Source organism: Lepidochelys kempii, chromosome 1 (genome assembly GCF_965140285.1).
Source record: "Lepidochelys kempii isolate rLepKem1 chromosome 1, rLepKem1.hap1, whole genome shotgun sequence".
NCBI classification, from domain to species: Eukaryota; Metazoa; Chordata; order Testudines; family Cheloniidae; genus Lepidochelys; species Lepidochelys kempii.
Window position 1 is genome coordinate 98,753,094 of NC_136380.1, and position 288,358 is coordinate 99,041,451.

Consider the following 288,358-nt stretch of genomic DNA (forward strand, 5'->3'; position numbering starts at 1 on the left):
TGTCTTAAGTAGTATTTGTACTTTTGTGTGATTCATTGTGAGTCATAAAACTGTGTTGCTGCATAATGTGCAACAGCTGAAGCTAGCTAAGAATTTTTGTTTCACATTTAATTAGATGGCATGGCACTAAAGGAAACAGGACTATAGTTGGAAGGCTCTGTTCTGAAATGGATAAAGAAATACAATTCATGTTTGTTCTCAGTTTTGATAACTCTTGAGGATTGATTTTCAGACTGATGTTTTATTGAATTATAAACAGCATTTTCAGTTGTTTCAAAGAAAACAAGAATTGTTCTCCAAATCTCAGATCTTGTATAAATCTATTAATAGTCCCAACATTCATTATTTTAAAGGGTTTGTTATATATTATCTATCTTACATTAACTGCTTCAATAAGAAATTAGTTGGCCTGCAAAAATTCTCCTTTTACAATTAATTTTGTAGCAAACCAGAGAGTTGTTGAGCAGTTTGGAAGATAAGAGTGTGTGCGCAAATACAATGACTAAGTTTTAGTCAATTATGTTGAATATGCATTTCTATACTTAAAGGAACACTCACAGTTTAATAATCATGAGCAAGATTCTCAGCTGAAGTAAATGGACAAAAATCTATGTTTCAAAAATATGGGGCCAGATCCCAACCTGGTATAAATTGATAGTGGAACTATACCAATTTACATCAGCTAAGAATCTAATCCCATATTTTAAAAATATAGGTGTTCTTATCAACATTATTATAATTTCAGTTATTAAGTGAAACTTCAGAACACAAGTTTGTTTTTCACTGTGATGTCTCTTCACATTTTGCATTATCTTTCAGCATGGAGAATCTCTCATAATGGAAATAAAGTAGTCTGTTTCACTGGCTCTCCTGCAGGAAAAATATTGCCATGTTTGGATGATAAACACTGTAGAGGAAATCTTTTGTTAACAAGGAGACTTCAGCTGGAATTAAGAAAAAAAGTTGTATAAAACCTAAGTTTTTGTTCAAGTAAGATGTGACAGTATCTCTTCAATTAGATGGTCATTTCCCCCAGACCACTGTCTGACTTGGGACCTTATCTATATTAAAAAACTCTTCCTACATTTTTAAACTATTACTACTAGCAGTTCAACTGCTCCGGTGTTACAGTTAGCGCTTACATAAACAAGGACCTGGTGGCCACTGTGTTGTGCATACCTGCACAAAGTAAACTTAGGTAACACTGGGTTTAAAATGCCAGCAGCAGCCTGGAGTCCTGTCTATGTCCACACTCCCACCATTGCTTCCAAGGATGAGATGCTCCTTTAGTAGTAGCAGTGGGGAAATTTTTGGAGGAAAAAGTCCCCTACTGACACCAAGTAGTCTTGGGCACTTAAAAGCCACTACGGAACATAGTAAAATGCATGGTCAGGTAGGCGTGCAATTGCCATAGTATATGCATGCAACATAGGTACCTAAAAACAAATTACTCTTAGCCCTAGATAATATTATATCAGGAGCTTTATAGTACCTTTTAACAGAAGTGTTACCAGAGAATAAGAGTGCAAAACAATTCCATATTTTATTAATGCCCCTGAGAGCTGTCAGAGGAACATACGTAACTCTTGATTTAAATTGAGGCCTGGTCTGCTTCTGTAACTTAGATCAACTTAGCTACATCATTCAGGGATGTGAATTACACCTCACAGAGACACAGTCAAGTCAACATGAGACCTGGTGTAAACACCACTAGATAGATGGAAGAATTTTTCCATTGACTTCCTTATTGCTTCTTGAAGGAGTGGATTTACTACAGTAAAGGAAAAGCCCCTCTCGCTGCTGTAGCAAGTGTCTACACTACAAGAGCTACAGTGGCACAGAGCCCCCTGCAGGATCTCAGTTCTTCCCCTCCATCTTTCTTTTCCCAGTCCTCAGTCTCCCTCTCCCCCACCCTGCCCATGGCTGCTTGGCCCACTTGACTCCTTCACTCCACCACATCTGCTTTGGCTCTTGTTCCCTCAGTATTCACAGGCACCTTCCTCCTTCACATTGCCTAGGCGTCAGCGGGAGAGTCAATGAGAGTACAGAAGAGTCTCTTCACCCTAGCCCTGAAGAGCAATTGCAGGGAAAGTTCTGAGCACCTGTATCCCCAGACTGGAACATGCTGAATTGAGCTATGGAGATGGCATGTGTGCAGTACAGTCGCATACAGGAGAAGGAGCATGCTCAGCATGGATGGAATCTTTGGAGATTTTAGCAGTGAAGCTCTGACCTGTGAAAACTGAATTTGTCCAAAGGTCTATAACTTGGCCAAATTTTGGGCAGGTGTTCATTGGAACAGCAAAAGATGCATCCTTGGTACAAAGGCCAGTTGCCTGCCAAATTTAAAGGTCCTTGTCCAGAGTATAGGGGTGCTAGACCTCAACAAAATGGCTATAAGGATTTTTTTAACATGGCAAAACATGTGTTCTCCTAAGCTTGTTCTTAGAAATAACTGACCCATTTTGGCTGAAACGTTTGGCTGCTAGCTCCACCTATAACATAGGCTATCTCCAGTAACTCCACAAAATTGGTTAGTCTCTAAGGTGCCACAAGTACTCCTTTTCTTTTTGCGAATACAGACTAACATGGCTGTTACTCTGAAATCCACAAACTTGTTGGATTCAAATGGTTGCAGAGGTGGGTCTCAAGGAGGTACCTAGATGTGGAGAGAATATATGGCCTGTGAACCAGTTTGGGAAGGATGTGCTTGTTGCAGGGGTTATTGTGAAAGAACATGGGGAGATGCATATGGGAAAAGAGAATAAATAGGACTTTAAAGCTTTCATCTTTGATAGAATGTAGGGGCTGTTTCAGAAAAGAGGCCAGGGTGGACAGAGAGGAAAGGGAGCAGAGATATGCCAGAAGGCTGGGATAAGAAGCTTGGACTTGATGCACTGGTGGAGGGGAAGCCAGTGTAGGGATACAAAGGGAAGAAGGGGTGGAGTTGTGGTCAGATTGGTGGGCAAAGAAGATAGTCACAGCAGCTTTGATGGGCAAGGGTAGGGCAATTTGCATTTTATGGAGGGCAGAAAGGAGAAGATTGCAGTAATTAAGAGGAGAGGTGATGAGGCCTGAAGAAAGTTTTAACTGTAGGGATAGAAGAAGAATGGATTTTGGAAATGCTTCATTTCAGATATGCAAAACAGTCAATAATAAACAAAGGGGTCTTGGGTTGCAACTTTTAAATGAATGAGAGCTTTGTTTTTTGCCTTGTCTATTCGTATATTTAGTCTTTTTATACAGTTTTAAATATATTTGGCTTAATGTATTTTTCTAAAATGGATACACTTTTGTTTATAGTGCAGCACTACTGTAGAGTTCTTATATTTTCACATGTTTAGCTTTTAATTGAATTGAAAGTTCATGTTCCTAATTTTAAAACATAACCCTTCATTCACTGTCCTCTTTTGCTGCTGTTTTCTGTTGCAGTAGAACGTAATGGCATTCTAGCAGCATTTGTGTTTCAAAGTGAGGAAGCTGGTACATGATTTAGCACCTCTATTGCTTCATGTAGAAGGTCCAGCAATCAAAGTGTTAAAGTTTTGACTTAAGACGATTGCTATCTTATAAGAGTCTTTATAAATGACATGCGTGACCCTCACTACAAATGGACAGCACTTGCATTCTAATCAAACTGAACATAGTTCGGGGACTGCTGACCCTGGCCTTATGTCTGCCAAGTATATTAAAATGATAATATATTATTGATTGCATTTTTATTGTAAGTATTCCATAACTGTACACAAAAGTCTGATATCTTGTGAAAGATACCATATATATCAGAAACAGTAAAGTTATACAGTATTGAGATGTAAACATATTTATGTTTCAGCACAGATGTTTTTTGGTTGTATTTTTTTTAAAAAAAACTTGAAGGCTAAATTATTTGGAATACAGTGCATGAATAAATCTCAATAACAAAACAGATGAATCATTGCTTCCCTTGTACAATTCTGTTTATTTTCTATAATACATTTTCGTGTTAATACAAGCTTTTTCAGACCATACCATAGCAAATGTTGACTGCAGGTATGATGGTGGTGGTTTGTTTCATATAGGTGTCACTTTATCTCCTTGGTAACACTGCTTTCCTGTGAGAGGGAAATTTCTTGTTCATCAGTATGGATGCATTGTTTTTACACTTTAGAAGTGCTGTGTTGCCTTGTCAATCATCCTATTACAACCAGTTTAAGACCAGTAGAACTGACGAACTTGTGTGTGATTGGGTACCATATGCTGGGAGGGATTTGCTAGAAGGAAGGGCTGCAGTCTTTCAGCAACAGAGTTCAGGCTGTGTCTTTGCTTCATCATCTGAGAGAAAATTCCCAGATAAGGCTTTCAGAGTACAAAAAAATAGGGTGATAATTATTGTACATGAAAACTACTCATCAGCATAGTGCAATGGAAAAGATGTGGCCGTTTGATCATATCATATACGTTTCCGTTCACATTGTAAATGTGTCGAATAGACAGAGCTAAACAAGGTAAGAGGATCATTGTCTTTTATTGAATGTTTAAAGAGTTTGCTGCAGTATGCTGCATACCATATGTGTTGCTTGGGGGAGTCAAGGAAACAAGGTTTCTCCAGGCATATATAGTTCTTGGAGGTGAAATGTGAATTTTATATGATCTTGTATGAGTGAATTAAATTTTAAAATGTAAATTGTTCTCTTGAGAAATAGAACACAAGTATATGTATGTTTCATTCAAAATAACACCATTTAAAAAAGGAAATGGGTTGGTATGTTTCAAAAAATACTGTTAGCCTAATTGGATTATTAGCTGGGTTTTCATCTGTTAGTGGTTGCTTGTTTTGATAAAAGCAATTGGTTAACCTAAAAATCAATAAAGTTTACAATACATATGTTTGAAGATTCAGATGGAATTGGAACATGTCTCTTCTAAGCAACTGCCAGTATAAGGTCTGAACTAAAAATATAATTGTCTGTAAGATTGGAAACAGCTTTACAATGAGATTGATACTTCATTCCACTATGACTTGTATAAAGGACTATAAGTATTTTTTCAATACACAGTGATTCCCTGTGTTCTTAAGGCAAGCTTCTAAAGAGTTTTAGATGATGTTGTTTAGTTGAACATTTTCCCTGCCATTTCCAGGTCTTTGTTTTAGGTTTAAAAGTAGAACCTTGATCTAAAACAGGAAAATCAAGGTTAACAATACTTACTGCAATTATCTGATCTTTATACATTTTTAATGAGAACACACAGCCAGCAGAATAATTTAATGAGCAGACTGGCTTTTAAAGCAGTGCTTTCACTATGCTGAACAATATCAACTTTCTTGCTGAGAACTAGCAGGAGGAAGCAATGGAGAAGATTTATGTTAAATGTTCTTGACAATGAGAAGGAAAGGAGGTATTTGGGACAGAAGTCTATTACGTTTTACATGGAACGCGGAGTTTGTACCATATTGTTAGACCATGAAAGCAAGAGTTTATAGTAAATTTTACTAGAACATTGCAAGAAAAGTATGCAAATATAGGGTCTACTCCTGTGAGGTGCAAAGCCTCTTCAACTTCAATGGGTGCTGATGTTACTCAGTACCTCCCATGATCAAACCCATAGATAGTAACAGGAATTAAAACTCTATCTTCAATAACATAGCAGTACTGCAGCATTTACTGTGTATACAAATGTAGTATAATTTTAAAAGAACAAGCAAAAAAATAATTTTAATGACTTTAGGTAAAGCAGTGAGAATTTCTCTTATTTTTATGCCTGTTATTGTATTATCTAAGCATTACTACTCAAAGCACTGTTACCCACAGATGTGGAATAATTAAGATTGAGTTGATGAACAGTAAATATCAATGTGTTTAAAGAAGAAAACTAATTTAAAAACATTCTTACTGCCTATAAACATTAGCAATAGTGTAATTTTCAGAAGAGGTTTTGAATAATTGCACTAGTAATAGTTTAAACTATTTTTAAAGGGCAACATTATCTAGATTCTTATAGACCTACCATTTGTACCTTTAAAGGAGAAGTACATGACACTAGCTCAAAACTTCTGATGTCCTCTCCCAATTCTTCGTGGTCCACTTATACTTTTCTTTTTTTTTTTTTTTTTGGTGGGCCGGAGTTGGTTCATGTCTGAAAATACCCGACTCAATGCTGGGTAAAGCAGTTGACACTAGTTTTGGATGGTCTTATGTTCTAAACTTGTAACTTTTATATGCTTAACGCATCTGAGTTAATGTAACAATGTTTCGTTAAATAATTTTAACAACTGTATTATTAAATATAAAAGGATAGAGAGTCATTAAGACGTCTGCTAATGTCACTGATTGGCATTATGTCAACAATATTTCCAATTGCTGCCTAAATTTTAAATGTAGTATTTTTGTGTACATACATGGAGTATGCATCAAGCAACCTAGAGGAAAACTATCTATGAAAAATTAAATAAATAGTTCCATCTCTTCTAAACTACAAAATATAATTTAAGCTTCACAAACAGGATTTTTCTTCACATAAAGAGTTTGCTTTTGTGTGTGTTCAAAAAAACAAACAATTCTCCTCAAGGATACATGCATGAACCTTCCCTTTTAGGTCCTTCCCACACAAAACGGACCTGTTATACTTTTAGGTGGGCTTTTAGTATTATGGTATAGCCGGGAGAAAAAATTTGAAATTATTTGTAATGAACATGTAAATACTCGATATTAAATTTATTTGAGGCTAGATTCTAATAGCCTTACTCGTGTTTAGTAGCACATTTCTCCGTGAGTAGCCCCGTGGATTTTAGTGGGACTACTTGTGGAGTAACTTATTACTTGGTATGGGTAAGGATGGCAAAATCTGGCCCTTAGAAATAGTATGTAGTCACTTTTTTATTTACCATTGCTATGGTGAAACCAAGTTTAGTCAAGTTTTTTTCAGTAATGTAAAGTTGTATTTACTTATGGATGTCTACTCTTGTGTGAGCTTATGCAGTGTTTGTTTTGATTGAAAATCAAATTATTAATTTTTAGGGAACTTAGTTTTAGGATAAATATAGTATATATGCCTCTTGTTAATAAGAGTATCTCACAATAAAAGTAGCAGATGATAATGTATGCACTGTTAGATATACAAGCCTGATTAGCCCATCATATCTCCAACTGAATATTCTGGTGTGTAGCTCCTAAGTATTTCAGGAATAATCTGAGCTGAGTTCCAGGTCATTTGTGAAAAGCTCTGATTCTGACCACAATTTTTTTACAGTATTCACAGACTTAACTAGGGCTCTTAAAGGTGAAGTGTATTCCTGATGAATAAATACTATATGAATAAATATTAAAAATAGTTTTAATTTCCTAAATCCATTATCTAAATATATACGTAAACTCAAATGACACATTTTTGAAGTCATTTGCTCTTGCTTTCCAGGGTCTGTGCTTAGGATTCTTGAATTATCCTGCAAAGAAGAAGAAGCCCCATGTTTTGGAAGGGTTTCCTTGTGACTCAAAAACCCAGAATTAATTGCAAAATTTGTGCAGAATCCATTCCTTGCCACAGGATTTGGCTGTACAATATAAGTTTTCATTTAAAAATATAATTTCTAGTCCTTATGGTTGTGAAACTAACCTTCCAAATGTGAACCAATGCAGTGCTGACTTGTCTGCAAACAGTGTGAAATAATAGCCTTAGAGAAATAAATTGCTGCCATTCACCTTGAAGGGAAGTACCAACCCTGAAACCTAATTTAAAAAATCTGCCCAGTTAATTATTTAACTGCTGATTATTTTAGTAGAAACATTAATCTGCAAAAACACAAGAACAACAAAAGTTTTAACGACGAAAAGCTTGATTCAGTGCTTCATTGGCGGAAGCCATGTTCCCACTGATGAAGCTACCGCCCCTCATTCGGGGTGGTTTTATTTTGTCGCCAGAAGACTCTCTACTGGCGATAAAGAGCGGCTACACAGCACCCCTTACAATGGCGCAGCTGCAATGGCACATTGTAAGGTGCGTGGTGTAGACATAATGTGGGCTACCTCAAATCCAACTGTCACAACCTCCAACTCTCCCTTTGACAGCATGTCCCTACAATGCAGTTCCATGCTTGTGCTGTCAGTGCACAATTTCATGGCACACTAAAAAATGAAAACTTTAGGGCAATGTAAAATTGAAATAAAATCCCAAAATTAGATTACATTTACAATCAAAATAACCAACACAAGGAATACTGTGCCCATATTATTTTTCATATTCAATTCAATAAAATGCTGTTTTATATTTAATTAAAGCTTCTGTAGAAATTTCAGCATGCTGCAGCAATAGCATAGTGCTGTGCAGAAATCAGGTGTACTTCCTGTACATGTGGATCCATCTTTTCCCAGATTACACAGGGCCTGGTATGTTTGTGATATCATCAACTGTTAGAGGAGAAAAACAGCTGAGCTCCAGTCCTAGAGATAAAAGGAAAACAATAAGATAGTTTTGTTTTTAAATGTATCTCTCTTTATTCTTATTATTTTGAAATATAAAGCTGGCAATTAATTTCAGATATACCCTCTACTTTCTACTGTTTCTTCTGTAACAAGAAAGTAGATATGCATGACACTGCAAAATTCAAATGAGGTAATACTTCCAGAAGTACATCTCAGTCTTTACTTACCTACATCCTAGAACAATAAATTAAGCATCCAAAAAAGTAACAGCATTCAGCAAGGAAGTAGGAAGTAAGGGAATAGTCTGTCCACTGTTTGAATGAGTAATTGTAAATAAGTGAGGGGAAGCAAGATGTGTTTATGTCAAATAGGAAAGAAGATCGAAAAGTTATAACAGTGTAGTTCATACACAGAAAGCAGAGTAGGATATAGGGACAGATGGTTTCTCATCAGATTCTGTGTTAGTTTCCTTTTTTCATCCATAATTTTTAGACATATCTGTGTAGAAGACACATCCTGAAAGAGAAAGGACTTGTTATGTATTACGTTGCTCATAAATGGAGACAAGATAGATGCAGAGGTCTATATGTTAATTAAACTTTCTATACTGTCAAGGTTCCGTCCCCACTCTGTACTCTAGGGTACAGATGTGGGGACCTGCATGAAAAACCCCCTAAGCTTATTTTTACCAGCTTAGGTTAAAACTTCCCCAAAGTACAAACTATTTTACCTTTTGTCCCTGGACTTTTTTGCTGCCACCACCAAGCGTCTAACAAATATAACAGAGAGAGAGCCCGCTTGGAAACGTCTTTCCCCCCAACCATCCCCCCCAAGCCCCACATCCCCTTTCCTGGGGAAGGCTTGATAAAAATCCTCACCAATTTGCATAGGTGAACACAGACCCAAACCCTTGGATCTTAAGAACAATGAAAAAGTAATCAGAGAAGAATTTTAATTAAAAAAAAAAAGAAAAGAATCACCTCTGTAAAATCAGGATGGTAAATACCTTACAGGGTAATCAGATTCAAAACATAGAGAATCCCTCTAGGCTAAACCTTAAGTTACAAAAAGACACACAAACAGGAATATACATTCCATTCAGCAGAACTTATTTTATCAGCCATTTAAACAAAACAGAATCTAACGCATATCTAACTAGATTGCTTACTGACTTTTTACAGGAGTTCTGACCTGCATTCCTGCTCTGGTCCCGGCAAAAAAACACACGGACAGAAAGAACCCTTTGTTTTCCCCCCTCCAGCTTTGAAAGTATCTTGTCTCCTCATTTGTCATTTTGGTCAGGTGCCAGCAAGGTTGTCTTAGCTTCTTAACCCTTTACAGGTGAAAGGGTTTTTCCTCTGGCAGGAAGGATTTAAAGGTGTTTACCCTTCCCTTTATATTTATGACATATACTGTAGTCAGTATTTCTGTTACAGGAACGGTATCTGGAAAAAATTAGAGTTTACTCTCTTTAAAAAGTTTTACAGGATGCAGCTAGGCTTCTCTCCATCTTTCAGGATTTAGTGAGAATGGCAATTACAGAACTTTGGGTAGCAAATCTATTTTTATTTTTTGTAAATTCTGATTACTACTATTAACAGACAGTATACAAGATCATCCTGAATATCTAGACCCAGCAAAGAATGGATTTTATTTTCTCCAGTGTTTCTTCCTAGGTGTGCAAAATATTTCCCTCTGGGATTCTGAGGGTTTTGAGATTTTTCAGGTACTTGCTTCATGAGTTATTGTATATGCCGAGGGGTCCACAGTCTTTTTTTCACAAGTGTCTAATTTTCTGAGTCTCTGTTATTTTGTCTCTCTTTATTTGTACTTGTCGAATACAGTTTTCTGGGCTCTGCAGTTTGTCAGCTGTCGAGAGCTTAAGTGATGGCTTCCTGGTGGCTTCCACTTTATTATCAGAATTTGCTTTCCAAAGTGGAGTTCATTTTATTTGTTTTCTGGTTTAAACTTTCCAGCAGATCTCTATTAGAGAGCTCTCCTAATGCTGAAGTGGGGACGATATGGCAGATCTGGAGGTAGCTGCTCTGTGAAGAGTCAGTGGGACACACAAGCTTAGTTTTTAATGCTTTGTGATTGTCATATAACTTAAATAGTTTACAGCATTATTATTAGCTGTTTATAACAAATATATAAATATTTAACACTAAGTGCCATAGTTCATAAACAAACGGCTTGTAACTCTGCATTTCTGGATTCTCTGACTGTCAGTCCCTGCCCCCTTTTGTAACTTAAGTGTATACGTGTGTTCTGTTAATGATTTAGGACTTCAACACTAGTTTGTATTTTATTTATGTGATTTATCCTGGGATTTCTTTGACAGCAGCACTCATTGCTAGCTTTCACAGTGTTCAGTAAGGGCTGGGAGGATGGTGATCCTATTGCTTCTATCCTAGCCAGCCTACTTGTCCATAGCCCTCTTCCCATGAATAAGGTTGGGGACATCCCCCAGTCTCCAGTCATCAGGGCAAGACCTCCATGCTGTGCCTCAAATGTGTGTGTCTGTGGGTTAGGTTTACGGTGGCCAGACAGCAAGTGTGAAAAATCGGGGCGGGATGGGGGGGTAATAGGTGCCTATATAAGAAAACCCCCCAAATATCGGGACTGTCCCTAATAAATAGGGAAGTCTGGTCATCCTAGTTAGGTTGGGGTGACATCCACACCCCATTTCCTCAAATAAAATAGAAAACAAGTTATTTGCTGGATTAGCAGGGTACAGAACTGCAGTATCAACTAGTGTGGTCACAACCACAGCACTATTGGGCAGACTCAAGAGGTCTTTACATGAAAGGGCAGGAAATGTGCATGCAAGGGAGTAAGGGGGTGGTTTTGTGTGGATTGGCTGTGCTGCAGTACTGCTTTTCCAATGGATTTGCTGAGCACGCATGGAGTTTTGTTCTAGAAGCAATGGGTGCTACTGTCTCCCAGGGCTGTATGCTACTTCAAATTAAAAAGGTATTTCAGTTCACATTTAATTTTTCCAGTTCTTTTTGTGTTTTTAAGGTCCCTGTGCTGCTACTTGGCACTTTCTGAACCCAGACTGTTCTTTGCAGAACACTTTCATTGCCATGGTGGCGCCGTTCTGTGCCAGCATTGGGAAGCCTCTGAAAGGGCTGTGTCTATGCTGCAGAATCTTGGTAGCCAGCATTTAAAAAAAAAACCAAAAACCTAATATAATGCTCACTACTCTGACTGTGCAGTGAGTGTCCACAGTAGCCCCAATTTGAAGTGGCAACACCACCATCAAGTCAAGCAGGCAGCTTACTACTGGGCATAATCAATCCTAAAGAGGCAAGGAGCAACAGCATACATCTTAAAGGGTATGTCAAAACTGCAATGTATACTCGTGTCCTGGCTCATGTGCATGCAGGCATATGCTTGCCAACCACAACTCTGAATGTCTATACTGCCAGCCTCACACTATCCTTACCTGTTTACCAAGGCCATGCAGGTTCTGCAGTTACATGGGTTTGGGGATAGGATTCTGGCGGCATATCCTAGGGTTGCTGGAGCCACTCTAGGAATTGTTTTACAGTGGTGTTGGTGGAGAACTTGTTGGGCCTCTGCATGGAAAGTGGTTTTAGCCCACTAACAAATTTATTTGTTAGTGATTTAACAAATCTTGCATCCGACGAAGTGGGTATTTACCCACGAAAGCTCATGCTCCAATACGTCTGTTAGTCTATAAGGTGCCACAGAACCCTCTGCCACTTTAACAAATTTAGGCTCTTCATGCTCCATCTTGGGCCTTGGCATGAATCCAGCAGTATTGGATGAGCTGATCCTGCTTGTGACTGAACTGTTTGAGGCACGGTAGATTTTCTACAAGACAGTGGCTGACATTTCAGCAGCAGTTTTTACTCTTGGAAGACAGCAGTGGGTCTCAGAGGGGAAGTATATTCATGACAGCCTACACACAACTCTAGCTGCCTTTGCTGTGGATTCCCTGTGTGCAGACTGCCATTTCTGGTGCAAAATAACTAGAACAACATGGTGGGAATACGTTGTCATGGAGACCTGGGATGAACAGCAATGGTCCAGAACTTCTGCATGAGGAAGTAGACCTTCATGGAGTTCTGTGAGGAATTCACCCCTCTCCGTCCGATCCTCTGGCCCCAGGACACACAAAATAGGGATAACATGTAAGAACAAATCATGCCAAACCAACCTAATTTTCATCTTTGACAGGGTTACTGGCCTATTGGTTGAGAGGAAGCTGTAGATGTGATATATCTTGATTTTAGAAAGGCTTTCGATAGTCTCACATGACATTCTCATAAGCAAACTAGAGAAATGTGGTCTAGATGAAATTACTATCAAGTGAGTGCACAACTGGTTGAAAGGCCGTACTCAAAGAGTAGTTATCAGCAGTTTGCTGTAAAATTGGAGGGGGTGGAATATCCTGCCAGGGGTCAGTCCTGGGTCTGATGATATTCACTATTTTCATTTATGACTTGGATAATGGAGTGGAGAGCATGCTTATAACATTTGCAGATGACACCAAGATGGGGGGAGTTGCAAGCACTTTGAAGGATAGGGTTAGAATTCAAAATGACCTTGACAAATTGGAGAATTGGTCTGAATTCAACAAGATGAAATTCAATAAAGACAAGTGCAAAATACTTCACTTAGGAAGTTAAAATCAAACTCACAGCTACAAAATAGGAGATGACTGGCTAGGTGGTATTACTGCTGTAAAGGGTCTGAGGTTGATAGTGGATCAGCAACTGAATGAGTCAGCAGTGTGATGCAGATGTGAGAAATGCTGATATCATTCTGGGATGTATTAATAGGAGTGTCGTATGTAAGAGATGGGAGGTAATTATTCCACTCTACTTGACACATGTGAGGTCCAGCCTCTGGACAAACTGGAGAGAGAGAGTCCAGAGGAAAGCAACACAAATGATAAAAGGTTTAGAAAACCTGCCCTCTGAGGAAAGTTAAAAAAACAAACAAACTGGGCATGTTTATTCATGAGAAATGAAAACTGAGGGGGGACCTGATAACAGTCTCCAAATGTGTTGAGGGCTGCTATAAAGAGTGCTCTGGTTAATTGTTCTCTCTGTCCACTGAAGGTAGCACAAGAAGTAATGGGCTTAATCTGCAGCAAGGGAGATTTAGAACTCCAAGGTCAGTTGTGGAATCCCCATCACTGAAGGCTTTAAAAAACCTATTTAGACAAACACTTGTCAGGGATGGTTTAGGTTTACTTGGACCTGCCACCGCACAGGTGGCTGGACTTGAAGGCTTCTTAAGGTCCCTTCCTGCTCTCCATTTCTGTGGTTCTATACCCGTGCCAAAGTAGGTTGCTGTTGCTATCTGGAAGCTGGCTACCACTGACTATTACAGGTCTGTCACAAACCGGTTTGGTGTTGGCAAGTCTGCTCCCTGTACTATAGTGGTGGAGCTCTATCCATAGGTGATGGACACAGCCAATGTGCCTGAAATAATAGCTGGCTTTGAGAGAAGCTGAACTGGGGCTATTGATGGCACTCTCATGTTCGTGCTTTGGCCTGCCTCAAGGAGGAGAGGAATACATCAGCTGCAAAAAGCACTTGTCAGTTGTTTTGTAGGCATTGGTCAACTACAAACAGGTTCATAAACCCCAACGTGGGATGGACTGGCAAGATGCGTGATGGCAGAGTGCTGAGAAGATGTGATATTTACATGCGTGGACAAGCAGGGGCTGTATTACCGCTACATGGTATGGCTATCAGTGTGTCTGTACTCACTGTTGTTTTAGGGGTCCCTATCTACCCTCTACTGCTGTGGGTCATGAAACTGTACCCAGATCTCGGAGCATCTGACAGAAGGTTTAGTTACACACTGAGTCATTGTGGAGTGCACATTTGATTGGCTGAAGACAAAATGGCACTATATGCCAACTCATTTGGATGCCAGTGTGGCCAGTGCTGTATGGTATGCTGTGTCCTGTACAATGTCTGTGAGGCTAATTGTGAGAGTTCTTATGTGGAGTGGGCTCAAAACACTGCTGGTTTGAAGTCCTGATACAGGCCACCAGTAAGTGCATCTGTCATTGTTGGGACTGAGTCCAGGAGAGCAAGGGAAATAAGGGATGCCTTGTGCACCCACATCCTTGTATTGCCAGGTGCAGTGGATATGGAAATGCGATGCTGTCATGGGGGACTGTAATGCTGTGTATTAAGTATATATATCAATATGTTTGGTAACTTCTGAGTTGTTGGTTTTATGTGATTATAAGAGTTTTAAACTTGTATTAAAAGCTTTGAATACAATTTCCTGATTTTTCCCTTCTTTTTCCAAGCACTCATGCACCAAAGTATTGTACAACCAGACTAATGTATTAACAAAACCAAAGGTATTAAAATATCCAGAAAACCATTGCAGGCATACCAGCTGCCTGTCCACAATAACTATTTACAAGTGTGCCAAGTGAAATAAAGTATAACTGTTTTCAAAACAGTGCCAGTTAACTGAAGGCCAAGCTCCACAGTCTCGCTGGTAGTGGACTGGATGTCAGAACTGTGCCACCTGTTCTTCCTCCTCCTGGTTGAATGTGTTGACTTTTGTATGCTACTTTACAGGGCTGTCGTGCACAGGGTATATCAGATCGTTCCAGTTTACAGACTTGTTAATAGCCCACCCAGCCCCTGAGTTTTTAGTGACTGCATTGGCTGTAGGATATGATAACATAGAAGAGAATCCCATGGTCACTGGAGTTGGTACAAGGACATGGTGGCTGTCGGAGAGATCAGCTGCTTTAACAGTGCCCCAGCCTAATCCCTGTTCCTTTGGTCATGTTTGAGGAAATTGGCAACCATTCTGTCCTCTCCCTTCCTATCCTGCTCCTCCCCTCCTTCCTGGTACTCCAGGTGTTTGAGACTTGTATGCCATGTCATATAACCTGTCATCTCTGGGCCTCTCTTCCCCATACTGGTTCAGGGTCCTGCCTCCAAGATTCCAGAGTGGCTGTGTTGGTGCAGCTGAGGGAGAAATCTTTGCCAAGATCATTAATGTATTTTTTTCATGGCAAGGAAAAAGAGTTTTCGACTTTACATTCTGCATCAGGACAAGGCAACAGATTGATACTTTTGTCAAAGTGATGTGTTTTCATTCTGTATTTATACCTTGGCCTATTCAGAAGCTATGTCTAGCAACATACCTTGACCAAAGACACACCATAGTAAGAATTTCAGATTGAATTTTTTTTAAAAAGTGTGTGTGGAGGGGAGAGTTAGTAGAACTCTCATGGGGGGCTAGGGCAATCCAATTAGAGTCCAGTTGTCAGTTTCAAATGGTATAGGTATTCCTGTTCTACAAATCCCAGAGTGGGAGAAGGAGTAGCTTTTTCCAGGCTACTGGTGAAATCCCATCTATCTGTGAAAAGGACATTTGCTTTTTTGTTTTGTTTTTGGTTTATTTTTGTCACCTGGTGATGGAACAGCTTATATAAGAATGGAGAGGGCTGGGAAGCTATCGAGGTAGCTGCTGGAAATTTTCCATACTGAGGAATCTCACAGACCATATCGTGTTTCTCTAAAGCATCACCTGCTACCATTCTAAAGCATCACCTGTTAGGACTGGAGGAAAATTGAACTTTAACAGGATGCTGAACTAGGGTGCAAAGGCTTGCCAACAGCTGAGCAAATTCTCACCCACCAGCCCAGACAACATGTCAAGAACAGGCAAAACCAGAGAACCGAGCACTGTGGTCCACAAAGGACTTTTCTACTGAATACAACCATTGAGTTGTGTAATCCATACTGTCTAGGACAATGGTTTAATGCTAGCAACAGTATAAGTCTGTCATTCTACTGGTGTGACAGAGGTATGAAGACAGCACTATACGCAGACACATGCGCTCATGCTTGCTAAGCCTGTAATCCTGAATCATTTTTTAATAGTAAGTGCAAAGATAAAAAATGAACCACCAGTTGCACACTTAAAAGGTTTTCTCCCTACTTGGAATCCATATTGGATTGCACATGATGGAGGGGGGAGGGAGAAAAGAGAGGAAGGGGGATGGGTTAGGGAAATGTATGGCTTCCACCCTCAACTGAAGCTAAACCCCATTCCCATTGCATTGTATATCCTCCAAAACAATAATTCTTCAAGTAGTGTCCCTATGGCTGTTCTATCACCAGGGAGGCTTGCCTTCCTTGTAAGGACATGCTCGTCTCACTGGGGTTCAAACATTGCCTCACGTGTCCCAATTGGAATGGCCACTCAAAGTGAGTTTGCTGCCTTGGAGAGTCACACATCCCCCAGAAGTGTAACATTTGTCTAGCCCTTAAATCCAGTGTGAAGAAGAACCGGGAGATTAAGTTGCATTCCCTTTACCCTGCTTCTGAGCCAGTTCAGGAGAAACTCCCCCCATATACCAGACTCTAGGCAGATCCAGTGCCCCTTTGACCTTGGCTTAGCTCTATCCTAGAAAGAGGAGGATTCCAGAGATGTCCTCAAAGGGTCCCAGGAAGAGGAGCTCTGACCAGGGTGGGTAAAAATCAATGATTTAAAAAAAAATCAGATTTTTTTATTTAAATTGGATTTTGTTGATAAAATGCTTTTTGAGGAAAAAACCTATCTAAAGATAATCATAATTAAGATACATTATAGGTCAAAGATATCTTATCTTGGAATAGGGATTATAAATTTTAATTCTATAGTATGAGACAATATCTTCATGTAATGGTTAAGAAAAGTTTTGTAAATGAGTTCCAATAGTTCATGGATTGGGGATCCAATTTTATGGGGTTCCAGGGTCTTCTGTATAGATTATTTAGGTTAATCTATCTATCTATCCAGCGGGACTCAGTGCTCAGTCTAGAAGATACCAACAGAGATGCTTAGTTTTGCAGTTCTCAAACTGTGGATTTGTGTCTCCAGAGACAACATGCTTGTTAACAGCAAAAATGTTTTAAAACAAATACATAATATATAGAGGTGAGAAATAACAAACCTCAACCCTATTGTCCCTCTGCAAATTTGTGTACACAGAGTCAATCCCTTACTTCTCTCTAAAAGTGCAAAGTTTCAAAAAGTTCAATGAATAGAAGATTATTGGGGGTGGAATAGATCTGGACAAGGAGAAGAAGTCTGGAGATAAATGGGAGAAGGGAGGGACAGGCAGTAGAAACAAAAGTGAAACTGTTGGAGCAGCATATTCCAGAAGTCTTGAGGTCTTTCTAAGTGTAGCCTTAATTGATTTGAGATCTCCATACCATTCTCTCACTGGAAGGGAAAACCTATAACGGCAGCAGGCCCTAAAAGAGACTAGAGTGACCAGACAGCAAGTGTGAAAAATCGGGATGGGGTTTGGGGGTAATAGGCTCCTATATAAGACAAAGCCCCAAATATCAGGGCTGTCCCTATAAAATCGGGACATCTGGTTACCTTAAAAGTTACCTGGTTTGGGAATAAGAACCATTCAAGAAATATATGTTTGCTGATGGTGTTTTAAAGAAAGTCACATCAGTGAACTAGTGGAAGTCACTTTAGCACTTCAATTCAGAAACTGTTGAAGTGATAATCTCACTTTGAACAGCAGTAGCTTCTTCTGCCGGTGTAGAAAGAATATTTTCTTCCTCTGGACTAATTCATTCCAAACTGAGAAATCGTTTGGGACCTGAAAAAGCAGGAAAGCTTTTTTTCCCCCTTTTTTTCCTTTCAGGTTATGAACAAACAGAAAAATGAAGGTGACAACGACTGAGTTAGCTGCAGAAGCCAATATTTTAAGTTTCCCATGTTAACCTGGCTGACATAGTTGATTTATTTTTTGTTTCTTTTAAAAAAAAAATCATTTAACTATTTTAGTTAAAAACAATTTTAATAAAAACCTGATTTTAAAAAACTTGAATGTTTAACTAAATTAAAAAATTCATATGCTTGTTTTGTTAAAATATCATGTTTGCTGTTGAAGAAAAAAATCCAGAATACATAACATTGTTGTTTTAGTTAAATAAAACAATTCAAATGTCTGTCTGGTGATGATCTCCTCCTAATCTAGCATGGCAAGAAAATCCTCCAAATACTAATGATTAACGTGTTGAATTGGAGATAGTTCACCTCCCAATGACTTCATAAATATCTGCTTCACTTACCTTTGGTAAATGAAATAACCAAACAATCATTCATTTTTTGATAGAGCTGTAAAACTAATCTGAAAAGTTTTAAAAATAAATCACTTTAAAAATGTGTAGTGTGTACCTTCTAAAAATGAAACCCACATCTATCTCTGAGCTGTGAAGAATATGTATTAAGGTTATAACAACCAACAAGAATGCACTTTTATGTAGAAATCCATGATTAAATCGAGTCTTCCTGACTAGTGGTTTAAATCATAATTTAAATCAATTTGATTTAAATCAAATCCACCCGGTCTTTGACTCCCTTCCTAAATAACCTGTCTCCCAGTTAGTTGACTCTCTCAGAGTGACTTCTTGGCTCGGTACCAGAGAGGCTAAGGACTTCTGCAGTGCTGGTAGAGCTAGAAAGTCGCAGAGCTTTTCCAAGAGCAAACATAGCTCTTACAAAGCTTTACTGTCCAGACGTGACAAAGAGGGCAAAGAGAAACATTGTTCCAGGCCGATACTGTCAGATGCAGCTTTACCACTGGTACTTCCCCTGTTTGGTTTCTCTGTACTGTGCAAGCCTAAGTGTCTGACTCTGTTGGCCCCCAACTTTTCAGAGTAGAATGACTTTTTAGAGTAGCCTGGATAGGCAGTTATGTCCCGTTGCCCTCAGCTGGTACCATCTTTACTGCTGTCTGAAGCCTTGAGCAGATGGATTACTTGATGAATACAAAGGCTTTTAAATGAGTTTTTGGGATTTCTAGAAACTGCTCATCATGGTGGTGAGGGTAATAAAGTAGGTTTTTCTGTTAGAACCAAATATTGTAAACATGGGCATAATTTGGCCTGCAGAAGCTTTAATCCTGGGAATGATGTGTGAAGTGGAAAGAACCCAGGTTGACTGAGAGAGCTCTGTGTGTGTGTGTGTGTGTGTGTGTGTGTGTGTGTGTGTGCGTGCGGGGGGGCTGGCAGGTAGAAAAGATATAATCTTTTTACTTGCATACTAAGCAAATTTTATATGTAAATCAGTGAGACACAATTAATACAAAAACCCACAATACCATTTTGACTAAGTCACTTTTCAGGATAGAACCATACTTAAGCATAATCACAGCAGTCACATCTCTTTGCTTTCTGATATTTAAAAATTGACAGAACATATTATCCCTGATTGACTTTTTTAGTATTCATTTTTAGACATGAATTTTACCATACAATGCATCTGCCTGAAAGAAATAAGACCTTGAAGCACAAAACCTGTTTGGAGGAAAGAAGCGCTCGGAACAGCTTAATACTTTGCCTTAAAAATAGTGTGTGGTGCGTCACGGTGAGACTTGTGCGTGGTCAAATTTAGTTTTTAGATTAGAGTTTAGTACAGGAATTAGGAGAGGTGAATAAGAATTGTCCAATATAAATTTTAATATAATATAGATTAGGGACCTATGTAGGACTAAAGCAGTAAGCAAGTTTAGTTTTTCTTTAAGTAAACAACACAACTGTAAGTATTCTCCTATTTTTTTAAATTCTGATTTTATATTAAAATATGACTGGCAACTCTGCTTGCCCAAAGCCATCTTTTGATTTGCTAGTTCAGCATTTTTGGTGTCGGACTCATGCATAAACTCCTAAAGGGGCCCAACTGTACCCTTATCTGCAGAAGCAGAGTTGAATCGCTATGATCATTATTAGAGTTGGTCAAAAATTTGTTGCTGGAAAATCGAAACATTTTGCAGGAATGTATCAGTTTTGTCAAAACTTTTGCCAAAAACTCATTGGAGTACTTTGTTTTGATAAGATTGAAGTGGTTCATTTTGACATTTATAATTTATAATGTAGAAGTCCTATTTATATCATAATATATAAGTCAAAACAATGAAGACAAAACAAACTGAATCAATAAGGAAGTTTTGATATGTCCAAAATAAAATGCTTCTGAGATTTCAAAATTGACTCTTCATTCTGATTCAGGATGAAAGGAAATTTCAAAATGTCGATACTTCCTGAGGAACAGATGGCTTTGAGTTTTGATCAGCTCTAGTCACTATGTGAAAAGGGTAATGGAAAAAAAAAAGCTAGAGAGGAAAAGTTTTGTACTCATTGTCTCCATTCCCTGTGGTTTAACTCAGTGGATGTCAGGTGGGGAGGGATTTCTATTTATTTAAAATGTTACGTGGCTTGAAAGCCTGTTGACTTGAGGGAGCATCACACCTGATTTAAGAGCTTGTAAAATATTTAAAAATTCCATGACCAAAATAGTCTTAATGTACTTCATTTCAGTTTTTTTGTTTTCTGAGTCTATTCTCTCTCAATATTTTACTCTAACAAAAATAAAATTGAAGATTTAGTACATTAATCACTTTTACAGTATCATTTTTGTTTTGAAATCTAAAAGGGCAATATCTTGCCTGTTTTTAATTTTGTTTCTGCAAGTCCTCTTCTACCATCGGAGGGTATGTCTACACTTCGAGCTGGTAGCGTAATTCTGTAGTCGTAGATCTGTGCTAGCTCTGTTGGAGTTAGCATGTTAAAAATAGATGGTAGCCGTGGCAGCATGAGTGGAGGGACGGGCTAGCAGCCCTGAATACATGCCTAGGATCTTGCAAATGGGGACAGAAAATAAAATCTGTGCTATTTTGACATCGTTACTATAAACTGAATAAATTGTTAGGGTTTAATTGTGCAAACTACTAAGTGTCCTCTGCTCCCATTGTGATTAATGACACTGTCAGAAGTACAAAAAATTACTTTTCTGAAAAGAAAAAGGGGATTGAAACAGAATTTCCATACAGCCCCAACTCCTCCAACACAACAAAACAAAGGTGACCTATCTAGACTGGCACAGATGTATTTGAAAAATCAAATGAACAAGGAAGAAATGAGCCATCTCCTGTGCCGCCTTGTATCAGTTCAAACATGCGGGAAGTTCAGTAGTGGTGTTCCACATCACGATAAAAGGTTCATTACCTAAAAATCTGAGAGAACTAAATGTGCACTAAATGACTATAGAAGTTATCATCTGCAGGGACTGCAGTAGCACATTTATAACTTGGCCCAAATCTCTGTCTTGCATAGTTGTTGAAGGGAAGCATTTTCTCTCTGAGCTTCAGATAGATGGCTATCTGTGAAATGGGATTTGACTAAATGCTACCAGATTACTGTGGTGGAATCCAAACCTCTGGCTCTCAAGGTCTCAGTGGGCTGTAGCATTTTTTGCTCTATTGGCATCTCTGGCATATTTCCTGGGCATCAACTATCAGTCTGCTGCTCTTTCACAGAAATGGAGCCCTAGAGCCTACCTGCCTTTGGCCTCCAGGACCAGTGCTGACCCTCCCAGCCACCCAGTAGCTTAAACACACCTTCTCAAAGAACATCCCCCGAAGGTGTGAGCCATCTGGGTTAACTCTTCAAGGGACCAAGTGATAAGTGTAGCATGTAACTTGATTTAACTCAGTATTCTAGCACATTATTGCTCTTTACTTAATCATGTGAGACTTACAGAGATCTGTACAAACATAGTAAATGCTACACACATTTCCCTTACTCTAGTTCTCCCTTTCCTTGGGGGGGATCATCTGTGTTCAGGTAGGCAGGGTCTCCACTCCCCTGTCTCTCTTGCCTCATCTGGCTCTAGCAGCAGCTTCCCTCTTAAACTGGTGCAAAATGGTCAAAGAGGGAAAGCAAACAGAGAAGCTTCTGCCCTTTGTGACCATCCAGACCCTCTGTTGGATAACTCCCCGTTTCACCTGAACAGGTGACCACAGAGTCCTACCTGGTGACTTTGTTGCTAGGTGACCTCTCCCCTGACAGACCAGTTCTCCTGGCTGGGAGCCAGTCTTTTGTCTAGACTGATTACCTTTCAGTAGTCAGGTGCTTAAGTCAATAACCCTGTTTTGCCACTCACTTTTCCAATTCTGGTCCAACATGGTAACAGGACAATAAAGAAGATCGAGAACCACACAGCCAGAAAAGAGGCTGCAGTCTGGTAAAGAGAGATACAAAGTTCATAAACACAGAACATGGACAGAGTTCACCAACTGTACAGGCAGATTCCCCAAATTATCAGAGTGACAGCATCTGTTCCCAGGGTTAACAGGTCCTGGAACCTGAAGTAAGAAAATCTACTTCCATCTTTGTCTGGGGGGTCATCTGTAGTGATCTGAGGGGGAGAGCATGGGACTTGTGTTACACATCTGTGATAACTCACCAAGAAAGTTGTGAACCATGGTGTTATGCCAACTTTATTGTGTGACGGTGAAATGTGCGCACTGAGAGAGGCTGAAGAGTGGAGGATTCAGTTTTTGTGGTCACCATCAACTGTTCCATATTAAGTGCACGACAAGATCAGAAATGAGCAGTTTTGGTCACCACACTTTAAGAAAGATGTGAACAAATTGGAGCGAGTCCAGAGGAGAGCAACAAAAATTACAAGTGATTTAGAAAACATGATATACGAGGAAAGATGGAAAGAACTGGACACGTTAAATTTAGAAAAGAGATGGCAGAGGGGGAATATAGGTTTTCAAATATGTAAAAGATTATTTTAAAGATGTTACCAAATTTTTTCTACATCTACCAATGGTAGGGCAAGAAGTAATCAGTTTAGTTTACAGTCAAGGAGCTTTAGTTGAATATTATGAAAAGCTTAACTGTAAGGATGGTTAAGCACTGGAACGTGTTACCAAGGGATGTTGTGGAATCCCTGTTGTTGGAGGTTTTTAAGAACAGCTTAGACAAACACCTGTCAGAGATAGTCTAGGTATACTGATGCCTGCCTAAGCACGGGGGATGGACTAGATGACCTCTTGAAACTCCTGGCAGCCCTACATTTTTAAGATCAAGTATTTTGTGGCTGAACCCAGCAACCATCTCCATTGTGCTGGTTTTGTTTTGACAGCTTCCTTGGTACAGATGTATTATTAGGATGGAAGACTAGCGAATTACAAGCCATGTTTTACTAGGGAGTTGGTCAGTGATCAGTTGGTTGCCAAAAGCTTCAGTGATGTGATTGCCAGTGAAGGACATAGGTAGATCATCCAGCTAGGAGAAAGATCTGGGTGGTGCTTGATATAAATGGAAGCTATGTCCCTCTAGGATTTGCCTTGAAATCATGATGATGAATAGGAAGATGGACTGGTATAGATCCCATTTTGGGGTTTGAATCAACACCAGCTCATCCATTCTGCATCCGTGTGAATGGACAAATTGGAGAGTTGCATGTGTGCTCTATATGGTCTTGCAAAGAGGCAGGGTGAGGGGCTGGGGAATCTATTGATTAGTTTTTTCTAATTAAAACAAAAATTATTCCTCATAACCAAAAGCAAGAAGGGGATGATATAACTTGGCCTAGTCCGCCTTCCAGAAGGTCACCAGTCTATGTTGTAAGTGGACCCAGCTGCTGGATCCCATGTGCTTCTAAACCAGCAGGGTCTGGACTGAGTCTAGTCCCTGTTGCTAACTCTAGGTCTCCAGTCTCCAAGATTCAGACCTCTTGTCTGAGCCCTTCCTCAGGATTTAGGACTCTGAAATCCTGCCTCCTCAGACCCCCCCATCCCCTATTGCTTACACACAGGCCTTCAGGGTTCCATCTTGCTCTGGGTGCTCCAACTTCTAGTCTGACGCCTTTTGGGACAACATGAGAGGCAAGCAGGAAACACAGGCTTAGTAAAGGAATTAACCACAGTAATTTTACTCTTAAAAAGTACTAGAGAGTTATGTAACTTTGAAAAAGAACAAAAGTACTGAGATGCACCCTCTGCTAACTTGATCTCATCCCTTATGTACGTCTCAGGTCTTGTTAGTGTTTCAGGCTAGGCAGAGGCCATTCTGCCATCTCTCTCTCCAGCCCGGTCTTCTTGTATGTGGTGGTGAATGGCCTCCTTCACAGAGAAGCAACTCATTGTCAAATATAGTCTGTCCCTTTTTGCTATGTGCTCCACTGATATGCTGGTCTCTTCCTCCTGCCCCAGGCTCTGGGGAGAGAGTCCATTGTTTCATGGGATAGGCCAGTAGTTGATTGACAGAATCAGTGGCCCTAGATTGTTGGCTTGATGGCTTCTCTGGGATCATCTTTCAGTGAAGTATCTATCACCTTTCCTGGGTAGGTGAGCCTGCTGGAATACATCATAATAACCTTGCATTGGCTAAGATTAGACATGAGTTCAGCACATTACACAAAATGAATGTCTTAAACTAAAAATGGATGTTACCATACAAAATGGAATTCACAGTTTACCCCACTCTCTCTTAGGGAGGTGACATCATTTGGCATACAAATCTATTGGACTAGATTCTCCATTGTTCCAGTCCTACACTCAGCATAGAATTGGAGCAGGAGGCAGGTCCTTGATGAAACTTAGAGCCATCTAAGGACTGTTCTACATTGTACCACCTTGTAACAGCTCCCTAGGGGACATTATTCTGAGTAAGAATAGCTAGTGAGCAATGCATTCTAGTTATACCTCAACCCTCCCTAGAGAACCCATTATAGTGAGGGCTGAACTGGGGAGGCAGCATAGAGCTGTTGCAGCAGTTCCATTCTTGCCCAGGGAAAATGCTTTTGTTGGGGTCATCTTGGGGCTGCTTTCACCTCTGCTGTAGGTCATCTATGCTAGGCTGGTGGTATAAAGGGTCAGAGCATATTCCAGAATCTGTCTGATCAGGAACACTTCTCTAGAAATGTTTGTACATTCCTGAAAAATATAAAGTATGTTGTTAGTATAGCAGAATGACTAACTTCTGTAATTTGACATGCGTGGGCCTTCCTAACATACCTTCCTTTGGGAATTTGATTTTATAAATACCTGTTACTCAAGGCAGTCTGCCAAAAGCAAAGCAAGAGAGACCCAAGGATAAGTTATCTCTGGCAAGGATGATTAACCATTGTCCACAACTCTTCTGCTGGATTTTACAGATGAAATCTCCACATAATGACTGAAAAGCCAGGTTTCCCTTAACTTACAAAAAAAAAAAAAAAAGGTGAAGTGATAAAGAGGAATGATACAAAATCAGAAACGGGGTAAAAGATATAGTGGTGTATGAGGGAAATTACTGTAAATATAAAAAATATTTGAAGGAAACAGTAAAAACAATTGTCTGGTGTTGCATTGAATTGTAGCTAAAATGGAACAAGTATGAGTCCATTTCAGCAACAATACTTGTAAAGACATCAGTGCTGCAAAATATCCTTGAGGCTCCAAGTCAGCTGTGCAGACTCTTGAAATGTTTTCTGAAGCTTAGTTACACATAGTCCTCTAGCAAAGAAATACAATGAAGTGCTTGAAAAGTTGTGTGTACATTCATTTGAATGATGCCAATGTATTATCATAAGCCTAGTTATTTCACAGTTGGTGGGATATGTTCTTTCCTCTTTCCTGAAAGGGCATCGGGCATCAGTGTTGTTATACTGTAAAGCCAGCTTTAAAGTATAAACCCAATAGATTTTCTTAATAAGCTCATTGCTCTACTGTAAATAGCTTGGGGCATAGTAAAAAACCTGAACCTTAATTATAGTAGCAAAAGGGTCAACATATCAGATTAGTAATCTTGGCAAGGAAGATATGACTCATTTAAGGAAACCGATATTTGTAGGTTACATTGATAAATACAAGTGTGAACCATTCAACCCAGGGACTTTATTCTAGTGAAATTAAAATAAAGATTTAACTCTTTTAAAATTTCTTATTTTAGTGGTAATTTATATAATAGTGAACATCTTCAGGTTGAATAACAGACATTAAACTAATTTATAGTGCCTTTCTAGGAGAGGGACTGTAAATAATAATAATTACCATTTTGCAGATGAGGAAACTGATAGAGAGGTTAAGTGATTTGACTAAGGCATAAGGCAAGGCAAATTAGCAAAAGAACTGGGATTAGGTTTAGGGAATTTATGGCTCCCAGGCATTTACTCATACCACATACTACCCCTCTTACAGGTAGATTATCATTTTCTTTCTCTTTGAACAGCTCACTCAGATTCATTCAGGCACAATCTATATGCTAACAAAACTAGCTGAAAGAAGAAATAGATTTTAGTTTTAATTTGTGGAAGAAAGTAATATGTGACTGTTTTCTATTATTTATATTTGATGTATTTCTAAAAATATTGCAATTGCAGTCGAGCAGTATTCCATTCTTATTTTCCATCAAATAGCTGGTGGGACTTTATGAAAGGCTTTGTTGTTGTTTTTAAACAGTTCAGCTGCATTTTTTATGTCTCATACATTTTTAGCAAGTTCAATCACAGTAGCATAAGGTGTTTTTATGTTTTTCTTTTCTTTCACAGTTCATCTGCCCATTAGTACTTATTCCACACCTGAAGTCGTTATTTTTATAACTGGATAATGACTTAAACAGCAATCCGTTATAATGCCACCTAGTCTAGTTTTTAATTGTCCAGTCATACAAAAATGTTTATATTAACCTACTATACATTCTCTCTTTTACAAATACCAGAAAGTGTGGGATACATCCTGTAGATGTTAGAGATTGGTTCTATAGGAAGACACAAATTCAACATTTCATTTGTTTGGCTTTGTTAGGACAATACCCCAGGTTCATAGACTCATAGACTTTTAAGGCCAGAACGGACCATCATGACCTCCTGCACTTTGCAGGCCTAGTCTGACCTCCTGCACTTTGCAGGCCACAGAACCTCACCCATCCACTCCTGTAATAGACCCCTAACCTCTGGCCGAGTTACTGAACCTCACATTATGATTTAAAGACTTCAAGTTACAGAGAATCCACCATTTACACTGACCCACAGAATTCATTGTTTAGTTTTCTGATCTTCAATGCTAAGGTGTTCGAGTTGTTTAACTCAAGCAAAACATGGTTTTTTGATGTTTTATATTTGTAAAAAGCATAATACAATGAAACAGGTAACTAACAAGTGTTCCAATGACCATGATTATTTATTTTTATAATCTGTTCTTGTATTTTGGGCTGCAAATTTCTGAGACAGGGACACTGTTTTAATGCAAAGAGCCTTGCACAATGGGGCCTATCACAGGGTGAGCTGACCTTTTATAGGGGCTTGCGGGTCAGCTGCACATAGTCCTAGGACCTAGGCTCAGGCCACCTGCCCAGGTGAAGGGAATAAGTCCTGGGATCACAGGGTATAAAGGTGAGATTCTGAACCGGCCCGCTGGGATAGAAAGAACAGCCTGAGTTCAGGGAAAGGAACAGGGAGATTCTTTCTCCTTAGCTCCTGAGCAGAGTTCCTGGGAAGGGAGCTCCATAAAGAGTAGGGGAGGACCTGGTTTGTGTGTGGAGCTTATGTTGGATTGTTTTATGTTTGAGAAATGAAACTCAACCCTGCAGGAAAAGAAATGAATCTTGATGTCATAGGGAGGGTGGTGGGTATTTATTTTTTATGCACTGGTTTAGAGAGCCCCATTCTGGTTAGTCCTGCGAATGTTACCATAATGTAAATGATAAAGAATAATGAAGTTTTAAACATAAAATTCAGGAAAGCAGTTTAGATTTTGTTAAACTTCAAAGATAAACCAAACGACAAAACAAAACTACACTACGTTTTGGGTCTAAGCTACCCAATAGTATTCCTTTACCCCTAGTGATGTCCTGAAGGGTTTGAAATGAAAATTAGCCATGCCGCTACAAACAAAAATCTAATGATCACCAAGAAAAAGTGTCCTTTTAAGTTTCCTTTAAAAACTAAATCCATTGTTGTATAGGCTCTACTTATTTGTGAGAGGTCACACCCAATTGTTGTTTGTTTCTCTGTTCAGATTTACTTCAGGGATTCCAGCGAGGCATATCAGATTTATTTAGGGAATCTGTCTGGCAAGTTACAACTGTAAATATAGCAAACAATCCCTCTGTCATATTCTGCCTGTTGTGTACACAAGCAAGCATAAGAACATAACATAAGAACGGCCATACTAAATGAGACCAATGGTCCATCTGGCCCTAGTATCCTGTCTTCCAGAAGTGGTCACCGCCAGTTGCTTCAGAGGGAGTGAACAGAACAGTGATTTTTCAATGATCCATCCCATGTCGTCCAATCCCAGCTTCTGGCAGTTGAAGGTTTAGAGACGCTTGGAGCATGGGGTTACGTCTGTGACCATCTTGGCTAACAGCTAGTGATTGATCCTCCATGAATTTATCTAATTCTTTTTTGAACCCTTCACAACAAGTTCTACAGGTTAACTGTGCATTATGTGAAGAAATATTTCTTTGTTTTAAACCCTACATGCAAATCCATCTAGATGTCTTCCAGTTCAGCCACTCCGGTCTCAAGAGCCTGTACTGTCTCTCTGAGGGTAATGGGCTGCTTGCACTATATGCACACATACACTACCTGCCACAAGGATTCAATGAAATAAGCTGGATAGCCTCCACTCTGTTGCTGGACTTCTGCCTGCATTATTTTTACTCCTGTTTTTTATTTTGTTTTGGGTGGGAGTGTGGGGATGGGAGGCTTTTGGCCTAAGTTTGGAGTATGTTGATTAGAGAGGAAGTGCAAGAAGCAGATATGCCTAAACACCACTGTAAAAAATCCCCTGTTCGCTAGCTCCTCTCATTGCTTAGGAGCTGGCTTTTTAAACCCCTGTTCTCCCTGAGTTAGCTTCTGCTCCTTCTCCAGGGATCCTAAAGAGATTGTGGATCGAAGGATAGCAGGCTAGAGCCTCATTAGTAAGCTCTCAACCTAGCCTAGCAGGCCGCTTGGCTCAGCATGCAGCCCCCACAACCTAGAGCTTCTATCTCAGAGGTGAGCAAACTACAGCCCGTAGGCCACATCTGACCCATCCTGCCCGGCCCTTGAGCTCCTGGCAGGGGATGCTAGCCCCTGGCCCCTACCCTGCTATTCCCCTCCCGTGCAGCCTCAGGACTGGGCGGCAGCGTGGCTGCGAGAGCCGCTAGCCTGCCCCGGTGCTCTAGACTGTGTGGCTGGCTCTGGCCAGGCAGTGTGGCTGCCAATCCTGGTGCTCTGACTGGCATGGTAAGGGGGCAGGGAGCAGGGGGATTGGATAAGGGGCAAAGGGTCCCGGGGGGGCAGTCAGGGGACAGGGAGCGGGGGGAATGGATAGGGGGTGGGGTCCAGGGGGGTGGTTAGGGGCAGGGAGTCCCAGGAGGGGGCAGTCAGGGGACAAGGAGCAGGGGGGGTTGGATGGGTTGGGGGTTGTGAGGGGGGCAGGAAGTGGGAAGGGGCGGATAGGGGGTGGGGGCCAGGCTGTTTGGGGAGGCACAGCCTTCCCTAACCAGCCCTCCATACAGTTTTGGAACCCCGATGTGGCCCTCAGGCCAAAAAGTTTGCCCGCCCCTGTTCTCTCTTATTTTATTAGTGCTTTTATTATATGACATTAGCACTTCTCTTATAGATGTAAAAGTGTTGTTTTACAGAGTAATCGTAAACAGGATACCTCTCGTAATAGAAGCATGTTGGAAAAAGTGTACAGCCCGTGTGTATTCTGAAACATTACTGTGTTGCTGCTATATGTGTTTTAGCCATAATAGTGGCTTTGGACGGATCACGGTATCAAACCTTTTATTTCTGTACTAGCTTTTCATCATCCCCATTAATCCTTTTTCTGCACACATCCTTACCAATCTACCTCTCTCGAAACAACCTACTACTACACCAAATGGCCACAACTACTTGTGGCAAGGGGAAAGTGTGTGTGCAGAAGTGTGAAAGGGGTGCAGAGTTATGCTTGCAGTGCCTGGTTTGTACTGTGCAGGGGTTATGGTAAAGTGTTGCTTGTGAGTGGAGGAGTAGAGGGCATGTACCATTAAGGGGCTTAACTTTCCATGTTTTGTTTTTTTGGGTCGGATATATTTATTTGTAACATCCCTAGCTGTTTCACAACTGCGGTTTTTGTGTGTGTGTTAATATATAACTGATAATATACCACCAGTGATTCAAGGTAAAAGCCTCCACTTTATTTTCCTAAAACAGATATGCTTGGGATCTCTTACTTGAAACAGGGTGTGCAGAATTAGAGACTGAATGAAACAAGATTCCTCCCTAAAGATCAAATCCCAGTAGTAATGCTGTGAAAAAGGTTTCAGGAAGGACCATGCAGCATAAAATTTCCCAATATTTAGACTACTGTTCAGTGGTCTGGGGAGGCATCTGTAGGAATTAGCTAGAGACTCAACATGTCGGAGTCTCTAGGGTTATCCTGGGACTTCTGAGAGAGATTGTATTCCTTCGCATGCTGCCTATATTTGTCTTGTTATCTCTAGCAGGAGCCACTGCTTCAGCAAATTACTCTTAACCCTAGATTGAAGGGAATGTCAAATTTAAGAGTAATGTAGCTTTCCCTAAGCAAGCCCCTAGAGCTCACTGAACATCGAGGCTCACAACAACCTGGGATCTTAAGTTTTCATCTGTTTGTTTGTTCTGGTTGTAAGCTGTTCAGGGCAGGGGTGCTGTCATGTTGTCAGATTTGTAGGCAGTGCTATTAAGTGATGCCTATAGTTAGGGTTGCCTAAAACTTTCTATTACAAGACCCTGTTTTCACTTATAGCTTTGATAAACTTTAAACTATTTGGTCTAAGACTTTCCATTAAAAGTTCCAGTAAAAATGGTTTCTATCACCTTCAAGTTTGAAATTTGGCAAGAGGGACACCCTGGCGTCAGATGCATGCTTTTTGTTGTCCCTGTGAAAATCCACCTACATTTGGTAGATGTTATTAGCCTCTGAAAACCACCTTTCAGAATTTGCTGAGGTTTGTTAGTTTGACAGCTAAGTTCTCCAAAGATGATGTCTGCATTGGGTATGCTGCTGCCCAGGGCAGCAAGTTCTGAGTAGGACTTTCCCTGCAATCGCTGCTCCTTGATGCTAGGGATTGATGTGGCACCAACACAGGAACTGTGATTGGGAATAGTCTCTCCTTTGCTCTTACTGCTCCGACTGATGTTGCCCAGGCAACAGGGAAGAGTAAGAAGTTATCTTCCCTGATGCAGAGGGGTATAGAAGCTGGCTGGGGGATGGGGAGATATGCTAGGAGAAGAAAGATTTTTAACAATAATGCACACTCACCTCCAGATCCTCAATTCCTGAGATCCAGAAGGATGATTAGATCATTATTCTGACCTCTTACGTATCACAGGCTATTAAATTTCATCCAGTCTAGTAAATGGCAGGGAAACCCATTGCCAAACTTTGCATCTCCTCCCCCTCTAATGACTAGTACACTTAGAGAGTAACTATTACTACCAGTTAGTTTGTTAATTCAAGTTGCAGAGGTCTGTGCTGTGAGTCTATAGGTTCCAACCCTGTAAATGACCCATGCAGGGATCAGTACCATTCCATATGATAGAATTTTCTTTTTCAGTTTGCTTTTTTAAAAACGGAGGAAATTACATACAAAAAAACCCTACATTAAAAGAACTTAATGGTCACAAAGTCAAAAGCACTCAAAAATAAGCAAATGTGGCAGGATCCCCATGGAAAAAATAATGTAACCATGTTGTTAAAATTGTATCATAATGTATATGTTATGCACAAGGGGGCTGAATTAAGGTTGCTTGGGCAACCTTATTGTAGAGGCACATCCCTCTCTTGAGTGAGTGGATTTAAAAAACTCTTCCATCACTGTACTGTCCTTATTACAATGCTGCACATAGTATTTGTAGTGCAGGCATACTTTTATAAGGTTGCATGGGCAATCTTAATTCTGGCATTTCCTAACATTTGAGTACTTTACTTTGCAACCTAATGGTTTTTTAAATATTTTTTTGTGTATGTAATATGTTTGTAAAGCACCTAGGACACTAAAATCTCAATGCTGATGTGGGCCTTTGGGACTTCAATATAAATATTAAATAAATGAATCTGCAGTTGTTCAGAATGGGCATTTCTTTCTAGTGGAAAAGAGCATGCAAGTGCAGACAGGAATGGTAAGGTTCTTGCTGGGCATGTATTTTGTAGCCATTCATTCATTCCAGTTGGAATTAGATTTACCGCCTTTATCTCCCCTGCCTTTCACCTTGTGTTGTCATTTACATCTGTGCAAAATGGATGTAAAATGCTATCGTAGCACCACTTTGCTCAGTTGTAAATGACTACCAAGGTACAAGGTAGTTGTGAATCAAGCCCTGTTGTTGACATTTGGTATGGAACAGTTCAGGTGTGGTTATAATACTGAGGGCTGGGTGGGATAGAACTACCTAATGCTTTTTTATTTCTTAGTGCTCTAAGTATAACTGGAAAATTGTTTTAATTTTGAAACCACTGTTTCCATTTGATGTCCTGTGCTGGGACTATGGGATCCTCCTGTGCTGGGGGCTATTAATTGTGCATATCAGTTTGAAGGATCAGGTCCTTAGTTCATAACCAGGCCAGCAGAAAGTACTCATGACCACCGCCACTGAAGCACAAGCAAGGCCTATCCATGAAACCTCAGCTTTTTCATTACTCAGGGCTGTCACTGTGATACAGCAAAGCTGTTGGGCCAAAGAAGCTCATATTTTATATTTAGCTTGACAGTGTAAATAGAGAAGTGCTTTAAAAAGCCTGTACATTCCAGCTAGGAGCTCTACCAAGGCCTGTTAATCCACAAGTGTAAGGCTTGAGCCTATGATGTGTTGAATGCCTGCAACTCATTGAGTTCAGTTGCTCAGCACTTCTCATAGTTAGAACTTTTGGGGGGTTACTAATTAAATGTCTCTGCTTTTTTTATTTACAAAGTTTGTTTGTTTGTTTGTTTGTTTGGCTTAAAAGTTAAAGGGGAAATCCTAAATTAAATACATTATCAAAAAGGAATAATATGATACCTAACTTGAGGAGGGAGGGAAGGTCTTGAGGTTTAAAACATAGCACTGGGGAGTTAAGATATCTGGGATCTAGTCCAAGCTCTGCCACAGACTTCCTGTGTAATCTTGGGCAAGACATTTATCTCCTCTGTGCCTCGGTTTTTCCATCTGCCCAATGGGAATAACATTCCAAGGCTAAATTATTTAGAGTCTACAAATTAACTTGTATGGGTTTATTTCATTACTCTGTGACAGCCTATGTTCATGGGCATATTTTGGTTGTATGGTTATATCTTCAATCCCACAAAACCCAAAGGTATGAGATGGACCCAAAATGAAGTAAACAACAATAAAAGCAGGATGAACCTTGAAATAATGTGGATTCCTTATCTTTATCATGTCTAAATTTTTCTACAACTTCACTGCCAAGATTTCATATTTTGAATGTCAATGAATGGGTATTATTGTTTATTTAACTTTTATATTACGGGGAGTGTATGTGTGTTTGGTGTGTTACAAGTAGAGGATACAGTAATTTTAATAGAAATTGCAGGCAGTGAAGTAATTTTGCCCACAAAGTTGGAAAGAAACAAAGACCCTCCCCAACAAAACCACAGTGTCCCAGCCCCATGGGGTTCTCTATTGGTGATGGTTGTACTACTTTGGTTAGCTTCCTTCCTGTGTCTGGCTACTCAAGATCACCTGTGACCATTGCAGCTGGGGAATAGCCAGCGCGCAGGAGTGCCCCAGCCGTGTACCTTCTCCCACCCTCAACACACTAATAATAGTCCCCAACCTGGGACGACTTCTGCGGGTTTCAGAGGCCACACTTCACCTGTTGGGAGAACCCGTTCATAGGGGGTATAGTCTGAGGAAGAAACTCGTGGCTGTAGCACACCTGTGAATTCTCCAATCTGTCACCTTTATCCCATTCCATATATCCTTTGTTTCTTTCCCCTCACTCACTTCTGCCTCTCCACTAAACCCCTGGATTTCCCTACCTCTCTCCCAGTCTTTTCACTCTGTCCTCCCTTCCTGCCAAAATTCTCTCTCAGTTCTCCCCATATGCTCACTTCTCTTCAGTCTTTCCTCCAAATCCTCTCCTTCTCCCTTCCTTTCCTTTAAGTCTCCTTCCTTCTTCCTCCACAATCTCTCCTCTCATTCCCTATCCAATTCTTGCCTCCCAAAGCTGTCTGACTTTCTTCCCTTCCTTCAAATACCCCAGGCTCCGTTTACACTACACAGGTCGATGTAATGTTGCTTATGTTAACCGAATTATATCAGTGCACGCACTACAGCCTTGTCCCGCCTATGTAGGTGCCCTACGACACTGACATCATAACTCCACCTCCACAAGAGGCGTAGGGCTTATGTCCGTGTAGTGCGTGTCTGTGTGCTAATGTCAGTATAGTTAGTAGACACTGTGTAGGCAGTGCAGTGTCTGTGCAGGTGCTGTGTTACTTACATTGGCTGTGAGCTCTCTTGTCAATTTCACAGTTCCCCAGGGCAAGAAAGCCAGACATCTAGGGCCCAGCTGCTCCCTGCTCCTCTGGAGAGCTGGGTGGTTGGACCCCGCTCCCAGCTGGGAGCCAAGGCAAGAAGCCTGGGTGGCTGGTCCCGGTTCCCAGCTGGCACGTGGAGTGAGAAGCCCAGGCAGCTGTACCCTGCTCCCTACTGGGAGCCCGGGAGGGAAGCCCGGGTGGCTGGACTATGCTCCTGGTGGGGAAGAGGAAGGCAAGAAGCCCTGGGTGGCTTCCCTCCCGCTCCTGGAAGGGAACGGGGAGATAGGGCAGGGAAAGCCCGTCGGGAACCTCTGGGGCAGCCGGGCTTCCAGCAGGGAGCTGCCAGCAGAGCTGAGAGACCAGGCTCTCAGCTCCCCTCACTCCCCTTTAGGGGGTGGAAGCGCTCTTGGTGAGGACGCACGCCATCAACCTGAGGAGGGTAATGTGGACGTACACCACCGCAGTAATTAGTGTGATGACTGTAAGTCAACCTAATATAGGTCGACTTAAGTTTTTAGTGTAGACATACTCCCAGTCTGGCCTACCTCTCCCAAACTACTTAAACTCTTCTCTTCCTCAAGTCTTTAATTGCCTATACACCAATGGTAGGAGCCTGGGTTACAAACAAGAGGATTTGGAATTGCAAATTTATAAGCATAAATTTAATCTACCTGAAACCTGGTGGGATGATTCCCATGATTTGAATTTTAAAATCAGTGCTTATAACCTATTAGGGAAGGATTGAATGGGCAAAAAAGGAGGGGGAATGGCACTGTATGTCAAAAATAGCATTACCTGTTTCTGAGTCACTGATAACTCAGAAGAAAAGGAGTACTTGTGGCACCTTGGAGACTAACAAATTTATTTGAGCATAAGCTTTCGTGAGCTACAGCTCACTTCATCGGTCACAAGTACTCCTTTTCTTTTTGCGAATACAGACTAACACGGCTGCTACTCTGAAACCTGTCAGAAGAAAATGATTCTGAATGTTTATGGATCAATGTCCTAACAGATAAAGCGCAAGATGGGATACTAGTTGATGTCTGCTAGAGACCATCAAATCTCATTGGACCTATTTATAATGTATAGAGGAAAAAGCTGTGTGATCTTGGACAGTGTGACAGTGACATATACTGGAGGTCTCATGCTGCCAGGACTAAAACATCCTTGGAATTTCTATAAATTATAGATGACGATTTCCTACCTGCATCCAATCCAGGAGAATTCTATGTTAGACTTAATAGAATCCTACAATCGTAGGACTGGATGGGACCTCGAGAGTTCATCTAGTTCAGTCCCCTGCACTCCTGGCAGGACTAAGGATTATTTAAATTCTAGACCATCCTTCACAGGTGTTTGTCTAATCTGCTGTTAAAAATCTCTAATGATGGAGTTCCGCAACCTGCCTGGGCAATTTATTTCAGTACTTAACCACCCTGACAGTTAGGAAGTTTTTGTTAATGTCCAACCTAAACTGCCCTTGCTGCAATTTAAGCCCATTGCTTCTTGTCGTATCCTCAAAGGTTAAGGAGAATAATTTTTCTCCCTCATCCTTGTAACAACCTTTTGTGTACTTGAAAACTGTTATCATGTCCCCTCTCAGTCTTCTCTTTTCCAGACTAAACAAACCCAATTTTTTTTCAATCTTCGCTCATAGGACATGTTTTCTAGACCTTTAATTTTTGTTGTTGTTGCTCTTTTCTGGACTTTCTCCGATTTGTCCATATAAGACTCCAGTTGAGGCCTAATCAGCACAGAGTAGAGTGGAAGAATTACTTCTCATGTCTTGCTTACAACACTCCTGCTAATACGTCCCAGAATGATGATGTTTTTTGCAACAGTATTACACTGTTGACTCATATTTAGCTTGTGATCCACTATGACCCCCAGATCCCTTTCTGCAGAACTCCTTCCTAGGCAGTCATTTCCCATTTTATATGTGTGCAACTGATTGTTCCTTCTGGTTACTTCAGACCATTTCTCCAGTTTGTTCAGATCATTTCGAATTTTAATCCTACCCTCCAAAGCACTTGTAACTCCTCCCAGCTTGGTATTGTCCTCAAACTTTGTAAGTGTACTCTGTATGCCATTATCTAAATCACTGATGAAGATGTTGAATAAAACTAGACCCAGAACTGATCCTTGCAGGACTCCACTCGATATGCCCTTCCAGCTTGACTGTGAACCACTGATGGGAACGGTTTTCCAACCAGTTATGCACCCACCTTGTAGTAGCTCCATCTAGATTGTATTTCCCTAGTTTGTTTATAAGAAGATCATGTGAGACAGTATCAAAAGCCTTACTAAAGTCAAGATATATCACATCTACTTCTCCCCCCCCCATCTACATCTTTATCCTGATAAAGAAAGCTATATTAGGTTGGTTTGACACGATTTGTTCTTGACAAATCCAAATCTGACTGTTACTTATCACCTTATTATCTTCTCTATGTTTGCAAATTGATTGCTTAATTATTTGCTCCATTATCTTTTCGGGTACTAAAGTTAAGCTGACTGGTCTGCAATTCACCGGATTGTCCTTATTTCCCTTTTTACAGAGGGGCACTATATTTGCCCTTTTCCAGTCCTCTGGAATCTCTCCCTTCTTCCAGAATTTTTCAGATAATTGCTAATGGCTCAGATATCTCCTCAATCAGCTCCTTGAGTATTCTAGGATGTATTTCATCAGGTCCTGGTGACTTGAAGACATCTATCTTTTCTAAGTAATTTTTAACTTATTCTTTCTCTATTTTAGCCTCTGATCCTACCTTATTTTCACTGGCATTCACTATGTTACATATCCAATTGCTAACCTTTTTGGTGAAAACTAAACCAAAAAAATTAATTAAACACTTCTACCATTTCCACATCTTCTGTTAGTTATTGTTTCATCTTGACAGGAACTGATCATAGAAGTAAAAGGAACTGATCATAGAAGTAAAAATTAATGGTAACTTAGATACAAATCATGACTTGATTACATTTATAGTGTGCAAATTGAATAAAATCCAGATCAGTGATATATATACTTAATGCTTTAAAAGGGCTATTTTCAAAAAGCTGAAAACAATCTTGATCCAGATCAGCTGTCAGGAAGAATTTAATCAGAAAAAATTGTGAATGATAGTTGGAAATTGTTTAAGAATACTTTATTAGAAACCCAAGAAGCCACAATCAAGGAAGAAGGCCATACTGACTAAAAAAGTAACCTGATTTAGAGGGGAAGTGAAGGCAGCTGTTAAATAAATAAATATCTAACAAATGGAAGAAATGGGAAGTTGAGAGTTATGAATATAAATCAGAATGTATGAATTATAGAAAATTGATAGGGGAAGCAAAGGCACACAAGGAGAACTCTATGGCCAGCAGAATTAAGGAAAATAAGGAGTTTTTAAAAGTATATTAGGAACTAAAAGAATCCTAACAATGGTGTTAGTTCATTACTATGTGGAAATGGTAGCATTATCAATAGTTATATAGAAAAGGCAGAAGTGTTCAATAAATATTTTTGTTCTGTATTTGGGGAAAAAAACAGATGACATAGTCATGTCATATATGATAACACTGTCCATTCCACCAGCATCTCAGGAGAATGTTAAAAAAGTAGCTACTAAAGTTAGGCATTTTATCAGCAGGTTCTGATAACTCTGTATCCAAGAGTTTTTAAAAGAGGTGGCTGAGGAGCTTGGTGGACCATTAAGGCTGATTTTTAATAAGTTTTGGAGCACTGGGAAATTTCCAGAAGACCATAAGAAAGTTAATGTTATGCCACTATTTTAAAAGGGTAAATCGGGTTACTGGTGCAATTATAGGCCTGTCAGACTGACATCGATCCCGGTCAAGATAATAGAAAGACTGAATTAAAGGAAGGTGATATAAGTAATGCCAATCAACGTGGGTTAATGGAAAATACATCCTGTCAAACTAACCTTATGTCTTTTTTTAAGTTTACAAGTTTGGTTGATGAAGCTAATAGTGTTGATGAAATATACTTAGACTTCTGTAAGGCATTTTACTTGGTAACACATGACAGTTTGATTAAAAATCTAGAATGATATAACGTTAACATGGCACACATTAAATGGATTAAAAGCTGGCTAACTGATAGGTCTTCAAATGTAATTATAAATGAGGAATACTAATCAAGTGGGTGTGTTTTCTGTGGAGTTCCATCCATGGGGATTGGTTCTTGGCCCTATGCTTTTTAAAATTTTTATCAGTGACCTGAAAGAAAATATAAAATCATCACTGATAAAGTTTGCAGATAACCCAAAAATTGGGGAAGTGGTAAATAATGAAGAATACAGATCACTGATTCACAGAGATCTGGATCGCTTGGTAAACTGAGCACAAGCAAACAATAAGCATTTTAATATGGCTAAGTGTAAATGTATACATCTGGGAACAAAGAATGTAGGTCACACTTACAGAATGGGGAACTCTCTTCTGAGAAGCAGTGACTCTGAAACGGATTTGGCAGTTGTGGTGATTAATCAGCTGAAAATGAGCTCCCAATGTGATGCTCTGGCCAAAAGAGCTACTGTGATCTTAGGTTTCAGAGTAGCAGCCGTGTTAGTCTATATCCACAAAAAGAAAAGGAGTATTTGTGGCACCTTAGAGACTAACAAATTTATTTGAGCATAAGCTTTTGTGAGCTACAGCTCACTTCATCGGATGCATACAGTGGAAATACTGTATGCATCCGATGAAGTGAGCTGTAGCTCACGAAAGCTTATGCTTGAATATATTTACTGTATGCATCCGATGAAGTGAGCTATAGCTCACGAAAGCTTATGCTCAAATAAATTTGTTAGTCTCTAAGGTGCCACAAGTACTTTTTTTCTTCTTACTGTGATCCTAGGATGCGTAAAATAAATTAATCTTGAGTAGGAATAGAGAGGTTATTTTACCTCTGTATGTGGTGCTGGTGTGACTGGTGCTGGTGTGACCGCTGTTGGAATACGATATCTAGTTCTGGTGCCACAGTTCAAGAAGAACGTTGATATATTGCAGAGGGTTCAGAGAAGAGCCACGACAAAATGGTTAAAGGATTAGAAAACCTGCCTTATAGTGATAGACTCAAACAGCTGTTCTATTTAGCTTAACAAAGAGAAAATTAAAGGATGACTTGATTACATGAGGAACAGATATGTAATAATGGGCTTTTCAATCTAGCAGAGAAAGGTATAACAGGATCTAATACCTGGAATTTGAAGCTAGACAAATTTAGACTGGAAATATGGTGTAATTTTTCGACAGCAAGGGTAATTAACCATTGGAACAATTTACCAAGGGTTATGGTACATTGTCCATCACTGGCTATTTTTAAATCAAGATTAGATGTTTTTCTAAAAGATCTGCTCTAGGAATATTTGGGGGAAGTTCTATGGCCTGTGTTATATAGGAAGTCAAACTGGATGATCACAATGGTGCCCTCTGGCCTTGGAATGTATCCGTTTATGAATCTTCCTCTGTTCTTCCTCTCTCTTTCACTCCCCCCACAACCCACAGCTTCCCAAACAACTCTTTACCTGTCCTTCTTACAAAGGGCAGTTTCTTCTCTAAATACCCACTCACCAAGTTGTTCCACTTTCTAAGTCCCACCTGAGTCTGTGTCAGTGGGAGCTGCTTGGATGCTCCGTACTTCTGAAAATCAGGCCACTTACTTAATTGCCTAAATATGGTTTTGGAAGCCAAACTTCGGACTTTTTTGAAAATTTTGGTCAGTATTGGTTAGGCACTCAAAGTCAGGAAATACCAAAGTTAAGTTTGCATGTGTAACCTTAACTGTGCCCCCTTGTACATAAGCACTGTAATGCTGTCTTTAATTACATTATAATATACACTATTAAATATTGTCATATAATACACAGGTTTCAGAGTGGTAGTCGTGTTAGTCTGTAGCAGCAAAAAAAAATGAGGAGCACTTGTGGCTTAGAGACTAACAAATGTATTTGGGCATAAGCTTTCATGGGCTAAAACCCACTTACTTGGATGCATGCAGTGGAAAATACAATAGGAAGATATATATAAACACAGAGAAGATGAAAAAATGGGTGTTGCCATACCAACTGTAACGAGACCAATTAATTAAGGTGGGCTATTATCAGCAGGAGAAAAAAAACCTTTTGTAGTGATAATCAGGATGGCCCATTTCAAACAGTTGACAAGAAGATGTAAGTAACAGTAGGGGGAAAACAATTGGCATGGGGAAATAGTTTTTACTTTGTGCAATGACCCATCCACTCCCAGTCTTTATTCAAGCTTAATTTATAGAATCATAGAATATCAAGGTTGGAAGGGACCCCAGAAGGTCATCTAGTCCAACCCCCTGCTCGAAGCAGGACCAATTCTCAGTTAAATCATCCCAGCCAGGGCTTTGTCAAACCTGACCTTAAAAACCTCTAAGGAAGGAGATTCTACCACCTCCCTAGGTAACGCATTCCAGTGTTTCACCACCCTCTTAGTGAAAAAGTTTTTCCTAATATCCCATCTAAACCTCCCCCACTGCATCTTGAGACCATTACTCCTCGTTCTGTCATCTGCTACCATTGAGAACAGTCTAGAGCCATCCTCTTTGGAACCCCCTTTCAGGTAGTTGAAAGCAGCTATCAAATCCCCCCTCATTCTTCTCTTCTGCAGGCTAAACAATCCCAGCTCCCTCAGCCTCTCCTCATAAGTCATGTGTTCCAGTCCCCTAATCATTTTTGTTGCCCTTCGCTGGACTCTCTCCAATTTATCCACATCCTTCTTGAAGTGTGGGGCCCAAAACTGGACACAGTACTCCAGATGAGGCCTCACCAATGTCGAATAGAGGGGAACGATCACGTCCCTCGATCTGCTCGCTATGCCCCTACTTATACATCTCAAAATGCCATTGGCCTTCTTGGCAACAAGGGCACACTGCTGACTCATATCCAGCTTCTCGTCCACTGTCAACACCTAGGTCCTTTTCCGCAGAACTGCTGCCTAGCCATTCGGTCCCTAGTCTGTAGCTGTGCATTGGGTTCTTCCGTCCTAAGTGCAGGACCCTGCACTTATCCTTATTGAACCTCATCAGATTTCTTTTGGCCCAATCCTCCAATTTGTTTAGGTCCCTCTGTATCCTATCCCTGCCCTCCAGCGTATCTACCACTCCTCCCAGTTTAGTATCATCCGCAAATTTGCTGAGAGTGCAATCCACACCATCCTCCAGATCATTTATGAAGATATTGAACAAAACCGGCCCCAGGACCGACCCTTGGGGTACTCCACTTGATACCGGCTGCCAACTAGACATGGAGCCATTGATCACTACCCGTTGAGCCCGACAATCTAGCCAGCTTTCTACCCACCTTATAGTGCATTCATCCAGCCCATACTTCCTTAACTTGCTGACAAGAATACTGTGGGAGACCGTGTCAAAAGTTTTGCTAAAGTCAAGAAACAATACATCCACTGCTTTCCCTTCATCCACAGAACCAGTAATCTCATCATAAAAGGCGATTAGATTAGTCAGGCATGACCTTCCCTTGGTGAATCCATGCTGGCTGTTCCTGATCACTTTCCTCTCATTCAAGTGCTTCAGGATTGATTCTTTGAGGACCTGCTCCATGATTTTTCCAGGGACTGAGGTGAGGCTGACTGGCCTGTAGTTCCCAGGATCCTCCTTCTTCCCTTTTTAATGGTGTCCAGTTTGCAAATTAATTCCAATTTTGCAGTTTCTCATTGGAGTCTGTTTTTGAAGGTTTTTTGCTGGAGAATTGTGACTTTTAGGTCTGAAATTGAGTGACCAGGGAGGTTGAAGTGTTCTCTGACTGGTTTTTGAATGTTATAATTCTTGATGTCTGATTTGTGTCCATTTATTCTTTTGCGTAGAGAGTGTCTGATTTGGCCAATGTACATGGCAGAGGGGCATTGCTGGCACATTATGGCATATGTCACATTAGTAGATGTGCAGGTGAACGAGCCTCTTATGGTGTGGCTGAATTGATTAGCTCCTATGATGGTGTCCCTTGAATAGATTTGTGGACAGAGTTGGCAACAGGCTTTGTTGCAAGGATAGGTTCCTGGGTTAGTGTTTTTGTTGTATGGTGTGTGGTTGCTGGTGAGTATTTGCTTCAGGTTGGGGGGCTGTCTGTAAGCGAGGACTGGCCTGTCTCCTAAGATCTGTGAGAGTGAGGGATCGTCCTTCAGGATAGGTTGTAGATCCTTGATGATGCACTGGAGAGGTTTTAGTTGGGGGATGAAGGTGACGGCTAATGGCGTTCTGTTACTTTCTTTGTTGGGCCTGTCCTGGAATAGGTGACTTCTGGGTATTCTTCTGGCTCTGTCAATCTGTCAATTCTCCAACAAAAAAACTTCAAAAACAGACTCCAATGAGAAACTGCAGAATTGGAATTAATTTGCAAACTGGACACCATTAAATTAAGCTTGAATAAAGACTGGGAGTGGAAGGGTCATTGCACAAAGTAAAAACTATTTCCCCATGCCAATTGCTTTCCCCCTACTGTTACTCACATCTTCTTGTCAACTGTTTGAAATGGGCCATCCTGATTATCACTACAAAAGGTTTTTTTTCTCCTGCTGATAATAGCCCACCTTAATTAATTGGTCTCGTTACAGTTGGTATGGCAACACCCATTTTTTCATGTTCTCTGTGTATATATAGCTTCCTACTGTATTTTCCACTACATGCATCCGATGAAGTGGGTATTAGCCCACAAAAGCTTATGCCCAAATAAATTTGTTAGTCTCTAAGGTGCCACAAGTACTCCTCGTTTTTATATAATACACAGTTTTTCTAAAAGTATGGATGGAGCTTCTTATAGAACTATGTACTACAAAATATGATTTTTTTCTTCTCAATGTATTTTTAATAGAAAATGACCTTGTGGATTCTACTTAGCATACAAAATAGCTTCATTATTCTAAAAAAGTAATCACTTCTTTGGTGTAGTAGAATCTGTATAAAACACTTAGTTATTCAACCAAGTTTGTATGTTTTTAAAGCAGAGTTAGAGCAGAAATCATGTCTACAGTCATCTTGTCTACAGATAAAGTTTATTTTTGTAGTAATGTATTGTTATTTACATTTGTGTCAAGTGCATTGGCCTTCAATTATACTTTATAAAAATAAAGAACCACGAATATCATTTTACTTAAGAAAAAATTTAGGTTCACAATAAAAGTAAATGCTGAAAGAATATTTAAACAATTAGAAGGTTACTGCAGCCTTACATGAAACCTTTTAGAAATAGTCTGTAGTTTTAAAAAATCCAATTAACATTCTTTCTGTTAGAAACAGGGGTTTTACCTATTATAAAGATACCCCCCCCTTTTTTTTTCAAGAGACAAGAAGTTCATACAAAATTCTACCATCTTCATTTTTTATAAACAGAATGAATAATAAGTAGTTGTTTACAACACTCAATAGTGCAATCTAAAGGACTAACTGATAAATTAATTGGAAACTGTGGCTCTAATACATTATTTTGGAATTTAAGCACATGAGATTGAATTGTTTCTGAAGCAGCATGCCTAATTATTGTATCTTCTACATTCATCTGTTTAAGTCATTCCCAATTTTTCGATTGTTGCCTAGAATATTGCTGCAATACCTGTTTTAATTGGTTATTCCCTTGTCGTGAATAACTTCATGAAAGGGGCTATTTAATATTTTGTTTAATTTAAGTCTGCACTATTTTACTGCAGTAACTGCACATTTTCAGTGTCCATGATAAAAAGGTGGTGATTGTTTTTCAAAATGTTGCTTTTTAAAAGGTTGAATATAAACTGATATTTTATTTGTTTTGTCAGGTCAATTATTAAAAAGTGCCTTTGTGAAGTCACTTTTACAAGAGAAGACTGCGACGCCTGAATGTGTTTTCAAAATATTATCTCTGCCAGCTAGACATTGCCCTGACCTTCTATGTCACAGAAGACACCTCAACTGTCTTGGTTTGCCAATTGCTTGATGTGAAACTAGCTTCCATATTAAAAAAGCTGAAGAAAGAATTACTGCCAGGACGTGAATAAGCTGACTACATTGCTTTTCCTGTGTAATCGATACCAGCAAGCAGCCTGCAAAGAATTAATATTATCTCAAGGAGTGCCATTGCACTGAAGTAACTTTATTTAAAACTGTTGTCAGTGATCCAATCAAGAGACTCAGATATTTTACAGCCAGAGATGCTACTGAGCATGATTTTTTTGCAGCCAAAAGTCTACAAGTGGGACATATTGATTGATGAGTGACTGCTTGCTGATAAATTGTCTTTGCTCATTCTGCTTGGTGTGTACTGGGCTCCATTAAGCAATTTATTACTTCATTGCCGATAGAAAAAAAGCACAGAGCTTCTCTCTCTCAACTATAGCTTTTGGAATTGTTGTAGATTGGCTTGGCATAATTCACTTAATAGTCATTCACAAAACCTAAATCAGTTTTTCATCATGGCTTTGAATGTTGCTCCTGTAAGAGATACAAAATGGCTGACATTAGAAGTGTGTCGACAGTTTCAGAGAGGAACTTGTTCACGCTCTGATGAGGAATGCAAATTTGCACATCCCCCCAAAAGTTGCCAGATTGAAAATGGAAGAGTTATTGCCTGCTTTGATTCCCTAAAGGTAAGGAAGAAAGTTGCATGTGTTAATGCTAATGCTAAAATACAAATAATTTACAAATACTTTACATCAAAAATATAAACAATAATTTCATCTTAACGTTCATCCATTCAAAACAATTTGTTCTAGGAGTACTGCATGTGATGCAGATTTTGTTTGTCTTAAGTTTTGTTTATGCAAGCTTTAAAAGAATTTGTGTTTGAGTGTTTTCCTGTCAGATGTAAATGTCTGTTTACACATCCAAACTGTATAAGACTGTGGAATGCACAATTATTGACATCTAATTTGTCCATTGTGTTCACATGAGTACTTTTCATGCTTTATCACTGTTCCATGTCAAATGTCTGGTTTAAAACGTAGGCCATTGTGCCATTGATAATAAAGCAAATTACAATAAATTAAAGGGTTTAATTTAGATCCACAGAAGAATAGATATGTGGACAGAGTTGGCAACAGGCTTTGTTGCAAGGATAGGTTCCTGGGTTAGTGTTTTTGTTCAACTTTAACTCGCCGTATCATGCCTACTCTAGGTATTGGCAGGTCTAAGCTGAGTCCATAGCATTACTAGTCGTATGTACTGCTGTTTCAACTGTATAGACTATGAAGTAAGTTAAGAATAGAGTGGAAGCTTACAAGTACACTCTTATGAGTTAACATTAGTGGCCAATCATATTTCCTAACTTCTCATATCTTAAAACATTAGCCTTTTTAAACAAACAGACAAAGCATAAACTTACAGGACTTTTGAGACCAAAGCTTTTTATGTTTAAGTATGTATGCATATTTTTAGCATGAGAAACAACAATCAGTTTGACAGGAGGGAGAAATACAACTTGAATGATAGGCATGTTCAGGGTACTCCTAAGGTGCCAGAAGCTGGTTCAGATTTCTCTTTAATGACAGGTTGGTGCTGGAGAGGTGGCCTGTGAGAACATCTGAGGCTTTCTGGTGATGAAGACAACGGTCATTTAAAGAATAATGAAAGTGTAGAGTTTATCAAAAATGTGAGTTTGGATACAGGAAAAAATAAGTGAAATGTGGTGGGAAAGAACATTGTGGTGAGCAGGCAATGGGGGTACTTACTGTTTTCTCTGTTTTTAGTTGGCTGAGATTTTGCCAATTTTATCCATTAGCTACAGCATGAATTTACACCACTCAAAGACGGGGCTGGTGCAACACCCTGACCCATATCTGGCTGTAGTGGGAATGAAAATGATTGCGGGAAAGAGGACAAACAATTGTTGCTGCTACCACCAAAGCAAGAGATTGGCTCACTGGGCTTGCCATGAGAGGGAGGCCTGTCTAGGTTTTGTGTGACCAGGTAATTGGCTTTGTTGAGCAAGGCTGTGCAGCGTTGGATTTCCCCCATCTGAAGTCAGTTATTGTGGACTTTGACTTCACTGCAGAGCACAAGGAACTGGCTGCACCACTCTCATTCTCTGTTTTCCACTAGCTTGGGGTTACTAGTTATTTGGTGAGGTCAGCTGTTCTTCGGCAGGAGCAAGACACCTGGTTAATTTCATTTCAAACCTCTCTGCAGAAGAAGACAGCATTTCCTTGTCTGGGTCAAGCCTTCTGGGGAGGGATTTTCCCTGGCAATTCTGCGGAGATAGGTCTGAGGCTCCACGGGTCTTAAACCTGGGTGCACAGGTCTCTAAGAAACCCACATATCCTAGCCACTATCTAGCAGTTTGCTGGGCTGAGTGGCTCATGGATCCCTAGCCCCACCAGAGGCACCACCCACAGGAATCTTGATTGGAAGAGTGCTTGGACCCACCAGTTGGTCTGGATGTACTACTTAAGCCAGAAGGAGGCAACTGGGAGAGGCCCTGACTGGCTGCTACATTGCCTTCTTGCCTGAGTCCTGCTTTGCTGCTTTGTTCGTGATCCCTGCCGCTATCCTATGGCACTGACTCTGACCATTGGTTGGAGTCACTGATTCTGATTCCAACTCTGACCTTTGGCCCTGGCATTCGGCCTCTGACTCTGATTCTGACCTTTGGCTCCGAATGTCAAGAAAGAGATCTTGGAGTCACTGTGGATAGTTCTCTGAAAACATCCATTCAATGTGCATTGGCAGTCAAAGAAGCAATTAGAATGTTGGGAATCATTAAGAAATGGATAGATAATAAAACAGAAAATATAATAATGTCTCTATATAAACCCACATCTAGAATACTGCATGCAGATGTGGTCGCCCCATCTCAAAAAAGATATATTGGAATGGGAAGAGGTTCAGAAAATGGCAACAAAATGATTAGGGGTATGGAACGGCTGCCATATGAGGAGTGATTAATAAGACTGGGACTTTTCAGCTTGGAAAAGAGATGACTAAGGGGGGGATTTGATAGAGGTCTTTAAAATCATGACTGGTGTGAAGAAAGTAAATAAAGTGTTATTTACTCCTTCTCATAACACAAGAACTAGGGGTCACCAAATGAAATTAATAGGCAACAGGTTTAAAAGAAACAAAAGGAAGTATTTCTTCACAAAACCTGTGGAACTTTTTACCAGAGGATGTTGTGACGGGCAAGTCTATAACAGGGATCAAAAAAGAACTAAATAAGTTCATGGAGGATAGGTCCATCAGTGGCTATTACCCAGGATGGACAGGAATGGTGTCCCTAGCCTCTGTTTGCCAGAAGCTGGGAATGGGTGACAGGGGATGGATCATTTGATGATTACCTGTTCTGTTCATTCCCTCTGGTACACCTGGCATTGGACACTGTTTGAAGACAGGATACTGGGGTGGATGGACATTTGGTCTGACCCAGTATGGCCATTCTTATCTGGCTTGACCCTTAGTTTTGGCATCTAGCCTCTGACTCTGGTTCTGACCTTTTGGCTCTGTTTTCTGGTACATGACTCGTGTTCTGACCACTAGGAATGACTGTCCATGTCCCAGTCCCTAAAACTAGCTGCCTCATGATCCTGGCAAGGATGCTGACCAAAGAGATGATTGTTTGGGGTTTTTTTCTGAATGGAACCAGTGTCAGTCCAAAATGCTATGGGTGGTGATTGGATGAAGGAAGGTGGTAGAGAACCTTTCCCTCCAATCCCCCAGCTCAGACCCATTGGTTACAGGAGTTGGCCTTCCTTTGAAGGGCTGCCAAGATAGTATGAGGACATAATATTTCATCCCTCGTCTTCTATCAACTCAGGTTCATTTTCTCTAGGGCTGGATGGAACATGCCATTGGAAGTCCTGGCTCACTGAAGCTGTCTGTCCTTGGCTGGATGTTTTAGTGCCAAGGAACAGAAAGTACTATCCAAATCAAACTGACACTCTTCAGAGAGTAACTTTGCACATACCAATAGACTGCAACTTAACAGTCTGACTGTGTCCTTGATTGGGGTGAAGGGAGGTGGGAGTGACTTGAACCTTTTTTTCTGGGTTTTGGGGAGTATGATAGCATCAGGAAGCGTAAAGTGCTTGGGGTTAAGCTGGGCCAGTTGGAGGAGGTGGATGGTAGTGCTGAAAAGTAAAAGTTAAACTGCAAGTGTGCTGAAGAAGACTTGGCTAAATAATGCTTTCTGGGTACTCTTTCATGGTGTGGCTACTTGGACCCATCAAGACTCCTGCAGGCAGTGGTGCCCAACCTTATTATACAGGAGGGCCATATAAACCTAAGCACAACCTTGTGTGGGCCAAACAGATTCTACACATTTTAGTTAATCACTTTTACTGATTTATGTTTTATGTTCAGCTTGTTTTGTATGTATTTAGATAGGTTATTTCTAAGTATAGTACTGTCTGTTTGCACACTTGTGTAAACTAAAATGATGTAAACATGATGACAAAACGCTAATGAATCGGCTGTTAGTATATTATGTTGAAGCAGGCCACAGGCCTTATGAAATGCTCTGCTGGGTCGTAGGTTGGGCATCCCTGCCCTAAGCCAAATGCAGCCTCTTGTATTTTCATTTTCATTTCCCCCCATCGCTGCCCAGAGTATTCTCTCCAGCCTCTGCTTAGTCAGCTTATTCTTATTTTTTTTTGGTGCAGAGTCCTCCATTTCTTTATTTTCCAGCCTCTTCCACAGAATAGACTGTCCCCAAAGAAGAAAGTTTCCTTTTCCATGGTAAGTGCCACCAACAAATATCTGGGCTTGTGTACATGCAGGATCGTGCTGATTTAACTAAAGGTGTGATTTAAAAAGGACTGTTAAAACTGGTGTGTGGACTCTCTTCAACCAATGTAAACCTGGTTTACTTTGATTTATCTTAAGTTGATTAGGAACAGGTATAAACTAAATCAAAATAAGCTACCCTTAAACTGACGTGAGTGTGTCTAAACAGGGTTTTGCACTGGTTTAAGTAAATGTTTAAAAACTGGTTTAAGTTGAACTTATGCAATTTCAGTGCGTAGACAAAGCCTTGGTCTCTTTTGTGAACAGTTTCTACCTGACTGGCTGCTGCAGCATTACTGCTGAGAGCATATGAGGCACCCACTTCAAGTGCCAGAGAGCTGTCAGATTTTAAAACTTTGGGCACTGTGACAAAGTTCCTCCTCTACCTAGGTGGGTCTTGCGCTTATTGGTGGATTTGCTCGCCTTGGAGCTTCACGGCAGCCCTCCGTTTGGCCATTTTTGTGAACCCACAGTCCAGGTCAACTCCTCCTGTGTCTGACCAGGAGTTGGGAGGTTTGGGGGAAACCCGGGCCCGCCCTCTACTCTGGGTTCTAGCCCTCCAGGGCCCTGTGGAATGCAGCTGTCTAGAGTGCCTCCTGGAACAGCTGTGCGACAGCTACAACTCCTTGGGCTACTTCCCCATGGCCTCCTCTCAACAGCTTCTTTATCCTCACCGTAGGACCTTCCTCCTGGTGTCTGATAATGCTTGTACACCTCAGTCCTCCAACAGTATATGTTCTCACTCTCAGCTCCTAGCACCTCTTGCTCCCAGCTCCTCACATGCACCACAAACTGAAGTGAGCTGCTTTTTAAACCCAGGTGCCCTGATTAGCCTTCCTTAATTGATTCTAGCAGCTTCTTGATTGGCTGCAGGTGTTCTAATCAGCCTGTCTTAATTGTCTCCAGAAGGTTCCTGATTGTTCTGGAACCTTCCCTGTTACCTTACCCAGGGAAAAGGGACCTACTTAACCTGGGGCTAATATATCTGCCTTCTATTACTCTCCTATAGCCATCTGGCCCAACCCTGTCACAGCACCTTAATTTGACTTAGATGTTAATTATCCATTATGTGTGGTAATGTGACAAGCTGGTGATGTGCGAGCTATAGCCAAGATTGAAAGACATGACTGATGAATTTAGGTGCCCCCATTTTTGAGTGAGCAACCAGAGACACTTTGAAGGGGCCTTTATTTTTCAGAGGATAGGTCGTCAGCACTTTCTGAAAATAGCCTTAAAGATGTCTCAAGTCAGACACTTGAAAATTGAGATGCACGGAGTCAGCTGTTGCTTTTGAAAACCTTTAGCCAATCAGGCACTGATGTTGAGCAATCACCCTATCAGCAGAGTATATATAAGCAGACTGCCAAGTGTCACACATCTCGCATGGCAGTCATTAAATTGGCAGGCCTCTCAGACCTGCCTGCATCTCAGTTGTTCACCCTCACACATCTGGCTGAGACATCAGGCATTTATCTGCAGTTCCCCCTTCTTGCTGCCAGAATCTGCTGTGGAGACTGCTGAGCAAACACTCTGGCATGTCCTCCCTTGCTGCTCCCTCAGCTAAACTGGGGCTAGAAAGGAGCAGCCAAGAAGTGGCAGTGACTGGAGGGAAAGTAGGGTTGCCAACCCTCCAGAATTGGCCTGGAGTTTCCCGGAATTGGCATTGATCTCCTGGTGACTATTGAAAGTAATTGAGGATATTTTAAGAAAATGAAATTACGTCATACGGGGGGGGGACTCCCGGAATAGCTTCAGTAAGAGTTAGTAACCCTAACTAGCGGGCTGTACATGGTGACGGGGGGAGGGATAGCTCAGTGGTTTGAGCATTGGCCTGCTAAACCCAGGGTTGTGAGTTCAATCCTTGAGGGGGCCATTTAGGGATCTGGGGCAAAAATTGGGGATTGGTCTTTGAGCAGGGGGTTGGACTAGATAACCTCCTGAGGTCCCTTCCACCCCTGATATTCTATGACTCTATGACAGCAGTGCAAGGGGAGGAGCCCACTGCCAGCCCCATGCTTCTTTCCCACCTCAGTCAACTACCAGGCTGTCCCCGGGAGCCCTAGCATCCTCTGCCTCTCAGTAGATCCCTGAAATCCAGCACCTCCTGCCCCAGGAATCATCAGAAGTGCTAGCACTGTAGGAACCCTGTACTTCCAGGAGCCTCAGCAGCCACCCACCCAGTTATTCCCAGCTTCCTCTCCTACTCCCAACCCAGCAAGATTCCCAGATAACCTCAAGGACCTGTCTGCCCCAGCCGGAGTCAGCAAGGATTGTGCAACTCCATGTCCTACACCTGCTACTGCTGGGGACAGGGACTGTTACCATATGCTTCAGTTTATGGCTATATGAAAATTATTTGCAGATATGCAAAATACCTCATTACATTTGCATAAAGGTCATATGAAGGAGCACAGAACTTGGCAGCTCTGCATCAGGTTACATGCATTGTGGGCCTCCTGCATGCCCGGTTGCTTAGCATTCCTTAGCATTTGTTGCTGCACCAGCCAGGGCTTCCTTAATTTTGCTACAACAAATATGTGGGAACAGTGTAGGCAAAAATCAATCAGATTCTCTGACTCATTTCACTACTAGCTTTTTGAACACCTGATCAATTGCCTGCTGCTCACTCCTCCCCCACACTCCCTGCCTCCTCAGGTCACTCATTGTTCCTACAGGCTTGCTCTCTCCATCTCTTCGCTCCAGCCTTACTTTTCCAACAGGCACTCTCTCCCCCTTTCTCTTGGCCTGTGGGGGTGTGTGTCTGCCTGGGCTGTCAAGCAGCAGCCCTTCTACTTTAACTGCTACTAACAAAGCTATGTGTTTTGAGGATGTGTCATCAATGCAAAAAAAAAAAAAAAGCTATCCTGATGTAAAAGCTCAATGGAGACAAGACACAGGTTGTTCTTACCCAGGTAGTTAGTTGAGGTCATCCAGAGGTTGAGGAATATGGGATTGACTTTCCCTAGCTACAGCAAGGTAAAATCTATCTGTGCCTTGTCTCCACTAGGATATTTTAGTGAATTAGTGATCTCAGCGTAAAAACATAGCCCTTGTTTTTAAAGGAAGCAGTGTGTAGTGGAAAGCCATTCCAGAAAGAGGAAAAGGAGTTTTTAATTGGCTTGAAGGCTCTGGGATGCAGCACTGAAGACCCCAGGCTGTTAGGTGCCAGTAACAGAGCAGGAATTCAAGGAGAAGTACAGTTTATATTTTACTCTTGGCTTCCATGCGTTTGCTGACCAGTGGTGTCAAGTGCCATACGGAATAGATTCATGCATGGTCACATGCAAAAATGGAAAACAAGGGAAAAGCCCTCATCCTCTTTCCTTGTCCAGCTCTCAAAATGGGCATTGTTCCACAGTTAACCTAGGTACAGCAAGGCAAAGTGAGCAGAGTTAAAAAATGTTAGCAAACCCTCAAAAGGTAATTGGCCCCCATGCAAGATTGTCTTAGGAGGCTTTCAGTCTGGCACATTGCTAAAGCAGTGTGGGATGAGGGAACAGAGAGGACAATAGGAAAAAAGTGGTGAACAGAAATGCTACAGAGAGGAGTGCACTGCAGGGATTTATTTTAAAATTTCATTAATTCTAGGTCTGATCTTCCAGTCATTGGGAGTAAGACTAATTTCTCATACACCTTTTTCTAGAGCACTGAAGAAGTTTGTAGGGGACCCCTGCCAGTTATATGGAACAGCCCCTCTCTAAATTGTAAATAATTTCTGCATGTAACATTTGCTTAAATCCAGGGCAAACTTCCCAGGGTACCTACTACAATAGTACATAGCTGAACATGAGTGTGAGGAGAAATTTCTGCAGAGTTGTGGCTGGCAGTTGATTTGCATGGGTGTTCTTGGCAGCTTTAGTGCAGGGAGTGAGAAGGAAATTGTGTGAGGGCTGCCCTATGTTTCTCCATCGTCTTCCAAGAACCTCTTCCCAGTGATACCAACTTGCATGAATTAAGAACAACATCAAATATTGTGAGATTTATGGCAAAGCCTCTGCCCCTAAATTCACGTGATTACGCGAAAATCTCAGCTTTCATTAAAAAACAAAATTAGCTCCTGGCCCTCATGGTTGTAGAGAAAAGCTTGAAAATGTGAACCATTAAGATTGAAAAACCAGAAAGCAAATAAAAAGTCCCAGAATGTCTTTATTTTTGATCCAATGAGATTTTAAATAAAATCTCATGATATTTGGAGAGCCTGACTCATTTAGTTTAAATGTTTGGGCTTGCCAATACTGCTTCGGTTACACTCTTTCCGGGAAACCTGGAAGGCAGAAAGCATGCATGATAGTTCACAACAACAAAACTGTACTCTATGATAAGCATGATGGGGCAGAGAGGCCTAGTATATAGCTCATCTGGGAGACAAATAAGTGTGTCCATAGTGAGGGGAAATTTTTTTTTTTTAAATTCCAGCCCAATGAAACTTATCTCCAAATCCATCCCTAACTTTGCAGTATTTTAGTTGCAAATTATTATTATTTGTTACAGTAGCACTGAGTCCCCCGTCAGAATCTGGGCCTTGCTGTCCTCTATACAAAATAGGGTGCTCACTGCCTCATAGAATGTACAATGTAAATTAATAACCAGCTTGTTAATAAGCGCTGCCCAGCAGCTTTGTTAAGGCTCCTGATTCTGTTGCAGAAGGACAAAAAAGGTCACACTAACAGACTCTGAGAGGACAGGTGAATGGATACCACACAGGAGCACTTTGGAAAATCCTTGTACTGTGCACACTGGAAAACCCCTAAGCAGTCAGCCTTTGCCTGCTCATCAAACTGGCTTTTCAAATGAGAGATGTGCCTGTTTTGTTTACTTATTACATCTACAGCTGTAAATGTGCATACATCTGGGCTGATAAAATCCGACTTAGGCTACCGCTTAGGAGGATTTGAAAATTCTGGTCACGTGTCTAAAATCAGGCATCCCAAATTAGAGGCCACCTTTGAAAGTTTAGCCATATATAATTTTCTCAGGGTCCTGCCAAAGATGTGCGATAAAGCCTAACAAAGCCCTCAAATCTCCTGGCCTATCCTTTAATCATAAGATTATCCTACAAAGAGTTGTGTACCGTAACTCAAGAAAATTCTTTTTTGATATAGTAATACCTAAAGGTCAAATAGAAGTTAGCCTGTGTCTTTGGGATTGAGTTACATGTAATAAGGGATGACCTGTCAAAGTTCAGAGATGACTCTAACATCATTAGAGGAAACAAGCTTATCCATTATACAAGCTACATGTTAACGTGGGGGTGGGGGAGAGAAGAGGGAGGATTCTTTCCAGATAACATAATTCACATAGAATTTGTAGCAAAATCTTTGTACAGGTTCTGTCAGGCAGTTATAGTTTAAACTTCCATTCTATTTGTTGTTCTTCGGATGTACAGTTTAATTCTGTGATGTGGCTTAATTCTGAAAACTGACTGTGTAAATCGTCTCATATTACCCTTTGTATATTCAAAGTCAGATCGTCTCCCTTCAATGATAAAAAAAAAGATTTTACATTCTTTAATGCTAATAGCTGTGCTGCTTCTACAGAACTAAGAGTGGGTATATCTACACTGCAACCAGACACCTATGGCTGATGCATGCCAGCTGACGCCGGGTTGTGGGGCTTGGGCTGTGGGGCTGTGTCATTGCTGTGTAGACTTCTGGGCATGGACTGGAGCCTGGGCTCTAGGACCCTGCAAGGTGGGAGGGTCCCAGAGCCTCTGCTACAGCCCGAGCCTGGAAGTCTACACAGCAATGAAACAGCCCCGCAACGTGAGCCCAAGTCAGCTGGCAGAGACCAACTGTGGGTGTCTAGTTGCAGTGTAGACATACCTGCTATGTCTTAATTGAGGGGTTAACTTGGGTTATATCTGCACTTGAATTAACTCCTCTCAAGTTAGCCTAGTTTGAGTGAGAGCAACCATGCTGCGAAATAGGACACGACTGGCACAGAGTGCTTGTATTAGTAGCAGAGCGTGGTTGCGTTAGCTGAGGAATTGTGTTCACTCAAGCTATAGCCTTTACCTTCTGATGAGCCTGCCAACTTCAGTTAAAACCACCAACATGCTCAAATGAAGGGGTTTTGTGTGTGGATGAGATTTGCGTTAACTCTGCAATGAAGACAAACCTTGAGTAAAGGGTGCATATTCCTTCTTGTGCATCATCAAAAGAACTGCTTACTTAGTTCCAATCCGTGAAAGCTGTGAACACGTGGTTGGCAAGAGGAATTGCACAGGTACAGTTGAACTAATTTAACATGTAGAATCTTAATTACTGGTAAGGAGCATGAAGGAAAATCCAGTTTCTCTGTCAGAGACCACACTGAGTTTGAAAGACTGGCAGACAAATAACAGTCTTGAAAACCGAGTACAATTCATATGGAAATTATTGAGACACGGTAAACATGCAACTCCTTGATATTTTTACAATTACTTTTCGGAGCAGAACAGCACTTTAAAATAGACGCACATTGTGTTTAATCTGATCTGACACTTCTCTCTGTGTGTGATAGGGTGTACAAATCCCATGATGGGAAGGAGGAAGGTTAAAGAGTTGTTCTGGGCCCAGCCGCCCTGCCCCACTGCACCTGCAAGGTCTGCATGGGTTGGGAGAGGAGCTTAATAAGGGGAGCAGCTAGCTCAGTGGCAGACCGACAGTGGAGATAAGCTGATCTGCACTCTGAACTCCTGGGATGGAGCTTATGCTGCCTGAAGCCTGGCAATAGTGACCTGACCAAGACTATGAAGAAGGGACCTGTGAGTCTCTGAAGGTCAGAGACTTTATCTTTGTGTTTAGTTCTTTACCTTGGGGACTGGTAGGAAGTGATCCAGGGAGGCAACTGCACAAGCACCCCAGAGTGTAAGACTTAGCTGCCCACCATTGGGCCCTGTAGTGGAGACCAATGGGGATGGTGGGCTCCGGCTCCCCTACCAACTCCTAAAGAGGGACAACTACAGAGGCCTTATCACTGATCCAGGGAATCAAGTTGGGCAGTACAGACCCCGAAGATAGACGGGTCAGAGCTATGAGATATTGACCTAAGAAGGGGGAGCCCTGAGGTCTCCGACTTAATCCTGAAAGTTCTCCCTTTGTTGGACTCTTCATGCATGCCCTGAAAGGTACAGACTTGAATATGTGACCTGCCTAGAGGGCAGAGTCACTGATAGGACAAACCACTGTATGGTGGAGTGCTAGTAAGGAAGTGGGACAGCTGAGAAGAAGACAACCTGCCACACCTCCACTCAACCACTCAGCAGCACTGATGGTGAGTGTCCCACTTCAGAGTGAGATGATACCACCCGTCGTCAAAACTGGAGGTGTATAACTGTGATGCGCCTCTCCTTAATTCTGGAAGAAGATGGAGAATATGTGTATTAATTGCCAAAGGTGATTGTCTGAGAGAAGATGTGGGTTACAGAATTAACCCTCAAGACGTTGCCATACTACAGCCTATGGGTTGCCTGGGCATAGGACAAGGTGGCAAGAGCAGTTTCAGTCTTGTCATTTTTTTATTTTATTTTTACTGTTCACTATTAACAATACCAAGAGCTAATCATGATTCTTCTTCAGCTCAGGTGGTAGTGTGTGATCTAGGGCAAGTCACTTAAAAAAAATGTAAAAGCCCTCTGTGCCTCAGTTTCCCCATCTGTAAAATGAAGAAACAACTTCCCTTCCTCCCAGGGACGTTCTGGTGATAAATTAATTAGTCTGTGTAAAGTGCTCAGATATACAGTGATACAGGCCACAGAAATAACTAGATAGAAATACAAACCACCTTTCAAAACCATGATCTACATTAGTGTCATTGCAGAAGTTAGGGAAGGAGAGGAGAAATTTCCAACCAAAAAGCATTGCCATTAATATGGATTTCCAACTTTAACTGCACTTTAGTGAAGATTTTTTAACTGGAAATTAATTGTTAATGTGGTCTACACACCTGCCAAATCAAGAACTTTGCAAGTTAAAAATTATGCTCTGCGAATAAGAAGTAAACATTTGGAATGACTTCATATTTGTCTGCACGTATTCAGTGAATAGTTGAGTACACATCTTCTGTATTGAATGCATTCAAATGTATACACAATTGGTGTTTAATGCAAGAACATTAAAATATGAGTTAGTCAATTTTTTTATAAAGGAAATGAGAGCAAGTCAATTAATGTATATTGAAAATAAAATTACAGAAATTCATTAAGTGTTATTTATTGGATGTCTCAGAAATACAGGCTACCTTACAGATTCATCTTGTGTACTGCCTTGCCTGCTTACTTTATAGTATGTCAAATATAATATTTAAATATTTGCAGAAGTGCAAGCACTTGATTTATGTGTGCACCAATGTGGTGTGTATGTGTACACCCCTTGATGTATGCACACATATGTAGGTATGGTATTTTTGTAAGCAAATTAAAGTTTGTATGTATGCAGAGGATTTTGCTCTGTGCACTTCACATACATGCTCTCTTGAAATTCTGGCCTACAGTGGAGTCCACTGTAAATCCATGGATTCGTAAATTAGTGGCAAAATTATTGACTTCAGTGAGAGCAGGGTTAGGCAGTTTGTAGGATTAGGCACTGGTTTATATTACACAGAAACACACTGAAAGACTTTTTTTTTTAAATTGAATCCTATGGCTATGATCAGTTTTTTAAAAATTGGAATTATTAAAAGAACTTATCTTAATATGGTACAGCTGTCATTGAGAATTATTTTTTAGACTTAGCAATTTTAGTCTGTCCCCTCTACTTTGAATTTTTTGGGTTTGTTTGTGTTAGTTTCATCCTTCACCTCTGAAAATGGGGATTTATTTTACTGATTGATAGGCTGGTGCTTATCTTAAATTCTTTTGCTATAAAAATTTTCATTAGAAAATGTTCTATAGGGTTATTCTAGTTCTGTTTAAAAAAACAACAAGGAATCTGGTGGCACCTTAAAGACTAACATTTATTTGGGCATAAGCTTTTGTGGGTAAAAATCCCACTTCTTCAGGTGAATCGTGGATTTTTTACCCAGAAAAGCTTATGCCCAAATAAATCTGTTAGCCTTTAAGGTGCCACCGAACTCCTTGTTGTTTTGTGGACACAGACTAACACGGCTACCCCCGATACTTGACACCATGCAACAGTCTAGTTCTGTTTGCTCTTCCTAATTAAAAAAAATACTCTTATCACTGTATCTGTGATCTCTCCAACCCCTCCCCCACAAAACTGAATAAACTCATGATATCCTTTAGTTTGGGTTTATGTCTTATATAATATCATGTTGTCTGGTGTTCAGACAACAGTAGCACCGAGTTTTCTTTTGCATTGTACGTCCGATGCGTGCAATTCTGAGAAAATATTGTTGCATTATAAGATGTAACCTGACAGTTTGTATTAATTACTTCAAAATGAAGTTATGTCCATGTTCGAGTACAGGCTGAAAATTCCCCTAAGGCTTTAACCTAAACTGGGTAAACCTAATATGACAAGTTTCTTTATAGGTAAAGCTTAAGGTTGGACTTTTGTCAAAGCTGTTGTGGAGTCCATACTTATCATGGATTTTTTGTTTCAAATTCCAACTTTTGATATTTAGAATGTGTGCGCTTGTGGGTGAATTTGTTGGAAAATGTAGAGCAAACTTCAGTGATGGCAAGTGCAAAACTGAAAAAATATTCTACTTTGGAAAGAAACCACATACAAATGGCACCTTCTTACTCAGCAGATCTCTTCTCTGGCAAATCCACAGTCAACTAAGTATGGGAGAATGAGTTCTTTCTAATCAGGCTTACGCATTATCAACAGAATTGTCAGTTAAATTCCAGCTGCAGGATCAAGCTCTGCCCCTAGCTACATCTGTGAAGAACAGGGCAGAAAACACAACCAGATTTTTAGATTCTAGGTTGAGTTTGCAGGCAAAGTCTCTTCTATTGTAAACTGAAGAAATTTTATCTAGAAGTCACTGAGAGCAATAAAGCTGTCCCCACACATCCAAATATCCTGTGTAGTCGCTGTTCGGAGTACAGATGCACATTAAGCTCCAGGCTGCATGGTAGACAAATGAACAACAAGAATTCATCAACAACATAGCCACACAAAGGGCCACTAGAATTAGGGAGAATCTGAATCCCCCAAGAGTTAATGTGGGACCATCGCTGTACAGTTAAATAAATAACTTGGCAAGCCAGACTGGGTTTACAGAATTCTGCTATGAGAACATCTAAAAGGAAAAGATTTGGCTTTCTCGTTCTCTGACCATCTTGAGAAAATAGCAGATTCTAAATGGGCTGCTCCAGCACACAAGAAATCTATAACCACATTTGTCACAAACTGTGTGTATGAAAAATTAGCTGGGATCACTAAAGTATACTTTATTTCTTGCTTTGATGGAGTATTCACCCCATACTACCCTGGAAGGGGTTAACACGGCACAGGAGGGGTTAAGTAACCTGAGGGAGGTCATTCTTGAGGGAGAGTTTTGGTTTGATAGAAAGCATTGATTGAGGCTGGAGCCCATCTAGACAAAAGCAGGCGGGCCTGGTATAAAGTCAGGAAGTTTGCAGCAGAAAAGGCCTGCAGGATGGCAGTCTGCTGTCATTCTTTAGACTCAGCAAGGGAAAGGAGGAAGTGTAGGGGGAGAATAAAAGCCCTTGGATCTTGGCCCTGAAAGAAGGTTTTCCCTAGAGGTTGGCGGAGTAGAAGCCTGGTAGAAAAAGCCTGATAGGAAAAGGTTTGTGGAAATGACAGAAGGTTTGGGATGTCGCGGACCTTGGCTGCTGATTTGAGGGTCCCTGAGCTGGAACTAGGTTCCCCTACCAGCCACTGAGGGAGTGGCATAGTCTTGGATTGAAGGACTGCTCGGAATGATGCCTGGTCAGCCAGTCCAGTGAGGGAAAAGTAAACTGACTGACTGGAAGGCCAAGCCATGAAGAGGGAGCACCCTTAGTCATGAAGAGAGAGCACCCCAAGTTCTGGAAAGCAAGAAGGGCTTGGGATGAACGAGTGACAGAAGGGGGCGCTAAATCAGACGAGAGTTGATCCCCAGACCCAGCCACAGGAGCATGCCCGCAACAATGAGTGTACTCCATTACACCTGAGATAAGAAAAGTTCTTCCAGCTGACACCCTTGAAGATCTCAAGTGAAATCCCGGTCCCATTAAAGTCAACTGGAGTTTTGCCATTGATTTCTTAGAATCACAGGGTTAGAAGGGAATGTAAGGGTCGTCTAGTCTAACCCCTTGCCAAGACGCAGTATTTGTTGTGTCTAAACCATCCAAGACAACAGCTATCCAACCTCTTTTTGAAAACCTCCAGTGAAGGAGGTTCCACAACCTCCCTAGGCAGTTAGTTCCATTGACCTACTGTTCTTACAGTTAGGAAGTTTTTCCTGAGATTTATCTAAATCTACTATGCTGTAGTTTGACCGCATTGCCTCTTGTCCTGTGTGTAGCAAGAGAGAACAAATTTTCTCCATCTTTATATGGCAGCCTTTCAAGTATTTGAAGACCACTATCATATCCCCCACTTAATCTCCTCTTTTTCAAACTAAACATACCTAGTTCCTTCAGCCTTTGCTCATAGGGCTTGCATTCCATCCCTTTGATCATCTTTGTCACTCGCTTCTGGATCCTTTCCAGTTTCTCTACACCCTTTCTGTACATTGGTGACCAAAACTGGACACAGTATTCCAGCTCAGGCCTAACCAGTGCTGAGTAAAGCAGTACGATTACCTCCTGTGACCTGCATGCTATGCCTCTGTTAATGCAACTTAAAATTGCATTTGCTTTGTTTGCAACCCAGCATTGCATTATTGACTCACGTTAATGTTGTGATCCCCTACAACTCCCAGATCCTTCTGAGCAGTGCTGCTGCCAAGCCATTTCTCCCCCATTCTATATTTGTGCATTTGTTTTTTCTTTCCTAAGTGTAGCACCTTACATTTCTCTTTGTTGAATTTCATTTTGTTGTCTATAGCACAGTTCTCCAATTTATCAAGGTCCCTTTGAATTTTAGCTCTATCTTCCAAAGTACTGGCAACCCCCCTTTTGCTTTGTGTTATCTGCACGTTTGATCAGTATGCTCTCTACACCTACATCCAGGTCATTAATAAAGATGTTAAATAACACTTGACCCAGAACAGGTCCCCATTAAACCTCACTTAAGACTTCCCTTTAATCTGACATCATTCCATTAATAGTTACTCTTTGTTTGCAGTTGTTTAACCAATTATGTATCCACTTAATGTTAGTTCCACCGAGGCAACATTTCTCCAGCTTGCTTTTCAGAATGTCATGTGAGACTGTGTCAAAAGCCTTGCTAAAATCTGGATATATTATATCCACCTCATTCGCCCTATTCACCAAACCAGTTACCTTGTCAAAAAAGGAAATCAACCACGTCAAGGGAAGTGATTATTCCCCTCTATTCGGCACTGGTGAGGCCACACCTGGAGTATTCCATCCAGTTTTGGTCCTCCCACTACAGAGGGGATGTGGACAAATTGGAGAGAGTCCAGCCGAGGGCCACGAAAATGATGCAGAAGAGAAGAGTGAGGGGGGATTTGATAGCAGCCTTCAACTACCTGAAGGGGGATTCCAAAGAGGTTGGAGCTCGGCTGTTCTCAGTGGTGGCAGATGACAGAATAAGAAGCAATGGTCTCTAGTGGCAGTGGGGGAGGTCTAGGTTGGATATTAGGAAACACTATTTCACTAGGAGGGTGGTGAAGCACTGGATATTTATGACGAGATAACTGCTCTGAGGATGAAGGGAAAGCAATGGACGTGTTGTTCCTTGACTTTAGCAAAGCTTTTGACACGGTCTCCCACAGTATTCTTGCCAGCAAGTTAAAGAAGTACGGGCTGGATGAATGGACTATAAGGTGGATAGAACGTTGGCTAGATTGTTGGGCTCAATGGGTAGTGATCAATGGCTCCATGTCTAGTTGGCAGCCAGTATCAAGTGGAGTGCCCCAAGGGTCAGTCCTGGGGCCGGTTTTGTTCAATATCTTCATAAATGATCTGGAGGTGTGGATTGCACCCTCAGCAAGTTTGCAGATGACACTAAACTGGGAGGAGTGGTAGATATGCTGGAGGGCAGGGTTAGGATACAGAGGGACCTAGACAAATTGGAGGATTGGGCCAAAAGAAATCTGATGAGGTTCAAGAAGGACAAGTGCAGAGTCCTGCACTTAGGACGGAAGAATCCAATGCACCGCTACAGACTAGGGACCGAATGGCTCGGCAGCAGTTTTGCAGAAAAGGACCTAGGGGTTACAGTGGACGAGAAGTTGGATCTGAGTCAACAGTGTGCCCTTGTTGCCAAGAAGGCCAATGGCATTTTGGGCTGTATAAGTAGGGGCATTGCCAGCAGATCGAGGGATGTGATCGTTCCTCTCTATTCGACATTGGTGAGGCCTCACCTGGAGTACTGTGTCCAGTTTTGGGCCCCACACTACAAGAAGGATGTGGAAAAATTGGAAAGAGTCCAGCGGAGGGCAACAAAAATGATTAGGGGACTGGAACACATGACTTATGAGGAGAGGCTGAGGGAACTGGGGATGTTTAGTCTTCAGAAGAGAAGAATGAGGGGGGATTTGATAGCTGCTTTCAACTACCTGAAAGGGGGTTCCAAAGAGGATGGCTCTAGACTGTTCTCAGTGGTAGCAGATGACAGAACGAGGAGTAATGGTCTCAAGTTGCAGTGGGGGAGATTTAGGTTGGATATTAGGAAAAATTTTTTCACGAGGAGGGTGGTGAAACACTGGAATGCGTTACCTAGGGAGGTGGTGGAATCTCCTTCGCTAGAAGTTTTTAAGGTCAGGCTTGACAAAGCCCTGGCTGGGATGATTTAGTTGGGGATTGGTCCTGCTTTGAGCAGGGGGTTGGACTAGATGACCTCCTGAGGTCCCTTCCAACCCTAATATTCTATGATTCTGTGGAATGGGTTATCTAGGGAGGTGGTTGAATCTCCCTCCTTAGCGGTTTTTAAGGACCAGCTTGGAAAAGCCTTGGCTGGGATGATTTAGTTGGTGTTGGTCCTGCTTTGAGCAGGGGTTTGGACTAGATGACCTCCTGAAGTCTCTTCCAACCCTAATATTCTATGATTTGTTCTTAGTAAATCCATGCTGGCTGCTAGTGATCACCCCTTCATCCTCCAGGTATTTGCAAATTGAATTTTATACATTGCTCTAGTAGCTCCCTTGGTATCAAGGTCAGGCTGACTGGTCTATAGTTCCCCAACTCCTCATTTTCCCTCTTTTTAAAGATGGGCACTGTGACACCCTGACATCCCAATATTCACCACTGTCATGTAATTTGGATATGTTTTGTACAAAGTATGTGTTGTGAGGTATCATTCTAAAAGTCTTCATCTGCTAGATATCAATATCTCGTTGAATTGTATGGGGTATCGTGGTATATGATGTTATGAAGTTTGGCTATGTATGTGTTACTGAAACATGTAGCGAGGTTGAAAACACCCACAAGCAGCCTTTCAGATACAACAGTAAAAAGGCCAAACAACGTTAATGGCTTATTGAGGAAATGCGCACAAGCACAAGGATTACCCCATGAACTGTGTACAAGAGAAACCTCTGAGAGATAGCACTACACGATGGGAACTGTTTGACCCAAGTCACAGCAAAAGAGCTTTCCAGCAAGTGGGAAGTAGATATAAAAGGGGGGTACCTCACTCTCATGGGGGTACCTCTCTCTCTCTCTGCAACGGCACAGCTTGAAACAACTGAGGGGCAAAGACTGAACTGTGGGAAGTGATGGTCCCAGGCTAGAAGGATTTTTAGTCTGCGTATGAAAACGTTGGAAAGCCAAGGTAACTTGTGCCTTAAGAATCTGCCAGCCTGTTTATCACTCAGGCTGAGAATTTGCTAATTTCTATCCTATATATCTAGTGTGTTAAGGTCAGTTTTGCATTTTTTGTTTATTTACTAAGGTAATCTGCTTTGATCTATTTGCTATCACTTATAATCACTTAAAATCTATCTATGGTAGTTAATAAACTTGTTTCTGTTTTCTCTAAAACCAGTTTATGGAATTCATAACTGGGGGGCAAAAAGCTGTGCAACTCTCTCTCAACATTGAGGGAGAGGGTGAATTTTATGAGCTTACGCTGTACGGTTTTCTGTGCAGTGCAAGACTGTATAATTTTGGCTTTACACTCTGGGATTGGAGGGGGGGCGCTTGAGTAACTGGGCAGTACCTTAGCTGAGCCTTCCCAGAGCTGATCTCAGTGTCTGTGTGTTTCTGCAGCTGGGGGTGTCCCTACCTGTATGTGTGCTGGTAAAATGCAACCTGAAGCCTGGGGACGGGCTTGACAGGCTGCATAGCTGTACAGTGTTAAGGGAACCCAGGCTGCTGGGTCAGGTGGGTGCAATGGTACTCCAGTACATCAGGTGGCATTCCTGGAGTGGGGGGCAACCGGTCACAGGCACTACATTAGCCCTTCTCCAGTCTTCTGGGAGATCTCCTGTCTTCATGAGTTTGTAAGCATTACTGCCAGTTGCTCTGAGATTTCTTCAGCTAATTCTTTCAGCATGCTGGGGTGAATATTATCAAACTCTGTTGACTTTAATTCATTCAGATAAATTGGAAAATCCCTGATGTGTTCTTTACTTTTCCTGATCTGCATCCCTTCCCATTTATTGTTTGATAACTTCGCTGGTCGTCCAATCACGTTTGTCACGCTGCCTGAAGTGGGTCACAACTGAGAGCACCAATCTCTGCTCAGATTGTCAGATAATAGGGCAGATACCCCAAACTAGTGGTATATTCTATAATTAGATTTCACCAAGCCAGTAACAAAAGTGCACTTCTGGATTCTATGCTAGCCTCACCATGAAGTCACAGGCAATCCCTTTAGCACTCCATGCATACACACTGGACTTTATAATGAAAGGTTATTAAAACCAAAAACCATCACATGTTAGGTTACTTCTGCGTCAAAATATATTCCAGATTTCACCAAAGAGAACACTGACAGCCAATTACTTTCGTAAACTAACTAAAGATGTATTAGCTAAGAAAAGGAAATGAGAGTTATTCAGAGGTTAAAGCAGATAAAATACGTTACAGGTGAATCAGGTTTGTAGTCAATGCAGAAATGTAATGTCTGCTAGTTTTCCATAAGCTCTTCAGCCATTTGGGGATCTCTGTCTTGCATCTGGAGCCCCCCTGTCAGTGTTCAGATTAATCAGAGATGAAGGATTGTTTCCAGGACACACTTTTATAGCTGTCTTCCCCAAAAGGCAGCCAGGCAAATACTTGCACTCACAGCAGGGGCTCTTCTTTTGATGAAGAATGCATTTTGGGTCTTTGACTTTGGGGCACCACATCAAGGACAACTTGCTTTTAAATTATCATTCTACTTCCTGTACACAAATAATTCAGTTACAGTGCTATAAATATGCAATTGCCTGCCCTTACATTCTAATAGGGAAAGATATTTGAAAACAATTCAGATAACATTCATTAGTTTTCAGGAAGTCTACACATCAAGCAAATTGCTAATACAAACCTCTGGATCTAGGGTTAATTAAGCATAAGGTACACATATATAAAGTAAATTAAGAGGTTACAAATACGTGAAGACAACAGTACTAACATTTCTTTGACCTATCTTAACAGACAAGTGAATTGGCTTGATCCATTACAATGCCCCTTGGCATTTTTTTTTATTCCTGTTAGGGCAAGTGAATGGGTCTATTAGCCCACTTAACAGCTCTTTGATACCCACACACAAGTGAATTGGCACCCCTAACACTTCTTTGAGGTTATGACCTGAGCTACCTACTCAGCACAACAATATTGTTTTGTGTGTGAAGACTGAAGAGAAGTAGGCATTAAGCAGCTTTGCCTTCCTATCATCTTCCGTTATCAGCTCACCTTCTTCATTGAGCAGCAGACCCACACCTTCCATGATCTTTCTTTTTGTCTGACATATTTGTAGAGCTCCATCTTGTTGCCTCTAACATTCCTTGCTCGCTGTAATTCATTCTTTGCCTTGGCTTTTCTGATTTTGTCCCTACACACTCGTTCCAGTCCCATGTATAATAATGTATAATAATAAGGTCCCCTCCTTCCATGTCCTGTATATATCCCTTTGGGGTTTTAGATAGCTAAGAAGCTCCTTGTGCAGCCACATTGGTCTCCAGTGGCTCTTCTTATCTTTCTTCTGCATTAGAATAGTTTAATATTGAGCCTCTAGTATTACATCTTTTAAAAACTGCTAGCCCCCTTCGACTCCTTTTCTTCCTAATTGGTCTCTTTCAATTCATTAGGACCAGGATTTCATCCCTAATGGGACCAACTCACAGATCAATTATTGAAATGAAATTATGAGGCCTCTAATTCTGTTTTTAGTCTCCTTCACTTGTGCTGCTATTTCTATGGTATTATTTTCTTAGATTTGCCACACGTTGACTCTGGTTAATACTAAAAGTGAGGTCAACAAGCCCCACTCTGTACAGGCTTTTGAAAAGGGTTTGTTCATAAGAACTGTTATACTGGGTCAGACCAATGGTCTGTCTGCGCCACTATCATGTCTCTGACAATGGCCAGTACCAGAGCTTTAGAGGAGTTTAAAGAACAAGGCAGTTGGAGTGATACATCCATGTCTTCTCCTTCTGGCAGTCAGAGGTTTAGGATTGCCCTGAGTACAAGGTTGCATCCCTAACCATATTCTCTAATAGCCATTGATGTACTGATCCAGTTCTTTCTTGCGCCCAGTTATGCTGTTGGCCATCACAATATCCCATGGCAATGAATTCCACAGGTTAATTGTATAATGTGTGAAAAAGTACTTCCACTTGTTTGTATTAAACCTGCTGCCTATTAACATTATCAGGTGATCCCTGTTTGTTTTTTATTGTGGGAAAGGGTAAATAACACATCTCCATTCACTTTTTCTACACCATTCATGATTTTATAGGCCTCTATCATATCCTCCACTTAGCTATCTCTTTTCTAAGCTGAATAGCTGTAATCTTTTTAGTCTCTCCTCATAAGGAAGCCGTTCCACACCCTTGATTATCTGTGTTGTCCTTCTCTGAATCTTTCCGGTTCTGCTATATCCTTTACAAGATGGGACAACTAGAACTGGACACAGTATTTAAGTGTGGGCTCACCATGGATTTATATAGTGGCATTATGATATTTTCTGTCTTCGGCATTATGATATCTGGATTTATATAGTGGCATTATGATATTTTCTGTCTTCGGCATTATGATATCTTCTGTCTTCGTTTCCTAATAGGTCCTGATGTTCTGTTAACCTTTTTGACTTCTACCGTACATTGAACTGAAGTTTTCAGAGAACTATCCACGGTGACTCCAAGATCTTTCTTGAGTGGTAACAGCTAATTTAGAACTCAACATTATATATGTGTATTTGGAATTATTTTTTCCAATGTGCATTAATGTGCACTAATCAGTGTTGAATTTCATCTCTCATTTTGTTGCCCAGTCACCCAGTTTTGTGAGGTCCCATTGTAACTCTTCACAGTCAACTTTGGACTTAATTGTCTTGAATATTTTTTATCATCTACAAACTTTGCCACTTCACTGTTCATTCCCTTTTCCAGATCATAAATGAACATGTTGAGTGTTACAGGTCCCAGTACAGATCTTTAGAGGGGCCCTGCCTACTATTTACCTCTTTCCATTGTGAAAACTGGCCATTTATTCCTACCCTTTGTTTCCTAACTTTCAGCCAGTTATTGATCCATGGGAGGACCTTCTGTGTTATGCTTTGACTACTTAGTTTCCTTAATAGCCTTCGATAAGTGACTTTTGTCAAAGGCTTTCTGAAAGTCAAAGTACACTATATTGACTGGATCACCCTTACCCATATGCTTGTTGACACCCTCAAAGAATTCTAATAGATTTGTGAGGCAAGACTTCCCTTTTCAAAAAGCTGTGTAGGCTCTTCTCCAACAAATCATGTTTATGTATGTCTTATAATTCTGTTCTTTATTATAGTTTCTAACAACATACAATCTTTTCTTCATCATATGACTTTACCCATCCTCTTGCTCTCTATTGTGAGAGATTAAACTTTTGGCTCTGCATTTGGAACAGAGACTACTCCAGGTATTGTCTTTATTTAATGAAGGCTTCCATCAATGGTATGACACATAGGTTGGAGAGATTCTAGCTACAGTCTTCAGTGAGGCTGTTGACTTTTAGCAAGCTTCAACTTCCCATTCAGCCCCAGGATAGTAGTCTACTGAAACCTGTGATAAATGGAGGCTACAGGTACCATGCTTGTCCTTTTCATTCCTCCTGAAGCAAAAGTAACAGTGCTGGCTGTCTAGTGCTTGAGGCAGAAGCCTTCCATCTCTGCGCTTGCTAGTGCCAAATCATAATTGCTGGTTCTGATGGATGTCTCCCATATCAAACGGTGGCTAAATTAGGCTTTTCTATTCTGGGCAGGTTAACAAAAGGCAGCTTAATCTGTATTAACAATACTTTCCTTTTTTATCTTACTTTATCCTAAAGGGAGACTAGTTTCTAGTAAATATTATAGGGTTGTCAATTAATCGCAGTTAACTCCCTGATTAACTCAAATTAATCGTGATTAATCGCACTTATAACAATATACCAAATGAAATTCATTAAATATTTTTGGATGTTTTTCTACATTTTCAATATTGATTTCAAAGATAACACAGAATACAAAGTGCACAGTGCTCACTTTATTATTTTTTATTACAAATATATGCACTGTAAAAATTTATAAACAAAAGAAATAGTATTTTTCACTTGACCTCATACAAGAACTGAAGTGCAGTCCTACATCTTACTCTGCCAATCGCTAAGACAAACAAGCTTGTTTACATTGACGAGAGATGCTGTTGCCTGCTTCTTATTTACAGTGTCACCTGAAAGTGTTCGTATAGCACTTTTGTAGCCTGCATTGCAAGGTATTTACATGCCAAATATGCTAAACATTCATATGCCCCTTCCATGCTTCGGCCACCATTCCAGAGGGCATGCTTCCATGCTGATGATGCTTGTTGAAAAAAAAAAAAGTATCAATTAAATTTATGACTGTACTCCTTGGGGGAAGAATTGCATGTCTTCTGCTCTGTTTTACCCGCATTCTGCATATATTTCATGGTATAGCAGTCTCGGATGATGACCCAGCACATGTTTGTTTTAAGAACAGTTTCATAGCAGATTTGACAAAATGCAAAGAAGGTACTGATGTGAGATTTCTAAAAATAGCAACAGCACTCGACCCAACGTTTAAGAATCTGAAGTGACATCCAAAATCTGAGCAGGACGTGGTGTGGAGCATGCTTTTAGAAGTTTTAAAAGAGCAATGCTCTAATGTGAAACTACAGACCTGAACCACCAAAAAAGATAATGACCCTTCTGCTGGTGGCATCTGACTCAGATGATGAAAATGAACATGTGTCAGTCTGCACTGCTTTGGATCACTATCAAGCGGATCATAGTTATCATCAGCATGGAAGCATGTCCTCTAGAATGGTGGTTGAAGCCTGAAGAGACATATGAATCTTTAGTGCATCTTCCACATAAATATTTTGCAATGCCAGCTACAACAGGGCCATGTGAATGCCTGTTCTCACTTTTAGGTGACATTATAAACAAGAAGCAGGAATCATCATCTCCTGCAAATTGTAACCAAATTTGTTTGTCTGAGTGATTGGCTGACCAAGAAGTAGGACTGAGTGGACTTGTAGGCTCTAAAGTTTTATACTGTTTTATGTTTGAATGCAGGTATTTTTTATACATAATTCTTTGTGTGTAAGTTCAACTTTCATGATAAAGAGATTGCACTAGAGTACTTGTATGAGGTGAATTGAAAATTTTTTTTAAAGTGCAAATATTTGTAATCAAAAATAAATATGAAGTGAGTACTGTACACTTTATATACTGTGTTGTAATTGCAATCAATATATTTGAAAATGTAGAAAACATTCCTAAATATTTAGATAAATGGTATTATATAGTTGTTTAATAGCAAGATTAATCATAATTAATTTTTTAATTGCTTGACAGCCCTAGTTAATTTGTATATGTGTTTCTTTAAAACTGTTTCAACTGTATTAAAAAAGGAAACATTCCTTTCTGTTGTTATTTTATGTGGTTAACTATATTTTTACCCTACATTTTGTATTAGGTATTCTACTTCATTTTAAATCACAATTTTGGGCTAAATTCAACCACCATTTCCCTTTGCCAATGGTAAAATCATTTTAATCTCTTTTTCTTTCTAAATCCACTTCCATCTATTTAGTCAGTGTGAAGTCTGATTTCTTTTACAGAGGACTTCAAGAGATTTCAGCTGTCACCTAAAACATATGTGAAAAACCCTGGCTGTTTTTCAACATGCCAGTTTAGTAAATCACACACACACACATTAAAGAATAATCACCCAGTTTGATGTAAGAGGCAATATTCATTCAGGATGATATCAGAACTGGCATACAACTTTGAGGATTTTGTAGGACAGGAATGAGGGAGAGTACCTTAGCAAGCTAAGCATGTTTGCATAATTCTTTTCCATCCTAAACCTGGCATTGGCCAATGAAATAAGTCCTCCATTGTTAAATGGAGAATAGGTGGTCTTTTAAAACAAATATTGGTATAAAAACGTGGCATTTTGCCAAATTTCCCTAAAGCACCAACAGTTCTTTAAGCAGATATTTTCTTTATCAGATATTCAAGCATGCCAGCTGTTGCAGCATATACACTGTGTTTAATGAGCAAAGGAGTTTATTAATAGATCTTTGAAATGAGACTATTCTTTCTAATTAGTTATTAACCTTTAAATCCTGTATACTTCAGAGGATCAAATGTGGTCCATGTCATACATGCCACTGAGCGATTTGATTTAGTTTAAAGCAGCTGAACATATTATTAGTAATGGAAATTAAAAACTGTGATCTAAAGGTAGCCAATAGGTTTTTCTATTGAATGAGAAATTTTATCAAGAGCTAATTAAATTGTAAATGAAGTTCAGTGAATTGATATCCGTATATGTAGCCATGCACTGCATGGCATTGCTGAGCTAGCATAGCTCAGTTTTGTAGACAGCTAGTTTTTGGCTGTGCTTTAGTTGTTGACATTGGATGTCTGCATTGCTGTGGATACCACAAGGAGCCTGAGTAAACAGAAACATTTTATCAGAAGGGTAGCCGTGTTAGTCTGTATCCACAAAAACACGAGGAGTCCAGTGGCACCTTAAAGACTTACAAGTTTGCAAACTTAACACCATTAATTTGGGTCTGAAGAGAGACTGGGAGAGGCTGGCTCATAACAAAAGTAATTTTCCCTCTCTTGGTATTGACACCTCCTCATCAATTATTGGGAGTGGACACATCCACCCAAATGAATTGGCCTTGTTATCACTGGTTCTCCACTTGTAAGGTAACTCCCTCCTCTTCATTTGCCAGTATATCTATGCCTGTATCTGTAATTTTCCCTCCATGCATCTGAAGAAGTGGTTTTTTACCCACGAAAGCTTATGCCCAAATAAATCTGTTAGTCTTTAAGGTGCCACCGGACTTCTCGTTGTTTTTGTAGAAACATTTTACGAAGTATGCTGACTTCTGCCTAAGTTTTTTCAAGAGATGCATTTAAGCACAATTGTGCATTCAAATAAATAGGAATATTTTTGTAAGAACACTGTAGGTACCTGTTGTAACTGGATGTGGCCACCCTGTGGGCAGAATTTTATACTTAACTGATCATTCTGTACATGCAAAACATAAAATTTCTGGAAACACTAGGGAAAAGCCAGAGAAATCAAATTACTTTTTTCTTGTAAAATAATTACAGAATTAGTGTATGTAGAGAATAGAGTAGATTGAATTTGTTTGTTAATAGGGCGTTTGAACTACATCATAGGGACTCTTACTTGAAAATTTAATTCAAATTGATCAACTTCGGCAGTAGCACTGTCATGCAGAATGAAAGCTAAGTGCATGACTGTAAAAAAGATAAATGGCAGTGCATCAAATTGTCTAATGAAGTCCCACAGAGGTCATTGTTAGAACTTGTCTTATTTAACATCTTCATGATTTTGCATTCCTTATGTGAATAGTGTACAACAACAACAAAAAACTTAAATCAAAACGAACAAGCATAACTTATCAGTACAAATTCAATAACTTTAGCAAACTTCCCCTACACCTCTGAATGTGTGTGTGCTTAGTTGCTGAAAAGTGGCCAGATGGTATGGTGATGGGTACTTAAGAAATATAGCTGACAACAACATCGTTTAGTAAACTTCCACCACACCTCTGAATGTGCGTATGTCTAGTTGCAAAAGATTCTCATTCATTTCCTCTGTCAAAGAGCTCAGTAACAAAATAGGGAGTATCACCTTTTCAGTGGAAGATCTGGTTGTGGACATGGCTTCCATGTATCCATTTCTGAAAATTAGTCTGGGTTTAATCAGTATCATATCTATATCAACATATGTATATATATTTAAACATGTGTGTTCACTATGCACTTAAGTGTGTCTGTGTCATTCAGAAGTGACTTGGTAGTCTGTGGTAGCATAAGCTCAAATAAATGTGTTAGTCTCTAAGGTGCCACAAGTACTCCTTTTCTTTTTGCGGATATAGACTAACACGGCTGCTATTCTGAATACTTCTTTCAGGCAGTCTTGATGAAAAATTCAGAGAATGGAATTCTGATACAAGCAAAAAACCACAGATCTCTGGGAAAGTAAGCTGTCATAAAAAAGCCACCTGTATAATTTTTTCAAAAACAGACACACAGAATGCAGTGGAATATCTGTTTTACAGATTCTTCTCTCAAATACTTTAAAAAAGTAAGAGATAAACAAGAAAAATTCTGCTGTTCACAAAAACACAACTAGGCACATACCGCTGCATATTATTTCTCAAGTATTTTTATAAGTTCTCTTTTGAATTTGAGTGTCAATGATTTTTCCACTGTGAAACTCTTCCGAGGGAAACCTGGTGTTGGACATGTTTACATTGTGATATCACAACTCTGAGCTCCCACTGTAATTAGTTGGTGAATTTTAAGGCATGTTTTATGAACAAAATATGAGATGGACAGAAAGCCTGCCCTCATCTAATGGCCCAAGCTCTGAAACAAACATGAAGTAGGTAAGCCTGAAAGGGTAGGATGTGACCCTTTAGGAAGAAAGGCTGGATCTGGGAAGTATTGAGAATCTGGGACCATCAGGCACCTGATCCACCCCACTGAAGTCAAAGGGAGCTTTACTAGAAGCTCAGTATCAAATCTAAAAGATATTTTGGAAGGATGAATGGCAGGGTGAAGGTAAACAGGCTGTAAATCACAGCTACAGAGGAATCAATTGCTTTGATTTTTAGGCAGTTCAACTGCTTTTTTTTTTTTCACGCTCAGACCAACTTGCATGTGACAATGTGGCCACTGATACAACAGGGTGCCCATCGGAGTTAGGAGTACGATCAGGAGTTAGGAAGTTCTTGTTGTCTAGGATACTAATATAGCAGAGCTCTTCAGTTTGTGCTTAAATCAAGCCCTACTCAGCAAAGCACTTATTCAGAAATACTGTATGCAAATTTGTAAGGGAAAGACTTTGTGAAATAGCAGGTGAGGAGAGAATAAACTGCCAAGCCAAATGAGGAAAGTACAGGCTAGTTAATACACTGTTGCTCATTAATTTAATTGGCATCTGACAAACACTCATTTCAATCACAGCACTGAACTGGTTTATAGTAAAAGTTTATTAAACAAGAATTAGTAGGTTTAAGTGATACCAAGTATAAAGAGTAAAGACAGAAAGGGTTACAAACAAACAGCAAGTAAAAATATATTTTCTAATAGCTAAGACCTAATTTAACAAGCTACAGTCTTTGTTCCAGGTAGTTTCCTCACAAAAATCTCCCTTTTCCAGCAAAGGCTGACGAGCTCTTAGCCAGGATTCTGACAGAGCCCATGACACCAGCTTTTCTTGTCTCCTCAGGTGAAGAATAACACAGCGTCTTTCTGTGTGTCCTGATACCTCAGTCTGCCTTTGTTTCAAGAGTCAAAATGATCCCCTGGGGTTCAGACTCCTGTCTCCTGGGGGGGGGGGGGGCTCCATCTTGATTAAGGTGTCTCCTGGTATGTTCCAATGTGATGCTTCCTGCTGCAATTTTACAATGTAAATGTCCTTGTAGCAGTTCCCAATACCAATTTACTGGGAGCTGTCCTTCCTTTGTAATCCAGACATGTTGATTTCCCAATCACCTGGTGAGCTTTCATGGTTCTGTTTACCACATATGTAAATTGCAATCCCATTGTCACTGGTCAACCCTGCTGTATTTGTATTCAAGACCTGGGCCAGACCTGTTTTCTACTTTGTTCAAATACAGGCTTTAAACCTTAATATCAGAAGACATCCATAACTCCACATACAGCACTGTCACATATATTTCACAATATTATTGACCAGCATGTTATTAGTTTTCAAATGGTACCTCACAAGGCATATTTTGCACAAAAACCATTACAACAGTGTGAACGGTGTGAATACAGCAGTGCCTAGGGTCACAGTTACTTTATACTTTTCAAAGATAATTTTTACATTATTAGGAAATCTATCAAAAGGAGCACGTTTTTTCTCTCAAAAGTTGGAGTGGATATACAAAGAATTTCTGTAGGTGTTTTAACAAACAAAACAAAAAACCACAACATTATGTTGTGTACATCACAGTTTTTATGAGAATCTCTGAAATGTCACATTTTTGCATAGCTAGAAATGAAGGCCTGTTTCCTAGGGGAACAGGCACTAGTATCTTCCAGTGTAAATTAATATTTTAACGTGTCCTGTAAAAACCCTTCAGCTTAGTGCTGTGTTCACTGGGACAGTGTGCTGCTGCTAGAGAACAATGCACAGCAGTACTACGCATTTAGCCCCAAGTCTTCAAGAGAGGCTTCTAACGTTGGGTGTCTCCATTTTGGGATGCCCAAATTTAATCACCTAGACCATTGATAGCCTCAGAACATCAAGACCTGTAAATATAGCTTTAGGGGCCTACAGTAACTTTAGAAATAGCTCTCTTCTCCACTGAGCTGCAGGAACACTTAACCACTATGTTTTCAAAGCCCTGTATAAATATTTACTAATTAACCCTCCCATCCCCTTTTGGAAGGAGGAAAGGTAAATAAATATGACCACCACTTCACACATGGCAAAGCAGAAGCACAAAGAGATTAAGTAACTTGCTTAAAACTATACAGCAAATCATTCCTAGAACAACCATTAGAATAAAGGTCTTCTTCCAGTGTTTTGGACCTGCAATTTCAGCTGAAAGTTGTTTATTTCTCATATACTACTAAGCTGGTTTGTATTGTGTCAGGTAGCTTTCGTGAGCTACAGCACACTTCATTGGATGCATGCAGTGGAAAACACAGTGGGGAGATTTTATATACACAGAGAACATGAAACAATGGGTGTTACCATACACACTGTAATGAGAGTGAACAGGTAAGGTGAGCTATTACCAGCAGGAGAGAAAAAAAAATCTTTTGTAGTGATAACCAAGGTGGCCCATTTCCAGCAGTTGACAAGAACGTATGAAGAACAGTACAGGGGGGGTGCGGGGGGGAAATAAACATGGAGAAATAGTTTTACTTTGTGTAATGACACATCCACTCACAGTCTTTATTCAAGCCTAATTTAATGGTGTCCAGTTTGCAAATTAATTCCAATTCAGCAGTCTCTCATTGGAGTCTGTTTTTGAAGTTTTTTTGTTGAAGAATTGCCACTTTTAGGTCTGTAATCGAGTGACCAGAGAGATTGAAGTGTTCTGGGACTGGTTTTTGAATGTTCTAATTCTTGATGTCTGATTTGTGTCCATTTATTCTTTTGCGTAGAGAGTGTCTGGTTTGGCCAATGTATATGGCAGAGGGGCATTGCTGGCACATGATGGCATATATCAGATTGGTAGATGTGCAGGTGAACAAGCTTCTGATAGTGTGGCTGATGTCATTAGGCCCTATGATGGCATCCCCTGAATAGATATGTGGACACAGTTGGCAACGGGCTTTGTTGCAAGGATAGGTTCCTGGGTTAGTGGTTCTGTTGTGTGGTTGCTGGTAAGTATTTGCTTCAGTTTGGGGGGCTGTCTGTAAGCAAGTACTGGCCTGTCTCCCAAGATCTGTGAGAGTGATGAGTCGTCGCTTCAGGATAGGTTGTAGATCCTTGATGATGCGTTGGAGAGGTTTTAGTTGGGGGCTGAAGGTGATGGCGAGTGGCGTTCTGTTCTTTTCTTTGTTGGGCCTGTCCTGTAGTAGGTGACTTCTGGGTAATCTTCTGGCTCTGTCAATCTGTTTCTTCACTTCAGCAGGTGGGTACTGTAGTTGTAAGAAAGCTTGATAGAGATCTTGTAGGTGTTTGTCTCTGTCTGAGGGGCTGGAGCAAATGCAGTTGCATCGTAGAGCTTGGCTGTAGACAATGGATCGTGTGGTGTGGTCTGGATGAAAGCTGGAGGCATGTAGGTAAGTATAGCGGTCAGTAGGTTTCCGGTATAGGGTGGTGTTTACGTGACCATCACTTATAAGCACTGTAGTGTCCAGGAAATGGATCTCTTGTGTGGACTGTTCCAGGCTGAGGTTGATGGTGGGATGGAAATTGTTGACATCGTGGTGGAATTCCTCAAGGGCTTCTTTTCCGTGGGTCCAGATGATGAAGATGTCACCAATGTAGCGCAAGTAGAGTAGGGGCATTAGGGGACGAGAGCTGAGGAAGCATTGTTCTAAGTCGGCCATAAAAATGTTGGCGTAAATGTGGGGCCATGCGGGTACCCATAGCAGTGCTGCTGATTTGAAGGTATACATTGTCCCTAAATGTGAAATAGTTATGGGTGAGGACAAAGTCACAAAGTTCAGCCACCAGGTTTGCCGTGACATTATTGGGGATACTGTTCGTGATGGCTTGTAGTCCATCTTTGTGTGGAATGTTGGTGTAGAGGGCTTCTACATCCATAGTGGCCAGGGTGGTGTTTTCAGAAAGATCACCTATGGATTGTAGTTAAATTAGGCTTGAATAAAGACTGGGAGTGGATGTGTCATTACACAAAGTAAAACTACTTTCCCATGTTTATTTCCCCCCCCCCCCCCACTGTTCCTCACACATTCTTGTCAACTGCTGGAAATGGGCCACCTTGATTATCGCTACAAAAGGTTTTTTTCCTCTCCTCCTGGTAATAGCTCACCTTACCTGATCACTCTCGTTACAGTGTGTATGGTAACACCCATTGTTTCATGTTCTCTGTGTATATAAAATCTCCCCACTGTATTTTCCACTGAATGCATCCGATGAAGTGAGGTGTAGCTCACGAAAGCTTATGCTCAAATAAATGTGTTAGTCTCTGAAGTGCCACAAGTCCTCCTTTTTTTTTTGAAAGAAGTCTATAATTTTCAATGGACTACTGAATCATTTATCAGGAGGAGTGATTTCCCCCCATCCCTGCAGCACAGGTGGTGGTTGTGATTTACTCTTGAGAATATAAAGACAAATTCAGTGGAGCATGACAGCTCATTTTAGTAATTACACAAGTGTTTCAAATTGCAACCTTCTGCTGAGCACCGAGAGTCTGTAATCTTGTATTACAATGAAGTAAGTATGCAACTTGCAATAAATCTGGGTATTTTAGAACTACAGAATATAAGTAATGTCACTTGGGGTTCAACAAAAATTGATTTTTTTTTGTTTTTGTCTGTATTTATCAAATGTCTTACTGAACATTCAGATCAGCAAAACTTTACCAGTTTTCCTATAGCCCTTTATATGTATAGTTGGGATCAGTGCCCAGGAAGTTTGGACAGATAGTGAAAAGGCCCAAGCACAATTTACACCCATAACATTTTCACATGAGGTTTGCATCTGCCAGTCAAAATCAGACTATTTGTGCATTTACCTATCTAATTATGGACACAATACTCTTATCATTTTTCATGTACAAATCCTTTTCACTTTTTTTTTGCAATTTAATTTTCCTACGTATTGTTGGTTCTTAAACCCTCCCTATCTTTTTATAAACCATGGTATGGCAAGAAGGCAGGGCACTTTGAAAATTTCATCCTTAAATTAGGTCAAATATTTAAATATGACGTGTCTGGAACACTTGCGAATTTCAAGGTTTGTTTAAACAGTATAGCTACACCAGTGAAGCTTCACTGATATAAAAAGTAACTATAACATCTGCGTAACTATATTGGTGCCAAAATTCCCAGTGTATACAAGTCCTTAGCAAAGTTTCTTTAAGGATTGTAGATTTGCATAGCAGCATTGTTAGGTATATTTCTTAAGTATCCATCACCATAGCATCTGGCCACTTCTTAGTAGCTAAAGCTTATGATTGTTAATAGTTCCACTTCAGCAGAGCGTGTGACCAAATTGTATGATCCTTTATCAAGCGGAACTTGCAAACAACCAGAACTTGGCTCTATTAGTTGTGGAAATACAACCTCTTTTCTAACTCCCCCCGCCCTCTCCTAATTTCTATGATTACAAAATCACTCAGCTAGGAATTCATATCTGACAACTTGTCGGGCCTGAGACATCATAAATAAAATCAGACCTTGGTGCAAATTAAGGATCTGCACAAGTCCAGCTTCAGCATTTGGACATATATTAGGCCTTGTCTACTTGGAATTCAGGAGATATTTGGAACAGCTGAATATCCTTCCTAAACCCCTGTTAATTGTAGTACATGCTGCTGATCCTTCTCCCCATGGAAGCTGGCAACTTTTTTGGCTTCACTGGGACCTGGGGGCCTTTATTGTATGTGAAAGCTTGATTGTATTTTTATTTAATCTTCAAACACAGAAAATTCCCATTTATTAGTATGCTGACTTGTGATTTTTCTTAATAGTAGGAGAGACCAGGAGAGTTAGGAATAATAGCATTGTTATCTCTCCTATTAAGGAACACAGGACCAAAGAATTGAGATGGTTTCAGTTTTGTGCATAAGTTCCCCAGTTATTTACTGTCCTGAAGATGGTCAGATGCTTAGGTGGAGGCAGTATAAGTGCCTATATATAGTAATAGATAATTTCCCCCCAAGATCCTCGAATTTGTTGTGGAGGTTTTTAGAATGTTGATAAAAAGTTGTAGACATTGGATTTCCTTCATCTCAGGATTATCCTCTCAGCTACTGTGAGAGAGTTGAAAACCATTTCAGAATACAGCAAAGGGCTAGCTTTTTTTCTGCATTCCTATCAAGCAGATCTGAAGTGTTAGAGAAATATTTTCGCTATTTGATAATGCTGTAGTAGTATCAGATCAGATCTTTTCAAAGAATATCAGGTATGCTGGCAAATGGTTGATTGCATCTATATAGTTTCTCGGGCACTAGGTCATTTTAAATAGTCTATCTGGGGTCCAGCATGACTTATGTTGTATTCTGTTTTACTAAAACTTTAATCTTAAAGGCAAAGAATTAGTGTAATCCATTCCTGATGGTTCTCAATTAATTTGATAATAGCATATTGAATATTGGGGAATTCAGTAACTGAAATTGTTTAGTTTTACCCTGAAAATTGATCAATTCGTCATCAATCCTAATATTCCTAGTCCCCTTCCTTTCCCATATATCAGTTTTAAACACATCTAGAAAAGAAAACCCTGCTAGGCATGGATCTCCATTTATTTATTTATTTTCTTTCTTCTTCTTTCATTATGTGTTGACATACAGCATAAGGAAAACTGATAACGTGTGGCTTAGAATATGGCAGACAGCTGCACACTATAAAGGAGCTTCTACTGAAGTGCCTAAAATAGCTAAAAATTGCTAGTTTCTCCACTCCATGTGGAGTTGCATTTAAAACGAATTAGAAATTTTTCATCCACTGAAATATTGAGACCTGTGACTGATGTTAATATCAAGAAGTTCGATGAACACGGATTTATGGAAGATAGTGTTGCCTAGCGGATAGAGCACTGGCCAGGGACTCGGGAGTCCTGGGTTCAGTTCCCTGCAGTGCCACTGGCCTGCGTGACCTTGAACAAGTCACCTCACCTTCTGTGCTTTAGTTCCTCCATGTGTTAAATGGGGATAATGATACAGACCTCTTTTGTACAGCGCTTTGAAATGTGCTGATGCAAGGTGCTATGTAAGAGCCAGATATTATCAATTCATGAAGAACTGTGAAATCAACATTAGGTAGGAGTTCAAACTAATCTGGCTGCTTTATGATCATTGTATAATCAAACTCTGTTGGGATAGTTCTCGGTATGCCAAGAAATCAACTATAGTAATCATTGGGCACTAAATACTGATGAAAGCTATCATGTGTGTGGTGTGTGGAATCTCAAATGGTCCATTAGTATTAAAATATAAAGAATTCTTTTCAATTAAAAAGGAATTGCACTACTGTTTGAATTCCCCACTGATGAGGTAAAGGAGTTGGTTAAACCCCACTCAAATGCTGGTTGGTGACAGTATATTATGAATGTTCCTTCTGATGAATGGTGCTCATCCATCACAATTTTCCTAAGGCACACTGATGCAAAATCTGCAAGAGGAAAAGACAGATTTGCCCACGTAAATCATTTTTTTTAGAATAGCTGTAATTTCAAAAACATTATGAAAAATTATAGTCTTGAATATTTTAATGATTGACAGTTTAAACTACATTATATTTTTAACCTGAATGCCCTTCAGATGAAACCACTTTTGAAGTATTGTGGTAATTCTAATCACTGATGATGTACATGTCAGACAAGTAGAAGATGGAAACAAATATTTCACACTTCGTTGTTCAAAGAGAACTACCCCTGTGAGGACTCTAATCATTAATTTTTTTTCTTCAACAAAACTTTCTCTTGTCCTCCAAACTTAGAATTTTGTGGAGGGGTTTTCAGCCTACACTAGCACGTAAAGAAAGTTTTCAGCTGAAGTTCTTTGTGATCTTTTAGTAGCTGCATAAGTACTGTTTTCTTCTCTTCCCCAGCCTAAAAAAGGAAAAGTATAGAGGCAATATCATTCAAGCTCCACCTGTTAAGAAACTAGTCAGCAAAAAGTTCTTTCAATCACAGGTGATGTTATTAGCCCCTTCCATCAGATTGTGTTTTGTTTTTGTTTTTTTGCCTCCTCTGCCTAAGGGGGAGCAATGGAGTCCTCACCTTAATCCTCTGTTTCCCCTCGCTTCTTAGCATCCAAAAGAAAAAGATAATGAGAAAATGAAAGAGAGGAAGGAATGGGATGTGGGAGAGCTAAGAAGAGAACCTCAGAATAAGAAAAGTATGGCTGTTGATGTCACTGCTCAAATTCAGGTTAAGGTAGCAGTCTGTGCTCCGTATGCCATCTCTACCCCTCTTTCCATTCAAGGTAGTCAATGACTTCTATATACAGGTGTATGAGAATGGAATTGGGTAATGGGTGCAGCTGCAGCACAGTACTCATCGGGCATTCTTGGACCTGCTCTTCTGTTCTGGCACTGTAGGGTGCTTTTCTCCTTTCCCTAAGTGGCTTTCACCCTGTTTCTTCCATCACTAGCGGGGTTGCTTCACACTGACAGTTGCAGAAGGCACAGATCTCATGCCTGTGGGGAATTTTCATCTTGGGGCTGATGCACAAGTTTGTCCTGTGTCAGTGAAAACGCCTTCACTCTTGGAAGAGTTCTTCCTTGCCCATGGCAATAAAACCATGACTTGGTGGTCCCATGACTCTGGTCTGCATTGTAGTATTTTAGACACCTTAATAAATCTGTCATGTCTTCATACCCTCTAAGTCTCCATACCCTAGCACCAAGAGCTGTCAGCTTGTCACCACACCAATGCAGTTGTGCCTGTAGGCAGGACCCCTTGTCTCCCATCTATCTAACTTAAGGGGAAAAACAGAGCTCAAGTGGATGAGATCAGCCACAGAGTGGTGTGAGGATTTTTGGAGATTTTTCTGTACAGTTTATGGATTCTGGCTGAATTTGTGAAGCTGTTGCTGTACAAATTGCTGTATCGTGAATGCCTCTCTGTATGGGTATCCTCAATGGGCTACCAGGGCTGTATCAGTCTTCTCCAGAAGAGGGACAGTGGGTAATACTTGACTTTTAATGACCAGTCAATAGTTATGCTAGAGTAACTGCATCCTAGAGGAAACCAGTTTTACCTTATTCCTCTGAGGGACGGGGAGAAACGGAGAGTAGAAAGTTACCAAAGAGTGCAAACAAGCAGAGGTGTTGGTAGGGGAATATATGAACAGATTCACAGGGGAGCTTGCAGTGCAACACACAGGAAGTGTGTGCAGGATGAAAGAAGAGCACGGACCAAGATCAGAGGAGGTCAATTAGGAAAGAAGACTCCATGTTTTAGAGCCCAAACCATGCTTTGCAGCAGAATGACCTGGAAAGCCCAGACAATGCTCTGGAGTGATAAAGAAATTGAGGGAGGGAAATGCATGTATTATTTATTATTCTGTGTGGATCTGCATATTTTTTATGCTGTTAAAGAGCAATAATGTGTTACATGCACATTTTACTCAGAAATGTATAATATTCTACACTTACCACCTGCCTCCTGGGAGAGTTAAAAGTGTAACACAGAAGGCTCACATCTTCAGTGGGATTCTGGGATAGGGTGTATTTAAACTAAGGGGGTATCGTGGGTGTCAGTGTCCTGAGGGCTTAAGGGAGGTGGGCTGAGGGGCTCCACTTCTGTGAAGTGGTATCACATGGAGGGTCAGTGCCCAGAAAATATGCCAGAGAGGCCAAGGGAAGAAACAGTGCCGCAGCCTACTGAGACCCAGGGAAGCTTAAAACTTCCAGTGGCTGAGTTCCCTTACTGCATCTAGTAAGTGGCCATGATGGGGCACTTGACTCTGTCCATGACAAGTAGCTTTCACAGGATAGTGGGAACTGGACCAAGAAGCTTTTCTGCAAATACGTCATCAGTGGGGGAGTCCTTCAAGGGACTGGCGAATCTCCAAGCTGATGGAAAAATTACTCAATTCTGCAGCAGTCCATTGACACCCTGGAACCAGGAACTGGTGTCTTTTCTACAGCTTTAGAGTTAGGGCACAAGTATTTATGCTTTGGCTTCCTCCTCATTTCCAAAATTCTGAACAAAACAGATCACACAGAGAAGAATCCCTTGTTAATCGAGGTGTTCCTGATTTACTGACTGCCTGAATCTATCAATCTTTAAATAGTAGTGCCTGTTGAACAGAGCAGGTGTGACCCATGTCCTCATGCCCCCCTCCCCTCCAGGCATCTATACACTGTCCCTAAGTTCCCTCTTACTGCCCATGGAAGCGAGGTGAAACCAGTGGTGTTTGCCTGCTACTACTTAATGGGATTTACTTCTACTATAGTGTTAGCCAGGGTTAAAATTCCCTTCATTCTTCGCTTCATGCTTCCCCATTATTATTTTTGCTTATTAGGTTGTACCTAAAAAATTAAAACAAAATTTATTTTCTCACTGGGCACCATCTGCACCAAAATGACAGATTCATTGTACTTGGGCTTCAAACCCTGCCTGTCCTGCAACAGTGTAATTCCTCTCACTGGTGGCCACAGCAGCTATCTGTTCTGCCTTGGCAGGAGCAAAGTACCAGACTGATGCTCTGTGTGTCGGTCCTTCTCAGCAAGGTCAAGGAAGTCCAGAGATGTTCATCTGAAAATAAACCTCCTTGGACAGCCCACGACAGTACCCATGCCTACAAATACTGCTAAGAAGCCAGCACTGGCTCTGGTAACAGCATGAACTTCAACACTGGTACTATTCATTCAATCAATAGAATCCCTGGCAGTGTCTGCTGATTCTTTGCTGGAGGAGACAGTCATGCCATCAGAACTGAGTCCACTATGGCACAGGCGCATATCCATGACATCTAAGTACTGAGAGACCCTCAAAGGTAACACCACCTCTCTGTGAGGTCTACTCATCATTGCTGTCATAGAGGCACAATTTGTCCCCTAAATCTAGCAGGGAGCTTTCTCTCCTTAGATTTCATAGGCTGGGAGAAGAACCCACCCCTTTGAATGGTCAGCAGTGTCAGTTGTGGCCATGCACGGGCTCCCTAAGTGTCCTTGTGCCCCTCACTGACTGGCCACAACAGACAGCAGCAGCCATTCCGTTTTTTTCACCACCTCCTGGCTTCGAGATGAAGCTTCTCTCTGTGCATTGCTCAAATGAACTGCTGGCCCTTTTTTTAAAATTTATTTATTTATTGGTAAATTGTATGGTTAATAGTTGTATGGTTAGGGTTAATATATGTATGGTTAATATGGGTTTGATTTTTACCAGGAACCCATCTTTTTCCTTCCTGGAACTGGGATGGTTTCTTCTTAAATCTGGGGTACTTGGTATTTCTCCTCATTCAAAGTTGCTATGCCCATTATTGATGGGCACTTAACGTGTTTGGTTTTTTGTCTGGGAAAACTGCATATTCCCAGAAAATGGGTGATTTGCAAGTCCTTCACTTCTAGGGCTTACAAATCTATAAAATCCAGCTTCCAAATTTACTTGACAGACAAATCAATGAGGCTGGCTTTGGACCCTGGGCCACTTGACACCATCCACCCCTCTATGTGATCTGAAAGTCCCTAAGAGTGCTAGCACTGGATCTGGAGTTTCCAGAGCCCTGTCAATAACATCTCCTGCTTGAAAATCTAGCAGGATGGGTAGGCAGCTGTCTACAAGAAAGGTGTAGGGACAAAGGGCTATAGAGACAGGTCTCTAAGGTCTCCTCAAAGAGAAAGTTGGCTTCCCCACACCATTCTGTCTCTAGAGAGACTTTGCGGCCTGGCAGGATTACTGCTAAAGCTCATCCTCACCTCAGTCCCAAGGCAATAGCACTGAAGAGCTTGCTAAAGACCATCTCAGCCTTCCTCTGATCCTCATAGCTCAGTACCATCTACTTCTTGGTGAGCTGTGTTGATATTCTCTGCATCTCTTGTGCCAGCACCACAGCCTTTTGTAGCGACCCCAGCTCCCCCATGCATTGTATTGCACCGACTGCATACACAATACCCACAGATCTTAAGAATCTTCCAGGAGCTGGAATCACTCTTACCCTCTATATTGGAGACTCTGGAAGTAGCAGGCCCATCTCCACCTGTGGTACATGGTATTTCTCCTATATCTACTGTCCTCCCAATGGCCTTAGAAGCCAACGAAGATGGAGAGGAACACTGATGACAGTGTGGAACACTCTCATGTTCCCCAAATTATGTCTTCCTGTGTCATCTGCCTCACACGGAGAGTCCGGAGACAACTCCCAGGACATACTTTGTGGAGACCATTGGTTTATGGAACCAGAGTGTGGTTCCCTATACCATGGCTGCCATGTTCTTACCTAACTATGTCCATGTGGCCTTTGTGGAGCTGAGGGCCTCTTGTGGATGCAAGAGTTCTCCTAACAGGCCTCAGATCCATAAGGCTCCTCCTGTATGGCATCAGCTACCCAGGTTGTGCCTGAACAACTCACACAGCTGTCTTTTCAGTCTGAGGAGGTCCCAGCCCATTGCGTGGATTTGTTGAGTTCCCCAGTTGTTTCCCCATCCCTCCTTGAGGAGACCATGATCCCATCTAGTAAACCCCAACTGGATACTTTAAGGGGTTTCAAGACCTGCTTAAGAGAGTCTCGGTCTTTGTATATTTCCTTGGAAAAGTCCAGGATCCTACCCATGGTTTGACATCTTGCAAATGCCTGCATCTGGTAAAAAAAGCTCTCTCTGCTAATGAGGCTGTTACAGACCCATAAAAGGGTTATTTGGCAAACCCTGGCCACAGTAGCCTGCACCTTCTGGAAGACCAACAAGAAATATCACCAAGGTTCTGTAAAAGGGAGCTGTTGGGTGAGAAACGAGATCCACTCCAATTTAGGCTTAAACAGGGACATAACCTATGCTCTGGGTGTCCGTAAACCTCTGACTGCCAGAAGTTGGGACTGGATGACAGTGAGTGGATCATTCAATAAATTGCCCTGTTCTATTCATTCCCTCTGAAGCATCTGGCACCAGCCACTGTTGACAGACCTGATACTGGGCTAGATGGATCATTAGTCTGACCCAGTATCGCCATTCTCATGTTAATAGAATCATAGACTTTAAGGTCAGAAGGGACCATTATCATAGTCTAGTCTGACCTTCTGCACAACACAGGCCACAGAATCTCACCCACCCGCTCCTGTAACAAACCCCTAACCTATGTCTAAGCTATTGAAGTCCTCAAATCGTGGTTTAAAGACTTCAAGGTGCAGAGAATCCTCCAGCAAGTGACCCATGCTCCACTATTAAATATCATCCTATTACTATTACTCCAGTTTACAAGGTCATCCAGATCTTCCTGTATGATATCCTGGTTCTTCTCTGTATTGGCAATACCTCCCAGCTTTGTGTCATCCACAAACTTTATTAGCACACTCCCGCTTTTTATGCCAGGGTCAGTAATAAAAAGATTAAATAAGATTGGTCCCAAAACCGATCCCTGAGGAACTCCACTAGTAACCTCTTTCCAGCCTGACAGTTCACCTTTCAGTGTGACCCATTGTAGTCTCCCCTTTAACCAGTTCCTTATCCACCTTTCAGTTTTCATATTGATCCCCATCTTTTCCAATTTAGCTAATAATTCCTCATGTGGAACCGTATCAAATCCCTTACTGAAATCGAGGTAAATTAGATCCAGTGCATTTCCTTTGTCTAAAAAACGTGTTACTTTCTCAAAGAAGGAGATCAGGTTGGTTTGACACGATCTACCTTTTGTAAAACCATGTTGTATTCTACCTTTTGTAAAACCATGTTGTATTTTGTCCCGATTACCATTAACCTCAATGTCCCTAACTATTTTCTCCTTCAAAATTTTTTCCAAGACCTTGCATACTACAGATGTCAAACTAACAGGCCTGTAGTTACCCGGATCACATTTTTTCCCTTTCTTAAAAATAGGAACTGTGTTAGCAATTCTCCAGTCATACGGTTACCCCTGAGTTTATAGATTCATTAAAAAATTTTGCTAATGGGCTTGCAATTTCATGTGCCAATTCCTTTAATATTCTTGGATAAAGATTATCTGGGCCCCCTGATTTAGTTCCATTAAGCTGTTCGAGTTTGCTTTCTACCTCGGATGTGGTAATATCTACCTCCATATCTTCATTTCTATTTGTCGTCCTACCATTATCCCTAAACTCCTCATTAACCTCATTAAAGACTGAGGCAAAGTATTTGTTTAGATATTGGACCGTGCCTAGATTATCCTTAACCTCCACCCAATCCTTAGTGTTTAGCGGTCCCACTTCTATCTTTGTTTTCTTCTTATTTATATGGCTATAGAACCTTTTACTGTTGGTTTTAATTCCCTTTGCAAGGTCCAACTCTACATGGCTTTTGGCCTTTCTCACTTTATCCCTACATGTTCTGAACTCAATAAGGTAGCTTTCCTTGCTAATCCCTCCCATCTTCCACTCCTTGTAGGCTTTCTGCTTTTTCGTAATCACCTCTCTGAGATGCTTGCTCATCCAGCTTGGTCTACAACTGCTGCCTATGAATTTTTTCCCCTTTCTTGGGATGCAGGCTTCTAATAATTTCTGCAACTTTGACTTGAAGTAATTCCAGGCCTCCTCCGCCTTTAGATCCATAAGTTCTTCATTCCAATCCACTTCCCTAACTAATTTCCTTAATTTTTTAAAGTTAGCCCTTTCTAGATTGTGACAGGGTGACCTCTCTGCTCCTGCCTTTGCCTGCACACACAACCCACTTGGAGACTCTCTTCCCTTGTAAACACTATGTGTGGTTTATTTACAGTGTTCCCCAGTCACTTTTACAGTATTGTATAGCACCTTATCTACAATTCCTCGGCCCCTTAGACCAAATATAGGTGAGGGAGAAGATCTCGCCTTCCAAGACCTCTCAAAGCCAGCTTCACCGTGACTCACTCTTTTCCGCTGGTTCCCTTCTGTGCCTTTTCTATTTTCTGGGATAATTAGTTAATTACCGCTGTAGCTCTCTCTATCTCATCACCAATCTATCAATTTGGTATAGCTATCATAATCAGATTTATTTCCAGACAACTAATTGGAGTTGTAGTGATCAGAGAACTAGTTCTGCTACTGTTGACAAACACTCTAGCAGGGCCGTTGTGATAGAAGCTTCAACGCTATACCAGGAGATAATTCTTGTGACATCAGCTTGCACCCAAGCCTTGCATCTTTTGGAAAATGAAAGGGACTTCTTCATAGTGAAAGGTTTGGGTTTGTTACATCTGATTATAACTAGTAGTTTTCTGTGGGCTACCACTTGATCCATGGGTACCATATCCCCAAAAGTGGTACTTTGGAAGCATTTAACGGTCTATAGGGTAGGGTAGTTGAGAGACGTAGTTGATAATATTCATTTGCTTAAAATTATTTTTGGACAGAATTATTTTTTGCCTTTACTTTTCATTTTTAAAAGCTTTTACTGAATATAATGTTTACCATCATTGTGTTTTTAACTATGTTTATTCCTAAATCTTAATTAATTGAACACAGATAGTGATTCAATTTTGGTTGGCTATATTGACTATGTGGACTACAGGTACAATGTATTCCTACAGACCGAGTTGGTAGGACCACCTATATTTGAGGTTGCCCAACACTTTCCATTATAAAATCCAATGTTCAATTGCTTATAACTTTGCTAAACTTTAACTGTTTATAAAAGTTAAGTACTCTGGAAAATCATGCCCTAGGTGCCTCAAATTGAACAGTCAAAATTGGTGGATAGTTTTGACAGTTGTGGCCTTAATCTCTTTGTGACTCAATTTCCCAGCTGTAAAATTGGGATAATATCACCTACTCTCACAGGAGTTTTGAGAAGATAAATACATTAAGGCCTGTGAGTGTGAATTAAGGCCTCAGATGCTATGGTCAGAGCACCATAGAGAAAATACCCATGAGGAAATGAATAATGTGTTCGCTGCAGGATTTGGATGGTGTGTGTTAAAGGCCTGGGACCACACATTGAACAATAAAAAGAAATATTGAACAACTACCCATTCTCTGACTCAGGCAGGGGTGGTTTGGAAAAAATAGTATGTATTATAATACATAGACACAATGGGGCCAAACTGAGGTTGCACAGGCAACCTGAACTCTGACATTTCTTAATTTTTTGAGTACTTGACTTAACAACCTTAAAATTCTTTTAGAGTAGTTGTTATTATGGAATTTATTTGACAGCTTACTACTAGTAGTAATTATTTATAGAATGTTTGTGCAGTGTGTGTTATAGTAAATATGATAGTTATGTGTCTTGAAAAACCTAATAGAATATTTTAAAATGAGGGAAGCTATAGAATTTTACTTTGTACTCACTGTGACAGGGTCAGGCCAGATGGCTATAGGAGAGTAAGAGAAGGCAGATATATTAGCCCCAGGCTAAGTAGGTCCCTTTTCCCTGTGTAAGGTAACAAGGAAGGTTCCAGAAAAATCAGGAACCTTCTGGAGACAATTAAGACAGGCTGATTAGAACACCTGCAGCCAATCAAGAAGCTGCTAGAATTAATTAAGGCAGGCTAATCAGGGCACCTGGGTTTAAAAAGGAGCTCACTTCAGTTTGTGGTGTGCGTGTGAGGAGCTGGAAGCAAGAGGCACTAGGAGCTGAGAGTGAGAACGCGGACTGTTGGAGGACTGAGGTGTACAAGCATTATCAGACACCAGGAGGAAGGTCCTAAGGTGAGGATAAAGAAGCTGTTGGGAGGAGGCCATGGGGAAGTAGCCCAGGGAGTTGTAGCTGTCGCACAGCTGTTCTAGAAGGCACTCTAGACAGCTGCATTCCACAGGGCCCTGGGCTGGAACCCGGAGTAGAGGGCGGGCCCGGGTTCCCCCCAGATCCTCCCAACTCCTGGTCAGACACAAGATGAGTCGACCTGGACTGTGAATTCAGAAAAACGGCCAAGCTGAGGGCTTCCATGAAGCTCCAAGGCAAGCAAATCCGCCAATAAGTGTAAGACCCACCAAGGTAGAGCAGGAACTTTGTCACATCACCAAGACAGTTAGAAAGAAAGGCCTACTAGCCTGCTCCTCTGACAGGCTTGAGAAGGACAGGAGAACTTGCAGGAGCATAATCACGTGCTATGTTAATCTGGATCTGTCCTCTTTCTTGTAACCAAGCTTTTGCTGACCTATTCGATGAGCTGCCACTTAAGATAAACATATCTCCTTTAAATTATACTGCTTGCTACTTCTGCCAGCTGTTCTAGAATTTTCCTATTGTAGGATGGAGAAAGATGTTCAACAAGAAAAAAGTTCCTAATAAATGAGTTTGTTATACTTCTTCCTTCCCTCCCCCAACCCCTGATTCCCATATCCAGCCCTTGTTTCCCTTAGATTTTCTTTTGTAGCTGAGGGTGGATTGGCTGATGGGTTCATTTATTCTGGGTAACCCTGAAGCAGTGCCCACCCTATTATCACTGTGTTTTGCTGACTTAGGGTATGTTTACACTGCAGTACTAGGTATGATTGCAGCTCAGGTAGACATACCTATGCTGGCATTGCTAAAAGTAACAGTGTAGATGTGGTGGCACAACTGTGTAAGTAAGCTAGGGAGAGGAGTACCTACTTATGTTGCTGAAGCATCTGGAGTGTGATTTTTAAGCCAGGCTAGAATGGATGTAGCTAGCACAGGTATGTCACACTTGGATTGCAGTGTAGATATACACCAGACCCTCGCTAGAATGCGGGATTTGGGATCCGTGCGCGGTACTGCGTTAACGCAAGGTCAGCATTAAAATGAATTGCAATTAAAGTAATTAAATTTGGGATCCATGGCCGCGACCGCGTTATATGCGAATTCGCACTATATAGACACGCGTTCTAGTGAGGGTACCTTCAGAGGATGGTGACTTGTTAATCCACTTGGACATAAAGGATTCTTTATTTGGGGACATGTTGGGATTCTTTCTCTGGGAACCAGGATCTAGAGTGTGGACGAGCAGACCTGAGGAAAGTACTCTAGGATTAGCCATGCCCGAACAGAAGATGTGAGCTGAACTTTATCAACTTGTTGATTTCTTTATTAACAAAGTCAAATCTCAGGAAGAGGGTGAGTTTGTATTCTACATAGCATCACAGAAGAGTAGGGTTGGAAAAGACCTCAGGAAGTCATCTAGTCCAACTCCCTGCTCAAGGCAGGACCAACACCAACTAAATCATCCAGGGCTGTGTCAAGCCGGGCCTTAAAAACCTCTACGGATGGAGATTCCACCACCTCCCGATATAACCCATTCCAGTGCTTCACCACCCTCCTAGTGAAATAGTGTTTCCTAATATCCAACCTAGACCTCCCACACTGCAACTTGAGACCATTGGTCCTTGTTCTGTCATCTGCCACTACTGAGGACAGCCGAGCTCCATCCTCTTTGGAACCCTCCTTCAGGTAGTTGAAGGCTGCTATGTAATCTCCCCTGACTCTTCTCTTCTGCAGACTAAACAAGTTCAGTTCCCTCAGCCTCTCCTCGTAAGTCGTGTGCCCCAGCCCCCTGATCACTTTTGTTGCCCTCCGCTGGGCTGTCTCCAATTTGTCCACATCCTTTCTGTAGTGGGGGGCCCAAAACTGGACGCAATACTCCAGATGTGGCCTCACCAGTGCCGAATAGAGGGGAATAATCACTTCCCTCGATCTGCTGGCAATGCTCCTCCTAATCCAGCCCAATATGCCATTAGCCTTCTTGGCAACAAGGTCACACTGCTGACTCATATCCAGCTTCTTGTCCACTGTAATCCCCAGGGCTTTTTCTGCAGAACTGCTGCTTAGCCAGTTGGTCCCCAGCCTGTAGCGATGCATGGGATGCTTCTGTCCTAAGTGCAGGACTCTGCACTTGTCCTTGTTGAACCTCATCAGATTTCTTTTGGCCCAATCCTCAAATTTGTCTAGGTCACTCTGGACCCTATCCTTACCCTCCAGTGTATCTACCTCTCCCCCCAGCTTAGTGTTATCTGCAAATTTGCTGAGGGTGCAATCCATCCCATCATCCAGATCATTAATAACATGTTAATAACATGTGAGCTGTGTTTGTAGGGCCGGTTGAGAAAGATCCCTGCTCGTGTTTACTTTTAATATAAGCTGCATTAGTTGGAAAGTTATATCATTTGCTAAATTCACATTTTATGTTCTATATAGATGACATAATGGTGTAATTGTCTATTGTTTTAATAGCCTTGTTCACTGTTGCTTGTGTAATTATGGAGAATAAAAGAGACTCTATATATCAATCTTTTCTAGAGGTACAATTACATTTCTTTCGGCTATGTTTTCAGTCTCCACTTGATTAGTGTTTTATTACTGGTCTGACACATGTAAGTCCTTTAATACTTTAAGAAATTTCTATGCATTTTTCATCACCTTTCCAGCCCGAATTGGGAATTCATATCAGACTCCGCTCGCACTGGCAAGCTCCCTCGGCTAAACCCATGATTTATTAATAACACAGCTGTAGCTTCAGCACTTTCATAAAGAACTGGTAAACACTCTTCATTTTGTAAGGAGACAAGATAATATACTTTTAACCTCTACAATTATGTAACTTCTCCTAGACTATCTATTAAAATATTGGACTAGGATATTGCTTTTTCCTTTTGTTAGTAGAGTAACCTTGTGCTTGGCTAATAAAGGATGAAAACTGCAAAGAGAAACAGCCTTTGCATCTGTTATCATTTGTGTTATGATAGGACATAGAGGCCCCAGCTGGCAGCCGTGTTCTAGTGTGCAAGACAGCGTACATACGCCTATAGTAAGAGACAGTCCCTGCTTCAGAGTTGACAGTCTAAACCCAGGTCTACACTGTTGGGGGGGATCGATCTAAGTTACGCAACTTCAGCTACGTGAATAACGTAGCTGAAGTCAACGTACTTAGATCTACTAGTGTCTTCACTACGGTGAGTCGACTGCTGCCGCTCCCCCGTTGACTGTGCCTGTGCCTCTCACAGCAGTGGAGTACAGGATTTGACAGGAGAGGGCTCGGGGATCGATTTATCGCGTCTAGACTAGATGCGATAAATCGACCCCCGCTGGATCGATCGCTGCCCGCCAATCTGGCAGGTAGTGTAGACATACTCTAAGTAGACAAGACTGGCAAAGACAGGAGGGAAAACGGGCTCAGAGAGGGGATCGGTGACTTGCCGAAGGTTATACAGAACCATAGTGGCAGAGTCAGAAATAGAACCCAGGTCCCCTGACTACCAGTTCAGTCCACTGGCCTGCATTGCCCCTGCACTTTGATACATATAGCTGCTATGTAGCATGTTTTAGAATTTGATACTGTAAATATTTGTTCCATAGGCCTCCACATGATATATCATGAGTTTGTTGACATCCTCTGTAATACACTAGCATAGTCCATTGATATCTTGCAGATTTACCAAATCATACTCATAAGCTTTTCCTAAATGGAAGTATTTCTTTTTGATTAAACATTGGTCCCAATTTAAATGTAGTCTCAAGTTCACTTAAAGAGGGTAACATTTTCAATAAGACTTTGTTAATGTTAAAATTTACAGCGTTTTCTTCCTTTTTTGTTTTGAACAAATCAAAGTCAGTCATCTCATTACCAAAATATATCTCCTAACCCTTTGATGTCATCTAATTAGTTTTATAGCTGTTTGTGAAATGGATTCCAGTTTCTGGTGCATTCTTGAGAGAATTCTCATTTGCTAGAGTGTCAACCAAGTTGTTTCCTCATTTATCCGGTCAGAATTTTTATAAAATGATTCTTTTCTGTTACGTTGTCTCTCTTTGTTTCTTTGCCAACCAATTTGCAGTTGAGAACTACAGCTGTCTTCACTGGCCTCCCTTCTTTTTGATTGATTTTTAGATAAGTAGAAAAGTTAAAGAAAACTCTGCCATTACCAAAATTTGTACCTCTTACTGTGTCTGACTGTATTTCAGTGCAGACTATAATAAACTTAGTGACTGAGTATATTGGTTGTCACTAAAAAGTTAGCATATACCATGAGTTACCAATCAGTACTATCTGAGATGATCACAATTCTATCCTGTATTTAAAATAGATATTTTTGATAAGAGTTAATATTTACTTATGAGTAGCTTTGAATGTAAATTTCTGTAGTGCTCTCTGTTAGGGTTAGTGAAATACTTTAAAGATACTTAGACCTGTTTGCTGTAGTGTATGCATGAATCTGCAAGTTATCTACTCCAAAAGAGAACAGAAAAAAGAAGTTGGAGACTAACCAGTTTTTTTACAAACAGCACTCCATTCTGCCAGCCTTCATGTGTCACTTAGCATCTTAGATTTCAGGAAAGGGACCATGTCTTTCTGTATGTTTGTACAGTGCCTAGCACAATGAGACTTTGCTTCTGATTAAGGCCACTAGATGCTATTGTAGTAGAAATACAAAATTTTAGTAACTTGTTTTTTCATACCTCCCATCTACTGACTTTGTCAGTTTTACAAAAGCTGGACTGCTAGTATACTTGAGGTGCTCCGGTGTGGTTGCCCTTGTGGTCCATGAAGTTCCGTATGTACCTTAGAGTGTAAAATTTAGTCCACTTTTTCTAGAGCTGTAAAAATTCCTGCCAAGGCTTTGCTGATGCTGGTAAGCAAACAAGGAAGTAAACTAAATAGAACTATTCTATTTTCTGGAAACATTAGAAATGAAGGGAATAAATTAATGTTGACCAAATGGAAAAAGATCAGATCATTGGGGAAAGACATGTTTATTTTTAAGGTTCTCAAACTATAATTAGTCAATGATTATATAAAGAAAAGGAGTACTTGTGGCATCTTAGAGACTAACCAATTTATTTGAGCATAAGCTTTCGTGAGCATCAATGATGACAGCCTTCAAGGAACAAATGTGAATTTAGATTCAGTAATCAGTTACATCGATATTACGCCCAATGATCAAGTAGAAAAAAAAAGTGAAACTGTACAGAATGGCTTCAGTTCTGAACTGATGGAGGACAGCTGTGATGTTCAGTTAACACACAAATCCCATGTGATGTACACTGAAGAATTATGCCCTGTTGGACCACAAAAGGCAGCACTGTTAAATGCCATTCTCCATTCAGCATACAGTGAAACGTTTCTCTTGCCTCATCTGAAAGACCTTTCAGCTCAGCAAGTTGTTCTGTTTCTCCGGTATTTGCAGTACCTGTATATAAAGTGCAGTGAAAAAGTTAGTATGAATTTTCCTGGCATGCGCTCTCCAACCATAAACCAGATTATGGACTGGATGTGCCTGTTACTAGATGCTCATTTTACAGTTGTGGTGATGCTACCAGAAGCAAAAGGATTACTTTTTAGCTCACGAAAGCTTATGCTCAAATAAATTGGTTAGTCTTTAAGGTGCCACAAGTACTCCTTTTCTTTTTGCGAATACAGACTAACATGGCTGTTACTCTGAAACCAATGATTATATAAGAAGCTGACAGTGTCATTTTAAACCGTTTTAATGATTATATAAGAAGCTGAGTGTTTTTAGTTTGTTTAGTTTTTCTTTGCCTTCCGAGTATACACACTTATATCTGTGAAAGTAATCTCAAGGTTGTTCATCAGATTTATTTGCAATTTCATATGCATCTTTTTTGGAATCTGAAGTATTTACTACAGTTTTTTTCCTTCAGAGCAACCTTAGGCTTTGTCTGCACTGGAACCTGAACGACAAAATTTGGTCGTTCAGAGATGTGAAAAAAACACACACCCCTGAACAACAAAAGTTTTGCCGACAAAAAGCACCAGTGTGAACAGCGCTTTGTCGGCAGGAAACAAAGCTACCGCCGCTCGTTGGGAGTGGAAGTTTTTTTGTCAGCAGGAGAGCTCTCTCCTGCCGACAAACAGGGGCTACACTGCACGGCATTTAGTGGCATGGCTGTAGCAGCACAGCCGTGTCGCTAAAAAGTACGTAGTGTAGACGTAGCCTTAATATCATGTATGCTTCCGTTGATATTAAGGCAAATTGTCAACCCATTCTCTGTACTCACTGTGAAATGCATCCCAATATTTTTCTTTGAAAAAGCATCTTGAGAGAGACAAAAGCTCCTTATCTGTATTACAAATGTATTCTTCAGTCAAACATTTTGTTTTTCTATTTCAATAAATAACTCCTGTTAGGTCTTTCATGTTAAATATCTTCTAACATTTAGACATGATAGTTTCCTTTTTATGAGATTTTCATTTTTCTTCATTATTCATAGTTTTGTCTGTCACTGTGTTCACAGAAAGCTCTCTTTCCCGGACTTTATGAATACATTAAACTATTTTTGTTATGCCAATTTTCAGTAATTTTAGCATATTATCCAAAATCAACAGACAAGTAGCTGATGGTTTTTCCTCCCTCTTTAGTAACTGAAACAATCTAGATTAATTTGAGCATTTTACCTTCATTTCCTTTTTACCATAAAGAAGGTGGATATATGTCCTTGATGTTTTCTTGCAATGAAAATGTGAGAGCAAAGGCACATACACTCATATTAGTGGGTGAACTTGAAGGAATTGTTATGGTCCTGTAGATAAGGAATTAATTTGTTTCCCCAATTTTCCAAGTTTTAATAGTAATTTATGTATATTACATTTGAAATAGTTTAGTTGTTTAACGTGTTTTTTCCTTATGCTTTGTTTGTGCTAGTGGCAATCCACTGACAGGAACTGAATGCAAGCTGAGACAATCCAACTCTTTGAATCAAAGGATTAGCATCTGTCGTTTTAGTATAATCTTATTGGTCATTATTTAATTGAATTTAACCTCATGTAATTCTGGGGTCTCTCTTTCATTTTCTTTAAGGCATTGAGTCCAATTCTGTTCTCAGATCAATATAAATCAGGCATAATTCTATTGAGATTAATCCAGTTATATTTTCACAAAGATAAACAAAGATACTCCAGACACACAAGTGTATAAAATTCAGGTCTTCTTTTTATGACATAAAGAAGCAAAATATGGCACAAGTCAAATTTGTAAAAAATCTTTTGGAAGTCACCTTGAAGCTTGAAGTCCGGGAATATTTACACGTGTACTTAACTTCCAGAATAGTATTCAGAAGTAATTATAAGGTAATTTTTTTTGGGAGGGGTGAGAGGAGGTTGGGGAATTTAGGTCTTATTCATCTGGCTAGAATGGCTGTGGTTTTGTATACTATCTTTGCTTGGAGAGCTGGGGATAGGCGAGCTTGCTAGAGGGTATGAGACAGACAGATCTGCACATAAAAATTAAACCCTCAAATTGTGATTTTGGGAGGAAAGATCTTTTTAGTTTGACCAACTTAAACTTTAATATTTCATCCAGATTTTGTTAATCAGAAATGCTGTTCCAAGTTCAGTTGCTGAATACCAAAATGTAAACGGGAGAAAGTTATAAGTATTTTTCTGCTTGGAAACAGTCCCTTTGTTTCCATAGCTGAATGTATGATTTGTCCTTTCCTGTGATTTCAGTTCCAGCTTTCTGCCTCACAGGATCAAAAATCATAAATTGGACCCCCACCGCACCAAAAATGCTGAGGTTGTCCCAATAATCATGAGATTTTTTTTAAATATTCTGTGTTTTCAGTCTGTCTTTTGGTTATTGAACTATCGCTGCCCGTTGTGTGTGTGCGCGTGTGCGTGCGTGCGAGCATGATAATTAGTGTTGCCTGTTCTCCCAAATAAACTGGGTAACATGATGGTGGCTCCTGCTGCAGGGGGTCTTATCCCCACATCTGCCCACCCCCTGCCCAGCAATTAATACTGTTCCCCATTTCTCCACTCAGTTTAGCTCCACCCCCCTCACTTTATCGCCACCCTCCCACCCCAGTTCAGTCCCCAGCCTCACCTCTGCTCCTCCTAAGGCTCTTCCCTTTCCCAGACCTGGAGAGCTGCAGCCAGGATCTCCTTACTCTCTTCCCAGGCTTGGGGGGAAGGCAGCGTCAGGGGCACTTGACCACCCTCCACCCTTTCCCAGGCTGAGTGCTGCGGTGGGGAGGGAAAGGAGCGGAGCAGATGTGCCATCCTGTCCTGTTTCTCAGAGGACGGGGAGGAGGAGGTAGTGGAGCTGCGCTGGGCTGCTGGGCCCTGTGCTTCCTCCTCCTATCTCCCTTGCTGTGAGAACAGCAAGCAGAGGGAAGGTACTCTGCCAGCTTCCGGCAGGGCTGAACTTCGGGAGGGGGATGGAGCTTCTTGCATCATTGCGAGACGAGCTCCAGAACCCTCCAAAATCTCGTTGCTTTTGAAAAAATTGTCAATACTGTGGTAGCAGTGCATTTCTTAAGTTATTTTTGAGTTGACACGTTTTAGGATAATGGAGGTGTAATACCTGTGGACTGGCCTGGAAACCTCAGATGTCACAAAGCACCTACGGACCTGTTGACTGACTGATTTGGGGATATTATTTTGATCCATTGATTTTCCTAGCTCAGAATTACTGGAAAGGAGAAGTTCTTCATTTGACAAAAGGTTGCCTAATCGGACCCCACTGGGTAATGCCAGAAGGCGAGTGCCCCATTCTGATTTACCTAGGAACTCTGGGAGGTTCAGTGCCAAGGGGGAGGAAACAGGCTACCAGCTTCAAAAACTAAAGGAAAGTTCTTGTGGGCCTTCACTTCTAGCTTGTTAGCCTGTTTGGCTCATTTGCCTGCAAAGGCTGCTATCATTCCTGCTACTGTGGCTGTTGGCCCCTGGCCATGTGATGTCACCCACCGTTCTTGACAAAGAGGCCTCTATGCTTTCTCCACCGCGCTGACTGGCCAGTGAAGAATGGGAGTCTAACAACGTGCCATATCTAGGATTCAACATTTATAAGCAAGTAGCCTCTAATCAGCCAGCAAGTCCGTTGCCATTAAAATATCTGAGCTGATTAGGGTTGTCAACCCTCCAGGATTGGCCTGGAGTCACAACCACCATCAACATTTTTTGTTTCTAGATGGATGCCTCTGCCCCGGCATTCTCAACTTGTTTTTAACTCCAGCAGGTAGCTGGTTGTGAACATGTTTGAATGGGGGGGGTGTGGCTGGACCCCACAGGAGGTATGGCGCTATTGAATAAGTCCTCAAATACCTAAAACTCCGCTAGGTTAAACAGCCTTGCTGTCTAAAGGTATGTCTGCATTGCAGTTAGACACTTGCAGCTGGCCCGTGCCAGGTGACTCTGGCTCGTGGGGCTTAGGCTAAGGGGCTGTTGAACTGCAGTATAGATGTTCGGGCTTGGGCTGCAACCTGAACTCTGGGACCCTCCCATCTCATAGGATCCTAGAGCCCAGGCTCCAGCCTGAGCCCGAATGTCTGCGGCCATAATGAAACAGGTCCTTCGCCTGAGTCCCATGAGATGGAGTCAGCTGGCATGGGCCAGCCATGGGTTTTTAATTGCAGTCTAGATGTACCTGAAGAGATCTCACACACATCTCATAGGTTAGGAGTTGTATGTTTAATCCTGTGAAATAATATTTATTTTCACCTAAATTTGTCATTTGAGTGTTAAATATAACAAGCTGTTTCATATAGAATTGCACTGGAATATTTCATGTCATCCTGTGATTGGCGAGGAAGAGACTGGCTAATCACCCAGCCACCAATAATTTGAGGGAAACTGCTTTAATTGGCATCAGAGCTGTGATCTCAACATTACCTTCAGCCATGGAGTGATTTGACCCTCCCTGTAGCAGCTCTTTTACTGGAACATAAATATATTGATGAGCAGTGTTAATTCCCTGTTACTTTGGAGACTTATAGTTAAACAAGATTGCTGCCTTCCCAAATTTTACGTAATGCAGGAATGCAAAAGAGTGCACATAATATGTGGATTTTAAATCTTACTGTACACAGCTATAGAATTTTTTAAATTTCTGCACTAGTTTCACTTAGAATTATTACTTTAAAATAGGTTAAGCACTTACATAGTACCCTACATTTAAAAAGCATTGTACGAACACTGGGCTGTCTTGTGCCATTGATTTTTAGGCAAACTACCCATTGTTCTTATTGTGGAAATCTGCTTAAAACCAGTGGCATGATATGGCTGAATAAGGGATCTATTGTGGTTGGTAAACCGCAGCCTACAGTAGGTGAAGTGTGGGAAGACACCACTCTGGTGACAGTTATCAAAAGCATTGTCTGGGAGTTCTGAGAGCCTTTCTTTGTCCAGGTGTTCCACTAACTACCAGTTCTGAAATTTTCTTTGAAATTTTCCTACTGGTGTCCTCATCTATCCTTTACAGTTAACTAGTTCAGTACTGCTGGGATTGCTGACAGCATGCATTTATTCCTTTAAACCTACAGTGTGCCCAGATATTATTTGATGACATCTCCAATACCTGTAGTAGCAGTAGTAGTAATAATTAGCTATTTATATAAAATTTTATTTGGAAAGAATAAGGAATTTTAAACTCTTGGGACAGAATTTTCAAAGGGACACATTGACCTGGCTTCTATTTGAATGCATGCAGTTTTAGTGCACTAACGTTATCCTGTGTAAGTGATCAAATCTATACCTGCAGAACACATTTGTGCTCAGATTTCAAATGAAGTTTGTGCGTGTAAATTCGCTTCATGCACATGAGTGATAGGATGCAAAATTTGCATGGACCACATTTTAAAAAGTAGGCCTTTGCAGTACTTTTTGTGATCTGGAAAGGGAAAAGTAAAATAGGTAGTGTAATTTCTAAGACCATCATTTGAAGCCCTACACAGCTGTATGTTACTCTGACCCTGCTTCAGAGGCACCTCATTCAAAAGCCATTTATATTTCTATGATAGATTCGGTCAGGAAAGTTTTTTTCTGGGGGGGAGAGGGGGTCAGTTTTTTCAAATCTGTAAGGAAATGTTCAGAACAATACTGTTTTATTTAAAGTACCCGAGACTTTTTAAAAATTTTGAAAGGGAATCTTGAGAGTGGAAGCTGAGAAGGAAGTAAAGTCTATGAATAAGGGACACAGTAAGCTGAGAATCAGTGTCTAGCCCAGGTAGGAGGAAGGCAGTAGTGTCTCAGAGCTTGAATAGCATGCAAAGGTCTAGTGTTAATACTGACTTTCCAAGATTCTACAAGTATCAAGGGTTTTAGAGAGAGGTAAGTGGCTAAAAATGTGTTCTTTCATGGGGATCTTAATGAGCTTATCTAGGCCCTGAAGGATATTCCTGTGGCTATTATTTATTCCCTGTGGTGATTTTTGATGGTGAACTCCACTAATGTTCCTTCTTTAACTCTGTATTTTTTTAATGAATTTTTCCAGCCGTGTATGTCTCTGGGGAAGAATCATAAGGACCTTATAACTGAGCAATGGAAAGTTCTGTTTTTTTCTCAGTTTAAAAACTCATCTACAGGTAAAAACAAAGAGGAATCCTTGTGGCTCCTTAGAGACTAACACCTTTATTTGGGCATAAACTTTCGTGGGCTATAACCCACTTCATCAGATGCATGGAGTGGAAAATACAGTAGGCAGGTATAAATACACAGCACATGAAAAGATGGGCGTTGCCTTACTGAGTATGGGATCAGTGCTAACAAGGCCAATTCAGTTAGGGTGGATGTGGTGTAATAATCGTTCTGTTATGAGCTGGGTGAAATCTTGTTCTGGGTTGAGTTAAAACCCCATTTAGAATGATAGGTGTAAACTCATCCCAGTTAACATAACTGTATGCGTAAGCCCCCACCTATTAACTATTATTAACAATTATTAACTGTTGTTTTAGGTAGGTGTGTATGTATGGAGGGAAGGCAGAAGAGAGGAAAAAACTGAGGCCATGTCTATGCTACAAAATTAAGTCAACCTAACTTACATCAGCATACAGCCGCCTCAGTAATTACATCACTTGTGTGTGTCTACATTTTGCTCCTTGTGTCAGCGGGGCGTGTCCTCATCAGGAGCACTTGTATCAATTGTATTGTCAGTGTGAGGCATTGTGGGGCGGCTCCTGAAAGCCGGTAACAGTCGACATAAGCAACGCAGGGTCACCACTGACGCTGCATCAACATAACTATATTGACCTTGACTCTATGCCCCTTGGGGAAGGTGGAGTTACAGAGGTGAAAGTAAGTCAGTATGCCCCTGGCAAGCAGCAGAGGCAAGTTATATGGGCTTGTGGCTCCGGCAATATTGAGGGCCCGGGGGCTCAGCTCCACCAATGTTCGGGGCTGGGTCTCCCCGCTGGTCCCACCTCCTGCCCCCCCACACCTACACCAAGTGTCCCCTGCCCCTTCCCCCCCCTTGCTGCCCCCGCACGCCTCCCTGGGTCTCCCCTACAGCCCCATGCTGCCTCCCTGCATCAACTGCCGCCGCAGGGTCCCAGTGCCCCCCATCCACTACTGCCAGGGCAGGCTGCCCTTACTCTGCCCTTCCCCCTCAGACTCTTTCATTTTCCGGCGGGACCCTCCACCAGTACAGCCACCCCCACTGCCTGCAGTCACTGCTCCCGCCCCACTCTGGGCAAGGGGCAGCCTCATCCCCCTCCCCCAGTGAGGCTACAGTGAGGGGCAGCAGCAGGGGATGAGATGTATATGTGATGGCAGACACCTCCCCTCCCCCCGATGGCACCCACCACAGGGGAGGTGAGGGAGATTCCTGGACCTGAGAGGGGCCCTAGGAGCACATGCACTGACAGTGGTGGGGGTGAGTGTGCTGCCGGGGCGGATAGGGGGGCCCCTACCGCAGAGCTCGCTGCTGCCGGTGGGGAGAGGTCTGGGGCGAGTCCTCCTCTCTGGCTCCAGTCCCAGGGCAGCCTGCCTGCACCCCAAACTCATCCCCAGCCCTGCCCCACCCCAGAGCCCATACCCCCCGTCAGAGCCCTCATCCCCCCATACCCCAACCCTCTGCCCTAGCCCCAGGGCCGGTGCAAGGATATTTTGCGCCCTAGGCAAAACTTCCACCTTGCGCCCCCCTCCCGTCCCCCTGGAGCATGGCTTATTATAAACTTTCAAAAATGAATACTGCATAATGTGGCAGTGCTCATTAGAATTAATACACGTTTGGCTTGAAAATTTATTAATTTCATCATTTAGTCTACATATTTAATGAAAATAAATGAATAACGTGACAGTGTTGACATTGCTATTGTTTTCACTTTGCACAACATAGCATGGATCTTAAAATAAATCACATACATTATGCACAGTACACTATCACAGAGTAACACGTTCTAATTTAGAATTTATTTTTCCGCGCTGTCAGTTTAGCAAATTTAGAAACAAGTTCCTCCAAGTCAATGCTGCGAGCAATGTCATGTTCTATTGACAAAGGAGATAGTCCAACAAGTCTTTGTTGCAACACTGATGTTCGCATGTATGTTTTTATCAACTTGAGCTTCAAGAAGCTTCGCTTACCACTGGCCACAGAAACTGGAAGAGTCAAGAGGTTGTGAAGAGCAATAACTGTGTTGGGGGCACTATCTGTCAGCTTATTTTTCTGTATTAAGTTCAATACATCTTGCCGTGATGCACTCTTTTGGACTCGTCTTGCAATAGCTTGCAATTCATTGCACAAGTCAAAGGAATCAATATCTTTGGATTCACCATGTGCAAAGCTTGCTCCAGATTCAAGTAATGTTCCATAATTTGCTTCGGTGTTGTATTTTGCAAACTGTAAACATCATATAGGAAGCCAAATACTAAAGTAATTTGCTGCATCAATGTGAATCTTTCTTCAAACGAATGTATTGCTGTGTCGATGGCTGCAAAGTAAAAGTTCACTTTGAATTTTTCTTTCGGATTATAAATAGGTTCGTCATCTGCTTCATATGTGAACTGCTTCCTCTTTTTTCTAATATGGACTGGATCTTGTTCAAAAAGTGCCGGTACATCCAACTCCCCCACAAGTTCACCTGCATCTACCAATGTTTTCTCAAAGTCTGCGTCACTTCTGCGGCCCACAAGAAACTTCTTGGTTTCTCCAAGTTGATTAATGGCTTCACGTATGTCGAATTCTTTCGCCTGAAGTTGTTTGCTCATCATGTTGATCTCAAACAATATGTCATACCACATAACAAGAGAAACAAGAAACTTGAAACTAGAAATGGCTTTTGCAAGATCCTTTGCTTCAACTCGTGACGTATTGCCAGATGATCCTGTTAGAGTAGTGTCATCATAGATCCCTGTCAGAGCATCATAGATGTCACCAAGCTGATAGCAAAGAGGTTTCAAGGCATCAATTTGATTTTCCCATCTTATTTCACTCCATGGTTTAACTGTGAGATTAAGTACGTGGTGTGCTAGAACTTCCCAGCCACGTGTAGAAGCTGAGAAATACACGTAAACATGTTGAACTAAATCAAAGAAGGCTGTTGCCTCCAAGCAACACTTTGCAACATCATTAACAACCAAATTCAATGTGTCTGTATTCGCACTGTCAGTCTTGGCAAGACCATCCTGGGATGGATGGAGAGACTCAGCTAGGAAGTACTGCAGGTCCCTGCTTGCCCTACACTCCTCACCCTCTCCAATACCGCATAGTTGGAGCCAATCAATCACTATTTGCATTTGAAGCCATTAGTGCTGCTCTGCATTTCCATTTAGCCATGATCTCTCTTTGGGGCACAGTGTCTCTCTGGCTTTGTTCCTTTCTCCCCGCCTGAGTCCCGGTTTGCAGAAAGCCCCAGCCCAGGGCTCCGACTGTTCCCCCGCTGACAGAGGCTGGGGCAGAGGGAGGGGCACTGGGGCAGCTCAGCTCTGTGGGCTGCCATCCTCTCCAGCTGCCCGTGCACGAGGGGAGCGTGGACCAGCAGGTGCCTGAGCTGTGGGGAAGCGCTTACCTTGGCCAACGCAACAGCGTCCTCTTCCTCCGCCGGGTCCCCGCGCGAGGGTCTTTTGTTCTTGGGCGGTGGGTGGGGGGTGTGAGTGAACACGCTCTCCATGTCCCCCGCTGCGGCTGAGCATGGAGGCTGAGCCAAGGCAGCCGCCCGTTTCCTTGCCAAGCCCTGCTGCTGCCTGGCTCGCTTTTTGGCAACCCCAAATCTTGGCACCCTAGGCGGCCGCCTAGTTCGCCTAGTGGTTACACTGGCCCTGCCTAGCCCTGAGCCTCTCCAACACCCCAGACCCCCCATCTCCAGCCCCAGCCAGAGCCCTCATCCCCCCCACATCATAACCCACTGCCTCAGCCCTGAGCCCCCTCCCACCCCAAACCCCTCATCTCCAGCCTCACCCCACAGCTCTCACCCCTGCACCCCCTCCTTCCACACCCTCTCCCATCCCCAAACTCCCTCCCAGAGCCTGCACCCTGCACCCCTCTTGCATCCCAATCCCCTACCCCAGCCCAGGGCCTGTACCCCAGACCTCCTCCCCAACCCAAACTCCCTCCCAGAGCCTTGGGCAGGTGGGGGGTGGAGTTTGGTGGGGGGGCAGAGTTTGAGCAGGGGCAGGTTCTGGGCACCACCAAATTTTTACAAACCTGCCACCCCTGCCGGCAAGAGCCAGTGTGCCGTACCGGGACGGACCAGCTTCTCCAGACTGTAATTTAAAGGGTCTGGGGCTCCCAGCAGCAGCTGGAGTCCCGGGCCCTTTAAATTGCCACCAGAGCCCCACTGCTGGAGCCCTGGGGTAGGGGCGGCAGGGCTCAGATGGCAATTTAAAGGGCCCAGGCTCCTGCCGCTGCTACAGCTCCGGCCCCTTTAAATCACTGCTGTAGCCCTACTGCCACTACCCCAGGGCTCCGGGGCCGATTTAAAGGGCCTGGGGCAGTAGAGGCAGTGGGAGCCCCGGGCCCTTTAAATAGCCCCTGGAGCCTGCCGGAGTCCTGAGGTAGTGGCAGCAGGTCTCTGGCGGCTATTTAAAGAGTCCAGGGCTCCCACTGCCTCTACCGCTCCGGGCCCTTTAAATAGCCGCCAGAGCCCCAGGCTCCAGCAGCACCGCTTCGGGGACGATTTAAAGGGCTGTGGACGGTAGCGGCAGCCGGAGCCTGGGCCCTGCTGCTGGACCCCCAGGGCTCCTTTGCGGTAGCGGCAGCTAGAGCCCCGGGCCCTTTAAATCACCCCCGAGCCCCAGGGCTCCCAGCCACCTCTGCAGCTGAGAGCTCGGGGGTGACTTAAAGGGCCTTGGGCTCCCAGCTGCTGCTACCACCCCTCTAGCCCCAGGCCTTTAAATCCTGATTTAAAGGGCCTGGGGATTTAAAGGCCCCGCCCCTTCTGGTTGAGGCCCCGCCCCCTCCTCATGGCTCCAGAGTCCTGGCAAGTCCTTTAAGTTACTTTCACCCCTGCGGAGTTAAGTCGGCGTAGCAGGGCAGTTACAATGGCAGGAGCGAAATTTAAGTGTAGACACTTCCATGGTTATGTCAACTTAAGCTGCTTTGCGTCAACCAGATCTGAGAGAGACAACCTGAAAGCACTGTGTTAGCTGGGTTAGCTGAAAGCACTCTGGCTGACACCCTAAGAAACCTGGGAAGAGATTTTAGGGTTGGGTTTCAGGCTGAAAAGTGTGTTCTTGGTTCTGTGAGTAGGCTTGGCAGAATTTTTTTTTTAAATAATTTTGAAGGATAATATCGGTTTAGTTTAAAGCATTTTTTTACTTGATTTTAAATTTTCACAGTTGTACAAAGATATGGGGAAGTTGGACAATAATTATTTAATGACAGTCGGCATTGAGATTCAAAAAGTTAAAGCTTTAAAACCATTAAAACACGAGTTATCAACATTACATGTCAAAATATACAAAATAAATATCCTGAAATCAAACTCTAATAAGGTCTCAAGCAGAATTTTTCTTTGGCTATCTGTAAATTTCTATGATGATCTATGGAAATATTTTTTTCAGCATTTGTATATGTATGGTGAAATTGATGTGTATTGACATTTACCTATAAAAATCTCATCATTCCCATCCTAATTGTGAAGAAAAAAAATCTGTTTCCTGATATTGTTTCCTCCTGTATTCAGAGACACAGGACTTTGTACATTCTTCAAAAAGAAATAAAACTGCATCAAAGTAATACATATCCCCAATTTCTACATCCAACTGGAACCCCCCCAAATCTGACAAGCTGTTCAAGTCAAAAAGGGGCAACAATACAGTGGAGTGGAAGCACAAAGAAAATTACTAATATTAATACTTGTAGTTCTGCAAACATACATTTAATATCCAGTGTTTAAAAGCTATATTTTGTTTCAAATTAAAATGTTAAATCTATTAATAATATTAATTATTAACATTTATATTGTGGTAACAACAGAGGCCATGATCAGGATATCTTGAGAGGAAATTCAAGCAGTCTGGCTAATATTCAGGGCATTAATTCTGTAGCAATGTCCTGTATTTACCAATTAACATACCATCAATCATTTTCTAAAATTAGCCTATTTTTAAAAAAAATTTCAGTTGATAACATAAGTGACCAACTTGGGTTACTGGCCTGAGGCAAGCCGTAAACTGTCATCTCTTCCTAGCTAGTCAATTCCAAGGAAATGCCTTGCAACTCAATTTTTGTTCCTTAATTGATGGTGTAATATTTTGCCTTGAGAAACCAAACCGCCATTAAAAGCTATAAAGTAACTGATGTAATTTTTTGCAGGGTCGTTGTACAAGAGAGAACTGCAAGTATCTTCATCCACCAACACATTTAAAAACTCAATTAGAAATTAATGGCAGGAACAACTTAATCCAACAGAAAACTGCAGCAGCAATGCTTGCCCAGCAGATGCAGTTCATGTTTCCAGGATCACCAATTCAGCCAATGGTAAGTATCCTTTTTCAAATGATGTGGTGGGTAACTAAAGCTCAGTTGTGAGATTGGGTTGACCTGAAAATGGCCTCTAAACACCTTACTACTTTCTTTGTCAATGAAAATAAATTGCTATTTAGAGACTGTGTGAAATACAGAAATGCTGGAAAACATGCTCAAATTTAAATGTGTGTGCTGAGGTGTTATCATAGATGTGGCACATCCCCCATTCCCTATCTCAGCCTCTCCTCCCTCCCTCACCCTCCTCCCCCCCTTCCCCCCCACACTTTCTTTCTCTCAGGTTTTGAGACCCAGCTACCTTGGGTTAGCTTTGCAAGGGCTTTGTGCAAGATCCCCACTTGAGTGGAAAGAGTTACAAGAACAATAACCATTTGAGTAGGATTGCAGTGTCTTCTTTCCCAGCTTCTGTGAGCTGAATAATTTTTAATAAATCTTTCATCTCAGATTGTTTCTTTATTCCCTTCCAGAACGGAACAAGTGATCATGTGTTCATGGGTTGTGCTTGCTTCCTAGCTTGAAGTCTGAAGTGCCCCAGAATGACATAGACAAAGAGAAAAGATGATATGGGACTTCACAAGCTTCAAAAGTTCCATCTTTTGAAATCATACGTAAAACAGTTTGGGGCATTTCCTGCAAATCCAGATACAAAGCAAGCATCTTGCAGCCATGAACACCAGCTTGGTATAAATGATATGGGTATATGTATAAATGATCAGTCCTATTGTACTGTTCAAACAGGTCAGGGCCACCTTTGTAACAAACAATAAAGATTAGAGGTGAGTGGGCACTACTCCTTTGTCTCAAGTGCATTGTGACCCAGTGGGAACACTTAGGGTCAAAGCCAGCTTTCATTGACTTCATATGGGAGTTGAATCAGACGTGTGTGTGTATATGTATCACGCACGTGTGAGAGAGGAGACAATATGAGGGGAGCAGGAAGAGTGGACAGCAGGGAGGGTCACTGAGGGGACAGGGAAATGTAATAGGACTGGCAGAGAGATCTTGTGGTGCAAGAAAATGAAGCCTTGTTTATATTAGTATGTTTGGTTTTCCCAGTAGACCAGTCACTTATGCCCAGTCAGTTGCATCCTAGATCTCTCACCAAAGACAACGCTTGTAGCCAATCCTATAATAAACTGTCTAAGGATTTATTAGCTAGGAAAAAGAAATGAGAGTTATTTATAAGGTTAAAGCAGGTAAACGTGCACGCACAAACTAGTTACAGTCTTATGTTCCGAAAGGGTAATAGAAGCTGCTGTAATATGCAAGGTGTGTATATATATGTACTTTAGGGCTAACCCAGGCCAAGGCCAGGGGAACTCTTGCTTATGCTTAGAAATCTTCGCCCCTTACAGTTCAAGCAGCTTAGAGGTACAGTTCTTTCTTATCAGTGATTTTTATTCCCTTCCCCCCAGAGTTCAAGTTGATGGAACAAGTCCACCTGCACGTCTTCTCTACATGGGTGTTGGGAGGAGCAATCGACAGAGTTCTTGTTCTTCGATGTTTCACAATGGCTCATTTAGTTTCAGTGGGCCTTCTTGCTGGGCCAGACCTAACACCTTCTGTAGGAAGCCAGCATTTCTACATTAATTAATGTTCCTTTCCTATTTGATGACTTACACAATTACAGAGGATTACCATGCAAACACCTACTATAACCTTGTACAGTAAAAGCTGTTTTATCTGGCATGTTGGAGAATGGGGGGTGCTGGTAAGTGAAAAATGCCGATTAACTAAGAGGGAGGGAGGTTGGGTGCGGGAGGGGGTTTGGGGCTGGGGCAAGGGAGGAGTTGCAGGGTGCAGGCTCTGGGATGGAGTTTGGGTGTGGGAGAGGGGTCGGGGCAGTGGGCTGGAGCGCGGGAGGGGGCTTGGGGTGCCGGATCCAGGAGCGTTCACCTCGGGCGGCTCCCTGCAAGTGGCAATCTGTCCTGGCTGCTTTTAGGCGGATGCGTGGGTAGGCCACTCTGCATGCTGCCTCCGCCCGCAGGTACCGCCCCCGCAGCTCCCATTGGCATCCCAAGCCCCTTCCTGTACCCAAACTCCCTCCCAGTGCCCACGCTCCGTACCCTCTCCCGTGCCCCAACCCCCTGCCAGACATGCGCCAACCAGACTATAAACTGGAATTTCTATGAAGATCAGAAATGCAGTTTGTAGAGCTTTCCAGTTGGTGAAGTGCCAGATAAAACAGCTTTTACTGTAACATGGGGTACAGATGTTAAAAGTGAGATGAATATACAAAGCATCCTACAAGTATTCCATCTAGTCTAAACACATTCTTATAAATCTAATACCTGTTTTAACAATATTAACCCACAGATGAGCCAGTTTGGTTTCCAGCTATGCATTTGTCAGTGTTCAGTGAGTGCTAGGGGTCTGGGCGTGAGCTGGCATCTGCTCTGCCAGCATCACAGTAACAATATAAAAATGCTAAGTATTCTGAAAAATCAGGCCCTAAGTCTGTCAGGGTAGGCACCCAAAATTAGTGGATTCTTCTGCACATTATGGTTTTAATTTCTCCATGCTCAATCTGTAAAATGGGGATAATAATAATTTTCTTTCTCACAGAAGAGGTGTGAAGATATATTCATTAATATTAGTGAGGTGCCCAAATATCACAGAGATGAGCACCATTAAAAAGTCCATGAATCAATTAACAATTCTTTATTTCAGTGCATGGTTTGGACGGTGCATAATAAATAAGGCCTAGGGGCTACACACGGAATGATGAGGAAATTTTGAATAGCTACCTCATTCCTGAGCATTGTCCATCCTGTGCCTTGAATGAGGCAGGGATAATATGGTAGAAATAGTATGTGATTGTATAATTAAAGTATGTATCATACTGCATATGCACTAGGCAGAATAAACAATCTTAATTGACATTTCCTAACTGTTTTGTGTTTGACTTTGCAACTTTAATGTTCTTTTACATTAGTGGGGATTTTGTATGTAATAGGATATTGGTTAAACTTGTCACTACTGTAAGCAAAGGAATCCCCTAAATTTCACATAGAAGTTTCTTTCCTTTTCGCCACCGTATCAATACAATCATCATTCAAACTTTATTATTTCACCTACCAACAGGGAGTAAAAAGCAAGTTCTTTTTCTCTGTCTCAAACTGCTAGTGGGTTGTGGTAGATTATCATTGACGTAGCGGAATAAAAAGTATAAAAGAAATACCTAAACATTCAATGAAGCTTGTAGGTTCTTCTTGAAATTATATCTAGTGAAAAGATTTTATTTTTTCTATTAAACATTGCGCTGCAATAGCATGTTTATAATAGCGATTGTGTGAAAAAACTGAGCATAGACCTGTTATAGCAAGAATCCTTTTTTTTCTTATAATTATTTCCTTATTTTGATTTACAGTTTATGGATAGTATTTAGCAAGGGTATGAGCACATTTTTTGATGGGCAGTGGAAAAAAAAATTTTTTTAAGTGTTAATCTTTGCATGAGTGATAACTAGATGATCTTTTCCTGCAGCTGGGTACACTGGTTGGTTCTTCTGCTGCTCTCAACATCTTCTTGGGGACTACGCTGGATTCATTCTTGACAAGCAGCTTTCTCCAAAACCCCTTTGAGTCCTACTCTTTCCCCTAAGGCTGTTTCATAAGTGTTGATGGCTAGCTTCCCCTTCTAATAGAGCCTATAGAGGCCAACATGAAGAGAAAGATATGTCTGCCTCTTTACATTTTCTAAGTGTCTCTTCAGAGCTCTGCTACATCTTGGCATTTTCTAGTTGCCAGCTTATTTTGGAGCTTTACTTTTAGTCCTACATAACAGACCCTGCATTTCTGACCTGGCAAGTGTTGCATAGCGTGGTTCAGGAACCTGATAGAGTACAGTAGTGAGTGCAGGTACAAACTATATCTCTGCAACTGCTCCAGTAGCATTAGTCCAGAGTCCACACTAGTCTGAGACGTGCTACATTTCCATGCACATTCTTTTCACATTATAATTATAGTTTGCCTCTAGCAAACATCGACACTGCAGGCCTACAAAAGACCTTTCCAGTCCTGACCATGGGACTGCATTGACTCCCCACCCTATGGAATATATGTTGGCAAATCTGCTATCCTGCTTCATCTGAACTGGATTTCTGCATCACAGAATTGCGTCTTCCTCTTGATACAGCTTCATTGCATTACATTGCTTTAAATGGTTGTGAAACATAATTTCAGACCCATATCATTCCCACCCCTCAAACGATTTTGATTGGCTAAGCTTAGAGAGACCAATCTCTCTACCACAGCCCATCAACCTGAAAAGATCACGACCTAAATATTGGGCCCAATAATAAATGTTCCATTTGCCACAGGTGGCAGTTGAATATAACATAAACATTGCACAGGCCAGTTTTTACATGTCATAGGCATACAGGGGTGAAAGTGAGCCGGTACTGCGTACCGGTAAGAACCCTCACCGGCCCATACCCAGCCCACATTAAAGCACTGCCATGGCAGCACTTTAATGTCCCTGCCCCTTTTGCCTCCCCTGTCAGCGGCCCTGCTGGTAGGGTTCGTACCGGCAGGGCCGCCGACGGGGTGGGGGGCGGTGGAGCAGCAACGTTAAAGCGCTGCTGCGGCAAAGGACCCTGCAGCACTTTAACGACTCTGCCCCTTTTGCCCGCCCTGGCTGCCGACAGGTGTGGGGGTGGGAGGGCGGCAAAGGGAGCAGCTGCCGTGGGGCCAGCCATTTAAAAGGGCCCGGGGCTCCAGATGCCACTACTGCAGCAGCAGTGTCCAGAGCCCCGGGCCCTTTAAATCAACACGGGAGCCCCAGGCAGTGCAGGCCAGGCGGCATGGAAGGGCTGGTTGGGGGATGCTGACCCCCAGCCCCGCCCCTTCTGCCAGAGGCCTCGCCTCTTCCAGGGGCCGGAGCTGCCCCCGTACCGGTACGTGTCCTCAGTTATTTTCACCCTTGTAGGCACAGTAACTTAAATTGTATAGAAATACAAAATACGGCATGCAAGGTGGTAGATGTAACATGTGAAAGAGCTTATATAATGTATACTATTATTACAAAGATGGATTCAATATACTGAATAACATTTTACCTATAAAATTCAGTTTTACTAGGGAAGCAGATAGAAAGAGAAAGCAGTAGAAATAAGATGCACTTTATCTGAGATGTATAAATAAATTTGAAATGTAATATGAAGTGTAATCTCATTAGATATCCAGATTCAAATTATAGCTGACATGTGTAGATGCACTGAGAACTCCTTTTCTCATAATATGGCTGCAAAATGCTGTTCCTGTCCTTCACTGGAATTTATTACATCAGCGATTCTCAAACTTTCGCAACCCAAGAACCCCCATTTTGATTTTAAAAATTTTGCGGCCCCCCCCAAATGGCTTCTAATTTTCCCCGGGGATGCTCAACCCACACTCATCCTCAGGCCCTGCCCCCACTCCACCCCTTCCACAAAGGCCCCGTTCCCACCCCACCTCTTCCCTCTCCAGCCCTGCCCCTCCTCTTCCCCACCTCTTTCCGCTCCCTCCCCTGAGCGTGTCCTGTCCCCACTCCTCCCTCTCCCTCCCAGTGCCTCCTGCACGCCGCTGAACAGCTGTTCCACGGTGTGTAGGAGGAACTGGGAGGGAGAGGGAGGAGTTGATCAGTGGAGCCAGCAGCCCTGGACATGACTTGGGTCCGCAGACCCCAGTTCTAGAACCGCTGTATTCCATGTTTAAGAGAAGAAAATATGCAGTGTAATGTTGTCAACTCTTTTAAATTCTGATTAAGAAAATGAATCAAAACCAGGGAAAATGTACAAAAGACATCAAATAAGATCTGCAAACTTTTTAAAAAAATAGTTTCAATGTAAGGTTACCTATTTATTTTTCATCTCACTATGTTTTCATTTTGCAGCCCACATTTCCAGTAGGTCCAACAATAGGAACGAACACAGCTATTAGCTTTGCTCCTTACTTAACACCTGTAACCCCTGGAGTTGGGTTAGTTCCTACTGAAATCCTACCCACACCGCCTGTCATTGTTCCTGGAAGTCCCCCTGTCACAGTTCCTGGTTCGACTGCTACTCAGAAACTCTTGAGGACTGATAAACTGGAGGTACTACAGACACCATTGTGACTAGAAATGTAATTTTCTGCTAATTTATACGTGAAAGCTTTGAAAAGCTTTGTTGTCCTTAGAAGCGCTCTCTAATATAGCCTAATCTTTAGTTATTAAACTATAGATCTCATAAGTACTCTTGTAGGATTTACGCTTGTACTCGGTGGAAATGTTACCATTGTTTTAGTGTCGTCATTTTTTTTAATATGGTTTGGATAAAAATTCAGTGAATGTGTTCTAGAGTTGATTGCTCAAATTTAATATGCCTGATCAACATCAAAGGTAACAAAAGGGGTTGAGTTTTAAAATACAGCTCTGTCATTATGAGTTTCTTCATAGAGAAAGTAACTGGGGCCACAGGAGCGTTTAATTGACACCACTGAATAATATTCTTAAGGGTTTTATGTTGGTGAACAAGAATAGATTTTTTGAAATGACACAGTTCTATGTAAGTTCAACTTACTATCAAACAACACAGCTATATTAACTGCAACTTAATTAAGGGCAGGCAAACATATTTAACAAACATGTAAAGGACTGTTGCAAACAGTTGGGACAAGTCTAAAATACAATAAAGAATGAGCTGTGTATGTGGTTTTTTGTTTTGTTTTTCCCAGTTAATATTGCTGTGGGTCCATCAGCTGTAATTAGTATTGTTTTGCACATAGGTATGCAGGGAGTTCCAGCGAGGAAACTGCGCGCGGGGAGAGACTGACTGCCGCTTTGCACATCCTGCAGATAGCACAATGATTGACACAAATGACAACACTGTAACCGTTTGTATGGATTACATAAAGGGGCGTTGCATGAGGGAGAAATGCAAATATTTTCACCCTCCTGCACATTTGCAGGCCAAAATCAAAGCTGCTCAACATCAAGCCAACCAGGCTGCAGTGGCAGCTCAAGCAGCTGCTGCAGCTGCTACAGTGATGGTAAGTGCAAGACTATATGGTTAAATTTTTCATAAACTTATCAATTATTGTTTTTCTCCAATTAGAAGTGTTGTTTAAGTTGTTGATTTTCACACATTCATCATAAAAGCTAGGAATTCTAAAAAGTATTACTTTCTTTAGGGCAGTGGTTCCCAAACTTGTTCCTCCGCTTGTGCAGGGAAACCGGCTCGGCCCACCAGGGGCTTTCCCTGCAGAAGCAGGGAACAAGTTTGGGAACCACTGCTTTAGGGAAAAATACTTTCTCCCTCCCTCAGTTATTTTAGCATAATAGGTTCCTCTTCTGAATAGAGTGAAGCAGTTAGACACTTTGCACTGTCTTTGCTCTCTGCTCCATGATGATATGCCAAATTTGCCTCCTAATATTTCTTGGTGAGAAATAAAACTGGTAGAACTTAGTGGTCAATGGGAAGTATGTACACATATGCTATATTATCTCTTTGATGGCAGAAATATAATCTGAAAAATTAGGAAACAAGGAATAAAGGAAGAAGTGGTTTTGTTTCCAAGACACGGGGCACAGATGAGAGATCTGGTATTTCCCACTGACTTACAGTAATATCCTGAGCAGGCCATTTTTAATTGCCCTGTGACTCAGTTTCCCCATTAGTAAAATGGAAATAAGGCACTTAATTGTGAAGCTTAATTCATTAATGTTTTCAGACATTCAGCTTGTATATCTGTGAATGCCATAATAATGCCTATAAATAAAATTAATAAAAATGTATCTAGTAAGGTCAAACAAAAGAAGTTAAAGGATCTGATTTGTTTTCAGAAGTTTTATACTATTACTGAAACATATTTAGAGATGTCTTTCCCTCAGTGTCCTCTTGCAGAATGGTTGATACTGTTACTAGCAACAGTTCTACACCTGTATTGATAGAGTTGAACAAATAAAGCATGCAGGGTTTTATTCAGGGGACAGCAGTACAGTCAGCCCACAGATCAAAGCAGCATTGTCCTAATTCCTGGCACTGAAAGAATAATTATACAGATGTGACTTGTGGGTAGTGCATACAATAGATGTAGACAATACAGTTACTCTTAGAGTAAGAAGCCTACCAGAAACACAATACAGTACAGTATATAACTATCACAGGGTATTGTATTTAGCAAATAAGTAGAGACCAGACATTTAGGGGACAAAGAGTGAGTTTCTTTCAAATGTGGCAACTGTGAAATAATTTAAATATCTGAAAAGAACAGAGGAGAATTTCCCCTAATTCAGTATTTTCTCCTACAGTATTTCCAGTCTCTATTTAAAATATAGGAATTTTAGCTAAACCTTCTCTGCACTCACAGAAACTGAGGACCGATCTGGAAATAAAAGAGTGAATATCTGAGATTTTTGCTGTAACAATTAGAGCAGGACAGATGACTGATTTTTGGGGTGGTGGGGGGAATGCAGAATGCCCAGGAAACCGAAAAATCAGAAAAAATATTAGATTTGAGTCCAAAAAATTCAGTTCCCTCCTCTGAATCAGGCAGAGAGAAGATTTGCATCCATGGCTTTTATCTCCCAGGTAAGTGCCTTAATCACCGGACTATAGAGTCAAGTTCAGTATCTCACTTTGGCCCACTGAAAATGTAAGTATTTATACAAAGTGGAACAGCTTCAACAGGAGAGATTGAGAGCAACCCATCCACAATAGTCTATAGCCCGGTGGTTAGAGAACTCACTTGGCAAGGGAGGAGACTTGTGTAGAAATCCCTGTTCCAGAATGGCAATTCAAATCTTGGTCTCCCACCTGCCTTGCAAATGCCCTAAATTTGGACTAAATGGACTAAAGGTCGTGAGGGACACATGGACAAACACATGCACTCTTTCTGAAACTGGCCCTGTAATCTTTTTCACAGCCAAAATGAACCAGGTCAAATTCATGAATAGTTTCAGGTTGATCGAAACTGCATTTTTGGCTAATAAATTAAAATACATTTCATCCAGATGCAGTACCAGTCCTTCAGTCATGCAAAATTCGTTACTTCTAGATATAAAAATGAGGCTTGTCGATTAAGAGCAGATACCTCACGTGATTAACTCAAAAAACTAATCGTGATTAAAAAAAGTAATCGCGATTAATTGCAGTTTTAATCGCACTGTTAAAACAATAGAATACCAATAGAAATTTATTAAATATTTTGGATATTTTCCTACATTTTCATATATTTTGTATTCTTTGTTGCAATTGAAATTAAAATGTGAATTATTTTTATTACAAATATTTGCACTGTAAAAATGATTTTAAAAAAATAGTATTTTTCAATTCACCTCATACAAGTTCTGTAGTGCAATCTCTTTGTCGTGAAAGTGCAAGTTACAAATTTAGGGTTTTTTTGTTACTTAACTGCACTCAAAACCAAAACAATGTAAAACTTCAGAACCTATAAGTCCACTCAGTCCTACTTCTTGTTCAGTCAATCGCTAAGACAAACAAGTTTGTTTACATTTACAGGAAATAATCCTGCCCTCTTCTTATTTACAGTGTCACCAGACAGTGAGAACAGGCGTTCACATGGCACTTTTGTAGCTGGCATTGCAGCGTATTTACGTGCCAGATATGCTAAACATCCATATGCCCCTTCATGCTTCGGCCACCATTCCAGATGACATGCTTCCATGCTTATGACACTTGTTAAATTCAATTAACGCATTTTTTTTTGTGATTGAATTCCTTGGGGGAGAATTGTATGTCCCCTGCTCTGTTTTACCCACATTCTGCCATATATTTCATGTTATAGTAGTCCCGGATGATGACCCAGAACATGTTGTTCATTTTAAGAACACTTTCACTGCAGATTTCACAAAACGCAAAGAAGGTACCAATGTGAGATTTCTAAAGATAGCTACAGCACTCAACCCAAGGTTTAAAAATCTGAAGTGCCTTCCAAAATCTGAGAGGGACGAGGTGTGGAGCATGCTTTCTGAAGTCTGAGAAGAGCTACACTCTGGTGAGGAAACTACAAAACCCAAACCACCAAAAAAGAAAATCAACCTTCTGCTGATGGTATCTGACTCAGAAAATGAAAATGAACCTGCGTCAGTCCGCACTGCTTTGGATTGTTATTGAGCAGAACCAGTCATCAGCATGGACCCATGTCCCCTGGAATGGTGGTTGAAGCATGAAGGGATATGTTAATCTTTTGCACATCTGGCGCATAAATATCTTGCGACACCAGCTACAACAGTACCATGAGAAAGCCTGTTCTCACTTTCAGGTGACAATGTAAACGAGAAGCAGGCAGCATTATCTCCTGCAAATGTAAACAAAATTGTTTGTCTGAGCAGTTGGCTGAACAAGAAGTAGGACTGAGTGGACTTGCAGACTCTAAAATTTTACATTGTTTTATGTTTGAATGAAGGTTTTTTTCCACATAATTCTACATTTGTAAGTTCAGCTTTCAGGATAAAGAGATTGCACTACAGTACTTGTATTAGGTGAATTGAAAAATACTATTTTGTTTTTTTACAGTGCAAATACTTGTAATAAAAAATAAATATAAAGTGAGCACTGTACAGTTTGTATTTTGTGTTGTAATTTAAATCAATATATTTGAAAATGTACAAAACATTAAAAAAATTTAAATAAATGGTATTCTATTATTGTTTAGCAGTGTGATTAATTGCGATTAATTTTTTAAATTGCTTGACAGCCCTAATAAAAAAATAAGCAAAGTATTTTTCTGAGCCAAACTAGTTCTAAGATATGCCTCCTTTTATTGAAATAAGCCACATTCAAAACAGAGACCAAGAGGAAGAGTCTTTTGAAATACAAGTTTGAATTACTAGCATTATACCACCAAAGGAGAAGAAGGCTGAAAGCCAGATGATGGTATATTATTCCTGTGGAAAATTTTATAGATGGCCTTTAATTGGATATTTAAACTCGGAAGAGTTATAATGTAGACAAAAGAAGCTTTTTTTCATCCCACTTATTTTTATTTAATACAAATCCAAAACAAAGGGAAACCAGGGGTCAAAATAAATAAATGGAGTCAATTCTCCATTGGGACAAATAATATGGAAGAGTATGGGGAAAAGTGGTTGCTGATACAATATATATATATATAAGCGAGGCCCCCCCAAAAATGGTCAAGAATTATTCAGTCAAAATACTGTCTGACCTAAAAAAATAATAATAATTCTGGTGGATCTCCGTTGGAAGGAACAATCAAGGATCCTTAACCAACAGTTCCTGCTTCCAGATGGGTCCTGAGTTGAAATTATGGTCTCACAGCAGACATACCCGAATACTTGTTGGGCAAGAATATGGATCAAAAGGCTTGAGTACTTAAAGCCTAGATTATGCAGGGCTTTATAGACTAATACTAAGAGAAGGGGTTAATTTACACACTTCATAAATGTTCGAACAGCACATATTTTTGCTGTAGAACATGTTAACATATATCTTCACCCATGTTGGAACTCTTTTACCTTTATAAAAACACTTATTAAACAGCCTTGAAGCAAAATTTACAACCATGTATAACAGCCAGTGCTACATGGTAATCAACACAGAAGATAATTCCCCCATCAGTTAGTCAAAAATTCCAAAATCAACAGTTTCCTAACTGTACTCTGTAGGTCACTGATGGTGTGTGGAGCACTTTCTTTTCCACTTTAAACAATTGCCATAGTTGCCCAGGGAAGTTGTGTGATAGTGAAGGTGAGGGGAGGTGTCATTATGAAAGGAAGGGAGATTGTCCATGGCACTAGTGAGAAGTGGTCCACATTATGGCAAATGTGAGAACTCCATTCTTGAACCCCCTCAAAAAACATTATCAAAAAACAAGCAAAGATTCTTGGCTTATGTGGGCTATTTAGCAGCATAAAAGTAGCTCTAGGGCAGTGGTCTCCAACCTTTTTATGTCTAAGATCACTTTTTGAATTTAAGGACAACCCAGGAAGTTCGGAAGTGGGTGCAGGCTCTGGGCTGGGGCCGAGGGGTTCGCAGTGTGGGAGGGAGCTCTGGGAGGAGCCTGGGGCAGGGGGTTGGGGTACAGGAAGGGGTGAACGGTGCAAGCTCTGGGAGAAAATTTGGGTGCAGGGGGGGAGAGGGGGGCGCTCCGGGCTAAGGCAGAGTGTTGGGGTGCAGGAGCGGTTGCGGGATGCTGGCTCTCTGCGGGGGTCAGGTCTGGGGCAGGGGATTGGAGTCCACAAGAGGGTTTGGGGTGCTCACCCTGGGAGGAGGCTCACGGCTGGGGCTTGGGGTATAGGAGGGGGTATGGGGTCCTGGCTCCAGGAGGGGGTTGGGGTGTGGTCTCTCAGGGGGTGGCACTTGCCTCAGGTGGCTCCCACTTGGTGGCACAGTGAGGATGAGGCAGGCTCCCTGCCTGCCCTGTCCCCACACTGCTCCTGGAAGGGGACAACGTGTCCCTGAGGCCCCTGAGGAGGGGGATGGAGAGCACATGGCTCTGTGCACTGCCCCTTTCTGCCGTCATGGCCCCCACAGCTCCCATTGGCCACAGTTCTCTGTTCCCAGCCAATGGGAGCTGCAGAGGTGTTGCTTTCAGACAGGAGCAGCATGCCAAGACCTCTGTCCGCCCCTTCCTCCCTGCCCCCGTGGGGGCGTGCTGGTCACTTCCAGGAGCAGCGTGGGGCTGCAGCAGCAGGGAGCCTGCCGTAGCAGCAGTCCAGCAACACCCTCGGAGATCGTGATCAACTGGGAGAGTCCCCAGGATCAACCAGTCGATCGCGATCGACTGGTTGGTGACTACTGCTCTAGGGCCACCATAAAATAGAGTTAAGATGAGATAAAGTCACCTTTGTCCCCACTACCTCAGGGTACATCTTCGGTGTTGTGCCTCCAGGAAAGAATCCCAGGCAGACCAAGGGGTCAGTGAATTCCAGAGTTCAAGACTCCTTTAGGAATTACCCTACCTCTAGCCCCTGACATTTAAACCTAGTAACTTTTCCTTAAATGCCTTAGCTCGAGGGTGGGCAAACTTTTTGGCCCGAGGGCCACATCTGGGTATGGAAATTGTATGGTGGGCCATGAATGCTCACAAAATTGGGGTTGGGGTGCAGGAGGGCATGATGGCTCTGTCTGGGGATGCAGGCTCTGGAGAGGGGCCAGAAATGAGACGTTCAGGGTATGGGAGGGGGCTCCAGGCTGGGGCAGGGGGTTGGGGTGTGCGGGAGAGGGATCAGGGCTGGGGCAGGGGACTGGAGCACGGGAGGGGGTCAGGAGTGCAGGCTCCAGGCGGCGCTTTCTTCAAGCAGCTCCTGGAAGCAGTGGCATGTCCCCACTCTGGCTCCTATGTGGAGGTGCGGCCAGGCGGCTCTGTGAGCTGCCCTGTCTGCAGGCACCGCCCCGCAGCTCCCATTAGCCACAGTTCCCGGCCAGTGGGAGCTGAGGGGGCAGCGCTTGGGGCGGGAGCAGCGCACAGAGCCCCCTGGCTGCCCCTAAACGTAGGAGCTGGAGGGGGAACGTGCTGCTGCTTCCAGGAGCCTCAGCACGCACATGCGAAGTGGCCTCCTACCCCACTTCCCAGCTGGGGTGCGGGAGCAGGGCAAGCCCCGGGCCCCGTTCCCCAGCGGGAGCTCCAGGACCAGATTAAATTGTCTGGAGGGCCGGATGTGGCCCGTGGGCCGTAGTTTGCCCTGCCTTAGCTGATCTCAGCTTTTGAGGTAAAAGCAAGGAGATGGGCAGTCTGTGAAATAGCCAGAGCTCAGACTATTTATAGATGAAAACCAGTGTTTTGGTATTTTTGTGCTTTGTTAAGTGAATTTGAAGACAGTGTGATCCATTAGTATAATCATTACATTATTTATGGAGCACTAAAAGTGTGTTCAGTGCAGTAAGAAACGTGAAAGAAGACATTCAGAAAAACACAAAATCTAAATGAAATTAAATATTCACCATACCTTAAACACACCTCATAATAGTATACATAAAGTATATGTGGTAGATAAAATATAGAGACTTCATGCGGCTAGTTAATTTTATTTGTTTTCTTTCTCCCACCTCTCTCCTTTTGTTTCTCTCCAATGGTTGGTTATTATGGAAAGGGCTGGTGGAAGAAATAGTTTTATAGAGGGGTTTGATTGGTGAGAGGGAGGTTCTTTGGTGAACAAGGCTTCAAGCGTAGGGGTGAAAGGGAAGAAGGTTGTGAAGATATGAGGAAGAAGTGGACAGTCAAGCGAAAGGCATGGCGGGCAGGAGAGACAAGGAGGAAACAAGAGCTGCCTTATAGGTAGAGACATTGCTACTATAGAACCTTGAAATTGAGCACTAGTAGCTTGACTTGATCTGGAAGGCAAGGGAAAAGCCTGCAAAAGGATTCAAAGAAGGGAGTTTGCAATGGAGCAAACAGGTTGAGATGTATGCAAGACCAATGCAAAGTTGTGAATCAGCTCAGTGTGAGCTTCCAGTGTGACACTGTGGCCAAAATGGCTGTTGCAATCCTTGGTTGTGTTACCTTGGTATTGGGCACTGGTGCGTCTGCTGTTAGAATATTATGTCCAGTTTTGGTGTCCACAATTCAAAAACAATGTTGATAGTTGGAGATAATTGGAGGTTCAGAGAGCCACAAGAGCAATTAAAGGATTAAAAGAACGGCCTTATGGTGAAAGACTCAGGGACCTCAATCTATTTGGTTTAACAAAGAAGGTTGAGGGGTGATTTGATCAGTCTATAAGTACTTAAATTGGGTACAGAAATTTGATAGTAGAGGGCTCTTCAGTCTAGCACAGTGGTTTCCAAAGTTTTTGGATCGCGCACCCCCACAGTGCAGCCGAAGAAAGGAGGAGGGAAGACCTGTCGCAGGCGTCCCGCCGGAGGGGAAGTCCTGCTGCAGGTGTGCAGAGCTGCCGCCAAAGAAAAAAAACGGCAGAGTGCCGTCCAGCGGCACTCCTCCAGCCGCACACCCCCTGGGATTCTCTGGCGCACCCCGGGGGGTGCACGCACCCCACTTTGGAGACCACTGATCTAGCACACTAAGCCCTGGTTTACACTACGGGGTTAGGTCGAATTTAGCTGCATTAGGTCGATTTTTAAATGAATGCATCTACACAACCAACCCCATTCTGTCGACCTAAAGGGCTGTTAAAATCGACTTCTGTACTCCTCCCCGGCAAGGGGAGTAGCACTGAAATCGACCTTGCTGGGTCGAATTTGGGGCAATTTGACGGTATTGGCCTCCGGGAACTATTCCAGAGTGCTCCAATGTGATCTCTCTGGACCGCACTTTCAACTCTGATGCACTAGCCAGGTACACAGGAAAAGCCCTAGAAAATTTTGAATTTCATTTCCTGTTTGGTCAGCGTGGCGAGCTCACGTGACCATGCAGTCCCCCCAGAATCACAAACAAGCTCCAGCATGAACCAAAAGGGAGACACTGGATCTGATTGCTGTATGGGGAGAAGAATCTGTGCAGGCCGAACTCCGATCAAAAAGAAGAAATGCTAATATATATGCCAAAATCGCACAGGGCATGGTGGAGAGAGGCTACAATAGGGACACACAGCAGTGTCGCGTGAAAGTTAAGGAGCTCAGGCAAGCCTACCAAAAGACAAAGGAGGCAAATGGTCACTCCGGGTCAGAGCCCTATACATGCCGCTTCTCTGATCAGCCGCATGGCATTAAAGGGGGTGACCTTACCACTGTCTGTGGACACCTGCAAGGGGGGAGTCTCACGCAACAGGGAGGAGAATTTTGTGGATGAGGAAGAGGAGGAGGAGGAGAATGCACAGCAGGCAAGCGGAGAATCCGTTCTCCCTGGCAGCCAGGACCTTTTCTTCATCCTGGAGCCAATACCCTCCCAAGGCGGGTTCCCGGACCCTGAAGCTGGAGAAGGCACCTCTGGTGAGTGCACATTTGTAACTACAGTACAGGGTTTAAAAGTAATAGTGTTTGATTTGCCCTGAAGAATTGGGAAGCATTTGCGGCCAGTACAGCTACTGGAAAAGTCTGTTAATGTGTCTGGGGATGGAGCAGGAATCCTCCAGGGACATCTCCATGAAGCTCTCCTGGAGGTACTCTGTAAGCCTTTGCAGAAGGTTTCTGGGGAGGGTTGCCTTATTTCATCCTCCATGGTAGGACACTTTACCACGCCAATCCAGTAGCAAGTAGTCTGGAATCATTGCAGCACAAAGCATGGCAGCGAATGGTCCTGGGTTTTGGTCGCATTCAAGCAACATTCGGGCTATAACTTTCTGTGTTAGCCTAAGGAGAGTGATATCATTCATGGTCACTTGGTTGGAATAGAGGAATTTTTGTAAGGGAACAGTAAAAGGACCCCGTTCACGCTGGGTTGCTTGTGCTTGGCGAAAAGGGATCATCCCGGAGACTAGCCATGCAGTGGGGTAGGGGGAGGTGTGTGCTGCACTTCCCCCCGAAAACCGCAGCCCCTCCTTTTAAATGTGAAACCCAACAGGCATTGCTTGCTATGGGAAAGGATGGCTCTGCATTTTGAAACCATTCCCACATGTTATGAAGGCGGAGGAAGGCAACCCTGCATACCAAAAGGCTTACCATGGCTGCCTGGAAACCAAATTCTGTTGCCCAGCCATGTGTGATGTGTCACCATACCAGCAGGCGCTCAATATAAAAAGGCAAAATGCGACCTTGTACCTAAAGCACATGTGCTGTCTGCTGTGAATTGCTTGATTCACTCTGAAAGATTCTCCCTTTTGTTCTCAGAAATGTATCATCTTAAATTTTACTCTCCCTTTTTATCTCCCCCCAGGTGCAAATGTTTCTATGCTCCCCCTATCATCTCCGTCCCTGAGGTTATCGCAGATTAGAAGGAGAAAAAAACACACTCGCAATGACAAGATTTCCGAGCTCATGCAGTCCTCCCACACTGATAGGGCACAGCTTAATGCATGGAGGCATTCATTGGCAGAGGCCAGGAAAGCATTAAGTGAGCACAAAGATCAGAGGCAGGAGGCGATGCTGAGGCTAATGGGGGAGCAAACGGACATGATGAAGCGTCTGTTGGAGCTGCGGGAAAGCCAACAAGAGCACAGACCCCTGCTGCATCCATTGTATAACTGCCTGCCCTCCTCCCCAGGTTCCATATCCTCCTCACCCAGACGTCCAAAAACGCACAGTGGGGAGGCTCCAGGCACCCAGCCACTCCACTCCAGAGGTTGGCCCAAGCAACAGAAAGCTGTCATTCAAACAGTTTTGATTTGTAGTGTGGCTACAATAAGCAATATGGCCTTGTCCTTCCCTCCTTCCCCTGCCCCGCCCTCCTTCCCCCACCCGGGCTACCTTGTCAGTTATCTCACTTTTTTTTTTAATTAATAAAGAAAGAATGCATGGTTTCAAAACAACAGTTACTTTATTTCCTTTGCCAGCTGTGATTGAAGGGGGGAGGGTGGTTGTCTTACAGGGATTAAAATCAACAAAGGGGGCGGGTTTGCATCAAGGAGAAACACACACAACTGTCACACTGTAGCCTGTACTGGATGTCCCTGCCAGTGAAATTTAACTGTTTGAAGAAAATTGTGTTTGCAATGCTTCCAGCATTTGGATCCACATACCTGTGTGAACAGGTATTTTCACACACGAAATCTTGGAGAAACACACACAACTGTCACACTGTAGCCTGGCCAGTTATGAAACTGATTTTCAAAGCCTCTCTGATGTGCAGCGCGCCTCGCTGTGCTCTTCTAATCACCCTGGTGTCTGGCTGCTCAAAATCAGCCGACAGGCGATTTGCCTCAACCTCCCACCCCGCTATAAATGTCTCCCCCTTACTCTCACAGATATTATGGAGCACACAGCAAGCAGCAATAACAAGGGGAATGTTGGTTGCGCTGAGGTTTAACCTAGTCATCAAACAGTGCCTGCAGGCTTTCAAACGTCCAAAGGCACATTCTACCACCATTGCGCACTTGCTCAGCCTATAGTTGAACTGCTCCTTACTACTGTCCAGGTTGCCTGTGTACGGCTTCATGAGCCATGGGATCAAGGGCTAGGCGGAGTCCCCAAGGATAACTATTGGCATTTCAACATCCCCAATGGTAATTTTCTGGTCTGAGAAGTAAGTCCCTTCTTGCAGCTGCTCGAACAGCCTGGAGTTCCTAAAGATGCGATCGTCATGCACCTTTCCTGGCCATCCCACGTTGATGTCAGTGAAAACGTCCCTTGTGATCCACCAGTGCTTGCAGCACCATTGAGAAGTACCCCTTGCGGTTTATGTACTGGTTGGCAAGGTGATCAGGTGCCAAGATAGGGATATGTGTTCCATCTATCGCCCCACCACAGTTAGGGAACCGCATTGCAGCAAAGCCATCCGCTATGACCTGCACATTTCGCAGAGTCACTACCCTTGATAACAGAATGTCAGTGATTGCATTGGCTACTTGGATCACAGCAGTCCCCACAGTAGACTAGCCCACTCCAAATTGATTTCCGACTGACCGGTAGCAGTCAGGTGTTGCAAGTTTCCACAGGGCTATCACCACTCGCTTCTCAACTGTCAGGGCAGCTCTCATCTTGGTATTCCTGTGCTTCAGGGCAGGGGAAAGCAACTCACAAGGTTCCAGGGAAGTGGCCTTACGCATGTGAAAGTTTTGCAGCTACTGTGACTCATCCCATACCTGCAACACTATGCAGTCCCACCAGTCTGTGCTTGTTTGCCAGGACCAGAATCGGCGTTCCACTGTATCAACCAGCCCCACTTCTACCATGATGTCCCAATTGCCACAGCCTGAGCTTTCAGGAATGTCTGTGTCCATGTTCTCATCACAATCGTCCTCGTGCTGGCGTCTCTTCAACCGGTTCTACATATACTCCAGGATAATGCGCGAGGTGTTTACAATACTCACAACAGCAGCGGTGAGCTGAGCGGGCTCCATGCTTGCTGTGGTATGGGAGCTTAACCCAGAATTCCAGTGGGCAGTGGAGACTGCAGGAACTGTGGGATAGCTACCCACAGTGCACCACTCCGTAAGTCAATGCTAGCCACGGTATTAAGGAAGCACTCTGCCGACTTAATGCGCTTAGTGGGGATATACACAATCGACTGTATAAAATCGATTTCTAAAAATCGACTCTACAAAATCAACCTAATTTTTAGTGTGGACATACCCTAAGATATAACAAGTGGAAGTTGATGCTAGACAAATTCAAACTAGAAATAAGGTGATAATTTTTAACAGTGAGGGTAATTAACCATTGGAACAATTTACCAAGAGTTGGGGCAAATTCTCCATCAATGGCAATTTTTAAATCAAAATTAGATGTTTTCCTAAAATGTATTCTCTAGTTCAAAAGGAATTAATTCAGAGAAGTCCTATGCCCTGTGTATACAGGACCCCAGACTAGATTATCACAATGGTCCCTTTTGGCTTACTGTGTGGATCTAAGTCTAAACTGAGGGAAGAGGATAAGGAGTGCAGATTCTGGAGTCATAAATATAGAGATAATAGGGGAAGTTGTGAGAGTGGATGAGATCTGTGTTTTGGATGATAATAGTAATGGGTTGAGCACCTTCAACGCCCATTTAGTTAGTTTAGTTAGAGAGTTGACACCGTTCATCACCTTCCATAATTAAATCCAGCCATAATATTTCAAACTCATATAGTTTTTTGTCCCTAGTGATCTCAGAATACTGTTCAAAGATGGATGGGCATTGTTAGATATTTTACAGAAGGGAGAGAGGAGGGAGTGATCAGCTTTTTCAAAGATAGCAGGTCAAGGTGGAGGAAAATAAACAGAAAACCCTTAGATCTGGCCTCTCTATCTTACTATTGTACGTATACGGTCCCCATTACTATAGTATCTGAGTGCCTCACAAACTTGTCAACATATTTATCCTCACAACCGTGCTGTGAGTAAGGAAGTGCTATTATCTCTATTTTACAGTTGGGGAAGTGAGGCACAGAAGATTAATGGTTCATTTGCATCGTGTGTTAGTCCTCACCAGTGCGGTGTAAATTCTAGTCTGCACCAGTGTGTTGTGCACTAACCGGTCAGGGTGGACACTATTTGTGCGTGCTAGAAGTTTTTTGGTGTGTGTTAACACAGTCCTGTTTCAAATGGTAATACATTAACACACACTAGGGAACATTTAGTGCCCACCAGCAGGCTCCACACAGGCCAGTTAGTGCATGACATGCTAGTGCAGACTAGACCTTACATCCCACGGGTGAGGACTGCCGCAGCATGTGGATGAGCCCTAAGTGACTTGCCCAAGGTCACAAAGGAAATTTGTGGTAGATCAGAAATTGAATCTGGGTCTCCCACAGCCCAGGCTAGTGCTCTGACCCCTGGACCCTCCTTTCCTGATCATTAATGACCTTGATAGAGCAGATCTCATAGAGTGGAGGGTTTAGAATCTAGGAAGAAGCTAGAGGAGAAGTTGTCAAGACATCAGGAATAGAGGACATGCTTAAGGACTTTGGATGCAAAGATATAAGGAAAGATACAAGGTGATAATTGGAGAGACAGAAACATGAATTTTGAAAGATGTTTTAAGGATTAGTGAAGCAAGGGCTATCCTGCAAAATGTTCATGTTGTCATTGGCCTAAGTTCTGTGACCCTAAGTTGTCTTAGACATGGTGCTCTCAGTACCTTGTCCTCCCTTTTTAATGATTGTTCTACTTTTTTATATCTGAAGCTAAGGATAGAAACAGTCTGAATATTCATTTCTCCTATGGACTTTGAGGAGCTACCTATTGTGAGTGTAAACACCAGATTTCTGATTCATGAGGAAACCCTCCTTTCCATATGTTTTCATTAAACTCTTTTAAAATTCCCATTTAAAAAGAGTTATAGATGAAAAACATCAACTAAATTTTTCTGCTGGAATGTAGTCAAATTAGCCCTCATCTTTTATCTCTTAATGCAAATATAGGTAATAAAATTTATGCTCATGTTAAGCATTGTTTTACATTTAAATATTTTTAAATGATGCTATATTAGCACCATAATTCCTGTTCTAATTATACATTACATGCTCTTGACAAATAGTATTGTTTTCTATCACCGATTCCTAAAGTTAGTAAAGATTTTCCTGAATGACAGCTGAGAAAATATTTGTTTTAAAATGTTGGGCTTCTTCTCAGTGTAATGTGGTAAATTAAAAAGGATAATCCAAGTTACTGTCCCAGCTATAGTAAAAAATATTAAACTGATAAATTAGTGATTAGACATAACATGAACTTGTTATATATTGGAAATAGGAAAACTGTTTATATTTTGACTTCAAAGTCTATTGAAATGTACATTTTATTAACTAAGGCCCTGATCCAGCAAACATACACGTGAGTAATTCTATTAAAGCATTAAAACTCTCATTAGTGCTTTATATTTTAAATGTTAGTGTTGAAAATTTATTTTATGCTTTTTAACTTGACATAACTAACTTACCAGAAATTCTTGTAAGAAAATCCTAAAAACCAATGTGTTTCTGTGAAGTATTATAGTATGCTTAATGGTGTCTGCAAGCTGCTGTTTTAATTAACTTTCCTAAATTTCAAACATCTATATTTTACTCTCTTATATGCTTTTAACTAAGGTATAGTAGATGCATTATTGCTTCAGTACTAATTCAAGGTGTAATATTCATTTCTTTAGAAAACATTTTTGTTGTTGTGCATGCCTAGTGTTTTGTATGTTGTATACTGCATTCAGAATATTTTTTTCCTTCTCACCTATCCACAATGCAATGCCGTTCCCATGATGCACCTCTGCTTGCTGTTTACCTGTATGTTAATTCGCTTGAATCCCATTGGCCCACTGCCATCATGTGCTCGCTGCCTGTTATTAAAAGACTCAGTCGACTGCCAAAGCAATGAAGCGGCCTCTCGAAGCAACTGTAGACCTGGTACTTTGACCTTTCACCTTTTGCTTTGCATGTAGCTTTTCAGAGAAGCAACTAATGAAATTTGTATTGCTTTTTTTTTAACATCAACTGAAAACTATCATATATTATTAATTTAGAAAAAATTCAGTATTATATTTATCCATCTCATTCTCATATGCAATAAATGCAAACAATTTAGTTTTTTTCCTAACATGATTTCATTTTCAAATACCTTTTCGTAGAAGTTAAAATTAAATATAACTGCTTTTGTAATTGAAAATGCTATAATCCCTCACTGTATTTAATAATAGGAAAAATATTTAACTAAGAAAGAATACTTGGCAATGAAACACAAGTGGTTTTTTCTTCCTAGAATATTTTAAGCCCAAATTTAGAGGAAATGCCACTTTTGTTGCTTTAAAGGCCTTCCTTTTCAGTAGTTGTGGTGCTACAGGTTTATGTTAATAGTACCATGCTTTTGCGATCAACAACAAAATTTCACTCATTGTACATTGCTATTATTTGAGTTAAGGTGCATGGCAAGGCATCTTTAACAGCTTTTTTAAGAAGTACATTACGATATTTTATTCATCTATATGAGAAAATACGTATATCTTTTGAAAAATCTGCCAGTTTAATTAAATTCTCTTTTGCCACAGGCCTTTCCTCCCGGCGTGCTTCACCCTTTACCAAAGAGACAAGCGCTGGAGAAAAGCAATGGTGCCAGTGCCGTTTTTAGTCCCAGTGTCTTGCACTATCAACAGGCTCTTGCCAATGCACAGTTGCAACAACATGCAGCGTTTATCCCAGCAGGTACGTTGTATTTGCACTAAACAGAATCGTCTTCAAGCATTCTCCCCATAAGACAGTGCTTATCACATTGAATATACTTTTAACTGTGTGATCCATTCTCTACACATTCATGACAAGTATGCACAAATATTTTAATACACTATTTTCATTCCTTCTGCAGAATATTAGGATTCAGGAGGTACTTTCATCGTGTCATTAAGTAGCTTTAGTATTTTCTGTTATTGTCCTTATTTTGCATATGTCAGAGTACTTTATATCCATGTTAAATGGGTCGCTTGTTGGGTCCATCAATGAGCGCTGTGTTTGGTGGTGGGGAGGAGGAATGTCATTAACTTGATGGGGAAGGCATAATGTTTCTGCGATACAAGGGGAAGTGTGAAAAGTATCGGTAATAGCTATCCCTGTTCTTCGGGTGTATTTTGTTCTTCCACCGCTACTGTTCGGCAGCCATGGACATACTCCTGCTACACAGTACCCTTTGCCCTCTAGAACTGCAGCGCTAGCAGCCAAATTATTGCTAATTCCTGCACAGATGCACTATGGGGATAAAACACTCCCCATCTGCACAGAAGTGTTTTATGTGGGAAACTTGCTTCGTTGTCTTCATAATGGAATATTTTATAATCCAAAATTCTCCCCAGTTTTTGCAATTAATAGCTGGTGTTGTAATTCTTAATATAAGTGATTTAACTACAGTGGAATTTTAGTAACATGAATATTCCATTGTTGTTCAGAGCTGTAGAAAACTAGACCATGTCATTTGGAAAAATCCACAACCCCATCAGGCCTAACATCTTGAGCTCATACATGTGGTGTGGAGACTTCCTTTCAACACTGTGAAAGAAGGGAGAATATTCCACTTAAATGTCTGATTTATGAATGAAGTGAACAGTTACAATAAAATCCTCTATATTATTCATAAAGAGAAGTATCTAAAAGTAAATACCCTGTATAGTGCATTAAAGCGTGCAATTTCAGTATTAGTATGTATATCAACCATGATTTTTTAGGCTGATTTAAAACATTTTTCTGTAGCAAATATATTTTCTATTTTTGAATATATTTGTTTATCTTTTATCATAGTCTTTAACCATCTAATAGTAGTATGAATTAAACAAGTAAAAGAATTCAAGATGCTGTAATTTCTTATAGCTTTGCAATAATCTTTTAAAAACAAAAATCATACAAACTCAGTGGAAGTTTGCCTGAATAAGAAGTATGTTAAAACTTAGTAAAGATCTCAGGATTTGGTGCTATATTTGTCAAAATATGTTCTAAACATTTACTTTATGCACTTGTTTTACTCATTTTAATTTTGAAAATATCCCAAAATCTTGTGTAATTTCCAGTGAGATCCCATGACCATTTTGTAACTTGCTACTATAATGGAAATGTGCAGGAAAATATGCTAACATTTGTGGGAAGGTTTGAAGGAATTTGAGAAATGAAAGAGCATGCAGTTCTTACAAATGTCCAAGAGTCCCCCTGCAAATGTACTTCATATCACAGCCATAAGAACTTGTGGTGGGATGTACATTGTTCCTCCTCATAGGCACTGCCTTTCAGAGCTTTTCACTATTGGATATAATTAGAGTAAAATGCATTAAAATAACCCTGAAAAATAAGCTAGTTTGAAAATACTTCAGTAAGATAGCACTCAGATATTTTCCAAACTTAGAATGCTTATCTTTCCTCAGGTACTTTATTCCACATGCTGTTTCTTTTCAATTCACATTTTTGGTTAACCCTGGAGTCATCATAACCAGCAGTACAAAATTAGCTCAAAATTGAGTGACAGTTTGTTTATTATAAATTCATGATGTAAAAGGATGTTGAGGGGCTAGATTGTCATCCAGTCTCAGCACAGGTGCACAAAAAAGGGAAAAGATGCAAAGAGCCTCTCATCTCCAGGAGACCCGGCACATGAGCTAGGGCAGAATGGGAGACGTTCTCATAGCAAGCAGGAGAACTCAGAAGATCTGGCATCACTAATATCTGTACAGAGGGGTGGGGGATGAGGACGTGAGCTATGGCGCACACCCTTTCCACTGGCTGGTAGAATGGCCCTTTCATAGAAGACAGTGCATGTTGCTCCTACAGTTGTTGCACTTCTCAGGGAGTCCAGGAGGAACTGTGTGTTCTGGAACTTGGCTCTAAGTACATCTATACCTTCCCATTGTGGGGCTGTGGCTATAAATATCGCACACCCTATGAAGCATGAAATTAATTCTTTAGTTTAAAATGGTAAACCAATATTTCCTGAACTAGTATCAGTTTTAAATACGTCCTACATGTTTGGTAGAAATGTTGCAGCTAGAACCAGGTTTTGCTTATAAAATATATGGAAAACTGATACGTTATTTTATATAATTTCCCTGCCTTTCCTAACCAATGACTCCCTAATTAATGTTTTGGGGCTTCGTAACACTGCTTATCTTAGATTTTTTTGTACTGTAGTTCTCTTTTAATACAAAACACACACCAAGTTAGTATGACTACTTCATCTGCACTTTCTGTTGTTTCGTGAATGGTTATTTGTGATCTGAAAAGCAAGGAGGGTATTGTTTTCCTTCAGATGCTGTTTATTAGAACTGTTATGATTACCGGAAAGTGTATGAGGGTTATTCTTCATGATAAGGTCATTCATAGTTACTTTTGCTGTTAAATAAATAAATACATAAAAGGTTGTTACCATCACCAAACAGGAGTTCTGCAAACTTAATCTACTTTATGCTACTACTACATATTCAGCACATAATGTGTTTTGTACATGCCACTTTGTTTCTCTTCCTCTCTACCGTTCACCTTCTCCCCACTACACACTGTACTCACCATCCTAAAAAGCCGTATCTATTTTCATTCGCTTTAGCAGAAAGGATAACAGTTGAATGAGCACAAAAACTGAACTCAGCTGTACAGAGGCCTCCCCACCCCCGACTACTTTTGCGGCACATTCGCAGGACATCATGTGGAATGTCGCACAGTCACTAGCCACGCTGCATTGGTTCAGTTTCCAGAGCTGCCATTTTAGCATTTTTGTTAATAAAAGTAACATTAGTAATTTGTTGTTAAAAATGTGTTTGTTTATATTTAAACACAGATAACAAAATCTCCACTGAATAATAAGAATTTCTATTGAATTAAATGTTTTCCTCTGCTGTGTATCAGCAAAATTAATAAACATTAATCTGTGTAGCTAACATAATGCTGTCTGAATTGTTGAATGGATTTAAGCAGCCATTAGATAATCCAATATTCAATCAAAAATTGTTTTTAAAAATCATTATTTCTGCAAAAAATATATGAAAGATGTTTATGAAATCTGGTCCATCTTAAATACACACACAGATGTACAAAATATGTCTTGGTATACTGTACTAGTATTTTAGGATAACATTATTTAAAGTCACTCTTGTAACACAAAAACTATGAATGACCTTAAGATTGTGTTAAGCTAACTTCTGCTTATCCTTGGTTATGCTTGAATCTCAGTTTGAATGTTAACTCTAAACAGCTAACCTGTTTCTTCCCTTTATTCACTTTTTCCACCTATCATTGCATGACATGCAGGGTCAGTTTTGTGCATGACACCCGCTACCAGTATTGGTAGGTTCTAAATTTCTTTATTGATCTCTTTTATATTGTATACTGTACTTTCAGTTGTTTGCAAATCTTAAACATGACTTGATTACTAGATTTAAAGGTTCATTTGGCTTTTTGATTGACTTTGTAGGATCTTAGATTTGTTTGTAGGTTAAAATTGCAGTTTAGATGTGACATCACCTGCTATAACAACCACACTGCAAATGCATAAAATCATGGATTCCAATCTGCTTTTCAGTTTTCAAAATTGTATTTCTCTCAATATATTTTATATTTTATAGTATTTCTAAAATCATAAAATATTGGTAAAGCAAGCTAATTTCATCAGTGTTTTGAAGTTTCATAGTTGTGTGCCTATTTCTCCTTTTTGCTGTGTGTTAAAAAGTTTTATCAGAGTTTCCCAGAAGCATTTATTTTAATACTTGTAACTGAAAGTACTTTGAGACCTAAGGTCTGAATCGCATTCCCTCTTAATTAAACCAAATCCACTTTAAAATTTGAAGCATTTGAATGCACATATTTTATGGTTGCAAAATTAGCAGGACATTACTCAGGTGAGTAATGCTTATTCAAGTGAGTAGTCCCATTGATTTTAATGGGGCTACTCACTTGAGTTTCAGCCACACACATGAGTGAATTTTGCACATATTGATAAATTTGTCCTTAAATTAAAACTGAACAAAAAATAAATTTTCACAATCTGCTTTGCTCTTTTAGATCAAACAAATTAGTATTTAAATCAGGAAAATAATTATAACACTGATGTTTGCCTCAAAGCAGATAGTAATTTAACTCAAATAAAATCCAACAGTTATGGGGAGGTAACAGAACATAAATCCAGAAACAAAAATATAAAAATTGTATGTATGTTTAAAGCAAGGCTGCAAATATACTTTTAACCTATAATACTGGTAAATGAAAATAAATTATTTTTAATATGTGCAGAAATAATAAATGATTTCTTTCCTTCCCAATACTAAAAATGAAAGATTTCACTTCTTAAGGAATGGTGTTTTAATGTGTTTTAGCTACTTAAAAATAGTCTATCAACTGATTGAACAATTCTTGCTTAAAGTAATAAGCTGTTTTGGTAGATGCCCAATTTAAAACAGGTTTCAGAGTAGCAGCCATGTTAGTCTGTATCCGCAAAAAGAACAGGAGGACTTGTGGCACCTTAGAGACTAAAAAATTGATTTGAGCATAAGCTTTTGTGAGCTACAGCTCACTTCATCAGATGCATTCAGTGGAAGAAATAATTTGTCAAATTCTTAAATATAATGCCAGCAATCATAAGTTATTTTGCTTTTTCTGGGAATCACTGATTGTGTTGACAAACTTCCTTTAATTGTACTTGTAATAAGCTATTTTCCCTTTTTTATTTCTCTGCCACGCTTTCTTGCTTTGCATTGTGATTGCATGCCATCTGCTGGTTTAACCCATGATGGCTTGCTGCTCTGATATTCACCATGCCAAAATACCACTTCTATTACCATAATGCTACACCCTCCTGTTCATTGCTTCCATGGTTCCCCTCCTGAAAGTACCCATGATGCACAGCGCTACGTCCGCCACTGTCTCTGCAGCAGCAACTCCTGCAACAAGTGTCCCCTTCGCCGCAACAGCCACAGCCAATCAGGTTTGCTCCTTTTAAAGCTTTCTTTCACAAATCCCAAACTCTAACTGAGTGCTGATATTTTTTTAAAAAAAATTCTCATGGAGAATTTTTTTTTCATGTTTACCCATCAAATTTTATTTTTAAATAGTTTATAGCAAGTGTTTATGGACAGGTTGCACTTATTTAGAGTTAACATTTATTGCAAATAATGATGTAGCTATGTTTTGTGTTGCAGTGTTTGTTTCTTGTATCTAATATTGTGTAATTAACCCAGCTGAGTGAGAATCATTTTAGTAGTGGACTGCTTGTTAAGATTTACAACTAACTTTGGATGCCAAAAGGAAAAAATATTACAGCAGTTTTCAAATGTTCATATATGTTAATATCCTTTTCTCCATACAGTGTGTGTAAATGACTAGCTCATTGTGTTCGTGAAAACTGACTAAAACCACAAGTGGGCAAAGTCAGCTGAAGAGAAGTCCGTGAAAAGGAAAAAGTAAACATTTTCTAAAAAATGCCAGTAACATAAGGAATAACTCATATTTGCATTCTTCATATTTACATGGAAAGTTGGACTCCTCTGTCCACTCTAGATTTTAAGGGACACTGCCAACTTGAAAATTACATTTCCTTCTGAAAATATTATACCTACCGTTGTTATGAGTGACCCCTAAGATGCAAGAGAAAGAGATTAGAGGAAGTAATATTTTTTCTTTTCTTTTTTCAGTTTGCTGATGTAACTGTGTGTTACCTTTCCCCTCTGTGCCCGATCTACTGAGGATATGAGTCTCTTGTAGCTCTCCATATGCAAGCTGGGCTTTTTAGCTTGATCTGTAGAGATTCATGCTTTCAATTTTGGGGATCCTCAGTTCAATCCCCAGTGTGCCAGCCTGCACACCCCTTTGTGCATTGGTCACTTTTACTGTTTTATTGATAGCCAGGTGCATCACTGTCATGCACTGCTCAGGGAGAGCTTAAAGGTATACTCATCCCCAAATTTTGCAAAAAGGTGTTTACCAGTAACAGCAGCAGTAAGATGAAACTGAAGAGGTAGTAGGCAGATTTGCTCACAAAGAGAAAAGGAAGAAGCAGTGGCCTTCATCATAGTTATCTTGTTGCCCCCCACCCCACCCAGCACCACAGGCCTAGCAGAGGAGTAGAATCACATGCCAACTTTTTTTTGTTTTTTTTTAAGAATTTTAAAAAATATTTGGAATGGATTATTTATAGGTGTTCTACCGGTAAACTGAACTCAATTTAAAAGCAATTCAAGTTTGGTAATATAAGTTACCGTGACCACTGATGTATAGCATTCTAGGGGAGATATACTACCTCTGAAATACACAGTGCTTTCTTAAAGAAACATTACATTTTCCAGTGTGATAGTGTATTCATGGGTTTATCCTTTTGTTTTGCACAGTATTCTTTTGTACATCCCTTTCTGAAAGCTAACTCATTTTAATCAGGAAAATGCTGAGGGATGATGTTTGGGAATAGAAGACAAAACGTTTTATTCTGGAAAACACAGGCAACTGGTGTGCTTAAAATTCAGCTGTTTTCTATTCTTCTCGTTTTTGTTTTGAAGGTATGGTAAGGTAATGAATAACATCATGGTACTACCCTGAAGAGTAGGTTGATGATCCTGTAGGTTTGCTGGATTTCAGGTTCTCAAATCATGTAGTTAACATTGCCCATCAGAGTCTCTGCAACAGAAACTGGTTAAAAAGCGCTTAGTGAAGTCTTGCGAAGCATGGTGATCAAAAACAGAGACACAAACAAGTGGAAATACAGATGGCAGGGGAATAAATAAAACAAACAAAGGATATGTCTACACTGCAGTTGGGACCAGGCTCCCTACTCCGGGTAGATAGACACGGGCTAGCTCTGTGTGACAAAGCTTATGGAAAATAGCAGTGTAGCTGGGGTAGCACAGGTGGTGGGTTGGGCCAGCTGCCCAAGAACATACCCAGAGGATCCGGCTGTATTCAGATGGCCAGCCCAAGCTGTCGCCCATGCTATCTGCAATTTTTAATGCTAGGACAAGCAGCGCTAGGAAAAACTTTTTCACTAGGAGGGTGGTGAAACACTGGAATGCGTTGCCTAAGGAGGTGGTGGAATCTCCTTCCTTAAAAGTTTTTAAGGTCAGGCTTGACAAAGCCCTGGCTGGGATGATTTAATTGGGGATTGGTCCTGCTTTGAGCAGAGGGTTGGACTAGATGCCCTCCTGAGGTCCCTTCCAACCCTGATATTCTATGATTCTATGATACCTGTGCTGGGAAGAATGCTCCAGGCTGCAGTGTAGGCACATCCAAAGATTCCAGTCAGTAGCAATGTTTTCCACATGGATTTTCATAGGGGCTTCCTCCACCTGAGTAACTTAACTCATGCTGGCTGGAAGGACAGAATCATCATACAAAACTTTTCATCTCTGCCCCTTTTTTCCACAAGCAAAACAGCAGCCATCTGTCCCCCTGCAAGAGAATACCCTGGTTTCCCCTGAATTTGGCAACGCTGGTTTCCTTTTCCATTTATGTTGGAAGAAGGGAACACTTAAATTTAATGAGAGTCTTGTTTAAAAATGTAAAAAGGGAATTGCTAGGGTGTTTCTTCCCCTTGATATCAATGGGAACCATTGTTTTCATCAGTAGGCTTTTCACTTCCTCCTTTGCATTAGTCCTTGGAAACACCCAGAAGCTGCAGTAAGAGATTGCTGGCTCTAGGTGCTTTCACTCAGATGGAGTGTGATACCAGACTTGATTCTGAAGAGGAAGTAGTAGCAGTGCTTAATCATCTGGGTGAATATTTTGAACTCCTCTTGGGAAAAATTTGCTGACCTGCTCAGGAATCCTGGAATTGCCACTAGGAATAGGTGCCAACATCAGCTGACAGTCACAGCCACAGAGTATCAGCTGACAGTTTTTTAAAAATCCTCGGTCGGGCACAGAAATTGAATTAGCATGTGTTGATGGTTCATATTTTGTGTCAATGACATACTGCATGAAAATCGTACATGAACCCTATCTGCTAGCCAATTGTTTGCTTTCTTTTTGAAAATAACATGAGTAAATGAGACCCAAAGCATAGACTACACAAATCCTTCTGTGCTGTTCACCATGCAGAGTCAGACAGCTCTGGTGGCTGAGTTGTCCCCTTGTGCAGTCAACCTGTGCACTGAATGAGGCCTGTGGAAAAAATAGTATGTGATCACATAATTGCAGAGAGGAAGCCCAGGCCCCCTGGCTGGAACCAAGGTTCTAAGGGCTTCTCTGATCTGTGGCGGGGGACTCCCTGGGCTGCCCCTAGTGTAGAGGGCAGCTAGTTGCTTTGTTCTGTTGTGGAAAAATCAAATGGAAATGTTTAGAATTTTCCAGAATAAAAAGTTTTTGGAATTTTCATGGGAAATTTTTAGTTTTTGTTCTGACTTGGAAGGGAAACTTTTTTGAAATGTCAGAATTTTCTATGGAATGGAAATTTCAAGTTTTGCCCAGCTCTAGTCAGGAGCCTTCAAATGGAACCTAACCCCTAAGTTTATTTCCACATAGAGAATGCTGCTTGCTTAGTCTCGTACAGCTTCCAGCACAGTGGTCCTTTTTCTCTTCAATGTTAGAGATAGCAAGAGTAAAGAAATCATATACAGTTCCAAGATTTCATCATTTTCCTTCTGTTTTTACTTGAGAACATTGCATTACATATGTTTCTATATTGGTGTAATTTATCTCAACTAATATTCCAGCTGCACTGTAGTGAAGTAGGAACCCATGGAATGTCTGTCCAGTTCTTGATGGTTATAAAAAAAAAACCTAGGTGAAAGCCTATACTGTCATACAGGTGTAATTCATAAAGTATATTTTAAAAAAATAGCCAAAAATTGCTGAGAACTTAAAAACTGGACTGTAATATGATGGCTGAACCTGGTGATATTCTAAACACAAAGAGCTCTCAACCATCTTGTAGCTGTTTCCATTGCTTCATGCTGACTCAGCAGACATTTTAGGCTTCAGGGCAACACACAGAGTGACAATCTAGAAATCTTATTATATCAATTATAGAACTCGAAATGCTTTTAGGCCATGTCTACACTACCCGTCGGATCAGCGGGTAGTGATCGATCTATCAGGGATTGATTTATCACATCTAGTGTAGACGCGATAAATCGATCCCCGATCGCTCTGCCATCGACTCCACGGTTAGAGGCGGAAGCAGAGTCGACGGGGGAGCGACGTCTGACGATCCCACGCCGCGAGGACGCGAAGTAAGTGATTCTAAATCGATCTAAAATAAGTCGACTTCAGCTACACTATTCTCGTAGCTGAAGTTGCGAATCTTAGATCGATCACCCCCGCCCCCAGTGTAGACCAGGCCTTAGACAATAGCCTTGCTCATATCAATTCACTTCAATGCAATATGTCTTTATTTTGTGTAGCATCTTTTATACAAAATTGTATTCTAAAATGCTTCACAGAACAAATAGACAATATAGAATATACATTACAGAAAAGCTGTGTCATAATTTCTCTTCCTTTGTTTATGGCCTTAAGAAGCATATACAACAGAGAAAAGATCCATTTTCAGATTACATTTGGAAAGAGATCATCAACATGTCTAACAAGGCCAAGGCTTCTGAATTATCCAACACCAGCATAATCTGACCTAAATTATGCATCAGTTTCTGAGGCAAATTGGAAATTACGCATCTGTATTAATTCTGAAATTATTCAATAACCTTCATTTTTATTGAAATAATTGTAAAATTAAAATAATAGTGAAAATAAAAATAGTCACATTACATTCAAATTCAAAAAACAAATTAAAGTAGTTGCCACAGAATTTAGTTGGAAATAATTTTTTAAACAATTAATTAAGCCACATGCTTAATCAGGCAATTTTGGAGTTGAGGAGTTTGGGAAGGCAGCTGCCTATCCCTCCTTCATGGTTTGTACACAGGAGATTGGAAACAAGCAGTGACAACTGTCTTGGAAAAGGGGAGGTGGACGCTTGCAAGACAAGGCATTCAGTAAACCTAAATTCTGTTAGACTGAAGAATCACGTGGCAGCCCCCTTGCTCAGCTGTGCAGCTGCTAAGGCCGACATGAGTGAATCTATTGTGTGTAGCTCAGGAGCAGCACATGGCAGCTGCTGTCCTCTGTAAACCTCCCCTGCTCCCTAAGAAAATGCTTAAGTTCATTCTGTGCACTACCTCTGAGAGAAGGTTTGGCAAGGCAGGTAGCTCTCACCCTTGTTGCTGTGCTGAATTAGAGAGGGCTCTTGATGCTTCCCACTCTGTCTCAAGGAAACCCGTTAAACTTCCAGATATGTCAAAAATGTTGGGCAGATGAACTGAAAAGCTGGAAGATAGGAGGAAAATGGCCCTTTTTGTGGATTAAAGTAACATCTTCAAGTGAAAGATAATTTTTATGTGGCCTTTAGTGTGGGTACATAACCACGGGGTCCTGCATAAGACTAACATTATTAAATTTGATAGCTATCTTATGGAGGTAGTCTTATCGATGCTGAAATAATTCATATCCACTTCATTAAATGACTGCATTTTAAAAAATATAGTTTTATTAACCTTTTCCTCATTAGCATCATTTATTGTATTTTTCTCCTGCCTTTCGTGTCTGACATTCCAACTGTGGGTTTTCCCTTCTCCTAGTGATCAGAACCAGGCTTGTCTCTAAGATGCTCCCTTTTGGGCAGTCTCAGGTGCTCCTATCCCCAGATTAAACCATTTTTGTTCTTTTTGTCTCATGGCCCCTGGAAGCAAATGGAAATATCAAAGCACTGAGCCCAGTCCCAAAAGGAAAAAAGAATTCACCCAATCAGTCTCCCTTCATCATAAAAGGAAAGAAGGAAGGAATGTCCCTGCTTCATCTAGTTAATCTTCCTTTACTCTGTTCCTGTTTTATCTTGGTGATGGTATAGACTAGGTTTGCACCGAACAAATTTAGTAACAGTCCTAGAATAGGCTCTGTCACAGTTGACGGCAACTGCACCTCTATTCCCCTCTGTGATCCACCAAGGACAACCACTCTAGGCCTCTGGCTCCCTAGCTGATGCCTTTCTTGAGTGGAGACACATGTCTCTCCCCCTTCTGACTGGGATATTTCCAGGCGGTACAGTTCCCTGACTATACTGTGACCTCCCCAGCAAAAGACTACCTAAACAGGCTTGCTTCACTTCTTTTCTCAGAAATGTTAAATTGTGTTATTACCACAGTTAAGTTACCACACAGCCCTTTATAAGCAAGCACATTTATTCTTAAGGTGAAAACATTACAGAGACAACATATTAAAAACTAATAAAAGAACCTATCTGCATGCTCACCAGTTCATTTCCGCTTTCACTCAGAACTAGCTCCCAAGTCTTATGGGGCCTCAGTGAGCAAAAGACCTTCCAACCCATCCCTAAGGTTTGGGTTCCCCCTTAGACCAGAGGTTCTGTCCATTTGTTAGATCAGAAAGAAAGCCCTGAGTTTTGACTCAGGCTATTTATCCAGTTGTTGGTTCCTTGAGAATCCAGTTTGAACCAATATGTGAGAGTCTCTCTCCAGGTGGTGTTAGCTCTCTGAAGGTGTTACAGCCTGAGAGAATTTGCCTAATTATGCCCCCATGTTCTTAGTTCTTGGAGGGCTGTGGTCTCCCTGCCCTATGGAAATACATGCAGTCGCTCAATAGTACATAAACATTTGCATATTTAATACAACGAGTTTCTAAAATTCTTAATTCAGTAAGGTTTCTCCAGGATCTTATCATATCTGTCAGGCTCCACAACCTTAGTGCCTCTGCATCCTGCCCTAAACCCTCCATGCACACAGGGAATGTGCATTGTGTGTGGTCTATTGAAATCCTGCTCCCAAAGACCACGCAGGAGAGTAGAATTGGTTCTGCAGCGTTGGGTCTGCTGAGCCTGCAGAGATATGGGGACAGGATTTGCCCTTTAAGGCATTTTTAAAAGGTCACAATGAAACCATGTCACCATGTATGCAGTAGATCTTGTGAAAGAAAATATCCTGTTTCAGAAGCTAGATGCAGAGCCAGCCTAGAAAATTGAAGCATGAGGCTCTTTGGCTTGGGGCAAGGTGCTGATACAGAGTGTTTCCTTGATGAAGGAAGCATTGGTGCTGCAAAGCCCATGATGAACATAATCTGCTCAGGGCTACATTATAAAACCAGGAGAGGTTTAGGAAGCCTTCACAACTCTTTTGGCTTCATGAAACTGCCTCTTTGTTTCTCTACTATTTGGGGAATGCATTGTTTGGAAAAAGCTTCCCTCAAACTTTGTACTCTTCAAGGGTAAGAATTCAGTCAATTGGATATTCTTAGAAAAAGAAAAATTACTTGCCTGCAATTCACTAACTCTGGACAGATGATTTGAGTGGTTCCTGCTCTCCCACCTTCCTCTAAGACTGGGAAGCGAATGTTGCTTTATAACTTTCTTTTTGGTCACCCTACCACATATTTGTTAGGGGCAAAAGTTATGTTTGGTGGTTTAGGATGCATTTGCGTCTTGCTCCTCAAGTTAGAGGAAAAGGAATTTATATAGAAAGTATGCGGATAACAGCAAGTAGCCTGTGTCTGACACACATGTATCTTGTCTTAAAGGCTCAAAAATTACAGGGTCATGGCCTATTTCATGATAGACAAGCAAGACCCAAGAGCATGAACATTATCAAATGAAATCTTCAGAGAAGTTGATTTACATGTAAGGAATTTTCACTTTCAAAAATAAGGATTGGAAAACTTTGCAAACACAAGGGGGCAAAGTCAAAAGCAAAACTCACATTGACTTCAGACCATCACACACTCATTTTTAAACATGTTGACACTATCCAGTATGTGTGAAAAACATTATTTTTTATTAATTAACAGAAACTGTATAAGTAGCTCTGTTTCTCAGTGTAGATTTGGTTAAACAAAAAGAAATGATCATAATGCTAAATACACTTAAAATGTCTTCACTATATCTATTTTTACTAACATTATTTTGTGGAACCCTTTCTGCTCAACTGTCACCCCATGAAAGTCATTACAGATGACAGTTAATTTTAGCAATCTTATTGTGTACAAATCTTTGGTATGGGTATTAACAATGTATAAAATATTATCAATTTGGAAGGGATGTGAGAGAAGTCATCTTTTGCAAAAAACTGAAAATTGACGTTTTCTGCCATAAACTAGCTAGATGGCAGTATCTTCACATAGGCTGAGAAATGTGCAAAGAAAAGCATTCTTTTTATTTCTTTTTTATGTCAGAAGTCTAGGCATCCTTCCCTTTCCTTCTACTCTATTTTTTAACTTTGGAATGTTTTTCTGCACTTATCTGTTCCATAAAATATGACATTGCAATGGATACAGTATACATATATTTGAGGAGGCAGTTTTCTTATATTTCCTGCTTTTGTATAATTTTCCAAACAAATGTATCTTTAAGATGAAATTTCTCAAGTTTGTGCCATGCCAAAAGTGATATTTTTGGCAAGTATGGTAAAATTCCATTGGGTGTGTTTTTAATTATTGGAACATGGGCAAAGTTTTCTGAGATCAAGTGATTTCATAAGTTTGGGGGGGAAAAAGTTTAGATATAACAGTTGCCAGTTCTTGAAATTCACCCACAGTTCATATCAGGTATGTGTTTTTCCTTTAAAATTTTAGCCAAGTACTGCCGTCCAGAGCTCCAGATGTATTTGTTTGGAATTGGAAAGAATTTCAGTTGACTGTTTCAAGAATTCACCCTGGAAATAAACTTAGATAACTTTTTTATATGTACATGATCCATTCGATGTAGCATTCCCCCAACAATAATGCATTTATCATTTTTGGCACTGATCTTGCAGGGGTCTCCCTGTGCAGATTCAGTTGGAGATTTTATTTCAAATAAACCCAGGTTTATATATTAATTTGAATATAAAGCCGTTCACAGTTCATAACTTCACTTTTTTCTTGTTTAAGTGAAAGAAAAGACATGACAATTTAAATGAATAAAAGTCAGGACATTCATGGATAAATTTCCCTCAGATACTAAGATCGGTCCATTCTAAATATGTGCAGTAAGTTTATAAAACTAACCATAAGTACAGTAATACAAAATACTACTCCAATATGTGCAAGGTGGCTGAATTGTGTGGGAAATATAATTTGGATTTTCTTGATACCTTTGTGAATTTATGGTCTGACCCATAACATTGCATTAGAGAACTTTTGCATTGGAGAGGAACTTAATTTGAAGCCTGGTTTTTGTTTTTGTTGTTGTTGTTGTTTTTTTTTAATCTTCGTGACAACTAGTGTTTGTTCTTCCTGTGGAGCGTAGAGAAATGTTACCTGTGCCCTTTGTGATGAGGCAGCACTCTCTATTAACGGTGTGAAATTGGTAGTACCCTTCTCATTCTGAATGTTTTCAGCACACATGGAATACAAGAAGGAAACAAAATAGAAACAGGACTTACATGAAAAGAATGGGTGAGCTCAGGAATGTTGTGTTGAAGTATCACTCAGGATATATAGAAATATAGACTCTGCCATGATGAATAATCTCACACTTGCCCTTCACATCTTTGGTCCCTCAGCACATCTGGGTAAACCTATCACAGCAATTTAGAAAATGAAAGCAGAGAAAAGAAAATGCCTTAAAAAATAGCAGATGGAAAATGTAACCTATGATAGTAGATCAAACCTGCTGAAAGTTAATATTGAGTTGGACATAAAAATAGTCATCACGTGGGTGCTTTTAAACTAGCTACAATAATGGCTTTCCCCTTTCTGTGTAGTCTGTTTATTACCAGTCTCATTAACAGAAATTAGAATGTTCTTGTGTGTAGTACGATAAACTTTACAGCAGTGGTTTCAAACTTTTTGAGCTGAGCCCCCTCCCCCCCCCCCCCCCCGAGGTTCCAACCAACACAAAAATAGACACATGCAAAAAGTACACCTGATAGCCTGCTCATGAGCCTAACAGAGACCTTTAACACAACTTTAATTAAATTATCTATACCTGTAAGTTTCAAATACACAGATACTTTAATGTGAAGGATGTGCCTGTTTCTCTGCGGACAGTTATGTGGAGAGATTTTTTTAAACTGACACTCTGAGGTTGTCCTCTACTTCCAGTCTCAAATGGTACTTGTCTTTAGCACAGTCAGCGAAGAGAATCCGATCTCACACAAATAAGATGAACCAAACGGTAAAAGAGCTTTGATCACGCACTTCGACAAAACTGAATATTCTGAGCCAACTTTCAACCAAAAATCCCCCAAAGACCGTTTTGTAAATTAAATGTCCAGTATCCTATCACTCTGAAGTTCAATCAGATTCTCCTGAATGTCATCTGAGAGCTGGGACAAGGTCACTGCCTCAGCTACAAAAGGCTCGATAATCCAGTCTTTCAGGGGTGCATTTCCTGTGGTAAAATATTTATCCAAACTGACTCTGAAAGTAGTCAAGTGATTCTTGGTTGGCACCACAACATTCAATAGTTCAGATTGTGTTTCGTCGATAGCGTCAGTTAACAGGAGTAGAATGCTTAAACCAGTTTCGATCTTTGGTTTCTGTAGAGCTAGCTTTCTCTTGAATGTCAATATCTTGTTGTGCAGGTCAAAAATAGTACTTTCCACTCCTTGCAATGAGAGGTTTAGATAATTCAGTTTGTCAAAAATATCAGCAAGGTAAGCCAAAAGCACAAGCCAGCAGGGATCACACAGTGTCTCTGGGTTGCTGAAATTCAAATCCACTAGAAAAAGTCTAACTTAGTTTCTCAGTTCAAAAATGCGTTACAGCACTTTCCCCCTGGATCACCACCTGACTTCCATGTGAAATAAAAAAGGATTGTGCTCCTCTACGATTTCTGTAAAAAGGATTACAAAGAGATGTGCCTCAGTGGGCTGGATCTTAATAAAGTTCATGATTTTGATTGCAGAACTCAGAACATTAGTATGTTCCTGATCCACGTTTCGAGTTGCAAGGGCTTCGCAGTGTATTGTACAATGAGTCCATGATATATGTGGAGCAATTTCAAATACTTTGGCTTTCAAGCCTGCCCTACCTCCAGTCATAAAAGGGGCTCTATCCATGTCGATGCCGACTCAAGCTTCCCACTTCAACTCGTGAGAAGTTAAGAAGTCGTTTAAAATGTTAAATGTTCAGATCCAGTTGCATGCATCTTAATTGGCTTGCAGAACAGAAAATCGTCCAATATTGATGTTTTGTGACTGTACCTAATGTAAGCAATTAAATTGGCTTCTTTTGAGATATCTGTTGCTTCATCCAACTGGATTGCAAATAAAATGGATTGTAATCGAGAGATCAGCTGTGCATTGATATTTTCTGACATGTCAGAGATTCGGCGGCTCACCGTGTTGTCTGACAGCAGGATCATTTTTAACTTCTCTGCCTTCCTGTCACCAAGCATTGTCCTGCAAATGTCAATTGCAGCTGGGATAATCAGTTTTCCCCCAGTTGCATAAGACTTTTTGTTCTTGGCAATGTGGTGGATATGATGACTGTATCAGCTGTTTCAGCTTCTGCCTTTCATTTCAGAACATTACTATCTTTTGGCAATAAATACTGATCCCTTTTTCACCACATAATATGAAAAAATATCAAACTCACAAGTGGAATAAGCACTGCACAACTGCTTGTTGTAAGGACAGGATATGATACACTAAACCAGAAGGTGGGAAAGGTAGCTGTTGCTATAGAAATGATCATGGCTGCTGCAATTGTCAGCCAGACAGCTGACAGCGAGAGCCCCCGCCGACAACTGACAGTGGGATCCCCGGCTGTCAGCCCTGAGCAGCCCCACAGTTTGAAAACCTCTGCTTTAAAGGGACTGCATTATTCACACGAAGAGTGAACAAGGTTGGCTAGTCCTAGAATGTAGCTACTCTTGTTTATTTGAAGTGAATAAATACTCGTTAATATAATAAACATGAACATAATGATGAGATGAGAGCTTTAGCTGTCTCAGATTCTCTCTTTAGTGGCTTCATAGAAATATTAAATAGGAAGAATGACAAGACTGAGTCTTGTGAGATCCCTCTGGGACCACTGTGAAGAAGTGAATCCAGAGAAGAGCAACTTCCATCCATTCCATGAGATCTCTACTGTGAGTCGTCAACAACCTGTGGTTAATGGAATCAAAGGATGCTAGTAATAGCAAAAGCACGGAGATCTGACCCTTTTCCATTGCTAGAAGTATATCTGCCTCTGATATTAAATGATTTCAGATACTCAAGTCTTTTATCCAAATGATAAAAGGGGGAGAGAATGGAATCCACGTTTAGCTAAAAACTGGTCTTTATCACCTCAATATGTTTCCTAAAAAGGCAAGAATACTAAAGACATTTATTATATTCCATCAAAAAAGTAACATTGTGGTTGCAGGCTTTTATGAGTGCCTACTTCTCAAATTATACTGTATATGATATCAGACATTTTTTCATCAACCTTATATACATGTATACAGTCTGGGAAAAGTCCTGTTGCCTAAGACTAATTGGCTTATTGACTTTAGGGCTAGAAGGGGCCATCGTGATCATTCAGTCTGACCTCCTGCACACCGCAGGTCACAGAACCTCACATGCCCCATCCTGTAATAGACGCATAACCTCTGGCTGAGTTACTGAAATCCTCAGATCATGATGTAAAGACTTCAAGTTACAGAGACTCTGCCATTTACTCTGGTTTAAATCAGCAAGTGGCCCGTGCCCCATGCTTCAGAGGCAGGTGAAAAATCCCAGGGTCTCTGCCAATCTGACCTGGTGGGGAATTCCTCCCCAACACCAAATATGGTGATCAGTTCAACCCTGAGTATGTCAACAATACCAACCAGACAGCAGTCTCTGTAGTAACTGACAGCCTTCCCCATCTAGTGCCCCATCTCCATCCACTGGGGATTTTTGCTACAAGTAGTTGCAGATTGGGTACATGCTGTAGTAGGCAATCTCATCATACCATCCCCTCCATAAACTAATCAAACTCATTCTTGAAAGAAGTTGGCTATTTTGCCCCCACTGTTCCCCTTGGAAGGCTATTCCAGAACTTCACTCCTCTGATGGTCAGAAACCTTTGTCTAATTTCAAGCCTAAACTTGTCGATGGCCAGTTTATAACCATTTATTCTTGTGTCAACATTGGCGCTTTACTTAAATAACTCCTCTTCCTCCATGGTATTTCCCCTCAGATGTCTTTAGAGAGAGCAGTCAGATCTCTCAACCTTCGCTTGGTTAGGCTAAACAAGCCAAGTTCCTGGATTTTTCTCTCATAAGGTAGGTGTTCCATTCCTCTGATCATCCTAGTAGCTCTTCTCTCTACCTGCATTTCCTTTATCTAAAAAATTAGTTATCTTCTCAAGGAAAGAGATCAGGTTGGTCTGGCATGATCTACCTTTTGTAAAACCATGTTGTGTTTTATCCCAGTTACCATTTACCGCTATGTTCTTAACTTCTTTCTCTTTCCAAATTTGTTCCAAGACCTTGCATACAATAGAGGTCAGACTAGCAAACCTGTCGTTTCCCGGATCACCATTTTTCCCTTTCCTAAAAATAGGTATTATATTAGCAGTTCTCCATTCATAGGGTACGACCCCTGAGTTTACGGATTCATTGAGAGTATCATGTTTCCTGCCCGCTTAGCAAGGACAATGGGACAGACATTAGGCACAGCAGCACTGAGCTGCCCAGCAAAGGGGTTGGTGGTCAGAGGGGCAGAGTGGAATTGGAGCAAAGAGAACTGAGCTGACTCAGAGACAGGAGAGGAGAAGGGACTGAGCAGAGCAGTAGACATGAGATGCCAGTCAGAGGGCAGGTGGATGGGCCTGATTGATGTCAGCCAAACAAATAATGCCTTGGGAAAACAGTGTAAAGCCAGGAGGAAATGCAGTGCTGAGCATGCCTCAGGCTCAGCTTCATTTTGAAAGTGTGTGTCTGTTAATGCTCTAATTAATCAGATGTGTGTGGTGACTAGGGAGGAAAGAGATTAGATATGAGCTTTTCATCTATAGTGGGGTTCAATGGTAATGTTCAAGCCAGTCCAGAGTAAGATGTGTAATAATTGTCATAACCTTGCAAACATAGAAGCATCTGCTGGTGAAAGGCAGTTTCAGCTAATTTTAAGAGGAAAATAAAGCTTGCAAACTTAAGGCTGCAGTCAGGTAGTTCAAAGGCAGTTATTTTTGTCTGAAAGGCAACAGCTATTGTAGTCTGCCAACTAAGCCAGAGTAGGCTTTAAAATAAACTACACTTTAATTTTATTTGCTGCAACTGCTAAACAACAGCTTTACCAGATTTGAGGAATGAGATTACCTTTCTGTAATACTTCGTTACAGTTTTTTTGTAATTGCAAATTTACTGACTGCTGCCAAGGGTAGACTGCTTAATATGCTAATCAGTTCAAGACTTACACACTGTATAAACACTATTTATATTTATTTATATGACACTAGCACCTAGGAACCTCAGACAAAGACCAGGGCCCAATTGTGCTGTGCACTATACGGACAAATAACAAGACAGTCGCTAACATGGAGAGCTCACAGTTTTTATGTCTGAAGCAATGCAGCAGACAGACAAAACAGGCAAACCAGGTGGGGGTGGTAACAACAAAATGAACAGGCGTGAGTAGCAAACAGAAGTCATAGCTCACTGCTTGTCTAATCAGGCGCACAGGAGTGATGTGTAGCAATCAAGGCAAGAGTAAGTTTAAAGGAGAGACTTAAAAGGAGTATGAATTTTGATGAGCTGGTTTCCCCAAGCATAGGGGGTGATGTTGTGGAAAGTGCAGAGATCTTTGAGAGAGAAATGGACAAATGAGTGATCAAGTCTGGTATCACTGGCAAAGCAAAAGCGGGATTTAGTTGCTCAGTAAGACAGATTTTACAGACTGCATGGAACTAAGGAGGTTGTGTTTGATATGATGTAGGAAGGGGAGCCAAAGGAGGGATGCAAAGAGGGGTCTGATGTGGTCAGAGCTGTGACCCAGGAGGATTATCCTCATAGCAGGTTGTGCCTGGATTTCAGATGGGGTTTATAACTGGTGTCAAGGCCAGAAAGGAGATTACAGTACCGAAGGCATGAGACACTGAGAGCCTGATCTAGAGTGTTGGCAGTCTAGACAGACAGAAGAGGCAGATTCTTTAACATGTTATGTTGGTAGGCACAGCAAGACTTGGATATGGCATGACTGTCTGAATGTAGAGACAGGGCAGAGTTCAAATTTATGCCCAGATTATATATTTGAGTGACAAGGATGATGATGATGTTTATTCATGGTAATAGATAAATTGGGATTGGGGAGGAAGGTTTCAAGGAGCAGATCAAAACCTGAGTTTTGGCCACACTGATCTGGAGTTGCTGGCTAGACATCCAAAAAGGGTATCAGAAAGACAAAACAAGATGTGGGACTGTTTAAAAATTAAATAATCACAGATTTGATTTTGATTTTATTTAAAAAAAACAATGTCTGGAACACATCTACTCACCCTTTTGGACTTCAGGAGTAAAAATAATGATAATTAAAAAAATCAGCCTGAAGCAGGAGAGGGGTAAGTGAAAAGGACATAGCATATGGGATAGGAATACGAGAAACTTCAATGTAGATGCATTTTCCAGAACTCATGGAAAGCTATAAATCCCCGTGGTTTGTGTGTCAAAAAAATGAAATGTTTCATGTAATTTTCAGAAAATGTGATAAGCTTTCTGATAAGGGCAGTCCTCTTGTAAGTGTCTGTAAGACCTTTAGAATGTATTACCTACATGCACGTGACTGCTCTTCTGTTCATGTGAAATTCATAAAACGTCATTTTGTCTACAAGAAGTTCCTTTTCCTAGATAGCTCTGCAGTGTGCAACGGGGGAGAGCCAAATGTTTGCCACCTTGTTAACACCACTTACACAGTCACGAAACATGAGTTCAGTTTTCAAGATATGGCCTTAATCTTGGCTCAAGGTATATTCGCATCTGTGGAATGAAAGACTTTGGAGACGTAATCTCAGTCTCTTTAGGGGAGTGTCTCAAAAAGCATACAAAAAGCAAGTTTTTTACAGCACTTGCTGATGGATCCACTGACAGTTCTGTAACTGAGCAAGAATCGATGTAGATCAGATTTGTGCAGCATGGGAAATTTTGTACTCTCTTTGCTGTGTACCAGCATTGGATATTCAGACAGTTGATGTCACACAGTTGTAAGGATCAAGGCAGCAGACCTCAAATCAAAACTGATTGGCCAGAATTTGTAAGGTACAGCTGTGAATATCGGCTGTTTAAATGATGTGCATTTCAAGTTCAGAGAAGATGCTCTTTATCTTGTTGTGAACTGTCTCAATGAAAGCCATGAACTTGCTATTCTAGATCTCAAGAAAGGTTCTCTGAGGTTTAAAAAGTTGGAATTTATTTTGAAAGACACTTTCAAATTTTACTATTTTATCTCAAAATTCACCAGCAAGTTCAAACTTTTACTAATTCTTTTGAGGCAACCATGAGCTGCTTTGGAGTTATCTACCAGATATGCTAGTTGCTAGTCTGCAAGGGAACTGAAGACAGTGATTAAAAAAATTTCCCACCTGGCTGTCACTCCTTTGACACACGTTGTAGAAACTGACTCAGGATCAGTCTTAGCCCAAGTTATGTTCATTCTTAAAAAGATAAACACGTATTACACAATAGACTTCACCACCATTATACCTTGGAGGATCCCTTATTCTTGAGGCTTAGTAAAAACTAGAAAGTGCTGTGCTGAAACTCATAGCAATGAAAGCTAATCTTGGCCTTTGTGTTCCAAAAATTATTTTTAGGGATAGAAGATTTGAAGGGGTAAATATTTCTGGATATGTAGAGGCAAATCTGCAGAGAAGTCCAGCATGCTTGAAACCACCATTGATGCTTGGGTAATAGCAACCGTCATTCACGTGATTTCAGTGCTTTGAATCTACACGATGGCCTAGTGATACAAACAATCTGGCTCTTTATGGCAAATCTATTAGACACAGATATTGAAAGAGGAGGAAAAAGGAGAGTGTCCTGTCAGTGGTTGCCTCTAAGATCATACGTAAATACCATTAAATCCACTACAATCATACGTAAATATTTAAGAAGGCTTTTAACCACTAGGCCATCAGACTGTCAGGATATATTGCTCTTGTTAGAAATGCTATTGTACCACTGCAGTGGCAGAATGTGCATTTTCTGCAATGAATTTAGAACAAGCCCACTCACATATAGACAGGAAAGCACATTCCTGGGCTTGCTGTAGATATGAATGAATTGGCCATGTGTAGACACTTTCTCCTATCAGGCGCTTACTGTATCTATTATCTTGAAAAGGGACCAGGAACAAAACACATTAGTGAACATAGTCACAGTGAATACATAATTGCAGTATTAGGCAAAAGTGGGAGAGTAGATAAGTGCTATTCTATGTGATTAGACCTATTCTATGTGATTAGGTTACAAAATAGATGGACATATCTCATTGGATTATTTAGGAGTTAGAATTTACATTAGAACTTGAAATAAATTATTATTAGGGCTGTCAAGTGATTAAACAAATTAATGGTGATTAATTGTGCTGTTAAACAAAATAGAATACCATTTATTTAAATATTTTTGGATGTTTTTTACATTTTCCAATATATTGATTTCAATTATAACACAGAATACAAAATGTACAGTGCTCACTTTATATTTATTTTTATTACAAATATTTGCACTGTAAAATATGAAAGAAACAGTATTTTTCAGTTCACATAATACAAGAACTGTAGTACAATCGCTTTATCATGAAAGTTGAACTTAGAAATGTAGAAGTATGTACACAAATTGTTTTATTTTTGAATGCAGCTAATGTAAAACTTTAGAGGCTACAAGTCACTCAGTCCTACTTCTTTTTCAGCCAGTTGCTAAGACGAAGTTTGTTTACATTTTTAGGAGATAATGCTGCCTGCTTCTTGTTTATAGTGTCACCTAAAAGTGAAAACAGGGATCCGCATGGCTACTGTTGTAGCCAGCGTCGTAAGATATTTACGTGCCAGATGTGCTAAATATTCATATGTCCCTTCATGCTTCAACCACCATTCCAGGGGACATGAGTCCATGCTGTTGACATTATTTTTTAACGAGTGTCATCAGCATGGGAGCATGTCCCCTGGAATGGTGGCCAAAGCATGAAGGGGCGTATAAATGTTTAGCATAGCTGGCACGTAAATACCTTGCAATGCCGGCTACAAAAGTGCCATGCGAACGCCTGTTCTCACTTTCAGGTGACATTGTAAATAAGAAGCAGGCAGCAGTATCTCCTGCAAATGTAAACAAACTTTTTTGTCTTAGCAATGGGCTGAAAAAGAAGTGGGACTGAGTGACTTGTAGGCTCACCACCACCCACTGAAAGGACTAAGTCATTCTGCAAGTCAACGCAATTGTTCGTCGCTGTGGCCAACAGGGTGAAAGGTCATCCAGGGTCCGCTCAAAGAATGTCATCTCGGATCACTGCCTGCATTTGCTGCTGTTATGATCAGGCAAAGGTGCCACCTCCGGCAATAGTAGCTGCCCACTCAACCAGGGCGCAAGCATCTTCGGCAGCTTTCCTAGCCCAAGTGCCTATCCAGGACATCTGTAGGGTGGCCACCCGGTCGTCCATCCACACGTTCACATCCCATTACGCACTTACCCAGCAAGCTCGGGATGAAGCTGGCCTCAGTAGAGCAGTATTGCAAGCTGCTAGGCTATGAACTCTGAGCCCACCTCCGAGGATACTGCTTGTGAGTCACCTAGAATGGAATCAACGTGAGTAAGCACTCAAAGTAGAAAAATAGTTACCTATCTTTTGTAACTGTTGTTCTTCGAGATGTGTTGCTCGTGTCCATTCCATTGCCCGCCCTCCTGCCCCTCCGTCGGAGTTGCCAGCGAAAAGGAACAGAAGAACTGGCGTAGGGTCGGCAGCACCTAATATACCCATGCATGTGCACATCTACAAATACCTTCACCCTTTTCCCCAGGCTGCCGCTTGGGTGGGGAAAGACTCCCTGTCAAAATTCATAAAGCCACCCCCTTATTCTCCTTCAGGTTCCTCCTTAAAACTGTGATGTATACAGAAAACTGCCATCTGAGAATGGCGAAGCAGGTGGGAAATTGCGATTAATGCTACGAAGGGGCTAAAAATTGTTCAGACAGTTAATCCATGTTAAAACATCAGCCATGAGCAGAGACTGTCAGTTACTCTGTGCAGTGTCTTGCACAATGGGGCCCCAACCCTGGCTTGTCTCTGGGCCCTACCACAATTCAAATATTTAATAATCGTCATATGTTTGTTCCCTCATCCTCCCCTACGCCCTCCCCAACTCATTTGTTTATTTCATCCATGCATTGGGTCTTGTCTTTTTTAGATTTTAAGTCTTTTGGGGTGGCAGATACATGTTTGTGGTTGAAGCTTCTAGATCCTACCAAGATATAAATGATAATAAAGACACAAAAGTTGGCATGCCAATAAGTTCAAAGCTTATAGGTGCATGCAGATTCCAGCGGTTCATACAGAGCATTCCTTTCCTCTCAAAGAAGCACTGGGTTTTTTTGGTTTTTTTTTTTGTTTTTTTTTACAATCCAGGCTTGAAGTAGATCATTCATTAACATTAGTGGGAGCTGCTATTCCAGCCTTCTAGAACAGACGGCTTGAACAGAATGACCAAACTGTAGGTGCCTTGAAAACAACAATTCAGTATCTGATCCACCTCCAGACCATAACACTTCCTGAGCTCCTACCTGGAAAACGGTGTAACTTGTACATACATGACAACACTGATGTCACTCCTGGAAATACAGTCATCTTTCTTTGAGAAATGGAAAAACTTGGTGTTCATTGTCACCACACATGTGAGCCGAGGTTTCCGGGGTACCCACAGGAAGTTGGCTGTAATAGTTAAACCATTTTGATTGCATACTGCACCTATAGCAGCAAACTGGTAGAGACATAGGCATGCTCCAACCAGCTCTTGGAGCACTCCTCATCAGTAATCATGTATGTGCTGGAATAAAGGGCTGAGCCTCATCACATGATGAGCTAGTGTGTTTCTTTTTGGTGATCTGTATGTCAGAGGTAGTATGTTGCTGGGGTTATTTTCAAAGCATCTTATTTTTTCAGATAAATTCACAATATACAATGTCACAAGCCTACAATACATAAATGGGCAGAGTACTATTTAATGCTATGTTATATACGGCCTACAAATATGGCTTGAAAATGTGTTGAGTGCCCAAATGAACAGGAAAAAAGGGGCAGTTCAGCACATGTCTTGTGCTTACCAGCCTTTCACTTTTAGCTCTGAAGTAGGGGTTTGGTGATGGTGAGATACTGCAGCATGTCTCCAGGTGGTGATGTTACACCCGGTAGGAAAGGGCATTGTAGCTGGCCTAACTAGCATATTTGGGTGATGGAAATCTGGTTTGTTTTCCAGTACTGTACAGCAGGGATGTTTAAAGTATCTTAAACGGGGTATAAAATAATACTGTTAACCTTTGCTGTATGGGAAATAAAATGATTGACCTGTAGAAAACAGGTTCCAGCACTCTTGGGCTCTAGCATACTGAAATGTCACACTAGCAAGATTAGTCATTACATGGGAAAGGTACTTCACTTAATTGACCTGCCAAAAAAAAGTTATTAAGAATTAGAAAGGTGTTGCTATGTGTCTGATCTTGTTTGAGGCATCCAGCCCAACAACTTTCACGGCTCGATTCTGTTCCTGTGGAAGTCAATGGAAAGCACCCTGTTCCCATCATTGACTTTAATGGGAGAAGGATTTGAACTTTAAAATTGTAGTAGATAATTATTCCTGTCCTCTGAGGTCCTGAGCCCGTCCTGCAAGGTGCAGAGTACCCTCAACTCCCATAGATTTCAAGGAGTATTTAGGTCGCTCAGCACTTCTAAGGATTGGCCCAATAATTGCTGGAGCCTTTCACTTTTCACTTTGACATTTTTCTTTCTTGCTTTTTTACTGGAAAATAGGGGAAATGTATCTGGTATTTTCAAGTGTAATATCCCCTTTGTCTGATTGCATGCTCTTGAGGATCTGTAATTGAAAGGAAAAGGACAAGTTTGTGAAATGCAAAAGCCTAAACCCAACATAGATCAATGGTGAAAATCTTGTGTAATCTGTGTCTTAATTTTAAATAGACCAAAGCCTAAATTGTAGTATAGTCTTCTTTTAAAAGGATAAAATCATCAAAAAGTCCAATAATATTTTCATTTCTTTATAGATAATCCTGAAATAATCAGCAGAAATGGAATGGAATGTCAAGAGACCTCATTGAGAATCACAAAACATTGTTATTGTACATACTATCCTGTTTCCTCCTCTCTAGAATTGCCACAAACTGCATGCTAAGTAAAGATTTTGTTCTTATGGACAGATCAGAAATTCTAAAAAGCTAGTGCGGTTGTATTATATATGAATATTACATATGGTATGCTTAATATAGTCCAACCTAAAATAGTTAACTACCTGATACCAGCTGTGATGTTTCAAGACATAAAGGGTAACATTTTACTTTTAAAGATTTTATAAACACCGTTTACGTCATAGGAATATTTATTATCTCCATAACTATAGCTAATGCAAATGGCCCCATTAATTTAGCATGATAAGATTCACAATTTTTTGAATCTTTCAAGTTTAGCAATAATTAATTTATATTGGCTAAAATATATCCCAGTTTCAGGTATGATTTTTAACCCTAATTATTGTTATTGTAACCAAGCAGAAAACCTCGAAATCCTATGTTTACTACCCTAGTCAGCTGACTCCAATACACAGAAAGGAAGTGAAACAAAACCCAGTGCCCCTGCTCATCACCCTGTAAGTCTAAAATTTTAAATAGTAAATCCAACGTAAAGCACAAATTCTTTAGATACACATAAGCTGATATTTGACTTGTAGAGAGAAGCTGCATTGAATCATGGAACAGCAGAAAAAAAATTAAAACTTTGCACGGTATGAACTTCATACCCCCAAACAACAGAGTCTTGAAAATATTATTTTACGAGTATATTTATAATGTTTTTAAAAGAGACTTTGCAGAAGTGCCTAAATTTTGCCACATTAGACTTGAAGGAAGTGAGGCTGATGCCAACAATCTAACCCACAATAAGTGACTAATCTTTTAAACTCTCAGTCAGGTTACCTAAAAGAAACAAGTTGCTGTTGAGGTAACTTCTGTCAAGAGCAACAACAACAAAAAGGCTGTAGGTGAGGAGATTTGTAAGATATTCTAATTTAACTAAAACTGAGTTCAGTCACTGAAAACCTGATAAGTGACTTTAATCTAGATTATTAACTAAACATTAAAAATGGAGGGAGAGTTTCAGTTGAATAAATCATTACTGTTCTTGCATTTTTTAAAATTGGATTAAAGGGTTGTAACCGGATTACAGCATGGAGGGGGGAAAAAACTAGTTCTTTTAACCTTTTTCTTTTAAAACATATTTTATGTCACAGAAATATGAAGATATCTTTAATACAACTATATACATATTATATATATACATACATACATATATATGGATTAAACAGATTTTAATGTTTACTTTTTTAAATACATTGTTGTTTTACAAGGTAATTATATATGTACAATTAAAATTTCATTTAGGTTTGGTTTAAGATTTGTTTCCAGCACTGCTGTACCAAATATTTCATATTTTACATTTTGTATGTTGCACACGTCACAAATACGTAGCTTTTAAATTATTGTTTAAAAATGAAAACAGCTGTTATAAGTGAATATTATGTATAATTGTTGACAACATCAGTTTTCTATGTGGACATTGTTGGTGATTGCAGTATTTTAACTTAACCTTTTCAGATTGATTGTAAATTATTTTAAACTTTGGCAGCACTGCCTTTTCTGAAAGGCACTAGAGGCACTAATGGTATGATTATTTGTCTAGGAAATTATTTTCCGTTCTAAATTTTGTTTGTCAAATGTCTAATTACTATCTATTTATATTAAAGCTGTAGATCTGATCACCCGAAAGAGAGAAAAAAATCACAATCTGATTGTAAAATTAACATAGTGGTTGTAATGTTGCGTTTGTTTTATTTTGTGGAAAAAATGTATCTTAACTTCTGTTATTTAGCAGTTAAGGTCTCACCATTATGTACTCTTCAAACACTAATATTTGTAGACTTTCTCAGTCATTATAACTAGGTAGTTGACATTACAACTTGCCTATATCTGTCAAAGTTGTGTTTGTTTGTTTTTAATAATAGTTCATTTAGACATTTTGGTAGCTTATTGTACAAGACTAAATGGTAAATTATCCACATTGTTTCAATATTTTATGTAGAGGACTGTTTAAAACATTGTTTTGTGCAAACTTTTTATGTTTCATGATAATTATTCTATCGTTTTTTACAGTTACTTCAGTTCTACTATTTTTTGCCCATTCGTGACAAAGCTTCAGATACATCAGGTCTTGCATTCAGACAAACCTACAAAACAAACGAGAAAATGTATTTTTAATACGAGATCCACTTTCCAACTTTATAACTTTGTGATATTCCTAGAAACTGAACAAGTACAGATCTGTGCTAAGAATAAGGAGGCAATTACACAGATGTGCAGATAAATGTACAACAGATTCTGCATTTTATTTATTAACAAATCATTTTTAGAACAATTACAAATTTGGAAAGATCTAAAACTATTTTTCTGTATAAATATTATTTGCCAAAACTTTTTGTATATTTTAAAAAGAAACTATACTGATGATGAGTAAACCTTAAATGCTTTATTTACTTAAAATAAATAAATAACCTCCCCAGAACGAACCATGAGATGGGCCAACATTGAGATAGTAAATACTATAGCTGAGACGTGATTTCAAGTTACTTGAGATGTCTCAGTATTTATTTTCTATAGATGAAACAGCACTTCACCAAATACCTTATCATTTGCCTCTTTCATACAAAATGTAATTGACTGCACTTATGCTGAATATTTCAATAATAGTTAAAGAAATCCCTTCTTTCATGCCTTTCACTGTAACCATTAGCCATCTGTTAAATACCCATTATATTTGGTTGTAACATTAAGTTCATTCACCCAATGTGCAACCGCTCAAATAAAAAGAAGCATTTTAAAATGATTGCAGCAGCCCAGCATTCTTTCATTGTCGTGACATCGTGCTGAGGAGAGCAACTGGCACAACAACAGAAATCAGAAGAAGGTGAGCATGGTATTTTTTAAAACCGTTGTTTGCTTGTGGCAAGTAACGGAGATGAAGTATCGTAAAACGAAATGATCTGGCTCAGGAGGAGCAAACATGCTTTGCCGGGGGATGGCATTCTCCTTTTTTTTCTCCTTCCCCCTAGTCAGCAGGAGCTATTAGAGCAGTATCCACAACTGCTGTGCACATCGTCTCTAGGAGGGAATTTGCATAATATATGTATGTAGTTGCAGATCTACTAGCCTTGCCCCAATCCTGAGAAGGCCTCTCTCTGCCAGGCCTGGGTTCCCTACACATCAGTTCCGCTACACTGAGGCTTGGATCCACAAAGGTATTTGAGTACCTAACCCCCAGATTTAGGCACCTAAGTCACATTTTAGGCATCACTGCATTCCATAAAAACCATCTGGCTCGACTGCCACATAACCCTGTAGATGCAAAAACGCACTCCTAAGGTTTTGCATTAGAAGTTGGTTAGGTGCTCTGATTCTGCCTCTGGGCATGCGCACTGCTGCCTCCCTCTAAGCCCCGGAGCGATTCACAAAGCAGGGGAAGATAGATGTTCACCTGACTATCTTGCCTATGGGACGCAATCCGACAGGTGTGCTCAGAGGCCACCCAACTCCACACACAAAACAGCTGGGGGTGGGGGAGATAACCTCCTTTATAACCTTTAGCCCAGAGGATAAGGTAATAACCTGGTTTGTGGGAGACCCTGGATCAAGACCTTCCTCCACCTGATGAGGAGAAGGGATTTGAACAGGGGTCTGCTGCCTCTCAGGTGGTGGTTGTAACCACCCGGCTATGGATTACATCCCATTCTCTCACTGGCCTAATTAATATTTAATTACTCTATTATTTAATTGAAGTGGAACAACGTCAACAGGAATGACAGCAGGCGCTCCACATCAGAATATTCCACAGCCCAGTGATTAGAGCACTCAGCTGAGAGGTGGTAGAGTCCTGTGTAAATCTCATCTTGTCAGGCAGAGGGGGGCACCCACATCCCAGGTGAGTGCTCTATCCACTGGGATAAAGGCTATAAGGGACCTCCTCCTCTCCCCAGCCACTGAGCTACGTGTTATGAAGGAGGTCCTTCCCAACACCCACTTCCCTGCTGCTTTGGGTGGAGTTAGGTGTTTGTCTAGCTCATTCTCACCAGAAACAACTTAGCCGTCTAAGTCACCTGACTCCAGGAGAGGGGTTCCTGTCTGTGGATCACCAGTAGAGATAGCACCTCCCTGCCACCTGGAGTTAGGTGCCTATCTCCAAGAGGGGCGCAGTTTAGGACACATCCTTTTTTTGGCATAGCCCATTGGCTATCTTAGGCAGCTCCCCACCTAGCACGCTGGCTTTGTGGATTGTGTTCTAAGGTGCCTGTCTTTTCCCATTCATTGTACAGGAGCCGAGGGACCTAGCTCAGGCTTTGTGGATTACATTGTTGCAGTGATTTTCTAGGTGCCTAAAAGGTATGTACTGCACCACCTAAGTCCCTTCGTGGATCTGGGCTTGAGGGCCTTCCATGGATTTACCTCTACCAGAACAATTACTTTATGCCACTTCTGTCAGTATACACACTATTGTGTACAATGACACAATTGTCATCTGTGCAGTGTAGCTCACAGATGTATTGGAAAAAATTATAGTTACACATTATGTCGCTTTTTTCCTGCATAGCTCTCTCAGCCTTTTATAAAAGTGAGTAAACATGAGTGTATCTGCATTTTCCCAATGGGGGAAGCAGAGGCTCATAGAGATTGTTATTTGCCCAAGGCCTGGGATTACACAGCAAACCAATGACAGAGCAGGGATTAAAATTCCTGGTTCACAGTCCCATGATCTGTTCACAAGACCATGCTGACATTTGAATCTTCAGTAGCAGGGCAGAACCCATTGCATTCAGTGTAGAGAGAAACAGAAACTTGGTGTAGCATTGTTTAGGGGACAGGCTTCTCCTTCATTCAAAAAGAGCAGAAATAAATAAAGGGCTGTCGCACCTTTTGTCAGAATCCAAGGATTGGCATGAAGGCTCCTCACTCCTGGTCAGGACGAATGAGGAGTCCTGGCCAGGCAGCGTGAGGAAGCGAACGCAGCAAGTGCAGTGCCAGTTCCATTGCAAATAGGACTTTGTTCTCTAGGGTTGTCAATTTTACACATTTGTGAACACTGCATTCACTTGTTAAATGGCTATCAAAAGAAGTAAAACCCCTCAGGGCAAGGAGCGTTTGTACCATCACCAATGAGAGCTAGTTAGAGAGGAACCCGATGTCTCAGTGATTGTGGAAAAACACCAGGCGAGCCTGTCCAATGGCAGGTGTCTCAAGCTCAATGCTTGTCAAGGAAGAGTATGTTTGGGTGAGGGGAGGAATGGAAGGTTAGAGGCCTGCTAGGGCCAGCTTCACCTGGTTCTGTTTACACTTTGTCACATGAAGCCCCATCCTGCTGAAAGTATTTGGAAAGCCAACTGCTGCCAAGAAGGCTCAGGAAATGTTGGCATTCATTTTAATTTTTAAAAATCCCTTATTTTCATAGTTTCATATTTCAATATTTATGCCTGTATCTGTAATTTTCACTCCACGCATCTGAAGAAATGGGGTTTTTACCCATGAAAGCTTATGCCCAAATAAATCTGTTAGTCTTTAAGGTGCCACCGGACTCCTCGTTGTTTTTGTGGATACAGACTAACACGGCTTGGCACCTTATTTTCATGTCAGTTAAGAAGCGCTTCTCACAACCACCCCTTCTGAACTTCCTCTCTTGTGCTGAGCTTAACTCTATAGCCAAGTTCTGTGTTTTGACTAGTAAACCTACCTTACCTCAGGTAATTGTGGGGTTTCAAAAATGAAACAAAGCACTTTAAAGAGATGAGGATTCATAATTATTAGGTTTTTCCACCAAGTTTTACCCAAGGCAGAAGGTAACTCGGTGTTGTTTATGACCACTGTAGTGTGTAGAGAGTTGAATGAGTCTTCTGCTGAAGATATTTCCTCATTTAAACTCAATGGATTTTTGAAAATGCCTTGAATTGCCTCGCTGACTCCATCTTTTTGGTATCAGGTCATTTGCATAGCATGCTCCTTGTTTCCTTTGAAAAGCCTCTTTTCTGGGTCCTTGATTTCCTTTTCGAATGCTATGTAAAGATTACATTTTTGGCTGTGACTTTTTTTTAATGGTTCAAGATTATTTTTATTGCTTTTGCTAGAAGGTACATTCAGGAATGCACTAGCAAAGTGATTAAAATTACTGGTAAACACAGTGGGGGGAACAGCTGATAAAGATTAACATGAAATTCATACCTGTGTTATCTTTCAGTGGATGCTAACATTAATTTGAAATGTTATAAGAAAATGTTTCTTACAGCAAAAAAAAGAGAAATAAAAATGTTTTGAAATATGAAAGGAAGATGAGTGGCATGAAACTGAGAAAGGGAAGGTTAAAAGCAAGAAAGGACTGTCTGTGCCATGTTGTGTAATTGTGATGTTTCCACAAAAGGTGCTTGAAGAATTATGTAGATACTGGTGAATACATTGTTTGTAACTCCACATGTTCATTTTTACAAATGGCCTTTAACCTCTGAAGATCTGAGTTCAAATCCTAGTTTCGGGTGGAAATAAATTTAGTGAGCCTTTTCCTAGTCTTCGTCCACATCACAAACCAGTACAGTTTCGCCTGAATGGTAATAGAGTCACAGGATCAAAATAGCACAAGGTCACCAGATTCCCTTGTGATGTAAGGGTGATATAGATAGGTCAGGATTCACATACATTTGAGGAACTAGGTGGGGGGATGGTGGCTCAGCTTCATGCCTAGGCTGAACTTGAGCCAAGCCAAAGCTAGTTCTGTACTTTCATTAGCAATACATTTGCTTACTTTCCATGTAAGGGTGTGGCAGGGAAGCAGAGGTGTTTTCTTCTTCTTTGTATGAAAACAGTTACTTATCTGAGAGCAAATGGACTTTCCTATAGACATTAGAATCAGTGAGCCTGGAGTTAGCAGCTAACAGTGCTATTCAGAACTAATAGATACCACTTTTCAGCTTGAGGCAAATACAGATGTTTTTTCTCATGAAGAAATTGTTTTAATTTGTAGCACTGTCAGCCACAAGTAACCAGCAATAAAACCAGAAATTACGATGAATTTTACAGTTTTGCCAACCCCAAACATTCAAAAATCTTGAGTTAATACCCCAGACATCATCAGATTAGCTTAAAAACCTCACGATTTTTTTAAAAATCATAAATGTTGAGTTCTGTTTATTCAACATCTGTTTTTTGGATGTTTAGAATACACTTAGGTCACATTTTTAAAGCTTTTCTCCCCAAAAGTGAGGGCCCAAAAACTTACTTACAAAACAGAGATCCCCATGCATTCATATGACTCCAAGAGGTGGGCCTTAAGAAAAATACTGTATATCATGACACTCATGATAAAATATAAGAGTTGGCAACACTGACAATTTTATAAGGTTTGTTTTCTTTGGGATATTATTTCTCGTTCCGACACAGATGGGAAATGCACAGGTGAAGAGGGGACATCAGTAAGTCTTTGTCAGATAGCACCACCATGGGCTCTCTCAGGCCTGGTCTTCACACGTTTTTTGTACTGTTATAACTATGTTTGTTAGTGGTGTGATTTTTTTTACCGATACAGTTTGTCAACAGGACCCCTAGTGTTGATGCATTTATACAAGTATAGCTTATTCCCTATTCTACATGGGAGTAAGCATGGGTGACGCATGAGCCCCCCCTTCAGGGAGGCTAGCCACCCGGACCCAGCCCTTCTGCTGGAGCCCCCACCCACTGCCTGCCAGAGCCCCGCTCAACTTCCCCCCAGCCCATGAGAGCCCGGAGGAGCACTGGCCGAACAGCTCCAGGCCGCCCTCCGGCCCCAACCACCTGCTGGCCTCCGGTGGGAGCTGAGGTGCCGCTGGCTTGGAGGAAAGGGTGCAGTGTAGGTGGGATGAGGGCTTGGCTTAGGCCTTGGCCTACTACACCCACTGCCCATGGGAGTAAGCTATACTGGCCCATGGGAGTAAGCTATACACACATTTATACCAGTATTACTGCATCCACACATCCATACTACTGAATAGTAATAAACTTCCATTCTGTGCTTCCATCTTTCTCCAAGGGCCCAGTCCAACTCCCATGGAAGTTAGTGGGACTCGTTCTATTGGCTTTAATGGAAGTTGGATCAGATGAGTACTATTCACATCCTACTTAGTCTAACTTTCAGTTTCTGTGTTCTTCTGGGGATGTGTGTACTATGGAAAGCCCATCCTGATTCTCACCTCTTTTTTTTTTTTGTTTAATGTTTTCATTGGATGGTGCAGTTTTATTGCTTTTATGCTCCAGAAGCATATTTCAACCCTTTCCCCATCACGGGTGTTATTTAAAGTATGCCTGCCCATTAGTCCTATACTGTTTGTACTCGGGCAAACACACTCCACTCACCGCACAAAGGACCTGGACCTCATTTGCAAGCAAACTATTCTGAAGTCACTAAAACTGCATTCCTTTCGGATTAAAAGAAATCCTTTATTAATTGGAAAAACAGAAGAAGAAAAATCATCCTCTCAGCCTGTAAGAAACATCATCTGATCCCATTGTAAGCAGCCTTCAAATATTCTTTCAGGCCCTCATATTCCCAGCCACACCTTTTCTGGCAGTATTTAAGGGATTCATCAGTTCCACGCTATGAGCCAGGCCTTTCTTGCAGTAATCTTATAGGCCTATACTGGCCGATCTGAGGGGTCACTTCCTGTAAGGCTATTCAGTCTATCTGCAGCTTCACAACAACAACAACAAAAATACAGCACCGTTAGGCATTTCCATATAGATTAGTTAGAAATATGACCTTGCATTGCTCATTCACACTTGCACGCGAATTGTGGGGTGGGGTGGGAATATGGTTTGGGCATTTTAAATAAAATGTTACTTCAACATAGCTCCCTTCTGGGGGTTCATGTGTTCTTACAAAAGGCAACAAGTTCAAGCAGCTGCTGGACAGGCTGCTGTGGGCAGTATTTTGTGAACCTGGACAAGGGGAACGTACCAGGTGAAAGTCTGTCTCAGACTGCCTGAAGAGTCCTGTTTCAGAGTAGCAGCCGTGTTAGTCTGTATCCGCAAAAAGAACAGGAGGACTTATGGCACCTTAGAGTCTAACCCATTTATTAGTGCATAAATGGACGCAAATCTGACATCAGGAATCATAACATCCAAAAACCGGTAGGAGAACACTTCAACCACTCAGTAAAAGGTTTAAGAGTGGCAATTTTGCAACAGAAAAGCTTCAAAAACAAGACTCCAGTGAGAAACTGCAGAGCTTGAATTAATATGCAAACTAGATACCATTAACTTGGGTTTGAATAGAGACTGGGAGTGGCTGGGTCATTACACATATTGAATCTATTTCCCTGTGTTAAGTATCCTCACACCTTCTTGTCAACTGTCTAAATGGGCCATCTTGATTATCGCTACAGACGTTTTTTTCTCCTGCTGATAATAGCTCGTCTTAATTAATTAGCCTCTTACGGTTTGTATGGCAACTTCCACCTTCTCTGTATGTATATAGATATCTTCTTACTATATGTTCCATTCTATGCATCCGATGAAGTGGGCTGTAGCCCACGAAAGCTTATGCTCAAATAAATTGGTTAGTCTCTAAGGGGCCACAAGTCCTCCTGTTCTTTTTTTAAAGATTCATGGTGGTCAAATAATGGAAACACATATCTGCATATAATTATTTAATGAAAAAGTTGACAACTTTCACAGTGAATATTATTCATAACAAATTGTTCAGTTACATCTCTTTTGGATCATGGGAAGGCTGAAGAGAGAAGATTGCAGAGTGGGCCAGGGACCATCAAACAGGGGCTAATGATGAAACCTAAGAGAATGACATATTGATTCTCTTCCGGGTTTCCTCCCACCCTCTGCATCTCATCTTTACCCCTGTATGACTAGTCTGTTTCCTACTGGTAAGAAGAATTATTTTCTGTGTGAGAGGCACAAAACAAAAGCCACCACATTGTGTTTTGTGCTAAAATATGAACTATCTTCCTGGGATCTGAGATAGGTCCAAGAACAAAAATTTTGTGACCTGCCTACAAGCTGTGGTGAAGGCAGCAAATGTGTTTCTTTTTTCAGAATAATTATCAGTGGAACTGCTTTCAAATCCAAGTTTCCTGTGGAATATAATTATTCCTGTTTAAATAAAGGACTCTGTCAGAGCTATTTAGCAGCACCTCTTTGTACAAAGCAAGAGCTGTTTCTTCTTAACACGGCACTCTTTCTACCCTTCCCAGAACATTACTCTTTTAGTATCAAATATTGTGCAGCCAAAATGTCTAAAATCAAAGATCATTTTACATTCAACTGAGTTATTGAAATTTGAAAATGTTGCAATGAAGGGAATTTACTTTACTTTTTTATTATTGTTACTATTGCATGCATCACAAATTCTTCAAGGGGAGCAGCCAGTTCTTCCTTCCTTCCTCCCTATTTTAAGAGGCTTCCTTGTAGGTAGTTGGGACTGGATTGTTGCTCCAGGAGTACAATGTTGGGGCCAGTTTGGCATATGACTGGTAGGGGAGTGGCCAAAGAAAAAAATGGGCTTTATACTATAATGTGATGTTTGCAGAATTTGGGCTCTGCCAGATCAGTGATGTTAATGTGTTTCATCTTTGGGAGACCTCAACCAAGAATACCCTGACACTGGCTCTCTTAAGGTTGAACCTTGAGTCCATCCTTCATAATATTCACATGGAACAGAACTGCTGCAGAGAAAGAGAGAGGCTGGCAATCTTTGAGATGACCAGGATCGTGACCTTTCTCTAGGACTGGACTGGCAGCTAGAGTACATTGTAGAGCCATGGTGTTCTGTGTTCTCAGTTTTCTTCACTTACTGGTCACATTACTGTATGTTGAACGAGTTGTTGTTTTTGACTGGTCTGGGTAGAATGATTTGCAGTAATCAAGCTTTGAGGTGATAAAAGCATAGATTATTGTATCTAAGGTGAAAGGAATGGACATAGTCTCCGGACCAGTCAAAGGTGGAGCCACTGCTTTTATCCGATCATCTACAAATCAGGAAGGAGATTTTTTTCAGGACCCTGAAATTGCAGACCACCAAGTCAGATGGTGGGAAACACCCCCAGCAGAGGATGAGGTAATGTAGTGGGGGGGGGGGGCGGGGAGAGGGATAGCTCAGTGATTTGAGCATTGGGCTGCTAAACCCAGGGTTGTGAGTTCTATCCTTGAGGGGGCCATTTAGGAATCTGGGGCAAAAATTGGGGATTGGTCCTGCTTTGAGCAGGGGGTTGGACTAGATGATCTCCTGAGGTCCCCTCCAACCCTGATATTCTATGATTCTATGAATGTTTCCTGCTAGTTCCTCCTGTTGCTTATTTCTTCCCTTCACCATCACCTTTGTCCTAGCTAGATTGAGTATGAGCCAGCTGTTTCTCATCCAGAGCCATATTTTCCTCCTTGGGACAGCAGGTTTGGGTTGAGGGTGGCCTCTGATGTCTAAACCTTCAGAAGTGATAGTAGCTTATTCCTAGATGGATGCCATCTCACAACTAACCAATTTACTAAACAAATTGGTTCCAGTAGAGGTTTCCTAGGGGAATTGGGAACAACAGAAGGAGTCCAAAAGAGAGGTTTTGGTCTCTAAGAGGCAAAACTGGGGAGATACTCTTTTCCCAACTGGCCCAGCCAATCCCCAAGACAGAAACCAAGAAAGGTGAGGCTTGGGGAAGCAGGGGCAAGTTAAGAACTGCCACAGTGCCCAGAGCCAGTCTCTGCAGGGAGACAGGGAACATGCAGCTCTTGGCCTGCTCAAAGGGATGTATTACAGTGATTGGCAGAAACTGTGGTGGAGTTTAGCAGGTGTAAGACAGAGAGAGAGAGAGAGAGAAGCAGGGAACAGGAGCAAGGAAGGAGATACAGCTCTGGCTGTGGGGCAAATGTTACGGGGTGCACTAAAAGGGTCTGGAACAAAGAAGCTGGCTTTTAGAGGTTCACTATACTCTAATGGTGAAGGCATTTTCTGCTCTAGGTTATATGTAGGCTCTAAGCCAGTTAGTACAAAAGGCCTATTTTTTAAAGAAGGATTTTCATGAATTAAAGGGTTTTAATCCTTGATCTTTTTCATTGTTCACAATCATAACTGCTGTCAAACAGCAAAGACTCCTTATAAGATTTCAAAAAAAAAAGAAAGAAAGAAAATTCAAGACCTCCTAATGATCTAGAACAATGTATTCAGAAGTTATTTAAAGTATACATTAGTCATGTCCCTTGAATTCCACAGCACTTCGTCTGGCTACTTTTAACATATTTTGCAGCTGTGATAATGTGTTTGGGCCTGCAGTTCTGAACCTGCAAAATACACTTATGCTGAAAATTTCTCAGAGCCTTGCTGTTCTGCAGAATCTGTCATTAACAAAAACCAGAAGGGTTAGCCTAAGTACTGCCTGTCCACCTGCCTCTCCAAATTTAATGAATACAGAAACACACACAAGTGGAAAATGTCTGTCCCTCTCTTAGAAGGCTATATTTTCATTAATGCAAACATCACTTTTAATATCCACTTTCACAAAATTGTAATCATTATGAGTGCACTATGTACAGAATTTAGTGATGAGAAATGAGAAGTAGACTGTGTGATGTTAGGTCATATAGTTCACCTCCCTGTCAATACAGGTTCGTGCTATAGTCTTCCTTAAGTAGTAAATGAACTAACATCAGTAGCTTGACGTATTTTTTTTAACTTCTGATGTCACAGTGCCCTCAACAATCATCCTTCAGGTGCTTTTCCCCAGGTAAAATACCTTTTGTTAAAATTCAAGCCCCATCGTTCCCCTCCTGTTTTGCATGGGGAAAATAGCCTGAGCCCATGAATTGAAGCGGGGACAGGAGCAGGATAGCAAAAGGGGAGAGTGTGGTCTCCACAGTATGCTACCCCTTCTTCTGACTACATGGAATTCTTTTTGCTGAGGTTCTGTATGGTTTTAGGTCCACCAGTTTGGAGAGGGCAGGAGCCATTCACATTCTGCCATATTCTCCTTACAAAACTGTGGGACAAAGCACTGCAGATAAGAGCCAGCAGAGGTTTATACTGCTGCTTCTTCCACACATGGAAACCCACTTGCATGGGATATGGGCACAGCTGGCAGATGGGAGAGCCCTTAGTAGCATAGCACCTGCAGGAGACAAGCTGCCCAAAGACAGGTAGGAACCGGTGGGGACAGCCACCTGGACTGAGGCCAGAGGTCTCTGAGAGGATCATATACATGAATCACTCCCACATGCACTTCTTTCTAAGTCCTTGCACTGATTCATAGACGTTAAGGCCAGAAGGGATCATCATGATCATCTAGTTCAGTGATATTCAGACCTCAGTGGTTCAGGAGGCAAATTAGTGATCAACATTATCCAAAAGAGCCACAGTAGTGTGAGTTTATTGTTACATTTACTATAGTGTTATATAGTCATATTTAAACAGTATGACGGGGAAATATTTAGTTTGTGTTTATATATATATATATATATATATATATATATAAACACAAACTATATATATATATACATACTCACAGCAAAATGATTGACCAAGTATTATTATTTATCAACTATGATTGGCTAATAACATAGTGAAAGCATCCTGATTGGTTAATAGCTTAGAGTGGTTAATAATTAGATCACAGTGTTTTAATATCATGTACTGCAAAGAGCCACAGGAGATACATTGAAGAGCCACTTGCAACTCATAAGCCTCAGGCTGAGTATCACTGATCTAGTCTGACCTCCTGCACATTGCAGGCCACACAACCTCACCCCCATCACTCCTGTAATAGACCCCTAACCTCTGGCTGAGTTACTGAAGTCCTCACATCATGATTTAAAGCATATCTAATCTTCCTTTGCTAGTGCAGTTATTGGGAAATACCTTTCACTCTTAGTCATGGGTTGGGTTGCAGTCTGTCCTTAGCTTGTTCTTTGTCTGTTCATGCTCTTCATCTGCCCTCTGCAAAGGGCAGAATATCTAGTGTTGGTAATTAGGCTGCAAGTTTCCATAGATTTTTACCCTCTTCTTTTTTTCGTCATTGCCACACTCCATCTCTTTTCTTGTTCCTCCATATTTATCTTGACTGTTGTTTCAGTTCGCAGTCTCTGGCTGTTTCTGCCATAGGGCACTCTTCCAGAGTGACTAAAATCAAATCTTTTGCTTCAGGTCTTCAGCCAGTCACCTGCAGGGGTAAGGAAGGAATTTTTTCGTGCAGTGCAAAATTGGCCAGATGTATTCTGGGGGGGATTTCATCCTGAAGCATCAGAGACTGGCCTCAGCTGAAAACACGATACTGGATGGGGCAGTGTCATGCTCTGGGGTGCAGTTCAGACCAGTGAGAGAGTGTGTCACTGCCTGTCCCATATCCCTGAGTGCCTCAAAACACTCTGCTACTGGAGCTCCCTTGTCTGGACGCTCCCAGCCAGCATATGAGCATGCACTGCATGTCTGTGGGTTAAGCAGATCTGACTCAATACATCTCATTCCAGCAGCCTGCTTGTTACACCAGAGCCACACTCTGGCCTCCTGACAAGATGACCCCCAACAACCCTCCATCCCCAAACCGTGTACCTTGCAATGTCCTGCCCTCTCCTGGACCACTCAGTGAGATCTTAAGGTTTGTTTGTTCCTTTGCAGATACAATACCCAGCAGCTTGCCATGCTAACTGGAGTTACCATTCACTTTAAATCAAACATAGCACTGGGCTGGTTTAGATTAAAAGTAAAACAAGTTTATGAACAAAATGAGATTGGATTTGAAGTGAGTTCAAGTATAAAGGATAGGGTTAGAAATGATTACAACAAATAAAAGTGAAAAAGACCTTCTAGAAGCTAAGAATGAAAACAAGCTACAGCCTTTGTTCAAGGTAGTTTCCTTACCAATCTCTTTTCCAGCAAGATGCTGACCACCTCCTTGGTCAGGCTCTCCCACAAAGTCCAAAGCGCTTGGTTCCTTTGTTGTCTTAAGTGACAGGTAACTTGGGGTTCTTTGCCCCTCTCTTTTATAGCCCACTGCAGCATTGAAAAGGATCCTTCTGAAGAGTACCCCCCAAAGTTCATTCAAGCTGTGAGGAAGGTGACATGGAGTGGTTATCTACTCCCCTTGATGGTCCCATTTGCCTTTTATTTAAATTGCATTCCCATTGTCTCTTAATGTACCCTGGAAATACTTCAAGGTGGCAGAATCACATTCCTTTGTCGAGGGTGGGTAACTTTAGCTCTACCTGCACACACACATTGAAAACATAATTTCCAATAAATTTATAATTTTGAATTTGTCCTCCACGTATACACCACATTATACTATTAATAATCAGTATGGTATTGGCTTTCTATTGCTATCTCACATTACACCTTTGAAATACAGGTTATGACCACAGTGAGTTGGGGTACATTGAACTGGTCAAGCCAGCTGAAACTTACTATCAGATATCAGTGAGCCTCTTCCATTGGGATACCGTTAGGTCACATTGGACCAGTGCTCTGCAATGGTATAGAGAATCTTCTTTCTCTGGCTGGTGTGTTCAGTCACATGCTCAAGGTCAAACTGATCATCTGACTGGGTCTGAGAAGGGATTTTCCCCTGGTCAGACTGGCACAGACCTTGGGAGTTTTTGCCTTCCTCTGCAGCATGGGGTATGGATTGCCTGCTGGAAGCATCTGTGAAAATCTCACCTAATCAATTCCTTGCCATTCCTTGGGCACTTGGGGGCACCCCAGTCTCTCTCCTGTTCTCTATCAGTGACATACAACATTTAGTCTCCTAAATAATGAAATGCTTTAATTTAATGCAACACGGGAATATCTGAGTGAAATGTAATGGCCTATGATATACAGAAGGTCTGGCAAGATGACCTAATGGTTTCTTCTGGCCTTAAAATACATGAAACTTCATTTGAATTGCTCCATTGGTTTCAGAGCCTTTAGCTGTTGCTCAAGCCCCTGGATCTTTCACTTCAGAAGGGGGAAAGGCTGCAGACTTGATACCAATATGGCCCTTCTGGATTTCGTTCTGGAAAGCAAACATTGAGAAGGTTCCACATTGGCTCACCTTGGTTCTTTCATTATCCATTCTATATCCCAGCTGTGTTATTTCTTCATAGGAGTCTCTTCACTTGCTGGGACTTGTCAGTGTCAACACACTTCAGTCTCTTCCTCCCAGAATTCCCTCTGTCGTCTGATCTTCCCTGTTCTTGGCTCACTGTGTTTCCCAAGTCATAGGTCTTTATGTCTGCTTCAGCTCCATGCACTCATTATTATCAACACTGTCTCACTGCTTCAGCTATTCATTCAGCCTCCACACAGAGCTTTCAGTTACATTATAGCCATGAAATACATTTCTTTTCTTTTAAGTGTTAGGAAAAGCTCCCAATGGCTTTTATAACATTTCATCCATTTAGAGCTGTACTTTGTATTTGTTTCTAAATAAGCCTTAAAGAAAAAAAAGGCTGATGTTTTTTTTTTCTTTTTTGGTGATTAGTACTGCCTCCAGCTCTGCCTGTACAGCTATTAAATCTATCCAGGTCGTCTTGAAGAGGAATTGCTTTGTATTCCAGTTCCACTGCTGCGCACTTTCCATACAGTGTCTGATTTCCACTTGCACTAAGCCTTTTCCCTTTGAAAATTTCTTATTATTCAACCTCTTGGCACCATTTCTATCCCATCCCAAGCAATGTTTGGGTTCATCATTTATATCCTTGAACTTTTTCAGTTACTCAGTCATTTGTGTTACATTTTGCCTTTCAGTTGGAATATGTTTGAATTCCAGTTTTTCCTCCTGTCACTCCCACCCAAGGCAACCACCTCATTTGGTAATTGGGTAATAATGGTCTGATATCAGAAGAATCTTTGATTCCTGCTTTCCCCAGCAAATGTTTTGAAATAAAGAAAAAAATCTCTGTGCGGTACCCAAGAGTTTTCATGCTTTGGTGATAATAAGAACAAACTCTCCTCTTACTGGTTTTAACTTTTTAAGGAACCATCATTTTTCTTCCTGTCGTTCCCCTCTTTTTTCATCTTTCCGTCTCAGTGTTCCAAACCAGATTAAACTCTTCAATGGACTGTTTTGGAAAAACACTTTGAAACTTCTCAACTGTCCTCAGTGGGGATGGGGTGTGTGTGGGAGGGTCATCTCTTACTTCAGATCCAAATTTGTCTCTGCTCCACCGTCATCTTAAGGGCTCTTTATTTTCATTACCGTTAATTATTGACATTGGGAATTTGATGCTTAGAGATCTTGTTGTTTATGCTAAATTTGTCCCACATCATTTAAAGCTTACTTTCTAAGTAATAACTGGACTATCAGTTATTTTGTATTTTTTTGTTCTGAACGACTGTTTCACACTTAGGGAGGCAGCATCATTCAGTGGATAGACACAGGATTATAAATCTGAAGAGCTGGGTTCCATTCTCTGCTCTACCACTGACTCACTTGACCTTGAGTAAATCACTTAACGTTGCTGCGGCTCAGTTTCCCCATCTGAAAATGAAGCTAATGAATGTTAAAGTACTTTTATGAAGCATTTTGAGCTATACAGTAGTTACAGATCAATGTAAAAGCTGACTACAATCTTCTCTCATTTACTTCATGGAACACACTTTAAATCAAGGAGTGGCAGATGTGTAAACGAGCGCAGAAATGGACCGTTATTATTTATTTGAACATGACAGCTTGAAGTGTACACAGACACACACACACGTTTGTACAGTTGATGCACAAATTCCCAAGGCGAGACCCTTGGCTGATATAAACTGATGTAGATTCACTGAAGACAGAAGAGCTATGCCAATTTATACCTGCTGAGGTGCTGGCCCCAGGACTTCCTGTTTGGGGGAAATACTACAACTAAGGACATCTTGGGCCTTTTATTCTCCTCCCCCCCCTGCGAAAAAAATCACATGGTTAAATATAGCATATTTACCCTTCATTAAATGCATGTGTTTGTGTATAGACACACATGCACAGGGGGAAGCACCAACAGCGCGGCAAACATAAAGACTTGCACTGAGGAGATTGGTCCCAGGCTTAAAGGGAATGCCTATGTATTACGGACTGTAACCTACCTGTAGTATCCAGTGGGATAAGGAAAATTGCTTGATCCAAATACCGCAGCCTAATAAGGTTTAAGATTGAGATTGTGTTCTTACCTTTTATTTTCTTTCATTTTCTCTCTGACCTTTTGTGTCTATAATCATTTAAAATCTATCTTTCTGTGGTTAATAAACCTGTTTTATATTTTACCTAAACCAGTGGGTTTTGATTAAAGTGCTTGGGAAATCTCAGCTCAGTTTACAAAGGCTGGTACATGTCCTCTCCATACTGAGGAAGGGGCAGAGTAGGTAATGAATTTACACTGGTCAGGCTTCTGACCAGGGCAAGACAGTATAGTTGGGGGAGGGGGGTTTCAGGGCTAAGGAGCTTGTGGGGGAAGAGCAGGGAATTGGCTGGTGCCTTTCTCTGTGTGATTTGTGAGTGGCTCAGGAAGCATTCATGCAATCTAGCTGGGTGTGGGGCTCCACATGCTGTTGTACTAAGTGATAACACCTGGAGGGGTTTGCTGCTTGTCTCTAGCAAAACGTTGTGGGAGACAGCCCAGGCTGGAGAGTTAAACAGGCACAGTGGTACCCAGTCCCAGCTTGTATCTCAGGGATCCTGTCACAAATTGGACTACAGTGTCCCATATTCCAGGAAGAGTTGCTAGATAAAGGCTCTGCACCCAGAAAGTGTGCATAGAAGCCCAGAGTTTGATACAGTGAGTGGATACCATCTAGTTCCAGATCGCCTAAGGGCACACCGGTCCCCAGGTTTGGTCTGTTACAGCAGCTTGATGAGCATCACAAGGGGAGCTCATTCATGGTTGTAACAGTGTGAATCAAAATTAATTTAACTATTTCAGTTCAAGTCTGTAGACAGAGACTCTTATTTTGGAATAAAGTGGTTAAAGATCAATTGGCAAATTGATGCTAGCCACTTTTATTCCCAAAAAACCCATTTCCACAAATAGACTTGTCCTGAAATAACTAAATCAGTTTTAGGAAAAAAATTAAATATATGCAAGTTTGTCTGTAGACCATGTCTGAGAAATGAGGACAACTAGCTGTTTATTGAGAAAAAAAACACTCTATTTTAAAAGCTAATTCAAACTGTGGCTATCTTAGCTCACTTTCCCCAGAACATAGCTACTCCAGTCTTTAGAGATTTCACTGTATTAAAACTAAATGATAAAAAAACTGATTGAGGGAAGGGAAATAGGTGCAGTAACTGTGATCTTCTGTTGGCACCGCTTACAAATCCAATTGTAATGAAATGTACGACACTGCTGCTGAAATCTTGTTCTATAAAATAAGGAGTTAAACATTTCCTTTTAAGTCTGACTCAAAAAAATTAGCAGTATGACTTGTGGTGACTATTCAGACTCTGGCACCCTAACGAAACCAGACTATTCATTGTCTCACTTCCTCATAAATCTTGTGTTGAATTGATTTCTTTTGAACGTCTGAAGCAAAAAAAAAAAAAAAAAAAGCCATGAAGTAACAAAGTAGCCATTTTCAGTTTATTTTTTTACGTATCTTTATATATTTTGAAACTGACTTCTTCAGTCCTGAAGGTGCATCTGAATATCAGACTATGACACTGAGCCAGAGAGGGTTAAGCAACCAGCAGGCTGGTTGACTTGAAAATAACCCTTAAGGACACATTAGAAGAGTATTGACATGGTAAACAGGGCCATTCCTTATAGATAGTTAGCAAAGCCATGTTATATAAACTAGAATAATTGAAATGTAGGGCCTGTATTGTTAGAGAATCAGAAATAGATACTAACTGTATTTGTCTGTTTACCTATACCTTGTTAGAAGTTTAACAATGTGATCTAATTAGCTTGTAGATGCTAAACTTTTGTTCCTGTCTATAATATTTCATCTATAGTCTATTGATTCAGAGATCAAAAAGGGATATTTACATTTAGAACTTGTGGTGTAATAATATCACCGTCTTTATTTCTCTTTGAAGTTTTTTAAACTACCTGTGAACTGTTTGAATGGTTAATTGTCGTATGCTAATCAATGGAACTAGTTATCAGTGTATGCCTAGGACATACAGATTTATAGCAAAGCAACAACATACATTACCTATTCTTCATCAAAGGAATGCCTGCTGTGGTCATTTGCTGCCAATATCATCTGCACTTCAACTACAAAGGATCTTTTGGGTCTGATCTCAGATCTGCTTAAACTTTGTCAGGGAAAAGTCTATGTTGCAAGACTGAGGTCTCCAGGTCTATTCTGGATTATCCCTACAAATTCTCATGAAAGAATTTGATCAGACTCTGCACAATGGGCTGCCTATTGGACTATAACCTATTGACCTAATTCTAGAAGGACTTTTACAAATCAGCAGCCTCACATCTCTGCTATGAAACTATCCTGAGAACTTTGTATCTGTATGTGCAATAATCTTTTAACCTCACTATCTCTTTCTTTTCTAATAAATCTTAGATTTCGTTAATAAGGATTGGATGTAAGCATGTATTTAGGTAAGATCTGAAATATTCACTGTCCTGGTAGGTAATGTGTTTGTAGATTGGTAGAACTTTATATACGGTGAATAAGGTTTTAAGTAACCCTTGCTATATTAGACTTGGCTGGGAAATTTAATTACAGAATAAACCACCCATTTGGCGGATCATCTGCCCTATTTGCAGTTTGCCCTGGTTGAGCAGTCTCAGGATAGCCCCCACAGTGACCACGGTCATGCAGACATTTAACCTAACTTCACTGGCAGATAAATATGTATTTCTCAGATCAATTAGATATGCAGTGGAAGCATTTCATTAAAACTATTAACATGATTGAGGGTTCTTTCTTGCTTGTATGGGAAACAAAACTTTGTTGAAAGCACCATACTATATCAACAACAGCTTCTGAAAAACCACTAAAACAACAAAATCAAGTCACTGGCTAATCCACTGTATTTCTATCTATACTTTACCAGAGCTTTGAGAAATGGTATGATCAAATGTTCCTGTGCAGCTTAAAAAAAAGGGTAATTTCTTTTTTAAATTTAACTGAGGGCTTCAATTAAATATGACCTTATCACCTGACACAGATGGATATTTGACTGGATCGAGTGTTCATATTTTTTTTCAAACCATTATAGTTATCTGAGCTCTGTGATTCCATCCATTACTTGGATATTCTGTAAAATCAAGAGCAAGCATTAATTAGGTGATAATAGAAAGCTTTGCTGATTTGCAACAGTACTAATCTTGTCACCATGTGAAATAAATGATAGGATTAATTCTGAATAGTTTATTCTGACAAAAACCCTAAATGACTGCCGAGGGAAAAGTTTAATGTGCCTGCTACTGCTTTTATGCTGCACATATTTCAAATTGTACATCTAAATAATTGTTTAAAAGTTACGTACTTATTGAATCAGATAAATAGTAAAGCAAATGAAGGAGTCAGGATTGTGGTGCAGTGCAAGTCTTTACCGTGACAGGTTTAAGCTTCACTCTTTAGAGGGTCCTCTGAGAACCAGTGAGGAACATTGTACTCCAACCACACGCTCTCCTCACTCCTTCCCCCACTGCTAACATACCCATGGCACACCCACTATGCCAGGACCATAGAGATCAAAAAGGATATTGAAGAACAGGAGGGAGTCAGAGAAAGGAGCTGTGAATGATTAAGGGCATGGAAAAACTCTCACATGAAGAGACTGAAAAGGTGTGGATTGCTTACATGAGACAGGAGGTGTCTAAGACATGATAAAAATATATAAAATTAGGAATAGTATAAACACTTTAACACAATATGTACATTGACTGAAATGCAACGCCACTAGATGCCACTGCAGGCAAGAGCGTTGCAAGACTCAAAAAGGGACTGGACGTTTTTATGGTTAGTAAGAATATCCAAAGTTCTAACAGTTAATACTAAAAAAGGGTATGCGGTGGGGAGAGAAAACCTTATGCTCAAGGCTTACACCAATCTTTAATAGGAGTTAGGCACATTATCCCATCCACATCTGCTTACTAAAGGGTTCTTACACTTTTGTGTGATGTATCTGGTGCTGGCCTCTCCTGCAGACAGCTTACTGAACTAGATGAGCCACGGGCATGGATATGATTTTGTCATGGTAAAATTAGGCAAAATTCACAGAACAGGCATGGGAAAAATGTACACAATCAGGGTATAGTCATAGCAACAACAAAAATGTGTACCAATTGAACAATAAAGTATTACAATGCAGAAGCATTGACAATTGAAATGAGGCAGGGAGTGAAGGTGGGGCTCTCCCCAAGCCCCGCCCCTGGGGCTGAAGCCCAAATTCACGGACCTCTTTTAAAATCACAGAATCTGTGACCTCATCGTAGCCCTAACCATGGGCCTGATCCAGTCTGGCATTTCTTACGTCCCCTTTTGCCATTTAGCTGGCTTTTTTTTTTTTTGTACCTTAAATTCTCTAAAATTAGGATTTACTAATGAAAAACATCAGATTTAGATTTCCTGTGAGTGATATTTTAGGAAACTTAGAAATAAACTCACTTTGCTTAAAGTAAAACTATCTTAAATCTTAGATTATAAAACAGAGTTTACCAAATCAGACAGTAAACCAATGAATGCATGGTCTAGTGATTAAAGCTCATGACATGGAGTCGGGAGACCTGGGTTCTTTTCCTGTCACTGCTCTAACAAGCAAACCATAGAGTCACTAAATTTTTCTGGCCTATTTCAGATTTAATTATTCATTTAATTAAAGTGAAACAACTTCAACAGAAGAGATTGAGGAAGACTCATATCAGAATGTTTCATAGTCCAGTGGTTAGTGCACTCACTAGGAGGTGGCAGATCCCTGTTCAAATCTCTACTCATCATCGGACATAGGGAGAACTTAAACTGAGAGTCTTCCATATCCTGGGTGAGTACCATACCCACTAGGCTAACGGTTATAAGGGAGAACATCCTTCTCCCCCGCTTCATGTGTTTAATGTGAACTCACCTGAGGGGCCTGATCCAGTAGGTGGTTTTTGAGAATCCCTACCAGCATGAAACCTGGCATGCAATTCAGGCAGCTTTGAATATACTTTCCCTTGCTTTGTGAATTGCAAATAGAAATGGGAACCTCCCTGCACCCCAGACTTAGGCACCTATCTCTGCGAGAGTGTGGGGTTTAGCATACACCTTTCTGCTCAGCATCTTCCATGCTCTAAATTTAGGTGGCTCACAGTCTATTGTGCTAGCTTTGCAGATCACATTCCCAGGTGCCTCTCTCCCCATTCATTATATAGGAGTCTAGATGCCTAACTCAGGCTTTTTGGATTGCAGGGTTATTCCTGTGATTTTTCTGGACACTGTGACACTCAACATCCAAGTCCTTTTGTGGATCTGGGCCTTAACCTTTCTGTGGCTCAATTTACCCGACAGTAAAATGGGCATACTTATCGATTGCAAAGGATGTTATGAGGCTTAATTCATTACTGTTTAAAAAGTCCTTTGACATCTTCCTGTGCAAGTGCTAACAATTACATTCCTTCATTGCAAATTCGGACCATGATTCTGCCATAAAGTCAGGGTGGCTGGACTCATCTGCATGCATGAAGCCCCGTTTACTTTGAAGGGGCTCTGCATAGATGCGAGGGTCTACTCACCCGGAACTCATAGTAGCCTTAGGCAGCATAAAACAAAGTAGAATCGTGCCCTAATGCGTTCATAAAACAACTGTCTTGTGCTCTTCCTTTTAAAAAGTGTGTGTGTGAGAGGGAAAAAAACCAGGCATCTTTTCTTCCGGCAGCCAGCACCTTATCCTATGGATTAATCATTTTTTTTTATCTAATGAAATATGCTTATGAGAGTGAATATGATGTAACTGGAATATGCTTTATGCAAAAGGTCTCTTGTAAGGTATCATTACAAAGGTTATAACCTACTGAATATATTCCTCCTATTTGTAGGCATGTATCTGTGACAGGTTGGGTCACAGAGGCCCCTTTGGGACTGTCACCTGATATGCTAAGATTACCTCTGAGCCCATTTTCCCTGCCTGTTTGGGACTCCAGAACCCTGCCTTGTTGAGCCAGACATGCTAGCCTGCTGCAACACAGACTCAGGTCTGGTCCACAACCACAAAGCTGCAGACTTTAACTAAAAACAGCTCAGCAGGTTTCCTATCTCCAGCACCCAGACATAGAAATAATACATGCAAACAAATAGGATGAACACACTCAATAGATTATAAGATTTGTAATACCTTACAAGTTTCAGAGTAACAGCCGTGTTAGTCTGTATTCGCAAAAAGGAGTACTTGTGGCACCTTAGAGACTAACCAATTTATTTGAGCATAAGCTTTCGTGAGCTACAGCTCACTTCATCGGATGCATGCTGTGGAAAGTGTAGAAGATCTTTTTATATACACACAAAGCATGAAAAAATACCTCCTCCCACCCCACTCTCCTGCTGGTAATAGCTTATCTAAAGTGATCACTCTCCTTACAATGTGTATGATAATCAAGCTGGGCCATTTCCAGCACAAATCCAGGTTTTCTCATGCCCCCCCGCCCCCCAAACCCACTCTCCTGCTGGTAATAGCTTATCTAAAGTGACCACTCTCCTTACAATGTGTATGATAATCAAGGTGGGCCATTTCCAGCACAAATCCAGGGTTTAACAAGAATGTCGGGGGGGGGGAGGAAAAAACAAGGGGAAATAGGTTACCTTGCATAATGACTTAGGCTTGAATAGAGAGTAGGAATGGCTAAGTTAATTGTATCCAATTTGCAAATGAATTCCAATTCAACAGTTTCTCGCTGGAGTCTGGATTTGAAGTTTTTTTGTTGTAATATAGCAACTTTCATGTCTGTAATCGCGTGACCAGAGAGATTGAAGTGACGCGATTACAGACATGAAAGTTGCTATATTACAACAAAAAAACTTCAAATCCAGACTCCAGCGAGAAACTGTTGAATTGGAATTCATTTGCAAATTGGATACAATTAACTTAGCCATTCCCAGTCTCTATTCAAGCTTAAGTTAATTGTATCCAATTTGCAAATGAATTCCAATTCAACAGTTTCTCGCTGGAGTCTGGATTTGAAGTTTTTTTGTTGTAATATAGCAACTTTCATGTCTGTAATCGCGTCACTTCAATCTCTCTGGTCACGCGATTACAGACATGAAAGTTGCTATATTACAACAAAAAAACTTCAAATCCAGACTCCAGCGAGAAACTGTTGAATTGGAATTCATTTGCAAATTGGATACAATTAACTTAGCCATTCCTACTCTCTATTCAAGCCTAAGTCATTATGCAAGGTAACCTATTTCCCCTTGTTTTTTCCTCCCCCCCCCCCGACATTCTTGTTAAACCCTGGATTTGTGCTGGAAATGGCCCACCTTGATTATCATACACATTGTAAGGAGAGTGGTCACTTTAGATAAACTATTACCAGCAGGAGAGTGGGTTTGGGGGGCGGGGGGGCATGAGAAAACCTGGATTTGTGCTGGAAATGGCCCAGCTTGATTATCATACACATTGTAAGGAAAGTGATCACTTTAGATAAGCTATTACCAGCAGGAGAGTGGGGTGGGAGGAGGTATTTTTTCATGCTTTGTGTGTATATAAAAAGATCTTCTATACTTTCCACAGCATGCATCCGATGAAGTGAGCTGTAGCTCATGAAAACTTATGCTCAAATAAATTGGTTAGTCTTTAAGGTACCACAAGTACTCCTTTTCTTTTTGCGAATACCTTACAAGAGACCTTTTGCATAAAGCATATTTCAGTTACATCATATTCACATTTATAAGCATATTTTCCTAAAGCATATGGAGTGCAACATTACAGTATCATTCTTGTATCTGAAGCTATAAATACGAAGTATAACTCTGAGGTCCTATTTTAATTATGCAAAGTGTGGGCCATTAATGGTGATTTAGAATCTTGATGGCTCCCATTGACCCAGACAATTGGTTGTAAATGGTTTATTTACCTGCAAACCTTCCTGTATGTGTGGGCCAACCCAAGAAGAATGCAGACTAGGGGGGTCTTACAGTGACATGTGACCATGTCACATGATGCTGGAATCCATCTTAATTCTTGTACTTTTCCATTGATGAGGCAGGGGTGGGGACAAGCACAGGCAAAAGATTCCCGCCTTGTGCCAAAGCTATAAAAGGGGGTGGAGCAGAACAAAAGGGGCTGCCAGTCATGAGAAAACCCCTGCTTACCAGCTGAGATGTCTGCTGGATCTAACAAAGACTGTACTGCGGAAAGGATTGGGCCCAGACTAGGAAGGAGTCTAGTCTGTGAAAGAAGCTTACTGGAACATCTCTTAGGGTGAGATATTACCTGTAGGCAGTTTCTTAATGTATTAGGCTTAGACTTGCGTGTTTTGCTCTATTCTGCTTGGTGACTTACTTTTTTCTGTCTGTTATTACTTGAAACCACTTAAATCCTACTTTTTATACTTAATAAAATCACTTTTATTAATAAACCCAGAGTAAGTGATTAATATCTGGGGAGCAAACAGCTGTGCATATCTTTATCAGTGTTACAGAGGGCGAACAATTTATGAATTTACCCTGCATACGCTTTATACAGAGTAAAACGTATTTATTTGGGGTTTGGATCCCATTGGGAGCTGGGTATCTGGGTGCTGGTGACAAGTAACCCGCTGAGCTGTTTTTAGTTAAAGTTTACAGCTTTGGGGGCACGGCCCAGACCCTGGGTCTGTGTTGCAGCAGGCTAGCGTGTCTGGCTCAACAAGGCAGGGTTCTGGAGTCCCAAGCTGGCAAGGAAAACGGGCTCAGAGGTAATTTCAGCACATCAGGTGACAGTCGCAATGGGAACTCTGTGACCGAACCCGTCACACAAGGGTCTACGCACCTAGAACTCATTGTAGCCTTTAGTAGTATAAAACAAAGTAGAATCATGCCCTAATGCGTTCATAAAAACAACTATCTTGTGCTCTTCTGGCTTGAAGTGTGACACTACAAACATAAACCATAAAAAAGAAAAATAAATTGTGAGACAGACTTTAAAACTGCCCCATATAAGTCCTCACAAATGTTTTTAGCCCTTTGGAAACTAGCCAAATCCCAACAAGATGGCACCTGGGGATTAGATATCTTCCAACAAGTTGGAGGGGCCAATAGGGATACTGTGCTGGGGAAGAGGGAGCCTTTCTGCCTTTATGGATGTGTGGCTGAGATTTTTGCCAAAAGTCCTACTGGTGCCGCTTCCTCTCTGCCAGGAAAAGTCTCTCCCCCCTCAAATTGACCCAAATTTCCCTTGCTGCTGGTTGCCAACTACTCCCTGAATAAAAAGGGTGCAGGTAATATGCATGAGCAGCTGAGTCTGGTAGAACTGGCACAGAGCCCAAGACGCTCTATATTTATTTATTTCATAGAATCATAGAATCATAGAATATCAGGGTTGGAAGGGACCCCAGAAGGTCATCTAGTCCAACCCCCTGCTCAAAGCAGGACCAATTCCCAGTTAAATCATCCCAGCCAGGGCTTTGTCAAGCCTGACCTTAAAAACCTCAAAGGAAGGAGATTCTACCACCTCCCTAGGTAACGCATTCCAGTGTTTCACCACCCTCTTAGTGAAAAAGTTTTTCCTAATATCCAATCTAAACCTCCCCCACTGCAACTTGAGACCATTACTCCTCGTTCTGTCATCTGCTACCATTGAGAACAGTCTAGAGCCATCCTCTTTGGAACCCCCTTTCAGGTAGTTGAAAGCAGCTATCAAATCCCCCCTCATTCTTCTCTTCTGCAGGCTAAACAATCCCAGCTCCCTCAGCCTCTCCTCATAACTCATGTGTTCCAGACCCCTAATCATTTTTGTTGCCCTTCGCTGGACTCTCTCCAATTTATCCACATCCTTCTTGAAGTGTGGGGCCCAAAACTGCACACAGTACTCCAGATGAGGCCTCACCAATGTCGAATAGAGGGGAACGATCACGTCCCTCGATCTGCTCGCTATGCCCCTACTTATACATCCCAAAATGCCATTGGCCTTCTTGGCAACAAGGGCACACTGCTGACTCATATCCAGCTTCTCGTCCACTGTCACCCCTAGGTCCTTTTCTGCAGAACTTTTCTGCAGAACTATTTCTATAAAGGGAGAGAGAACAGAGTCCAGCTAGGGTAAGGAGAGGGTGAAGACCTAAGAACAGGTATACTCTTCATTCCCCACCTGCAGAACACCAACGAGAATACCTGTTCTTGCTGAGAAGACATTATGCAAATAACTCTGAACACTACATGGCTAGCAACAAGTTGTAACTACTGTCTTTGTTTCCCTCTCTTCTAGAGTATGCTATATTACACGTCCTCCTTCCATTTGTACTAACAGTGGATTTTTTGGGGGGGCCAAATAGAAAAGGTTTTCAGCGCTACTACTTTCCTAACACTTCCTGGTGGGGGGCTCAGCACTTTTGAAAATGAGGCCATTAAAGTGCAGTCTTTTTATGCCTCCATATTGCAGTGCAAACCCCGTGGTGCTCTGATATCTGATCTCTGTTAGTACGTTGGAGCTCCAGCTCAACATGCCATTGGCATCAATGCCTCATTCAGTCACTGCTAGCATAAAGGCACCAAGGCTGTTTGGAGCCACACTCAAAATACTAGCCAGACTTGTCTACACCATTCAAGAATCAGTCGGGAAATGACACCCAAAATTGTTAAGTACAGTTTTAGCACTACAAGTGCCGACACTTGTAGAAGTGCCACTGCCCCTCAAAGAATACTTAAACCATATGCCAAAGTGTGGCTTATACATCCTGTGCCAAATTCTGTTGAGATACCATTCAGAGGTTCTCTGCTACCTTGCTTGAGACAGATGACTCCGCTAGCTCTGAAAGATTTGTCCCTTTGAAGCAGGGTAGTTTAGTCCATTTTGAGACAATGTATCATTGTGGAGCAACAAGCGGAGAGCTCGCTAAGTGTAAAGGATGGCCAAACAATATGTTTCTGGTCTGAAGAGACCAACAGAAACAAAAAAATCAGCATCACTGAAAATGTTACACTAGTCAATACTGATCTGACTGGAAGCCATAACCTGAGCACTCAGACATCTGCTCATGTCCAATTCCCAGGCAGAAGATGCACTGAACATTCTCATTAGCTAGAGATCATCAGTTAGATATCCTTTTGCCACATGAACATCATTAGATGCAAATGAGCAGTCTTCCTCCTGATTGAGAGATTGCAGTATGACAACCTCCTAAAACACAAAACGAGATCCTTGAAGCAAAAAGCTTCAAAGTTCAAAACTGAAGCCACAGAAGAAAGAAGGTGTGAGAAAAAAGGAATCGAAGTGCTAAAGCAAAACATTGAGATGAAGCACCAGACGTGTAGACATTGGAAGTACAAGAACACAAGGCAAGGGTTCTCCAAGGTCTCCAGAGACCAAAGACTCCCTGCTTAGCATCAACCACAAGGCCTAAAAATAAAATTAATGAGGAAACAAAATTGGATGTCTGAAAAGTAGAGAGACAAAAGGATACTCAAAGCTGACTAAAAGCTAGACAGGATGAAAAGCAGAGCTGCACCTAAAGTGAGTGCATTTGCTGACTTCGGTCAAAAAGGCACTAACCAGAAGACTCCTCAGGTCAGTGCTTAAACTCCTAAATCACAAGTGGAGGGGGAGGCTTGTGCACACTGCTTAAATTCGTAATGAAAGAGGTGCTGGGGCTCAAGAAATTTTTTTACATTCATAACTGATGCAGTAGCCCAGAGCTGCTAGGGCTACAAACTACCAAGCCTGGAGGTGCCAACACAAATTAAGCACTGCTTGCTTACCACCTCCAACCAGTACTGCTGACCTTGCAGATCAACAATTTTAGAGATTGGGGAGTTCTACTTGTCTTATGTAAGAGCAAACAAAACCCAGGAGTGAGAATCTTGCCAGAATGTTCAAGGCAAGTCTTCTTCCTTTCCACGTATCGCCTGCATTCGTTCTTCTCTGGTTCTCTCTCTTCCTCCCAATGTGCACATCTGGATTTAGCTCAAGGGCCAAGTGGGATTTAGCCCTAAACTGTCATTAGAAACAAAGGCAAAGAAACGCGCTTTACACCCATGACCCCCAAGCCTGCAAACACTTACACAGCTGAGTAGGCCCACTGCAGCACAGGCGGCCGCTCAGGCACAAGCCTACAAGAGCCAGGCCAGGATTGTTGCTGGCAGCCGCTTGTTAGGTAACAGCGAGCACAGATTCCAGAGTCGCCGCCGTGTTAGTCTGTCTCCGCAAACAGACCAGGAGGACTTGGGGCACCTTAGAGACAACACATTTATTTGAGCATGAGCTTTCCTGAGCCACCGCTCACTTCTTCGGAGAAGCGCTGCACTGCGGCGGGGCGGGCACTGCCTCTGCCTGGCTATCGTCCCACGCCTTCGCAAGCCAGCCCCTGGCTGCTAGGGCCGCCCGCAGAGCCCGGCTCAGGCGCAGGCAGCAGCGGGAGGCTGGAGCCCCATAGGGCTGCTACACCTGCAGCAGCCGCGCGCCGCGCCCCCCCACGACACCGGCAAACCCGCCTCGCGCGCTGAGCTGCGCGTGCCGCGCCAAGGAGCAGCCGCCGCCGCCCGCGCGCAGCGTGAGCAGCTCCCGTCGCGACCACCGCCGCCGCGCTACGTGCCAGCGACCCTCTGCTGCCCTTCCCCGATTGGCTCACTCAGCCGTGCGCGTGACAAACGCGTGGCCTCCGGTTGGCCGCTGGGGAAGCTCATGTCCGAAGGAGGGTTGGAGGCGGGTCGCTGTTTCCTAAGCTACAGCGGAAGAGGAGGAAGCTGGTGGCGGCAGCCGCATGTGGGACGCGCTCTTGCCCTGCGATTGGCGGGGCAACTTTGCTCCTGGTCACGTGGCGGCTTGGCTCGCGCTGGCTGGCTGGCGGGTTGTTGCCTTGGCGACAGAGGAATAAGGGGCGGGGTCTCCGCCTCGCTGCGCCGCCGCCGCCGCCGCCTCTGAGCGCGCGGCCCCGCCACCGGCAGCGCCGCCCAGGAGGAGCTGTCGCGGCAGGAGCGTCCGCCGCCCGGGCGAGCGCGGGGCGGGGGCAGAGCGGGGGCGCGCCCATGGCGGGGGGGTGAGCGCGGGCGGGGCGAGCGGCTCGCGCTGGCGGCGGCGGCGGGCGGGCGCCGGGCGGGAGGATGCGCGAGTACAAGGTGGTGGTGCTGGGCTCGGGCGGGGTGGGGAAGTCGGCGCTCACGGTGCAGTTCGTCACCGGCACCTTCATCGAGAAGTACGACCCCACCATCGAGGATTTCTACCGCAAGGAGATCGAGGTGGACGCGTCGCCCTCGGTGCTGGAGATCCTGGACACGGCCGGCACCGAGCAGTTCGCCTCCATGCGGGACCTCTACATCAAGAACGGGCAGGGCTTCATCCTGGTCTACAGCCTGGTCAACCAGCAGAGCTTCCAGGACATCCGCCCCATGCGCGACCAGATCATCCGCGTCAAGAGGTGACACCCCCCCCCCCCAACACCCCCGCCTGGGAGCCGCCGTGCCCCCGCCCGGCCCGGCTCGCCGCCCCGCCCCGCCCTGCAGCCGCCGCCGCCGCCAGCCCGGCTTCCCCGCCCCACCCAGCCCTCCGCCCGCAGGCTGGGGCCGCCCCTGCCCGGCCGGGCTGCGCCCACCGCCTCTCGCCCCCTGCGGCTGCCCGCGGCCTGGTGGGACGGGGGTGTTAAAAGAAATTGCCGGGCGGGCGGTTTCTCGCCGCTCTTCCCGGTCTCCTGGAAACTCATCTGCGGTAGCGGGGCCTCCAAACCCAGCCGCTTGCCCTGGCCGTGGGCTGAAGCTTGGCTTGGTCCCGAGGGCGGAGGATGGGAGCGGGGCCGGCAGGAGATGCTGATTCTCCTGGGGACTTTGTGGCACAGACAAGTTAGCGATTTGCCTGTCTGAAATGTGCCAGGCTGCTAATCCCAGTGCAGGCGCGGGACTGCCCTTAGTATAACCCGGTGGCTGTGAGGGAGGTAGCTGGTATTTGGATGTCGCCCACAAAATCCTTTCTTAAAAGTACTTTACTAATCAATTATTTGGCCAAGAGGAATCCTACAGCGTGTGTGCACTACATACATATTTAACTGAATACGAAATATACCTCAACAGATGACTGCATAGATTTTACTTATCCTCCCACACCACTTCAAGGTACCAGCGCCCAAACCCCTTCCTTAGTACAAAAACTCTGTATTTAAGGAACACTGTGATGCTTAGGCCTCATCTACACTCTCATTTCTCTGACATTTTCCCTGCCTGTATTGCTACCGTTGTAACTTCTGTCATAATAGCAGTGGTTGGTGAATTATGGTATATGGGCCATCTGTTTTTAACCACTGTATCATTGAGTTATGATCTGAGAATGGTTGGGTGACACTGACTGAAATATAAGTGACCAGCGTACTTTAATGCTACCACTAGTTGAGCTGCACTAATGGCAGTACAACTAACCGAAATTTTTGAGACGTCCATGTCGATGAGAGCAACAAGGAGTCCGGTGGCACCTTAAAGGCTAACAGATGTATTTGAGCATAAGCTGTCATGGGTAAAATCCCCATTGCTTCAGATGTGGGTGAGGACGTACCTGTAGCAGGGTTTATTCCTGCCTGTGTAGACAGAAGTAACTGTCAAAGAACCATGTTTAAGCCTAAGTACCAACCAAGGTTAAATCATGGTTCTCCAACACAGACACTTGTTTTCTCCATATATATGGAAGAAAACCCCTTGTAATGTAATATAGTATGGCCACAACTGTGTTTCCATCTTTCTTAATGTAGTCAGGGCTTAGAGCAACAACATTTAATCATGTAAGTATGCTCATTACATTATCCATGCAAGCTGCCATTTGAGTTTCTAAGGTAGAAGTAAATATTATAATGGGTGGGGGGAGATCAAAATTCTCATTTCAAGGAAGATTTCTGAGTTCCTGGGTAATAATTCCCTGTACAAGTGTTTTATAACTTACCATAGAAGATTTTTTTCTCTTCATTTCATTTGATGTAGTAGGGAAATTTAAAGATGGAGGTGGAATTTTCACATGGGCCAAAATGATTTAAGAGCACAAGCCTGATTGAAAGTCAGTTAAACTTTATCTGTATTATGCCATTCACTGTTTCCCCACTTAAAGATTTTTTTATTTATTTAAATAATTAGCTGTTATGGGCTTTCACATTTATTAAATTCCTATCAGATTTGCTGAGCAAATCAGTCAAAAACTGATCTTTCTGTCAGATCCCAAATTCAGTTGGGATTGGAAAATTTAAAATTGCCACTTTTGCAGCTTACATCATAACCAGTAACAGAGATTCTGCAATCAAACCTAAATGTACAATTTGTAGATAGCTGAAGCAGAATAGAATCTAGCTTGAACAACCTTAGTTGACTTCAGTCAGCACTGCTACCAGTAGATCCACACATGCCTCTCCTTTTTTTTCTGTTGCCGTCTACTCTTACATCTTTTATTATTGTAACTCTTTCACATTTGTAATTGGTGCGCTGTGGGATAGTTGTATGAGCAAGATGTCTTAATACTACAGTGCTTCATAGAAATTAAAACTAATGCAGGTCTGCAGCTGCTGATGGAAATACTTCCCCAATCACGCAACTTTAAATGGGGACTTGAGCTGTGGTTAAGAAGGTGGCACACCAACTTTAAACAAAGGCATTTTTTAAAAAAATTGCTAGCTAAAAGTCATTTTGGGTTCTAATGTACTGACCATTAGCCTCCATGCCAACTTCTGCAGTTTTATGATTCCTTTCTCATTTTTCAGTTAAGTATTTCAACCTTTTTAGTTTTAGTAAACTTAAGTATAGACTTGTAACAATAGGAAGTTTTAAAAAAAAAATCGGATGTCATTAAATTGAATGTTGAAAGTGACATAAGCTAAACCAAAAAAGACACTGGAATAAGTGTGTACAAACAGAGATTATAGTGATATAATTATACTGGTATAGTTGTGGTGGTGAATTTCCCCATGTACACAAGCCCATAAACTCAGTCCTGTTTATGAGGGTTAGGGTTTTATGTCCTGACCCTGCAAACACTTACACATGTGCTGAATGATTGGAAACTTTGAGTATGCAAGAAATATTGGACTTTGTGTAGACACAGCTTCCAATGGCCCTTGATGGATTCTGTGTTAGTGGGCAAAAAGAAGCAAATGCTATCTTTTTGCCATTGAGTAGGAGATAACAAAAATGTTAAGAATGCTTAGATTATACTATTGCACTGAGATTTTTCCCCCACAAAAATGGGTGGGCAAACTTGGAAACATAATTAACTGTGTGATGTTTACATTACGCAAATAATCCACTTAATTTCAGAAGGAGCTGGATTGTTGTCTGAAGAAATTTACTTGTTTGGACAAGGCTAAGCTGCTAGACCAGTGCTTCCGAGAGTCAGCAGTGAGGTAAAAGCACAGCAGTTTTCAATGAAACAAAGATTGAAAGTGACACACCCCAATAGATTTTCAAGAAAATAAACTAGGTTAGCGAGAAAGAGCTAGTGAGTGCACTGGCTAAGAAATGTTCCTTTTGTTGAGAGGGATTAGATAGATAAATTCTAACAGTAGGTGAAATATCACTTTCATGATTCAAAAGCATTTACAGAGAAAGTGTTAAAATGCAGCTCTCACCTTTTATATATATGTTCCTATACTGCAGTGTGTGCCCATGTTCTGGCTTGCATGTATGTGGGCACATTCTAGCCAAGCCTGCCTCTGAGTGTCCACAGCCTCACACAACCCTTGCCCTATAGCAATGTTCATACAGACGCTGCAGTTATGTGGGTTTGATGCTATGGTTTCTGGAAACGTATTCCAGTTTTCTTAACGTCTCACTATTTGGAGCCACTCTAGGAATCAGTTTGTGTGATACATTGTCTGTCCTTCCTGGGCCTGTGTGCAGAAGTGATTTCAGCCCACCAACTTATTTAGTTGAAGCACTTCCACCTCTACATGCTTCTCACTTCTGTCTGTTCCAGCTGAGGCTATGTCATGGATCCAGTCAGGGTGGATTTAATTTAAATCATGATTTAAATCCCGAGTCAGGAAGACTTGATTTAATCAAGAATTTCTACATAGAAGTGCATTCTTGTTGGTTTTTATAACCTTAATACATATTCTTCACAACTCAGAGATAGCTGTAGGTTTCATTTTTAGACGGTACACACTATACATTTTTAAAGTGATTTATTTTGAAAACTTTTCGGATTAGTTTTACAGCTCTATCAGAAAATGAATGGTTGTTTGGTTGTTTGGTTATTTCATTTACCAAAGGTAATGGAAGCAGATAGTTCACCTCCCAATGACTTCATAAATATCTCCAATTCAACAAGTTAATCATTAATATTTGGAGGATTTCCTTGCTGTGCTGTATTAGGAGGAGAACATCACCAGACAGACATTTAATTTGTTTTATTTAACTAAAACAACACTGTTCTGTATTGTGGATTTTTTTTCTTCAACAGCAAACATGTAATATTTTAACAAAACAAGCATATGCATTTTTGAATTTAGTTAAAAACATTCAAGTTTTTAAAAATCAGGTTTGTTTATGTTAAATTTGGTTTTAACTAAAATAGTTAAATGAAATATATTTTTAATAAAAACATAGTAAATTGACGATGCCAGCAAGGTCAACAGGAGAAACTTAAAATATTGGGCTTCTGCAGCTAACTCAGTCGCCTTCACCTTCATTTTCCTGTTTGTTCATAATCTGGAAAAGAAAAACAAGCTTTCCTGCTTTTTCAGATCCCAAATCATTTCTCAATTTGGAAAGAATTAGTCCAAAGGAAGAAAATATTCTTTCTACATGGGCAGAAGAAGCTACTGCAGTTAAAAGTGAGATTATCACTTCAACAGTCTCTGAATCCAAGTGTTTAAGTGATTCCCACCAGTTCACTGGTGTGACTTTCTTTAAAACATCATCAGCAAACAAATATTTCTTCAGTGTTTCACCCTTAGCTGTGAAGTTTATTATAGTTGGCATTATGGAGGGATGATTGCTGGATGTCCAGGTCATAGCCAATTCCTCTTCTTCAGCAGTTAAGGTTTGACCCTGGTACCAAGTAGTGAGAATATTTTCAAGAAAATGACCTGAAGATAGTGCTTGTCCCATTTGTTTTTTTTAATGCTTATAATTTAACTGTCATTGCATATTTCTCTTTTTAAGAGCTCACTCAGTTCCTTCCAAATTTCAACAGCGTCAGCAATAAAACAGCTATTTCCCTGCATTTTGTTCAGGGCTACAGAAATAAGCTTCAGGGTACCCGGCATGTGTTCAACATTTCTCTTAAGCCCAATGTTGAGAACTTTGGCTGTGACAGTGCCATCTATTTTTTCACTATTTTGTTCACAAACTGTTATCAGATTAGGGCAGTTCTTGATATAGTGCTCAAAACAGTCCAATACTGAGTTCCATCGCACGTCTTGTGGGAAGAGTTAGCTTGGTTCCTCCCACTTTTTTCAGAACAGCTGCTGCAAAGTAGTTGTTATGGAAGTATTTTTCAATTTCGATAACATTAGCCTTTATTTATGGAACACTGAAGTCTTTTACCCTCTAGGCCTTTTGCACACTGCTCAATTTCTCTTTCATACACTTTATCCAGCAATTTGCCTGCGATATCTGCTCTGTTGGGTGCGCTGTATCCTGGTCTTAATGACTGGCCCATGTTAATGAAGTGTGGGTTCTCAGTCATATGGAAAGGAGAGATATTTGCATAAACAAACAGGGCAATTTTTTCATCAGTTACCTCTTTTTGTAATCTGCTGGCTCTTTTTTCTTTTTGCGTACTGTGGCTATGACGTATATGATGTGACTGAAACACTATCATTGTCAATAACTCTGAAACTGTAAAAATTGATGGTGATATTGAGGGTGGATAGTCTTCAGAGTCCTGTATGTTGAGGATGGATTCTCCTAAACAAAATAAGTCAGTGAAGTTATTTAATTATTATTACCATACTGCTCATTTAGTATTACTCATTGTGTTCACTGACACTCAGTACTACTTTAAAGGTGAAATTGTAAAAGGAAGATCTGCCCATTTCAGCTATTTATTTTTTACCACAACTGCATCTGAAGTGATAGTACCATAGAGTAACAACTATATTTTTTTGCTCAAATATGAGAATTCAAGACTAGTCCATAAGGAAGACAGGCAGTCCTTAAGAAAGAAGTATGAATTAAAAAAGTTTACCAACCTGCTTGAGCATCCTGCATGTTCAGACATGTTCCTTTCATCATCTTCAGCACAGCTTCCTCCTGAGAAGGAGCATTTCTCATGATGTTGTTTCATTTGGGCAACCAGGTCTTACATTTCTTTATTGTACTGTTTGCATTTTGTGTGCATACCTGTCCTACCCACAGGTAGAGGAACTTCATTAAAATATTCCCAAACTGTGTCTCTTGCGGCCTGCTGCCATTATAGGTTTTCCCTTCTAGTGAGAGAATGGTATGATAGATCTCAAATCAATGAAGGCTACACTCAGAAAGACCTCAGACTTCTGGAATATGCTGCTCAAAACAGTTTCAGTTTTGTTACTACTGCCTGTCCCTCCCTTCTCCCATTTATCCCCAGACTTCTCCTTGTCCAGATCTATTCCGCCCCCAACAATCTTCTATTCGTTGAATTTTTTAGGAGAGGTAAGGGATTGACTTTGTGTACACAAATTTGCAGAGGGACAATAGGGTTGAGGTCTGTTATTTCTCACCTCTATATATTATTTATTTATTTGTTTGTTTAAAAACACTTTTGCTATTAACAAGCATGTTGTCTCTGGAGACGCAAATCCACAGTTTGAGAACTGCAAAACTAAGCATCTCTGTTGGTATCTTCTAGACTGAGCACTGAGTCCCGCTGGATAGATAGATAGATTAACCTAAATAATCTATACAGAAGACCCTGGAACCCCATAAAATTGGGACCCTTATCCATGAACTATTGGAACCCATTTACAAAACTTTTCTTAAACACTACATGAATATATTGTCTCATGCTATAGAATTAGAATTTATAATCCCTATTCCATGGTGAGATATCTTTGAGCAATAGTGTAGTTTTAATTAAGATACCTTTAGATTGGATTTTTTTGATTAAAATGCTTTTTTGGGGGCGGAAGGAAAGCAATTTTTTTTTTTAAATCATTGCCTTTTTTTTTTTTTTTTTAAATCCACCCTGGATCCAGTGTTGGTAGAAGAGCTGCCCCTACTTGTGGCTGAGCTGGATAGATGTTCTACCAAATGCAGCAGGGTAGAGGTTCTACCAAATGATAGATGCAGTTTCTGAACTGTGGAGGACACAGGACATGGAGGGGAGCTCATTCATGGCAGTCTGGAGACACCTGTCCCTTGCTGCGATCGCTGCAGATTCCTCATGTGTAGACGGATCCTTTTGGTACAAGACAATTAGCATAGCATGGTGGGATCACATCATCATGCAGACCTGAGACAACCAGCAGTGGCTTCAGAACTTTGGCATGTGGAAGCAGACCTTCTTAGAACCATATAGAGAGCTTGGCCTGACCCTTCAGTGCCAGTACATGCAAATGAGGGAGGCCATGCCTGGGACTTCATCCCCTTAATCCATCCCTGTTCAGAAGCATGTTGTGCAAGGCTGTGGACTCTGCCCTGTGCTTGGGGCAGTGATCAACACCCATTCTAACTCCTTGTAATAAGGACAGATAGAGGGCGAGTTGCTGGACCTGCGAGTGCCACCCTTAGCCTTGCGGTAGAGGGTCTTAAGGTGTTTTGATGTGCTCCCTGCAGTGCACACCAGTCCAGTTGATCCCTCTCCTCCTCCAGCTTCTCTGAGAGGATCTCAAAGAATTGCAAATTTTGGGTGCCTCTCACAAAATCATGCTCCTTGCTGTACTTAAATGTTAAGAACCACCCTGGAGTGCATCTCTGGGTAACTAGCAGTACGCTGAGTATGAATCTTGTAATGCTGTTTGGCAGAGCTGTGCGGAAAATAGAACAGGCTGTGTTTGATTAAGAGTTAAATGCAGAACAGGGGTATATTGACTGACAGGTAGCTTTTGGTGCAGGGGGGTGAGCGGGAAGTGAGTAGATAGGACTGGGGCAAAGGAGGTGAGTGGGAAGTGAGCAAGTGGAAGGACTGGAACAAACAGGCCCCAGGAATCCCATATAGCTCTGTGGGACTTTGTATCCTTGTGGAAGTGATACTGAACCACATGCTCTTTTGCAGTTGTATTGTCTTAAATGTCTTTGGGTTTGTCTGTAGACACACAAATTGCACTGGTTTAACTAAATTGTTCTTTACAACATTTCAGTTAAGTCCGTGCAAATCCAATGTGGACACTCTTAAATCAGTGTCCACCTGGCTTATGCAGACTGACTTAAAACAACATAAGTCAGATGCACGTCAATTTAAAAGTGCCCTCATTAGGAATTTACATCCGTTAACCTCAAATCAGTTTTTTGAATGATTTCGTTAACAACGGTACAACTTCTGTGTGAAGACAAGGCCTCAGTCAGTTCAATTGTCCTAATAGTTGGAGTTAAAATATTATCAGCTAATAAGATTTTAAATGTGTAATTGTGCACCTTAAAGACATGCTCACAGAACTGGTTACTTGGTGATATAGTATGTTGTGATAAAAGATGGATTGGTTAACTTTTCCATAGAGCCAAAAGGGATATGACATAATACTCTTTTTCTCACCCTTAAAAAAAAATTATATGTATATAGACTAAAGATGTGCTGAATTGCCTTGGTATAAATAGTAATTCATGCAGGGATGGTGTCAATCTACTTAAGATTTCTGGAAAGAAATCTGTACTCTAGGAACATTTTCCCAGAGTGCTGGAACTGAATTACACTGCTATGAGGGCAAGCATCTCAATGGAGCATTGTCCCTCTGCAACGTTTTTGTTAACCATGTGGGAGATTTTTTTTTTTTTTTTTAAATAACTTGAAGGATGTTAAGCTTTGTTCTGTGATGAGTTAAGGTAACGGAAGACTCTCTGGATATGTCTACACTCCAGTTGGGAGTGAGCCTCCCCGCCTGGGTGGTCAGACTCACGCTAGCTGGACTTGAGCAAGTATGCTAGAAGGGTGGATATTACAACTTTGGCAGAGAGACAGACTAGCCACCCAAGCTCGGATATGGGGTGTCAGATGGGCTTGAGAACCCCAGCCCGAGCTACAATGTCTGCGCTGCTATTTTTCGTATGCCAGCTCGAGCCCTCCTAGCATGAGTCTGTCTGCCTGGGCTGGGAGGCTCACTCTGAGCTGCAGTGTACGCATAGCTGCTACTACTTTAGACAAGAAGCTCTTCCTTTTCTGCCAAGGCATAAAAAACAAATGATATGCCTCCAGATTCCTTCATGGGTGTTGGTGGAGAGCAAAACTTCTGCCAGCTTGAATGACTCTTAACCCATTATTTTTAATTAGATTTTAGGTGGCCTAAAGCTAGTGTCATTGCAAAGGGGCTGATTCTTTAAAAAAAAAAAATAAAAAGCAAAAGCAACCCCTGAAATGCAGTACTTTCTCTATATAGCATCTGGTTCTGCAATCCAGCAAGTGGCCACCAGATTCATAGATATTAAGGTCAGAAAGGACCATTATGATCATCTAGTCTGACTTCCTGCATAATGCAGGCCACAGAATCTCACCCACCCACTCCTGCAAAAAACCTCTCACCTATGTCTGAGCTATTGAAGTCCTCAAATCGTGGTTTAAAGACTTCAAGGAGCAGAGAATCCTCCAGCAAGTGACCCGTGCCCCATGCTACAGAGGAAGGCGAAAAACCTCCAGGGCCTCTTCCAGCCTTCTTCTAATTTCAAGTCTAAACTTCCCAATGACCAGTTTATATCCATTTGTTCTTGTGTCCACATTGGTACTGAGCTTAAATAATTCCTATCCCTCTGATATATTTACAGAGAGCAATCATATCTCCCCTCAACCTTCTTTTAGTTAGGCTAAACGAGCCAAGCTCCTTGAGTCTCCTTTTATAAGACAGGTTTTCCATTCCTCGGATTATCCTAGTAGCCCTTCTCTGTACCTATTCTAGTTTGAATTCATCCTTCTAAAACATGGGAGACCAGAACTGCACACGGTATTCTAGGTGAGGTCTCACCAGTGCCTTGTATAAGGGTACTGACACCTTAACTCTACTGGAAATACCTCGCCTGATGCATCCCAAGACCGCATTAGCTTTTTTCATAGCCATATCACATTGGCGGCTCATAGTCATCCGATGATCAACCAATACTCCAAGGTCCTTCTTCTCCTCCGTTACTTCTAATTGATACTTCCCCAGCTTATAACTAAAATTCTTGTTATTAATCCCTAAATGCATTACCTTAAATTTCTCACTATTAAATTTCATCCTATTACTATTACTCCAGTTTACAAGGTCATCCAAATCTTCCTGTATGATATCCTGGTCTATCTCTAAATTGGCAATACCTCCCAGCTTTGTATCATCCGCAAACTTTTATTAGCACACTCCCACTTTTTGTGCCAAGGTCAGTAATAAAAAGATTAAATAAGATTGGTCCCAAAACCAATCTCTGAGGAACTCCACTGGTAACCTCCCTCCAGCCTGACAGTTCACCTTTCAGTAGGACCCATTGTAGTCTCCCTGTTAACCATTTCCTTATCCACCTTTCAGTTTTCATATTTCATATATTTCATATTCCCCATTTTTTCCAATTTAACTAATTCCCCATGTGGCATGGTATCAAACGCCTTACTGAAATCTAGGTAAATTAGATCCACTGCATTTTCTTTGTCTAAAAAAATCTGTTATTTTCTCAAAGGAGGAGATCAGGTTGGTTTGGCACAATCTACCTTTTGTGAAACCATGTTGTATTTTGTCCCATTTACCATTGACCTCAGTGTCCTTAACTACTTTCTCCTTCAAAATTTTTTCCAAGACCTTGCATACTACAGATGTCAAACTAACAGGCCTGTAGTTGCCCAGGTCACTTTTTTTTTTTTTTCCTTTCTTATGTAAGCAGAGTCAGAAAAATAGGAACTATGTTAGCAATTCTCCAATCATACAGTACAAACCCCTGAGTTTACAGGTTCATTAAAAATTCTTGCTAATGGGCTTGCAATTCCCAAGGGTGGACATGGTAACTCAGGCTTGCATATATTTGTGAGGGAATCTGTGGAAATACTCTTAGGAGCAGAGATACTTGCCTACCAAAAAAGGAGAAATGTCATCTCCATGTTGAAAAGAACCTGAATAGTCCTATTCTGAATAGTTCTATTTTAATGATGTGACACTGCAGTTTCTAAATTATAATCCTTTATAAGACAGGTGTTGCTGCTAAGTAGGTTTTGAATTAATGGTTGGGTCTGTGCTTAAAGATTGTAAAAGTGTAATTTTAATGAGCTAGAGAAAATCCTATTAGAACAGTTTTAAAAGAGTTTTGTAGTGGGAGTGACTCTTTCAGTGCGTATTACTTGGTTAAAGGAGCATGAGAACATTTTCACTTTGAAGTTTGAAACGGTCTTACAATACAGTCTGTCATGTAATTGCTTTTTATACAAGCTTATGCACTTGAATATTTGTTTAGAGAGAACACTTTTCTATTTTGCATATTAACCAATATTTTTCCTTTTAGTTTATTATTTTTATGGCTTGACTAAACTGGGATAAAGACAAAAATAGTTGTTAAATTAAGGATTGAGCTTTAGTTAATTCAGTTAAATCTGGCCAGTTCACACCACTGTGTGGAAGGGACTCCTGTCCGGGAGTGTGGGAGCCACTTGCACACACTAGTGCGACCAGGGACAGATGCAGGTGAGCCTGATGCCCACCCTAGTGGGTAGGGCTGGGGGCGGTACAGCCACGCTGGAGGAGCTACTTGGGCTGGGCGCTGGCTCCTGTGAGCGGCGGCCCACCATGTTGCTGATTTTGCTGCTGCAGTTCCTGGTAGAGCCCTGTAGCTCCATGGATATCCACTTTATATCCAAGGATAACTCCATCCATGGATATAAATTTTGTATCCGTGGAGGCCTCTAATTATGACATGTTTTTCTGCTATTAGTTGTGTAATTATGATTAACTGCTGAACAAACTAATGTAAACCGAGAATTTACCACTCTAGTGACAACTATGTAGCATTTGTTTTTAAATTCATTTAATAGAACTAAGGCTTGATATTGTAACAAATTTCCAAATGTACAGCTAATGCTATTAGCCTGTCAAAGACCTTCTCCTGCCTCCACTACAGGCTTGACATCACGCATCCAAAACTGGAATAGCATACAAGCCTGTCTGGTTATCTTTCTCCTCCCACTGTCACCAATGAGCCTTGGTCTTGCCTTGCCTTGGATGCCTTTGAAATAGTGCATCCAAAAACTTGTGTGTTAAAGGAGGTGTGTTTGAAGTAGATTTCTTGTAATGTGAAAGAGGTCTCTCAAATAATACCACACATACCACTCGGGTGGGCATGGTATTTAATACGGAGATAGAGGGAAATGCATAGCAGGGCCACTCTGTCACAGTTGGATTGGATGCTTCATTGAAGCATTGCACTGAAACAAAGTAGTCAAGCATGATTCATAGACTTGTAGATGAAGAATGTGTAAGGAAGATTAAACTAAATTGCTTTAGAAAAGTATCTAAAAACACTGTTCTTTCCAAAATTTTGAGTTCATATAGGGTGAAATGCCCAAAATGCGTACGAAGCCAGAATAGTTGTGCTTTGTGATGGCCTGCTAAAGGGATTACGGGTAGGGAAGAGGAGGAAGAAATACTTCCTCAGCTTAAAGGTAGGCTTTGCAAACATTAAGGGGCCTTACAGCTGCCACTCCAGCCTCAGCAGCTGGACTGAAGTAGTATGACTCTCTTTTTTGCCCCATGTTGTTCTTTGCTCTTGGATTAACACCAGCACTAATCCAGTGGTTTCCCCAATCCTAGTTCTCCCCTTCATGCTGGCAAATTTGATATTGGTGTGTAGCCCACAGCTGGGTGCAGCTGCTTTGTGTAAAGAAGTTTATAAAAGAAACCTGAAGGATGGTAGCAGCTCACAGCCTCTGCTGAGGGTGGTTCTGATTTAACATTTGGTTTCCCTTCTATGACTAAAGCCCAGTTGACAAGGTTCTCTGGGCTATCTGTCTATACTGTGGTATCGGAGTACGTTGCAACACTCCTGTGAGATAAGTGCTATAATCCCTGTTTTACGGATGGGAAACTGAAGCACAGACAGTGCAGTACCCTCTATCAGAACCCAACCATGTTCTGCAGCCCCTGGATAATACAGGGTACTGGGAAATATCATCACGTGTTCCCTGCTGTAGCCCTCTGGCTGTGCTCCTTAAGACCGTTCCCTAGCCCCACCATAGGGTGGTAACACCACCATGTTGGAGCCCAGCATAATCGAACCATCCAGTGCACTTGGCAACTTCCTGACACTCAACCACAGAAGGACAAGAAGTAAAGAAAAGGCATTCACTCTCCTGTGTATAGGAGCCGCCCCCCCCCCAACCCCGTTCTTGTGTGCTAACCACCCTCTCCACTGCGCTGTGGTGAATTTCAGATCGCTTCAGTTTTTCAGGTTTTTACAATCCCTGCTAGGTTTACTTTTGGCTGTTATGTACTGGCATAACTTGAGCAATAAAAGCCATTAGTCATAAAGAAACTGCAGTGCATGCGTGGTACACGCAAACACATTTTCATAGGTTGTCAGTTCTTACAAAAGTATGAAGGCACAGACAAGATAGAGTGCAACAACTTGGCACTTCTGTCGCGCATAAAGCAATTCCAGTACTCACAATACAAAGACACACACCAACGCAGTTAACCGCTGCACATTTTCAGACCCCAGACTCAAAGAAAGAACAAAAAGGAATTCTCACAGCATTGCTCTGGTGGCTTGGTTTCTGGTGGACACCTTAATGGCTGCTCATACTGCTGAGCAAGTCTCTGTACCTCAGCCTCCCGCCTGTTGTCAAAATTTTCTCCCTGACTCTCATCAGTATTGTACAAAATATAACACACACCTATTATCCAAGGCCAATTCTGTTCTAGACATAAGGCAACACTATTTAGTTTTGAGATGCTCAAATACATGCTTCACTGTCATTCTGCAACTATGGAGGAAATAGTTAAACAGTTTCCTTCTTCATCCAAGTACCCTGTAAATGGCTTCATTAGCTGGGGAAGCAGAGGATAAGCTGGGTCTTCTACGATGATCAGAGCAGTCTCTACACCGTTGATGTCCGTAGCGATCCTGGGGGCAAACTCTCCATTATTCATGAAGGTAAGCAGGTGTGAATTCCGAATGATCCAGGCATGATGGACCTTTCCAGACCACCCAGCGTTTATGTTTGTAAATCTACCTCAGTGGTCAACCAGACCAAGGAGCACCCTGGAGAAATACCCGTTTCTGTTTGTAAACTGCAAGGCCTGATGAGAGGGCAACTGATAGGCGCACATGGGTCCTATCAGTTGCCCCAGTAGTGTTCAGGATCCCTCTACATCCCACACCATCAATAATCTGATGAACATTACCAACCTTATAACCGAGTTCACCAGTACCTTGGTTCACTTTCACCAATATGGCAACACAGAGCTGCATGACAGTGGTCCCCACAGTCAATCTCCACATACTGAATTGGTTGGCAGTGGGTTGGAAACAGTTTTGGATGGTCAGCTTCCAAATAGCAATGATGAACTGCTTCTCAGTGGTTATGGGACATTGTATGTTGGTGTACTGTCACTGGAGCTTCAGGGTCAGTTCAGCACAAATCTCAAAGAAAGCTGCCTTGACCATCCTGAAAGTCTGTCGCAACTGTTGATCTGTGCAGATCTGCAGAACGATCCCCTCACATCAATCAATTCTGGTTCCCTGAGCCCACAAACAATTCTGCATTATGTGAAATGACCAGGGAAGAGTATAAAAATATTGTTCGGGCATGCAGGAGTGAAATCAGGAAGGCCAAATCACACCTGGAGTTGCAGCTAGCAAGAGATGTTAAGAGTAATAAGAAGGGTTTCTTCAGGTATGTTAGCAACAAGAAGAAAGTCAAGGAAAGTGGGCCCCTTACTGAATGAGGGAGGCAACCTAGTGACAGAGGATGTGGAAAAAGCTAATGTACTCTGTCATAAATATAAAGGGAAGGGTAAACCCCTTTGAAATTCCTCCTGGCCAGGGGAAAGCTCCTCTCACCTGTAAAGGGTTAAGAAGCTAAAAGTAACCTCGCTGGCACCTGACCAAAATGACCAATGAGGAGACAAGATACTTTCAAAAGCTGGGAGGAGGGAGAGAAACAAAGGGTCTCTATCTATATGCTGTTTCTGCCGGAGATAGACCAGGAATGGAGTCTTAGAACTTTTAGTAAGTAATCTAGCTAGGTATGTGTTAGATTATGATTTCTTTAAATGGCTGAGAAAAGAATTGTGCTGAATAGAATAACTATTTCTGTCTATCTTTTTTGTAACTTAAGGTTTTGCCTAGAGGGGTTCTCTCTGTTTTGAATCTAATTACCCTGTAAGGTATCTACCATCCTGATTTTACAGAGGGGATTTCTTTACTTCTATTTACTTCTATTTCTATTAAAAGTCTTCTTGTAAGAAAACTGAATGCTTTTTCATTGTTCTCAGATCCAAGGGTTTGGGTCTGTAGTCACCTAGGCAAATTGGTGTGGCTTTTTACCAAACCTTGTCCAGGAAGTGGGGTGCAAGGTTTTGGGAAGTATTTTGGGGGGGAAAGATGTTTCCAAACAGCTCTTCCCTAGTAACCAGTATTTGTTTGGTGGTGGTAGCGGCCAATCCAAGGACAAAGGATGGAATATTTTGTACCTTGGGGAAGTTTTGACATAAGCTTAGGAGGTTTTTCATGCAGGTCCCCACATCTGTATCCTAGCGTTCAGAGTGGGGAAGGAACCTTGACATACTCAATGCTCTTTTTGCCTCTGTCTTCACGAACAAGGTCAGCTCCCAGACTGCTGCACTGGGCAGCACAGCATGGGGAGGAGGTGACCAGCCCTCTGTGGAGAAGGAAATGGTTCAGGACTATTTAGAAAAGCTGGACGAGCACAAGTCCATGGGGCCGGATGCGCTGCATCCGAGAGTGCTAAAGGAGTTGGCGGATGTGATTGCAGAGCCACTGGCCATTATCTTTGAAAACTCATGGCCATTGGGGGAAGTTCCGGACAACTGGAAAAAGGCTAATGTAGTGCCCATCTTTAAAATAGGGAAGGAGGAGGATCCTGGGAACTAGAGGCCAGTCAGCCTCACCTCAGTCCCTGGAAAAATCATGGAGCAGGTCCTCAAGGAATCAATTCTGAAGCACTTAGAGGAGAGGAAAGTGATCAGGAACAGTCAGCATGGATTCACCAAGGGCAAGTGATGCCTGACTAATCTAATTACCCTCTATGACGAGATAACTGGCTCTGTGGATGAGGGGAAAGCAGTGGACGTGTCATTCCTTGACTTTAGCAAAGCTTTTGACACGGTCTCCCACAGTATTCTTGCCAGCAAGTTAAAGAAGTATGGGCTGCATGAATGGACTATAAGGTGGATAGAAAGTTGGCTAGATTGTCGGGCTCAATGGGTAGTGATCAATGGCTCCATGTCTAGTTGGCAGCCGGTATCAAGTGGAGTGCCCCAAGGGTCGGTCCTCAGGCTGGTTTTTTTCAATATCTTCATAAATGATCTGGAGGGTGGTGTGGATTGCACCCTCAGCAAGTTTGCAGATGACACTAAACTGGGAGGAGAGGTAGATACGCTGGAGGGTAGGGATAGGATACAGAGGGCCCTAGACAAATTAGAGGATTGGGCTAGAAGAAATCTGATGAGGTTCAACAAGGACAAGTGCAGAGTCCTGCCCTTAGGAAGGAAGAATCCCATGCACCGCTACACACTAGGGACCGAATGCCTTGGCAGCAGTTCTGCAGAAAAGGCCCAAGGGGTTACAGTGGATGAGAATCTGGATATGAGTCAACAGTGTGCCCTTGTTGCCAAGAAGGCCAATGGCATTTTGGGGTGTATAAGTAGGGGCATTCCCATCAGATCGAGGGACGTGATCGTTCCCCTCTATTCGACATTGGTGAGGCCTCATCTGGAGTACTGTGTCCAGTTCTGGGCCCCACACTACAAGAAGGATGTGGAAAAATTGGAAAACGTTCAGCGGAGGGCAACAAAAATGATTAGGGGACTGGAACACATGAGTTATGAGGAGAGGCTGAGGGAACTGGGATTGTTTAGTCTGCGGAAGAGAAGAATGAGGGGGGATTTGATAGCTGCTTTCAACTACCTGAAAGGGGGTTCCAAAGAGGATGGATCTCGACTGTTCTCAGTGGTAGCTGATGACAGAACAAGGAGTAATGGTCTCAAGTTGCAGTGGGGGAGGTTTAGGTTGGATATTAGGAAAAACTTTTTCACTAGGAGGGTGGTGAAACACTGGAATGGGTTACCTACAGAGGTGGTGGAATCTCCTTCCTTAGATATTTTTAAGGTCAGGCTTGACAAAGCCCTGGCTGGGATGATTTAGTTGGGGATTGGTCCTGCTTTGAGCAAGGGGTTGGACTAGATGACCTCCTGAGGTCCCTTCCAACCCTGATAGTCTATGATTCTATGAAGCTGCTTCGAGAAGATCTTACATTGTAACAATTCCTTGGTGGTGGTGTATTCCTCCCTCTGCTGCTGCTGGAGAAGCCACTGTTGTGGCCACATCTGCTTGCTGCAGCAGTTAGTCTGAAACAGAAGCCACTCAATGCTGAGAGCTTTTATAAAGCACAAATATTCTGTATATCTGTAGCTGCTAGCATGGGGTGCGTAGTAGTCTTGTATCAATGCTGGCCAACAGCAATTCAAAAATGGTGCTAGCCCACCCAGAAATAGAGGAAGGATGGGATAGAGAGGTAGTTGGAATCTTGGGATTTTTTTGTTGTTGATGGTGTTTGACACCCTTCCCCTCCAATCCCAGAATTCCCCTGGCTTCTGCCACAGTACTCCATTGAGAAAAATCACAGAATGCACATAGCAAAGCAAAGGACTATGAAATACCCACCTGTTACGCTGAATGTTTAGTGCACTCCAAGCTCCCACTGTATGACACAATGATGCAAATGGAAAGAGGATACTGCTGTCCCATCTGCATGCTCTTAGTGTGGCTTACATACTGCATATCAACTCGGTGTGAGCTAAGGCTCCCATTTAGACAAGCCCCGAGTGACTTGCTGTAGGTCACACAGGAAGGCTGGGGCAAAGCAGGGAATCAAATCTAGATCTCCAGTGTCCTCGATTAATACCCTATTAATTGGACCACCCTTCCTCTCTTGTGGGTTCTGTGCTCTCATGAGGTTATGGGCTAACATTTGAGCCTAAGTGAGCATGACTATAAAAATTAAAAGGAATTTGAAAAATGTACTTATGAGACTTCTTAAAAAATGTAAGTAAAAAACAAAAATGCTGACTTTTTAGGTGGTCTTCTGCAGCTTGTAAATTTGGTAGGCAGCTGTCATAAATATAAAGGGAAGGGTAAACCCCTTTGAAATCCCTCCTGGCCAGGGGAAAGCTCCTCTCACCTGTAAAGGGTTAAGAAGCTAAAGGTAACCTCGCTGGCACCTGACCAAAATGACCAATGAGGAGACAAGATACTTTCAAAAGCTGGGAGGAGGGAGAGAAACAAAGGGTCTCTGTCTGTCTGTATGCTGGGTCTTTGCCGGGGATAGACCAGGAATGGAGTCTTAGAACTTTTAGTAAGTAATCTAGCTAGGTATGTGTTAGATTATGATTTCTTTAAATGGCTGAGAAAAGAATTGTGCTGAATAGAATAACTATTTCTGTCTGTGTATCTTTTTTGTAACTTAAGGTTTTGCCTAGAGGGGTTCTCTATGTTTTTGAATCTAATTACCCTGTAAGATATCTACCATCCTGATTTTACAGGGGGGATTTCTTTATTTCTATTTACTTCTATTTTTTATTAAAAGTCTTCTTGTAAAAAACTGAATGCTTTTTCATTGTTCTCAGATCCAAGGGTTTGGGTCTGTGGTCACCTATGCAAATTGGTGAGGCTTTTTATCCAACATTTCCCAGGAAAGGGGGGGTGCAAGTGTTGGGAGGATTGTTCATTGTTCTTAAGATCCAAGGGTCTGTAGTCACCTAGGCAAATTGGTGAGGCTTTTTACCAAACCTTGTCCAGGAAGTGGGGTGCAAGGTTTTGGGAAGTATTTTGGGGGGAAGGACACATCCAAACAGCTCTTCCCCAGTAACCAGTATTAGTTTGGTGGTGGTAGCGGCCAGTCCAAGGACAACGGGTGGAATATTTTGTACCTTGGGGAAGTTTTGACCTAAGCTGGTAAAGATAAGCTTAGGAGGTTTTTCATGCAGGTCCCCACATCTGTACCCTAGAGTTCAGAGTGGGGGAGGAACCTTGACAGCAGCGACTAGCTTTGCAGCTATTCTTTAAAACAGTTTTGTGCACTTAGTTGATTGCACAATAATGTGACATTAAAATTGCCCAGTTAACATTTTTAAATGTTTGCATTGTTTCCTGATCTTTAAGACCTAATTTTTAAACCTCGGTCCCAAAGTTAAAAGAGTAGCCTAATTTTTCAGAGGTGCTGAGCCTGCCTGCTTTCAGCAGCATTTATTGGTGTTCAGCAACTCCAAAAATCAAGATCCTTATTTTGGTGCCTAACTCTAGACACCCAAGTTTGAAACATTCTATAGCAATAAAATGACATTGCGCACACAACTTCTGTTCATGCTTTTCTTTGTAAATGTGTCTTTTGATAGACTACTTGTAAAATATATATAAGTAAAGTTTATTCAGTATGAAGAGTGGCTAAATTTATGTTGTTAGACAATTGAATGTTAGAGGTCAAAGGAGGTGTTAGCAATTCATTAGTAAGTGTCTAGGTATTCCCTGCTCTCTTACTATCTAAGAAGGACAGCAGTTTGTCTCTTGTGGTGACTCTAATTCCAGTCAGTGCTTCTATGACGTGTATGAACGAGGTTGAATTTTTGGAAGGAAGGTGGTGATTCTGGTTCTGTGCTTGGCTTGTTTTTGGTTGCACATGAGGTCATCGCAGATGTGGGTGATTTTCTCAAAAATGAGAAATTTTAGGGAGGTGAGTCCAGTCCTGAGGTAACTGGAAATAATCTCAAATTATGCAATTCATAGTGTTTGAAAGTTCTGCAAGGGGTAACTTTACTACTTTTTGTTACTGAAGACATGTATGAGCTCTTTGCTGCCATTACACAATAACCAAGTTTGTAGTAATTCCTTGTTTGAGGCTGTGTATGGAATCCTCTCCTCCATCTGTTGGTCTGCTCTTACAAGAGCATGGTGTATTCGTCACTTAATACATGTATAGTGCTTTTATTCTTTAGATTTGTTTTGCATATGTTAAATATTCAACATCCTGTGAAGTAGGTAAGTACTATTAGCCTCTCTTTACAGATGGGTAAACTGAGGTCCATAGAGAATATGATGTTCCTTAGGCTACATAAGGAATTCATTTTAGAGCCTGGATTAAAATGCAAGGAATGGTTTTGTCCCCAATCCCTTGCTTGGAGCATGCTCCGCTCCCTAGAGCGGGGACTCCAGAATTTTCTTCATAACTCTGCCATTGAGTTGCTGTGGGACTCTGGGTAAGCTACTTAACCACTCCAGGCCTTGTTTTACTCCTGGGGGAATTCTGCATCAAAAATTAAAAATTCTGCTCACAATATTCTAAAATTCTGCATATTTTATTTGTCAAAATAACACAATATAATAAGCCAGTTTTAATTATTTTGGTACTGTGTTTAAACTACAATACAATGGATGGAGAATGGCAGTGGGGAGCATTGGAGGAAATCTCCAAATCTCCTTTGTGTAATGTAGCTAGGCTTGATCTTTCATTTCTAGTTATTAGTCAACAAATACATGCAGCCATATGCTCAATATTGCATCATAGGCAAATAACGAGCAAGTGGGGACTGGGGTATCAAACTCACAATTTATATTGGCAACTGACCATCTCCAGAAATTTCAGTCGCAAACAGTTCATGGAGCACATTTTGATAGGAAATTTTTTCAGTCCAAAAACAGACCAGTTCCACTAAAGTACCATAAGCATTCATAACGCCATACGCCATACTGTCATTTACAATAAAGCTCCTTTACAGTTACGCCACTCTTGCAGTGTAAAGGAGCCTTAAAAATTTTCTACCTGTTTTATGCTCCTGGGGGAATTCACTAACAACGGGAACAATTCACTAACAATGAAAACTAAGCAGGCAGGCTGCTACATTATGTTCTGTCTGAGGGGCAGAGCCTGCCTCATGCCAAACGCCCCAAAGCCCTGCCTCTCCACACTTAGCATGCCACAATAGCAGGCCAGAGGGACAGTTTCTCTCTCGTTCTCTTGCTCACATGCCCACCCTCCTCTCCCCCTGCGCTGATTTACGTCTCTGCTGGCTGCTCTGGGCTGCTGGGGAGGGGCAAGTGACCACTTTTCAGGCTTCCCTTTGCTTCCCCTCAGAAGTCATTTTTCTGCGGGGAAGCAAAGAAATCTGTGGACAACATGAATTCTGCGCCTACACAGTGGCGCAGAATTCTCCCACAACTATATGTTCTACCCACCTATAGAATGACTTTAAAAATTCCTTTATTACACACACCCATGTGAGGATTGCTTAATGAATCGTTGCTTCATTCTTAGGCAGTCTAACAGCTTCCAAGACTGTTGAAAATTAAATGCACCTGATTGGTAAACCGGAATGAATTACTAGCATCATAATGTCTTTTTACAGCTGTTCTTTGTGGAGTTACCTGAGTAGCTAGAATAACTTCTGTGGTTTGGGCAACTAAGACACTTAAAAGCTATGCAGGAATCTAGGTGTTTTTAAAATGTGGAGACATCTTCAGTTGGTATAAATCTGTATAGCTAAGTGGAACATAATGGAACTATGCTGATTTACATGCAATGAGGATCTAGCCCATAATGTTAAAATTGCGACACTAACAAAATACAAAAAATTTTAAGTTGGGGGAATATGTTTTCTTTGCCTAAGTTCCCAAAGTGATAGGGGTACAGATGCATTCAGCTAGTTTATAGATTCCAAAGCCAGAAGGGCCGATTGTGATCAATATCTACTCTGACCTCCTGTCCATCACAGGCCATAGAATTTCCCAAAAATAATTCTTAGTGCATATCTCTTAGAAAATTATTCCAATCTTGATTTAAAAGTTGCTGTGATGAAGAGTCCACCACGACCCATGGTAAGTTGTTGCTATGATGAATCACTCTCGCTATTAAAAAATATATATATATGCCTTATTTTTGGTCTGAACTCATTTGAAGAATTCTGTGGGACAAATAGGCTAGGGCACACAGTGCTCTCCATCTTGAGGATTTTACATTTTAAAATCTTCCACAGAATGTTAGAAATGAATATAAGGAAAATTTTGTTGGATTTAAAAGTAGAGTATCTTGCTTTTATGGATGTCTACTGTCATATTCAAGCTATGGCAAAGTTCACCTCAGTCAAGACAGGGGCACAGGCTAAATTACTAAATTGCATTCTAAGCGGCATAATTTATAATGAACTACTCTGTTTGGGTTTGACAAACTTAACTTACCATTTTTTTTAATCGCTTAAGATATCTTATCTCATGTAATCTAGTTTACTTAGTTAGGCTTTGATAGGATTCTTGCCACTAAAGTTGCAGAAATCTAAAATGGAGATACTTTCCCTAACCAAGATCTATCTGCAGACCTTATTTATAGTATCGGTGTCTCTGCTAATATCTGTAGTCCTTTACAGCTCCTGGTAAAAGTACAGGGAACACATAGTAACAGGAGGAAAGAATAAACTTTAGAGTCTGAAATAAGCTAAAGAAGGATTACAGGTACAAAACTTTGCTGATTATCATGGACACTACAGTCATTGATGTAAAAGTGATATGTGAATTATTATTTATGAATAGTGATACAGGGCACCCCCAAATGTTAACTAACCATACATTTTCTTTAATTCCAAAGGCCAAATGGTAATTATTCAGTTGCTTTAAATGTGCCTAAATAATAAGCAGTTGACTACATCCAGTAGAGTAGCACACATCCATAAGCATATGATCAGTTATACTCACAGAGGTACCAGAGAATAGTCCTCTCATCCTGGTTTGCTCCAGCATGATGGGACCGGATCTGAGAGAGACTCTTCAGATTCATGGCTCTCTTTATACCCTTCAGTTAATCTGTTCGCTCTAGAAAAACCTAGCCTGATGCATTTTATCCTTGATATTTTCCTTCCCCCAAGACCTTCTTTTCTTATCTTCTCTCCCTCCACTGTTGCTTCTCAGCAGAACAGTGAAAAAGTTTGTGCTTGTTTCTTTTAAAACAGTTTTTCTTTGCCTTGTTGGTTACTTTTAAGGCATCCAGCCTTCCTACACTACTTCTGGTCTTAGCTTATTCTCAGTCTTACTTTATTTGCTAATTAGGGCTTTTGCCTACTGACTAGCAAATATATTATTTTCTTAAGCAAACTGATGCTAACTTTAGTTTTTTAATTTCATAACGGTCCCTACAGGGGATTAATTCCAGTGGACCCAGGATTTAGCACTAAATAAAAGGGCAGACCCCACACTGAACCAGGGCTGGGAGTAGAACAATGCAGTAGAACTTCAGAGTTATGAACCCCAGAGTTATGAACTGACCAGTCAAACACACAGCTCACTTGAAACCAGAAATACACAATCAGGCAGCATCCAAGACCAAAAAAATGGGGCAAAGTACAATATGTTTAATGTTTAAATGTAAACTACTTAAAAGTTTTAATTTTTTTTGTCAAAGTAAGGAAACTGTTTTTGTGCTTGTTTTATTTAAATTAAGATGGCTAAAAGCAGCATTTTTTTTCTGCATAGTAAAGTTTCAAAGCTGTATTAACTCAATGTTCAGTTGTAAACTTTTGAAATAACAACCATAACGTTTTGTTCAGTTACAAACAACCTCCATTCCTGAAGTGTTTGTAACTCTGAGATTCTACTGTACTGGCATGTTCCCAGTGGAGGAATAGTTTAAAAGGACACTTCTAGCTGAGGAAAAGGGGGGAATGAGTTGTATATGGCACCAGGAAGTCAGGCTGATGCTGAGAGCTATGTCAGGAGTGGCAGTGGTTTTGTGAAGACTGCTCTAGTACCATGGACTTGGATTCCCCCCACATCCAATCCCCCATGCTCTTTAGGAGATTGATTGAGCCGGACTAAAGGTACGGTTGCAGCTGCCCAAGTCAGCAGGCTCAGTCTCACAGGGCTTGGGCTGTGGTGTGTAAATTGCTGTGTAGACGTTCCAGCTTGGGCTGGAGCCCAGGCTGAGGGACCCTGCGAGCATGAGCCCAAGTCAGCTGACCTGGGCTCGGAGACTTGGTGCTGTGGGTTTTTTATTATCTTGTAGACATACTCAGAAACTGTTGGCCCTTCTCTCATGGGATATGCACACTATCAGTTTTCCTCCTAGGTGAAGGATTCAGTATGTCTTTGCACTCCAAGATATACCAGACAAATCCTTTGTCTTTATTCATGAACAGGACATCCCCATCCTGTTTTTCTTCCTGTAAATTTCCTCCCTTGTAGTTTTCGCAATCTCTCAATTGCAGCTGGTCCAGTATTCAAATAGGCATACAGTGTGAGGCATACAACACACAAATGGCCAGACAGGGAGATAGGTGTCAGTTACTTCCTGCTTGAAAGGAACATCTCTGAGGTATGTCACCTCCTGGCAACCTGCCTTAATTTCCAGTATCGATACATATCTCCTTAAGTATTATGTTCTTATCTGTACACACGTTTCACAATGATTATGACGACCAGGGGAATACACCCTCAGGAGACACCTCACATGCTACACTTTGAACTATTATGCAACTATCTGAACAGGGGATCCCTGTGCACGCCCTGTGTCCTCTGCCAAGGACACCCCCCTGTGTCCAACTCCCATCAATGCTAATTTAGGGCCCTATAAGTTCATAGATCGGGTTGAACTTTTATGCAGAATTTTTTTTCTGCATAGCTAGTTGGATGTATTTGGCTCTGTTTTGAATCATAGGACTGGAAGGGACCTCGAGAGGTCATCTAGTCCATATTTTTTGAAATATGGACAAAATTGAATTCTAGAAAAGCTAAAAGATTTGTCTGCAATGAATGAATGTTCAGAGTTTAAAAAAAAATTAATCTCTTTACTATCAGGCTTGCTGTATGTCACTCTTGTCTCCTTCTGTGAAGAAATTTCACTTCTTGTCATCTTTTGACAAGCCAGTTATGTCTGTGACCCAAAGTCTGAAAAGTAGCTGGATAAAAATTTTCAGACATGGTTTCAGTCATTGGGCAGTGTTTTCTATCTCTGGATGTACCTTTTAGGTTCAGGGGGGAAAAAAAAAGGCAAGCAGCAGCCACCACCAATTTAGTCAATTTAATGGACCCTATCTATACACGCACCTGATAAATTATTTGAAATCTTATTTCTACTTTAAGATGAGGTAGAATGTGGAGCAGTCAAGTGGTACCATTACCATAGCAATGGGGATAAACTGATACAATCCACACATTAAAATGCTCACTTTGAAATATTTGCATTCATTTCTCTTGAACTAATACAGAGAGCCATTAAATTAAGACACCAAATTGGATTTCTTTGGACCTCAAAGCATCACAACAACAATCTACAGGGTAAAACAAAATACGATAATAAATGTGTACAGGTATCATTGAAATGTAATACCGGTGGTGACATTTCTAGTCAATATCATTATCTTGTTCATCATTATGATCTCTGTCAAGAGTGCATGAGTTACCAGACTTCATTGCCTTGGCAAGCAGAGTTATGTGCAGGGATGTTTGTTTTGACTACAGGCATAATTGATTTTTCTCAAGTTCTTAATGGTGACTCCGTTCTGGATGTGTTCTAGGTTTTTACTAATGCTGCACGCTGCATAAGAGACGCTGATTGCCCAGGGAGAGTAGTGACTTTTTTTTCCAATTTGTCAGTGATTATTTCTTGTGATGCTGGACTGTCTGCAGACTCTGCTAGAGTGGTAGTTCAGGCCATTGAATGGAAGGTATTCTTTCCATCCATGGTCTCTGCGTTGATGTCCATCTTATCAGCTCCTTCAGGGATGAGATTTCCACCAGCATGTGTGGTTCAGTTCCATTTGGAATGAACACAGCTCCCTGGAGCCTTTCTACTTTATTTTTTTGCAGCACTAGTGATGAATTTCTTCAGCTCATCATAATTGTTGCAGAATCCATGAAGGTGTGTGATATGTCAATTAAACTGTGAGATCCAAATTCATGGTGTAGCAAGGTATATGTGCAGCAGTGTGATAATTTCGGTGTGATAATTAATTAATAATTATTGTGCACTCCACAATTGAGTCACCTTCTTTGAATGAATGCCTTCTAAAGGATGATACTCATTGCTGACTGAATTAGATGCCTCTTTATTAACCAAAAGACAAACTTCTGTACCAACTGGGGCAGAAAAGCAGCTGACCTCTGTAAAGTTCCATCACCTGGCTTTGGATAATGTTCTGAGGCTCTCCTTTTGGCTATTTCAGACCAAAGGATTGAAGCGGCATTACACAAAACCACTTGTTCATTTCAAAGCTGGCTCACTTGCCAGAAGAACATCGACAAAACATTTGGATGACTTAAGTTCCTGCTTCAAATTACTAGCAGCTTGGATAACATCAGCTAATGTTGTTGTGCTGCGTAGAACAATGGTAGACTTGCCTTGTCCTTGCTGTACATGGAATGAAATTGCAGATCCATAATTTATTTTTCTAATCTTGATTGTAATTTGCTCCTGAAATATCTTTCAGTTTCTACATCTGAGGGAAATAGGGTTTTATATCTTTTGTAGCAGGTTGGACAGGAGCAGAGCCTTCTTGTTATACATAAGATCTTTGTCTCTTCAGTCAGCTGATAAAATGCAGTGTCATAAGGTGACTGTATTGTTACATTGTATCTAGATGGTTTTGCCTTAAGATTTCATTTTACTCAAGTAGGAAGAAAGGCATGTTGACTGATAAACTGCATCCTTAGCAATCAAGTCTTCCACAGGTGTTCTGCACAACATGTCGTGTCAGTTCCTCTGAAGTGTCACCTCCCTTAGATTGGTTGCTCTCTCAAATGTTTCTCTTATGAAGTTTCTCCTTTTGTGTGTGTTTTCTCAAGCAAACAAGGCAAATGGACCAGTTGCTGGAGGACGTGCATTCTGTAGATGCAGGTGAATGTGATGCTCTCTGATCAGATTGAGTCTGTGTTCTTTCTTGGGTTCTCTGCAACTCTGATATGTGCCAAATTCTGCTTGCTTGTGTATTTCTGAAAGTAGCCCCTGTGACAGAGTATTGGTGACACATCATCTAAAGTAGAAAATTAATCCAGTGGCCACTCGTACCAATTCATCTTTCCTGGCTCCTGCTGCGAGCATCACAGAAGTCTCTCCAGCACTGGTGTCTGTTGACGGTTTTTTGCATTCTTTTGATCTTCATGACCATGCATTTTTCCAAACTTGTGGAGAGTCTTTTTCTCTTTGATGTAAGCTTTAAGGGGCTCATATCCTCCATGCTTTCATAAACTCGAACTTCCCTTTAGAGGTGAAATTCCCACAGAATATTGTTAGAATTACCACTGCCACGACCACCATTTTTCCATTGTCCAAGTATACAGACTTCTACTAAACTAGGTCTACGTTTGTATCAAACCGAATCCGTGACTTCCACGACCTCCATGACAGACACGGAGCACTATGCATAGGCAATTACAAACTCAAACCTTCTGCTAGGCAGGCTAGGTGCTACATTGTACGTACAAAAGCTTACAAACGGATAGCTTTACATTAGGAATTCACATACATTTATATCTACCTATTATGTGGTACAATCTATGGGCACACAATCTACTGCTCCTGGTGCACAGCCTTCAGTGTGAGACTGATCTGGTCAGGAAATTTCAATTGAAAATACAGCAAACTAATATAACAACTTGCAGGATATAGCAATGTGAAAACATCTCATATTAATGTATTTGTAAAATGTTGATATTTGGCATTTTTGCCACATGCTAAACAGCTTCATTTCTGGAAAAAAAATATTGCCCATGCAAAACCAATACAAATATTGTTGTTTGATAGCTTTGACTAATTAAGCTTTGACCAATTCAACACCACATTAAGGTGTTGAAATTAAATTAAAGAGCAAAAACTGTTGTCATAGTCATGTTTTAGTGTTTCTGGAACTGTGCAAAAAATGATGTGCAACAATGAGAATGTCACCGTCAGGCTTGTGGCACCACTTGACACACCACCTCGTACCTCATCTAAACTTACATAAAATAAGCTTTCAGATGATGTGGATGTGTGTATGATGGGTACATGAAACTCCAAAAAACAGGGTCCTTTTTGGAGAATTGCCACACACCTAATAAGCTCACATTGATACATTTTATACAATATTTTTCATCTTGAAGGATCCTAAAATGTCTTTAAAATTCAGTGAACTGGTATTTAAACTATAAACCGAGATCACTTCATGCAAAACTGAAATGCAGTCATATGTGAGGTAACAACTGTTCCACAGTGCACAGAAGTGTTACCCAACAATGAAGAACAGGAAGTCAAGAACACTTTTTTCATTTGGAACTACAGAAGGAATTTATGTAGAACTTAATTACCCAAGTTGGAATTCTGTAATGCGTTATTACTTCCTAATACATGTTAGTTTGGTTTGTAGTACAAAGCAATGTCCATAGAACAGATTAGTGTTTTGCTGTCTTAGATGAGTGTGGGAATGTAACTGGACAGAAGTAAAAGTCCACATAGGGTGAAAATTGAATCAGTGTCAGTGTCTCTGTTGATTTGGCTACAAAGAGCCTGATCGTGTAACATCTGTAGGAGTTGTCAGTACCTGTCAAGATCAAGATAGAGAGTACACCCATTTTGAGACAGGCTTTAGCATATCGTTCTGCAAAGACTTTGCCGTGTACATAGTTGCTTCTGTAAAATCCTTGGTCATAAAGTTAATCTAGTAAAGCAAGGCTCTATCTTTGTGCCTTTATCACATTATACTGTAAATGTTTGCCCTAAAATATGCATTTCAGTGCATCGTTATTATAGAGGGAACTGGCAGCAACACCTATATTAGTGCCTCTCTAACAGTTTCCATTATAAAAGATTCTTGCAACCTTATTTTAAGAACCCCTCAAATATTTGCCTCAGGCTTTAGAAATTTGACAGGGGAAAGGGGCTGTCACCAGGGATGTGCCTCTTGCTTCTCCCATCAAATTCGTTTCAATTTTGGCTGAGTTATAAGATATGGAAAATCACCATTTCCCATTTCTGGCTTAGGTCCCACTGAATCATTTTGGTAACATGCCAAAATCTGAATATTCTAAGGTTGAACCCCCTGCTGTAGCAGCAGCATGCACAGTACTGGGGACCCTTGGGAGCAGTTGGAGCCTGCCTGCTACTAGAGCTGCTGTGGTGGAGATGAGGAGAGTTTGACCAGGCTCATCCCCCCAGACTCGACTTAAGCAAACCCATCCACCTGCCAGGAACACCACATAGGGCAGAAGCCCCTTACACACAAGAGGGTGAGGAAGAGAGCCGGACTAGGCTCCTTCCAATCACCCCCAGATACCGCATACCGTTCTAGATGTCCATTCCCCTCTTGAGGTAGGAACACCCTCTCCTCCTCCCAATCTTGAAGAACACGCGTGTATCCCTGGGGAGGGGGAACAAGATTGTGCTACCCCTGACCATTTCCTGGGCCAAGCACGTGGCCAAAGCTGTTAGTTGCACATAATACAGTTGTTCCTTTTTTTTTTTAGTACGTAACTTCACAATTTGAAAAAAAAAAATTGTTACACTGAAAAACGGTCCTCAAAAGTTAAGTAATACCAGAATTTACTTTGCATAGGCAACCTGAATTCAGCCCCATGGTGCCTATGCATTATGATAGTGTGATCATGTGATGAGACTGTTTTTCTGCAGGACCCAACCTTGTTTAGATTACATGATGGCCTGTGCTCAGGGATTTGTGTATATGACTGATATCTGTAAGATCTCTGTTATACAATATAGAGTCTAGTAATGGGAAGATATGTAATAAATGAAGCTGGGGAATGTAGGAAGTGAAAGGATGGCCTAGTTAAGGTAGGTAAACGCAACACAGGAGAACTAGATTCTGTTCCTACCTTTGTTACAGAGTTTGTGTGATGCTGAGCAAATCAATTAAACCAGACTTTTCATAGCCACCAATTGCGTCTCTTTTCTCAGCCCCCATGAGGCCCCAGCTGTCTTGACTTTCAGAAGTGCCAGGCACTCATAATTAAGTCATTGGGAGCTATAGATGTTCAATACCTCTGGCAGTAAGGCAGTGTCATCTGAAGAATGAGTGCAGGGTTGGGAATCAGGATGTTCTTTGTCGAATTCTGACTCTCAATGAATCATTGTATGGCCTCAGGTAAATTGCTCTGAATGTGTTTCCTCATCTGTAAAATAAGGTGAATACTCATCACCCAAGGAGTTGTGAAGATAAATTCACTTATGTTTATGAGGCAACTAAAGATAACAAAAGATGACAAAGAAATGGGTAATGCTGTATTCAGAGCAGGGTTTGAGTGCTGTACAGCAAATAAACCATGGGCCCCACATTGAATCATGAGGGTAAAAAACACTGAATAGCTGTCTTTCATTGAGCCCATCCATTCAATCCACTGAGTGTGGTAGAGGTCCCGTGGAAAAAATAATTTGCAATTGTGTAGTTTAAAGACTGTATCACAATGCATTTACACCAGGGGGCTGAATTTAAAGTAGTCTGTGCAACCTTATTCTTGCACTTCCTAACTTTTGAGTGTTTGACTTTGCAGCTTAAATAACACGTTCACAGTGTGTTCTTTGTTTTGTTTGAACTCGGGTGACTAGCTTGAGTCTGCTCTGGAGCCGTAATGTCCACACTGCTATTTTTACCATGCTAGCTTGAACTCAGCTTGTGTGAGTCTGTCTTTCTGGACTGGGAGGCTTGCTGTGTAGACATAAAGTGTAGACCTAAATAAATTAAAGTTGGAAGGAGGCTTGAACCTCCAGCCGATCCCAAATCCTAATCTGGACCGTGTTGGAATGGGAAGAAATTTTGTTCCACACCAAAAGAGCTAGAGTTGTAAGTGTTCCTGACAGGAGAGAAAATTAAGAGGAAGAAGCATTCATTAGAAAACTCTGAAGGGAGGTGCTGTAATAAACTAGCATGAGAAAAAAGCAAAAGCTTGTGTAGCGTTTTGAACTATAAAGTAGGTTTTGATGAATGACAGAATTATTTCTTATGGTATGCACTGTTTGTATGTGAGAAAAATCATAATCTATTTTAAGGAAACTTAATTCTCTTTTTGTTTTGAATTATAGGTATGAGAAGGTGCCAGTAATTTTGGTTGGTAATAAAGTGGACCTGGAGAGTGAGAGGGAAGTATCTTCAAATGAAGGCAGAGCTCTGGCTGAAGAATGGGGCTGTCCTTTTATGGAGACCTCGGCTAAAAGTAAAACAATGGTGGATGAGCTCTTTGCAGAAATCGTTAGACAAATGAACTATGCAGCTCAGCCAGACAAAGATGATCCATGCTGTTCTGCATGTAATATTCAATAGCATTAAAAATTACCTAACCTGGACTTAATCTGCAGAATTTTTGTAAAGTGGTAAAACTGTCTGCCTCATTTCCTGGTTTGTGGGTCACTTGGAATAAATCATAAGTGAAGTAACAACTTTAAATCAGAGGTGAGCATTGAAAGTCAATCGCTGTCTCTGAACATAATGGGGTTAAACAACTACAATTTCTCACCCAATACGCCCTTGTGCACCTACAATTTCATCATAGACAGTTGATCTACAGGGTGATCTCAGTGAACTATATGTATTTGGATTATGTCAGACAGCAGCAGCTATTTCATAAATTAGAAAATTCCTGGTGGTGAAAATTGAAATCGCTAGAGGGAAGACCTGGAAAGATTACTTGCAATTAGCGTATTCTGTACTGATAAACGCAAAAGGAGAGGAAAGCCTTTCAGTTTTGATATTCTGAATTTCAGGAGTTGTACTTTTGCTTGTGGCCAAATTTACACAAACAAGTATGCTGTTTTCATCTGAACTTCTGACAGTTTTAGAGACAGATATGATCTACAAGACCTATATAGTTCTTTTTTCCCAAAATTGATGCAATTTCTACACTTTATCCCATCTTGTGAACTAGAAAGCACTGCATCAGTACTTGAAAGAAGAGAGAAGATCTGAAAAACTAAAAGCTAGTGAAAAAACCCGATATGGCATTGGAATGTTTTAAATCTTCCACTTTGCTGCTCAAGAATGGAGGATCACTTCAGATTTTGGTCAGACAAAAAGCCAAACAAACCCTCTGTTTACAAAGCAGGAAACATCTTTATCACTTTACTGAACCAGGAGGAAGCAACTGTGATGAAAAAAATTGCTTAGCCTTACTAACAAGGAACACTTTAATAGATTAACTAGTACCATCTTGTAAGGAAAACAAAGCCATGTTGCATCCAGATGTTCCCTTTTGCAGAAACCTCATGGGGCAGTACGAACATCCTGCATTTTTAAGTTTGCTAAAGAAGATAATTTCTTTCTTGCCTTTAAGGGCTAATTTTTTTTTTTCGTGTGATCCCTAACTAACCTTTGGAAATCAAGTTTGCTATTTCATAGCTTTAATGTTGGCAACTTTGTTAATTGAATAACCATATGAAATCATTTTGGCTCACAGGAGGAATATAGGTTATGGTTATACTGTAGGTGAGAAAGGAAAAAGCTTTTGTGTAATTGCCTGACACTATTCAAAGATTGCCCTGATTATTAGGGTATCAAATAGTGGGAGCAAATATTTTGTTTTGCAAGGGTGCTCAAGCTCTGACATTCTAGTTTTCCTAGCAGTGAAGTATTTATCATTTGCATGACTAATGGCACAGAAATATCTATTCTGAAGTCTTACAATCAAGTATAGAAAAGTTTTCAATCAAAATGTTTAAGTTTTATATGTTGGAACGATTGTCTTGAGCTGGACCTTTATAGATAAAATTTGGTCATCAAAATGCAATATCACTGAGCCTGTGGTCTAAATACCACCATGCATTTTATTAGTTTCTCAGTCTAGTGCAGTAACAGTGTAGTTCCTTGTGTGTAAATGAGTGAAAACAGGGGTGCATGTGTTGGGTGTGTGTATGTATCCCTTAGAAATGTTGTAATTGGAGTTTGGACAGATTTACCTCCATCAGCAGAACTGCTTTAAAAATGCTCTTAATCTTTGAAATGAAAAACGCAAGTATAAAACAGCTTCCCAAAATTTCTTTTTAATATAGTAACATTTTTAATCTTGTTCAGTGGGTGACAGCTAATGGAAATATTAGTGATGGAAAAGAACTGGCCACCACTGCCCTTAGACCTTGAAAAGCTTTTCGAGGACACAAGGATGTTAAGTCTGATAAATGTGCGGCCCTACTAGTCAGATTTTTCTAAATCCTTGTAATGTAGGTTTTTCCTACCAGCTAATTTCCACAAGTTTGGATGTTGGTGCACCTTTTTCACCTAATATTAACCATGTGTGTGTGCGTAAGCAAAATTTGAGACTTGAATCAATGGTATCTTCACTTCCTAAAATATTTAAATGGAGGAGGGGTCTAATGAAACTATACAATCTAATAATAAAATAGGCAGCTTGTCAATTTGAGACCTAGTGCCTGAGTGCTCAGAAACATTTTACCAATTTACAGTTTACCAATTTACAGTTTACCAGTTGATACCAATTTACAGTTTGGAGTGCATGTTGAGCAATATTATACACAAACTGCTAAGATCTTATATAAAAAATGGCTGTGCCACCAATAAAGTGGTATAAATAATATGTATGAAAGGCCTAAGTTGTAACATAAAACAGATGGGCTTTTAATTTAGGAAAAACTGCACAAGTAAAATTCTAAACAGAACATTTTAGTAAAAAAGATACTTCTGAGACATGTTTTTCTTACCATTTTACATTTGTAATGACTAAGCAACACACATCAACACACAACATTCCGGGGTGTCGGGCGGGGGGAAATGTAAATGTTCTTCTCTTTATTGTATAATTCTAAGGAGGTAGTTGTGCACTATTTGTGTTTCCACTGATGTGAATATAGTGGAGCTTGAATCAATGACAGTTGCATTTGGCTAAGATATTTTTGAAAGCATAAGGATAGCAAGAGGGTAGTTAAATGAGCCACATTCAAGATAGGTGGCCACCTGGAGAAAGTCAGTGGTCTTGGGTCATCTCTTTCTTTGTACCCTGATCAGACTACCAATTATAGTATGTGAAAGTTTTTTATAACATGCCTTAAAATATTATGGTTTGATCCAAAGACCCATGTTTTCTTTAGCTGTTCTTGTAGAGTTTTGTACTTTTCTACAAAGACAGCATTTTTAAAGTTTTATTGGTTTGGGGGCGTGTTTTTTTTTTTTTTTTTTTTGGCTTTTTTAAACGGTGCAGCTTTTATTTTTTTTTGGCTGTGATAATGGTAGTAACTGTTTTCTCCCATTTTTTAAAAGTAGGCAAAATAAATAAACCAGCATCAGATCAAAAGTATTTACACATGGGGTTTTTTATTAGAGCATCAAAAGCAGCTTTTGATGACTTTCTGTTCTGGTTTGGCCAACAAGTAACTAGCCTCTCTCTAACCCCAGTGCTACAGTTGCCATCACTTTTCTGTGGGAAAACTACTGGTATTTGCTTTCCTGTATAAAGAATGTTGCCTAAAGATGTCAGCCATTTGGCTGGGGGTGGGTTGTGCATGTTTGGTTTTTCTTTTTACCAGTGTAGAATCAAAGTACTGCTTAGGCTTTAATGGTGAAACTCTGACAAAGCAAATGTTTGACAACAGCAGGAGGCTTTTATCTGCATTGTTGTGCATCAGGTCTCAAGAATGGTTGCAGGGGGTTTTGGAACCAGGCTTAACGGTATTGATTTGGGGTTTCCCAGAGGTGACTAAATATATTTCACAGTTAATTGTTGAGCTCTAATACAACTGGCAACCTATAGATAGGGCAACAATTTATTGTTTTGTAACAATGTCAGTTGTTAAACCTTGATGTTTCAAATAAAACAAGAATTGTACATAGAACTCAATGCAAACTCAGCAGTTGTATTTGGAGTTAAATTATTTTAACAAATAAATTTATTTAATGAAACCTGCCTTGGATTTCCTTGTATCATCAAGTTTGGTTTTATCAAATAGCTCACCCAAAGCTAATTAGAACTACCTACTTGTAAACAGCAGTAAACAGACCTATTTAGAGTTCAGGAGAGGTTCTCCTGTCGAAATATTCTGTTGATATAAATTGAATGGATGCAAGCAAATACTATTGTTTTCATTTTTACATATGCACATTTACTGTAGCCTCACACGTACTGCTACTGGATAAAATATGCTCCAGGAAAAAGGCCAGTGGATTGGAAGTTTATTAAGGTACATATCTAATTCTGAAAGGTTGAATAAAGATTGCTGTAAAGTGTACTAAAATGATGTAATGAGCTGAACTTGGTCAACCATGAAGATGTAATATCCAATAATGAAGTTACTTTTATGGTATTAAAATTTCAATGGATTAACAAGGATTGATCATCACGTCAACTGTTCTATTGGTGGCTGGGCTTTTATTTTGTTTTTTTAGTCTTGCATTGCTCTACAAAATACATCGTGTTAGCAAGAATTTCATTATACATCTCTGCAATGATAGCAATATTTGAACAGTCACGATGCTAATGTTAACAGGATTGTTCTAGATTATGTTGATTAGCAGTTACATCTTGGTGTTACTGACATGACTATAATGTATTATTGTGTTTTGAACATGATTGGTACTGGGGGCTGTGTGTTTTTTGTTTACAGGTCATGTGGGTTTTAAGGTGCCAAAAGTTGGAGGCTGATGCTCTGTAAGAACTCCTTATTCTGTGGACAACACTGTGAAGAGTGACAAATTATGTTAATTTACACAGCCTTCAGCTGCTCTAGTCACTGATAACTGGCCCATTCATTCTGTAAACCAATTTCCAGTGTATCTTTGGCTAAAACTGGACAACCCCTGGCAACATTCCATTAATTTAGTAGAATTCTTGGGTGGGAGGGAAGTTGTATAAGAGAATAGCCACATGGGGTTACTGACATTTATTGCACTGTTTTGAATAGCTAAAAAGTACAACATGCTATAGCACGGTGGGGTTTTTTTGTTTTTTGGGTTTTTTTTGTGGAATGCGGGAACAATACTGGAATGTGGGAACACTTGCTTAGATCATGATTGAATTTTTTTCCTTGTTTCCTTTTTTTTAAATACTTACAGCTGCAATGTTCTGCTGGTTCCTTCTAGGAAAACTTTACACTGTTTGTTTTTCAATTTTAGAAAAATCTGTCACGGTTTTGGTATCCAGAGATATTCACTGGATAAGCAGTTTGCTTCCATCACTTAGGTCATGTAGTGACTGCTTGTTCATCTTCAGAGTGCTGAACTATTCTAAAAATGGCCCATAGGAATATCTCTCTTATTCTTTAGGTGCTGTGCTGCTTTGTGTCCTCTCTGTTGTAAGATCAGTCCCTTTCTGACTACATGTAAAGGAGAAATTCTCAGGGTACCAACAGGGCTTTGTGGGCTGCGTGGCTCACAATGACACCCTAGAACATAGTAATACCTTGTCATCCCTCTCTCCAACTTCTTTGAATCTGTTTTAATAAACATACTATTTAAGTTTCTCATGAGAGACGTCATTGTATTATGCACCCAAAGCATCAGCCAGTCTCTGTTCTGGGAGGAAATGAATTTGCAGATATTTTGCGCTGTTGGGCTCTCTAGCCCCCGTTGATCATGCTGAAGTCATGTGACGCCTTATGTTGTCAACACATCTAGATTTTGAGCCTCATTGCTCCTCAGTTGAGTTTCTCCTTTAGTTCTGCATGCATTTGGTGCCATAGTTGTTTTTCTTCTCTTCCAGGAATTGAGGAATGAAGACACCACTGGCAGCTTCAAGAAGTGCCAGGATTGTAGTCTTATTTTCTTTTTGTTTCATCTCGGTTTTCATCAGTGTGGTCTGAATATCTTTCAAGTATAGTTTACTCTGAAAAGTGGCTACATAATTATTGTATTCAATAAACCTGATGCCTATCTATTCAGAATTATACCTGTATGTATTTTGCTTGGTTTTTACTGCTCTTAGTCCTGGAGAACCAACATAGCTCAGAAATAGGCGCTGGTTTCTATTCTGGCTTAATGTTGCAAACCTGGGTGAGACAGAACCCAGCTTGGCATTGAGTTGCTAAGACGTGTTTGTGAATATGGTAGTTATGAAAAAATATTCTTTACTTGTAAACTGAGCATATTGTGATACCGAAATAGGTGATACAGTGAACCCTAATCCCACTTTGACAAAGCAGACCTCTTAAGCTGAGACCTCCTTGCTTTGTCTTAAAACTGAACTAAAGAATTAGATTAGTTCTCATAGTCTGCCCCAGCTGTTGTGTTGGTGAAAGTGAAGAACATAGAGCAAACCCTAAAGCACTGGGTGTACACCCATGTGGCACCCTGCAAGACCCATCTGTGCTGAGCACAGACTCTTCATTGAATAAGGAATGACTTCTGAAGTGCCATGTTTGGCCAGCAGCAGAAAGGGATCAGGTGTTGCCAAAATTAGTGATGAGCAAGAGAAGGGGGGGCTGAGCTCTTGTAAAAAAGAATCACAGCTGTCATTCATTCATTTATATACACACACACACACACACTTGTCTCCTAGTGTGTACAGATATGAAAATGTAAACTATTTGCAAAGCTAGAAAGGGAGATTCAGCTGGGCTCCATTTCTGCAGCAAGTAAAGGGAACCTGAAGGTGCTTCCCTCTTGCCTTCCCCTGTATTCTCGTTATGTGAAATAAAAATAATTTTGCTCAACCTTCTCACAGTTCTTAAGCTGGCTGTGTGTATTGATGTTACCCATGGATGGAAGTCAAATTCTGTAATCCCCCTGCACACACACCCTTAAAAAAATCCACATGCTAAGGTTGGCTTTATTTATTACCATTTTAACCCTCTCCAAGGGTACCAACTATAGCCACAACTATGGTGACTATTGCACGGAGAGTTGTCTTCTTGCATTTCCTCACCAGTGTGCACATGGGGCGCACTATATACTCTTCTAGAGTTAGCTGCTTCAGCAGCCCATGAGCTATGGCCAAAATGCTGTTGCACTGAAAGAGAATACTATAGCCACTGCGGTCTGCCCCTCTTTCTGCTTATGTGTGCCTGCCCAGCCACTGAGTCAGAAAAGCTGGTGTTGGAAGAAAGTATGGAGCTCTATTACCTATGTACCAGTCTGGGCAGACAGCAACTCCACCTATCACACCAGCTAAGGGGAGGGATACCTGCAGATCTCAATAACCAAAGTGGGCCTATCCACAAACAGCCCACCATCAGAAAGGACCCCTTTTTTATTTTGTTTTATTTTTTGCTTGACCAGCTGTTCCACAGCTGGAGACTGCAGGATGACTCTCCCGCCATCACTGATACCAGCAAAATTTGCAAGATGACCTGCCTGTCCCTGCTCCTGCTGTGAGGAACAGCTACAAGGCAGGAGAGTCACTTGAGCCTGTGTGATGCTCTTGGAAGTGGGAAGCTCTTGGTCCATGGAGAAGTGCTGGGCTGAGGGAAGGGGGGAGCTGTGGATTTTGCGGAAAAGTGAGAACATGGAACTAAAGTCTGCATAAACTTATTTTAAAATCCAGAACAATCTCAACCCTGAGATACCTCACTTGTCAAATTATGAGAGGTTGTTTTTGGTTAACACTTTCATTCTATAACTTGTCATATTGTTTATATTATAATTGCCTTGCAAATTATGTAAATAATTCACTAAGGTCCTTTCCAATATTATACGTGGTGACTTTCAGTTATAAAACCATCATTGTTTTAGGAGCGTCTAACTTTGGCCAACTTTAACTGGGCTGAAATTCTCCATGGTGGGTGTCTGGTCAGCTGGTGTCTCTCTTTTTTTTTAGTTTAATCTAAAATGGTTAATCTGTTTGTCAAAATGTGGTAAGGAAAAAATATATTATTTAACATGGGTAAAACTCTTATGACCATTTTGTTGAGAACCTCTAGCAGTTTCATGCTTTGGAGCAGGGACTTGAAATTTGAGGCTAGCCTGTGTATCAGGGATTGGCTCTTACCATCTCCATCAAATTCAGCTAAGGTACAAATCTTTGAAAAATCTCTGATTGCACATGCTTAGTAGAAACTTGCTAGATTAGCAGCTACATTCTTCCGATCTGCAGGAAAGGACCTAGGGGTTACAGTGGATGAGAAGTTGGATATGAGTCAGCAGTGTGCCCTTGCTGCCAAGAAGGCCAATGGCATTTTGGGATGTATACATGGGGGCATTGCCAGCAGATCAAGGGACGTGATCATTTCCCTCTATTTGACATTGGTGAGGACTCATCTGGAGTACTGTGTCCAGTTTTGGGCCCCCCACTACAAGAAGGATGTGGAAAATTGGAAAGAGTCCAGCGGAGGGCAACAAAAATGATTAGGGGACTGGAACACTTGACTTATGAGGAGAGGCTGAGGGAACTGGGGATGTTTAGTCTGTGGAAGAGAAGAATGAGGGGGATTTGATAGCTGCTTTCAACTACCTGAAAGGGGGTTCCAAAGAAGATGGATCTAGACTGTTCTCAGTGGTAGCAGATGACAGAACAAGGAGTAATGGTCTCAAGTTGCAGTGGAGGAGATTTAGGTTGGCTATTAGGAAAAACTTTTTCACGACGAGGGTGGTGAAACACTGGAATGCGTTACCTAGGGAGGTGGTGGAATCTCCTTCCCTAGAAGTTTTTAAGGTCAGGCTTGACAAAGCCCTGTCTGGGATGATTTAGTCGGGGATCGGTCCTGCTCTGGGCAGGGGGTTGGACTAGATGACCTTTTGGGGTCCCTTCCAACCCTGATATTCTATGATTCTATGATCCTGTCTGCACCAAGCATGCTCCAGTCCCCTCTCAGCTCCTATGTGCCAATTGGACTGCACATGTGTCACCCCCAGAGCAACTGACACACTCCGTCAAGGGACTTCAGCAGCTGAACAGGACTTTTCCCTGCAATTGCTTCTCCTGGGGGCTGCTGTAGCAGTGGTCGCCACAGTTGAGAGTTGGGAGACTCCTGTGTGCTCAATACACCTGCTGCTGGCATCCAGACTGCATGGAGGAAAAGGAGGCAGCTGTCTGAGTTGAAGGCAGAGGGTGGGAGGCACATTAGTAGGACTGAAGGGACAAGGGCAACAACAGTGGGGAGAAAAAGATGGGGGAGATTAGGGGAGAGGGAGGGATGGAAGCAGAGATAGGTGAGCTGGGGTGGGGGAAAATTTGTGGGACAATAGGAGGGAAGGGATAGGAGCTGGGGATGGGAGACATGAGAGCAAAGTGAGTCAGGGACAGGCTGAGGTCATAGGGGCAGGAGGATATATAACCACTAGAAACCCTGCCCTACAGAACCTGGATCTGAACCCAAGAATCCTGAGTAAATGTATTCCTTTGCTGTCTAGGAAATAGTGAAACCCACTGAGAGTGTCTCTCCATACACCTTTTGTGGCAGGTCCATGTAGAAGATCGCCTTCTACAACTTCCAGTTCATTCTTTAGCTCAAATGAGAGAAGCCTACACTATGGATCTAAAGATCCCATCTGTGCTGATGACCCACTTGGGGGTGAATGGTTCCACAGGATGTAATGTGTTTTTTGAATTTTAAAGTTTTTAAAAAACTTAAGAAATTAAAGTTGCCTGTGCAACCTTAATTCAGCCCCCTTGTGCTGATGGATTATGATAGTCTCTAATCACATACTGCTCTTGGAGTGCTTGCTCGTGTCCATTGCATGCTACGTGTTTGCGTGCTGTGTGCACAGTTGCCAGAGATTTTTCCTTCAGTGTTATTCGTAGGACCAATTCTAGCACCCCCTGGAGCCACGTGCATATGCGCCTGGAAAAGGGGCGCCGCTGCACCCTCTCTGTTCCTTCATGCTACCCGTGACTTGCTTGGAACGATCCTTCTTGCTCTTGAAAGGCTTCTTTCCCAGTGGTTTGGACTTTCGTGGTATATTGTACAGTTATTTTAGTTAGTGTCTCTTGTTCTTAGTGTTAGTGTATAGAGTAGTGTGAATAGTTGTCCATGTCATTGGGGGACTTTTGCTCCAGAGATGGCATGCCCCAGTCCCTGGACATCAAGTCATGTCCCTCCTGCGGCAAGCCCATGCCAGTGAGTGACCCACTCTCCAACTGTCTAAAGTGCCCCTCCTCCAGTGCAGGCCTCTTCCTCGTCATCCTCGGACAAGGCGGTCTCAGGCTTTAGTAACCCACTTCTGTGAGATGACATGAGGGCCCATCAAGAGCTCCTGAAATAGATCACAGCAAACTTGGGGCTGGAAGCTGAGGAACTGAAGGAGTCTACGCACAGCTTAATTGATATCCTGGCTGCAGCTGCTCCCTTCAGAATGGCCCTGCCAGTTAATGAGGTGGAGATGGGACCTGTCGGGGGCTATGGCAAACCCCTTCGTCTCTGCCCCCTACTGCAAAAAGGGTGGAGAAGTACTACTATGTACCAGCCAGTGGGTTTGAGTACCTGTGCTTGCATCCCCCCCCCCCCTCCGAGTCCCTGGTGCTGTTGGCTGCAAATGAGCAGGACAGGTGGGCAGTCAAGCGCTACCCCTGGAAAATAAAGCGGCTAAGAGACTGGACATGTTTGGATGCAAGGTTTATTCGATGAGTAGCCTCCAGTTACATATCTCTAACCACCTGGCTCGTCTGGGGAAGTATGATTTTTAAGATGTGGGACTTGATGGCTAAATTTAAGGACTCCCTGCCACCGGAGACAAGGCGGGAGTTCACAGCAATTCTAGAGGAAAGCAAGACAGTGGCTAGGACCTTCCTCCAGGTAGCTCTGGATGCGGCCAAATCAGCAGCCAGGGCTATGGCATCAGCAGTTTCATCAGCAATGTATGGAGTTGACTTAATCCCTCAAAATAGAGTTTAAATGGTTCACAGTGCAGATCCTTTGCATAGGGATGATTTTCTCTATTAATGACAAACTTTACTATCAAATAAGCTGCTTATACAACCCCCTCTGACTGAAATTTTCCTTTCTTTCAAAAAATTAGGGGTACCAGTCTGAGATCCAAGAATTCCTGGTTCAGACTCCACCTTGAATGGATTCTGACAACTCCACAAAATAATGAAACATTAATTTCACTTATGTTTCCTGTAAACGTCTGTAAATGTGTGTAAGTGAAACTTTGGAAAGCATAGATCCTGAAAAAAACAGATGGCTACGGCTCACTGTGCGTTTGAGCCAGCATCAGCTTTATATTCAGCCTTTCTTGGGTCTTGTCTACACAGTGCCACATCTGGACTTTCAGAGTGTGAATTGTAGAGGCCTTTAAAGTGTTGTGCTCTAACTGCCCATGTAGACCCTGCTGGAGCTAATTAAAAGGTACCTAGTTCATGTTAACTGTTTAAAAGGGGAGTGCATATATCTGTTTAAAAGGGGAGTGCATATATCTGTTTCTTCTTCTCTGCTCCCCACATTCAAATCTCGTTACCTTTATGTATTCTCTCTACCTTCTCCTTCTGGTCAGGAGTAAGAAGAAGGCTGGGTAGCCAACCTTCTTCCTAAAATGGGTCAGTAAATGGAGAATATTGATCCCAAGCTCCATATTAAATATGTTTATTAAAAAAAGCTAACCTGAAATAAACCATTGTTAAACTGAATTTAGTGTGTCTACACACAAACTTGCACGAATTTAACTAAGCCAGTTTAAAAAACACACCTGTTAGTTAAACTGGTGCAAGTCTCTGTGTGAACAAGATCTTAGGCCTCTATTTTGAAGTCTGTTCTGCACAGGCAGACCCCTATGCCTGTTGAAGTTTTGCTTTTTACAATAGTCTAGCATTAAAAAAGCATTGAAATCAGAGGGCTCTGCCTGGGGGCAGTGCCTGCCTGTACAAAACAAACTACAGGATTAGGTTCTTAATTTGTAATTTTAATCAGTTACACAAGCAAAATATAGTCCTTGAATAACTTAATTAGAACTTGATTTAGCTCCCAAAATACCTTATTTTGAGAACTCCTTACTTATACATTTAATATCAGAGGTGACATCCGTTAAAAGTCGCTATTAAGATCTGCAAATAGAAGTACACACACACATTAGCAACATTTCCCTTGAAAAGGGTTTCACTAGGGGAAGAAGGATCACATCTGTTACATTTTGCGGGTACTGAACCAATATGACAAGTGCCTTAAGTGGCCCTTGCTAAAACACAACACTCAAACAATTTGCCACTCACCAAGTTTGAATGTTCTCATTAAACCTTTTTTCGGTTTTTGGAAATACCATCTGACTGAGCTTTGGTTTTATAACTCTTGCTGTTACACTGAAACAATGTTTCATTTTTGAAGCCATGTGCACTTTTGCCTTGTCTACACCGGGGATTTGCCTTAATTACAGCCATCAATGGCCAGTCACTAGGATAGCTATTTGTATCAGGAAAGCTTACTCTTTTAAATAGAAGTAATCTGCACCAGTGCAAATAGTGACCTTGCATGTCTGCACTGGGTGTTTTGAACCAGTAAAGCTACGTCTACTAGAGCTGCAACAGGAGCAAATCCCCAACATAAACATAAACAAGGCCTATGCAGATAAAGACAGAATACTAGTTAGAAAAAAAAAAGTTCAGGCAAGGAAAACTCAAAGAACCAACATCAAAATTATGAGATCAGAGTTTAAAACAAAAAAAGCAAACCCAAGATATTAAACTCAATGAATAGTTTGAATTGACTTAAACAGGGCATAAAGGGTGATAGTAAAATGCAAAACTCTACTTTTTATTTGGAGAAGTGACACACAAAGGTGTATTTTTAACAGTAGGAGAGGAATTTGTCTGAAGAAATGATATATGTACCATACTGCAATGTATATTATATTAGCAAGATACTGTGTAAAGGGTTTACCATAAGTTAAAAGAATTATTTGATCATGTAACAGAAATTGCAGTGCAGGATCTTGTGAAAACAGGCCAGGTAAGGTTTATATAATAGACAGAAACAATATAAAATCTAGAACACTCACTGTGGGAGATTTTAGTGCATCTAATGCTGATTAAAGTAACTACTTCCTGTAATTTCAGAGTGTAGTGCCAGATGTTTTTTCTGTAGTTAACTGAGTAACTAATACGACTAGAGAGTTTTATGGAACGCTTACAAAATGAAACCAATCAGAATCCTAGGGGAACAAACACTGGGAGACTTCTTTGATCTAGTTTCAGAGTAACAGCCGTGTTAGTCTGTATTCGCAAAAAGAAAAGGAGTACTTGTGGCACCTTAGAGACTAACCAATTTATTAGAGCATAAGCTTTCGTGAGCTACAGCTCACTTCCTCAGATGCATATCGTGGAAACTGCAGCAGGCTTTATATTGAAGAGTGGTCAGTTTGGATGAGCTATTACCAGCAGGAGAGTGAGTTTGTGTGTGTATGGGGGTCTACACACACAAACTCACTCTCCTGCTGGTAATAGCTCATCCAAACTGACCACTCTTCAATATAAAGCCTGCTGCAGTTTCCACGATATGCATCTGAGGAAGTGAGCTGTAGCTCACGAAAGCTTATGCTCTAATAAATTGGTTAGTCTCTAAGGTGCCACAAGTACTCCTTTTCTTTCTTTGATCTAGTGATTGCCGTGTGATTGTTCCAGTGCTCTGCTGGGGGACTGTGCGACACATGGCAAACAAAGGCTTTTGAAGGCATGTATAAAAGTCAGTAGGAATAAAATACCTTGGAAACGTCTACTGGATATTATTGAAAGTTAGTAGCAGATCCATAATTAAGGTTGAAACCATCTTCATGTTAAAAGCCTGATTTTTTTCCAAACCTCTCCCCTCCCACAACACAAGTGGTCCAAAAAGAAGCCACTCTTCCCGGAAGTGCGAAGCACTCACCTTTTTGAAAATCCGGTGACAAATTCAGGACACCTGAATTGAGCACCTCAAATTGCTCGTCACTAGGGCTGTTGATTAATCGTAATTAACTCGTGCGATTAACTCAAAAAAATTAATTGTGATTAATCACCGTTTCTATCGCACTGTTAAGCAATAGAATACCAAGTGAAATATATTCAATATTTTTGGATGTTTTTTCTACATTTTCAAATATATTGATTTCAATTACAACACGGAATACAAAGTGCTCACTTTATATTATTTTTTATTACGAATATTTGCACTCTAAAAATGGTAAACAAAAGTAGTATTTTTCAATTCACCTCACACAAGTACTGTAGTGCAATCTTTTTATTGTGAAAGTGCAATTTCTAAATGTAGATTTTTTTTACATAACTGCACTTTTGTTACATAATTGCACTCGAAAGCAAAACAATGTAAAACTTTAGAGCCTACGAGTCCACTCAGTCCTACTTCTTGTTCAGCCAATCGTGAAGACAAACAAGTTTGTTTACATTTACATTTACGGGACATAATGCCGCCTGCTTCTTATTGACAGTGTCACCTGAAATTGAGAACAGGCGTTCGCATGGCACTTTCGTAGCCGGCATTGCAAGGTATTTACATGCCAGATATGCTAAACATCCATATGCCCCTTTATGCTTCTGCCACCATTCCAGAGGACATGCTTCCATGCTGATGACGCTCATTAAAAAAATGTGTTAATTAAATTTGTGACTGAACTCCTTGGGGGAGAATTGTATGTCTCCTGCTCTGTGTTTTACCTGCATTCTGCCATATATTTCATGTTATAGCAGTCTCGGATGATGACCCTGCACATGTTGTTCAATTTAAGAACACTTTCAGTGCAGATTTGACCAAAAGCAATGAAGGTAACCATGTAAGATTTCTAAAGATGGTTACAGCACTCAACCCAAAGTCTAAGAGTCTGAAGTGCCTTCCAAAATCTGAGCAGGATGAGGTGTCGAGCATGCTTTCAGAAGTCTTAAAAGCGCTACATTCCGGTGTGGAAACTACAGACCTGAACCACCAAAAAAAGAAAATCAACTTTCTGATGGTGGCATCTGACTCGGGTGATGTAAATGAACATGCGTTGGTCCGCACTGTTTTGGATCATTATCAAGCAGAAACCGTCATCCACATGGATGCATGTCCACTGGAATGGTGGTTGAAGCATAAAAGGACATATGAATCTTTACGTCATTTGGCACATTAATACCTTGTGACACTGGCTACAACAGTGCCATGCAAATGCCTGTTCTCACTTTCAGGAAGTAGGACTGAGTGGATTTGTAGAATCTAAAGTTTTACATTGTTTTGCTTTTGAGTGCAGGTTTTTTTACATAATTCTACATTTGTAAATTCAACTTTCATGATAGAGATTGCACTACAGTACTTGCATTGGGGGAATTGAAGAATAATATTTCTTTTGTTTTTTACAGTGCAAATATTTGTAATATATAAAGTGAGCACTGTACATTTTGTGTTCTGTGTTGTAATTGAAATCAATATATTTGAAAATGTAGAAAACATCCAAAAAAGTAAATAAATGGTATTTTATTATTTTAACAGCACGATTAATCACAATTAATTTTTTTAATTGCTTGACAGCCCTCCTAGTCATGTATAGCCTTTTCTGCTAAGAGCAGAGGGGTGAATGATTGGAGTTAGGCGGGAGGGAGTTTAGCAGCCAAACCAAAAGATCTGAAAATTTCATTTCAGGTTGACAAGCTTTTGGTATTTCTCACTGAAACAAAAAACTGAAAAAATTCATTTTTGGGTGGAACAAAATGTTTTGTTCCACTCAAACTGAAATATTTCATTTCATTTTCATGTGGGTTTTTTAACCTTTTTTGATTTTTAGTTAAATCCAGCTACATTTTTAAATGAAAAGTTGACACCTTTTTTCTTGAAAATGTCCAAAGCCACACTTCAAATCTTTTGGAGTTTCTTTTCCCATTTTTTTTTTAAAGGCAAAACTATTTGTCTGCAAATTTGGCTATGTTGGCTGACCCAAAACTGCATTTTTTGTTTTTTATTTGGTGAATAAACTATTCACTGAAAATTTTTTACCCGGTTCTAGTTAGGAGGACTCTGGGGCATCTTTCTAATCCTCTTATGCTCAAACACCCTTTAAGGGAATGCCTTCCCCCAAGACACTCAATAGAATTGGTCACGGACCTTTGTAAGCAGACTATGTCATAACAGCCCATGGATAACAAGGCATTGAAGGAAAGTAAACTGGAAAAAAATACTTTAAAGCCTACTGTTGCTACTACACTGCATTAATATAATGCTTTGAGGCAAAAATCTCCAAACACTTGATAAAAGTGGGTAAATATTGTTTTCCCCCTTTTACAGATGTGGAAACTGAGTCACAGAAAGGTGGTTATTTCCCCAAAGTTGTATACAAACTTAGTTGCAAAATGGAGAACCAAATCTAGGTCTCCTGACTCCTATCACTCTCCTCTAACCACCAGACTGCTATCGCCCTATTTCAATAACAAAAAATGAGGAAAGCTTTCCTTAAATCTTAGAAACCAAAGAAATGTGAAAAACCAATGTCCTGTCCAGTGGTTCTAAGATCAATTAAGATGTGGGAAAAATAAGCGCCAATGGAGACGATAAGAAAGAATGTTATAAACCACTTTTGTACTTGTTTGTTATAATGACTTGTGGCCTAACCTATTTTTTCTTGTTTATAAATTTTTATGAACTAAAAAGTAACTTTCATAAATCTTGTACTTAAAAACAAAGGGTCTAGAGCAGCACAGAAATTCTACGCCAATTAATTTGTTGTTCTTTGTGGAGAAAGATGCAGAAAGTATTTTAAATGGCCAAATGGGGAATCTCTGGGAAAGTTTGAGTAGAGCCAGCTACTATGGTTCCAGGAAAACGAGAAGGTCAGGCTTAATAAATTTGCAAGAATTATTCAAGAAAAGTGCTATTGTGAGAGGCAAAGGGAATGTTGTGGAAATAATCCACGTGTTAAATGGTACTCTTCTCGCAATGGTAATGAATCAAGTAACAATGCTGCTTGTGGGAGAAGGCCCTGATTTTTTTTTTTCTGGTTGGTAAACTATGAAGTAAAGAAGCAAGCAGGGAACAAGGTTCTCTTTTTCTGTATATTAATTTTACCATTTTTGGATTTATGAGATCTGAACAGTGAAAGGGTGATGGGGTGGGGAGGGGGAATTCAAAAATGAGCCATCACTTTCTGACTGCAACAGTTGAGGTTATAAACACATAGGGAAGGTATCCAGCCTGACAAGTATAGTGAACAAATGGAAAGAGAACCAACTAGGCTCTTTACAGATTTTTGTCCACAGGGGCACATCCTCTTCAGGCCATTAAAAAGTTACACTATAAGTACAAGGCACTCTGAGCTCAACAGTACAGAGAATACCATGAATGCTGTAGGGCTGAGAGCTATAAATTAATGTAAAATCTAGAAGAAACTTGCAGGAGAGACAGGTCTGTAATTACTTTATTGATAGAGAAATTTCGATGGAAGGCTTACAGCATAGACCAGCCAGTTTGTGAGCTTGCCCTGCAGAAACACCACCACCACCACCAAAAAAATCAATCAAACAGAAATACAACCCCCAAACCACACACTGAAGATAAAAAGTGAGGAAATAATCTAAATCCTGATTCACACTATCCAAATTGCCTGATTCTTGAGAGTTTTCATGAGTGGTTCTTGAGAACTGTTTCAAGTGTATAGCTTTACTGATGTGCATGGATAGGTAAGTGCTGCTTACAGTTGCTCAAAATTGTTTTCAAAAAGCTTTTCTGTGCTGAGGCCAGCTGACACTTGCTAGTGAAATCATCTTAATTGAAATGGACCCAGTTTTCAAAATAATTTCAGGATTGGATGTCTTTGGTCAGGAGCTACAGGTTTAATTAGAAAGCCAGAGTTTCCAGTACTGCATTATTAAGGCTTTGCTCTCATCAGAACTTTCTGTGCAGGTTCTTGAAATGGCATACTTTTCTTAAGGTGGTTGTTCTCCATCCACTCTTTGAAGGAATCCATTTAATATAAATGAAGAAACAGCTGGCTGTGAAAAGAGAAATAATTTCAGAAAACTTCTCATGCTTTCAACACACAAAAAAAGTTGTGGGTCACATACAGGGCTTTGTCATGGATAAAGGGACATTTATATTTATTGCAACTTTCTCAAAAGGGCTCTCTTGGGACTTTCCAAAAGTTAAGATTAGCTTTGAGGAATCCTCAGCCAGAATAACTTCCTTCCAATAGTTTTGATCAGAGTTAAATTTTCCCACACTTTTGTGAACAGTTAAACTGGAAATGCTGGCCATGAAAATATATTTCTAGCTTGGATAAATTGCATAAATTGCAATTCTACAACTTGTAGATGTTTATTTTAGTGTGAGTCTCACAAAAGGAGCAGAATTAATTGGTACTGGAGACTGACATCTGTTTAGCGATAGAATGGGCATAACAAAATAAAGCTCTGGTCGTGCAAGCTACCTTCCATTGTATGGCCTATTTGCTTCAATCTTAACTTGAAGGGACCAATTTCTCCCTCCTATGAATGAAAGAACAATGAGTCATGCTTCTGCAATCCTTGTCTCCTCTACTGAAACTTAAAAGGGGAATTCAGCTTCCCACGCCAGCATGCACTTTGCTTGCTCATTTTGCATTGTACATACATGCATGTTGTATTTAAGGGAATCATCGCTCCTCAAATTATCAGTTTACTGTAACTGTTTGAATTAAAGGCTGTGTTTGGTAAGGATAATACTTGTGTTTTCACGTTGAGAGTGTTATTTGGTCAGTTTGCATCACATTTGAGTACAACTCTCTTTTTCATAGAATCATAGAAACGTAGGGCAGGAAGGAGCCTCAAAAGGTCAAGTTCAGCCCCCTGCACTGGGTAGGACCAAGTAAACCTAGACCACCCCTAGCAGCTGTTTGTCCAACCTGCTCTTAAAAACCTCCAATTACTAGGAATCCGCAACCTCTCTTAGAAGCCTATTCCAGAGCTTAACTACCCTTATAGTTAGCAAGGTTTTCCTAATAGCTAACCTAGATATCCCTTGCTGCAGATTAAGCCCATTACTTCTTGTTCTACCTTCAGTGGACATGGAGAACAATCGATCCCCATTGTCTTTATAACAAACCTTAACATTCTGCAAATATGTTATCAAGTTCCCCCCTCAGTTGTTTTTTCTGAAGACTAAATGTGCCCAGGTTTTTTTTTTAGCCTTTCTTCATAGGTCAGGTTTTCTAAACCTTTTATCATTTTTGTGCTCTCCTCTGGACTCTCTCCAATGTATTTACGTCTTTCCTCAAATGTGGCACCCAAACTGTGGTGAGCAGAATGGGACAGTTATCTCCTGTGTCTTACATATGACGCTCCTGTTAATACAACTCAGCATGATGTTAGCCTTTTTTGTAATTACATCTTATTGTTGACTGGTATTCAGTTTGTGATTCACTATAACTCCCAAATCCTTTGAAGCAGTATTGCCACCTAACCAAGTTGTAGTTGTGCATTGAATATTTTCATTCCTAAGAGTAGTACTTTACATTTATTTTTATTGAATTTCATCTTGTTGAATTCAGACCAACTTTCCAATTCTGAAGGTCGTTTTGAATTCTAATCCTGTCCTCCAAAGTGCTTGTAACTCCTCCCAGCTTGGTGTCAGGTGCACATTTTATAATCATGCTCTCCACTCCATTTCCAAGTCATTTAATAAAAATATTGAATGGTATCACACCCAAGACTGACCCCTGCAGGACCTCACTAGATATACCCTCCTGGTTTAACAGTAAACTACTCTGAGTACTGTCTTTCAACCAGTTGTGCACCCACCTTATACTAATTTCATCTAGATCACATTTCCCTAGTTTGTTTATGAGAATATCATGTGAGACTATCAAAAGCCTTACTAAAATCAAGATACATCACAACTGCTGTTTCTCTTCTATCCACTAGGCCAGTAACACTGTCAAAGAAGGAAATTAGGTTGGTTTGGCATTGTTTGTTTGTTTTTTGACAAATCCTTGCTGGCTATTCCTTATAATCCTATTATCCTCTAGGTGCTTACAAATTGAGTCTTTAATAATTTGTTCTTGTATCTTTCCAGGCACTGAAATTAGGCTGACTGGTCTATAATTCCCCCTATCCTCTTTGTTTCCCTTTTTAAAGATGGGTACTATGTTTCACATCTCCAGTCCTCCTCCAAACCTCACCCATCCTTCATGATTTCTCAGATATTTAGTAATTGTTCCAAGATTGTTTCAGTTAGTTCTTTAAGAACCCTAGGATGAATTTTGTCAGGCCCTGCCTACTTGAATTTATCTAACTTGTCTAAATATTTTTTAACCTTTCATTTCCCTATTTTAGCTTGCATTCCTTTCACCTTGTTGTTAATATTAATTGTATTGACCATCTGGTCACTATCAGTCTTTCTTGTGAAGACTGAAGCAAAATAGGCATTAAAACCTCAGACAACTTGATATCATCAGTTATTAGCTTTCCTTCTCCACTACAGAAAGTGTAGACCTACACTTTCCTTCATCTTTCTCTTGCTCCTAGTGTATTCAAAGAACATTCCTATATTGCCTTTCATGTCTCTTGCGAGGTATAACTCATTTTGTGCCTTAGCCTTTCTGATTTTTTTGCTACATGCTTGTGCTATTTGTGCTTTGTACTTGTCCTTTGCAATTCATTCATGTTTCCACTTTTTGTAGGATTCCTTTCTGATTTCTCAGGTCACTAAGGTCTCTGTCTTCCCTTTTAGTGAAGAGAGATCTTAACTATTTTTAGGTGAGAGATTATACATCATCGCCTCCTATAAAATGGGCAGAGCCAAGGCTTGCCAAGCAGAGCCCAGGTACTGGTGGACAGAAACTGGGAGCAGGCAGAAACTAGACTCTAGACATAAGTATCTGGCTATATGCTCAGCTGTGCTACAGTCAATAGAGAATTCCTGAAAATGGGTTCTTATATTGTCCACATCACCATAGCATCTGAGTGCCTTCTAGTAGTGCATTGAGTGATCTAAGTAACATCTGTTACATGGAGTATGCTAAGGAGTCATGAACACAATTGAGCAAACACATGTAAAATTACTACCACCTATTAATAGATAACTGTTGCGTTATTTGCCCAAGCTGTAGTTGTGGTCAACAACAGTAATATTCTGAAAGTGTGAATGAATGCAAGTACCCGAGATGCATGCCTTATTTTTCATACTACAGAAACCTGTTTGGTGAGAAATCTGATTCCTTCCAAAAAACCCTGGGGAATTGGACTAAATGATCTGTTATGGCCTCTTTGTCTCCAACAATTCTATGACTTTGTCAGCACAACAACAAAAACCCACCAGGCAAAAAATCTAGTTAGCACTGTCAAATAACCATCTGAGACACATGGTAGGTGAGGTAATATCTTTTATTGCAGCATCTTCTGTTGGTGCAAGAGAGAAGCTTTCTAGATCCTCAGAGCTCTTCTCTCTCATATCCTGAGGCCACCATGGATATAACAACACTGCAATCAATCAATCAAATGTCTGCAGCAGGCAAAAGATAATTCTGATTATCAACTAAAACAGGCAGGAGAGACGCTGAAAACAAAGTAGGAAAATGTTGATAAATTTTATTATAGCTAAAAGTTAACAATGGAGTGAGTAGTTATTTTGAACTGGGATCAGTGATTAGTATGCTCATTAATGATCTGAGAAGGGGAAAAACAACATGGTGACAAAACCTGCTGCTAACACTGTCTATTTTGTCAATACTGGGGAAGATTGTGAGTAGCAGATACTTATAAAGGTTACTGCATGGTAAATTAATTATAATCACTTAGGGAAAGGTTCTATAATCACTATTAATTATAATCACTTAGGGAAAGGTATGTCTATACTACCCGTCGGCTTGGTCGATCCAGCGGGGGTCGATTTATCGCGTCTGGCGCTCTCCTGTCGACTCCTGTACTCCACCCCCACGAGAGGTGCAGGCAGAGTCGATGGGGGAGTGGCAGCAGTCAACTCACCGTAGTGAAGATACCGCGGTGAGTAGGTCTAAGTACGTCAACTTCAGCTACGTTATTCGCGTAGCTGAAGTTGCGTAACTTAGATGGATTCAAGTGTGTAGACCAGGGCAAGGTGTCATTATGAAGGGACTAAGAAAGTGAACAGAGTTAGTGTGTAAGTAATAGTATGTAAAAGAGACAAAATATCAAGCTATTATATAAATTATTCGTCATTGTCTTGGGATTTACTGTTGTTATTCAACAGTTGTGTTGCCAATGGCTTGTGATGGGACACTAGATGAGGAGAGCTCTGAGTTACTAAAAAAAAAAAATCTTTCCCATGTGTGTGCCTGGTGGGTCTTGCCCACATGCTCAGGATCTAACTGATCACCATATTAGGGGTCGGGATGGAATTTTTCCCCCAGGTCACATTGGCAGAGTCCCTGGGTTGGGAGTAGGGGATTGCCTGCCTCTGCAGCCTGGGGCACGGGTCACTTGCAGGTTTAAACTGGTGTAAATGGTGGAGTCTCTGTAAGCTGAAGTCTTTAAACCATGATTTGAGGCCTTTGGTAACTCAGCCAGAGGCTGGGATTCTATCACAGGAGTGGGTGGATGAGGTTCTGCAGCCTGCAATGTGCAGGAGGTCAGACTAGATGATTATGATGGTCCCTTCTGGCCTTAAACTTTGAATCTATGAGGTGGTTGTCATCAGAGGTAAAGTGATCCGGAGAAGCACCCACCGCAGCTCTGTATCCCCTATATCTGCTATCTTGTCTTATGTGAAGCCAGGCATAACGATTTGATACTCACAGGCTCAAATCAACACACTGCATCCTGCTGAGCAAGAACTTGGACCAGCCTGACTCCAGAGGAGACAGTATCTATATCCTGTCCTTTTACTGGGGCACCAGGGGTAATTGATTTGACTAACAAACTGGGGTTTGTTGTGTAACTTAGATGGATTCCCTCCCCCCTTCCCCCCAGTGTAGACCAGGGCAAGGTGTCATTATGAAGGGACTAAGAAAGTGAACAGAGTTAATGTGTAAGTAATAGTATGTAAAAGAGACAAAATATCAAGCTATTATATAAATTATTCCTCATTGCCTTGGGATTTACTGTTGTTATTCAACAGTTGTGTTGCCAATGGCTTGTGATGGGACACTAGATCGATCCAGATCTCCTGCCTCCATTTCTGTTAATGGTTATGGGGTTTGTTTTATAGATTTTTGTGGCTCAGGGGGAGAAGTGGTTGCTGCCTCACTACCTTATTCATAGTGTTTTTAAGAACAGCACACCAACTAGTAATGTATTTAGTTTAAATTGTGGGTGGTTATACTGAGTGACATGCCCAGGGAGGAGGGCCATATTTCAGTTCTTGTGGGCCTTTAAATAGCTGGCTATCAAAGGGCCATACATGGGGATTTTGGACCCACTTGGTTAAAGGAGATGGTGGAGTTTCCTATCCCTCATTGTTTTCCAGCAGATCCCCAAGTATATATGTTGTGTAGGATTCTAACTTTCAGTGCATAGTTATGTGTGTATGTTAGCACAGAAACTCTATTTAAAATGTACTCAGGGATGTTCACCCTCCTCCCTTCTTATCCTTGCCTTATGGGAGAGGAGAAGTTTTGGGAATATTCATGTATTTTGCATTCAGTGTAAGGCAGAAGGAATGTTTGTTCAGGCTGCCCCTCTCTAACCTCCTGATATTTTTTCCCTGGCACTCTGACTCAGGAGCACTGCTCTCTCACGCCTTTGTCTTTTCTTACAGCCCCCCTGTCCTCTTCCTCCGAACAATTTCTTAGTCACTTATCCTCTATCTTCTCTTCTCCCCCATCTCCAACTAAACTCCTTACAATTCCCCTGGATACCCTTCATCCTGAACTCACCCAACCCATCCTCCTGTGTCTTGACAGGCACTGCATCATATGCACAGTGGGATGGGTCCCCCAGTGAGCACCTATGGCTAACCCGCTTACCTGTATTTCTTTGGAACAAAAAATGAATTGATAACCCTATAAAAAGGTGAAAAAAATCTCACTTAAAGTTGAAATTCATATAATCTTCCTCTAGGAAATCCAGCTTATGGAGTGTGACGCTGAAAAGCTTTAAAGTTTTTAGTAGTTACTCAGCCAAGTCTACGGGGATGTCAATCCTGTTCAGTAAAAAACTGACCACACAAATCCTATTGGCTGATTTAAAAAAAACAAACTGTACAGTTCCTGTCTCTGATGTACATACACGCTTTTTAGCCTCTGTGCCCCCAGCAAAGATGATCCCATTCAATCATTATTTTCAAGCTTGACTCATTTGAAAATTTGATTATAACGGGGCACTTCAACAAAGTGTTAGACTGAGAACATGCCAGCATTCCCGATCCTCTGCTAGGCAGATCATTATTGGCCTGATGGAGGAAGTGGGTTTGAAGGACAGAGGGAGGCTGCAGTACCCTACAGCTAGAAACTATATCTTTGTCTTAGCTCCACATTCCACATACTCCCAGATCGATTGTTTTTTGATATTTGGTGGCTTGGGGAGGTCTGTTATTAACCATGAAATAAAAGTGATTATGATCTCTGATCATGCACCTCTGGTATTGCAGCTCTAATATCCTAAAAAACTAGGCACTACCAGAAGATGGAGGTTAAACTCCTCTTTACTACTAGACATGCAATTTAAAAAGTTAAGGGAGGAAGAAATAAAGGTAGAAATAAAGGTAGGAGCTGCCTACCTTTGCTTGGGCTTCACAGCCATGAACCCTCTCCTGGAGTTAGGTGCAAAAAAACCACTGGTGCTGCATCCTTCTTTGTATGTAGTAGCCAAGTATTTAGAGCACTCACCCAGGATGTGGGAGACCTGGGTTCAAATCCCTGTTCTTCTTGATTCAGCACAGAGACTTGAGCCTGGCTCTTCTGCTTACCAGGTGAGTGCCCTGACCACTGGGCTGTACAGTGTTCTGGATGGGGCTCTCTCATGCTGAAGGTGTTCCACTTTGTATGAAATATCTAAATACTCATTGGAGCAGGGACTGGAACCTGGGTCTCTGAAGAGAGTGTGCTAACCACTGGGATATAGTTATTCTTACTATCTCTGGCCCAATTAATATTTAAATATGATAGGATCAGGAAAAAGATACAGCTGTCAACCAGCTATTCCACAATTGTCCACTACAGTGTTTCTTGCAGCGTCCTCTGAAATAGCTGATACGAGCTACTGCTGAAGACAGGATAGCGGACCAGATGGACCCCAAATCTGATCCACTAAGACTATGTCTATGTAGAGTTAAAGGGGAATCCATTTAATATATTGCTGCCAGAACTAGCAACTGACTCTTATATCTACCTTCTGTCTTACAATACTGTATATTTAGTCAAACTGGAGAAGATGGGGAGTAATACGAGAATCAAAAGGTGGGTAAGAACTGGTTAAAGGGGAGACTTCAGTGGGTCATACTGTAGAGTGAAATATCAGGCTGGAGGATGACACAAAGTTGAGAGGTATTGCCAATACAGAGGAGGATTGGAATATCTTACATGAAGATCTGGCTGACCTTGAAAACTGAACTAATAGAAATAGGGTGAAATTTAACCGTGCAAAATCCAGGGTCAGGCAATTAGGGACTAACAAGCTGGGGATTTATCCGTTGGAACCAACAAAGGAGGAGAAAGACCTGGGTGTATTGGTTGATCCCAGGATGACAATGAGCCACCAATGTGATGCAGCCATGAAAAAGGCAAATGCAATCCTAGGATGCATCAGTAACCAGTAGAGACAGGGAAATGTTGTTACCATTATACAAGGCACTGGTGAGCCCTCATCTGGAATACTGTGTGCAGTTTGGTCTCCCATCTTTAGAAAGATGAATTCAAACTGGAACAAGTGCAGAGAAGGACTACTGGGATGATCAGAGGCATGGAATACCTACCTTACATGAAGAGACGTAAGGAGCATGTCTTGTGTAGCCTAAGAAAACAAAGGCTGGGGGAAGATATGATTGCTCCCTATAAATACATCAGAGGGTTAAACACCAGGGAGGGGGAGGAGTTATTTAAGATAAGGATCAATGTTAGCACAAGAACAAATGGTTATAAACTGGCCATCAACTAGTTTAGGCTTGAAATTAGACAAAGGTTTCTAACCATCAGAGGAGTGAAGTTCTAGAACAGCCTTCTAAGGGGATTAGGGGGAGCAGAAAACACTAATCTGTTTCAAGACTGAGCTTGGTAAGTGTATGGAGGGGATGGTATGATGTGGTTGCCTACAATGGCATATGGCCCATCTATGACTGTTATTACCAAATATCTCCAATGGCTGGAGATGGGACACTAGATGGGGAAGGCTTTGAGTTACTACAAGGGAATTCCTTCCCAGGTGTCTGGCTGGTGCATCTTGCCAACATACTCAGGGTCTAACTGGCTACCATATTTGAGCTCAGGAAGGAATTTTCCCCAAGGTCAGATTGGGAAAGACCCTGGAGAGGTTTTGCCTCCCACTGCAGTGCGGGGCATGGGTCACTTGCTGGTTTGAACTAGAGTAAATGGTGGCTTCTCTGTAATTTGAAGTCTTTAAAGATTTGAGGACTTCAGTAACTCAGCCAGTGGTTATGGCCTACTACAGGAGTGGGTTTGTGAGGTTCTGTGGCCTGCAGCCTGCAGGAGGTCAGGTGATGAACATGATGGTCCCATCTGGCTTTAAAGTCTGTAAATTCAGGTATTATCTGAAAATAACAGTGTTCAGTAAGTATGTGAGGGCTAACGTCTTTCTGGAAAAATACTATATAAAAGCTAGGTCATTTGGAGCCTTTAGATAGTCCATGAGCTCAGTTCAAAGATAGCAAGCTTGAGGGGGCTGACTGGTTCAAGGGGAATGATCAATGCCTTGAATTTGGTCTGCTGATTAGCTATTATCAAAATATATTACCATCGGGCAGTTATTTGGCAACCCATGTAAAATCAATGGGATAAAATTCTGTCCAGTTCCCACTGCATAGCATTCCAGTGAGAACTGGAGCCACACCCTTCTTGCTAATCTCTGTAGAGGAGCCAAATAGTGAATGGACATGAGTAATGTATATCCGTTAGAGTGAAAAGTTCATTACTCCAAATCAAGTTTGTGGCACATTTACTGAATACTTCTATTTGATCTATACGGGTCCTGTATATAAACAGAAGGCTTGGATTCCCAGGACTATCAATTTAATACTTCTCTAATGATTCATTCAAATCACTAATTGTTCTATACAATTGAGTCAGATGTTTTTAATACAGTATGTTTCTATCGTTCCTTACACTGGAATTCTCTTTATGCATTGGCTGGCAATTGTAGGCTATCAAGTAGCACAGTGAAAGCTCTGGCATTTGGTTTAAGTGTTTTTGGGGTGAGTGGAATTATGGAGTGTGGAGCACACAACAGAAAAAAAGCCATTTAAAAATGGTGGCAATGTTAAATTACAGAAGATGACAAAGAAATTACGTATGGTTTAATAAAAGAAAATGCCACTTCATTTGAACCATGGAAAGAAACGGTCAATAGATTATGGTATGCTGAAAAATTGACAGGTTTTTCCTGAGGACAGATGCTCTGCTTGTGCACTGAGGTCAATGGGAGATGCACAGTGGGATAAAGCACTAGAGGGAGAAAGTAACCTAAAAAAATACATTTTAAGCATCTTTTATAGACTTGCTGATAGCAAATTCCATAAATCAAATCTGAAACAGCCTCCAAATGCATCTGCTTTTTAAAAAACAGCTTCATGGCGTAGAGGCAATCTGTCTGACTGGTGCTAGTAACACATGCTGAATGCAAAAACCAAGACTGACATGGAAATGACCAGAAAGGGCCTGTTTCAACCATCCCATGATCTTGCCCTTAACAGCAAATAAAGACGATTTTCACTGGCTAGTTACTACTTGGTGTCACCACCCAGTACTGGAGTAGATTCTCTAAGTCGATGCATATACAGTGTGATTCAAAATGCATTAGTTCTGCAATATCTAGCAAGCACTGAATAAACATCATCCTTGGTAAAAGTGAGATGAGGACACAAAACTCCTCCTGAGAGTGAGTGCTGAACAATTTTGCTGAGTCATTTAGGCCCCGATTCTAGCACCCTTACTCACAACTGTGTCATGCCTTGCTCGATGTAGCCCAATTTATTTCAGTGGGAGTTGGGACCACTAACAGCATAAGCAAAAAGAAAAGGAGTACTTGTGGCACCTTAGAGACTAACCAATTTATTAGAGCATAAGCTTTCGTGAGCTACAGCTCACTTCCTCAGATGCATATCGTGGAAACTGCAGCAGGCTTTATATATACACAGAGAATATGAAACAATACCTACTCCCACCCCACTGTCCTGCTGGTAATAGCTTATCTAAAGTGATCATCAGGTGGGCCATTTCCAGCACAAATCCAGGTTTTCTCACCCTCCACCCCCCCACACAAATTCACTCTCCTGCTGGTGATAGCCCATCCAAAGTGACAACTCTTTACACAATGTGCATGACAATCAAGTTGGGCTATTTCCTGCACAAATCCAGGTTTTCTCACATCCCCCCCACCCCCATACACACACAAACTCACTCTCCTGCTGGTAATAGCTCATCCAAACTGACCACTCTTCAAGTTTAAATCCAAGTTAAACCAGAACATCTGGGGGGGGTGGGTAGGAAAAAACAAGAGGAAACAGACTACCTTGCATAATGACTTAGCCACTCCCAGTCTCTATTTAAGCCTAAATTAATAGTATCCAATTTGCAAATGAATTCCAATTCAGCAGTTTCTCGCTGGAGTCTGGATTTGAAGTTTTTTTGTTTTAAGATAGCGACCTTCATGTCTGTGATTGCGTGACCAGAGAGATTGAAGTGTTCTCCGACTGGTTTATGAATGTTATAATTCTTGACATCTGATTTGTGTCCATTTATTCTTTTACGTAGAGACTGTCCAGTTTGACCAATGTATATGGCAGAGGGGCATTGCTGGCACATGATGGCATATATCACATTGGTGGATGTGCAGGTGAACGAGCCTCTGATAGTGTGGCTGATGTTATTAGGCCCTGTGATGGTGTCCCCTGAATAGATATGTGGGCACAATTGGCAACGGGCTTTGTTGCAAGGATAAGTTCCTGGGTTAGTGGTTCTGTTGTGTGGTATGTGGTTGTTGGTGAGTATTTGCTTCAGGTTGCGGGGCTGTCTGTAGGCAAGGACTGGCCTGTCTCCCAAGATTTGGATGACCCAACACTCTCACAAATCTTGAGCCCAGGCAGGGGGCCTGTAACCTTAGCCTCACTGCTCAGGGCTGAAGCCCTCAGGATTCGGCTTTGGCCCTGGGCGGTGAGGCTTGGGCTTTGGCCCCAGGCGGTGGGGCTTGGGTTTCAGCTTTGGCCCCAGACCCAAGTCCCAGCAAGTCTAAGCCAGCCCTGGCATCCTCATTAAAATGGGATCCTGACCCACTTTGGGATCCCGACCCACAGTTTGAGAACCGCTACTGTAGATAGACATCTAGATTTCTGTTTTGGCAGAAACTGAAAGCTTTTGGGTGAATGTCTAACATCTCTAATTGAACTGCCACCATTCCAAGGGAAATTCACTTGGAAGATATTTGGGAGGTTTATATTAGGCAAGTGTACAATTTACGACTATTGGCTGCTACAGGCACAAATGTGATACAGCCCAAAGGGCGAATCAGAGTCTGATGCTGACTTCATTTTGACCAACAAGCTGTATCCATGATTCAGTACACTTGGTCAGCCAAGCTTAAAGGGGCACCAGCAACTCAAATTCACTAATTTTAAAATGTGTACCTAGAATCTTTGTCCTGGGCCCAGTTCTCCCTTTTTAAAAATAAAATATTATTTCACAGACACAGTGATGCATATAGCAAGTATCTAGAACTTTAATGCATCAGGCATTGAGAAGATGACATAGCAGGACAGCATCATAATGAGACTAAATTTTCAGAACTGAAATTTGTTTTTTTGACTCCCCCACTATCTTCCACTTTTAAATCTAAAATAAATGCTACATTAAAAACACACTCACCACGTGACATTATAAAGGGTTGCAATGGCATTCATGCATCCTCTGGTGCATTGCATTCGGCCTCTGCGTGAAACTGATGAAATTGCATTATTGACCAAATAAGGAGTCTTGCAGAACTGGTTTACTGAATGTATTGATAATGAACAGAACAAGGTTTACCACACAGGCTCTGACCCCCACATCTACAAGTTAAGTAAAAACTTTATGGAGAGACTGTTTTAATGGCTTGTTTAGCACCTTTCAAGAACAGTTCATTAACTTGGAATCAAAAATAAAAATTTCATTGGAACTTCTGACGTTCAGGCACAACCGGGCAAATTAGCCAATGTTAAGATAATTCGTACTTAAAAACAAAAATCTAATTCTAGTTCTTTGACCTGTAATTGATTTGGCCTGTCTGAATAGACAAAACCAGTCATTTTGGTACTTGCATTTTGCAACTGTCGGAACTTTTGTTCCATGGAAAAAAGTGTGACTGGCAGCACCCACAGAATCCTCATCCTCTTTTTTATTACAACATCCATGTTTGTTTTCACTTCCCCCTTTGTTAACGTTTTAGACAACTAAAATGAAGTCTTAACCATAGAGCCAGCCTTTGTACCAGTAATGGCACAAATTACATTGTTCTCAAGGGCCTGGAACACCCAGCTATTAAATCTAACTACATGAGCTTGGCAAATCTTTTCATAAGCAAGACAGCTGTTTCCTTGTTACTCTCCCGCCTCCCCTTCTCTTTCTTGTTTGTGTGATGTACACAAACATAACTAGGGAGATATAATACACCTAAAACATTCCCATCTAAGGTGTCCAACAGGGGTTCTGGAACAATTTGTGTAGTGGGGGTGCTGAGAGCCATTGAACCAAACTATAAACCCTGTATATAATGGAAACCACTTCAAGCCAGGGGGTGCAGCAACATCCCAGGTACCCCTAGTTCCAGCACCTATGGTGTCTGGGTTGGGGAGGTATTGAATTTTTTTTTTTGGCGTTAAATACACTGCAATTAAATTGGAGACTGACCCAACCTGCCCCCGCCCCAGCTCTATGGGTGTCACGGTGTCAGACCCCTCTTGTTAAATCCCCAGCTCTGAATAACCATAAACACAGGTGCGTGTTGCAATTGGAATCTGGATCTGAAGTTTGTGACTCAAGCCCCTCCTAAACCCAGTGAATCAGGCTTCCGGTGTCTCCTTGTTAAAAACCATCTTAATGATTCATTTCTTCCCTCAGGCCCACTTCAGTTTCTGTTGCAGTAACAGAAAATAACTCATTATGCAAAAAGCATCATTGTTCATATTTAAGGCCACTACAGAAAGCCAATAAAAAATCCTAAGCAAAAACAGCTACAGGGCTCTCCTTATTCCCTTCTATTGTGGCTGAGTAAATGTCTTCTCCATTGCGCCAGAGTAAATCAGGAGCAAATCCAGGGAAGTAAATGGAGTTTACTCTGGCATAAAACTGGTATGACAAGAGAATCACATCCATTATATCTAAATTCTGTACTAGTTCACCACCTTGCACAGGGAAAATAAAACGGGCAAGAGTTGGGGGAAGCAAACACTGAGGTCCACTTTTCCCCTGATAAATTATTTTCTATTACTGCTACAATAACTGCAATGAAAAGGACAGATCTTAAAACAGTTCGTTAAAAGATAAACCAAAGTTAAATGGGTTCATTTTTTTAAAGATTCAGATGAACCACTGTATTTCATTTCTGCTGGTGAATAAAAGTTTAGAATGGTAAAGTCTTGATAACTATTTGTGTGTTAAACATACCTCCTAGGTCTGCAATATGGACATACAGGGGTGGTTGTAACTCTTCTTCCAGAAGAAATGAGCAAAAGTACTCGCTCACCTCTCAAAAGGGGTGGGGAGAGTGGAGTGGTGTTGTGATTGGTTAGGAAGCTGGGCCTTGAGAAGACTTCAGTGCAGTGGTAATAAGGAAGGGATAGCAATGCCTTTCTGCGTTACCTGGGGCTCAGGGACAAATAGAAGAGTCAGCCTGCTACTACAAATGGAAGATGAGTCAGGATCATAAAGTTACAAAGTATCCTGAATAAAAAAATGCTGCTGTGATACACACCAGTAAAAGAAAGGAAATCATGAGTAATTTACAGCCACTGTGTCCTTAGCTCAACTTCTTGTGTCTACCTGTGTGTACTGTAGCAGCGTGTATGGCATGTGAGATCATTGCTGCTCTGTTCTGAAATCCCCAATGTGCTGCCTGTCTGGGTCTGATGCAATAACCCTGATAGGCAGGGGAAGGGAAATGGAGGGTCACACCGAGCCCCCAGCATGGTGGGGGAAGGGGTGAATTGAGGATTCTGGTATGGCGGGAGAGGAGCACACCTGTCAGCTTTGACCAGGACTGAGACTGATGGCTGCCATTGACACCTTCCAGCATAACAACACAAGCTGAACTATTGACATAGTGTTTTTCTGTCACAACACTTTCACATCATCATCGCAATTAATTTGACTCTCCTCCAGCTCGCAGTGGAGCATTCCTGTCCCTGCCTGACTTCTCTTCAACCAACCAGGAGGGGTAAGCTTCAGTGGGCTCCTGACGAGTGTCTGTTGCGTCTTTGCAGTCTGTTAGCTGGGAAAATTTTGTGCTTTCTGCTAAATGGGGATATCATTACTGTAACAGCTCTTCCAACCTCAGCTACAGGCTCAGTTTCTGGGGCCAGCCAAGCTGTGACTCTCCACACTGGATACCTTCTCAGACAATCCTTAAACCTGAAAAAGTCATGTGCACTGTAACAGTTGGATAACACACAGCACTTGTGTGTGACCCTCTTGTTTATTAACTCGACTAAATAACGAAGCAAAAGGATCAAATATGTGTAAACAAATCAAATTAAAAGTAAGGGCATTATTATGGCATCCCCAAATTAATGTAATTATCGAGGTGACTAAATCCCATCAATAAACCAATAGTTCCTTATAAGATCCATGAAATAATTTGGGAAGGCAGCAGTCTTGTTTAGCTATTAGCCCGTAACAGTAACAGGGCATTATTAGTCTCAATGCTGATTGCTATGCTTAGGTTCCAGCCAAATAGCTGATACAGGGAGCATCAAATCACTCCTGAGTTGAAACCAATGTGGAGACTACAGCTCTGGTGCCAATTAAGGCAGCTTGCCCAAATGATTGGTGGTTAGGTAATAGCCAATCTCCTCTCGCCACGCCAACCTAATCATCATAGAGTTACAATGAAGCATTCCAATACAATGCAAGATGATTTACATTTAATATTACAATGTCAAATGTAGGTGAAAATAACATGATTTCCCAGATTAAACATACAACTCCTAAACCATCAAATGTTTGTGGGGTCTATTGTCCAGCAGGCTGTTTAACTAGTGCTGTTTTAGGTAGGTGAGACACTATTGCAGAGGTGCCATTCTCAAGTACATTCTGTGGGTTCTGGCCCCATGCCCTCCTGTGCGTGCTCACACATGCTCGCCTGCTGGAGTTAAAACAAGTGCAAAAATGCTGAGCTAGAGATGTCCTGTCACTAATAAAGATTAGAATACAAAACCAAAACGTTGATACTTGTGCAGGATGATTGTTGCAACTCTCTTGTGGCTTCAGTCAGCTTCAGGAAGCTGGTATATGGTTGAAAAGATCACCAGTGGTCTTGTTGGCCCTGAGGTGCCTCACTGACAGATTTGCCAGCTGGCTAGAGATTACTTGGAGGTGTTAAATTGAGATTTTGTATGTTGCTGGGCTTGTACCCTGCAGTGGCCAATCAGGAGGGTGGAGGAAGCACAGGTCTCTTTGGCAGGCATGGGGCCATTGCATAGCCAGAGACCAGCAACCAATTACTGCACCAGCAGCCATGTCAGCAGCTTTTGCAGGCAAACAAACCAGCAGCAAGTTCTCTTCTTTTCATTCAGTCTTTGAAGAGGATGACCTGGCTGGTTCTTCCCCTTGGAACTTTCTCAGGGAGCTTTAGGGTGAATCAGAATGAGGCATTTGTCTTCTGAGGTCACTGGCATCACCAAACGAGGGTCCAGTTACATCACCTTTATGCAAACAAAGAACATCCCTATTCCAGTAGCTTCAGGCTTGGTAAGCCCCTGAATCCTAAAATATACCCAGTCAGTCACTCAGCAGGACGGTAGGTCTTTTGAGACATTTGAAGTTATGGGTCAGTCCACAGGTATAATTTCAACCAGCCTAAAATGTGCTGACTCAACAATAATTTGAAAAATGCAGAGCTACCAAAAAGTCGGTACTGAGGCATAGGAAAACACCAATCATACAGTCTTGGCCATATTCCTGTTCTACAGGCAGACACTTATAATTTCCCCTTTATTTTCTGGTACTCAGCAGCTCATCTTTGAACAGTATTGTTGACACGCAAAACCTGTTGAAAGGTTACCGTTTAACGCTGTCAGAGTAAAAAGCCTTTTCCTTCTAAAAATAGCAATTTGGGGGTTCAATTTATATGCATGCCCGTCTGCTTCGCACCACCTTTATCAAAAACATTCTCCCTTGCCTACTGAGGACTCTCCTCCCTCCCCACCACAGGGGAAACCCCAGCAGGCGACTTGCTGAAGGAGTTCCCTACCTTTGCGCCACCTTAGTGACATAAAGGGAGCTGACCAGGGCAGAGAATATGTCCCAAAGTACTGCTTATGGCCCTGCTACCTTTTTGAACTAGCTTGTTCAGCAGAGACTGCTCAAGACAATCTGCTGCCCTAGGCAAAACTCCCCGCCTACGCTGCCTGCCTGTCTCAGGCCTGCAGCTCAGCCACTGCAGTCTCCCTGCCCACTGCAGATTAACAGATTCCATTGCCACATTGCCCTGGAAGAGAGAGGTGTGTAATGGAACCCCGCGCCCCCACCCAAGAGCCCACTGGAATCTGGGCAGTTCATTACCAATCCAGCCTGCAGGTCCCAGCAGGGAAGGGCCTCTCCTGTGCTCTGAAGTGTATAGCCCAGCCTACCAGCACAAGAGAATGTAATTCTGAGTAGAGGTATATTATATAATTTCTTAGCAGGGCGCATTCTGCAGGCTGCTCCCAATGAGACCAATCATCACCTGCACAGGAGCGCAGGCCAGGGAGTCAGTCAGCTCCGCTCTCAGCTCTGCCCAGGGCTGGAGCTAGGACTGAGAAGAGCCCAGAGAGAGCAGAATTTGGGGGTTTTCTCAAATGCCAGTGGAGTTGAAGACTCTGAGTTAGACTGACCCCCCTACAGCCTGCTCCCGGGACCAGGTGACCAGTGGGGATCTCACACTTTCAACCCGACCCCCTCAATCCTTCCGTTCCCCTGGCAAACCTTGGTCTTTCCCTTACAGCTCATCAGATGGGCTGCTGGGTCTTTGGGAGTTTTTACTCATGGGGGAATTCTGCACCACTGCACAATGCAGAATTTTGCAAAAATTAACGTGCGTGCAGAATTTCCTTCCTCTCCCCCACCACCCACAACTGTGGGCTGCAGTGCTGCTGGCTGCCTCTAGGGGCTTCTGGACCCAGCAGAGTCCAGCACGCACATAGAAGACAATGCTTGGGGGGCGGGGGAGGGAGCTAGAGGGTTCCTGGCAGCTGCAGTTCCCCACACACCCCGAGGGAAGGAGGCAGTGGCATGCAGGAAACTCCATACAAGGCCAGGACCCAGCATGAGGCTGTTTCTCCCTCTGGATCCGAGGGGTAGGGGGTTCAGGTGTATTGGCTGGGGGGGGGGGGGCGTGGCTGGGGCAAAAGGGAGCAAAGAAACAGGAACTGGGTTGTGATAGGGGTTTCTTGAACTCTCTACTCCTGGGGGGGGGGGGATTTTTGTGTATCCGTTTGTTACAGACAAAGTTGTGACAGGTATTTTGAAATAAATTTCCAAAATAACTGAAACTGGTGTAATTATGTCGTATTATTTTGATAAATAAAATCTGCAGAATTTTGCAGAATTTTAAAATATTGTGCGCAGAATTTTTAATTTTTGGCACAAAATTTTCCAAGGAGTAAGCTTTGCCCTGGCCTTGATTTCTGGGTGTGGTACACCCCCTCTGTACTGGGGGAGGGGGTCCTGGAGACTGACTGTGCCTGCTCAGCCACCCACCCCAGTCAGCTCAGCTGGGCTCCAGCTCATTTCGGGGCTCAGGGCAGAAGCAGACCAATGCTCAGCACATTACTGGCATTTACACATACTCACGGGCTTAGGTGCCCTACAGCCTTATATTTCAGCTTGTTCCGCTGGCATCCTGTGCTCTACATGCTGGAAACATCTGCCTGCCTGGTTTGTAACATGTTCACTTCCAGGAGACATGATGTGCTGCATGGGGCCCTTCCCCACTGCACTGTGGGAGAGCACCAGTCACTAGGGGTGAATGGGAGAGCAAGGAACAGCTACAGGCTATGGGGGAGCAGAGAGCAGGGTGGGGAGGGAAGAAGGGGTGGAGATGGCAGGGAAGGAAGGGAGGTATGGGGAAGCCACAGGGGAGAAGGAATTGGTGGGGAGGTTGAAGAGGGAGCTGGGATTGGTGGGGGGGAGCCCCTCAGGTTGCACAGTTGCTCTGAACTGTGACATATATGGTGGCAGCATGCCTGTGCTCTGTGACAGGGTGAATTGCCATAAGTGCCAACAGCAGTGAAAACAAGCACTGTAGCCGGCAAAAATAAAAGAGAAAAAACAGGGTCTTCTAGTCTTTTTGGGAAATGGAACAGTGAAAAGAGAGACGGGGAAATGAATGATGAACAGCTGAAGAAAACTCGACTGGCTGAGCTGTGTAAAGAAAGGCAGCTCAACACGGAGGACCAGACAAGGGGTGAAGCTAATTGACCTGGTGTATTCTGACAATCAGAAGAAACATGACAGTCCAGGTTTGCAGAGAACATCGAGCTGGCAGAGGGTCCAGCAGGCAGGGGATATCTTGGAGCCAACTTCCTGAAGTGAATAAGGGAAGAGGCTGACTGAGGCAGCAACCATGTTCTGTCCAGACCAAATGCATCACTGCAGCAGGGATCATGGACAGATCCACAGGTGGACCAAGAAAGTATAGAGCTGGAGAGGGACATAGAGCATCTGGAACCCCAGAAGCTTGCAGACTGGGAGTCACAGCACCAGCATGAGGAGACCAGCCTCAGTACAAGTGAGAAAAGAAGGAGAACTAGCAGCAACATCAGGAGAGAAATTGAAGGACAAGGAGTGTCAATACCAGCTCAAGATGGAGACACTGCATCAGCCCAACTGTAGACTGGTAGGTGAAACCAGACCCTAGATACCAGTCCTGGGGAGTGGCAGAGACTCCAAGTGTTGTTATCCTTGTTGTGTGAAACAAGGGCAGCAGAACTGTACTTGTCATACCCTGATTGAGGGACTCACCCTCAACTAAACAGCACTCAGTAGTCGGGGACATGGGTTCCAAAGTCCTGTGAGTTGAGAGAGGGAGGGGATAGAAATTTGTACCTGGTGGTGTGGGCCCTGCCTAAGAACACGAGACACTATTTGACCCTTCCTCTCTCCATTGTGTAATAAAAGAGCTGATTAAGACCAGTGTTCCCTCTAATTTTTCCCACACATGTGAGAATGAATTTTGTTATGTGCACCAATATGGAGGGTATCACATCACCTCCATATGGGTGCACATAACAAAATTCATGTGACAGGGATTGGGCTGAGGGGTTAGGAGGATGGGAACCCTCACGCTCCGGCTCAGGCTCAGGGCTGGGACAGTGGGTTGGGGCATGGAGGGTGAGGGATCTAGATAGGGTGCAGGCTGCCCCAGGGCTACAGCAGGGAGCGAGGACTCCCTCCAGATCTCTCTCCCTGCAGCAGCACTTGAGCTGGGGGGAGGGGTGCCTCTCCACCAGCTGTGGCAGGTCCAGGGCTGGGCTGGACTGGAGCCAGGGGAGGGGTGCTTCTCGCCGCAGCAGGTCCAGGGCTGGGCTGGGCTAGGTCTGGGAGAGGAGCGCCTCTCCCAGCTGCGGCAGGTCCGGGGCTGAGCTGGGTTGGGGCCAGGGGAGGGGTGTCTCTCCACCGACCGCAGCAGGTCCAGGAGGTGGGGAAGAGGCATCTCTCTCCACCACAGTCCTGAGTGCCTGCGTGGCACTTAATAGTCTGCTGTATGGCCACACAGCCGCACAGCTTAGAGGGAATTTAGATTAAGACTCAATTGAGAGTCTTGTTATGCACCACAGAGCTGAAATCACTGATACCTAGGTGTGACCAGGAGCTCAGTGGGGGCCAGCTGAGGTCACTCAGGGTGAACTGCAAAGAATGGGGCAGACAATCCCCAAAGATCAGACACATTTCCTCCTAGGTTAATGAATATTCCAGCTATTACCCAAATACACACAGCCAACTCTTATTAACTAAACTAAAATGTATTAAAAAAAGAAAATAGAATATGGTTAAAAGATCAATATACATATAGACATGAGTTCAATTCTTGAGGTTCAGATACATAGCAGAGATGGTGAGCTTTGTAGTTCCAAAGAGTTCGTTTAGAATTTAGTCCATAGGTTATAGTCCAATGTCCAATACCATATTCAGGGTGTTTCCAGCTGAACTGGGACATCAATCTTGTGACTCAAACTTCCCTGATGGGGCTTAAGCAGATCTGAGATTTAAAGGGATTAGTACCCAAGGATCTTTTATACAATTTCAAGCCTTCTTTGGCAAGTTGAAGTCCATTGGGAAACAATAGGTAATTAGGGCTACTTTGAAATAGGTCCATCACCAATACTTACCTATACGAATTATCATAAGGCAATTGCCTGTTCCTCCACCCCTCACAGATGATTTACTATACATTTCAAAGAGATGAATACAGCGATATTCTATGTTTACAATTTATTTAAACTAGGATGTTCTTTTGATCTCTAAATTATCAGAATACAGCATAGACAGGGATTGTTGATTACATTGTTGACCACTATCCATAACCATGTAAATACACAAAGACACAAACGTTATCTCCCCATATGTCTTTAAGGGTTGCATTTGAGTCATTCATCTGGCAGGATGTTTAACCCTTTCTGGTCATGCATCACACTAGGTCTAAGTATTAGACTTGCTCTGGGACAGTGTCTCTGATCCTTTGGGACAGTGTGCACCAGCAGTGAGGCTCCCCCATTAACTGCTGAAATCACTGAGAGCTGTGTTAAATGGTGGGACCTGAAGACATCCCGGTGGCTGGCAGGACGCCTGGTGGATCGGTGAGCAGCTGGCAGATCTGCAAGCAGCCAGTAGGGCAGCTGCGAAGAGGCGGGCAGCTGGCAGGGTGGCCGGTGGAGAGGAACAGCGAGCGAGTGCCTGGACAACAGAGCAAGCAAGGTGCCTTCTTACCGCTCTCTCCACCTAGGGTGGGAGGTGAACTCTGCGGATATACCTCTGAACTCTGGGCCTACACTGACTCAGGACAACAACTGTGAGTGGGGTGCAGAGAAGGGATGGGCACGTTAAAGGGACTTTTGGTTGCTGGACTTAAGAACCTCAGAGAAAAGGATACTGCCCAATTACTCAGGTGAGGGGGGAACGGATCTTTTGCTCATGGTTTATATTTATCAACCCTGTTCACGGCGTTTTCCCGAAATAACATCAGGTTACTTCCCTCCTTTTATTAAAAGTTTCTTTGCTATACTCAGACTCTGTGCCTGCGAGGGGGAACTATCGCCTCCTAGAGGTGCCCAGGGGTGGTATCTGATTGTCCCAGGTCAATGGGTGTGGGGCTCAAGCCAGTTTTGTGGTATATTGTTGAAAAGGAACCCCTAGATACTGAACCTGGCCTTTGTTGCTGCCAACTCTGACTAGTAGAAGGGTTACACACGCTAGCAATGCAGCTTCGGGAAGCGTTTGCAATAACTCATGGGGCAAGTACAGTGTCACATGATGCAGGTTTCTCAATCCCATTATTCCATGGGCATCCTACTAAATTGCCAGCTGCTTTTCAACTGAAGTGGGAGGGCGAGAGGGAAGAGTGCGTGACAGGGAGTGGCGGGGGGAGGAGAGACGGAGTGTGTGTTGGGGGAGAGTGAGTATGTTGGCATGCTGTCTTGTAAAATCAGCCAAGCTGCCGAAAGCAACCAGTGCACAGCTCAGCAGCTAAGTTCCCTCTAAGCTGCGCAGCCGCGCAGCAACCTATTAAGCTCTGCACAGGTGCTCAGGGCTGCGGTGGGGAGAGATGCCTCTCCCCCAGCCCCGGACCTGCCGCGGCGCCCCTCCCCCGACGCGTCCCCAACCCCGCCCAGTGCTCCACTTCACTTGTGGCTCCTCTCTGGACCTTCCCCTGTGCTCCTCTGTGCCCCCTCGGTCCTCTCATCCAGTCAGCTGAGGGCTGCTTTCTCCTCCCCTTGACACTGGCAGGCCGGCAGGGGTCCAGAAAGGACCCCATATCTGCTGCCGCTCCTCTGGGCTGCCAGTGAAGGACGGTCCACCGCTTGGGGCTCCCCCGGGGCCCAGAGACCTAAGCGGCAGACCGCCATTATCAGTCTGGACTGCGGACGGACCTGCCACGGCCCGGGGAGAGGCATCCCAGCCCCAGCCCCAGCCCAGCCCCCTGACCTACTGTGGATGGGGGAGAGGCCTCCCCCCAGGACCTGCTGTGGACAGGGGAGAGGAGCCCCGGCCCCAGCCCAACCCCACCCCCCGACTTGTTGTGGATGTGGGAGAGGCACCCCAACCCCAGCCCAGCCCCCTAGACCTGCGGCAGATGGGGGAGGGCAACCCTCTCCTGGCCCCGATCCAGCCCAACCCCCCCAGACCTGCCAAGGATGGGGAAGAGGTGCCTAACCTATGGCCCCAGCCCCAGAGCTGCCGCAATGGAGAGAGGCACTTCTCCCCTACCAAGATCAGGTGATGCTGCGGGGAGAGAGAGCTAGGGGGAGTCCTCTCTCCTCACCGAGCCCCAGGGCAGCCTGCACCCCAATCCCATCACCCCAGCCTGCACCCCCAGCTGGAGCCCTCAACCCCCTCCCCCATCCCCTTCTGCACCCCAATCCCTTCATCCCCACCCCCACCCCAGAGTCTGCATCCCCAGCCGGCGTCATCACTCCCGTGCACCCCAACCCTCTGCTCCAGCCCTGAGCCCCCTCTCACACTCGAAATCCCTCGGCCCCGCAGCATGAATTTTGTTTTATGTGCACTAATATGGAGGTGATGTGTTATCACCTCCATATTGGTGCACATAAAATTCTTTCTACATGTGTGGGAAAAATTCGAGGGAACACTCCTCAGCAGTCTCTCTCTCTCACACACACCCATCCGCCCCTGCCTGCCTCTGTTCCTAGTGTGGGCGAGAACAGGAACATGCCACATTAATGATTTGCTCTGTGTTGCCCGGAGCAGAGCAACACGCTCAGCTGTCAGAACAGAGCTTTGAAAGGGGAGGGGTGCATGCCTGCAGGGCGGCTGAGTTCAAAACAGTGAGCAGAATGGGCACTACAGGCATTGTGGGATATTGGGGGAGGCCAGTCCTGGAAATATAATCAACGGCATCAGCTACAATGACACTGTGTCATTTTAACTTTGCCACAAAAAGCTTTACGCCTCTTGTCGAGGTGGTTTTATTTTGTCATTGAAACCGAAGAGTTTTGTCGCCAGAAGTGGCATTGCAGAGTGTACACCTCCACTGTTTATGTCGCTGTAATGGGGCGGGACTCACCACCGCGACGCTTCCTGCTGGCTGTCCTGGGAATTAGCTTTCAGCCCTTCCAGGCCACCTTCAGCTAGTGGTGTCATGCCTGCCATTTCCACTCTTTGGACCTGTGTCACTCCCCCAACCGCAGCGTCCTCTTCTGGGCACAACCCTCTAGCTGTGCCCCCACTCTGCTTTTAAGCCCTCTTAAGCCGCCCCACCACAATTGCCAAAAGCTGCCTTTTAGCAACAAAAGTCTGCAGTGTAGACAAGGTCTAAATACTTTTGAAATGGAGTGCACCCTTGTTGGAATTGGAGGGAGGGGTGACCTCTGGTAAGCATATTAGCATGCGTGTAGGTTCTTTACTATGTTTTCTCTGTAGTGCTTTCACTTGTAGAGAAATGTGGTTGCTTAGAAAGAGCTTTGTATTAACTTGTAACTGCAGGCTATTACATTGTTCACAGTCTTTGAAGAGAAAGCAAAGCATGGATGCTGGCCTATTTTGGCTGTCTGGCTTGCTGGGAATATCACAGTGCAGGCTGGGAATAGTGCAGCTTGGGGAAACCCAGGATATATTATATGCAGGTCTCTGCCTGAAAGAGATGAAGGCTGAGGAGCTGGATGCCTCAAGCTGATACCCTTGAAGGACCATGGAGAGAAAATACAAATGTAGTGCATCTATGTCACAGTTCAGGGAACTGCACCTGTATTTACACACGTTAGAGAGAAAACATATTAAAAAAATAAAAGAACCTACTCAAATGCTAACAAGCTTACCAGAGATCATCCCCCAACACCAACAAGGGCTCTGGTAGGTGTTAGTCCGTCAAATCCCACCAAGGGATTTTCCCATGGTTACAAGTTCATAACAGCTTTAGCTCAGAACAAGCACAACCATGAATAGTTCAGTCTTTCCTTTATACCACTTAGGTGTTTGATCTTCAGATTCCAGGAACAGGTGACAACAGCAGACAACGGTCTTCTCCTCAGAGCATAGCTGGGCTTTTGCGTAACTGTAGGTGGGAAATTTTCATTCACCGCCCCCTAGATATGCTCAGGCAAAGCACCAGACACTGTGTTTTCCCTGAAGGTCCATTCTTGTCTGGCACCATGTTCAGTGCAGCGCTTTGAGGTTCATAACACTTTCCAGGGTTCCCATCCCATCTCCCCTCTAGAGAAGTTAGATAAAATCCTGGCCCACAATAATACATAAGCTTTGCATTTAATACAAAGGACTCCAAATATACTTAAACTTAATAAGGTTTTTTCCAAGGATTTTGCAGAAAATTGCCATATCTGTCACATGTGGGGCGGGAGTCCCCGGCCCTGCCCGGCAGGCCCTGTCTCATAGATTCATAGATATTTAGGTCAGAAGGGACCATTATGATCATCTAGTCTGACCTCCTGCACAATGCAGGCCACAGAATTTCACCCACCACTCCTAAAAAAGACCTCACACCTATATCTGTGCTATTGAAGTCCTCAAATTGTAGTTTGAAGACCTCAAGGAGCAGAGAATCCTCCAGCAAGTGACCCGTGCCCCATGCTACAGAGGAAGGCGAAAAACCTCCAGGGCCTTCCAATCTGCCCTGGAGGAAAATTCCTTCCCGACCCCAAATATGGCGATCAGCTAAACCCTGAGCATATGGGCAAGATTCATCAGCCAGATACTACAGAAAATTCTTTCCCGGGTAACTTGGATCTTACCCCATCTAAAAACCCATCACAGGCCATTGGGCCTATTTACCATGAATATTTAATTACCAAAACCATGTTATCCCATCATACCATCTCCTCCATAAACTTATCGAGTTTAATCTTAAAGCAAGATAGATCTTTTGCCCCCACTACTTCCCTCGGAAGGCTATTCCAAAACTTCACTCCTCTGATGGTTAGAAACCTTCGTCTAATTTCTAATCTAAATTTCCTAGTGGCCAGTTTATATCCATTTGTTCTTGTGTCCACATTGGTATTGAGTTTAAATAATTCCTCTCCCTCTCTGGTATTTATCCCTCTGATATATTTATAGAGAGCAATCATATCTCCCCTCAACCTTCTTTTAGTTAGGCTAAACAAGCCAAGCTCCCTGAGTCTCCTTTCATAAGACAAGTTTTCCATTCCTCGGATCATCCTAGTAGCCCTTCTCTGTACCTGTTCCAGTTTGAATTCATCCTTCTTAAACATGGGAGACCAGAACTGCACACAGTATTCCAGGTGAGGTCTCACCAGTGCCTTATATAACGGTACTAAAACCTCCTTATCCCTACTGGAAATACCTCTCCTGATGCATCCCAAGACGACATTAGCTTTTTTCACAGCCATATCACATTGGCAGCTCATAGTCAACCTATGATCAACCAATACTCCAAGGTCCTTTTCCTCCTCCGTTACTTCTAGTTGATGCGTCCCTAGCTTATAACTAAAATGCAGCATTCAATGCAATATATGTCTATAATTGTTCTAGGTTTGTCATGTTTGGTACCATTGTGTCCATGGGAGAAAGGACTTTCAAGTGATACCAATCTTGACCCATTTCTGACATTGTATTATCAAAATTTCCAACTACCGGAGGTCTGGAAACTGGGCGGGGGCAGCGAGTGGCCCTGCCACACCACAGAGGGTGACACCACTGACATTCTGATTCAGTAGATTTGTATGAATCAAAGGGCACCTCCCAAACCTTTCAGTCATTAACTTGCCCAGGAACAACACATGGAATAATGACAGGTTTCAGAGTAGCAGCCGTGTTAGTCTGTATTCACAAAAAGAAAAGGAGTACTTGGGGCACCTTAGAGACTAAACAATTTATTTGAGCATGAGCTTTCGTGAGCTACAGCTCACTTCATCGGATGCATACTGTGGAAAGTATAGAAGATCTTATTATATACACACAAAGCATGAAAAAATACCTCCTCCCACCCCACTGTCCTGCTGGTAATAGCTTATCTAAAGTGATCATCAAGTTGGGCCATTTCCAGCACAAATCCAGGTTTTCTCACCCTCCACCCCCCCCCCACACACACAAACTCACTCTCCTGCTGGTAATAGCCCATCCAAAGTGACAACTCTCTACACAATGTGCATGATAATCAAGGTGGGCCATTTCCTGCACAAATCCAGGTTCTCTCACCCCCTCACCCCCCTCCAAAAAACACACACACAAACTCACTATCCTGCTGGTAATAGCTCATCCAAAGTGACCACTCTCCCTACAATGTGCATGATAATCAAGGTGGGCCATTTCCAGCACAAATCCAGGTTTTCTCACTCCCCCACCCCCATACACACACAAACTCACTCTCCTGCTGGTAGCCTATTTCCTAATAGGCTAATGTTTTTTCCTAATGTTTTTTCCTAACCCCCCCCCCCCCCCCAGACGTTCTGGTTTAACTTGGATTTAAACTTGGAGAGTGGTCAGTTTGGATGAGCTATTGCCAGCAGGAGAGTGAATTTGTGTGTGTGTGTGTCCCTGGAAAAAAAAAGGGGTGTGTGTGAGAAAGCCTGGATTTGTGCTGGACATGGCCCACCTTGATTACCATGCACACTGTAGGGAGAGTGGTCACTTTGGATGGGCTATTACCAGCAGGAGAGTGAGTTTGTGTGTGTGTTTTTTGGAGGGGGGTGAGGGGTGAGAGAACCTGGATTTGTGCAGGAAATGGCCCAACTTGATTATCATGCACATTGTGTAGAGAGTTGTCACTTTGGATGGGCTATTACCAGCAGGAGAGTGAGTTTGTGTGTGTGGTTTTTGGGAGGGGGGTGGAGGGTGAGAAAACCTGGATTTGTGCTGGAAATGGCCCAACTTGATGATCACTTTAGATAAGCTATTACCAGCAGGACAGTGGGGTGGGAGGAGGTATTGTTTCATGATCTCTGTGTGTATATAATGTCTGCTGCAGTTTCCACGGCATGCATCCGATGAAGTGAGCTGTAGCTCACGAAAGCTCATGCTCAAATAAATTGGTTAGTCTCTAAGGTGCCACAAGTCCTCCTTTTCTTAACACATGGAATGACTCCCAGACAGTATAGGTCATATGATACAGTTAGTGTCTGCCCAACAGCTTGTAACTTCCCTGGGGGATTAATCAGCCAGTCCAATCAGCTGTTTAGAAACATAATTGGATACATGCTGATCAAGCAGAGAATATGGATTTATGAAAGTATTGGTTTTGTCAGTCTTTATGGAAAATATGCCAGCTTCCTTCATCTTTTTTAGTGGCTAGTACATAGCATCCATCATACTAAGATTTCAGATGTATCTACTGCTATGCAGCTGTTGCCATGCCTTTGTCACACATATATTTATGTGATTGCCTATTATCTTTTAAGTGACTAGCCAGACTTTTAAGGGAACAGTTATGCTCCATGTGCACACCCCTAACTCCCACTGCGCATATCCGAGCTGGGGTTTGCACTGTGACACAAAACTGTGTCTTTCAAACTCATGTTTCTTGTATTCAATCAGCCATTCCTTTGCTTTGTCAAGTAAGTAAATAGCAGTCAGTGCTGATTTGAATAGCAGCTCCAAGTAAGCCGTGAGTGTTTCTGCATTCTTTGAGCATTTCCAGAGTAAGAAAGTGATTCAGTCATCACTGAAAGAGTTTGTTCTGCTGATATTGAGCTAGGACTGTCTTATATTCCCTAATACTATAGCCAGATTCTCTACTGGTACAAACTGCTGCAGCTTCATACAACATGTAATAATATTAAGTCAAAGGAACTGTACCACACATGTAAATTGAAATCAGTGGAGCTGCACCAAATTACCTGGGCAGAGAATTTGGCCTCCAGACTGTATATATAATACTGACTAGAATGGAGGCTTGTCATAGCAAACCAATGCTGCAAGGACTGAGACAATTGCTTACTAGTGGGCTTTGAACATTATAGGCTGGATGTTATTTTTTCCAAAGAGACAATAATTTCCCCTATAAGTTAAAATCTAGTCTCAGTGGGCTAGATTCTGATTTCAATTACCCTGCTGCCTAAAGGAGAGTCTGTCCAACTCCGGGGACCAGGATGAATCCTACAGCCAGCTCACTGGTGGGCTGCCAACTGTGGTGCTGGAACTATTTTTATAGTGGAGGTGCTGAAGGTGGAAACCCTGTATTTGGGTTGTTACTACTCCTTCAAGCCAGGAGGTGAGGCAGGACCCCCAGCGCCCCGAGTTCCAGCACCTATGCCTTTCAATGGACTCCGTGGGGAAGCAGTAGCATCTGCTTAGCAGCAAAGTGCACGGTGCAGCTCAAGATGTGATGAAGTGGGACTGTTCTTCATGTTTCCTCTGAATACTGTAGGGTTGCCTCAGTTTCCCCTATGCATTTCTTAAGTCTCTAGGTGGTGGGATAAGGGGTACAATTGTTGCAGAGCAAAGGGCCAGTGTACATAAATGGCCGACACTCTGTCTCCTGGCAACTGATGGCCTGGGCCCTTCTCCCTGCAAGGTGATAGCTAAAGGGATGGAGAACAAAGGAATCAGGTGACCTCCTGGCTCGGGAAAGGGACAAAGCCCAGAGGAGGAGGGGCTGGAGGATGAGTCAGTTTGGGACTGGCTGGGGACATGCAGTGAAGTGCAGATGTGGTTGTCTGGCTCACTGCCCCCAAAAATGGACCCGGCTGAGGGGTCCTGTTCTCTGAACCTACATGCTCTGTTTTGGACCATGTTCCTGTCATCTAATAAACCTCTGTTTTACTGGCTGGCTAAGAGTCACGTCTGACTGTGAAGTTGGGGTGCAGGACCCCCTGGCTTCCCCAGGACCCCGCCTGGGCGGACTCACTGTGGGAAGCGCACGGAGGGGCAGAGGATGCTGAATGCTCCGAGGTCAGACCCAGGAAGGTGGAAGCTGTGTGAGCTTTTTGCCCTGCAGACAGTCCGCTCACAGAGAGGAGACTTCACCAGAGTCCTGCCTGGCTTCGTAGGAAGCAGTTTCAGAGCATCACCTGGGGACTCCGTGACAACTGGTGGCAGAGGTGGGATGTACTGTACCCCGCAGATGGTACTTCCTGCAGTAAGTGACTGGGGAGCAGTAAAACGAAGGGGGATTGACGAGGACCAGGTGTGCTGAAGGCTTAGAGGGGAGCCTAGAAACTGTGGGGAGCTGAGAGCACACAGGCCTGTGAGTCCACAACAACTTGGGAACAGCGAAGTGATGGCCTATCACCATCTCCTTAAGAAGGACATTGTAACCCTGTGCAAAAAGAGAGGGAATGTTCACCAAAGCACAGTTAATCGTGCAGCTGGAGGAGGATGACCACTCTAAGGAACAGATTCCTGACCCAAATGGGGCTACAGCAGTATCTGGGAGCAGCTGGAGTGGTAGCCAGGCATGTCCAAGACTCCTGTCCCCGACCAGATGGGGGTCTTCACAATTGGGTTCCCCATCAGGGGATCGGAGACAGACGGTATTGGAGCTGAGTCTGAGGGAGCAAGAGGACTGTGAGAGACAGTGAGAGCCTGAGAAAGAGCTGCAGAAGCAGCAGCAGCATGAACGGACGATGGTGGAGCGGAGAGGCATAGGGGACCTCCCAGGGGTGAGTGGGGATAGACCCCGGGGTGCCAGTTCCGCAGGGAACCTCGATACTAAATTGCTGCCCCTGGTTAAGGGGGGGGGATGTCGATGCCCATCTCACTGCCTTTGGGCAGGCTGGCGATTTGAACCAGGACCCTGCAGAAAAGCCCTGGTGTCTAACTCCCTTGTTGGGTCCCAAGGCCATAGACTCGGTCAGCCAGATGGGTGGGGAGGTGGACAGGCTCCCGCTCCTGACCCCAACCTATACATCTGTGTGGAGTTTCCTGGGGTCAGGCCCCTCGGACCCCCAGTGGGAGCGGAAGGTGTTGGTCAATGGGGAGACGTTCCTGGGGTGGTGAGATCCTGGGACAGGGAGAACTGTTGTCAGGCTCTGGGTGGTGCACCCCCACCAGATGCTGAGGGGCTGTGTGACCTGGGTGAAGGTCCCAGGGATGAAGCCCTTTGCCTGCCTATGGCCCAGATCCCTGTGCAGACACAGGAGGGCTCAGGCTGGCTGGTGTTGGGGTTCTCCAGGATATCAGCTGTGAGACCCTGTTTGGGGGTGACTGTCTCTTTGGGACAGGATCCAGGCCCTGCTCCTGTAATGGCCAAGGGTTTGAATTTGAATCCAGGGAACCAATCGGCTGAGAGGGAAATGGTCAGTGAAAATGCAGATGACCTGGCTGGCAGAGGGGAGGAGCTGCTAGGCTTAGGCAACCTGCCTGTAACCAGACCCCTGGGGCTGGGTGGGACAAAGAGATGTTCCCTGCCCCTCTGCGCATGGGAGATGGGGCTCACGCTTGCTGGGACAGCAAGAGCAGCGCTGAGCAAGGTGGAGAGATAAGACCCCAGCTGAGTGGGGGGACCCACAGGCAGGGCTGGACAACTGCCAACCAGGTTTGCCTTGTCCAGAGGTGCTGCTGGGAAGTGATCCCATGGCAGGGAGGGAGCAACCAGGGACAGGGCTCAGCGGGGCTGTGACCCCAGGCCTAGCCCGCAAGAAGGAACAGTCCCACTTCATCACACACCCCTAGTTCCAGCATCTGTGCCTTTCAATGGACTCAGTGGGGAAGGAGTAGCATCTGCTTAGCAGCAAAGTGCAGGGTACAGCTCAGCTGAGTCTTTGGTCTTCAGCTGCCCAGATTTGCCCTGGGGACAGGGCAGGGAACCACCATAAGGTAGGTGCTTCTCAGCCATCTTCAGACATGGCAACGCAAGCCAGGACACTTCCCTTCCTCATCCCTTCTCTGCCCACAGTACCCATTTTCCTCCCGCTGCCTTTCCAGATCCACCAATGGCTATAGCTCCGGGACAAGGAGGAAGACAACTCTTCCCCATGGAGCAGCAAGGAAATTTGGTTTCCTGGACTTGCCCCTGGGACAGGTCATTCCCCATCCATTATAACTTGCACTTCTGGCTATGCCCCGTTCTTTCTAAACACTATCAAAGCTACACTTCTAGTAGAAGCAGCCAGTGTGGCTTTTAAGATAAATTTAAGTGAAAATGTTTCTCAATTTTTACAGTTTCTGTTCCCCACATTCATTCTGAAATTATGTTTCTGTTCAAAATGCTTTTGGGTGCACCTCCTGGTGCCCCTAGACTATATTAAACATTTTTAATTTTCATTCCATTTTGGTTTTATTGTTTTCCAGAAGGTTTATTTTTCCTACAGTCCAACTGAAAAGCTTGAAAGGTAACAAAAGAGCAAGGAAATATTCCCCAAATGGAGCATTCAGTCAATGTTACATATACAGTGTCTTTTGGCAATAAATGGGCTGCACCTTCAGTTACTCTACTGAGGCCTCTGTTTTAGTCACATGGAAGAAAAAAAAACTATTGAACAGTGAGAAGGGAGATTGTACAGAACTATTATAGATTGCAAGACCTTGTCTCAGAACAATTGCAATTTGTTTTACACTCCACAGCACTTATATTAGTGCTGTGCTGAAGTCCAAACTCATGAGAAATCCAGTGGGTTCAAGAATTGTTAAATTTTATGACTTCAATCCTGCGAAGACTTACACCCATGCTTAAATTTATGTGCGAAATAATCCTATTGACTTCAGTGGGACTACAGACAGTAAGTAAAATTAAGCATGGGCATAACTCTTTGCAGGAGCAAAGTTTAAAGCATCTTTGGTCCAAAGCTGTGGAGAAAGGGGACAAAAGATACAGCAATAAAAGCATAGATAACAAACACTAATTTACAGGGTATTTCCAAGAACTACAGAATATGGAGAGACACCATGAGGAAGTGAAGTGACATCAACTCATTAGAAGAAGTAGCATTAAAAGAAGGAAAAGACAGTGGCTTTGAGAGCAGTTTCAAAATGAAGAGTCGGGGGGGGTGGGGAAGATGGAAGGGAAGAGAGTTCCAAAGGGCTAGAACTAGAAGAGAATAGAGACAATATTTAGAAACACCAGTAAAAGAATGCATCACATTAAGAAGATTGTGAGATGACGCTCAAAGGACATGAAGAGAAAAGGAGGGGGTAGATAAAGAAAAAAGGTAGGAAAGGCCAGTTAGGGATACTGCTTTAAATGTCTGAATGAGAATTTTAAAGCACTGCCCTTGGATTGGAAGCAGAGCTGTGAGGTGAAGAGAAAAGAGGGAAGAGATGTGAGTAGCGAAGCAAAACAGAATTTGAGCATGACGCATAGCATTGATCTAATAGAAGTAACTGAAAAGAGGGTTGTGGAGCCCAGCATAGATAGCATTGATGAAATTTAGGAGTAAGATCACAAGTGAATCTGAAATTTTGCTGTGGGTATCAAGTATGCTAGCCAATCTCCCAAACTATCAATACAGCCCATAACCTTCCACAGAGCTGACCTGCGGACAACATTGTGTCTCACCATCCCCAGGAGCCAAGATCTCTAACAGTAATTTCATTCTTGGAGGTTGGGGAAGGGGGCTGACCAATAACCCACCTGCTGCATCCTGGGGTCTCACTCCCCCACTGTGCCAAAAGATAGGGCCACTGCCCTCTAAGCTTTCAAAAGGTGGCCTAGGAAGATAGAAGGTACCTGCCCTTCCCTACAGACAACAGGACTAGAGAAAATGCTCCTGCTGCAGCTGAGGATGCACTAAGGCCTGGTCTACACTGCAGAGTTAGGTTGACACAAGGAAGCTTATGTCGATCTAACTCTGTAAGCCTCTACGTACTGTTCCTGCCAATGTAAGTTGCCCACTACACCCACCTAACCACCTCCACGAGACATGTAGCACTTAAGAAGATGCAGTTAGGTTGATGCAGTGGCTTTGTTGACACTGCATTGCTTACATCGCCTGTTGCTGCCTTTGACAGCCCAAGGTGTCAACCCCACTGCCCCGGGGCTGACCACCGGAGCCCCACCACCCCAGGCTAACTGCCACAGCCCCACCACCATGAGCTGACAGCAGGGCTCCAGAAGTCAGCCCAGGGCAGTGGGGCTCCAGTGATCAGACCCCCACAATGCCCCACTTAAACTGGTGGAAGTGCTCCGCCCACAGAAGGAGGGTAGTGTGGACATGAACCACCAATTTAATTACTGTGGTGGCTGTAGGTCAACCTAACTTAAGGTGCCTTAATTTTGTAGTGTAGACATGCCCTAAGAGGCAGGGACATAGTAATGCCTAAAAGGTTAGCATGGTATGTAGGGAACCCACTGGGGTTTTACAGAACCCAGACACCCAAGCAAACCTGCAGGAGTTTGGACTCTGAGAATGGACTCTGCATGCTAAGGACTGAGTAGCCTGCAGGAACGGGAACCCTGCCAAGGTAGCTCAATCTCCACTTTATAGAATGTAAAACAGAAATAATTTCTGTCAGTTAATTCTTGCAGTTTACATGTATTTGAAAAGGGCAGGAAAATAAAGAGAATTAAATAGATTTTCACAACTTCCCAGCAGGGGCTGGTCAATGGGGTTCCCAGGGACAGCACAAGCACGTGTCCACCAGCTACCAGCAAGTGTGAACTTTCCCTAAGAGCAGGCATGCACGAGTGCTCATGCTAGCCCAGGAAACCTTTTTCTAGAAATAGTCTGGGATCATAGAAATCTAGGACTGAAAGGAACCTTGGTAAATCATCTAATCCAGTCCCCTGCATGGATCAGCATTCACGTCGCACTCCCCGTCAGTACCCAGTCCAAGGCGGGGGAACTAATGACCCAACCAGCTGACCAAATTTGGTGATGAATCCTGGTCACATGACATCTGAGGCACATTGTGCATATGCTAAGAAGATCCAGTCCCCTGCACTGAGGCAGGACTAAGTATTATCTAGACCATCCCTGACAGGTGCTTGTCTAACCTGTTCTCAAAAACCTCCAATGATGGAGATTCAACAAACCTCCCTAAGTAATTTGTTCCAGTGCTTAACTATCCTTACAGTTAGGAAGTTTTTCCTAATGTCTAACCTCAATGTCCCTTGCTGCAATTTAAGCTCATTGCTTCTTGTCCTATCCTCAGTGGTTAAGGCGAACAATTTATCACCCTCCTCTTTATAACAACCTTTTACATACTGGAAGACTGTTATCATGTTCACACTCAGCCTTCTCTTCTCCAGACTAAACAAACCCAATTTTTTCAAATAGGTCAGTTTGTAAGGCCCTACCGTCTGGAACCTAGACCTATAGAGCTAGCTGCCCTCTCCATGCTGCCACCCCGTAGCAACTGTAACCAGTCTGAACTCCACTGCCCACCACCCGTTGTGGACACAGACCATGGGCGGTCCCACCTGACAGGCAGCGGCCTCGTGACTCCTGATTGGCTCCTTGACCTATATAAATCTAAGGGGCATTCCAGAAAGTATCCAGGCAATAGTGTGGATCTTCTGTAGTTGCTATGACTAATCCTGCTACTTGCTCCTGAACTCCTGGCTTTCCCGACTCTGATCCCTGGTATTGACCCTGGCCTAGAACCTGACTATGTACTTCTCTGCTGCTCGCAGCCTCAGGTTTGCCCCTGCACTGGTCCATGGTCCTGACTACCCTTGTTGGGATCGCAACAATGTTTTCTCGGCCTTTAATCAGTTTTGTTGCTCTCCTCTGAACTTTCTGCAATTTCTCCACATCTTTCCTAAAGTGTGGTGCCCAGAACTGACTGCAGCACTCCAGTTGAGGCCTTATCAGTGCTGTGTACAGTGGAATAATTACTTCATGTGTCTTGATTATAACACTCCCAGAGTTATGTGGGAGTTTTTTAAAATGTATTTGTTTGTTTGTTTTTTGCAACAGTATTACATTGTTGACCCATATTTACTTTGTGATTCACTGTAACCCCCAGATCCCTTTCTGCAGTACTCCTTCCTAGGCAGTCATTTCTCATTTTTGTATTTAAGCAATTGATTACTCCTCCCTAAGTGTACTACTTTGCATTTGTCCTTATTGAATTTTATCGTACTTATTTCAGACCATTTCTCAATTACATGTGCTCAGTTAACTCTTGCAATCTTCAGGCATTTGAAAAGGGCATGAAAATAAAAAGAATTATTTATAATAATTACTTATTATATTTAAGTATAAGTGTAATTCTGTGGCCGAGTTAATGATAGAAAGGTAAGGGAGGTGTCATTTTATTTATAAAAGTCTACAGAATCATAATTTCAATGGTGTTGCCATCTGCAGTGCGGCAGGGGGATTTGTTCCCTGCCTCCCCCACCCGCCAACCAGGCCCCCAGCTCCAGGCCCTTTGTTGGGTGGAAATTTTGATAATAGAGTGTCATTGGAATGGATTGAGTTGGGTATCATTCAAAAGCCCTTTCTTCCATGAATGTAGTGGCACCAGACATGACAAACCTAGAACAACTCTGTAGATATATAATTGAGAAAATATTTAAAAATCCACTTTTTAAATTACATTTCAACGCAGGCATGTCAAACATGCAGCCCTCACAAAGTTGAATTTGCCCTTGACTGACAGTACAGTGTTATCAGTTAATCTGCAGAACATGGTACACTAACCCGGTACAGATTACTATAAATGGAAGGAGTGCTTCAAGTTGATTTGCCATTATTGGCAAAAAAGAAGAGGATCAGTAGTATTGATTATCAGGTTTGTTTATTATGCCAAAAGAGTTATAATGAGGCACTGATTAAGGTGGCAAAAAGGAAATTGGGTTGTTAAAAGGTCACCAGTTCCCATCTGTGCATTTGGTTCAGATGAAGCCATAGAACATGAAAACAGAGCAATGAAAGTTGTCAGGGGGGTGCTGGGCCTAACACAGCATCCAAATGCTCTTTTTCAATTTTTCCTGTCAATCCTAGAACTCCATCAAACTTTTGAACAAAACATTAAGCTTGGCTGGGATGACTTCCCAAAAAGTAATCAAGCACCATCTAGACTCGTTAGGTGCTGTTAAAGGCCAAGAAGGGGCAATTTTAAAGCTACAGGATGAGTTTACTCCTATTAGCAACCCATTTGTATATGATGGACTGGAGCTCATTAATATCATGATAACAAAGAAATATCCAAGTCTCTGTCAATCTATGGGTTCCAATCGAGAAGAATAGATTAAAGTTGTGCTCAGATGCAATGAGTGAAGGTGGCAGGACTATTACTATTACAGAGCTAACCACAGACAGATCATTGTTTTATCAGCTCCTGGTCATGTCCAGATCTCAGCATGTTGTTGAACTACGTAAGATTTTAGGAAACTATGAGTTCTTTGTGGTACCAAAATTGATGTTTGAATGAGACAGAACAAGGTATATGTGCCAGGCAAAAAGCAAACTAGTGCACATCTTGCGTGGTCTTCCTAAACCCACACCTACTGACAACGTGACTGGTACCTTACGCCAGCATAGCAATCATACATGGTATGGCTGAGGTACAAGATCTCGACAAACCAGAAACTAACACTTGACAAGATTTGGCTGAACACTTCATTATGAAGCTACAGAGAAAACACTGGATCTATGATGAAATCCACCTTATGTTTGATATGTATGCAAAGGAATCCACTAAAAATATTTCCAGAAAGAAGAGATTCTATGGTACTGCACCTCTTCAATACAAAACCATTGACTCCACAAACATCTCCAATGTCACAATGAAGAAGCTAATGCCTTGTATTTGTATGAAGGAAGAGTTAACTGCAGACCTTGCAGGAAAAATGCTCCAGCATGAGAAGAATTGCTCAACGAATTTCATAGTCGCACGGCATTAAGAAGCTGCTGCCTCGCACTGTTCAGTGGAATTTCTTTGTAGTTCCTTTGAGGATGCTGGCATGCAAGATAATTGTAGTGTCATTAATTCCACAGAGATTGGTGCTACTAAGCTCCAGATTTTTGCACAAGACACAGATGTTCTAGTGATCACTGTGAGATGCTATCCAAGACTTGCGCAAGATTCTGTTTCTGTGCCAGCTGCTGGGAAACAGAATTGCTGTATATCCCTCAGACCGGTATTCCTATCACTCGAGCCATTTAGAGCCAGTACATTGCCAGGTTTCCATGCCCTTTCAGGACATGAAGATTGGCTAAAAAGACTAAATTATCTTCCTGGAAGGCATTTGATTCAGCCTCCAAAGACTGTCCTTTCCCTGAAGGTGCTCAGAATGGCTGAGGCAGTCACTGGGATCATAAATGCACTGTAGGTATTCATATGCCGCGTTTACCCTTTGGAGACCAACATTATGACACTTTCAGAGCTACATTGGTGAATATTTTCCAGAAAGCAGACTAATGGAGAAAAATACCTGCTATGAAAACGGCAAATTAGCAAGCAATGGAATGGCTCTGGGATGACTGAGCAGATCCAAAACTAGCTTCCCGTACTGGGCATGGGTGGCTCTTGGAGGATGGACTGATCAGTTATGTTTGAAATACCATGCACTCCTGACTCAATCCTTCAGCTAATCAAATGCTCATGTAGAAAGACCATCCTGCAAATGTTTGGCCTGCCTAGTACAAAGCTGTGCGAGTGTGGCACAGATGAGGATCTGCATGACAACATGTCTAACAGTGGTGCTCTAGATGGAGATGACACTGATGATGACTTTGATGAATAAATGTTTTCAAATCTACAAGTCGAGGGTAACTTCCCTAGGATTACCAAAGATCAGTGTTGTGGGATTTTTTATTTTGTTTTTTATATAAGCAATGCATCCCTGTGTTAAAGTTTAACTTTAAAAAATGCTGGCTTTTTAAACATTTTTCTTGGCTGTATATCTACATAACTGATCTAGTTTTGTCATGTTTAGTACTAATGTGTTTGTGTGAGAAAGGGCTTTCAAATGATACCCAACTGGACCCATTTCTGATACACTGTATTATCAACATTGTCACCAACTGGAGGACCTGGAGCTGGGAGCCAGTCGCACAGCAGAGTGTGACAATTGAAATTATGATTCTGTAGATTTTTATGAATCATTAACTTGCTCACGGAATGAGATTTACTCCATTACGCTCCTGTTTCTGCCCAGGCGCATTCTACAGCAAGAGAAATTAAAGCCGTGGCTTGCACTGCTCCTGGGAAGCCCATTGTTATGCATCATGAGTGCTCCCCAGTATGTGTGCGTCTGCTGCCACTCACATTACCCATTGCTAGGCAATGCAAGCACTTCTCAGTGTCAGACGGCATGATTCTGATTTCATTTGTGTGAAAATTAATGTACATGAATCTAGTTCACGCAGAAATAAAACAATTACTTCCTTTTGTAGCTTCTTCTGTAAGAGTGTTCCTCTGAATATACGCACTTGTGCGATGCGCCCTGGCACTGCAGAACTACAGGAGCCTTCTGGAAAGCTGTGCTTGTTAGGACACCAGAAACACCCTCTCATGATAGTGACTGTTCAGAGCTCAGATTATAAAAGCGTCGTGTGGCTTTAACTGCCTCAGTTCCTTCTACAAAAGCCAAGAGCCCAGGAATAGAACCCTAAGGATTGCAGAACTGTTCTCTCAAACCAAGCATCAACTCCATATGCTAAGACAAGAGAGTAGTGTGGAGCAAATCTGCAAAGAGAACTCCATGTAGCAGACCTTGCAGGTTTCTAGGATGGAAACTTTCAGAATGCAAACCAGGGATGCTGCCTTAGCACTGGTAGAGTGAGTTTTAAGATCCTGAAGTACTGACACAGTGCCTATAACATATACCATAACACGTCTCAATGTACAGCCTAGTCCACTGGGACAACCACTGAATGGAAGTGGCATTCTCGTTATACTGATCCCCAAAGGCTTCCACATTTAGGAACAAAACTTTAAAGCCTGCTTTTCCCAGCTGAGGATAATATTTTGGGAAGAACATTGGGAGAACTCAGATACTACTTTGATGTAAAACTTGAGATGAGGCCACAGGTCAACTTTGCGCCTGTAAAGTCCAGTGAAAGGATTCAGTCTTCTTGCAGGAATAACTGTGATTTTAAATGCTGCCTTTACTAAGAGATGTAAATGCAGAGCACTTGTCTTAAGGGATCCGCCAGTGAGTCCATCAGTCCATCAGTCCATCAGCCTTGCCAATACACAGTTATGATTCTGTGCTATGGGACTGTGATGCTCTATGACTGAAATAGGACCATGGATATCACGGCTATTGCCACTGTTAGACAATTGCAACAAATCTTGTACAAAGTATGTCATGTAAGGTGTCAATGGAAAAGTTATCATTTGCTAAATAAGATTATCCTGTTTATATGCATGTATCATTTTTATGTCTGAAGTTATGAATATTGCTATGCACTGATACCTTACTTATGTTCTGTATTCCTGGGAAACACCTACCAGATAAGACAAGACAGCTTTGTGTTGATGGCCCATCAAAGCCAATAGCTCTCACAATGGGCCATAGCAGAAACTCATTCTGCCCAGATATCTCTTCCTGCTAATGCCTTAGCCTCCAAGGGACCAATGGCTACCCCCTGTTAGTCAGCAAGCCATGTAAGGACATGGGAAATGGACTCCATCTTGTTCCAGTAATTTTCCATCAAAAGACTCTGGCTAATTTCCAGGCACGTGGCCAAGGGTATAAAAGACCCCTGGAATGACACCATTTTGCCTCTTTCCTGCTCTGATTCTCTGGACTGTGAATTTACAACTAAAAGGAACATACTGGACTATGGACTGAGGACCTTTCAATCTTTTGGAAGTTATCAAAGACTTTACAAGCCAGCAGTCTCTATAACATCACTGCTACAAACCTGATATAAGAACATTGCCATTATTGTATGTATATGATCTGTTAACTATTCTTAACTCTTTTTTCTTTTCTTTTATTAATAAACCTTTAGATTTTACTTGCTAATGAATTGACAGCAGCATGATTATTGGGTAAGATCCGAGTTATATATTGACCTGGCTGTCTAGCTGATCTCCTTAGATCAGAAGAATCCTTTGTTTGATTAAATTGGTTTTCAGTAACTACTCATGATAGTCTCGTGTCTGGGAAGGGAAATAAGGGCTAAAATGCCTAACGCGATTGCACTTTTGGCTTCTTTTTAACCGATGTAGTGAGACAGATGTTTACTTTTGTTATTGGCTTGGTATAATCTAATGACAGAATAACCACCATTGCGGGGTGAGTCTGCCCTAGTTCTCAGCAGTTTGTCCTGAGTCTGATATTCTCAGCTGTGACCCACTGAGGCACAGTGACAGGGACCAGTGAGGAACTTTCAGCACACATAATTATTGCTTGAGCAACTACCTTAGCTGGCAGCAGTAGAATGCTGCTATCTTCCATGCACTAACCACTAGAGGGAGTCTTGACACATTTCAACAGCTTGTCACTTATTCTTCCCATCCTGATAAGGGAATGTCATCTGTGGTCTTCAAGAGTTTCAGAATACTTGGATGCTAATTTTGTCACAACCCCCACAGAGATCATCGGCAGTATTTTAATTTGTTACCATCCGTGCACAAACCTCTACTACTTGAACTAAAGTAATTCCGTTTAGCTGGAAAGCTGCTACCCTTTAGAAGGGCTAGCCATTAAAGGGGGATGCAACAGTCATTCTAAGTATGTTACATCCACAAAAGATTGCTCAGAGCTGAGCAAAACTGTCATAACCATACAGCTAAGGGTAGCCTAGAATTCTTCCTAATCTGTAAGGGGTTAAGAAGCTCAAATAACCTGGTTGGCACCTGACCAAAAGGACCAATGGGGAAAGAAGATACTTTCAAATCTGGGGAGGGGAAGGCTTTGTATGTGCTCTTTGTTTTTGTGTATTCTCTGGGAAAGCAGAGAAGCATCAGGTCAGAAAACTCCTTCTCCTAAAATCATTCTAAAATGAGTCTCAATATTGCAAAAAGAGTAAGTAAATAAGGCAAGGCACGTTAGATTATCTTTTGTCTTTAGCTTGTGAATTTTCCTTGTGTTAAGAGGGAGGTTTATCCTTGTTTTTTTGTAACTTTAAAGTTTTGCCTAGAGGGAAATCCTCTGTGTTTTGAATCTGATTACCCTGTAAAGTTACCCTCCATCCTGATTTTACAGAGGTGCTTCTTTTACTTTTTTTTTCTTTATAATAAAGTTCTGTTTTTTAAGAATCTGGTTTACCTATTTGGTTGGTAGATTATTCTCAAGCCTCCCCAGGAAAGGGGGTGAAGGGTCTTGGGAGAATATTTTAGGGAAACAGGAACTCCAAGTGGTTCTTTTCCTAAATCTTTGTCTAACTCACTTGGTGGTGGCAGCAGTACCCATCCAAGGACAAGGAAGGATTTGTGCCTTGGGGAGGTTTTTAACTTAAGCTGGTAGAAACAAGCTTAGGGGGTCTTTCATACGGGTCCCCACATCTGTACCCTAGTGTTCAGAGTGTGGAGGGAACCTTGACAACAACATTCTTCTAATAGCTGGCTATCAGTGAAAATTTCAGTGTGGCTTTTCATTTATTTTTCAAGCTTCACTGGTTGGATTTTATCCCACTACTAAAGTCACAGGTTAATTCTTTAAGATTCCTGACTGACTGAATCTACCCCATGTGTGCAGAGGAACCAGCAGAAGCTCCTTTGGCTTAATTTCTCAATCCAGGTTTCAGAGTAACAGCCGTGTTAGTCTGTATTCGGAAAAAGAAAAGGAGTACTTGTGGCACCTTAGAGACTAACCAATTTATTTGAGCATAAGCTTTCGTGAGCTACAGCTCACTTCATCGGATGCATACTGTGGAAAGTGTAGAAGATCTTATTATATACACACAAAGCATGAAAAAATACCTTCTCCCACCCCACTCTCCTGCTGGTAATAGCTTATCTAAAGTGATCACGCCCCTTACAATGTGTATGATAATCCAAGTTGGGCCATTTCCAGCACAAATCCAGGTTTTCTCACACACACCCCCACACACAAACTCACTCTCCTGCTGGTAATAGCTTATCCAAAGTGACTACTCTCCTTACAATGTGTATGATAATCAAGGTGGGCCATTTCCAGCACAAATCCAGGGTTTAACAAGAACGTCTGGGGGTGGGGTAGGAAAAAGGTAGCCTATTTCCCCTTGTTTTTTCTTACCCCCCCCCAGACATTCTTGTTAAACCCTGGATTTGTTTAACAGATAGTGGTTGGGGGACCAGTAAGAGATCTGTCTGACTTCTCATCTGTCTGACTTCTCCTGCTTTCTCTCCCAGAGATTAGATTTATTAACCTTCTTGATGTCATGAAAAGCTTCTCTTTTCTCTCCGCTGTCTGGGTAGGGGGTAAGTTGAATCCCTGTCAATAGAGCTGTAGAGGTTACCCAATGCGCGAGATAGGGTATGCAGATCTAGAGGAATTATGACTGATGGCAATAAATTCTGCAATATATGGCACTTCATTTCAATGTGATGTTGGTTATATTTTTTTTAAACATAGTAAAAAGTGCCCAGACTTATTTTGTTCAGTGCTTTGCTTTGTTGTCGTATAAAATAAGCATTTTAAAATAGTAATGACAAGGCACTGTACTGTGGTTCTGAGTGCGACTGTACTAAGGCCTAACACTGGAGCCAAGCTTTAGGAGTTTCACATAATAGAATGTGGCAGATGGAATAGAAACAGTTTTTTGTTTTGTTGGGGCTTTTTATGGATAATACATTGTTGAAGATGTTTTGGTTTGGTTTTTGGAGTAAAGAAATCATTGTTATGCCATGGCAACCAGAATACGGAGGTAGCTTGCTGCAAGTGGGTCTGACGAAAATATCGCTGAAACCAGCCAGATTGATTAAACATCCTAAAAGTAAACATGATAGTCATTAGCATAGCATGTTGTACGTATTCTACCATCTAGACACATGAATCATTTCAGTTATGGCTGTTTGTCAAATTCTTTGACGGTGAGAGAAGAGCTGAAAAAAGTCTGATGCTGGCAAAATGATTAATACAGTTCACAAGTTTGCAAAACTACTCAACTTGATTGTTTAAAAGCACATTTTAAAAATACAAATTTTTTAAATATAAAGGAATTAGGTCTTATCTGAAAGAAGCAATAAAATCTCATAATGGTAAATGTCCAAACAGTTACAAATACTGAGCTGAAGTTCTCAATAAAGCAACTGAACATAAAGCACTGAACTGAGACACCGCATTTACAAGCTATTCCCACCAGGCTACCTCCACCAGGCAGAACTCCACAACTTGAATGGGACTCCATGCAAATGCAGAGATGTGCCCATGTGAAGCCAGTGGCAGGATCTAGCCTTTCCTTTCTTCCTTCTGCCTGGTGTTAATTATTCTACCCTCTAACGGCTGACAGCGGCAGCACAGGAGAGGTGTTGTTCGAGCAGCCTTACAGACAACTTACTTCTTACTAAACTATTTAAATGCAGTAAGCCAGATTTTAGGTGCACTGGAAGATATCCCTACCAACTCAACTGAACCCCACAGAGCGACTTGGGATTTCCAGTGGAATAACTGAGATAGGAACACCAACTAATTAATCCATTTAGTCCAAGATCCTGTCTCTGACAGTATCTAGAAGCAAGGTTCAAGAAACTACACACAGTAGACAACCATGGAATAATCTTGTCAATAGGGATAGTTTCTTCCTAAACCTACAAGTGCGTGGACCATGAGCTGACGCACGAGGATTTATATCCCTTCTTACATTAGATAGGATAGAAACAATTTAACCGTCCATATAAATGACTGTTCCTTTTCTGAATCCTGCTTCACTGATGACTCATGGCAGTGAGTTCCACAATGTAATTATTCCTTGTGTAAAAATGTCTTGATGCTAAACTTGTTGCCTTTCGGCTCCATTGAATGTTCCCTTGTTCCTGTTTTGATGATGGGGTAAATAGGAGCATCCAATTTACCTTCTCTGTCCAGTGTAGATGTTATATGCCTTCCATTATAACTCTCAATCTTCAAAGTATTTTATTTTCACAACATTCCTGTGACAGGGAAGTACTACTAGAGATGGGGGAACTGAGCCACAGAGAGCCTATATCTACACTTTGAGCTGCAGGTACAATATTATTCTTGAGGAAACGGACGTATATTTGCATGCTCAAAATAGTAGTGTAGCAAGAAACAGCAGCATCGGTTACATGCCAGAAGTTCAATCCCGTCTGAAACGATAGGTACATACTCAGATGGCTAGCCCATCATGCTACCATTGTTTAGCATGGTGCCTGTGCAAGGTCTGATCAGGGTGTGACTCCTCCAGCTGGAATTTCCATTTCCGGCATACAGTCTCAGTGCTTTGCCCAGGAAGGCTGTAGCAGAGCAGGAACTTGAAGCAGGATCTCTGGAGTGCCAGAACAATGCTATAACCATTGGACAGTCCTTCCTCTCTGCCTCTATTTTGTATTCACTACCTCTCGTGCTCTCAATTATTATTTTCTCTAAACTAAGCAGTCTCAATCTTAATTTCTCTAAATACAGAAGTCTCTTGGTACCCCTTACCCACTTTCTTCACCCATTTCTGAACCCTTCTTCTTACTGATGTTGGGTGAACAGAACTCAATAGAGTATTTCAGGCAAGATTTATATAACGACAATATAATATTGTCAGTATTTCCTATCCCAAGCTTTATATGTATTAACTTTGTTTGTCTTTTAACTTCCACTGCACCCAGAGAGAGGTTTTCATTGAGCTGTCCATGAAAACGCCATGGTCTCCTCTGAGGGGTTAGAGTTAATTTAGAACCCAACAATAGGTATGACTAGTTCAATTTTTTTCTTCCCCTTGCTTTGGTCAACAGTGAAACTCATCTGCTATCAATATGGCCTCCTCTTTACTAACCCTGTCAGTTTTCTGTGCCAGCAGTTTGGTTCTACTCTTGGTAGAGCCCATCCCTTTTGGTTTAGGTTCGTTCTTCCTCCAAAATATTCCTCAGTTTCTAATAAACTTAAATCCCTCCTTTTTTTCCCCCTCTCATCTTCTCATCCATGTTTTGGGACTGTAAAAGGCTTCCTTTCTAGCTGGCCCTGACCATGGAAATGGATGCATTTCAGAGAAAGCTACACTAAAGGACCTTGGACTTAAGTTTTCTTTCCTAGTAACCTAAAATGTAATCTCTATAATGTTTAGATCTACCTAAATGCTATTTGCTAAATACCGTATTTGATTAATATTACCAAGATTCATAGACTATTTTATTCTACAAGTTTTTTCTGTGCTTAACCAGTTTTGTAGCTGGCCAAATAAGTCATCAAATATATTATTTGATTTAATAATGCCATAACTTTTTTTAAATTAAAAAATCCCAAAACAGGATTCTTCACAGGCAGGTTGAGCATGTCTCCTCCAGAACAAGTCTTGAACATGGGAGCAATGTGCTTCTTATATCTTCCTAGTCTTACTCTTTATGCACAAGAAGTGTGAGAAATGAGTACTGATTTGGTTCATCCTTGTTCTTACTTATCTGCAGTTGGTGAGTTGCTTTTATGGAGTCTGATGCCAGAAAGCACTGCTAATGAGTTACCAGATTATAAACTCTCTTTCACTCAGTAGTCATTTGCAAAAGCTGAAAAAAATGAGGAACACTGGGATTGAAGTAATATAAGCTAGTGCAAAAATTCTATAGACACCTAGATTTATTATAATAAATGTCTTTACTGCTTGAAAATGTGCTCGGCACTTTATAATAGGACATGGTCCATGGCCTAACGAGGTTACAAACTAATGGTCCTGATCCAGTAACTGGCTTCAGGTGAGCTGCTCCCTGCAGCTGCATGTAGTTGGTTGAAACACTGTGCACTCCCAGAAACAATCCCTGATATCAGTGGGACAACTGATGGTAATATCTGAAGGATAGGACCTAAATTTAGACATGATGCTTTGAGAGTGGGTAACGAACAGTAGCCTGGATGGTGCAAGGGTTACTAAAATAAATAATTATTCACTTTAATCATGTGCATTTCTTGATGGTAAAATCATGGGGGGGGGGTAATTATGAATAGGTTGACTCACTGCTTGAGGGCCTCACAGACAGTTGTTTGGAACTATTTGGATTGCAGTCAGAATTAACTTAAAAACATGTCCACAAAAATAGAGACTTTAACTGGAAACACAAAGAATAGTCGTCTGCCTTCTAAACTTGTCTAGACCTTGTGCAGCAATGATGCAAAATAAGCCGTCTGCTCCTATATGGAGTGCTATAGGCAAAGCCAGTACATACGAAAACCAAATTAAAATTGTGATGATGATGATGATGATCCACTCACTGGTAAAAACGAAACCCTTCTTAAAATACTGTGTTGCGTTTTGTTCCCCACGTAGTAACAAACTGCACTGCAGCACTTTACAAAGCTGTAGAGTGAAGCAGCAAGGTGACTTCAAGGACTACAAGGCATGAGCTGTCGTATGCAGAAACTGAAACACCTCAGCCTACAGAATATGGCTTCACTCATAAGGTAAAGATTCGAGTCCATCTTCGGTTATCTAGGCTATGCAGCCAGTTGAGACTCAGGATATTCTGTTTGTTTCAATTACTTTTCTCTCAAGTGTGTAAATGATATGGTGAATTGGTAATGACCAGTGCTGGGGGAATAACTGTGATAAGCAAAATGCAATGCTGTCTGAGATTGTCATTTCTATTCAGGGAAAAAATATTCTAATTATAATGTAGCCACATTTAAAAGTGTTTCATCAAGTCCATCAGCATAAGGGCACAGTCTGACAGGCTTATCGTTATACATTTACAAATTTTGACAATCCTGTACGTCAGGACATATTCTTCTCACCTCCTGTGATTGGCACCACTGTAAATAGCTTGTTGCTCTAGATTAATCGCCTTGTCCGCAAAACATATTGATCCTCCTACCCACATTCAGGCAGCCGGTACAGTGTCCTGGATTCGTGTTAGCATGCAGAACATCCTGTGACCAACTGTCAAAGTCTCCACAGCTCTCTACACATATATGTAACTGCAGCACGAGAGTATATGCACTTCTTGAATTTAAGAGTCATATGGACACTGAGGGCTCAGTCCTGTGAAGTGCTGAACACCCTTCACTCCTGTGGCAGTTAAGGGTGCCCAGCATCTTGCAGGATTGAGTCCTTATTAATTACTGTTATTTGTTAAATGCATAATTTCTGTATAAAATAGACCTCTTGAATAACTCAGTACATTTTGCTTTATACTATACAGAAAAAGTGTTTTTTGCAAAAAACATTGTGCATAATAAAATGGATGTTGACATAATTTTAACATTCATTTTTCAAAGATAGACATGCATAGTAACTTTTTACTTGATAAATTCTAATCGTCTTTCACGCTTCATGTATATAACAGCAGCAGCTCAAGGCTGCAGCAGCTTTGAGATCTTGGATGGAAGGGACTACAAGTGCAAAGTATTATTAAAAAAATAAAGCATCAGTTTGTAAATGCCTTACAGTTTCGTCCTAGCCTGTCCTAGAGATTCCTTGCTGGTAGGCATGAATGTACAATACAAGATCTATTTTAAATGAAAAATGTCGTGAAGGCCCCAGTTTTCAGATCTCTTGTTTCCAATTGGAAAAGGAACTTTTTTTTTTAATTTCCGGAAACCTTAAAGCAATCTCTTTTTTTAAAAAATGGGCAAGTACATGGCAGCAAAGTGAACCAATTAAAATGTCATTATATATTTCAACCTGGAGGAACCCAAAATGCTTTGCAAATGCAGCAATCACTTTCTCCACCATTGAAAAGCAGCCACCAGTGGAGTGCCACTGTTTAAATGTGTGAAAGTCGCATAGCAGACATCTCGGGCAGGAAATGAAGAATACTATCCCATCACCAGAATGCAGTTACTGATTTTGGGATTTGGCTGGGAGACCAGCACCAGCACTCTATGGAGCAGAAAGTGCCACTGGTTCTTTCTAATCACAAGCAGTCAAGATCTCAGTTTTGTGCGCATCTCTAACAGGAAATGGGGCACCTGCAGTAGTAGAGAGTAGAGTTGGGTGGGAAACGGTCCTTCCATGCTGTGAGAATTTTTCAAGATTTCTGCTCTTGCACCTCCTGAGAGAGCCAGTCTCTCTCACAGAATAGTTAATTATTTTTACAAGGTGGGACAGCTTCTCCAAGAGAGACCGAGAAACCCGTCATGGGTTCACAGGGTCTGGTCTACAGCCGGGCCTCTAACCTGTCCCCGGGGAGTACCACTTATGTGCTGCACCCTAAGGAGCCCCACATTTCCACAGAGGCAAACCTGTGGCCTTTATGGCTTTTAGCTGGGCCTTCAATACTTTAATATTGTGTTACTTTCTGACAAAAGATCAGGTTGCACTTGTTATAAATGTTTTGCTATGTACTCATGGTTCCTTGATGTTTTGATTTTTGGTTTTTAATTGAGATACCTTTTAGCAAAATTCACAATTTCATAGTGATTATAATTCATTAATGACTCTTGGTTAATGGTGTGGAGAGTGTGCTTTTAAAATCTGTGGATGATGCCAAACTGGGAAAGATTGCAAGCACTTTGGAGGACAGGTTTAGAGTTCAAAATTTGACAAATTGGAAAACTGTTCTGAGATTAACAAGATGAAATTCAGTAAAGGCAAGAACAAAGTACTACACCTAGGAATAAAAAATCAGTGGCCAGGTGATAGTATTGTTGTAAAGGATCTCGGGGTTATAGTGGATAACAAATTAAATGAGTCAACGGTGTGAGGCAGTTCCGAAAAAGACGATTGTAATTTTGGAAAGTATTGACAGGGAGGTTGTATGCATAACACAGGAGGTAGTTGTTCTGCTCTACTTGGTACTGGTGAGGCTTCAGCTGAAGAACTGTGTGCCAGCATCAGGCACCATGCTTTAAGAAAGATCTGGACAAACTGGAGATAGTCCAGAAGAGGGAAACAAAAGCTATAAAAGGTTTACAAAACCTGAGCTGTGAGGAAAGGGTTAAAAAAAACTGGGCATATTTAGTCTCGAGAAAGGAAGACTGAGGAGGGACCTGACCACAATCTTCAAATACGTTAAGGGCTGTTAGAAAGAGGACGGTGATCAGTTGTTCTCCATGTCCACTGAAGGTAGGACAAGAAGTAATGGGCTTAATCTTCAGCAAAGAAGATTTTAGGTTAGATATTAGGAAACTTTCTAACTATAAGGATAGTTCAGTGCTGGAAAAGGCTTCCAAGGGAGGTTGTGGAATCCCTATTTGAGGTTTTTAAGTATAGGTTAAACAAACACCTGTCAGGGATGGCCTGGTATATTTGGTCCTGCCTCCGCTCAGGGGGCTGGACTAGATGACCCTCGAGGTCTCTTCAGTTCTACGATCATATTTAGCTATGACTTTAAAACAAGTAGCGAACTTGACATCAGAATCAGCTGTGGGGTTTTTTGTTTTGTTTTTTAAACAAAGCCAACTCTCTGTTACCTTGCTTCTTTGGCATAATTGCCAACACCACAAAATACCTGCACGTGCTGCATCACATTCACTAACTATAGAACTTAGTAAGCAAAAGGAGGGAACTTGACATCCTGTCATAAAGAAAATTATTCCCCCCAATTTTTTTTTGAGCTATACCAATGTGAACATAATCTCCTGGGTGCATGCTCTTGTTTCCTTACAAAAGATCTGAAAGAGATGGAGTGAAGAGAAAATCAAAAGGCTAGTATTTACCAGTCTCAGTCTTCCAGGTACTCGGCAGAATTATCATCTTCTAGCCTGAAATATAAAGGAGCTCAGAGACAGACCACTGATGGTAATTAACAACTGCACTTTGTAGGCTTTCAGTCTAATGAATACATAAATGAAAAATCAATGAAGGAGGCTTCCAAAAAAAGAACACCACACCAGTCTTAATGATATTCAAGCTGGCTAAAATACAGTTTCCAACCTACTAGAAATCTCTTCTGTTGAACGGGGCACCTGCTACTGGCAATGCTATAAAATGCTATCCTGTTCATTTATATTACTTTATTATACAGTTTATCATCTGAGGAAGTCACTAATCCTTTTATTGATAAGGCAAACAAGTATATTGATTTTTTAATTTGAAAAACATTAAAATAACTACATCTCCAAAGCTTTTAGTTCAAAAAGATAAGAAATTAAATCATTCAATGCATAAATTTTTTCTGCATCATTTGAGGAGATTTGGAAAATCTCCTCAAAATGAAGCAGATGTTCTAAATAACCCCTTAAAGGGGATGGATTAAGCTCTGTACACCACCAGGCTTAGCTGAAGCTGCAATTCAACATTATAAATTGACAACTTCATCTCCCTTTAGCTGAAGAAATACAGTATACGTTTTGTCCTTGTTACAAAGAGTTTCTGCAATCTCAGTATGAATACTCAGTAGGATATAACAATGGATAGTCACATCCCAAGGGGATCAGAGACACAAGACTTCACTAAGTGTCTAATATTCAATGATGTGATCACCTTTTTGGCCATCATGAACGATATATTGCCTAAGCTGACGGTTCTGTGTTAAAGTAGATCTCTACACTGCTGGAAATGTTGTGATTTCTTTACAGTGTCTGTTAGCAGCAGAATTTGATCTGGTATAGCAGTTAAGTTCAAAGGGCCAGAGCCTCATGAGTTACACTGATCAAACATCTCTGCAACCAAGGTCTTGCACTGGTGTGTAACTGGAAAGCTTGGCCCAAGGTACCTAAAAGATCTTTTGCCAAGTGATGACTTAGCTGCTCATGGTACAATGGCAAATACAGCTGCCATTATGCACTCAGCACCAGCTCACATGTCTCGCCTTCCCAGTAGCAAAGAAGGGTTTGGAATTTGGATGCTCTGGGAGGGAGAAAAATTATTAGATACAGACTCAAGCCTTTGCAAACGTATTTTTATTTACATTACACACATGGTGC

At 41.7% G+C, this 288,358-nt stretch overlaps 2 protein-coding genes and 1 long non-coding RNA gene across 16 annotated transcripts; all 3 read left to right on the plus strand.

Annotated features, from left to right (window-relative positions):
- The first annotated feature begins 3,339 nt into the window (after nt 1-3,339).
- MBNL2 (muscleblind like splicing regulator 2) lies at nt 3,340-159,889 on the plus strand. Of its 14 annotated transcripts, XM_078853386.1 has the most exons (11): nt 3,340-4,487; nt 44,498-45,304; nt 49,332-49,382; nt 107,778-107,942; nt 113,823-114,023; nt 114,695-114,958; nt 129,705-129,758; nt 130,397-130,550; nt 134,121-134,156; nt 135,695-135,789; nt 157,003-157,114. In XM_078853386.1, the coding sequence occupies exons 2-11, from the start codon at nt 45,131-45,133 to the stop codon at nt 157,015-157,017; spliced, it is 1,209 nt and encodes a 402-aa protein (XP_078709512.1). In that variant the 5' UTR covers nt 3,340-4,487; nt 44,498-45,130; the 3' UTR covers nt 157,018-157,114. The 14 variants fall into 14 exon arrangements, with proteins under 14 accessions (XP_078709512.1, XP_078709518.1, XP_078709513.1 ...); XM_078853392.1 differs by lacking the exon at nt 134,121-134,156 and having other exon boundaries at nt 4,036-4,487; XM_078853394.1 differs by lacking the exon at nt 129,705-129,758 and having other exon boundaries at nt 4,037-4,487.
- Nucleotides 121,244-125,255, plus strand: LOC140912912 (uncharacterized). The gene is made up of 2 exons (XR_012159413.1): nt 121,244-123,780; nt 124,664-125,255. It is a non-coding gene; the product is annotated as an uncharacterized LOC140912912 (long non-coding RNA).
- A 28,256-nt stretch (nt 159,890-188,145) lies between the features above and the next one.
- RAP2A (RAP2A, member of RAS oncogene family) lies at nt 188,146-223,713 on the plus strand. Its single transcript, XM_073348062.2, has 2 exons — nt 188,146-188,505; nt 219,411-223,713. The coding sequence occupies exons 1-2, from the start codon at nt 188,192-188,194 to the stop codon at nt 219,646-219,648; spliced, it is 552 nt and encodes a 183-aa protein (XP_073204163.1). The 5' UTR covers nt 188,146-188,191; the 3' UTR covers nt 219,649-223,713.
- Nucleotides 223,714-288,358: the final 64,645 nt, after the last annotated feature.

Bases quoted from the DNA above. Each gene is read 5' to 3' on its own strand.
- MBNL2 (XM_078853386.1), top strand. From the start codon at position 45,131: ATGGCTTTGAATGTTGCTCCTGTAAGAGATACAAAATGGCTGACATTA. The intron at 45,305-49,331 runs GTAAGGAAGAAA...TTTATTTTCCAG, and splicing joins CCTGCTTTGATTCCCTAAAG to CCTCTTCCACAGAATAGACT. The intron at 49,383-107,777 runs GTAAGTGCCACC...AATTTTTTGCAG, and splicing joins AGAAAGTTTCCTTTTCCATG to GGTCGTTGTACAAGAGAGAA.
- RAP2A (XM_073348062.2), top strand. From the start codon at position 188,192: ATGCGCGAGTACAAGGTGGTGGTGCTGGGCTCGGGCGGGGTGGGGAAG. The intron at 188,506-219,410 runs GTGACACCCCCC...TTTGAATTATAG, and splicing joins CAGATCATCCGCGTCAAGAG to GTATGAGAAGGTGCCAGTAA.